The following is a 263,498-nucleotide window of genomic DNA, read 5'->3' as shown; positions in this document are numbered from 1 at the left end:
AGGTACAGGTAAAGACGGTACCTCAGAATTTGTTTCTTTATTGATAGTAACTGTAACATATCATTAATTTGTTGTTTTAAACAGGTTTGCTAAGGTTACAATGACTTTGACAATCAACAAGAAGAAACATGTTTGTGATTTATTAGATTTTAAGGATTTTAAATTTATGTAGAAATCATCCATATTTTTTATGGATCTCCACGTGTCAAAATACTCAGCATAACTTTATAAGCATTCAAATTGACAAGACAAGACTTGTCTTCTTGCATTCAAATTATTGAAAATTGACAATGTCTTCATGTTTTAATATATTTTTTGAAGGGCTCTTTCTGTAAGATTGTCACATAACATGGCATGCATAATGTAATGATGATGTCACTTTGTGACAGAAATTGTGTAAAATTTTGACGTCTGAAATGAGGATTCCGGTGGCCACCACAGGGTAGGTCTTGTTGGGTTATGGTCTTGACCCATCACATTTTCTGTAGAAATTGACTATGATTTGTAAAATGTGTAGAGTACTGATTTTGTATGATTATTAAAAGGTTAACAAATGTATTTTTCGGTCAGGAGAGTTTCTTTTTCTATTTTTTTAAAAGTCATATATTTTTCATGTTTTTTTAATAGGAAATTAACCTCAATCAATCAGACACTTTTTATTTATTTTATTTGCATTGGTATGATTGAAAAGAAATTGAAGTGGGCTAGCCTTAAGTGGGTTATATACACGACATCCAATGGATTACACTGACTTTGATATTACTGAGCACGCCTATTATCACTGAGTCTTTATAGAATATCTTATAATGTAAGCACTAGATTGTACATGTTACTTTGGACCACTCTCTGTATAGTGAAAAAGATAAAATTTGTTTTGTTTGATCTGTTTTTCAGAAGATGTTTGATAATCTGATTACACTTGCTGCCAGACTCAGTTATTGATTTAATGACCGAATACTTTCACAAATTAATCTTTTATCTTGTCTCCTGGATATATCACTTCAAAACCTGTATGCCGAGGAGTACTTTACCATGTCTGTTAATCTGTCTGGAGATTCTTTTTACTTTACCGGTATGTCATTATCAGTACTTTTTGCATTCCACAACGTTATACTATTATGCCAAAACTTTTTAAAATATTGTCATGATATTTCTGAGACATTCCTTTCCTAACTCCATATCTTTCAAATATGTACACATATCAGCTGCATAGTCAATCATGCACATGTGTGTGACGTGACCATATGTTGATGTGATGTCACCATGCAGATGTTTGACATGTGACATACATATGGTGACACTGACATGCATATCTGACACCTAACCATGCATACATATGTGACCATGCATATTCGTTACATATTGTCATTCATATATGTGATGTGTAACATGCATATTTGAGACTTGTCGTCATTCATATATGTAACATGTGACATGCATATTTGTGACATGCTATGTGTATTTCTGACATGACCTGCATATCTGACCATGCATATTTGTTACATGTCATTATTCACATATGTGACATGTAACATACATATTTATGATGTGACATATGCCATGAATCTTTGTGTGACATACTTACATGTGACATGTCCATGCATATATGTGTGACATACATAATAGAGAAATGTGACAATGAATTCATATTTGACATGAGATCATGCATACACGTGAAGTATGACACAATTCAGATACTGTACATATATATGTGTGACCAGGCACTTGACTTAAGACACATGAACGTAATCAGTGTTAAATCAATGCAACACAGTCTTGTATTTTACAGATTTATCAGATATATAGCATTGCTCTAGTAACTGACATATGGCACTACCATTATTCACAGCACTGGTGAATGCATGCTCTCCCACAACTATTTTGTCTCAGGGATGAACCATTTAATATCCGGGGTTGATGGGGTGTTAGGGTGGGGTGGGGTGGATTTGTGTCATGAACAGAATAGTGGTGAGGGTCACTGCTTCATGACCAACATTCTTTTTCTTTAGAACAAGGAGCTGAATACATGTGTTTCAACAAACATTTTATTTAGGTAATCCAGCATGTACAAAATGATTCTTTTCCTGGTATTTCTGGAACAATTTATTCATTAAAAAGAATACCATTAACACCACCACCTACCCCCCACCCCCCAATTGAAACTTCAAGTGGTTCGTCCCTTGTATATTTTTATACACTTGTATTTTTAATTTTGTCTCTGTTGTGTTTTTGACAAACATTACAGTAGTGTTTGTACCAGGACTGTTAAGGTGCTTGTTTGTTTGCATTTTCAGTGCACTGGTTGTAGACCAGAGTGCTTATACAATTGTGTGTCTACACATGTCTGTCGTGCACCATCCATCATGCCACCACCTCAAGTTAGCATTGAAGAATTTAGGCACAAAAAAATGAGTACAATCTCTCATGAAAGGAAGCACTTCACTATGAGTGGGTTTTTTGGATAGTTTTATCAAATTCATAAGCCATTGATATTTCTCTTAAAAGATAAGAAATATTGGTGAAAAGTAACAATATCAGGTCATATGAAAATGACCTGACAAGTTTTCAGACAGTAACATTAACAAGTATTGACAATTTTAGATTTCCAACTATATATCAATTTGTGGTCAGGCCATACATATGAACACACACATTGAATGGACAAGTACAATACAAAACCAGTTGAGCACCAACTTGCAAGGTTTTATTTTTGATTGTGTTCTAAATTATAATATGCCTGTGACATCAGTCTGTTAATGGAGACAGAGAACTACAGAGGGGGTGACTTCATTTATGAATCTCGAGCAGCGACCTCCATATTTGGTTCATATACGTCAAAAAGAAATAGTTTTTCTGTCAGTAAGGTATGCCTCTTATTCAATAGAAGAGAAAACTGTTTGATACAGCTTAAGAGGTCAACAATCATGAGGCTGTTATGTACCACAATTGGAAAAGTCATTTGTATCGTTTGTTTGACATGTGTATTGTATTGATAGCTGTCTGTACATCAGTCTTGTTAGATTGAGCCATTCTGCTATGTAATGTATGTTTCGTGATTCAACAAGGAGTAGAATGAATTCCATAGTATTGCTACATAGACAAGTATGATGACATTCCATTTCTGTTTGAAAAAATGAAATGATTGTTATGTGTCACAGTTTCTTTCAGAAAGTAAACGTCAATTATATAAAGGCGAGTTGTGTTCTTGGTTGTGATGATCTGCAGTCAAATGTGGTTCTTGTGGGTGTTCCCAACTGGAGTGTGGCTATTATATGTATATGTAGTACAGCAGTCAACATGTGATCCCTGTGTCTTGCCTGGGTCCCCCACAAGTATTCCTGAGAGACTCAGATCCCGGGACTCACAAATCGATAGATAGGTAAGTTACAGTACACATCAACATCAGCTCTTGGTTTCAAAGTAGCAATGAGTAAGCGGATGAATGTTGTGTTCTGTCAGCAATATCCACAAACTATCTCCACATTCTCCCTCACCAGTTTTCCATGGTTCTCCTTTTGTGCATGACAGAAACAGAATCCTTGAGGAGGATCAATGTCTGAAAAGATTTACTTCCAAGAAGTAAGTCTTGAAAGTTGCAACTACATGTTCGAGTAGATAAAACCAAATATATATTTTTCTCAGATTTACTTTACTCTGTGCCTTTATAATTTACAGTTTTTAATGACAAAGGTAGCTCTTGCTCCCAGGTAAATGAGTCACATATCCATGTCTGATTCAATATGTTTAGTATAAGTGTAGCAATGAACACAGTCCGTTAGAATGAATTTCATTCGGGAGCATCTGAATGTATTAATTGGTTCCATAAGGCTAATGCTAACCATTTGGTTAAAACATTTGTAACGCTGGGTGAAGCCCATTCTTGGTTTCTTTGGTTTTCCCTGTCATATTTCTTTTTAACGAATGAGCGCGCCAGTCCTTGTTTTATCCAAAAACTTTTTTGATATGATGCGGCTGTTGATGAAATCACCAACCTTCCACTCCCTGGGCAGACAATCTGTCCACATTACCTCGGAGACAGTCGGTTCTGGAGGAGACCACGAAGGCCTCCCTGTTGAAATCACCTGTCTTGGTTCGGGCGGTCGGGTAGCCTAGTGGTTAAAGCGTTCGCTTGTCACGCCGAAGACCTGGGTTCGATTGCCGACATGGGTACAATGTGTGAAGCTCATTACTTGTTACCCCCGCCGTGATATTGCTGGAATATTGCTAAAAGCGGCGAAAAAAACCATACTCACTCACTCACTCACTCACTCACTCACTCACCTGTCTTGGCTCACATTAAAATCAGATCTTTTATTCTGATCCTGTACCTGACCTTGTAATGGGGGGAAGGTCAGATCTTGACGGAGAGAGGTATCAAATCAGTGTAAACGTTCAGATTTTAATGAAAGCTGAATGTTTTTACATTTGACATCTGACTTGCTGAAAATCCACGAATCCTTCATTTTTATCGTGTGGGCAAAGATGCTATGAATTCACCTAAATGGCCTATGGAGGCTTAGTCAGATCTTGACAAAGACCGTTAAAGGCGACTATTCTTGTCGTAAGAGGCGACTAACGGGGTAAGGCTTGCTGACTTGGATGATGCATGTCATCGTATCCAAAGTGCGTGGACCGATGAAATGGAGGGGGGAGGTGGAATAGTGGTGAGTACAAATAATGCAATGGATGTATTCTACCGCTTCCTGACAATCCTGCTGTTTTACAAGAGTAGGTTTTCAGAAACCCATGCTTGCCGTAAAAGGCGATTATACTTGTGGTAAGAGTCGACTATCAGGATGCTCATGAGTGCGACGTTAAACAATACACAAAACAAAAAATCAACAAAAAGCAAAACGAGAGAGTGTTTCAAATACTGCATGCTGGGCTGCCATGGTAATGGGCCCCTTTCCGAAAAATGATTTTAGCGTTGTGACCATCGTTAATCTTGGTTAAGAGTGTTTATTGGAGCGAGCCCATCTGGACCTATTTCTGCATTCTATACCATGAGCATAGATCATACTTTCTCTGTTTCATATATCCTCTGGCTTTCCTCTGTGATGCTCTGTGATGCTCTGGATGTATTTACTGGTGACACATTTCACTTTGTGCTCTAAAATTCACCCTGTTTCTGGTAGCTTCAATTACTCTTCTGTTGTTTCCTCGCCTGCTGGACATGATGCTCGAGGTCTTCAAGAATCAAAACGCGACAATGCGAATTTAGCAACTTAAATGGAAATATCGGTGATTGTGTCGGAACAATGAGAGATGGAACTTGGATTCATCTTGGGGAAACAATTGTCAATTGTCAACGAAATGCACAATTATCACCTTGCCTCCTTGACATCAAATGGACAATGAAAGATAAACCCCGAGTGTCTTTTTTTTCTTTTAAGGAAGCAACTAACCTATACCGAAAGGCTGGGTGACCTGTAGCCGTTGTATAGTATAGCTGTAGGTTTCAATTCCAGCACACGACACCAGTGTTATAACCACCAATGAGGATATAAATGACGAAAAACTCTACTCTAAGTATAGTACAATAATGAAAGTCTTGTTTGGGGGACTAAGCAGCTCAAAGAAAGAGGGGGACACCGGTGGCCCAGTCGTCTTAGGCGCCGCGATTCGCTGTGCAGAGTTGCGTCCCTTTGGCATGCCAGAAACCTATGATTGTGGGTTCGAATCCCAGTTCTCCCCGATTATGTTTCTAGGTTTGTCAGCACCATACCCGCGCTCGTGGGTTTCACCGAAGTGGTAAACGTCTGAGACCTGCATCACTTCGGGCTTTCCTCCCACATTAAGCTGACACGCCGCGATATAACTTGAATACTGTTAAAGCGGCGTTAAACCCAACTCACTCACTCACTCAAAGAAAGAGCGCTGATGTATACCTTCAAAAAACGCTCTTTCAACTGGTCAGGTGCCTATTGTGACCTACGAGGAGGTATTCCTTGAGGCATCAACATCAACTTCCTTCAAGGAAGTCGTAAGCAAAGTGATCTCGCCTGCATAATGGCAATGAATAAATACAAACAGAGCAAACCGTTCATGGTGTGTAGTAAGAGCAGGCTGAACTGTGGACTATTTTTACAGTGCATTTCAATTTAGGGAATAAGCAGGAAACTACGGTGATATACAGATTATCTGTTACGAGTGATATAAGTCACGAACCCAAAACGAGTACAGTTAAATGAGGGAGGGACAGAATCCGTGGGGATTCCGGACAAGAATAAAGGCCCCCCAGCAACCCATGCCTGTCGTTTGATGCGACTAAGTGGATCTGGCAGCCAGGCTTGGTGATTCCATGTCATCGTATCCCATTTGAGTGATCGATGCTCATAGTGTCAATCACTTGATATTTTACAAACCGCCGTAATATACTAGTAGCTGGAATGTTGATGAGTGCGTCATCAAACAACATACAAACAAAAACAACATGGGGGACAGAAAACCCCTTATACTGATCTCCGAGTATGAACAATAGATGGCGTCTTTTATTATTCCAAGAACCATTTCGCTGTCAGTGTGACACGACATGACAACCTAAACCTGTATGGACTTGATTTATATTTGACTGGGAAAGTCTGATTACTTTGTGTAAGATAATAATCTTTAAGCAGCAAGCTATACCAGATGACCTACCAGCTAACATGACCTTCATCCCTTGTTACTCGTTGGGGACTGGATCAAGATGACATTTTCAACCAAGAAGAGTGTACACGGTACATTATTAGTATTCGTTTCTCGCTGGACAAGAGTGAACTCCAAGACCCAGTTGGTTAAGGTGCTGTGATTAGCTTGCAGTTACGTCCCTTAGCCGTGACAGAGAACTTTGACCCTGCGTTCGAATCCCAGATTCGCCCTGCTTATGTTTCTTGGTTAACCAACACCATACCCGTGATTGTTTTTTCTTCACCAGAGTGGGAACCGTCTAAGACCTCCATCACTTCGGACTTTCCTTCCACATGGGATTGACACTCCGTGATGTGACTGAATTTTACGGTTCAAAGCGGCGTTAAACCACCCTCACTTACAGTTCCTCGTGGAGAAGTATTCTCTTTTTCTTGGGAATTTGTTGTTTGTTTTAATAGACATTCAAGAGATATGTTTCAGAAATTCAAATTCAAATAGGTGAAATAGCTGGCTATTTTAGGAATGTTACATATGTACCACAGTTAGAGTAGGAAAGAAAATTTGATACCTCATGTAAAACTCGTTAAAACGGCATTAAACTACGTTGGTATGTTTTGACGAGTGTTTCTTGTGTACACTATTTGAAGACAGTAATAATAATAATAATTATAGGCTATCTATATTGCGTATGTTTCCTCACCACTCGGGGGCATGCTCAAAGCGCTATTATTACCCCGATCAATGTGCACTCAAGAATCATTCTCAGCTCCCTGGGCAGTATACAACCCAAGGTGCCTTTTAGGCGCTAGAAGGTTAACAACCATATTGCCATCTCATCCTACCGGGTACTCACTCACTGCTTGGTGAACAGAGGCACATTTCGAACAAAATCACTTGCCCAAGGAGGCGACACACGTGCACATACATACATCATATCATATCCGGCTACAGTTGGAGCCAGATCAGGAAAATATGATGGGTGCTGAAGGAGTTCAAAGGTACACTCGTGGGTTGTAACCATGGCAATGACTGATGGTTGGTTGGTTTGTTGTTTAACGCCGCACTCAGCAATATTACAGCTATATGTCGGCGGTCTGTAAATAATCGGTCTGGACCAGACAGTCAAGTGATTGGCATCATGAGCATCGATCCACGCAATTGGGATCAATGACATGCATCAACCAAGTCAGCGAGCCTGACCACCCGATCCCGTTTGTCGCCTTTTACGACAAGCATAGTCGCCTCTTACGGCAAGCATGGGTTGCTGAAGACCTTTTCTACCCCGGAATCTTCATGGGTCCAATGACTGATGGAAAAGCTCACATTTTCTCAGCTATCCGCGTCTCGTAGTCTTATTTCATCCCGTATTTGTCTCAGAAGTGTTTATTATCGGGCCGTTTGAATGATGACCCACCACGATGACACCTCGGCATCCCGATGGGACAGTATTTGCCTTCTTTGGTGGTGATGATGTCAAATGCTTCATTTTCTTTATTGTTTTTTGGAGAGTGATGGAATGTGCTCTCTCCTGGTAAATACAAAGTTTCTGTGGTGATGGAATGTACTCTCTCCTGCATGGTAAATACGAGGTTTCTGTGGTGATGGAATGTACTCTCTCCTGGTAAATACAAAGTTTCTGTGGTGATGGAATGTACTGTCTCCTGCATGGTAAATACAAAGTTTCTGTGGTGTTGGAATGTACTCTCTCCTACATGGTAAATACAAAGTTTCTGTGGTGATGGAATGTACTCTCTCCTGCATGGTAAATACAAAGTTTCTGTGGTGATGGAATGTACTCTCTCCTGCATGGTAAATACAAGGTTTCTGTGGTGATGGAATGTACTCTCTCTTGCATGGTAAATACAAAGTTTCAGTGGTGATGGAATGTACTCTCTCTTGCATGGTAAATACAAAGTTTCTGTGGTGATGGAATGTACTCTCTCCTGCATGGTAAATACAAAGTTTCTGTGGTGATGGAATGTGCTCTCTCCTACATGGTAAATACAAAGTTTCTGTGGTGATGGAATGTACTCTCTCCTGGTAAATACAAGGTTTCTGTGGTGATGGAATGTACTCTCTCCTGCATGGTAAATACAAAGTTTCTGTGGTGATGGAATGTACTCTCTCTTGCATGGTAAATACAAAGTTTCTGTGGTGATGGAATGTACTCTCTCCTGGTAAATACAAAGTTTCTGTGGTGATGGAATGTACTCTCTCTTGCATGGTAAATACAAAGTTTCTGTGGTGATGGAATGTACTCTCTCCTGCATGGTAAATACAAAGTTTCTGTGGTGATGGAATGTACTCTCTCCTGCATGGTAAATACAAAGTTTCTGTAGTGATGGAATGTACTCTCTCCTGCATGGTAAATACAAAGTTTCTGTGGTGATGGAATGTACTCTCTCCTGCATGGTAAATACAAAGTTTCTGTGGTGATGGAATGTACTCTCTCCTGGTAAATACAAGGTTTCTGTGGTGATGGAATGTACTCTCTCCTGCATGGTAAATACAAAGTTTCTGTGGTGATGGAATGTACTCTCTCTTGCATGGTAAATACAAAGTTGCTGTGGTGATGGAATGTACTCTCTCCTGCATGGTAAATACAAAGTTTCTGTGGTGATGGAATGTGCTCTCTCCTACATGGTAAATACAAAGTTTCTGTGGTGATGGAATACACTCTCTCCTGGTAAATACAAGGTTTCTATGGTGATGGAATGTACTCTCTCCTACATGGTAAATACAAAGTTTCTGTGGTGATGGAATGTACTCTCTCTTGCATGGTAAATACAAAGTTTCTGTGGTGATGGAATGTACTCTCTCTTGCATGGTAAATACAAAGTTTCTGTGGTGATGGAATGTACTCTCTCCTGCATGGTAAATACAAAGTTTCTGTGGTGATGGAATGTGCTCTCTCCTACATGGTAAATACAAAGTTTCTGTGGTGATGGAATGTACTCTCTCCTGGTAAATACAAGGTTTCTGTGGTGATGGAATGTACTCTCTCCTGCATGGTAAATACAAAGTTTCTGTGGTGATGGAATGTACTCTCTCTTGCATGGTAAATACAAAGTTTCTGTGGTGATGGAATGTACTCTCTCCTGGTAAATACAAAGTTTCTGTGGTGATGGAATGTACTCTCTCTTGCATGGTAAATACAAAGTTTCTGTGGTGATGGAATGTACTCTCTCCTGGTAAATACAAGGTTTCTGTGGTGATGGAATGTACTCTCTCTTGCATGGTAAATACAAAGTTTCTGTGGTGATGGAATGTACTCTCTCCTGGTAAATACAAGGTTTCTGTGGTGATGGAATGTACTCTCTCCTGCATGGTAAATACAAAGTTTCTGTGGTGATGGAATGTACTCTCTCTTGCATGGTAAATACAAAGTTTCTGTGGTGATGGAATGTACTCTCTCCTGGTAAATACAAAGTTTCTGTGGTGATGGAATGTACTCTCTCTTGCATGGTAAATACAAAGTTTCTGTGGTGATGGAATGTACTCTCTCCTGCATGGTAAATACAAAGTTTCTGTGGTGATGGAATGTACTCTCTCCTGGTAAATACAAGGTTTCTGTGGTGATGGAATGTACTCTCTCCTGCATGGTAAATACAAAGTTTCTGTGGTGATGGAATGTACTCTCTCTTGCATGGTAAATACAAAGTTGCTGTGGTGATGGAATGTACTCTTTCCTGCATGGTAAATACAAAGTTTCTGTGGTGATGGAATGTGCTCTCTCCAACATGGTAAATACAAAGTTTCTGTGGTGATGGAATGTACTCTCTCTTGCATGGTAAATACAAAGTTTCTGTGGTGATGGAATGTACTCTCTCCTGGTAAATACAAAGTTTCTGTGGTGATGGAATGTACTCTTTCTTGCATGGTAAATACAAAGTTTCTGTGGTGATGGAATGTACTCTCTCCTGGTAAATACAAAGTTTCTGTAGTGATGGAATGTGCTCTCTCCTACATGGTAAATACAAAGTTTCTGTGGTGATGGAATGTACTCTCTCCTGCATGGTAAATACAAAGTTTCTGTGGTGATGGAATGTACTCTCTCCTGGTAAATACAAAGTTTCTGTAGTGATGGAATGTGCTCTCTCCTACATGGTAAATACAAAGTTTCTGTGGTGATGGAATGTACTCTCTCCTGCATGGTAAATACAAAGTTTCTGTGGTGATGGAATGTACTCTCTCCTGGTAAATACAAAGTTTCTGTAGTGATGGAATGTACTCTCTCCTGCATGGTAAATACAAAGTTTCTGTGGTGATGGAATGTACTCTCTCCTGGTAAATACAAAGTTTCTGTGGTGATGGAATGTACTCTCTCCTGCATGGTAAATACAAAGTTTCTGTGGTGATGGAATGTACTCTCTCCTGGTAAATACTAATACCTACTGAACTAGCTATATGACGCTCAGTCTCTCGCCGGTCGGTCATCAATATGTCATGGATTCTCTAGGTCATTTCTGGTGATGCCGACGTCACAGGCCTTCTGGGACGGGTGTCGTCCAAGGCTCTTCCTGCCACGCTTAAACTCTGCTGGCCACCTCTTTTCTGTGGCAAAGGAAGGGGCATCCTTCTCTTCACTGTACTCATATCTTCATGGAGGGCTTTTGGTGTTGAGCCCCTTTTCTGCAAGTTCTTGGTCACTTCACGCTCCTCAAGTTTGTCCATTTTCAAAATGTCTTCAGCAACCCATGCCTGCCGTAAAAGGCGACTATGCTTGATCACTCCCGCTGACTTGGTTGATGCATGTCATCGATCCCTACTGCGTGGATCGATACTCATGATATCAATCACTGGATAGTCTAGTCCAGACTCGATTATTTACAGATCGCCGTCATATAACTGGACTATTGCTGAGTGCGGCGTAAAACAACAAACCAACCAACCAAATGTATAAGTGCAATAAACTTGAACGAGACGTAAAACACCTTTTCACCTCGCCCACCTCACCAAGTGACACCGCCGTGTTGCCCACATCGTTATAACAATCACACTTACAAACGACACAAGTTCAGTTTGAATATGCAATATTGATGGATCTATTACAGACAGGTGGAAGCTCCACCCCCATCGCTCTCCCGGGGCCATGTCCTGACCAGGGTCCTGCGAGACGACACATCCATTGACGTCATCTACCCCAAGGCACGACCCAACGCTCTATCAATCAATGTCCATGTCATTCACACCCACAGATTTGTAACATCGATGATAAGCTTATAAGTTCCCTATACCATACCGGATTAGATAACGGTTTCTGGATCAATAATATCAGATTAACTGATGCTGGTTGTATAAAGTGTAAACAGAAACGTTTTAAAACATATGAGTTTCAATCACGTTTTTAAACATATTAGTTTAATCAGCAAGGGCGATTAAGTTTGTAAACGAAGGCACCATTCGACGAAGTAGAAATGAAATATTATAAGACCTTATGAGAAATTGCGGAACTTTGAATGTTTCGGCTCTTAGTCATACTGAAAGTCAATCGAGTCAAGCTGACATTCACGCATATTTGAGCTATTTGGAAAGCTCGAGAATATTATTAGCTTATTTGTGGGGTATTTAACACAAACTGTTCAAAAGTATTCTCAAGATGTTTAAATTCTGATTAGACATGTGTATTCTAAATATTTTGAAATCGTTGTGTCTATTTTACTGCTAAAGTGATTTAAGCATCATACACTTGCCAGCTGTTTATCTATTTACAGTATTTGTTTATTGCTTATATGGTATTATGGCTTATCTGTGCCCCGTGGTTATCATACTAGGATATCAGTATTAGGGGTTTCCTGTCCCCCCAAGTTGTTTTTGTTTGTTGTTTAACGTCGCACTCAACAATATTCCAGACACTAGTATATAACGACAGTCTGTAAATAATCCAGTGATTGACATCATGAACATCGATACACGCAATTGGATTGCCTCTTCTTACGACAAGAATGGGTTGAAAATCCCCAGGGTCTACAGTAGGTCATGGTTAAAACAAACACGGATATAACGATCTATCTGTTATAACGAACTATTTCGAAAGCCCCGAATGCTTTAATATGCATTAAACATACAAATTTGACGCGAGTTGCGAATTCGGAATTACCACAACACAGACATAAAACTCAATAAATTCTTCGTGAGTAACGAACTTTTTGAAGTTGGTGTTAGTCAGCAGCGGTAAATCAAACAAAGGGAATGTAAAAACCTCAATGTCACTACAGTATCCGACCCCTGAAGACCCAGGTGAAGATAAGGTCTCCACCATCCCATGTTCGCCGTAAAAGGTGACTATGCTTGCCGTAAGAGGCGGCTATGCTTGTGATAAGAGGCGACTAACGCTATCGGGTGGCCAGGCTCGCTGACTTAATTGATGCATGTTATCGTATCCCAATTGTGTAGATCATATTGTCACAGGATTGTCTGGTCCAGACTCGATTATTTACAGACTGCTGTCATAGAGCTTGAATATTGCTGAGTGCGGCGTTAAACAACAAACAAAACACAAAACAACGAGCATGTAATAAACTCATTTTCAGTGCAGTACACAGATACGTGAACATCAATTAGTGTATGTGTTTACACGTAAGTGTTTGTTTGGATTCAGCATGTGGTGATATCGTGATATCAACACCTTGAAACACTGTATTGTGTATCTTTATCGCAGATGTACCTATAGGGGCTTTTTTGGTAGAAACACATATTTGGGTGTTCTGTACAGACACAAATTAGGAGTGTTTTAAACAGACACATATAGGACCGTGCAGACACACATATAGAACCGTTCGATGCAGACAGGCATATAGAGCCGTTCTATGCAGACACGTATAGCACCGTTCTGTGAATACACACATATAGGGCGGATGCATGCAGACACAGGCATAAGACAGTTCCATGCAGACACACATATGGGGCTGTTCCATGCAGACACACATAAAAGAGTGTTTCATGCAGACACAGGCATAGGCATAGACCCGTTCCATGCAGACACACATATTATACTGTTCCATGCAGACACACACATAGGATTGTTCATGCAGACACATACCTAGAACCATTCTATGCAGACAGGCATATAGAGCCATTCTATGCAGACACATATAGCACCTTTCTGTGCATACACACATATAGGGCTGATGCATGCAGACACAGGCATAGGCATAGACTGTTCCATGCAGACGCACATAGGACTGTTCCATGCAGACACACATATGGGACTGTTCCATGCAGACACACCTATTATACTGTTCCATGCAGACACACATAAAAGAGTGTTCCATGCAGACACACATATTATACTGTTCCATGCAGCCACACATATTATACTGTTCCATGCAGACACAGGCATAGACATGGACTGTTCCATGCAGACACACATATTATACTGTTCCATGCTGACACACATATGGGACTGTTCCATGCAGACACACATAAAAGAGTGTTCCATGCAGACACAGGCATAGGCATAGACTGTTCCATGCAGACACACATCAAAGAGTGTTCCATGCAGACACACACATAGGATTGTTCATGCAGACACATACATATGACTGTTCCATGAAGACACACATAAAAGAGTGTTCCATGCAGACACAGGCATAGGCATAGACTGTTCCATGCAGACACACATCAAAGAGTGTTCCATGCAGACACACACATAGGATTGTTCATGCAGACACATACATATGACTGTTCCATGAAGACACACATAAAAGAGTGTTCCATGCAGACACAGACATAGGCATAGACTGTTCCATGCAGACACACATCAAAGAGTGTTCCATGCAGACACACACATAGGATTGTTCATGCAGACACATACATATGACTGTTCCATGAAGACACACATAAAAGAGTGTTCCATGCAGACACAGACATAGGCATAGACTGTTCCATGCAGACACACATCAAAGAGTGTTCCATGCAGACACACACATAGGATTGTTCATGCAGACACATACATATGACTGTTCCATGCAGACACACATAAAAGAGTGTTCCATGCAGACACAGGCATAGGCATAGACTGTTCCATGCAGACACACATCAAAGAGTGTTCCATGCAGACACACACATAGGATTGTTCATGCAGACACATACATATGACTGTTCCATGCAGACACACATAAAAGAGTGTTCCATGCAGACACAGGCATAGGCATAGACTGTTCCAGCAGACACACATCAAGGGTGGTTCACTGTTAAATTGTTCATGCAGACACACACATAGGATGGTTCACGCAGACACATACATAGGACTGTTTCACGCAGACACACATATAAAACTGTTCCATGCAGATAACTCACTCACACGCTCAAAGTACACATCTTGCAAATCAACAGCAAGGATCTTTATATCGTTACAACGAGGTTAAACTAGCGTTATAGCGGAGAGTCACCAGTGGGTCAGTTGACTCCAGCGATCTGTTGTGAACAGGAAACGAGGACGATTCAGTTGCATCAGACTAATTGCCCCGGAAGCGAATATATTTCTACATGGTCACGCTCCTGTTTCCGACAAGTTATGGAAACTAGAGCATGTATACTTACAGGCAAGACCAACTGTACTGTGTCATCATGTTCGTATTCATTGTACTGTTACACGCATAAAATGCAAAACCAGTCCATTCCTACTTTATGCTTTAACGAGACACAGTATAGTTTTGTATAATTTGGCTTCGATGAATTGCATTGACTTACTAAAAAAATATTTTTATTCAATTAAAACGGTAACAAATTTAAAATGCAGCTTTTAATATTGCCAAGCATTTTTGTTGTTGTTGTTGCACAATGTACGAAGAAAGGGTCGGTTGTTTCCATTGTCCATAATAGATACGGATTTACAGCAGTTTGACGTTAAAGAAAATTTTAGGTTATATTTTATTTTTAACCCAAGAAGGCCTTAAAAGGTTTAAACTGCCATGATTTCACAATTGTATATTACCTTCCTGGAAATACTGCTGAAGATCCGGGGTAGAATAGGTCCTCAGTAAACCCATTCTTGCCGTAAAAGGCGACTGTGCTTGTCGTAAGAGGCGACTGACGGGATCGGGTGTCAGTCTCGCAGACTTGGTTGATGCATGTCATCGTATTCCAATTGTGTAGATCGATACTCATGATGTCAAACACTGGATTGTCTGGTCCAGACTCGATTATCTACAGACCGCCGTCATATAGCTGGAATATTGCTGAGTGTGGCGTTAAACAAACAAACAAAAACAAACAAACAAACAAACAATCAAAATACTGCTGATGATCTGTTCCACCAGAGAGGTCCCCTGACGCCACCTCACACGGCCCAATGTGTCCTCTGATCCTCACGCAGACAGGTATCGCATTGGAGTAAAATATTTAATGTGTGTTTGTTTGTTTGTTGTTTGACGCCGCACGCAGAAATATTCCAGCTGCATGGCGATTGTCTGTAAATAATCGAGTTTGGACCAGACAACCCTATCACTGACATCATTAGCATCGATCCACCAAATTGGCACACGATGACATTCAATCAACCAAGTCACCGAGTCTGACCACCCCATCCCCTACGTCGTCTCTCACGACCAGGGCCCCGTTCCTCAAAGCGATCTTAGCGCTGCGATGATTGTAAGCCTATGTTAAAGTATGGGACTTACGAACACCTTGGTGCTAAGATCGCTGTGGGGAACCGGGCCTAGCACAGGTTGCTGGGGCCTATATTCTTACCCGGACTCCTAACGCGTTTTGTCTCAATGAGATTGTACGGGGTACACAGTTAGAAGACTGTAAAGCTAGGAACATCATGTCATCATAATCATTATCTATTTTCAGTTTTCAATAAAACTACAAACGAAACATGAAATGATACGACATTCAGTCATATACGAATTGTTCACTTTAAGTTGGTTGGTTGGTTTGTTGTTTAACGCCGCACTCAGAAATATTCCAGCTTTATGACGGCAGTCTGTAAATAATCGAATCTGGACCAGACTGTCCAGTGATTGACATCATGAGCATCGATCAACGCAATTGGGATCGATGACCTGCATCAACCAAGTCAGCGAGCCTGACCACCCAATCCCGTTCGTCGCCTCTTACGTCAAGCTTAGTCGCCTTTTGGGCAAGCATGGGTTGCTGAAGACCTATTCTACCCCGGATCTTCACGGGTTGACAAGCTTAGTCGCCTTTTACGGCAAGCATGGGTTGCTGAAGACCTATTCTACCCCGGATCTTCACGGGTCTGTTCACTTTAAGAGGTCGATTGTTTGCATCCAAAGAGCAGGGGAGAATGTGACATTTAGTACGATTAATTAGCATTTTTGTAAAAGGAAACCAAATTTAACAAAGGATTTCATCTTGATCATAAAATTCGTCTGACAAAAAATAAGTGTTAAAACTGTTAGCGTGTTTTATCTGTTTTCTGTGTGAAGCGTTCATGCTGACAATGGTGATGGGAGCTCACTGATGCGGAAGCACTGAACCTTTCCTTGCGTGTTCAGTGTTATATTCAGGAGATAGACGTTATGTTCATGTGGCGAGTGTTTAATTGTGAGAGCTATACATTGGTACCGTATTTACTCTACTTACAATACGCGCACGTATCTTTTTCACAGGCAGCTCACAGGCCCGCGGCCCTTAGAGGCCCCGTGGTACATGTAGGTTGAGAAAACAGAATTGTACTATATGGGCCTGTGACTTTTCAGTGTGGAATAAAAGTTATCCTGTTACACAGACCCGTATGTTAATGGAGGTCCGGCGGCTAGTAGAGGCCCCGTGGTAAGAAGAAGCTCGGTTTTTAGTGGAAGCGGTTAGTATAGGCCAGGTGGTTAGTAGAGTGTGCAGTAGTAAGTAAAGGCCCGGCGGTTAGTAGAATCTAATATGTGCTTTAGGTTGCTCCAAACGCGGTGTTCATCCGGTAATTATGATAGAAGTATTAGAGGAAGAACGTTTATCAATATCATCGACAAATCTCTAATTCGATTCGTATCAGATCAAACGATGTTTAAGATGAATCCTTTGCTCATTCGCTAAAACAACCCGACCGTACTACTGCTCTGAATATAATACACAGTCTATATTAATGTACATACCTTAACTTCTATTTTGAAAGATCTGACTATTACTGATTATAAGTGATAACATATGATGTTTTAACAAATCGTAAGTTGAAATTCAACAACTGTTTATAAATCAAATAAAAAACACTGCTTAGTATGTTATCAACGATAAACGAATGTCGTAAATCAACCCAGGGCCAAAAAACTTGGCCAACTTAGCCAACAAGCAAATACAACTGCCGGGCAAAAGAAAGTACATCTATTCACTTGAAAAGTGGATTTGTCCAAAATATTACAAAGTTTATCAAAACCAAAGCCAAAGCACTGCAAACTTAAGGTACTAAAAACAAATATGATTTCCGTATCAAATAAAACAACATCGAACAGCCATTTCTTGTTTGTTTTGTTTTTTCATTTTTAACCATCATCACATACTTTCTTAGTTTAGTTCAACGGGCTTCATGTGCTTGGAGAAGATCAGCTCCCGAGCTTCCAGTCTGAATCATCTGTACCTCTGATACATCCACCAAAGATGTATATAACAGTTGGTATACATATCTCGCGCTGGCAGGTATTTCGTGTACATTGTGTCCCAGGCGTGGAATGCGTTATGCATGCACGTGTGTGTGAAGCTGCAGCTTCAGGTGTATGTCTATTTCTGTGGAAGGTGATGGTGTGGACTGGGCCCGGTCTGTCGGTGTATGTAGACTAAGGACGCGTTTGTTTGTTGTTTAACGCCACACTCAGCAATATTCCAGCTATATGACGGCGGTCTGAAAATAATCGATTCTGTTTCCACAAAAAAAGAAAGAAGCAAAACCTTCCTAAAAATTGGATATAAAACGAATTTCAGATGTAATCATGTGAAGAACTCTTTTGATACTTTATTTTCGAGATTTTCGTAAATTTATTTAAAATATTTGAACCTGAGCAAGTATTTGGCCTACGCTAATTGTCAAAGTGAGTGAGTTCATGACAGTTATATCGCGACGTGTCTTCTTAATGTGGGAGGAAGGTCCGAATTGATGCAGGTCTCAGACGTTTACCACTTTGGTGAAACACACGAGACAGGGGTAAAGTGCTGGCAAACCTAGAACCTTAAAACCGGCATTCGAACCCACGATCATAGGTTTCTGATGTGCCTCATGGACGCAACCCTGCACAGCGAATTGCGGCGCCTTAGACGACTGGGTCATCCGTCTCCTCCCTTGTCTTAACAGATGTAAATAACGACAGCGCAAACAACTGTGTCACCGAGATTCTCAACGTTAGACTTTCTGTTCAAATTGGATTTATTGTTTTCATGTTTCGCTCATTTTAGTCGCTCTTATATGTATTTAGTCATACCAGAAGTGACCGCCTCCGTGGTCTAGTGGTAGAGCGTCCGCCCGGAGAGTGGAAGGTCCGGGGTTCGATTCCCGGCCGCGTCATACCAAAAGACTTTAAAAGATGGTACTTGTTGTTACCCTGTCTGGCGCTCGACATTAAGGGGCTAAAACAAGGACTGGTCGGCTCGGAGTCAGTATACTGTGTCTGAGTGGGGTATTCATGTTAAACTGCGGCATGGTATCTCAGTGAGCTAGCACTATAAATCGGCATCAGTCCGGACTAGTACAAGCAGCCACACACACACACACACACGTGCATGCACGTCGCTAAAGAAGTGCAATAATCTTGGACGCGACGTTAACCCCATTTAACCTCACCTCACCTCATACCAGAATTCCCAAACTGAAAAGTGTTAGAAAACAAGGAAACACTGAGTTGTTAAACATCTGACCATGTCTGATACTTTTCATACCAACAATTTTCTAATTATTGAATTGTCAGTGGGGGGATGAGTTGTGTTTTAGGCCGCAGCCAGACATATTCTAGTTATCTTACGACAGCCTGGACCCAGTTGTATCAGTGAGTGAGTATGTTTTTACGCCGCTTTCAGCAGTATTCCAGCAATATCACGGCGGGGACACCAGAAATGGGCGTCACCCATTGTAGCCATAAGGGGAATCGAACCCAGGTCTTCGGCGTGACGAGCGAACGCTTTGACCACTAGGCTACTCCATCGCCCCTGCATGCATAAAAACACGACTCTACGCAAAAGGTCTTGTAAAAAAACTCCCATGAAAAAGCAGTAAAGTACATGAACGTCAAAAGCTTTGTATAAAATTTGTCAGTTGTGACTTTACCTCGAAGGTCGCGAGATGAGCCATTTCCTGTGTACTACTTGTGCCCCTTGACAGATGAGAGGAAAAAGGAAGTGCTTGTTTGATAAAACGGAATTATGGGACAATTTTGGGGAATACCCTACTTTAATGCCACGTTAATGGAAATCCTACACCCCCTAAATGAACCTGGTCCTGTACCTAATCAAGTCTGAGCCAGACAAACTAGTGGTTGATAGCATGAACAACACATCCCTCTGTCGGAGCCACACATTTCGAAACCCGATCCTAGATTTGTCGTCTCTTTCGACTATCATGGGTGCTATTTGGATTTAGCCTGATCACGGAGGACTATCTAATATACTACTCAAGACAAGTTAAAAAACATTCTAATTTCTCATACGACTATAGTTAATCATGACATCACACATTTATTAGTCATATGAACAAATCGCGTGTTCTTTAACTTCTTTTGAGTAGTATATATAGGAAATCTTTAGGTGCGAGTCAGTTCTCCCTTGTGAATGGGATATTTCCAGGAATGCTGCATTGATGCTTGGCGGGGTGTGACAGTGGACACGTGATAACAATTAACAGCAACTCCATTGTGTTATATATAACTATATGGGCGACAAACACGTATCCTGGCACACAAATATGCCATCCACGTGAAACGGGATGTGTGTACGTGATGCCAGGCACGTGACGTGATTGCGTCGCACTCACAGGGTGATGTGGAACCGATGCTTCATCCTCGATAATTCGGTATGTTATATCCCATTATGTTTTATAAATAAAATAGAATGGATATATAATACACTGCAAAAGAAAGCACATGTATACACACTTGAAAATTGGATTTGACTAAAACATTACAAATGTAATTGAAACGTTACAAAGGATGAAAACATTCGCCAAAACACTGCAAATTAAAGGTCTAAACCACAACTATGATACCCGTCTCAAACACATCACGATCGAATAACCATTTCTTGTTTGTTTCATTTTTAGCCATCATCAAACATGGGTGTATACTTTCTTTTGCCCGACAGTTTATACTACTGGGCTCCTCCTTCGTTTTCATATTTAAAAAAAATTCGAATACCGAATGAAAAATGTTCAGCTTTAATAACCAAGGTTATTAAGTTATTTTGTTATAAACATTTCATAATGGATTCACAAAGATGAGTTGTGTGGTATATACAGAGTTTGTGGACATTATTATTATAAATTTAATCATTTGCAACAATTAAATATATTTAAATTCATATTTAAGTAAAGTATTTCAGTGCCTGTAACAAAAATTTAAATTGTTTGAAAGGCATTACTTAGTTGACGGATGACTGTGTCTTGCTTAACAACGGTATAAAGATCTATACCGAAACGTCGCCTTTACAGTATTAAAGAAGTTAATCTATAAATTGTGTTGACTTTATCAGAAATAAAGTTTTACACCGTAATACTTAATTTAATAGCCGAGTAATGACTTGACAACGGGTAATATTTAAGTAATAAGTAAAAACTGCTGGGATATTGGTGAGTGAGTGAGTGAGTTTTGTTTAGCACCGCTTTGAAGAAGTTTTCAGTTATATCCCGGGGTGCCAACTTGATGTAGGAGGAAAGTGATGAGGCCTTTAAGTTTACCACTTTGGTGAAACTCACGAACAGGTGCATGTGGTGCTAACAAACCACTTTGGTGAAACTCACGAACAGGTGCATGTGGTGCTAACAAACCACTTTGGTGAAACTCACGAACAGGTGCATGTGGTGCTAACAAACCACTTTGGTGAAACTCACGAGCAGGTGCATGTGGTGCTAACAAACCTAGAAACATACGCAGTGCATGCGAATCTGAGATTCGAACCCACGGTCACCCACGGTCACACGGGTGACACGCCCAGGGGACACAACTCTGCACAACAAATATATCTCCGCATGGATAGTAGAGCTTCAACGAATTATATATTATATGCACTGCAATTAAAAAGAAAAATTAAAAACGTCCAACTATGACAAATACAATGGCGTAGGGTGTGGATCCAAGAGAGTTCTTTTGTATACTCCTAGTTGTGTGGCAATCCGTGAATATCCGGGTTACAATGCATCTTGAAGAACACATGCTTGCCGTAAAAGGCGACTATGCTTGTCGTAAGAGGCGACTAACGGGATCGGGTGGTCAGACTCGCTGACTTGGTTGAAGCATGTCATCGTATCCCAATTGCGTGGATCGATGCTCATGATATCAATCACTGGATTGTCTGGTCCAGACTCGATTATTAACAGACCGCCGTCATATAGCTGGAATATTTCTGAGTGCGGCGTAAAACAATAAAACATCCATCCATTAATGAAATTGGAGATATGATACACTGGATAATCGGATATAGTGAAGATTTAGGTATTTCTTTGTCCATGGCTGAATATGTAATGTATGTAATATGTCATCTACACATTTTTACACATGCATATTATTTTTAAACAAACTTATTTATATTTACGAGTATATTTAACTCAACGCTAGACACACCCATATTTTTGACGGTCTAATTGTGACGTTGTTATTGCGTGCGTTTACGATCGAAAGCATGACACATGTATTATATGATAATTAAACTCCTTCTCACACATACTTGTTTGTGGTACCTAGATTTTGCGTAGCATCGTGTTTTTATGCATGCAGAGGCGATGGGGGGTAGCCTTGTGGTTAAAGCGTTCACTCGTTATGCCGGGGACCCGGGCTCGAATCCCCACATGGGTGCAATGTGTGAAGCCAATGCTGTTGTCCCCGCCGTGAAATTTCTGGAATATTGCCAAACGCGTTGTAAAACAATACTCACTCACTCTCTTTCTTTTATGCATGCAGTCTATTCCAATGAACCGACAGGATAGGCGAATATAATTATCAAAAGCGCTTATTACTGTATTAACCGACAGTCATATAGAGATTTTCATATTTTTGAAAGCAGATATTTTCTCGTAAGGCACTTTGATAAAAGCTATTCTTTTATCTGCTCCCCTATATCAAATAGAACTCAAATAAGAAAATGAATTAAAAAATATATTTTGAAAACTCAACTTTGAATATATTTTACAAGAAAGATATACAGTAAACTACGGTAATAACGAACACGCTTATAACGAACTGACCGATATAACGAACTTACTTTTTTGGTCCCGACTATTTGCTGTAGTTATGCTGTATATATGCTTATAACGAACTATGGTTATAACGAACTAAAATTAGTAGTCCCTTTGAGTTCGTTATAACCGTACTTTACTGTAACATAATGTGCGAAGTCTATGACATTATTCACAAATCTAATACAAAGGTATTCATATTCACAATACACAATAATAATATACATATACAAAGAAGATATATCCATTTATAATGCGCGGTGATTTATTTCACAAAGTGAATGCTCATGCTGCTACATTATTATTACCGCAGCCAATGGATCAGTGTGCCCTCGATTTTCATTCTCAGCTCCCCGGGATGTATGCAACCCAAACAGCTTGTATAGTGAAGTTTCTACTGATAACGTCCGGCTAGCTCCATTATAGGTACTTCTCCGCGCTATTCAAATGGACCTAGTTTAACGTTGTGTTCATTAAACGGTTAAATCCTTGCCTAACCAGAGTAACAAACCTGATTCGGTTTTACCTGCCTGGTACCATGTTTATAATTAATGTTCTTGCAAATTTGTTCGCGAAAACGTTTATATTCGCGCAAACGCAACCACGGAACTTTTTACAAGTAACATATAGTTCCCGCGATTACTAATATTTTTTCAAACATATCTCGGATAATGCAGATCTCGTAGACATAATATGTATAACATGATCTTTTAATGATATTGCAATGATATTCATGGAATTATTTTGAGTTTATATAAGTAAATGACAAATGGCGGTGTCGCGGAAGAATTGATCACTACCCACAAGCCTCTATGTTTCAACATGGAAGCATGTGCGAGGCACGACTTTACACAAACAGCTGATGACGAATTAAGTTTTAAGAAAGGAACCATATTAAAGGTAATAATACCAGTTAAAACATTAATCTAACATGTGATTTTGGAAATTTGAGCAGCCAGACTAAGCGTGCATGCACGTTCAGACACCTGTTGTTGTGTGCACTGCGATCACTCTGATGCTTGTTTTGATTTTAAACGGGGCATTTCTTTGACATCCAGCTTATCAATGAATCGCATTTTGTTAGTAATTTATTGAGTTGTGAACTCATTAATCTGTGGGAAGGCCTCGTTTCGATATGTCATGCAAACTCCGTGTACGCAACAAGTAAGAGAGCAGTTGTCTGCTGCCATGACAAGTGTAACTGTAACTCGAATCCGTATTACTCATCGACAGCTAGCATTTGACGATCGACTGTCATCGATACCAAACAGGAAATGAGAAACAATACGTTATTTATTTGTGGAGCAATAATTGTAGCATTATATCCCATAACACACGTATAATTCTGCTTCATTTCCTGTTGTTATTTACAAACCAAATCTCTTCAATTTTGCTCATAATGATAATGTGAAATAATGTCAATACTATTGATATTATGTATTGGAATGAGATTCAATTTGATGCACCATAACAGTCTTATTAGGAAATATCATAGGATGTGCTTGGTAAACATCAAGTATGTAAATTGTAAACATTATCAAAGAATTTGTTCAACAGGGTATTGTGTAATAGCAATACACCCTTGGTTGCCATTTAAAGATGTCAGTACAAATATTTGTTTCTAAAATGACAGGGTTGTTGAGTGCATGAGTGCCTGTTTTCAGTCATTAATGTAAGAAGTTGGAAATGAGTCTTCCTATCAGAAACATGCAACCTCACATTATTTTACGCTTGGAATACCTCCATACTATGCCAATAAGCAATGTCAGAAACATGAATGATGATGCTTATTATTGTTTTGCATCAAAGCCCATCTTTAAGAAATATTATATTTGCACGTTGATGTTTTCTTCAAACTCAGTATCTATGCTGCATTTAAATTATCATTGATTATCATTGATAAATAAAAATTGGTTGTCAGTTTATCATTTGCCATGTTTACAGTATACAATTTTTATCAGAATCATTTATATCTACATATCTGTATATTGCTAGTGATTCTAACTTAATCAGGTAAGCTGCTCTCATTAAGACTTAAACTTGGATAATACAGAAATGGATGAACTATTTCAGCAGTGGAAGACATTTACTGTCCCTCTAACCCTGCTAATACCAGGCTGCATCTCAATGTTATATTTATCATGTTTATGGTAGTATCTCTGACAACATTAACAGCATTAGGCTTGTCATTTGATTGTGAATAGCAGGAGTGACGGAATGTTGGCAATATTTATCTGCAGCAGTCTACTTTCTGAAACTGTTTTAAAAATCTTTAATTCATGCTTCCTACAAACCCCTACCGCTCTGTCACCTCCTACGGTTACTCTCCCAAACATAGGCTGTAGTTTCAACATGTACAAAACTCGACCATTTATGAAAGGGTGTTGGCATTGAAATCTGAAAAACTGCTTGAGAAGTCTTGAACGTTTATATTCCAAACGTGTCATGCTTGTGTTTACTTGTATTGGCAGTGTGCTCAGTATTATTACTATTAATACCTGACCTGATTATCCATCCAATAACATGTCAATCATTATCACAATTATGGCATATGTGTGTGGTACATACTTTGGAGATAAACATGTGTTTTCAGATTTATGCAGAGCTCCAGATAACTTTTTGAGCAATTGAGTTTTTACTCTAGGGTTTCTATCTTAATTGGGCTATTACATTTTTCATTCGGTAACCAATATTTTTTTACTTAAATTAGTGAACATTTTAAGATTTTGGAAAAATGAAATAATGTTTTATATGTATATTATATACCTGTTCTCAATATTTAGGCTTGGGGGGCACGGGTGGCCCAGTCGTCTAAGGCGCCGCGACTCGCTGTGCAGAGTTGCGTCCCTTAGGCACGCCAGAAACCTATGATTGTGGGTTCGAATCCCGGTTCGCCCCGATTATGTTTCTAGGTTTGTCAGCACCATACCCGTGCTCGTGGGTTTCACCGAAGTGGTAAACGTCTGAGACCTGCATCACTTCGGGCTTTCCTCCCACATTAAGCTGACACGCCGTGATATAACTGGAATACTGTTAAAAGCGGCGTTAATTCCAACTCACTCACTCAATATATAGGCTTGACTCGGAAAGTAAATAAGCTTGTAATTGTGTTTCGGAAATTAGCTCCTTTGTACGCCTTCTGAAAAAGCTTCATTGGATAATTATGCAAGCTATTTTTATACATTTGAGTTTTTCATTTAATGCATGCGTTACTGTACACAAGTTAATTGAAAGTAATTGGGTTTTGAATATTTTTGGGGTATATTTTACCCAAATACGCTGCTTATCTGTAGCTCTGGATTTATTTGTGTTTTTGAGTGGTCAATGCCCAGTATTTTATATTTGGAACCAATGGGTTTTTAACGATATAGTAAAATGCAGGGGTTATAGTCACTTTCTCACGTGCGCTCTTGGCGTGAACTTCTATACAGTTGTGAGACGGACATGGCATCCTCTGGAATGCTATGAAGTCATCCTGGAATGTGATGTGGCATTCCTTTTACAATAACACTTTGATTGTAGTTTGCAGTTGTCTTGTTGACACTTGGTATGAACATGTTAACAGTTAATCAGTATGTTGAAGGGATATATACTCCTTCAAAATATATCTTTGGAAGTTTGATTTGAGGTTTCATTAGAATATTGTTCTTGGTCGTGATCATGGACAACCGAAATGGAGAAACCAAATACCACTTGTATGGGAGTTTAATAATGCCACTGCATAAAAAAGGTAGTAAAAGTGATCCTAATAACTTTTGTGGTATATCACTTCTCAATATAATGGGTAAAATGTTTTCTTATGTTCTAAATAAAAGACTACAATGTTTCTTAGACTACCAAGGCATAATTGGTGAATATCAAGGGGGGTTTAAGAAAGATCATTCAACTATTGATAACATTTTCATTTTGCAAGCTATTATACAAAAGTATATCACTTGCAAAAACGGAAAAGTATATTGCGCTTTTATTGATTTTCGAAAAGCATTTGATATGGTTGATAGGAGTAAGTTAATGTATATTTTATTGTAAAATGGTATTCATGGCAAGTTTTTATGTATTATCCAGAGTATGTATAATCATGTTAAAGCAACTGTAACATACGATTATGGCAAGAAAATTACTGAGAATTTTGATAGTTCATGTGGGGTAAGACAAGGGTGTACTCTTAGTCCAGTACTGTTTTCTTTGTTTATCAACGAATTAGTTATATGTTTGGAAAGTAAATTCCAGGATGGTGTTTTTATCTCAGAGGAAATGTTAAATATAATTGCCCTGTTGTTTGCCGACGATTTAATACTTGTTGCAGACAGTGTATTAAAATTACAAAAGCGTCTTGATGAATTATATTTATACTCTGATAAATGGGGTATGGATATTAATACTGAAAAGCGTAAAATCATTGTGTTTAAAATGGGAGGACCCTTGTCAAAAAATGAGAAATGGTATTATAATGGTGAACGTATGAATACGGTTAACACCTATAAATATTTGGGACTTGTTTTCACTCCCAAATTAATTTGGACTAAGGCCTGTAAAACTTTATGTGAGCAAGCAAGCAAAGCACTTTGGTCAGTTAAATCGTTAATAAGACGTTATGACATTTTAGTTACGGAAGCATTCTTTATATTTGATAAAAAAAATTGTTCCGATATTAATGTATGGTGCTGAGATTTGGGGATACATAAAATGGAATACGATTGAAATTGTTCACCGCAAATTTTGTAAATTTTTACTTCACACGGGCTACAGAACTGCAAATACAGTAGCCTATGGTGAATGTGGTAGGTATCCACTTCATACTATTTATTATGTAAAATGCATTAAATATTGGTTTAAGATTTTGCAGATGAGTCCAAACAGATACCCATACCAGTGTTATAAAATGTTATTATCCATTGCTGATAGAAAACTTCCTAACTGGGCATCACATATCAGACTTTTGCTAAGTCATTATGGTTTTGGGGATTTATGGGCTGCACAAAGCGTTGGCAATGCAGAATTATTTGTACATATGTTCAGCGAAAGAGTTAAAGATTGTTCGTTTCAAGATTGGCATGCATCTCTATGCAGCAAGACCCTCTGCTTCTATAAACTGCATAAATCTAATATCGTTTGTGAAAAATATTTATCAAATATTAAGCATTGTGAATATAGAAGGCTAATAACCAAATTTAGATGTGGACAGACTACTCTTGGTATTCAACTTATACGTAGGGGTGTTGCTAATATTGAGGAGGATGCCGTCTTATGTAAACGCTGTCATGTAATTGAGGATGAACTTCATGTTATATGTACAACTGTCCTCTTTATGCAAGTCGGCGGGAAATGTATATCCCAAAGACAGTTAATCATAATTATTTTTGTTTCCAACAACGATGCAATGATAAATTTTGCAAAATTTCTTATGTACGTGTTCTCAACACACACACACAAAAAAGTATCAATTAGGTAACTCTTAGATAAATAAAATGTAAATGTATTTTGTACAATGGGTCAAATGGCCTTATACAAATAAATCTGTCTATCTGTCTGTCTGTGTGGGAGTTTAACATATGGTGGGGGTGTTGGGTAGCCTTGTAGTTAAGTGTTCACTCGTCATGCTGAAGTCCCGGGTTCGATTCCCCACATGGGAACAATTTCTGATGTCCCCTAATGTGATGCTGCACAGTGTGATCCAACTCAGTGATGTCAAAATAATGATTAGCTTTGCTCCTGATCTGCCTTGTCAGGGTAAATTGATTCACTATCAGGCAAATCTTACATTAACCATGTTAACAGTGGTGATTCTAGCTCAGGATAAATGGTTTGGGTGGTCAGGATCAGAGACTTGGTTGTTGAGTGTTGGCAGACCTAGATGGCATGGATCGTTGCTCACAGTATCAATCTGTGGTTGTCTAATCAAGACTCTGCTAGTTGCAGGTCGCCGTCACCTAGCTTATATAGTTGAGAGTGGTGTGGTGTTAAACAACAAACATGCATAAATGTACATGTAGAATTATAAATACTGACCTTTATGATAAGGATGTTATTTACAAGATACAAATGCAACTACTGACTTCAATAAGCAATTTTTTGTAAAGTGGCCATCTGTACAGGGGGGAAAATGTGACAATGATGTTATGCAGAATTGTTCCTTTTGTATGATAAGAGCTAAGTTTCACCCCACTTTTAGCAATATTAAAAAAATTTCACATGTATTACATACAGACAATATACAAGAACCATGTTCTTATAATATGGGCGATATGGTTGCCAAGTGGTTTAAGCGTTCGCCTGTTATGCCAAAGATCCAGGTTCGAAGCCCCACATGTGTACAATGTGTGAAGCCCATTTCTGTTGTCCTCCGCCGTGATACAGCTGGGATAGTGCTAAAAGTGGCCTTTTAAAAACACACACTCACTCACTCACGTTTAACTGTAGAGGGTCATAGTTATGTCCGTTGTTGGGGATGTAATTGTTGTTGACATGGGTATTGGATGTCAATTCAACACCATTATAATTGTAATGGGGTACTTGTTTATGTTTGATCGTAACAATCATCAGGTGAGTGAGGGAAAACTTGGCTGCCTCGGTCCATGATCACATGATCCAGACACAATCCTTTTCCACTTAATTACAAGCTAAACAACAAACACCAAACAAGGTCAAGATATTCCCTTGTTATCAGAGAGTTTTATTCCAAAGGTCATCTTGGAGAGAAATTACATGTATGTACCAGCATTCCTAGTTATGTCCCCTGTCTCATAGTGATCAGCACTGTGGTGATGTAGTTCGTGGCACAAAACAACATGCACTTACTCTCACTATTTAGCGGGGTGGTCGGGTAGCCTAGTGGTTAAAGCTTTTGCTCGTCACACCGAAGACCCGGATTCCTGACATGGGTACAATGCGCGGGGCCCATTTCTGGTGTCCCCCGTTGTGATATTGCTGGAATATTGCTAAAAGCGGCGTAAAACTATACTCACTTACTATTCAGTCTATGTAGATTGGATACTTGGGCCTATCCTGTCCCAGAACAACAATGTGAATCTTTTATTGTGACAGGTATGAAGACATTTCTTATGGTTCTGTTTCAGATATTGAGAACCGATGAAGACAAGAACTGGTACAAAGCTGAACAAGATGGAAAGGAAGGATACATACCAAATAATTATGTAGAACTAAAGCCACATCCGTACGTTTCCTCATCTGATTTGTGCTCTAGCCAGGAATTCCTTGCAAATTCTCCACAGAGAAGATAGTGTGAAAAGTGAACCAAATTATTATTTGTATAACATGTGTAAATGTTTCTTAAGTATTGCCACAAGTGTCTCAATTCAGTGTGGAAATAAATGCCTGTCTGTGGCAAGTAACTTTTCTGTTGGGCTGCAGGAAATTTTCCTCCATCTGCCCGACTGTCTGGCAGATAGTTTTAAGACTACTTACATATTCAATTTTATCATATAAATGATATTATCATAGATGCTCAAGGAATGTTTGCATTATTTCAACTGAACAAAGATGCGATTTGTCCCTTTTTTTCACAATGTTTCGCCCGCCGTGATATTGCTGGAAAATTGCTAAAAGCTGCGTAAAACCATAGTCACTCACTCACAATGTTTCAATATTTATAATGGTGGTTGGACGATACAACGATGCATTGATGGATCGCGAGTAAAAAATATTGATTCATGCCTTAAATGTTTACTTTAATGGTTGTTACACCAACCACTAATTAGTAGTGAAATTTAGTAGTGAAAAAGTAAATATTTTAATACACCATACTTGACACTGCCAACTGTTAATCGTCAGTGTGCCATGTGTTTGGCCATCCTGCCTATGAAAAAGATGGCTAAACCACCACAGATAAGAGCACATACAAGTATTGTGAGACTTATCGGATCGTGAACAACATATCGTGATATGTATCGGATCGCACAGTTGATGTATCGTCCCAGACCGAATTTATTATGTCTGAATGCAGGCAGGTAACTTTGAAGATATGCAGGCAACATTTATGGGTCACCTGCCTGACTGTCTTGTTGGGTTTCAAAATTATTTCAAACACTGTCTCTATTTATTAAAAAGTTGTTACAAGACCTGAATATAGGCAATATGGTTATTTTACCAAGTATGTTCTTAATTTCTATCTTACAACATGCACAAAATCTGTATATAAATATGTCTCATGTATAACCTACTTAACCATTTACATAAGCATGATTAACAGAATATTGTCAAGATTATTTTACTCACAAATACTTTCTTCTTATTATTTTTAACATGTTCAGCAGTGTTCCTTTAAACTGGTAAAATAAAACTTCGAGCAAGAATTGTTGACGTATCACAAGAACAAACTTGGCATTCTCATAAATGTGATATCATTACGCCAGGTAAAATGTTAGCTGACTCATCAAGTTCATGTTTTTGTTGTCGTGTTATACATGAGAGGTTTGCCTTGTATCTGTTTATGACAACTGAAGGTTAAAACTGTATTATTGTGATTAAAATCCTGCAACAATATGTATTGCAAAAAGTTAATGGGTTGGTGTATTGAGAAAAGACTTAAGTGTGTATCAGTAATGACATGAATGAAAATCGTTAAAAGTGGACGCAAGCAGCATGTTTAGGGCAATATATTCCAGTACAATATTCCAGTACAATATTCCAGCCAATATGCAGGGGTTTATCTGGACCTGCTCAGAGACCAACATTCGGCCCCAACTCTGCAGTAAATGACAATACAATACCCAATTTGAATATTAAAAAATCCCAATACCTCAGAATTTTCAAAAATAAGTACTCTAAAAAAGTCAAATTTCGAACCGTCTCTCAATTCTCCCCCCTCACCCCCAGTAGATCTGCCAAAGGCACTTTGTTTAGAGTCTGAGATAAATCCCTGACACAGCTCTACTGAGAGCTGCTTATCCTACATCAGTGTCAGGTCAGAATTGGGCCCAAATTCTTGAGTTTGAATCCTTGGAGATATTTGAGCATTGTGTAGATGTTCATGTTCAGGTGGAAGCATGTGACTTAAGTCTAGTTAGAATTGCTGGAGTCTGTCTGTTGTGCTCTTCCATGTGCAATGGTGGCCATGTTTGTTGCAGGTGGTATGTTGGTTCTATATCACGGATGAAGGCGGAGGAGATGCTACTGAATGGGAACCATCAGGACGGGGCCTTCCTTGTACGGAACAGTGAGAGCACGCCGGGGGAGTTCTCTATATCAGTCAAGTAGGTTGTGCAGTCACTTCACACAGGTCCAGAAAAGCTGTGTGTTCGCACGAATATAAATCATCATTAACAAATTACTTTTGAGCTCCCGCCGTGATATTGCTGGAATATTGCTAAAAACGGCGTAAAACCATACTCACTCACTCACTTTTGAGGCGACAAATTTGAATCTACTGGCTAGAATTTGGCTCTTTGGATCATTTTTGGTAGATGTAAGTGTTATGAAGCTTTAATATTAAAAGAACTAAAATTAGTACTTGGGCAATAGCTTTTGGAAAATTTGAACCTTTATAAATTTTAATTTTTCAATTGTTTTTTTTTGTTTTTTTGTGTGTCCATACTAATATGTAGCCAAATAACCAGTACATGCATACATTGAGTAAATTTCTCATGAATGAGTCTTCTGAATCTCGCTATCAGGATGAAAAATGAAGTAAACATAAATGATCTGCTTGCAGCAAATCTGATCCACAATTGGGTAGATCCCTCTAGGAACGTAATGACAGACGATCGTGATTGGCAGATTGACTAGTTCTATTTTTAGCCTGAGGGAATCCCAGAGCAAAGAGAAAACAATGTCGACGCAAAAATAAATTATCAGCAGGTTTTAATAATGTTATTACAGTGTTCCCTCGTTATTGCGCCCTTCAATATAGCGCAAACTGTGTTAAAGCATGGCTCCCAAAATTTACTAACATTTTCAATAAACTCAAGTTTTCCAATGACACGATGGTTTCCCCCATCTCAGAAAACATTATCAGCTGATCACCGCGATCACATAACACCGGAAATACCTGTCAACAAATTCGAACTGAAGTGGGCAATTTAATCCTATTGTTATGATATCTGGTAATAAAAAAATCTTTGTTTATCTGGACTAATGTTTCCAATATATTTTAATTATTTTCAAAATTTCATTCAGTAATAATGTTTACAATAATTTTGGCGAAATCGTATGTGAAGTGATCGGAAGATCGCACTCACCGTTATTAACAGCAACCACGGTCTGATTGACGCCTTGAAACAAACTTTAGTTGACAGAGAATGGATACATATATCATAAATGCGATACTTTGATTCGTTCAAAGTCATATTTGTTTTTGTTGGACGATTCCATTTCAACACGTAATTCTCGCTATCACGTGCACGGGGGCCTTGACGATGACTGGTGAGACTGGTTCCATGTAAAAAATGATACCCGGCAATAGCGATCAGCTCCTTTGCTTAGGGTTATTATTATTTTAAATATTTTTAGTAAAAGCTGCATCTAAATTGACAAGATATTGGAATATATTATTCCTGATATAAAAATAGTTCCAGATACAACTTTTGCCGATCCTTGCATTTAAAATCCTGTAAAGTTATATCATTGGGTGTGTCTTGACCGAATCACCGGTAGATTCCAAGAAAACGTGTGTACAGCTGATTGCTGTGTCTGGCTTACTTTACGAGAAAATGCACAAGGTAATGTTAATCCCTGGATATAAAACAATGCCTAGCTGAACAAAAAATACAATTTAAACGGTATATCAACATGTCTGGTGATTTTTTATCTCAAATTTCAAATTTGTACTGACAAAGTTTCTCATCACCCGTTCGTTTGCCTGACTGCGCTGAAGGGGTAAGGTGTAATTTTTTTCTGCGCATAATATTCAAATTTCTTTTTTCCCAAAATATTGAACCCGCTAGAGGGGGGTGCGCATTATACATGGGTGCGCACTATACTCAAGAAAATACGGTGTACTGTTTTGTTGGTCGTCTACCACCTGCGACTCGACCTTCGTTAAACCGCTGATCATCTATAACACTCATCAATTATTTGGACCCCGAAGGTAGCGTTGTAGCGAGGGATCACTGTATTTTCTTTCTGACAAACGGAAAGGTCTCAATTTACTAATTGTAATGACTGTTTCATTGCGTCAACACTGACGCAGTAGAAAATATTTTTAGCGTATTTTCAATTATTTATGCGTCAAATACGCAGGTTTTCTGTGTCAGGGCAAACCCTGTCCTAAGAAAATTAAATAATTAGTTACGATCATTAACTAGCACATCGATATGCTACTTGTTCAAGACACTCTAGAGTTGCCTGTAGGCTTCACACTGGCCTGGAAAGATATTTGTTGTTTAATGCCGCACACAGCAATATTCCAGCTGTATGATGGCACTTTGTAAATTATCAAGTCCTTACCGGACCATCTAGTGATTGACATTCATGAGCATCGATCTATTGGATTGGGGTACAATTACATGCATCAATCTGACCACCCAATCCCATTAGTCTCCTCTTACGGCAAGCATAGCATGGGTTGCAGAAGACCTATTCTACCCCGGATCTTCCTGGAAAGTACTTGTATTTCTCAGGGAAGATTGAGATTAAAGAAAAGAGTTCTTTTCTTTTAAAGTGCTAGCATTTCCTTTTCATTTATCATGTTGATGAACAGTTTCACTTGTATTCAGGTATTAAGATTAATAATTACTGAACATATGCTTGAAAAATTGAATTATTCTTGGAAAAAAAGGAAACTTTTTCAAACACACTTGCAAATAGTAGTCTCATTCATCTGTTTAGTTGATTTTCACTTTGGTATAATTTTCTGACTTTCAGATATCAAAATGGTGTCCAGCATTTTAAAGTATTACGAGATGGAAATGGCAAGTACTTCCTTTGGGTGGTGAAGTTTAATTCCCTGAACGAACTCATTGAGTACCATCGGACATCCTCCGTCAGTCGCCAACAACCTAAGCCAATTTACTTGAAGGACATGGAACCTCAGGTCCAGGTAATAGAGCTCAAGTAAATCTGCTGATAACCATGTGTGTCTCTCTATTTGTGTGTGTCTGTGTGTGCCTGTGTCCGTGTGCTTGTCTCTGTCTCTCTGTGGCTGTGTCTATCGCTGTCTCTCTGTCTCCATCTCTCTGTGTCTGCCTGTATCTGTCGCCATCCCTGTGTCTGTCTCCATCTCTGTCTCTATTTGGGGCCACGGGTGGCCCAGTTGTCATAAGGTGTTGTGTAGAGTTGCGTACCTTGGACACACCAGAAACCTATGATTGTGGTTTGAATCCCGGTTCGCCCCGATTATGTTTCTAGGTTTGTCAGCACCATACCCGTGCTCGTGGGTTACACCAAAGTGGTAAACTTCTGAAACCTGCATCACTTCGGGCTTTCCTTCCACATTAAGCTGACACGCCGCGATATAAGTGGAATACTTTTAAAAGCAGCATTAAACTCAACTCACTCACTCACTTGCAACAATAATACATTTGTCTTCCACAGAAAAAAAATGATATAATCGCCTAGTAACTATAATCAAAATTTTAGTTTTATCAACATTTGAACATGATGCTCATCATGCTCATGATGTCACTCACTGAATTGTCTGGTCCAGGCTCGATTATTTACAGACAGCCATCATATAGCTGGACTATTGCTGAGTGCAGCATTAAACATAAAACAAATCAAATATATCGATATACGATAGTCCAATGTGATTAGTGCCTAGAACAAGTGACCGCCTCTGTGGTCTAGTGGTAGAGCGTCCGCCCGGAGAGCGGAAGGTCCGGGGTTCGATCCCCGGCCGCGTCATACCAAAAGACGTTAAAAGATGGTACTTGTTGTTACCCTGTCTGGCTCTCGGCATTAAAGGGCTAAAACAAGGACTGGTCAGCTCGGAGTCTGTATACTGTGTCTGAGTGGGGTATCCATGTTAAACTGCGGCATGATATCTCAGTGTGCTAGCACTATAAATCGGCATCAGTCCGGACTAGTACAAGCAGCCACACACACACATACATGAGCTTGCACGTCGCTATATAAGCGCAATAATCTTGGACGCGACATTAAACCCAATTTCACCTCACCTCACCTCACCTTGAACATGTGACATTAGCCGAAGTATGAACTGTTCATCTTCATTTTCAGTATGTGGAAGCCATGTATGACTTTTGTCCAGAAAGCTGTGATGAGCTGGCATTCAAGAAAAAGGAAGTGATCAAACTTATCGACAAGGTGGATGAGAACTGGTGGAAGGGGGAACTCAAGGGGGTGATAGGTGTCTTCCCAGCCAAATATGTCAAGATGAAATAACACCGGGAGGGACAGCGCCACAGTGACATGCTTCGTGATCGGCATATGCTGCACAAGTGTTCTCTTCAGTGACATGAGCCAGACGAGATTGTGAACTTAAAAGTCATATTTAATTCCTACATAAAGGTATTCTCATTGAGTATCATGATACAGTTATTTGCAAACTTGTGTTTGTAATTTAGCTTGTACACCAAGTGCCAACTTCATTTTATCAAACCCAATTTTATGTGTTGTTTACGTTGTGCAGATTTGCTTGAAAGCAATTTTTACGGATTATTTGAGCACCCCACCAGTCTTGGAGTATTTGAGATATTTCTTGGACAGTGTTATGTTAGTGTATGGGATAAGTGTGAATGTAGTACAAGCTGTATCTAACTAGAGCAATAATTATTTCCTGGGTGCTCTCAGGCTTTTGTGTCCTGGTGGATGTGTTGAGCTTTGTACTAACAGTGAACAGGACACTTGAAAATGATGCATGATAGATTTGCGTGATTTTTTATGTTTTGTATTACTAAATCTGCTCATTTGTCTTAAGTTAGTTTTGAGGTATGATATTGATCTGATAGAAAGAACCTGAAGCGTTAAATGGTTTTCAGCGTAAAAGTCATCTGACTAGAGGTTTCAAATGTAATTTGGACGTATCAAATCAATAACATACCTCAAAATTCGTAGCAAACGTAGCAGGTTTATATAGTCTACCATGACAAAATAAAATGAAAAGTGAACGTCAGTGGTAATGTGGTACTTGGCTAAGTCTGTTGTGAGTAGTTTAAAAATGATGTTCTCACTTAAGGTCAATTGCCTTTGAGCAAAGTATGCTGTGTACTTGATTTATAGATTTCCATTGTTATACATTACTCACAGTGTTAAACTAACACAATGTAGAGGAGCAATTGTGAGACAAAATAGAAGGCCACCCCTCAACAAATGAAGCGGATATGGCATTACTTGCAGGGTTTATTTCTACATACATAACCATAGAAACGACACTTCAACAATGTGATGTTGTGAATGTGACCTTGCAGTCAATGATAGAGAAGAGTCAAATTTCAAGCAATCTGTGTCCCTGAAATTTATGATATACTCACATAGTCATTCATTATTTGGTGTCAGTTCAGTATGGATTGACACACAGGTTGAATGTTCGAGGAACCTCACTGTGACTGTTTGTACCCTACATTTGCTACTATCATCAGTATTTGAAACTGCCTGCAAATAAGGAAGGAGAAATAATGATTTCTCTAATGATTTGCTATTACAATGATGCAGTTGTGAATGTTTTGAATTAGAGGTGTGTTATTGAGATTTGAAACTTCTGATTTGCCAGCAGGTTCTACTAAGTCATGGAAGAATATACGTGTTGACAGCAGCATCAGTGGTCATGAGAATTGTTTCTTGAACAGTGATTCACGTATAGCACATGTGTAATTATGTGACACTGCTAGGATGGGTTTGTACCAAAATGTTACACGCTTGATGCTCCAACATTCTCTCACAGTTTGCCATAATTGATAGTTTCCTGTAGAATATGAATAAGAATTTCTGCAATGCATCATTTTGAATAATTTAAGAGCTATCTTTTTTAAATTTTTGAAAGGAAAGACTTTTCAGGTGTTGAACACTTTACCTCAAATTGATTCACTGTTGAATAATTGTCCTATCTTGATAATCCTTTTGATTGATAAGCCTGTTATCGTCAACCTAAATATTATCATTATTATTACAATGCAAAATATTTTACATACTTTGATTTGCCATGTCTTCATATCTGTAAATATTGTACATTGTAAAAAGAAAAATGACATTTCTGAACTTGCACAATATATCTCCTTACTATGGCTGCATTCGACAGGGAGTACTTTTTCAGCCAAACTGTATATTTGTGTTGATGGAAGTATGATTATGAGGGCTGTTTCAGTGAAAGCAGCTGGAACCATGGTAACCTGTAATAAGGTGGCTGGATAGTTTAAACTTGTTGCCACGGTAACTATTGTTTGAGAGCTACTGTAACTATGGTAACTGTTTGACAATGGTCTGCATTAGTTATATTCACATTTGCTGCAGTTTGTAGTTAGATATATAGAAAATATTCCACCTCTTACATGCTGTAGACAAACCATGGGTAATCCCTCCCAAGCATTTTGACTCGAGTCAGAAAAATGCGGTAAATGTTTGTAATGGTGGTTTATGGTGAGGCTTTTTATCAGCATTATTGTGTTATGTGAAGATATTGCCCTGATTTATGCAACGAATATGCCTGATTTACTTTGCTTTGAGAGTTTTTGCATTTACTAGTGTAGCGATAATTTTTTTCATAGTAAGGAGCATAGCCACTGCAGGGTTCGCATAGGCTTGAAAAGGTCTCGTTTTGAGGCCCATCTTGAAAATTCCTGGAATATAAATTCTGCCTTAAATATGCCTTAAAAATGCCTTTAAAATGAACGGTGTGCCTTGAAAAGGCCTTGACATTTTCTTACCAATGCCCATTATAAAAGAATTGCTTAGTACTCATAAATATGTTTTTTATATTTTTTGAAAAAAATGTATAAAATAAACATTTGAAGAAAGCAATTAGTAGGGATCTCTTTACTGTTGGAAACCATAGTTATCTCCCTTCCAATGATCGTCTGCATCTCTTCAGAGTCCAATATTTAATTTGGATTTCCTTACATTTGTGGGAGGGACCCTTGAAAAGGTACTGGTATTTAATTTTGTGACAAATTCACAGCGAACCCTGTACTGCAATGATGCAGATTTTGTTTTTAGTTTAATTGGTCATTGACTAGGGAAGCTCATTGTGCATGGTTGTTACCTGTCCTCCTGTAGAATTCAACAATTTTTATCAAAATGTTTTAAATTTGTGACTTGAGTTTTAGAATTGAACATTCTTTATTTTGGAATTGAATTTGGGTCATTCGAAATGCTCTCTAGGCATGAATTTCTTATAATAACATTACACATTTAGCACGTTAATATACTTAGATAATGGGTCAAGGTCATTCTCAAGGTCATGTTTTTAAACAAATGTTTAAGATGCATTGACTGTGGCTAAATAAACTTGATGCATGTCATCCTGGCAATCAAGGCTTGAAACTGGTAAATGTTTTCGAGTGACCTTGCATGATGTAAAAGTCACTGTGAAGGTCATCTATTAATTATGTGACCTTGATATTTATTGTGGAACCTGCACAAGTGTTTGCATCAGTAAAGAAATTGTAGCTTTGTCGATTTTTGACTGCAATGCAGACTCTTCAATAGGTTTAATACATTTTTTGTTAAAAATGAAGGTTTTTGCTCTGTCAAAGCTTTTGCTCATAGACTGAGTAAATCTATATCACGAATGTGTGGAGCATGGAGAGATTTGTTGAAGATCTCCTGCAAAAGATAGGACTTTTTCACACTGTCATGCAACCACAAGCTTTAAGCATCTAGAAAAGCTGAACTTATGGTGATCAATATTAACATTTGCATGATGATATAGCCAACTGACTGTGGTGTGTAGCCGGTGTCATAAAATGATTACTGTGTTTTCATAATGGTTGGCATGGATTATTCTGTCATTCAGTATTACCGTATGTATAAATAGTTAGCATAGATTTTACTGATTTTCCTTTGGTCAAACCAATCTGGATATATATTGATGCGTCCACCTCCAGTATGCCCACGCATACGGACACAGCATCCTCTTTGTCCATTGTAGTAATATTGCAGGATCTCAGATTTGCTGTCTCCCTTTCACTTGTATAGTGTGCAGACATTGATTGTTCTATGGTGGTTAATTATGCCTTATGATGTACATGATTCTGTGTTTGAAATAGAGAGTGTAAGTCATGGGGTCCTTGTCATAAACTAAATGATATAATGTCCATGTCATTAAAGTCGTATCTCGTGTTCCGATATGATCACTCTGTGTTAGGATTTGTGGTCACCTCTATTGAAGGTTGAGTGAACTCAATCCTGAATGAACTTTGACCGCCCAATCTGAATGGAGGAAGGGTTGGTCCTTGAGCCAATCAGATGTCAGCTTTCTAAAATAATTAGGCTTATGTCTTTACCATCTTGATTCAGAACATTCTATTGTTAACAAATGAAAACCCTCACAGAACATTTCTTCAGTTGTACTAACATTTGGCTCTTCTGATACTACAGGGTGAATTATATGTCAACAACAATGATGGCACAACATTTATCGTATGAATTCGGAACAAGCCGAATAACTTCATTATCAAGATACAGAAATGAGATATGCAGGTCTGAATGCTTTGCTTACTCTTTGAGAAGTTTGGAGCGTAGACGCTGATTAGTTGATCAGAAAGTTCACTAGGTGCGATTCCTGGAGATGTCGTCACATATAAAAGTAACTGCTTTTTAGTGAGATTGATGGTATGTCAGGTTCAAATACTGTAGCAGCAATCATCGAGGACCCCAGGACCCTCTTTCCTCTAACACTGTATATCTATCACAGAGCTGAAATAATACAGTGTGTTTCTGTAACAGACTGGGACTGAATTTCTGTAAATGCCAAATCCTCTGTAATTGATTTCATATTGGGTTTGATCAGAATATGTCATTAAGACATGGTGACATGGTAATTAAGACATGTAACATGATAATTAAGACATGGTGACATGATAATTAAGGCATGGTGACATGATAATTAAGGCATGGTGACATGATATTTAAGACATGGTGACATGGTAATTAAGACAAGGTGACATAATTAAGACATGGTGACATGATAATTAAGACATGGTGACATGGTAATTAAGGCATGATTACATGATAATTAAGATATGGTAACATGATAATTAAGACAATGACTTGCATGTGCAGCCATTTTGTGTATAGTGTGCAAATCAGTACTCTTCCATTATTTGAAGTTTGTGAGGTGTTGGTGACTGCTGTGAATGGAGCCCGATATCAAGCCTGGGGCAAATCAAAGTACCTGTGTGATCCATGGTGGCCAACAATGTGATCAGTTCAAGACGTGTATGTACATAATAACTATAAGGGAGCATTCAAAAGTTGGATGTTGGATAAAATCTTAATTCCTCTTTCTCAAATTTTTGCTCTGAAAATAAAGCCCATCTCCATCACAGGGAGAAAAAGCAGTATCCGAAAAAGCAGTCAAGTTGATATTCTCCAAATCTCTTAAGTAATAACGATGGAGGATTCGTATGACAAAAGAGCCTCTTTTGGATGTTGACATTTTCACTGGAGGTTCTTTAGGGTTTGGTATCCAACACTGAACTTTTAAACTGCTCACTTATGAGAATAATGTTGAAATATTTGTACTTTCGTTATTCTTCAATGAACCTGAGAGTGCAATGAGTGTCCAAACATATACTCATTGAAATATGGAATCATTTGGTGACCTTTTGCAATAATAAGTTTCCTCTGGACATAAATGTATGGCATCTTGTGATTTAAAAGGAAATGTATTGGCATTCAGGTTTGAAATGGAGAAGGTTTAGTTACAGTGATTATCAATGTGGATGGTCTTACACCATCCAGTCTTAACATGTGACACATTCGGCCTGTTACTTGACTAAGTATTGTGTATATCTAAGTGCTGGACTGTGCCAGGCATCTGTTGTTATATGTATATGGTTATTGTATACATTTGGCTTTGTGTGCTCATGTTTTCAATATGCTGTGCATTTGAAATCTGTTTCCTCTTCATGTGTAGCTGTCTGGAACTCTGTGCATCCTTGAATAAGCCCTGGGTGTGTTGACATCTGAATTGTCAATTGCAGTCATTATTTTGTTTCAAAGGTTTCAAATATCTTTTTTTGATTTTTTTTTTAACCTATAAGTTTTAACATATAAAAGGGAACACAGTTTGACCTGGGGTTTAATGTATTTCTGATTTCTGTGCATTGTTATGCCTGGTGTATATTCAAGGCTGGCGTTTATTCATGGCATCACTTGTTCAAGGATTTACAGTAATATTAAGTCCTTACTGAGTAACTTCCATCATTATCGGTTTATGCTATTTCAGTTTCTTGCACTTTCAATCTTGTATGAGTGTCGTGCTTCAGTTGTCAAACCAATATGGAATCTTGGGTAAAAGAAGCATTTTCACTTGGCATGGGAGCATGTTTGGTTTAGTCAAGAATTATTTTTCACAATAAGTATGGAAAATACAAACTCCCTTTTTCTTAAATTAACAGTGTTTGGATGAAACTGTAAACAAGATGTTGACCTTGACACTTCTTATTATTATCCCTTATACCGGTAAATTGGGGGATGTTTGTAGGATAATTTGCCTCTGTTAGTCCGGATCACCACCATCCTGACAAATTCAGTTTGGATAATCAAGTGACATTATGATAAATGCATGATTCATTTAGTGTAAAACTTAAAAATCAGGAGGCTTGCACTCTGAATACTGTCCAGAATAAGACTTTGTTTTGATCATAAGTTTTGATCATAGGGACACTGAAATACTCACTGTCAATGCTTCACAGATTTGTATACACTGTTCCTCCATCAACCATGAATACATACATCCACTTGTTGCATAGTCCCACTTTTTAAACAAGGAACCAGCCTGGTTCCAGCGAGATGGAAACCTACGGATTCTCAGACGAATCATAGTGCTGACTATATCGCACAAACAGTCGTATTTCTTGTGCAACATGCACCACACATGACTTCAATGTCGGGCTTGGGTTGGGTTTGCACCAAGTTCATGCAGTCATACACATGCACTGTAAATGGCCTAATTTCATGAGCTGACTAGAAATAGACAGTCATTACTACAGCACAAAGCGGCGTACGTATTCACGGGTGATGGAGGTGTGTAGAGTATACAAACCTGTGAAGTATTGACAATGTCTCTAAACTTTGATTGCGTCAAGTCTGAATGAAACAGGCCTTGTTTCCCAGGCAGTCCGTATTTGCATCCCTCAGCTTGTTTGATTATTCCTCGGGGTTTTAGGTTGTTACTGCAGGTTTTACACGTTGTTATGCCTCGAGTACAGAAGCGGTTCTGTAAGCTGCTGAACTGCATGATTATGGCCCGATTCTGGGGTATGCCCAAGGAAAAGGCCGTACCTCAGACATAATGAAGCCTAAGTTATAAGTTGAGAGTATTTTTATCTTGTGTTTTATCTCTGATACGTGTACCAACAAATGTGATGACTGCTTATACTGTTAGTTAGGTCTACTGCATCCTTGATTATACAGTGCATTATATCTCCATACGATTTTGATACATACCCTGGACCATTTGTTACGTTGCTTCGTAATGAGCCCTATTCAGTTGGCACACCATTAAAACTAGCTATCCAATCAAATTGTTCTCATGAGCAAGAGAAATCCTGTGGAAATAAGAGTGATGGAGGTTGTGACATTACTTCCGAAATGACCAATAGTGGCGAAAGGGTCCAGGGTTTTTATCACAGACTGGAGAAAAATACAATACCCTGGATGATAGAGGATGGGTCTACTAATGCCCAACAATGTCTATGCTCAGATATATTATACATGCTGCTTCTATTTAATGCCACAGATGATATTTTTAATCATAATCATATGCTTTTTTCATATGGATATGAAATTCAATGGTTGTAAGCCACAGTAGGTTTCCCATAGGGGATGTAACCCTCGCCGATGTGTTAGAGTATTAACTTTCATTGAAATTTTGACATAGAAGTAATCAATCTTTGTATATGAGGTGTAATACTAGCCACTAGCATCATCTTTTCAACCTGTTGGTCCATTAGAATAGTGGTCCACGTGTCCAATATGTATTTGCCAAATTAGTTTTGTTGTCAAAACAGCTACCGTAGTCGAGGTAAATAACACCCTATGTTAAAAAAGGTCTGCTGTGATTTTGTTCACGAAGCAAATTAAATTGGGTGTGTGGTGGGTACTTCAATGACATATTTTAAGTATATTTGAAGGGATGACACCTTGAATCATAAACTGAAAGTTAAATCAACAAAGATATCGCGTATATCAAATAAAAAATTCGATTTTAAATGAGGTCGATCATTGCTTCTGGCAAAAGTGAATGAAAGCAGTGAATCTGTAAACTTTCTTTAGACTATTGATTTCATTTCGCTTCATGTTCAAAATTGATGAATTACAATATTTGCATGTTTATCCATATGTGATAAATTGAAAACTATTACTTTTATGCAAACTGATAACAGGTTAAGTGATTTCCTTAAATGTCTCTACAGTAAAGTATAATTTAGGGTGGTAGGTAATCAGTCTGTTCAGCCCAATAGAATTCTCTTTTGATCAAAGGGTGGCAAGGGTGGCCAAGTCATCTAAGGTGCCGAGATTCGCTGTGCAGAGTTGCGTCCCTTGGGCACGCCAGAATTCTATGATTGTGGTTTCGAATCTCGGTTCACCCCGATTATGTTTCTAGGTTTGTCAGCACTATACCCGTGCTCTTGGGTTTCACCGAAGTGGTAAACATGTGAGACAGGCATCACTTGGGGCTTTCCTCCCACATCAAGCTGACACGCCGTGATATAACTGGAATTCCTTCTGTTCAATGCAGCATTAAACCCAACTCACCCACTTTGTGTTCTCTAACTGAGGAGTAATCAATTTTTGTTAGGAGTAATATTCCCGACTTCTAAGTATGAAATAATATGGTTAATGATCTCCATGCATATGAATTAGCATGAACATTTTGATTGTGGATTAGTCACATACCATGTATATAGAGGGGGAAGAATCAGTCTCTCTCAAACAACACATAGAATGATCAACCCTGTCAAGACCCTGGGTCAGAATATGTCTGCAGAGACTGTTAGTCATCTAAGCCAAATAATGTGGGGATCAGGTTGTCAGGCTTTGTCACTGAATTTGTGGCACAGGGATATGCGGCATAAAACCAAACTGGAAACTTCAATCATCCTGATTTGAAAAGTACCAATCTCAGAAAAGGTTAAATCCTCTGAAGACAGACCAGCGGACATCCTTAAAACAAAGATGATGCTTTTGGGGATGTTAAGGATGAGGTTAGGTCAGCTGGGAAAACATCGGAATAGTTCATTCTTCAAACACTAACATGAAAACCGTTTTAAAAATGGAGGTTTTATTTGGGGTTGGATATGTTCAATGTTCCACGCTGGGAAGTTATTTGAGAGAGCTATATACTCATTGATCAAAGAAATTTTATGATAAAAGTTATAAAGGATACAAGGCAAAGTGGTCGTTAGTGAATGAGTGGTTGCCTTAGGTGCTGCATTTCGCTGGCAGGGTTGTGTCCCTTAGATGAGCCAGAAACCTGTCATGATGGGTTCGAATCCCAGAATTCTCATTTGGTCTCGGGCTAGTCAGTATCATACCTGTGCTTGTGGGTGTCACCTTGTTAAGTGTGTGATAATTAAGGGGAGGCTGGGTGCTAATTACGTCGACTACGGTATGTCTTGAGGACAGTTATTTGTATAGTAAAGCCTGTAGCAAAGTGTGTTCTATTCATCGTGTGACTTGCAGATTATGCCAACACATATTTTGAACATCTGCAACGAATGGGAAAGTCATTTGTGTGGACAATGTTCAGTACAGTGTTCAGCACAAGTCAGATGCTGCCAAGTTAGAAAGCTAAGCTTCAACATCATAGCCGTCTAGTCGTGTGAGGAAGTTAAAGAAACTGTGGATACAGTACAGTCAGTGTTGGCAGTCTGCCTTTTTATTACTGCTGAAAATGGCCAAACTATTAGAAGACTGTCCACTTTTGTTTAAAGTAAGTCAGTGTTGTGAGCATTTGGCATTCAATGGTTTTTTATGTCCAATATACAAAACAGTATACATTATATTACTCATTTAGTTAGCTTCTGTACAATGTTTTCATTAGATATTAGTGTTTCTTAACTTCTCTTCTTGTGAAAAGTAAAACTGATTTCCAATGTTGCATACATGATCATCAAGATTTGTGTTATTTCTAAAAACAATTATGGGTGAAGATTTGGTGAAGATAACTGTCAACTGTCATTTGAAAACAAGATTTTCTAGGACATCAATTGATAATAATTGAGTCAAAAGTGTACATTGATGAACAGAATTAATTTTAAATTTTACAAAAATAATCAATAAAATATCTTGACAGGAAATTAATAATTAAAAAAAAATATACATATATATCAAACATTGTTGGTGTAAATTGTAAAAGTTACTGGTATGAGCTAGGTTTAACAATAAGTGAAAATTGTTTCCAGCTTGCCCATTCTACAGTCACTGATTTTGTATGCAACATTGTAATCAGTATGATGGTGGCAGGAACAACAGCACAACTGAAGGTCAAACCATCATCTTTTTGTGTTTGAAACTTAACGATAAATATGCCCAGTTCTTGTATGTACCTTTTATTATTGACAGGTAAAACTTTACAAGTAAATTTTCAGAATGACTGAGGCTGTGGCTCGACTTCGAACACATTTTGTGGTTTTGACCGGACAGAGGTGGCTGAAAGTGCCTGGACACTGTCCACTGTAACCAGCATCTCCAGCTGTGAGTTGTGACTACTTCAGCGGGTCTGGAGATGATGTCGTTCCTCACGCTGTAGCTAGTCCCCCATCCCCTCCCTTTTGTACTGTACAGAACTTTCACCCAGCGTCTGTCTCACTCATCCTTACTTTCTTCGCCAGTGTCATGTATATTGATGAAGCTTTTTCTTCAATTAAAGGTGTTGATATTGATGATGTTTGTTTGTGTTTTGTGTTATACTAAGTGATATGGAATGTGAAGTATATTTGATGTGGGCTTGCCCAGTGGTTTAAGTGTTTGCTCGTCGTGCTGTTTCAGGGGGCACGGATGGCCTAGTCGTCAAAGGCACTATCCCTTGGGCATGCCAGAAACCAATGATTGTGGGTTCGAATCCCGGTTTGCCCTGATTATGTTTCTAGGTTTGTCAGCATCATACCTGTGCTTGTGGGTTTCACCGAAGTGGTTAACGTCTAAGACCTGCATCAAGCTGACATCCCGTGATATAACTGGAATACTGTTAAAAGCGGCGCTAAAGCCAACTCACTCACTCATGCTGTTTCACGGGTTGATCACGATCATAGTGTCCTCAACAGTGATGCAGCTTGTACCCAACTCACCCGCATAGGACGAAGAATCCTTAAACTGGTACATGTGAAGCAAAGTATGACTTAGGAAAAGGCACATTCTGGCCCAAATTTCAAAGTTGTGACAAAATTTGATATATTGGTACCGTATGAAAAATCTAAGACATGTTAAAAAAAATCAGCCTTTTTTATGTATTTTGTGTTTTTTTCAAACATGCATTGAAATCAAGTCCCATTTTCTCAGGCAAATGAATACATCTGGTTACTTTCATAATGGTGAGTGAATGTTTTCCTCACTTCTGAAATAATCTTGGGGCAGGGTTAGTGAAGGTCTTAGTGGTTAGGGTTAGTTAGTGGTTCAACACGCTGGTGGTCTGGGCACAAAACCAACCAAAAGCACTGTGTTATTTTAATTACATTCGGAACTGCATGCTTCGTCTTCATGCTTAGAAATGTCGTATCAGAGTGTAATATCTGATTTTAATGAGATTGGAAAGAACACAGATTCTCATGGCCTCTGACAATCATTAGGTGCTCATACTCAGATTTTGAGATTCGAACCAATGACTAAAAGATCCCGAAAGACAACTTTTCACATGGAGTTCATCTTCCCATGGCAAGGGAGTTAACTGACTACTAAGGTCCAGTTTCCTTGCTGAACTACGCTGAAATGTATTCGCTTGATTGTAGCCCCATCAGTGGCTATTACGAATTATGTCACTTCTATGTCCCCTATTGACCAATCAGATTCCATCTCTCTTATCACTTGCATTTGCTTCAGACAAAATGGTGGCTTCCAGTCAAGACAATCTGATCGATAATCAAGATCTGTATTTTAATAAAACGGGTCTGACCTCGCTAAAAGTGCATTAAATAATTTGAGCACCTTGATAGAAACATGAAAATATCTGTCAATGCCCAGTTGACGGTACAGATGCTTTGCAAATCCTGCAGTCGATCCAAATTTGCACAATGAAACGTTGTTTATGAACCGGACGTCTAGTTCAATTGGACTCTGCAAAGACTCGTTAGTCCAGCCAAAATGTAACTCCAGATTTTCAGCCTAATTCGGCAAGGGTGGAAACTGGACTTTTACAGTCAGATAACTCCCTTGCCTTGGGATGATGGAAGTTGTCTGCACCTTAAGACCACTGGACCACGCATGACTCTCCCACTTATGGCTCACTAAAAATAATAGCGATCAGCATGTCCTTCTGTCTATCAGTCTTCCTTTTCCGGAGCATTACTCCAAAACTGTTGAACATTAACCCACTGCCTGGGACCATTTGTAATGTTCATTCCTGGGTCCCCTCGGGACACTAAGAACAGGTGAAATAGTGTAAACGTCCCGTCCAAGATTACTGCACTTATATAGCAACTCCCATACATGTGTGTGTGGCTGCTTGTACTAGTCCGGACTGATGCCGATTTATAGTGCTAGCCCATGGAGATACCATGCCGCAGTTTAACATGAATACCCCATTCAGACACAGCATACTGACTCCGAGCCGACCTGTCCTTGTTTTAGCCTCTTAATGCCAGGTGCTAGACAGGGTAACAACAAGTACCATCTTTTAACCTCTTTTGGTATGATACGGCCGGGGATCAAACCCGCTCTCCGGGCGGACGCTCTACCATTAGACCACAGAGGCGGTCTCACCAAGGACAGACAACATAAGAGCTGACAGTGAAAATACAAGTTTTTATCTACACAATATACAAGTTCACTTTTTCTTTCTTGCTTTCTTTGATTTGTTCTTTCCTTTGGGCTTAACACTCTTTGACTTCATCTTGGAGCCCCCAGATCTTTTCTTCTTCTTATCAGCATTTCCACACTTTTGAAGTCTGTGAAAACAAAGCACAACTGAATTATGTACATGCAAGGGCGTTCATTATATTCCAGGGATGTGAGAAGGTTTTCTCGAAAAAAAGAGGAAACATCTAGTTTTTTAATACATCTGATTGCATTTTAAGCAATTTCCTTCAGTTTGGACAACATTCACGCCCAGAAATGTAATAAGTCAATGGCAAAAGTCAATAAGTCAAATAAACAAAGATGGCGGATGCAGTAAAATTTCGAAGTTAAATCAGTACTACCATGTCTGGGAGCAATACTGCCATAAACTTCACTATCCCCCATTCCCCAGACACAAGGACAACTGTCACAAGCGTGCAATGTCTGAATATTATTCAAACCTAGAGGAAGGTTTTACAACTAAAAGATTGTGCAAAAATGCCTCAATCAGTTCAAGAGAAAAACAAAGGTTTTAAGAAATGACCATTTAGAGAATCCAGTTGATATAATATCACATTGATATAATCTTGCCAAGGTATGCCTGAACAAACCTGTGGTTGATAGAGTGAGCACCAACTCACTGCTAGGTTTACAATGCGGGATCAGAGAGCCCCTTACAGAGATTATTCACTACTGGCAACCATAATGACCAACAAATCAGTGTTGAAGTTAATGGCAGTCCCTGTTTTGGGGCTTCCCACATTCAAATACTATAGACATGATAGAAGACATCCAGGAACCCCCTTAATTTCAAATACTGGTTTGGGTACAACTACAAACCAGTACAAAAATATGGAAACAATTAATCACAGATTTTATGATTAATTCCTTGGCTGGAAACTAGAACCAAACAATTATTCATAAATCAAACACATCACAAATAGACCCGTGAAGATGCGGGGTAGAATGGGTCTTCAGCAACCCATGCTTGCTGTAAAAGGCGACTATGCTTGTCGTAAGAGGCGACTGACGGGATTGGGTGGCCAGGCTCGCTGACTTGGTTAATGCGTGTCATCGTATTCCAATTGTGAGGAACGATGCTCATGATGTCAAACTCTGGATTGTCTGGTTCAGACTTGATTATTTACAGACCGCTGTCATATAGCTGGAATATTGCTGGGTGCGGCGTTAAACAACAAATAAATAAACAAACGTCACAAAGGCTTACTTCTTCTTGAGACGGGCCAGACTTTTATCTATCTTCTTGATGTTGGGTTGTTTCATTTCTGATTCTTCCTCTTCTTCACTATCATCTGCAGCCTGCAATGTTGGGATTCAGAATAAACATCAGATAGATATGGGCCATCAGTTAATGGCAACATCAAAAAATATTTTGTCATGGGCCTTGTACATGTTGTAGGCAACATGTAGAGTGAGTGTGTTTGGTTTAACGCAAGTTTGTACAGTATTTCATTGATATCACAGCGTATCAGCTTAACATGTTAATGTTTGAGGGATGCTGATGTGATGCAGATCTCAGATGTTTACCACTTTGCTGAAACCCACAAGCACGGGATGGTGCTGACAAACCAAGAATTTTAATCATATAAGTCTGGCATATCCAAGGGACACAACTCCGCTCAGCCTTTGCCAACTGAGCTACAACTAAAAATCTACCACAGAAAAGCAGTTAAAAGCAACAAAACTATAGAACATGTACACATTTTAAATAGAAAGAACCCCACAATTTACAAACAAGACACAATCACAATAAACTGTGCATAATAAACAAACCGAGTTATACTGTGTTTGCTTCCATTGAAAATGTGGCAGGTTCTAATCATTGTTATGCACATGGTTACTGTGCGAGTATATCTTTGTACAGAGAAACTATCAATCCAGAGCCCTTTTTGTCCAGACAACCAGCTTTCAGGATTTAAAATGAATTTGATTATTTCGCAGGAATCAAACGTTAAATAATGAAACAATATGAAGATTTACTATCAAATTCCCATCTCTGTTCTTTCTATAGACATGACAGTGAACAAAGTTGTAAAAAAACCCCAGAAAATTCATTATTTAATCAGGGATTTATGAGATGCACAAATGTGTGTCCAGTACGTACAATTGTTGAGATTGGGTGCCAAGATTTACAGTACAATAATAAATAAACAAACAAACAATGTGACGACATGACACCAGTGACCAAAATTCAGTGGGAAAACAAAAAGCTGTAGTTATAGATGATCACATGGCACCAGTGATCTAATTATGAACAAGAAATGAGAAACACCAGTTGTTAATCATACCAAATTCTGTCCCAGACGAAGTCCCCCCTCAGAGGAGAAGTCAACATCGGCGATGTCTGTGATGGTGACGGTGTGGTTGGGCAGATCAAACTCTGTGGCATCCACCAAGTGTTCCACCTCAGGCACCGTGAACACCCGCTGCTGATTCATCCTCGTCTTCATCATCTCTCGTGTCTACATGAACATGTTTCCATGGTTACTGCGTGGTATATCGATGTCAGACTTATGTCACAATCAGCTATATTCAAGCTACATCATTCATAACTACAGCATGAAAATAGTCCAGTCTAGGTCAGACCAACCAGTGGTTGATAGCATGAGTATACCTGCATGCCATCTTGGTATGATGACACAGGGATAGACACGGCCACTAATCCGTTCGCCCATTACTAGTAGCTAAATGGGCTTCACACAGTGTACCCATGTCAGGAATTGAACCAGGGTCTTCGGCATGACGAGCGAACTCTTTAACCACTAGGCTACCTGACCCCCGAGCATGGGTATGATGCTGACAAACCTAAAAAAAACCCATAATATTTGAACCCACGATCACAGGTTTCTTGTGCGCCCAAGGGACACAACTCTGCACAGCAAACTGCAGCGCCTAAGACGACTGAGCCACCCGTTTCCCCTTTTAAAAATACACATAGAGCTCTGATAAGCAGACCAACAGCAGAAAACACTATCAATAATAAAATTATCATGTTGATAAAACAAAATATTCTTTGAATACACAATGCCATTTAGAAAGTGGTCAAATGTAACAAATGTTATATTTGGGATAACACTTTCTTAGTAAAGTACAGATTCTCGTACTTTTTGGGGTGAGTCCCGTCCATGATCTAGGCTACCAGGTGTCGGACTTTCATTTTTTGTGGAAGCCTCGGTGGCGGAGAGGGTTAGATAGCTGACTTTGTGTGCTGGCAATTAGGTCCCGGACGGGACTCAACCCAAAAAAGTACGAGAATCTGTACTTTACTAAGAAAGTGTTATCCCAAATATAACATTAGTTATAAAATATTCTTCCTAAGGATAAAGACGATCCACTTCTCCATTTGTAACAAGTCCTGCAGCAAGAACACACCTGCTTCCTTAGCTCCTTCCTTTCTTCAGTCATCCTCTTCTTCACCTTCTCTTCATAATATTTCTTTCTCTCAGCTTTCCTCTTTCTGAATCCTGTCAGGTAGTCTCTGTAGATATGGGAAAATTAGGAAGTATCAACTATTGTTCACCAGATTAACTAGGAGTGTCTGTATTAGACATTTTAGAACCATTTTCCGAGGCAAGGGAGTTAACTGATTATAAAAGTCCAGTTCCCACCCTTGCTGAACTATGCTTGAATGTTATGCAGTGCCACCAGTGGCTAGTATGAGTTATTTCCCTTCCAAGTCCCTACAATCAGATTCCACCTATCATATTACTTGCAATCGCTTCACAGAAAATGGTAGCATTCAGTGAAGGCGTTCTGATCAATATTCAAGACCTAGATTGTAATAGAATGGGTCTTACCTCGCAAAGTGCATCAAATTACTTGAGAGCCATGACGAAAAATATGAAAAGATTTGGAAAATATCTGTTGATGCCGAGTGGACAGTACACATGCTTTGCAAGTCCTGCAATCGACCAAAATCTGCATTTCACTTTACGAACCGGATGTTAATTTCATTATGCGATTTTGATTGGACTATGCATAGCCTCTTTAGTCCAGCCAACACGTAACTCCGAAATTACAGCCAAGTTCAGGAAGGGTGGAATCTGGACTTTTCTAGTCAGCTAAGATGTTTCAGAACATGCCTAAGATAAACAACCATGGAGGTTAAACATGTTTAACACAAACTTGTTAATTAGTTGTCAGTCCAGCTGTACTGAACATGCAGAATTTCACACAAAATGCTGCAAATTTAACCTAGCAATAAGTATGGAATAAGTATTGCAATAAGTATTGTATCTTTGGGTAGGTATAACATTTGACCGCTGAAGATTCGGGGTAGAATAGGTCTTCAGCAAACCATGCTTGCCGTAAAAGGCGGCTTTGCTTGTCGTAAGAGGCGACTAACAGGATCTGGTGGTCAGGCTCGCTGACTTGGTTGAAGCATGTCATCGATCCCAATTGCGTGGATCGATGCTCATGATAATAATTACTTGATTGTCTGGTCCAGACTTGATTATTTAGAGACTGCCGTCATATTGCCGAGTGCGGTGTTAAATAACAAACCAAAAGGTATAACATTACCCCACTATGTTAAGTTTTAACCATAACCATGGGCTACGACTACCTACTGGCAAATACTGAGTGCCAGAGTGGAGTGTCAAACAGTGGTAGTCATTTCAGGTGCTATGGCTGACTTCACTAATGCAGTTGAGTGGCCACAACATTTCAGATTCCTGTGATGGGATTTAAACCACAGGTCTTCTAATCCCATTTTGGATGCCCTGTCAACTTGACCAAAGAGGTGAACGCCATCAGGAAGCTAACAAGGTGAGGAAGCTGACTGTGGAATGACTCCACGTCCTGCTACAAACTCCCCCGTCAACAGAAGGCACGTCTTGGGACACATACTTGTTACTGACACTCATTTTGCACAAATTTGATATGAACTTTCTCAAACCCATGGTGGGTGCCAGAGAAGCAACCATAAAATGTCTGATTTTCATGATGGATTTGAACCACAGACCTACCCTGTCCACATGACCAAAGAAGTTAGGATCGTCATCAAGCTGACAAGGTAAGGATGTAAGGAATTGTAATTCCTCCACACCATCAACACTCTCAAGGAGTATCTCTTCCACACAGAACCATTCAGCTCATCTACAACCATTATTAAATGTACCAATGTCCTAACTATACCATTCACCCCTGGAACATAATGGGACAATGCTGTTCAAGCACAGTCATATTGAGGTTTTACTTTTACCAGTTTACAAGACTCTGGCTTCAGGCCGGTGGTATGCTTAATTACTGCCCCACACTCAAACGCACTAAAGCATAGCAAGGCTGGACAGCTGCAGATCCAATTAGTGCCATCTACCTCTAATGCAGTCTTGTAGACTGCTTGGATAATGAGCAATGATCAAATTGTGCTGTGAAATTAGCATGATTAGACTCGATTCCAGAGCAATGTTTTTGTGACTACAGATTAAATTTCCTAAAGTGTATTATTCTTCTCTGGTTAATGATTCGGAAAATTGATGCTCGGCTGTTTGATGGTCCAGTGTAAACCAATCTCATTGAAATCAGATCTTAGTTCTCGTTACCGCTAAACAAAGATCTAAGGACACCCCATTTGGGGTCACGTCAGAACGACCTTTCATCCGACCAATCAGAGCGTCGCTTACCAGATCCTGAAAGTGACAGTCGGAATGTGATTTCTAATCATGCAGCCTCGAAAAAGTTAAAACAGGGTATTCCAAACGATAGTTACGGGCTTAACGACTGAATCTATACAATCTAGACCATATATTAGCCATTCGAGAACATTCTTTTGTTCAGGTTTCAAATTTTTAAGCGAGAATTTGTCAGAATATGTTGCTGTAACGCACGAGAAAGCTGCCTTCTGATTGGCTAATGTCGACTTCTTGTCAGTAATTCCATTGGTCGGTCAAAGTTTGCCAAAGCTCGTTCTGACGTGACTCGTAATGGGATGTCCTCAGATCTTTGTTTAGCGGCAGCGAGAACTAAGATCTGATTTTAATGAGATTGAGTGTAAACTCAACCACAGGAATATGTTGTGGTACACAAACAGATTTTGTTGAACCATATGGGTCGATGGGGTATTCTCATGGTTAAAGCATTCGCTAGTGATGCCAAATACCTGGGTTAATTACCCCACATGAGTACAATGCGTGAAATCCCTTCTGGCATCCCCGATGTGATATTACTGGATTATTGATAAAAGTAGTGTAAAACCATACTCACTCACTATCGAAACATAAGTATCCTATATGGCCGTATTTGTGTACAGTTATGTATTTATTGACACTTATTGATATAAGGGTCCATGATGATGATGATGTTTTAACCTACATATCTAAATAATCATGTGTGAATATACGAATCAGTTCTCATGAATTAAATGCACCACATACTGATGAGAATAATATCTGATAAAATCAACATGTTAATGATAAGCTAACCATACATGTCTTCACTCAAAATACGGTAATAGAATTCCGTGATTTTTCCAAAGAAACGCTCTCAACCTCTTCAAATAAACTTGACATGGAAATTGGGAGAATCTGATGATATTCATCGCACATGTAACCAGGGGGTGACTCTACCTCTTAGCTACAACTAAATGGCTCAGAACCATGAATCCAATTTTCCTAGCCGTGAGCTGTGATGCAAAGTATTGACCATTTGTGTTGACAGTGGTCTAGACTGCCGGACCCACTCACGCCTCTCGGCTACAATTATCCATGAACCGCATAACCCACACTCGAAAGGATAAGGACGGTCGTGTGTCATTCATTCCGTATTATTCACTTACGCCCTTGCTTTTTCGTCAAATACTAGAAAGTGTTTAGTTTTTCGATTCTTTGGCGCTTTGATTTTCTTCTTCGTGAAACCCATGCTTGTTGTTTGTTCCGGAAGTCAATTAAGGGCGACAACTCTTGTACCTTCCGTTGCAAATAAGTATTTTGTGAGAGCATCGATAGTAGTTACTTTGTGATGTTTGTGTGTTCGTATCACCATGTTCGTGTGACCAGGCGTCATTCTTTTTGCAAATAATATCAAATCTACTGTAAAATAATTCAAAGTTGGTGCACATAGAACACCCATTTCCAGGCAAAGGAGGAAATATACACCACATTTGAAACGACACAGCATGTCGCATCGTCAGGCAGACGACGTCATGGGAGCAAGAATGTACAGGGACGACCGATAAGGTGAGTATTTGACATATCGAGTTTTGATAAATGAGATATTTAACTGATGAAAATTACAACTTCATTCACCCAGTTTGCCCTCATGTCGACCCGGTTTAAAAAGGATAGCAATTCTTGTTATGTTGTTTGTCGCGAGCGGCGAAAAAAAGGATCGAGTGGTCAATCGGGGACTTGGTTAATTTCGTGCCATTGTACCCTGTATGTCTATCACCAGAGAGTACCCCCTGAGATCAGAGTCCACTATGTCTGTCATCAGAGAGTACACCCCGTGTGTCATCGGAGACTACACAATGTCATCAAAGTGCATCCCGTCTGTTATAAGAGAGTGCACCCTGTCTAACATCAGAGAGTACATTATGTTTGTCATAAGGGAGCACACCGTCATCAATGTACTCCCTATCTGTCACCAAAGTGCACCCTGTCTGTCATAAGGGAGTACGCCGTGTGTGTCATCAATGTACTCCCTGTCTGTCATCAAAGTCCACCCTGTCTGTCATAAGGGAGTACACCGTGTGTGTCATCAATGTACTCCCTGTCTGTCATCAAAGTCCACCCTGTCTGTCATAAGAGAGTACACCGTGTGTGTCATCAAAGTCCACCTTGTCTAACATCAGAGAGTACATTATGTTTGTCATAAGGGAGTACACCGTGTGTGTCATCAATGTACTCCCTGTCTGTCACCAAAGTGCACCCTGTCTGTCATAAGAGAGTACACCGTGTGTGTCATCAATGTACTCCCTGTCTGTCATCAAAGTGCATCCTGTCTGTCATAAGAGAGTACACCGTGTGTGTCATCAATGTACTCCCTGTCTGTCACCAAAGTGCATCCTGTCTGTCATAAGGGAGTACACCGTGTGTGTCATCAATGTACTCCCTGTCTGTCATCAAAGTCCACCCTGTCTGTCATAAGAGAGTACACCATGTGTGTCATCAATGTACTCCCGGTCTATCATCAAAGTCCACCCTGTCTGTCATAAGAGAGTACACCGTGTGTGTCATCAATGTACTCCCTGTATGTCATCAAAGTCCACCCTGTCTGTCATAAGGGAGTACACCGTGTGTGTCATCAATGTACTCCCTGTCTGTCATCAGAGTGCACCCTGTCTAACATCAGAGAGTACATTATGTTTGTCATAAGGGAGTACACCGTCATCAATGTACTCCCTATCTGTCACCAAAGTCCACCCTGTCTGTCATAAGAGAGTACACCGTGTGTGTCATCAATGTACTCCCTGTCTGTCATCAGAGTGCACCCTGTCTAACATCAGAGAGTACATTATGTTTGTCATAAGGGAGAACACCGTCATCAATGTACTCCCTATCTGTCAACAAAATGCACCCTGTCTGTCATAAGAGAGTACACCGTGTGTGTCATCAATGTACTCCCTGTCTGTCATCAGAGTACACCCTAAAATGTTAATCATATAAAAAACCGAACACGCTAATGTGAAAGAGGATGGGAAAGGCAAAGATCAAAGAATCCCGGCGAAATCAAATTCCGTTTCTCTTGTTTCTATTTTATCTAGCCAATTTCATTATTTTTCTTTCTATTTCTTTTATTTGGCGTTAATAGCCAATTAATCATATCCATCTCCGTGAGACATTTCAAAGATGTAAGAACGTCAATGGCGATAGTCTGCTAGACTAATAACGGAGCGCGTTGATGATGATGACGAAAGTGGCGGTAAATGTTACACTGATGTTCGAGTAAACATGGTAAAGGTCGGACACCAATAATTCAATATCTTCAAAGTCGTCTGTCATTTTTTTTGTTTCAAGACAAACAATTATTTTAATGAGATTCAGAAAAGAATAAAACCTGACGCAGACGTATTCTTTTCCAGTATTTTCTGGAACAAAAAAGTTCCCCCACCCCAAACCCGGCCGAGCCTCAACCAACACCCCTCCCCACAACCTCCAGCCCGCATCCCCAGAATATCACAAGGTAGGTCCCTTATCAGATACTCCGCAGTGATATTTTCTCGTTCAAACGGGGATCGACAGATGGGGCGTTGCGTCTTATTAATGAAGCATTTCGATGAACTCGTGAGGGGACACGGGTGGCTTCATACCGGCGTTTACCCAAACTCGCCCTCTCTATTCAGTGGGGCGGTCGGGTAGCCTAGTGGTTAAAGCGTTTGCTCGTCACGCCGAAGACCCGGGTTTGATTCCCGACATGGGTACAATGTGTGAAGCCCATTTCTGGTGCCCCTCGCCGTGATATTGCTGGAATATTACTAAAAGCGGCGTAAAACCATACTCACTCGCTCACTCTTTCAGTAGAATCTATGTTGTGGACGCGTCTGTGAAGATTCCGGGTCTAAATAGGTCCACAGCAATCTATGCTGGTCGTAGGAGGCGACTTATCATTAAGGGATCGGGTGATCAGGCTCGCTGACTTGGTTGATGAGGTGGCCTCATCACTCACAGGATTATCTGGTCCAGACTCTATTATTTACAGGGGTCATATAGGTGGAATATTGCTGAGTGCGGCATCAAACAACAAATAAACAAACAATCTTTATGTACGATACATACAGCGCAGGACAATAATGCAATATTTTATGCAATATTTTAATTTAATCCAACAATACTGAAACATAAAACATAAATTATAAAAATGAAATCCGATCTTGTACCTTTCTAACATGGCACATCATTTCAACATGTCACGAGCGACTATCTATAGTATGTCGATTTCAATTACCCCACCCCCTCAGTCCAAGGTCCCTCACCCCGTCTCACTGTTTCCCACAATAGCCGGATGCCAGAGTAACCAGGAAGTCATCGTCACAGTGAATAATGCCATCTCTCTCTGTCTCCACACTATAAATACACCACAGATGGGTCATGGCCTTTGTCTGTATGGCACTGGGAGTTTATATACTTACCACCAGGTCTGGTTTCCTGTGTCATCTATTTTATAGACATGTATATTAGTGTCTATCACATCGTGTGTCTATTTATATTAAAATGAATTGCAGTTATTAAATGTATACGTTATGAACTATTGAAGCTGTGGCAGTCGTATTGGTGCGAACGAAATCTTAACGCTTCCCTCGCATACGGCGAAACTCGTCCTAGACAAGACCCCTTTAATTCCGAACGAATAGTATCAGGAACGTCTCCCCTCCGTAGGGACCTGGATTAGAGTTAGACCCAGGGTCTAGATTTTTCAAAACCACTTTAGGGCTAAGATGATCTAAAAATTACCGTAACGAAAATGTAATGTAATATATTATATAACTCTAACATCGTAAGAATGTCATAGATCTTAAGATAGATACATACCTGTCACAAGTATAATTTACATCTTCTTCCAAGATGTTTTTGTCATAGATATATTTGATGATGATGATGGATTGATAAGAAAGCCATGATTTAGTTGGTTTGTTGTTTTACGCCGCACTCAGCAATATTCCAGCTATATGACGGCGGATATGAATATTCCGAGACAGAATTCGTCGTCTCCATGCGCTGGACTTATGGAGCTTTCCTCGCGCTATCAAATTCACTGTATATTTTTGTCGTAAGAGGCGACTTAATGGATCGGGTGGACAGGTTCGGTTGCCCCGGTTGATAGTGTGTCATCGTACCCCGACAGCGTGGTACTTTGCTCATAATACCAACCCCTGGTTTGTCTGATTTAGAACCGATTATATACAGGCCGTTGTCATATGGATAGATTATTACCGTGTGTGGTGAAACAACAAAAACAACTTAAAAAATAAAGAACCTCTACATGTCTACATGTACCGTGCCAGTGTTTCCTCAATCCAGACATTGTTAATTCGGGTTATTTCAACGAGAAGTTTTCTGAAAAGCATAGGGATGAGTGTATATAGGTCACGGCCTCCTACAGAATTGTTATCCTGATATTCAACACTTAACAGCTCCGAACATCCGCACTTGGCGATTCATGAGGCTATTATAATGAGTTATAAATAGTCACCAACACAACTATTAAATACACGTTTTATTCCAAGGAACTCGGCTTCCCAAACATGTATACAATGTCACACGACATTTTGAAGTGGTACGTGTACTGGATATTTGTAGTCTGTCGCCATAGAAATGTTGATTGATAAGTTCTGTGCCTCAAATAGAAGGGAAGGGTGTGTGTGTGTGTGTGTGTGTGTGTGTGTGTGTGTGTGTGTGTGTGTAACCTTATGGTTAAAGCGTTCGCTCGTCACGCCAAATTGGGTTCGATTCCCCACATGGGTACACTGTGTGAAGCCCATTTCTTCTCTCCCCCGCCGTGATATTGCTGGACTATTGCTAAAAGCGGCGTAAAACCTTACTCACTCACTCACATATAGAAGGAATTTTGTGACCATGTATTGGCACTTTCAGTTTGTCCATTTTCCAAAGGTCACAGACCTCTGCTTAGTTTACTGACTTGTCACATCGAAACAGTTTGCTCAGCTGACTCAAGTGTTTGTGGATATACCTCTATGACATCATGTAATGTTCACAACAAAGAACTCCTCTATTATGCAATTCCTTCTTTGTGAGACTCATGGCTTATCAAGCAACTCTAGTCAGTTTGGCTGGAGAGGCCCAGTTTTCTAAGACGCCGTAATTCGTTGTGCAGAGTTGCGTTTTGGGCACGACAGTTGTTAACCGTTGGTTCGAATCCCAGTTTCCCCTTGATCATGATTCTTGGTTATGCCTCAGTCAAAACTGCAACGGTCGCCGGACGATGTAGGGGCATCGGTGGGTTTCACCGGGTTTCACCGATTTCGCCGTCGAAATTGCTGCAATTGCTGTATCGCATTTCAGTTTGTGAATTTGTGTCACAGATCCATTAACGATTGGGGTGTGGACCACCGGTCGCCGCATGAAAAAGAGTCCGAGTTATTTTCTTCCGATGTGTCCACTGGGGTCTTCCCGATGTCAAAAACATGGCCAATGCTCACAGATGATCGTCCGGCGCCTCGTCGGGTATCTCTCGGTTTTGCCGATTTTCAGCCTTTTCGGGCAACGTAAATTAATCTTTCCCAGCATCGGTGGATATGTGACTGAGGCATAAGCACCATACCCATGCTCGTGGGTTTGCCCAACATGGCACGCCTGGAATCTGCATCACTTCGGGCTTTTCTAAGGCTAAAATCTAGTCTCTGAAATGAACATATCGTACATAAAAAAACAGTTGTTCAGTTATCTTAATAAAAATATAATAAAAATGATCCCAGTGACTCTCTTCATTTCCTGATACTGCAGTGATCTAGACTTGCCAAACATTATAGACTTGCATGGGCTGTTATATATTTGTATCAGGGTCTGTAAGACAGACTAGGCTTTTCTCTCACACCAGTACTAATCTGACACGCAGTGCTGTGACTGAAATACTGTTCAAAGCGACATAAAATACAACTCACTCACTCTCGTTTCTAGCTCTCAAAATATACGTCAACTGATAAAGATGCTCGCATATCTTAATAAATCGCACCGAAATAGTACCACACGTCTTCCAGAATCAGCTGGCAGTTCTTTGGGTTGAGTAGGTGCGGACGGTCACGCAACCCACACGCCTAAACTATTTGCTAATGAATAAGAGATCTCAGGGACAGCTAGTTCCTAAATGGATAGTGCCTTGAAAGATCAAATGTTTCCATGACATGAATAGGATGCCGGGATATAAGTGATGGTTTGGTCGGGGAAACTGAAGACACGGGAGGGATGCAAGAACACAATTGATGACGTGGGAGGGAAGCAAGAACACAAGTGATGACACGGGAGGGATGCAAGAACACAAGTGGTGGCATGGAAGGGGTGCACGAACACAAGTGATGACATGGGAGGGGTGCAAGAACAAAAGTGATGACATGGAAGGGATGCAAGAACACAAGTGGTGGCATGGAAGGGATGCAAGAACACAAGTGGTGGCATGGAAGGGGTGCAAGAACACAAGTGGTGGCATGGAAGGGGTGCAAGAACACAAGTGGTTGCATGGAAGGGATGCACGAACACATGTGATGACATGGAAGGCATGTACGGACACAAGTGATGACATGGAAGGATGCACGAACACAAGTGATGTCATGGGAGGGATGCAAGAACACAAGTGACGGCATGGAAGGGTCACAAGAACACAAGTGATGATATGGGAGGGGTGCAAGAACACAAGTGATGGCATGGAAGGGATGCAAGAACACAAGTGGTGGCATGGAAGGGATGCAAGAACACAAGTGGTGGCATGGAAGGGGTGCAAGAACACAAGTGATGGCATGGAAGGGATGCAAGAACACAAGTGATGACATGGAAGGCATGAACGGACACAAGTGATGACATGGAAGGGTGCACGAACACAAGTGATGTCATGGGAGGGATGCAAGAACACAAGTGACGGCATGGAAGGGTCGCAAGAACACAAGTGATGACCTGGAAGGGATGCACGAACACAAGTGATGGCATGGAAGGGGTGCAAGAACACAAGTGATGGAAGGGATGCAAGAACACAAGTGATGACATGGGAGGGATGCAAGAACACAAGTGATGACATGTAAGGGATGAAAGAACACAAGTGATGGCATGGGGGGATGCAAGAACACAACAGATGGCATGGAAGGGGTACAAAAACACAAGTGATGACATGGGAGGGATGCAAGAACATAAGTGATGTCATGGAAGGGATGCACGAACACAAGTGATGGAATGGGAGGGATGCAAGAACACAAGTGATGATATGGGAGGGATGCAAGAACACAAGTGATGATATGGGAGGGATGCCAGAACACAAGTGATGGCATGTAAGGGATGCAATAACACAAGTGATGACATGGGAGGGAAGCAAGAAGACAAGTGATGGCATGGGAGGATGCAAGAACACAAGTGATGGCATGTAACGGATGCAAAATCACAAGTGATGACATTTAAGTGACGCAAAAACACAAGTGGTGATATGACAGGGTTGAAGAACACAAATGGTGTTATCGAACATACGTGGAGATAACTGATGGCAAAATAGGACGCTTGGATTCAAGTGCTAACAATGCCCATGTATTTGATGACAATTGCTTACACACTGCCATGTCATGGAAGAAAATTATCTCATGGAGATTCCGGGTTGGATGCGTCCCCAGCAACCAAAGAGACGACATAATGGATCGGGTGGTCAGGCTTCCTGACTTGGTTGATTGTGTGTCGGCGTACTCTGATGACGTGTGTTATTGATCACAATATCAATCATTGCGCTGTCTGGTCCAGAATCTATTATTTCCAGCCGCTGCCATGCAGTTGGAATGTTGCTGAATGCGGCGTTAAACAAACAAACAAACAAACAAACAAACTCTCGTGTATGGATTAATACCCCATTATCTCTGCCCTGCCTGTCCACACCCATCTCCGACTTGAACAACTTGCATCAATCATCACACTTTCCCGCTGTTTTGTTAATGTAATCAGCCAAATGTAACGAAGTGTGAATGGAACATACAGGTGTGATCACGTCTGCCTTGTCGGGTCAGGCTACCTCGTTTAGGTATGTACATTAGCCATGATCGGCTTAGCAAGGAAATGGAGCATGGCGCACCGATCCGAACCGACGTGTTCCAGTGCGGCTCGCTGCTCCCGTCTGTCGCTGTACCGGGAAGGTGTTGTCGTCTGCTCTCCCGTCACGTGCAGCTTGTCGGATGTTGACTCTCTTGACTCCGTATGATCCCCCCACTATACTGTGTCAACATATGTGTGCAGGATATTGCGGACTCCAAAATAGTCTTATGTAGTCGATATTAGATTGTGGAATATAAAATGTATTGGTCAATTTAGCCAATGTGATCACATTGAATACGAGGATCGATGTGGTCAATGCTAATAGCTATATTAGGGGATAATGGGTTTATATTGCAGATGGACGTCGAAAGAAGTGAATCTCATATAGATATATTGTTTTCTCAGAAAATGAATACAATATACAGTTAAAATTTGACTCTACTGCCATAAGTTGTGCATACATATTGCATGGTCGTACCTCAGACTCCAGATATCAGAAATCGTAAAATAAATTATTAAATGGTCTTAGTCTGAAAAGTTTACAACACAATATAAACCTCTGTCATCCATCTGAAACGTTAACAATGCAATTCTCTTCCCCACTCTACAACGATTAAATCTCGTCGTGGTGTATAAAATGCCGCGGCTGTTTAACGACCAGACCCTGCCTGACTACCTCCCCCCCCCCCCCCTACTCCTACCCGCTCCCGACACACGCCCCCTGCAACACTCTCCGGCGCTCCTACCCTGCGTTAAATCGAGATTGAGATGGCGAGTTTCTCCCCGTAAGGCAGCAATCGCTATCACAGCGACCAGCCGTTTCCTGGCACAGGGGCCACTTGAACCTCCAGCCATCACCCTCACTAGCGGATCCCCTCTCTACCCTCCGACGCCTCGCTGCCCCACAGAATACTCGCAGCAACGCTGTCGGTTACATCCTTTGTGTCAAGCTTTTGTGGAGTCGTCCTGACTATGTGTGTTTGAATATCGTGATGTCAACACCCTACTCCCAGTGACTAGCGTTATACCGCAGTGTTCCGCACAGGACAAGGATATTCGTTCATTGGATACATTGCAAGAAAGGCCCCACCGTAAGTTTTTTTTATTAATTTCGTACACTGTCATCATGACTCTATTAAGTACATTGGCATATATATACATCTATCTCCCAATGTCAACAGACTTCCCCCCGCCTCTTACAACTGTGTAATGTGATCTCGGGTCGCCTATTTAACTAGACCATATTGCCTTCGCTCTACCAGCTTCGTTTACTTCCCTGTTTCTATATATGCTATAGTAAAGTGACGACAAGCAACCGATGAATACCAAGAGAGTGATGTATATTTCAACGAACAGCTGATCGGAAAGCTTTCCAGCCACGTGTCCGGCAGATTGCATTACAGTTGAATCGTACAATAGGACAGCGTTGGGATGTTAACACAAAACAGATGAGTCAAGTGGAAACGTATTGACATACATGTTTATTATTCTTTCACATTTTCATCACTGGGATTGCTGTACCGAGTTGTTTTGCATACCGCTCATTTATCAGATTTACAAGCTATTTGACGACGAGCTACATTCGTACACGGACTATATATATATGACGCTATAGCTTTTGGTCCTCTAAGTAATACATTTCAATGTTGATATGACATAATTTATTATATATTCGACATGTAGCGTCCTCATATGGCCGTCATTTATTTGGTTCAGAAGGTGTTATTCTCGTCTGTACACACAGCGATCAATGGTGTGTGTGTGGGTTATTAAGGGGTTTATGGTATAGGCGTGTGTATTGTGAAGAAGGTACTCTACAAACACATTTACACACACCAATAGACTTGCACACGTCTCTAAGGCAATAATTATTAGTTTAAATCATAATTTCTAGATTACATGTATGTAAATAATAACAAGTTGTCCCTCCGTATAAGAGACATGAGTCTTAGTAAACTGACCACATATCTAGACTTGCCTATTAGGAAGATAGAATTATTACACATTTATGGACGTTTCTTTCAGTACAGCCTTGGAGCAAGGCTAAAATACATATAATGACACACTTAAGGTGGGAAACATTTTAAGGACCCCACCCACCCACACATGCTGACATACACTAAAGGTTAACATTCCACGACACCCCCCTCCCCCCTCCCACCCTTTATACACATTGAAGTAACGACCCCACGACACACACATACACACACGCACGCACGCTCACGCACACACGCACGCATATACACAGGCACAACCAGGGCGGTCGGGTGGCCTAGTGGTTATAGCGTTCGCTCGTCACGCTGAAAACCCGGGTTCGATTCCCGACATGGATACAATGTGTGAAGCCCATTTCTGGTGTCCCCCGCCGTGATATTGCTGGAATATTGCTTAAAGCGACATAAAACCATACTCACTCACTCACTCACAGGCACACCCACCCTTCCCCTACTTTAAATGTTACCATCCATAATATGACCCCCACATCACACTTCAAACAAAGCTTTCACTATCTGTTTCATTGATTCACGTTATTAGAACCTATCGATAATCTACAGTAATATCGATGTCAATAATACTGATATTTTAATTTTGCCTTGATCGATTACGATGCACCAATATTTCGATGCACCTTTGATATTATTTATGTACTAATATCCCCAAGGTTATATTTTATAACTGCCAGTGATCCCATTACACCCAGCCGTGCAGTCATTTCGAGTCTAATTTTGAACCGTGTAATTATATATTTGATCGTTCATATGTTTGCACTATTTATTGGTTCAGTTATTCTCAATTATTACTCATTAAACTATCCCTGTTTGATAACCACGCAGAGAAAATTATTCAAACTCGCAGCGTCGTGTTTTATCATGTTCGGTTGTTTTTTTCATTCTTTTGAAAAATCTAAACTATTATTTGAAGTAGTTAACTTTTAACATCTCGAGCTTATGAAATTTTGATTGGCGCAGCCACGAATTGTTATATCTAAACAGTACGTTATAGGTGTTGAAATTGACATCCAGGTGATTGACGTGACCATGAACTATTTCAGCAAAATAGTTTGCTATAGATGCTGCAATTGACATGCAGGTGGTTGACGTGACCATGAACTATTTCAGCAAAATGGTTTGCTATAGATGCTGCAATTGACATGCAGGTTGTTGACGTGACCATGAACTATACAAGCAAAATGGTTTGCTATAGATGCTGCAATTGACATCTAGGTGATTGACGTGACCATGAACTATTTCAGCAAAATAGTTTGCTATAGATGTTGAAATTGACATGCAGGTTGTTGAAGTGAACATGAACTATACAAGCAAAATGGTTTGCTATAGATGCTGCAATTGACATCTAGGTGATTGACATGACCATGAACTATTTCAGCAAAATGGTTAGCTATAGATGTTGAAATTGACACGCTGGTGGTTGACGTGACCATGAACTATACCAGCCAAATGGTTTGCTATAGATGCTGCAATTGACATCTAGGTGATTGACGTGACCATGAACTGTTTCAGCAAAATAGTTTGCTATAGATGTTGAAATTGACATCTAGGTGATTGACGTGACCATGAACTACTTCAGCAAAATAGTTTGCTATAGATGTTGAAATTGACATCTAGTTGATTGACGTGACCATGAACTATTTCAGCTAAATAGAATGCTTAAGGATACAACATACTTGATATTCTGGAGGGTGTATAATACCACACCACCTCCAGAATATCAAGTATTTTGTATACTTTATGAATATTCCTAGGCGTATCCACACACTATTGTGTGTTATAATGTGACATGGATCTGTTGCGATATCTCAAACCACTATCTCTAAAAGCCCATTCGAAATATTCCATTAACATAAAGAGTTTCAAATGGACCACACTTTAAGAATAGCGAATCAAAGTTAACTCTAACGCTTTTAACTTGATGTAAGGTTTAATCGACGCAATGGTTGAGGCAGAATTCTCCTTGGCGCTATAAAGTGTAATATCGTTACCGTTTGTTTCGGACTACGAATAACACATTTCCGCTATATTTCCGAATGTCCCGGAATTTCAAAACACATTTCCGCTATATTTCCGAATGTCCCGGAATTTCAAAACACATTTCCGATATATTTCCGAAGGTCCCGGGGCATTCCAGACGCATTTCCGATATATTTCCGAAGGTCCCGGGACTTCAAAAAGCATTCCGATATATTTCACTCGATACACTCTACCTCTCTTTTTGAATATTTGAAATAAGGACTAAAAACAGTCTAGAATCCTTAAAACTACTCCATGTTGTAACAGAAATACACCACCAAGATACATATACCAGTGGGGAGCTCTAATGTTTATGCAAGGCTGCAATACGCCTTCATGATGCTCTATGATCTCATATATATATATATATATATATATATATATATATATATATATATATATATATATATGAGGGGGGTATTTCCAAAGCTTCCGTGATGTTAGTTGGTCGATAGTGGATTCATTCCGGTCTCTGTCTGAAGTAAATACTTGTTCAATTAAGGTTCTCGGTGGTCGAGTCATAATTAAAGGAGGACAGTCGATGACAATGTCAACATTGACTTCTCAGGTAACAACGTCATCCTTCACAGGGTGGTCATGGTTGCTGATAAGCCTCGGAGAGCCTCCAGTACAAGGGAGCGATCAGTGCCGTAGATTTTAAAGATTGTTGCCTTGATTGATAACCTGTTTAAGCACTGTAGATTCTTGACGAATGTGATGGTTAGTGATGTTAGTACCGTGGATTCCCGAAGACTGCGTTAATGGCGGGTATTGTTAGTTCCGCAGATTCCTGATGTCTGCGTTAATGGCTAGTGTTATTAGTACCGTTGATTCCTGAAGACTGCGTTAATGACTAGTGTTGTTAATACCGCCGATTCCTGAAGACCGCCTTTATGGCTAGTGTTGTTAATACCGCCGATTCCTGAAGACTGCGTTAATGGCTAGTGTTGTTAATACCGCCGATTCCTGAAGACTGCCTTTATGGCTAGTGTTGTTAATACCACCGATTCCCGAAGACTGCGTTAATGGCTAGTGTTGTTAATACCGCCGATTCCTGAAGACGGCGTTAATGGCTGGTGTTGTTAATACCGCCGGTTCCTGAAGACGGCGTTAATGGTTGGTATTGTTTATACCGCCGATTCCCGAAGACTGCGTTAATGGCTAGTGTTGTTTATACCTCCGATTCCTGAAGATTGCCTTAATGGCTACTGTTGTTAATACCGCCGATTCCCGAAGATTGCGTCTATGACTATTGCTGTAAATGATAAGCCGTCTATACTGTAGATTCCCGAAGACTGCGTTAATGATCAGCAATGTCAGTACTATTGAATATTGAAAACAGCGCCCTTGTCTACTGATTGAAGCGCTTATATCGGGGGTACTGGGCACGGGGCATAACCTACAAGATCCAGTTCAACACCTGTATATGTTTACCCCCGGGCAAGGTCTAAGTCAGCAGTATACACTTCTAAGTGGCACTGTTTTGGATGCCTGATTCATCAAATGTCCACATACATGTATCAACATTGTAGACACCAGCGTCCTCGTTCAAGATTAATGATGTATATTTATACCGTGTTTACGGCAAGCCAAGGGTCGGGCTAAGGTGAAGACAGAACGTGTGATATCTTGAAGAGTGTTCTCTGCACAGCCTGATTGATGGTGTATACAATGACGATAGATGTTGGAACTGATACTGTGCATGTCCGTGATGGATCAGAATGGTGCATCAATTGTACCTGAGAACGTCACTCTGCATCAGTTGTACCTGAGAACGTCACTCTGCATCAGTTGTACTAGAGGACGTCACTCTGCATCAGTTGTACCCGAGGACGTCACTCTGCATCAGTTGTACTCGAGAACGTCACTCTGCATCAATTGTACTCGAGAACGTCACTCTGCATCAGTTGTACCCGAGGACGTCACTCTGCAACAGGTGTACTCGAGAACGTCACTCTGCATCAGTTGTACCCGAGGACGTCACTGTGCATCAGTTGTACTCGAGAACGTCACTCTGCATCAGTTGTACTCGAGAACGTCACTCTGCATCAGTTGTACTAGAGAACGTCACTCTGCATCAGTTGTAGTAGAGGACGTCACTCTGCATCAGTTGTAGTAGAGGACGTCTGTATGCCTCAGTTGTACCCGAGGACGTCAATATGCATCAGTTGTACTCGAGGTCGTCAATGTACATCAGTTGTACTCGAGGACGTCACTCTGCATCAGTTGTACTCGAGAACGTCACTCTGCATCAGTTGTACCCGAGAACGTCACTCTGCATCAGTTGCACTCGAGAACGTCACTCTGCATCAGTTGTACTAGAGAACGTCACTCTGCATCAGTTGCACTCGAGAACGTCACTCAGCAACAGTTGTACTAGAGAACGTCACTCAGCATCAGTTGTACTCAAGAACGTCACTCTGCATCAGTTGTACTCGAGAACGTCACTCTGCATCAGTTGTACTAGAGAACGTCACCCAGCATCATTTGTACTAGAGGACGTCACTCTGCATCAGTTGTACTCGAGGTCGTCACTCAGCATCAGTTGTAGTAGAGGACGTCTGTATGCCTCAGTTGTACCCGAGGACGTCAATATGCATCAGTTGTACTCGAGGACGTCAGTATACATCAGTTGCATCGAAGACGTCAGTGTACATCACTTCTACTTGAGGACGTCACTCTGCATCAGTTGTACCCGAGGACGTCACTCTGCATCAGTTGTACTCGAGGTCGTCACTCTGCATCAGTTGCAGTCGAGGACGTCTGTATGCCTCAGTTGTACCCGAGGACGTCAATATGTATCAGTTGTACTCGAGGACGTCAGTATACATCAGTTGCATCGAGGACGTCAGTGTACATCACTTCTACTTGAGGACGTCACCCTGCATCAGTTGTACTCGAGGTCGTCAAAGTACATCAGTTGTACTCGAGGACAGCAGTATGCATCAGTTGTACTCGAGGATGTCAACATGCAACAGTTGTACTCGAGGACGTCAATATGCATCAGCTGTACTCGAGGATGTCAGTATGCATCAGTTGTACTCGAGGATGTCAACATGCAACAGTTGTACTCGAGGACGTCAATATGCATCCGTTGTACTCGAGGATGTCAGCGTGCATCAGTTGTACTCGAGGACGTCAGCGTGCATCAGCTGTACTCAAGGACGTCACTTAGGATGAGTTGTATCCGTGGACGCCAGTATGCATCAGTTGTAATCGAGGACCTCACTATGCATCAGTTGTACTCGAGGACAGCAGTATGCATCAGTTGTACTCGAGGATGTCAACATGCAACATTTGTACTCGAGGACGTCAATATGCATCAGCTGTACTCGAGGATGTCAGTATGCATCAGTTGTACTCGAGGATGTCAACATGCAACAGTTGTACTCGAGGACGTCAATATGCATCAGTTGTACTCGAGGATGTCACCCTGCATCAGTTGTACTCGAGGACGTCAGCGTGCATCAGCTGTACTCAAGGACGTCACTTAGGATGAGTTGTATCCGTGGACGCCAGTGTGCATCAGTTGTACTCGAGGATGTCAAAATGCAACAGTTGTACTTGAGGATGTCAGCGTGCATAAGTTGGACTCGAGGACGTCAGCGTGCATCAGTTGTACTCAAGGACGTCACTTAGGATGAGTTGTACTCGAGGACGTCAATATGCATCAGTTGTACTCGAGGATGTCAAAATGCAACAGTTGTACTCGAGGACGTCAGCGTGCATCAGTTGTACTCGAGGACGTCACCCTGCATCAGTTGTACTTGAGGACGTCACCTAGGATGAGTTGTATCCGTGGACGCCAGTATGCACCAGTGGTATTTGTGGACGTGAGTACGCTACAGCTGTAATGGCGGACATCGGAGTGCCGGCAGATTAAAGGAAGGATATGGCTTAAGTAATGCTATGCGATAGGGCAGCCCAGTTATTAAAGTGTACGCTCGCTGTATCTAGGGCCTGGTTTGGATCCCTACGTGGTATGGTCTTTTTTCCTTTGCTTTGGCTGTTCGAAGCATAATGCGGACCGAACCCTGTCTCGTTGTTCTGAACGCGTCACATAATGTCGGGTATTTACACTACAGGCTAAGCATGAAAACGAAAGCGAAACCCGCACGTATGAAACAGCTGTTAATAATCACGGATAATAACGCCCTTTCACTGATAACACCGCTCCTCATGCAGGCAAACATGCTCGTTATTAATTATAAAAATGACGCCGCTTCGATTTGATAATGAATCCTTATCTAGCTTATCCGAGGGTGTCAACTATTGAAAAATAATATCTTATACCCTTTGGATTTCTCCTGCAGCAAGCCGAAACGCCGAAACATCGTATTATTCACCCTCTACCGTACGCGACACCTATCAAATATCAGTTTAAAATGAATAAACTGCACTTGACAAACAGGAAATGTCTCTGTAGGATATATTTCATCATAGATTTAACAGACGGTCTCCATGGTCTAGTGGTAGAGCGTCTGCCCGGAGAAGGTCGGGGTTCGATTCACGGTCGCGTCATACATGTTAAAATATGGCACTTGTTGTAACATTGACAGACGCTCGGCTTTAAGGGGTAAGTATTGGTAGGCTGGGATATTTATTAAAATAAGAATAATTGCTTTCGCTATTGGTCTAGTGGCAGAGCGTCCGCCCGGAGAGCGGATGGTTCTGGGTTCGATCCCCGGCCGCGTCATACCAAAGGACTTTAAAAGATGGTAGTTTTTGTTACCCTGTCTGACGCTCGACATTAAGGGGCTAAACAAGGACTGGTCGGCTCGGAGTGTACTGTGTCTGAGTGGGCTATTCATGTTAAACAGTGGCATGAGCGGCATTAGTCCGGACTAATACTATCAGAGAGAGAGAAGAGAAGAGAAGAGAAGAGAGAGAGAGAGAGAGAGAGAGAGAGAGAGAGAGAGAGAGAGAGAGAGAGAGAGAGACGTGTGTGGCACGTCGCTGTATAAGTGCAATAATCTTCAACGCGACGTTAAACCCCACTTCACCCCACTTCCTTGGTTTTCTGTACCCTTTCAAAAACACCCGGGATTTGAATGACCGCCAGCATAAACTTGGGCCCAGGTGGTTATAATAGGCGCCCAGCAACCATTGTTAGCCGTAAGGTGACTAAATTCGATCAGGTGGCCAGGCTCAGGGACTATTCCGAGTAAGGGTCACCGTGCCCCCATGGTGCTGGTCGTTGCTCATGTTTTCAACCTCTGCCTTGTCCAGACTAGAGGACATCGGGTCGGAATATCGCTCTCTACGTCTTCTCAATAACCTCATGTAATATTCATTCTATTAGCTATACCCTGCGCCCTTGTCACCATAGCTTCGTTGTGAGTCCGATTCAAATTCACATTTCTGGCGAAGCAGAAATAACCATCTTATAAAATTACGTAAAAATTACGAGTTCGTGAGTATGGTTTTACACCGCCTTTCGCAATATCCCAACAATATCACGACGGGGGGCACCAGAACTGTGCTTCAGTATATTGTACCCATGTTGGCAATCGAACCCGGGCTGTCTGCGGGACTAGCGAACGCTTTAACCCCCAGGCTACCCCATTTAACCCCCAGGCTACACCAGTGTCCCGTTCTATGTTAGAGAAAGTGTGAGTGAGTGAGTTTGGTTTTTCGCCGCTTTTAGCAATATTTCAGCAATATCACGGGGGGGGGGGGGACACCAGAAATGGGCTTCACACATTGTACCCATGTCGGGAATAGAACCCGGGTCTTCGGCGTGACGAGCGAACGCTTTAACCACTAGGCTACCCGACCGCCCCTGTTAGAGATAGGGGCGATGGAAGCCGTGAGTTGATTCCCAAAATTAAGTTGCCAAATCAGTCCAGGGTATCTATAATACTATAATCCTAATAGTATGGAGATATAATGCACTGGATAACAGAGGATGATGCCTGCGTCGGTAAACAACATTCATCCACCCTCTCTCACGGTCTGTAAACAGGCACATGACATATTGAACGTGCCGCTGTTCTGTTTCTCCAACTGTAAATAGGATGTGTGTCATAACTGTGATATTCTACGTTACTCTAATGAGGTGTGATATTGACCAGGGGACCAACTTCACGTCCAGAAGAGAACACTTGTCTAAAAATCAATTGTTTATAATGTCAGACGTCAAAGTACCGATATAATGTTATAAAACTTCACTCAGCTTGTCGCGCCACGGGGGCCAAGTCGTCTAAGGCGCCACAATTAGCTGTGCAGATTGCGTCCCTTAGACATGCCAGGAACTTATTATCGTGGGTTCGAACCCCGGTACTCCCTGGTTATATATCTAGGATTGTCAGCACGTGCCCGTGCTCGTGAGTTTCATCAAGGTGTTTTGGGGGAACCAGCGGTTAAACAAGGGTTCCATTTTCAATTTCAGTACATTGTTTGAAGCCGTGATATTGTCACCGAAAATGTGAAAAGCGTTGGTGGAAAGGTTTACTCACTGCATTGAGAAATAGGGGGCATGTGTAGCCCAGTCGTTTAAGGCGCCGCCATTCGCTGTCAGAAGTTGCGTCCCTTTGGCACGTCAGAAACCTATGATTGTGGGTTCGAATCCCGGTTCGCCCCGATTATGTTTCTAAGTTTGTCAGCACCATACCCGTGCATCACTTTGGGCTTTTCTCCCACATTAAGCTGACACGCCGCGATGTAACTGGAATATTGTTAAAAGAGGCGTGAAACCCAACTCACTCACTCACTCATTGAGATGTAACAGAAAAACTGTTCAAAGCAGCGTTAAACCAAACTTTACTCACTCGTAGCTCAACGGTGTAGGACGTCATTACGCTTATCGACAGCTTGTTCGTCTGGCCCAGACTCGATAATATGCAGACCGCCATTATGTAGCAGGGATAGTGCTAGCTGCGGCGTAAAACAACACACTTGAAACACGAGGCGTTTGTGGATTAGGTTATGTCCAAAACCTGATGTTGTTTAGGCACTGTTTATATCAGGACAGATGACCATCCATAAAATATATCTTCCGGTCAAGCAGTTGTACATTTTCTTTTCGACAAGGCCTGAGGAATACACAAGGAGGAACAAAACTTTATTCAAACAAAACACTGCTTCTCATCAGAATGTATTGGGGGCGGTGGGGTAGCCACATTACCATGATATTGCTGGAATATTGCGTAAAACCATACTCAGTCACTCACTCAGAATGTATTGCATTATGTTCTACAGGCCTGAGGCCTCTCCAGTAGGGAAATAGAAGATTATTATAAATACACAATGACAGGTTTCCGAGCAAACTCCAGATTGTTGTGCATGGCAATGTCTGGAACTTATCATAGACGGACAATTGTAAATTATGAAGAATTAACGTTTTCATGGTTCACGGAAATAGAAGATTATTATAAATACACAATGACATGTTTCCGAGCAAACTCCAGATAGTTGAGCATGGCAATGTCTGGAACTTATCATAGACGGACAAGTAGTCCAGGGATGTCCAAGACAGCACTAGATCAGCAATGCTTCGTTATATGTGCTGTTGTTGATGCAGGCTTTTTAGTCGGTCGACAAAGTCACAATAACGCTTGTCACTACGTAGTGTGAAGCGACTGTTTCGCCTTTGTCAATAATAGTCAAAGGAGTTGTATGAATTCCTATAGATCTGTAATGAGATTTGGCCACCGAGCCCTTCTTTCATTTGTCACTCAACTTTCGCGTTGCACGATACCATTCATTCTAATACACACATTTATAAAGAGATCTACCAATATCGTTGTCATGTTACTTCCAAAGACGACCGACAATGTCCCTTTCTAAGGTATAATAATACGGTAAAGCATTTGAGTTTCATGCATATAGGCCAACGTCAGCGGACAGACAGATTACTGACAGTTTGTAGTCATTATACAGGAAGCTGCTCTGAAGACGTATGTATCATAAAGCGTGGGCATGTAGACTCACATACATACATCATATAAATACACAATGATATGTTTCCGAGACAAACTCCAGATTGTTGTGCATGGCAATGTCTAGAACGTAAAACTATCATAGACGGACAATGGTAAATTATGAAGAATGAACGTTTTCTTGGTTCATAATGACATCACATAAACGTAGAATATCGGCCCATGTTCTGTCGGTGTCTCTGACATGTCAGTTTCCCAAAGCAGTGGTTAAAAGATGAACAGCCCGAAACATCAACATTGCTCTCCCACTTTTATTTTTAAGAGGTTTTTAAATCTTGTTTTAAAACAATGAAATGCTCAAACGTTTGAATTTGCTCTTTTAATTCCGTTCTGGAAAATACATAGCTTAAAACCTTCTTATATTGTATTGCTATTCTATTTGTTTGTCGTTGCTAAAATCTCAGAAAAAAACAACTGATTTTAACGTTGATAACTATCAAAACCAGTTATACTTCCTTTGAATACCATCTTTGGTTTGGCATTTGGCAACACAATTTAACAATCAAACAATCAACTCTCATCTTATTGTGGTGTACGGCGAGAGTTGCGATCTTTATAGAAAACACTAAAGAACATTGCAGCACGCATAAACATCTCACTCCTCTTCCCACCTAAAATCTACAATTCATCATAGGACTTTGGAATACATGTATAATATGACGTATGTGTACCGTGTTGCCAGACACAGACATTGGCTCCATGTTGTAAGGCAATCGAGAATAATAAAATATCAAATATAAGAAACGCTATTTGTCTTACGAAGGCGGTACCGGCACTTGTAGTACTGTACTTCTATATTGTCACCTGAAGTACAGAAAGCTGTGACAAATCGGGAAGTTTTGAGACTTGCAAAGCTGGATAACGAGATCGAAACTGAACCTCTGAGCTTTTCGTGACCAACTCGTGTTATTCCGGGACAAGCCGAATAGCGACTCGTGCCCCTCTCATGGCCATTTTTGCGACCGGGTTCCGTCTTAGCGCAAACGGGCATACCTAAAACAATTGTCAACTCGTTGCGTAATGGTTCACATATATTCCCCCATATATTATGTATATTTTAAATGCAATTTAAAGCACATCGGGACATGCGGAATTTTACAGTATGATTGACCACATTTAACTAATATTTTTACATGTAAGACGTATGTTAAATTAAAAATTGTTTCTGAGGGATTCTTTGACGAAGAACTTGAAATCATACGCGCGTTTGTCGTATTTTCGCACATAACATTCATCGATAGGGGGACGAGTCTTCTTGCAGGTTACGGAAAGGGGCGAGTGTTGACGAATGCCTCTGAGCTTTTCATCCTTCGCGTCAAATGTTAACAAGCTGCGACACGAGAGCGATGCTGATTTATCTTTGTACAACATATCATGATGGCACAACCGAAACTGAGCTACCGATCGATGTTTTTACTTTCTGAAAGGTAATACTATCTTATTATATGATGAAATGGAACGTTTATTGCCCAGTTTGAAACTGTGCGTACCAGGTTTGTTGAAAACAAGCTTTAGACAAATTATATTCATGTGTCTGAGTCGTATTTCAACATAGACTGAGCACGGGGTTACAATTTTATATTCTACCAGATTACAGTTACACGACTCATAATCAGGGTCACTTTCCGCAAAGCGGTTTTAACGTTACGATAATCTTTGCGCTAAGATCGCTTTGTGGAACAGGGCCCTTCTGTTAATATATGAAACATAATTTCATTTTTCAAAACGCTAAGAAAACAATCTGCGTCGCACGTGCTACATGGGATTGAAACGTGGTGTGAGACAAAGTTACGAAATTCAATGATTTTCTCGAGAGGTTGAACAATGATTTAATTTCCTTGACATTCATATGTTGTGGGTTTTAATCATAAAAGAGAGCTGAGATTTTTCCAGTCGCATTTCAAATTATACATATGGACGGAATGTTGAAATTTGCTCACTATCTACTTAAATATCATTTAACAGTACAGACATATGTGCTTTTATAACAATCCACGTATTTCTGCGTAAAAAAGAATTTGATTGATTTATGGCCCTATTTAGCTATTGGATCCCCCGCCCCCAGGCCAAGTTATCAAAACAAATAGCAAATCACACCGCTCAATAGCACTGAGTAGTACGTACTTCCTAAAAAGCAATATTGTTTTTCTAAAAACAACGCTTATATCAATGTTTATTCTGTTTGCGGAGTAGATGTCATCAAAGTGGAAGTCCTCACCCAAGTAATGGTAATACTACCGGATGTCCATTATGTACTATCTAGTTTTTGGATGACATATTGTTCTCAGTAACCGTAATGTGGAAATAGATAGTTGATTGGTTTTATATTCAAGTTGGTATTTCCGCTATTCAACGTGTTCAGTGAGGCCGTCTTATCAACAGTCATTTCTGACACATAAATGCAAAGTATAATTACCGTATTCGACGTAATAAGCGCTCCGTTCTAATATACCCCCTACGGCGATATTTGCTAATATATTGGCTAGTGAACAATCCCAATAAGCACCCCTTCCGATTGATTAATGTGCACAAGACTTATTTATTCGCGTACAATACGCACTCGTTATATGCACACTTAATTATGGGCAATTAAATTCGGGAAAAATATATCTGTCGTACATAAACATTTCAGGCTGTCAGCATAAACCACGAAATTTATCTTTCAACTCAACTTTTTTTTTTCACCAAAATAATATTCTAATTTTGAGAGCGCCCTGTGCGCTTATTACGGTGAATGCTGCAAGGTGTTTTTTAGAAAAGTCTCCCAAATCAAGTTTATATAACTGCAATACTGTTCAAAGCGGCATTCACTCAATGTGCTACGAACCTGCATACTATGGTGGCCGAGAGGGGACATCGCTTTCTCGCTTTCTCAGTTTCTCGCTCTATCGCTCTCTCGCTTTCTCGCTTTATCGCTTTCTCGCGGTTAAGCAATATCCCCCCTTGACCACTACAGGGGCCGCATGTGATATCTGCTGCAATTGGGAGCTAATGTTGAACTTTTCTCACTATTTACTTAAAATATAATTTAACTGTACAGACGTAGGTGATTTTAAAACAATCCACCAAAATAATATTACGCTAATTTTTTGGCATTTATAATTAACTCGAACGTTAATTTCAAAATTTACAGTACATACTATTCAAAAGAAGTTAAAGAACACCCGATTCCTTCATATGACTATGGTTAGTCATTAGAGGAAGCAATAGAGCGATAGAGCGAGAAAGCGATAGAGCGAGAAAGCGAGAAAGCGATAGAGCGAGAAAGCGATAGAGCGAGAAAGCGATAGAGCGATAGAGCGGGAAAGCGATATTTCCCATAATGCCGTACATTAAAACGGTTTTTGCTGATATTTAGTGATCCTGTAATTCTCACCGCTATTTTGCCCCTTATGACTAGATTTTTTAAACATCTTGTAGTAGATAAATATGTTACAAAATACACACGTATTTTTTTCTCGTTTAGCTTGTATATTTTCTTGTAGTGTAATAAATAAGCTAGATTCATGGAATAAAGATAGTCACTGTTCATATTTTCATTTTGTTCATAGTATCTCCCCCCCCCCCCCCTCCCCCCATTCCTCCATCAATCTTAAAACTTAAAACTTAAAAAAAGGAGATCATATATGTCAGTTTTATTAGCCAGTTTGTATTGTTTGCAAAGTTATACATGTACACATTTATGTTTCCCTTACAAAATACAGATGAATTAGATATATGTCTCTACCTTAAGTCACATATACAACTTTCGAGAGCGTCATTAACCCGTAACCCCATTCCTTGGACAATAGAAATGAAATGTGTTGTAAATATTTTTAATAACAACTCGTTTCTTATAATGACTTTCTATCAAACTGCCTTCGGGAATTATATTAATGCTAAACAGCTTGTAAAATAAAGTTTAACTTTCCCGCCAGGAGAGACTAGATATCCAATTATAGTATAGGCTCAGGCAGGAATATACATATTTATGTAGCAATTCTCTATCCATTTAAACTGTATGGTTAACAATTGTGCTTTCTGATGTGAGTTATGTTGTTATCTACTACCTTTTTACAAAGACAATGAGTCGGACACACACACGAAACACACACACACACACACACACACACACACACACACACACACACACACACACACACACACACACACACACACACACACACACACCACACACACACACACACACAGAGACACTGCAATGCATTTCATATTGTTATCAACCTTAACTATGTGGCCACACTAATTATGTCTCTCCATATGTGTAGTTTACACAAGTACGCATATCAACTGTGGTAATACCACAGCGACGGGGGCAGTGGGGTAGCCTAGCGGTTAAAGCGTTCGATCGTCAAGCCGAAGACCCAGTTCGATTCCCCACATGGGTACAATGTGTGAAGCCCATTTCTGGTGTTACCCGTGATATTACTGGATTATTGCTAAAAGCGACGTGAAATCATTCTCACTCACTCACTCACTCACTCACTCACTCAGCGGTGTTTATCAAATTACTATATGCAAGTACATATATTTGTAGATATGCACAAGACAAGAAATACAATTCAAGTTAAACATACATCAAATGTCAAAAAGAACATTTACGGACCTTATGACACACTGTATCATCATATACTACCGAAAACATGTTAAAAAACACCCACAATTATAAGATGTATTTTTGCAAAACAATCAGCCATGACTAATTAACTATAGTCTTCTTAACTTCTTTTGAAAAGTATATATTTAGATTTTAACCTGATATATTTAGAGCGTATTGCCATGATCTACCACGCGCCTTCGGCGTGATGGTCACATACAACTGAATAGGGCCATAAATAAATCAATTACATTTTACGCAAAAATCGGTGGATTGTTTTAAAATCACCTACGTCTGTACAGTTAAATTATGTTTTAAGTAAATAGTGAGAAAAGTTCAACATTACCTCCCAATTGCAGCAGATATCACATGCGGCCCCTGTAGTGGTCAAGGGGGGATATTGCTTAACCGCGAGAAAGCGATAAAGCGAGAAAGCGAGAAAGCGATAGAGCGAGAAAGCGAGAAAGCGAGAAAGCGAGAAAGCGATGTCCCCTCTCGGCCACCATAGTATGCAGGTTCGTAGCACATTGAGTGAATGCCGCTTTGAACAGTATTGCAGTTATATAAACTTGATTTGGGAGAAAAACCCGAAGTGATGCAGGTCTTAGGGACTTATCATTTGATATTTGTTCGAGGGCCCCGCGATTTTGTATGAGGATTAGATATTATTTCTGCTATGTCTATGTCTAAATAGACTTTTCTAAAAAACACCTTGCAGCATTGTAATTTATGTGGCAGACAATTATTATTTAACAGTATGTAATATCAATATTTTTTCAAGTGTTTTTGTTTACAATATCAAATGGTCGGCCCCCTTTGGTGAAAAGCAACAAAAATGTTATGATATATATTCGGAATGTATCAGGGAATGATATCACAGGTACCCAACTCTTTATATGGTGAGTGTGTGAGTGAGTAGGGTTTTATGCTTTTAACAGTATTCCAGCAATATCACGGCGGGGCACACCAGAAACGAGCTACACAATACATAAACCACGACTTTAAATTATTAAAACTCTGAATTATAATCATTCCCTTGTGACGGAAAGTCTAAATTGACACGGACATATGTGATGATATAATTTTTACAATATTAATAATTAATGCGTAAATTGTAATACGACTTTTATTTACATGATAATGAACATTTTAGATTGCCTCGTGACTCATTTGTCGTGTGTTTTTTATCTCAAGAATCGTTTACAAACACATTTGTATGTTTTCACTGCCATTCGATGGATGTAGGCACGAAATAGCGGAGTGTTTTAGTGTATACACATTAAAAATGTTTCAAGGCAATATGTTTATAAGGTAATCTTTTAGATATCTACAAGGTTATATGTTTATAACGTATACTTTTCGATATCTACAAGGTTATATGTTTATAACGTACACTTTTAGACATCTACAAGGATATATATATGTTTAAGAAGGAAGTTTACATATACCATTGTTATGTGGGACACGCCCATATTCCCACGTGCGATGCAAAGGTTCGAAATACACACTGCCATAATCCTTCCATTTATAAACAATTCATAGCTAAATATCAACATGATAGCTTAAAAGGTGTCTCAAAATACACCATGGACACCTTGCTTTTAAAAAGCCATAATAAAGCGAACACCGGACCACTGGGTCTATTCCCAGACACATAAACATAACTGGGAACATTTCTATCACATATCGTCCACTTTGTAGTGGGGATGGCCCATTACGCGCACTCCATCAAGTTGACAGACTTGCTATAAATTTCCACCACCAGCACTCGCCATTACACCTCCTTTAACCACAAAACATAGAGCTCTCTCCAGCCACAGATCCAGTTAATACCGCGACCATTACGATCTGAAACTTCCCATAAAGTGCTGCCTCTGTCCACAAAGTTTGCAATTATATACGGTTTACAACAATCATAAACAACCATTTATAAAGGCGTATTGCTGCCTAATAGCTTCAGTATATTGGAGACAACGAAGTTTTTGCCATTTTTCTGATAAATGATATTACCCCAGCCTGTAGACTTCTTATCGCTGTTACGGCACTGTGGCTTAATCATGGCAGAATACGTTCTATATTGCGTGAGGAGGAGAGCTTGAAACGTGCCCTGTGCTCCAATATCAATCTTCGTCCCGGTTTCTGATAATACTCAATTTTGTCAGCTAACCTCTCGCCCTTGCCAATAATAGGATTCATATTGTCAAATCTGAAAACAGGGACTTGTTAAATCTGGTGAACATGAACCATCGTGTTAAAATCTCTAGAGAATTTACAAATCATATAAAATTAACTGCTTGATATCTGATATGCTATGTGAATGCTTGTTGAAATATGCCTGCCTGGCCTCGTGCGGTCGAACTCGTCACTCGCCATCAATCAAAAACAGTTCATTTAATCGGCTCGGTTCCTGGATTCAGCATCCGTGTTTTTCTGTATCCATTTGAAAGTGTATGAACAACCAGTTAAATAACTAGGACTCCGAAACTGTGATTAAGGCTGTTGATAATTTTAAAATCGTCAAACGTAGCTTAATACGATTTGATTGACGTCCCATAGTTTATGTCATTGATTTACGATAGTCGTAGGTTTAAGATCTCATTGAGGCCAAGTTTATATTAGATCATATTATAAGCGGTGATAGACCGCTTTATGAAATTCATATTGATGTGAGAGCGAGGTTTCGAAACTTGGCCAGCCTATTTTCATCTAAATGCACTGAACACTCACAAACCACCCATATTAATCGCGCTGGCCTGAATAATGCGCTTGATACATCATATAAGGAGATTTTACCATATCCATTATGCCTTCCTCGTTTAATATAATTTATTTTTTCTATATGACATTACTAGATGCAACGAATCGTTCCATTGGAAAAGTAAGCGGATTAGCGCTGTTGGATTTACCGCATTTCTACATCTCCGATTGGCTATAAATTACCAAAAACTGAAATCTGTACACCACTCTCTTCCTTAATCACTTGACCCCAAACACCTATACTTCACTTCTACGAAAGCGAAGTTTAAATAAGGATCCGAGATCGAAAAACAAAGTCGGGAGTGATTTGGAGGGGGCCGCCATCTTGTTTTCCAAAACTCGAACTGGTTTTCTGAAATCCTTTGTCAAATTTCACTTTCGATGACAATCCAAGTGATGAAAAATGTTATTGAACGTGGAACGAATAAGAGGATACCGCAACGAACATATATATCAAGTAGTTTATATATCAACATTGCATTTGAATAATATGTTTGTAATATCAGCTGAAATTAACTGAAACAGACTTTAGACAAAATGTAATTATGAGATTGTGTTTATGTTTCTAAAGCCATCTACATATTCATATCCGCTAATGAGTTTCACTTGAAAAAAGCTTCAGTTGCCTTCATATGATACCACATGTCGCCTGCTTGTTTCGTATTGTTTAGATTAACATTGATATCGTGCGTATATATCATGTGAATATTCATGTCATATTAGGACCATCAGTTCTGATCTGAATGACTGGATATCGCCAGGCTATTTGCATTATGCACGGAATTCGATCGTATCTGTCCACATTCTGTACGCTGATCCAGGCTAAGTGTTGGGATACCCTTCAAGTTATTTATGCATAGCTATTAGATGAAACTTTTTCTGATCTTGAAATTGTTTGAGGCCTGGAAAAATGACTTTACTTGATCACAGGAGGAATGAGTGAGCTGGGTTTAAAACTTATTATGACAACATTTCACATCGTGGGGCGGTGGGGTAGCCTTGTGGCTAAAGCGTTCGCTTGTCACGCCCGGGTTCGATTTCCAAAATGGGTACATTGTGTGAATCCTGTTCCCTGCCGTGATATTGCTGGTGTATTGCTAAAAGCGGCGTAAAACCGCAATAACCCACCCACTATGTCACCACACGTCTGCTCAATTTGGGAGGAAATCACACAATGACGTAGGTATGAAACGTTTAATACTTTTGTTGAGACAAATTGTTAGGGAATGAACATCATAACCAGGGGAATTTGACCCACAATCAGCGGATCTTGACACGTCTAAGGGACGCAACTGTGTATAGCACAATGCCGCGCCTTGCACCGCGAGACGAAACATGGATATCACAAGTGGATATGACACTGTAATGTGTTCCGTACTGTCGAATCATCTGAACCGCTTCTATGGTCTATTGGAAGGGCGTCCGCCCGGAGAGCGGAAGGCTCGGGTTTCGATCCCCAGGCGCGTCATATCAAAAGACGTTAAAATATGGTACTTGTTGTTACCCTGACTGGTGCTTGGCATTAAGGGGCTTAAACAAGGACTGGTGGGCTCGAAGTCAGTTTTCTGATTGTGAGTGAGGTACTTGTGTTAAACTGCGGCATGGTATCTCGGTGGGCTAGCGCTGAGTCCGGACAAATGCAAGCAGCCACACACACGTGCATGCACGTCGCTATAATCTTGAACGCGACGTTAAACACCACTTCAGCTCACCCCTGATATTACATTGATATCCTTTTAACCAGTTTCAGCATAAAGTTTATTCAGCTGGAACAAAGTGCTTTTAGTTTTATGTTATTACTACTATTAACTAATATTATTAATAAGTAAAAAACAAACATCAAACATTCAAAATGAAAAATTATATTATGTTTTTATCTCCTATATCAGTAACAGTTTGATACATTATTATTTTGATGTATGTATGTTCTTAAAAAATTGGCATGTTTAAATTTCATTATTTCCCCGAATGACTTTTTTTTATGAATATTTAAATGCTGAGCATTGTGTGTTTTGTAAAGAGGGCATGCATGTTCAAAGCATTTGAAGCTTTCTGTTCCTAAACATATGGCATGTTACACACCACACTGATTACATTGGTCATTTTGTTCAAACGATGTCGTTATCGTCAAATAAAGCTGTTACGATGCGCGTTTCAATACGTTCTGTGAAATATTTTATATCTCACATCGGTTCAATGTTACTATTGAAAAAATCAGGATCGTTTCAAATCAGGAACAGTTGCTCAGCGTCAGCTATTTCCGTTATGAAATAGTTCTCCGTGAGACGTGGTGATATGATTAGCGTATTAATATTTAGTATCGTGGAGGGTTTTAAATATAATATAAACACAGTGCAGTTAACGTTATGATTATGTTTCTAGGTTTGACTGCACCATGCCCGTGCTCGTGGGTTTCACCGAAGTGGTAAACGTCTGAGACCTGCATCACTTCGGGCTTTCCTCCCACATTAAGCTGACACGTCGTGATATAACTGGAATACTGTTAAAAGCGGCGTTAAACCCAACTCACTCGCTCACTCATATTTAGTCAACTTGCCCTTCATGTGGAGCAATATTCCAACAGCTCCAGCCCTTGATGCCTACATTTAACAACCTTTGAGGTAATTCGAGCATGCTATTTCTACGAAGATTTCAAAGCGATTCATTCGCCTCTTGCTCAAATGTTGTTTGATCATGTTTACAACATTCATTGTCCCAGTAAAGCTTTCACAATGTTTTTATGGTACAAATGTGAAAGACACTTCCAAATTTGGAAATGATGTCCGATGCAAGTTCATATTTGACTTGTACCATATGTTCCCGTGCTTTTTTCAGGTGAACAATTACCTTGCCTTTGCATGTGTTTGTTACGGGTGCCAACAATGGGACGTGATAGTCTGGTTCGTGTACAAGCCACCATCGCATGACAGTAGTTCTGCTATACATACATAATTTTCAATCAAATTGTATAAATGGCGGGTGTTACCGGTGGGGCAGGACATGATCACACTCTTCGCAAACACCTGGTGTCATCACTGATTTTCAGTGGTCCATTCATTTAATTTTCACAGCTATTTGCCTTTTACGCCAAAGGGAATGTGGTTTGTCGGATACTCTAGGTAGGTTATTATTTTCTTGCATTGACAAATTATATTTATGAATATGGAAAGGGTTTTTTCGCTTTTATTTACAGACACTATGCACAGATTGCCCCACCCTGTACGACACGTGCAGGTTTCTGGGGACCTGTATTTTCACAGAATCCAAATGGTCTCTATATCCTGTATATGTATATTATACTGATAAATGTATAAATATGTCAATGGCAATATAACATATATAGTATGGCACTGTTCGATTAGTTGCAGACCGCCGTCAAACAGCTGGAATATTTCTGAGTACGGCGTTAAACAACAAACAAACAAGCAAACAAAATCACGTATAGCGCCAAGGATATTCTCCTGTTATCGCCATGTAGAGTGTAGAGCATGTTATTAAAGATACTTAAATATTGATACAAGCGCCTACCACAGGTGATATTGATATTGTCATGCTTCCAACTTATTATTAAAGTACACGGTCGAACATTCCATTGGTATATTTTGAGGTTTGCTTTACATCTTCACATCATGTTGAAATGAGAAATTAATTACATGTAGCAATAGTATTATATCATTATAGCGTCAGTATAATATGTTTCCCAATCAAGGATAGTTGACATTAACACCATTTAAAGTGTGGCAATGAGTGAGTGAGTGAGTGAGTTTAGGTTTACGCCGCTTTTAGCAATATTCCAGCAATATCGCGGCGGTGGACACTAGAAATGGGCTTCACACATTGTACCCATGTCGGGAATCCAACCCGGGTCTTCGGCGTGACGAGCGAACGCTTTAACCACTAGGCTACCCGACCGCCCAGTGTGACTTCACGGCAATTGCTATTATACGCTCAACGTACAGTTTTATACATCGTATTCCTCACTCAGTCCGGCTTCACGGCAATTGCTATTCTACGCTCAACGTACAGTTTTATAACCGTATTCCTCACTCAGTCCGGCTTCACGGCAATTGCTATTCTACGCTCAACGTACAGTTTTATACACCGTATCCTTCACTCGGTCCGGCTTCACGGCAATTGTTATTCTACGCTCAATGTAAAGTTTTATACATCGTATTCCACACTCAACCCAGCTTCAAGGCACTCTACGTTCAATCTTGATCGGTAATATTCGTGCGTTCAAAACCGCGTATCCAGCTCATGCCTGGTCTATTTAGCAAAGTGGGTTTTATAAGGCTGCTGGCTGATATGGTTTTAAATAAGTGACAGATGTCAATTGCATATGAGTTATACCATGTGTTGGATAACTGACAACTGTTAAATGTACATATCAGACACTGATGCATTAAAGTGGCTCAGTGCATACATTTACCGTCCATATGGTACAGGCTCACCGACCCCAGTCTTTTTATATAGTCATCAGGTGGATAGACAGGTTTGTTTGCAGAAGGCTCTTCTATTTCATCATCGACTATGTTAAAAAAGCAATGGGATTATTCGTACAATAATAACAAACTTTGCTTTTGAACGAATACTCAAATACGGCGCACGTGTATATACAAATAAATTGATGACTGTTGCAGATGTGTTCGAAGGATGTGTTTTTTAAATCATTCCGAAAGCAAGGACAACTATGTGAAAAACCCTCAAAAGTCTCTTTGTTGTACCAGGATCCGATGATCGTGGGTTCGAATACCAGATTCGCCTCGATTATGATCCTTGGTTGATTATTACTATTCACGTGCTCGTGCGTTTCCCCAAACTGGTTTCAATATAAGATCTGCATCGCGTTGGACTTTTCTCCCACGTAAAGTTGACACGACGTGATAGAAAAGAAATAAGCGACAGGGCCAACTAAATATGCACTTGAAGATTGGATTTGACCAAAGAACGATACTAGGCTGAAATGAGTCTCCAAAACACTGCAAACTTAAGGTCATAACTATGGTACTCGTATCAAATACATCACCATCGAATCACCATTTCTTATTGTTTCATACAGTCAAGTCTCGTTAATCCGACACTCTCGCACTCCGACTCCGACACAGCTAATTTGCAACGAATTACCGAAATCACTCATTGATCAGACTTGACTGTATTTAGCTACCATCAAACATGAGTGTATACTTTCTTTTGCTCGGCAGTATATTTCAACGCTAACTCATTAACTGAAAAGTCGACCATCTGTCTGCGTATTTGACAAGTCGTTGATAAATATAATGACGAACGCCGTTTTTTTCGACAAATGGAACGAATTAACTGTGTTGCGGAGAAATCAGACTTTCAAAATGTTTCTGCCGTTGCACAGCTCTATCAAGGACATTTCCTTCGGAAGTTCATTCATGAAAAAAACATGTCGAGTGATCTGTCGAGTCAACTCATTTGGTCATTGGTACTCACCATGCTTCCAATACCATGTCCGATCTCTTGTAGTGCGTCGGTACTTCTTTTCATCATCAACGAACGCTCCAGTACATCACCAACCTAGTTACTATTGTCAATATTGACAGCAGTCTGTATAATATATGTTTATGGAAAAAAACATCTTAAGTAACTTCATATGACCTTTAAATGTCAATGAAATATGTTAAAAGAACAACCCCGAAACCTAGTCAGTTTAAAGGGGGGCTGTGATCGGGCAAATTGGCAGGCCCAGCCTATTAGATTCAAGCCCTTCAAACACCATTTAGTGTGCTGCTGGTTCATATTTTGTGATGGATATTAATTTAGGAGATAATGTACCCAAACTGCACAGAGACAATTAGTTTCTCACGTGACTAATTAAAATGTCCAAAACAAGGCACAAGATGGACTGTGAAGCATGTATCGCCATTGTTATCAGCCGCCCTGTGGAACAGAGCTTTAAGCTTCTGTTGGAATTTGACCGCAACAGATAATGCTTTTTCTAATGACTTCTACATAAACATTATTGACATGAGAGATTATTCGTCCATCGTCCAATTTGCCTCAGGAAATTCTTTTGGAACATGGCATGAATAGATCAAAGGTCAAAGATAGAATAGAACTTACAAAGAGGTTTGTGGTTATATTTTATCAAAATGCACTTATGTACCAAGCCTTAAACTTGGTATCTACCTTTTCTGGGATGGGGCCCTTCTTTGGAAAGGTTTGGGTAAAGCGTAGTCAAAGGTCAAGGTCAGTGTTCATTTTCTGTATGAAACATTGTTATATGATTGTCAGTTTCTGAGACATAGTTACCTCTCTACATGACCCTTTATATTTGCATGTACATTTACAAATGTCTATTTGCTATGTCAGTCAAAGGTCAAGGTTAATGTGAAAATGGCTGTATCATTTATTGCTAGTTACTGTTGCAACTTTACCTTACACTCATTGTAAGACTAATGTCAAGTTCTGGAAGTGAAGTTTGGACTGGAAGTACATAATAATTTGAAATATTGATTAAACGGTGGTGTTGGGTTCCCGCTTCTGTTTTTGCAACAACAAAAATGCAAACACCTCTAGTTTTGTAATAATTCGTTACGCGATCATATTAGTTTGTTTTATGAATTTGTCACATTTTGTTTAAATACAAATAGATACGTCTGTTGCTAAACAAACTGTTTCACATTTTGTGTTTTCCTGACAGATAGATAAACAAAATGGTTTCCTGCCAAAAACTAATAAAATGTGAAACACAATGAATAGGGAATTCACGTACCCATGCTATGTACCACGTTTTTCCCGCATGCAACTGAAAACAACAACAGCTAGGAAACTACTCATACCCGGACGTTATTCGTAACGAGTCAGTGCCACTTGTACAAAGTGGGTTTAGCGTTAAAACCAAGGCAATGTTGGAGTATAGAGTTAAACTACAGTCACTTTGTACGATTTCCGACTGCAAAATGAGCATGTTTATGAATCACTATCAAATCGTGATTATACCAGGTATTCGCGAAAATGTGAGCGTATCCTACCCCACCGGTGGCATCCGTCACAAACACACGCAAAGGCAAGTCAGTAGTCCTGACCCATGACTGTGGAATATATTTATTTTATGAAAACAAAAACACAATTTAGAAACGTATACAAAAGCAAAATCTAGCCAGCTCTAATTAGCTCTATTCCACATGAAATCAGCTTAGGGAAAATTATTTTTAGAGTCAAGAAGGGTATTGTGTAATATAAGATTTCATAGATTAAGTGTAAGTCTAGCAAGTCAGTTGCTCACCTGAAAAAAACACAGGAACATATGGTACAAGTCAAAATACGGACTTGCATCGGATATTGTCAATGAGGAATTTTGACTGAGCATGATGCGTCAAATTGTGTCTATCATTAAACGTTTTTTTCTGAGACGACGATTTTCAACAAATCAAATTACAGATTACATTTGTTTTGCTATTATGTTCCATCATATCAACGATGGTGGGATGGACAAATTCGGAGATGATACTGAATATACCATGGCTGATCAGGCAGCGTTATGGGACTTGTTTATGTCTGTGGAAAACTGGTTATGGCTTTATGATGCGATAAATAAGCCCTAGGATCCCGATAGTAATCTGAAACGCCCCTGAAAGCATACAGAGTATTCTGTTGTGAACCTGCGTGTATCGAGCGTTATCACTTGAATATTACATCTGCGCGATCAGCATGTCACCATTAGCATCCTTGAAATTGCTGCGAAACTGTGCGTACTTCAGCCTCGGGGAAAAGGGCGGTATTTAATACAGCTTATAACGTTCTTCGTGTGTAGGGATTGTATCTGCAGCGCCGCGGTTGTAGCTGTGGGGTTCATGTTATATTTCGGGACATTTTTTTACATTTTAATAAAACGTGAAACTTTTTATAAACACGCAGCTGACTATTGACAATCGTTAAGATTGGCTTTAGGTTGTATTGCCAGAGAGGATGGCGTGTACGTTATAGTGCATGTCATGTTTGGTAACGGTCATGATTGAAACACAAACAAGCGTTACAAACATCACGAACTGTGGCTTCCCCTGTCTGTAGAAATCTATACGTAACAAGACGATTCAGTTTGCCTTTGCATGTGTTTGGGTCGGGTGCCACCGGTGGGACAGGATACGCTCACCTTATCGTGCACACGATTATTTGTTATTGATTTAATAAACACATGCTCATTGTGTAGTCGGAATCGTTTTTGGCAGATACTTCTTATTAATATGGAAAACAGTTTTGTTGCTTTTACTTGCCATTATATCGGCATCTGATACTTCAATCAGAGGGGCGGTCGGGTTGCCTAATGGTTAAAAAGCGTTCACTCGTCACGCCGAAGACCGGGTTCGATTCCCGACATAGGTACAATGTGTGAAGCCCATTTCTGGTGTCCCCCACCACGCCGTGATATTGCTTGAATATTACTAAAAGCGGCGTAAAACCATACTCACTCTTCAATCAGACAACCTATCGGACGGCTACATTTCTGGTAATGTCAGACTGTTTAGACGACGTAATCGACTTCAGTAGGCGAGAGGCATGTGATTTAAAGTGGCAGTCATGATTCGACACGTCTTGTTCCTAATGGGATCATCCTCGAGTATCCAGGGTATTATCATATCTTGATGGCACCATCACCATGCCTCTCTCTAGACTAACATAGAGTCTGTAAATACTTTATTACACAATATAGTTCTCTCCTGAACAATTAAAAAAAATGTCCTGATCCCGTGGAATGGTGCTGGCTAGACTTGCTTTTATATAAATCTAGATTGGATTTGTTTTCCTAAAATACCTATAATTCACAGTCAGGGCGCAGGGCTAATTCTCTCTCCCATGAGTGCAATTTAAATGGACTGCTAATTCTAGCGCCATTTATACGGATCAAACACATTGCTATGTCAGCGAATGGGTCGTGGGTATTTATTGGAATAGACTGGAAACGCATTTACACTGGACGATCTTGGGTGGTTTCATCAACAGAACAACTGTGAAAGTAAATTTACGGAGCCAGACATTAATATTATATTGCAATTGGGTCGGCATGCATGACCATAGTCTGTCTCCCAAACCTTAGAGAATAAATTAAAACATGAATCCCACTTAAGTCTAGAATGATTTGGCAAGTCTAGAACCTCACCTTCCCAAGGCAAGTGGGTCTACTAGTATCTATGTATATCAAAGCCTGGTTGTGGAAACTAGACTTTGATATAGACTAGTGGACACTCTTGCCTCGGGAAGATGAAATTGTCTCAGCTCTGAAATGAAGCATTATTTTTGGCTTTATTTGGATTTTAATTTTGTAGATATATATATTTTTAATGAGATAACTATGTTTCGGAGACTAAGTGCTAGTCTACTCTGGACTGTGTAAATGGCTCTCCACGTAATGTAGTCACTACCAACAAGCGTATGTACATTGGAGTAGAGCTCTGCTTGGCTACATTATATGAAGCGAAAATGACAATGATCACACGTGACAACATGATTATTGTGATCCCATTTATAACTGTGTTTGAATAACACCACTCACCAATTATAGGTATTATTGACAAGTAAACAGTGTTCGACGGATCTCGTTAGTGCTTGTTGAGTGCGGCGCAGCGATTACCTAGGAAGTCATTTGCGACGGCTCTTGTCCTCGTGTTAACATCCCGACCGCTAATCAGCACCATTCCATACTCATGTATTGAAAATCGTTAGATTCTGGCGAATGAATCTGACATTAAGCTGCCACTCACTCACTCACTCACTCACTCACTCACTCACTCACTCACTCACTCACTCACTCACTCACTCACTCACTCACTCACACACACACACACACACTCACTCACTCACTCACTCACTCACTCCGGGTTAGAATGTGTCTTCAAGATAAGCAACCCATGCATGCCGTAAGAGGCGACTAACGGAATCGGGTGGTTAGGCTCGCTGGCTTGGTTGATGCATGTCATCGTATCTCAGTCGCGTAGATCGATACTCATGATGTCAATCACTGGATTGTCTAGTCCGGAATCAATTATTTACAGACCGCCGTCATATAGCTGGAATATTGCTGAATGCGGCGTAAAACAACAATCACCACCAACCAATCAATTAGAAAGTGACACACGTATCACATATAACAGAGCGTGTTAAACTGGAAATACATCCAAATCAGACACAAATTATGAATGCACCTATGTATAGCTTCCCCACAAGCTTAATATGACTATGTGGCAATAAGGATATATAATAACGCGAGATGCTCTTGACACTAATACCTATTAGCATTTGGAACCATTCGCCTGATGCTTATTAATATAATATAACTTACCGGACAGTCGTATACATGTCGGACTGACAATAGCAAAACCTGCACTACATATGTACAGTGGATCTAACACGCATATAGATATATGATTTCTCCAAATGAGTGCGTTATTGTCAACGTATTAATATGTAAGAATTAATTTCATTATTTGTTTGCGTTTATGAAGGTATTACGCGGATTTGCACAATGTGCTAAGGGTTATTACATTAACCTCATCGGTCCAAATTGCGTGGATCGATGCTCATGATGTCAATCACTGGATTGTCTGGTCCACACTCGATTATTTACAGACCGCCGTCATATAGCTGGAATATTGATGTGTGCGGCGTAAAACAACAAATCAACCAACAACCTAGTCTAGATTACTGCAGTATGAAGACAGTCTCTGTGCTCCTTTTTATTATATTTTATAACTATAATTTAACAACTGTTTTTTTTCGGTAAATTATGTTCATTTCAGAGACTAGATGTTAGTCTTCTCCCATACCTGAATATACACTTACGACAGTTTTAGCGCCCAGGTTGTATTTACAACGGCAGCCTGGACCATACGTTCCCTCACATCGTGAAAGAGGGCCTGTTACGCGGAAAATGCAATTCCTAATCATTTGGTTACATGCCCACGTTAATGTTTTTTAAAGTTTGTTTACCAGTAAATGTTAAGATAAATGTTCAGATAAGAGTTCCTTATCGCAGCTGAGATCCGAGGTTCAGTCAAGACCGACCTCATTCCGTCTTGTCATCAAATTTCCTTATCCCATCAGGCAATGAATGTGAACTCGCTCGGTGGAGATAGCGCGTCAATGTCAACACAACCACTATGTGTGTATGTCAATTTCATATTTATAAATGCGGATTACATCAGCCTCTTGTGATTTTGTTGATTCTACGCTTATTTCTGTTGTTAAATTAAATATTTATGATTGTGCGTCCCCATACTGTAATTATAGTCCATAAAGTGTCCGACGGAATCTGTAAGGGAATGTGACAGAGAAGTGTTTTACATTGATAACGTATGATGTATACAGTGAGACACCAGTGTTATTGAACATACGCACGCTTCATATATCCCTTGCACGCTACGTCTATAGATATATGTGTATAGGGAAGATACACGGACCAGGGGAGATTTTGCGAATAACCACTGCGCCCCGAGGAATGACGGATTATCCGTCCCGAGTGAAGCAATGGTGTTTGTCCCGAACTTTTGACGAGAGTGAGTTTCGCGAAGATTATTCTATAATAAATACATTGCAAATGATTCCATGGTATTTGATTGGCTAAACAACTAGTCTATTTTGAATTTATGTTTCCATATTTAAAAAAAATATAGGCCACATCCCCTCGCCGACTGCTCTATCCTGATAGGCTGATAAAAAAAGTGGGCGGGGCTTATATTATTGTTATGTGTGATTTCGTATCGTTACCTGGAGTTTCCTTGTTTTACTGATTAAATAAGCAGTCTGAGAAGTTGTTGTTGTTGACTACGTTATTGATAAGATTTGACTTCTACATTTGTTTGCGTTTACAGAGGTAAAAGGCGGATTACACGTTGTGAACATCGGTTTTTACGAAAAATATTAAAGTCTCTTCTTAATATTAATACATTTGCATATGAATAGATTGCAAGTAATTTCTATGGCATTTGATTGGCTAACGCAGCCTATAGTTTAAGCAATCTTTTCCTTCAGTAAAAAAATAGAACTGACCCCGGCTGAAATTAGTTCTTTATCTAGATGCGGTGTTTCCTTCCTCCCAGGGATGTTTGATGTATAACGAGCACGTACCTTACACAAGGTGCGTTATCTAACAGTAAACTTTGGCTGGTTCCATCTATGGAACGGTGTGTGCGCGTGTGTGTGTGTGTGTGCGTGCTGAGTGAGTGAATATGGTTTAACGCCACTTTTAGCAATATTACAGCAATATCATGGCGGGAGACACCAGAAAAAGGCTTCACACATTGCACCCATATGGGGATCGAACACGGATCTTTGGCGTATCGAGCGAATGCTTAACTAGGCTACCCCACCGCCCCGGGGGTGCGGAGTATCGAAACTGCCACACGGCTGGTATCAGACGGAAAATACCCATATTCATATACTGTAAAACAGTGAATTATATCTGTGACTTAAGTTATTTTTGTTTGTTTGACAAGACAGGTCGTAACGTCTGTACTGTAAGCACGAGCGATCTTAGCGCTAAGGCCGTCACAGGTCTCTGTTAATGTGAGGAAAACTCTCTGCTTCAATATCAATCTGTTAAACGGCTCCGAACCTCGGTCCTGTCCCTCTCCCTTTGGATTCGTATCCCAGTTCGCCCCGATTATATTTCTAGATTTGTCAGCAACATACCCGTGCCCGTGGATTTCACCAAAGTAGTAACCGTCTGAGACCTGCATCACTCCGGGCTTTGCTCTCACACCAAGCTGACAACAGGTGATATAACAGGATCCTCTTCAAAGCGGTGTTAAATCCAACTCACTCACTCCAACATAGACTTACATGTGCCGCAGATGTCACGATATAAGATCGCTTTGTGAAGCAGGACCCCGGACAAAATAACAGAAGTAATTGACATACCTTAACACCATGACCAACGTAACTGACATACCTTAACACCATGGCCAACGTAACTGCCGTACCTTAACACCATGACTAACGTAACTGACATACCTTAACACCATGACCAACGTAACTGACATACCTTAACACCATGGCCAACGTAACTGCCGTACCTTAACACCATGGCCAACGTAACTGACATACCTTAACACCATGACCAACGTAACTGACATACCTTAACACCATGACCAACGTAACTGCCGTACCTTAGCACCATGACCAACGTAACTGCCGTATGTGAACGCTGTGACAGACGTAACTGACGTATCTGAACAATGTGACAGACGTAACTGACGTATCTGAACACTGTGACAGACGTAACTGACGTATCTGAACACTGTGACAGACGTAATTGACGTATCTGAACACTGTGACAGACGTAACTGCCATATCTGAACACTGTGACAGACGTAACTGCCGTATCTGAACACTGTGACAGACGTAACTGCCGTATCTGAACACTGTGACAGACGTAACTGACGTATCTGAACACTGTGACAGACGTAACTGACGTATCTGAACACTGTGACAGACGTAACTGACGTATCTGAACACTGTGACCAACGTAACTGCCGTATGTGAACGCTGTGACAGACGTAACTGACGTATCTGAACACTGCGACAGACGTAATTGACGTATCTGAACAATGTGACAGACGTAACTGACGTATCTGAACACTGTGACAGACTTAACTGACGTATCTGAACAATGTGACAGACGTAACTGACGTATCTGAACAATGTGACAGACGTAACTGACGTATCTGAACACTGTGACAGACGTAACTGACGTATCTGAACACTGTGACAGACGTAATTGACGTATCTGAACACTGTGACAGACGTAACTGCCGTATCTGAACACTGTGACAGACGTAACTGACGTATCTGAACACTGTGACAGACGTAACTGACGTATCTGAACACTGTGACAGACGTAATTGACGTATCTGAACACTGTGACAGACGTAACTGACGTATATGAACACTGTGACAGACGTAACTGACGTATTTGAACACTGTGACAGACTTAACTGACGTATCTGAACACTGTGACAGACGTAACTGCCGTATCTGAACACTGCGACAGACGTAATTGACGTATCTGAACACTGTGACAGACGTAACTGCCGTATCTGAACACCATGACCAACGTAACTGCCGTATTTGAACACTGTGACAGACGTAACTGACGTATCTGAACACTGCGACAGACGTAATTGACGTATCTGAACACCATGACGGACGTAATTGACGTATCTGAACATCATGACGGACGTAATTGACGTACCTTAACATCATGACCAACGTAAATACGTCAAAATGAAGAGTGTGCTTCAACGATCTGTCCTAATACTATGAAAGTCGCAACTGCAACGATGCGAGTCGTAACACTTTGACACTCGTAAGCGCTCTAATGTGACACCACGAGAGTCGTAACTGATATCGTAAAACAACGAGAGTCGTAACTGCGGTCGTAACACTCTGCCAGTCGTAACTGCTCGATCGTAACACTTTGACCGTCGTAACTGCGGTCGTAACAGTCTGCCAGTCGTAACTGCTCGATCGTAACACTATGACAGTCGAAACTGCAGTATCTGAACTGTACATGATTTCGGTGAGTTTTGCATGGCGCTCTGTTATAAAACATAAGCAATCTGACCTTTAACATTTGACAGACGTTGTATCAAAGAATAGTGTCTCTGTGTGGAGACGTTCTGATTTGTCAATTTCAAAGCGTTAGGACCGTTTATTGATTTTCTCCACTTTACTGAAGGGGAATGGCGCGGGGGTTGGGCGTGGGGCTGGGGTGGGGCTGGGTGTGGGGGCGACAAAACTATTTCCATAATCGTAACAAATCTGCTAAAAGCAAACTCCATTGTAGGATTCCGACTTTTTCATAATCATGACAGCATATTAATCAATTTCAATTAATGATGACACTAATGGGTATTAACTTGAGGAAGGTCACACTGCAAATACAATACAGTAATTTGATTATTCTTTAAATAGTATACACGGTACATCCAGACATGCAGACCAGAAATTGATTTTCATTACTTAATTCATGCTGGTCACACCTAATTTAGGAATTGATCAATCAAACAATGTTCATTATTCTTTTTTCCTTATCTAGAAGTCTTATGAAGATTAACTTTCTTGTATTAAGGATACATGAACTAATTAATTATTTTACTCAGTTTCTCTTGAGTTTCCATAATGTTTGCTGAACAAAGATCGAAGATACATATGTGACAAATGTTATCACCCGCCGCCCCTACCCCGATTATCTCCCTTCCCACCTTACCCCGCAAGCGCCTCACAGCGACAGCCCGTTCGCCGAGCTCTCTTTTCTATCGCTGCCACCGGTCAAAGTTCCCCACTGTGATAGGTGGCTTCAACCATGCTTGGAGATGAACTCGCAACCCACTGACCGTTATGTTTACAAACAAGTGCACGCGATGACCGCCGTTACGTCGAATGCTCATATCCCAGCTAATTATTTTCTTTGTCAATTTGAATTTCTATTTCATTTCTACTGTCGTGTAATTGGTATAGTAAGAATGTACCGGGAGAGCTGGGAGATTTTCCGTAATCTCGAACTAATCTGATTAAATAAACAAACAGTTAAAATCATCTGGGAAATCTGATCAGCCGTAAACCTTTTAAAATTCACTGTGATGAAATTCCAAAAGACATAAACAAAATTTCAAGATTCTTGTAATGACCGCTTCCACACTGACGGCAGCAATGTTACCGAGAGTGTAACGAAGGTGTCACGTGCTGGGAAGGAGCTTGCTTTCACAGTTCTTCAGTAAATGTCCGGATGATTTGTATCACTAAACGCATTCTCAATAATTAAAAATTGTTATTCAGTAATATACATGTACTTAATATTGACACATATATCGACACATTTAAATCGCAGAGACGGAGCGGTCGGGTAGCCTAGTGGTTAAAGCGTTCGCTCGTCACGCCGAAGATCCGGGTTCGATTCCCGACATGGGTACAATGAGTGAAGCCCATTTCTGGTGTCCCCCACCGTGATATTGCTGGAATATTGCTAAAAGCGGCGTAAAACCATACTCACTCACTCACTTTAAATCGCAGTTAAATCAGACTTAAAACAGACCATGGTTATGTATATATCAGTCACTCAGTGTTAGTTGAATACTTTATGAGTTCAGCTGCGTGAGTGATTATTGTTTAACGCCGCATCACCAATCTTGCAGCTATTCGCGGCGTGGGTTCAACAGAACACCCCTCTCTGAGTGCACATTGCCAGCATTGACACATACATCGTCAACATGAACGCCGACAAACCTTAAGAGCTAATTTCTCGCTATCTGCCGCCACGGGAACGTAAAAGCTTTCACGTGTCGCAGCCCCCGGGATCCTCAAGGGATCTTCCAATGCCCAATATGACGTTGTCTGTTACCGGGACATCCCACACCCACCACTCCAGACGCTTCTTTACCAAGGGACAAGGAGGCGCCTTAAGGACCTGATGAGGATGTTTGTGACACCGCTACCAGTTAATGAAACCGTTATCATTGATGCTGCGGATGTATTCCATCGATTTCAGCAGTGATGTGGGGGTTTAAAAATTAAGTACTCAAAACAAAATACACGGCTCTCATCTGCGGAGTGGCGTTAATATTGTTCCATCTGTTTCTGAAAATAGCAACAAAAATACAAACGCCGTTTTAAAAAAGTGAAATGAGATAATTTTATCCGTAATTGTTTGTTTGTTGTTTAACGCCGCACTTAACAATATTCCAGCTATATGACGCCGGTCTGTAAATAATCGAGCCTGGACCAGACAGTCCAGTGATTGACACTACGAGCATCGATCTACGCAATTGGAATATGATGACATGCACCAACCAAGTCAGCTGGTCTATACACCCGATCCCCTTAGTCGCCTTTTACGACAATATGGGTTGCTGAAGACCTATAGGTGGTATTGCATTTATGTTTGGACGGTAGGTTGGCACTCGTGTTCACTCGTCACGCCGAAGGCCCGGGTTCGATTCCCCACATGGGTCCGATTTATGAAGCCATTTCTTGGTGTCCAATCCTTGACATGATTGGGTTGTGCATAGCCTGTCATTCAGACCCTTGACCCTTTGTCATTTTCAAATACCGTTTTTGAATAATTGTTTTTTTATAATAAAACATCAACTGTTAATAATTTTTGCGTTTGTTTTGTTTTAGACCAAAAATTGTTTGGTGGTGTTTCTTTTGTCCGTTAGTTTATATTGAAACCAACGCAACACATTAAAAATATTTTCATTCCAGAGACTAATGTTATTCTGGATAAAAACGCATAATACTTTACTTATTCACTCAAAATGTTTACCTAAACGTTTCTAAAAGCACAAAATTCGTTAACACATATACCGATTTAGCATTTTCACGCGGTCATGATATGTTAGATTTCTAGATACAAGCGACTCTGTGAACAGTAATGGTGTATATGAGCTCACAGAAAACGTGCCATTATGCAAGTAGCGCTGCAATCCACCCTCGAGACACACGTCATAATTCTGTTGAAGAGATTTATTGACTGGTTATCGCCGTTCGTTGCGCTGTTAACGACTATTCTAGATTGTGTGTGATATACATGTAGGTGATGAGTTGGTGATAAGGGTTATCAAAAGACGTGTGCCTAGTCTATGAATAGCGGCCCAATATAAATATCGTATACAGGACATGTCTTTTGTGTCACTGTTGTATACTCAACAACAAAAGTTCCTGTGACACCAATATTTTAGTGTATTTTTCAAACAAGTAAAGTTTGGTTTATGGCAACGTTGGCAGCAGACGAATGCAGTCAGAGACCATCCTCGGAGTGGCAGGCCACGCGTAACCAATAATCGACAAGACAACTGGATTCGAACAACACATCTACGAAATCGATTCCAGCCAGCAACAGTGACTGCAAGAAGCATCCCTGGCCTTCGACGAATATCTTCACAAACCGTACGTCGTCGCCTCAGATGTGGAGGGATTGTCTCCAGAAGACCCGCCAGATGTCCCATTTTGACAGGAAACCACCGTCAAGCACGTCTACAGTGGTGCAGACAGCGTCTACGCTGGACGGCCATACAGTGGGGACAAGTTCTATTCACTGACGAGTCTCGTTTTCACCTCAGCCACAGCTATGGACGGATTCGAGTGTACCGACGTTGAGGTGAACGTTACGTCAATCATTTTGTCATGGAAGAAGATCGGCTCGGGGGCGGCAGCGTTATGGTATGAGATGGGATTACACCAAGACAGGGGACCCGTTTGATAGTGGTAGAGGGAAATCTAAATGGACAGCGCTACCGCGACGAGATCATCGGCCCTATTGTTCTACCGTTTTTGCGTCGTCATGGCCCAGGCATTACCTTTCAACATGACAACGCCCGGCCTCATATCGCTCGACTTGTTCAGGATTTTCTTCAACAAAACAACGTGAATGTCATCCCCTGGCCGGCTCGCTCCCCTGATCTCTCACCATTCGAGCACATGCGGGATGAGATGGATCGGCGCCTTCGACGTCAACCACGTGTTCCACAGACACTCCAGGAACTTAGAAACATGTTAGAGCAGATATGGACAAATGACCCACAGGACTTTGTGCGACGCCTGGTCCATACCATGAGACGAAGATGTGTTGCTTGCATCGCAACCAGAGGTGGACACACACGCTATTGATTTGTAAATTGACATTTTGGCATGTTCATGTTTTTTTTATGAAATCACGCATTTTCTAAAGTCAGTATGTCATATTAAACCATTTGAACACTTACAGGAGTCTTTTATCTGCTGCAAACCGAAATTGTTTCAGATTTGGTAAACAAACATAACTTTGCATTAAATGTTATTCAATGTCAAAGGAACTTTTGTTGTTCAGTATATTTTCTATATGTCTTTTACCCGGCTGTACTTCGCTGGTGCTTAATCATACTGGGTTTTGTGCTTTCCCCTAGAATAACAATAGAAAGGGTAGCAAAATAGATAACATACAAAATAACAATGAATTGTATTCAGTAGTGATTTGAGAGAGAGAGAGAGAGAGAGAGAGAGAGAGAGAGAGAGAGAGAGAGAAAGAGTGTCTTCATTTGAGGAGCGGGGGGGGGGGGGGGGGGGGGGGGGTGGGGGGCAGAGACAAATAATAACTATTTGAAACATATCTATATAGTGAGCGTTCACACTCGCAGCCTGCAGTTTAAGCAATCTAGCTACTCCTTCAGTCAAAAAATAGAACTGGTCCCGGCTGAAATTAGTTCTTTATCTAGATATGGTGTTTCCTCCCTCCCAGGCATGTTTGATGTATAACGAACATGTACACAAGGTGCGTTATCTAACAGTAAACTTTGGCTGGTTCCATCTATGGAGACGGATGCAGTATTGGCGATTGATAGAGTGGGGAGTCCACGGAGAGAGAGATAGATTTATAATATATATATATATATATATATATATATATATATATATATATATATATATATATATATATTATGTGTGTGTGTATATATATATATATATATATATATATATAGAGAGAGAGAGAGAGAGAGAGAGAGAGAGAGAGAGAGAGAGAGAGAGAGAGAGAAACAGACAGACAGAAAGAGAGTATATAAACCATCAGTTGGCCTATCATGTCAAAGGGGCTTGGTGTATTCAACACAGTAGGAAATCCATGAAGTTGTCGTTCTGACCACGTCCTCCCAATACTTAATTCCGACCGGGGACGACAGAGGAAGTTGCAACCGATGTTCGTGACAGCCGGACAGTGCGACGCAGTCAACAAAGACCTGTATGGAAAATACGGCAATGTTCCACCATCCATGACAAACCTTAAGGCAATATAAGGAATCGGCTTGTGGGTCACATGCGTATTATGTACAAGAACATTAGACTAACACCTTGGACTATATATAGACAAGAACAGGATCCGGTATCGATATTCGTTGTCGTCAGCAAAACTCACTTATGCAGAACCTATCCCAGCTCCCAGATCCAGAAATAACATGGATTATGTGTGACTTGCTCATCGTAGAATATGAGCAAAATCTCCGATGGCTTGCCACTTGCAAACAATAATGTAAAATGATATAAGCGATTTTGTCTGCCAAGCAATTGACAAGCAATTGACAAGTTCTGTAGAAGTCTTAATTTCCTCAGGGCATAATGAAGCTTGAGCATTGGCTGTAGAGGGAATCCATTTACCCCGAGTCCCCCTCCCCGATCGAATAACACCTTCTTGCGAATAAGTGCGTCAATCAGTCATCTTGCCAGTATCTCGCGAAGGCAGATTGAGTTCTCTGACCTGGGAATGTGAGAACATGGTCTGGTGCAGTCTGTTGGCCATTGAACTGAACGTTGTCATACCAAGTAGGCAATAAAACCATAAGACATACATATATTTATTTGTTTGTGTGTTGTTTAACGCCGCACTCAGCACTATTACAGCTCTATGACGGTGGTCTGTACATAATCGGGTCTTGAACAGACAATCAAGTGACTCACATTACGAGCATCGATCTACGCAATTGAGATACGATGACAGCTATATCAACCAATTTAAGTCATCGAGCCTGACCCTGCACCCGATACCGTTAGTCGACCTATTACGACCTCTTACGACAAGCATGTGTTGCTGAAGACCAATGTTAACCCGGATCTTCATGGTCCAAGCATGGGTTGCTGAAGACCAATGTTAACCCGGATCTTCATGGTCCAAGCATGGGTTGCTGAAGACCAATGTTAACCCAGGTCTTCATGGTCCAAGCATGGGTTGCTGAAGACCAATGTTAACCCGGATCTTCATGGTCCAAGCATGGGTTGCTGAAGACCAATGTTAACCCGGATCTTCATTGTCAAAGCATGGGTTGCTGAAGACCAATGTTAACCCGGATCTTCATGGTCCAAGCATGGGTTGCTGAAGACCAATGTTAACCCGGATCTTCATGGTCCAAGCATGGGTTGCTGAAGACCAATGATAACCCGGATCTTCATTGTCAAAGCATGGGTTGCTGAAGACCAATGCTAACCCGGATCTTCACGGTTCAAGCATGGGTTGCTGAAGACCAATGCTAACCCGGATCTTCATGGTCCAAGCATGGGTTGCTGAAGACCAATGTTAACCCGGATCTTCACGGTCCAAGCATGGGTTGCTGAAGACCAATGTTAACCCGGATCTTCACGGTCCAAGCATGGGTTGCTGAAGACCAATGCTAACCCGGATCTTCATTGTCAAAGCATGGGTTGCTGAAGACAAATGCTAACCCGGATCTTCATGGTCCAAGCATGGGTTGCTGAAGACCAATGTTAACCCGGATCTTCATGGTCCAAGCATGGGTTGCTGAAGAAAAATGTTACCTCGGATCTTCATGGTCTCAAGCATGGGTTGCTGAAGACCAAAGTTAACCCTGATCTTCACGGTTCAAGCATGGGTTGCTGAAGACCAATTATGAACCGGATCTTCATGGTCCAAGCATGGGTTGCTGAAGACCAATGTTAACCCGGATCTTCATGGTCCAAGCATGGGTTGCTGAAGACCAATGTTAACCCGGATCTTCATTGTAAAAGCATGGGTTGCTGAAGACCAATGCTAACCCTGATCTTCATGGTCCAAGCATGGGTTGCTGAAGACCAATGCTAACCCTGATCTTCATGATTCAGGCACATGTATATGCGAGGGGTTACTGAAGACCAATGCTAACCCTGATCTTCGTGATTCAGGCACATGTATATGCGAGGGGCTGCTGAAAAGATCTAAGCCTATCTACGAAGGACTTATAGTACACTTATAACAATTTGCCCGACTCCTGATCAGAAACGCTCCCGGCTAATCATCTCTTAAATACGTCGATTTGAAGCAGACCCAGCTGAGGTTTGTGAACGATTTGTAACCACGAAAGCGTCTTGGGTTCGCAAAGGTTCCACTAGGACAAATGCACCTGTACACAAGTATGTCGTCGCCGTGGCTAAAGTGCATGGTTGTGGCTTTGAACTCATTGAACACCCTCCGTATTCACCAGGTTTTGGACAGTCAGATTATCACTGTACGAAAAAACGGGAGGAAAGAACTGTCTATGCTTATGATTACATCATTTCTGCATCTCCAGGAGGAGGCCTTCTACACCAGAGGGATCCAGGCTCTCCAGCATCGTCGACAGAAGTTTGTGGACCTCGGAGGGGTGGGGAGTGGTGGAAAATATTTAGCAACCAACAACTCAACGCAGTCCATCATAGATAGGCTCAGATCATCCAGCCACTCCACGTACATGTATCAATAGATTCATGCAATAAAACACAAGAACATATTTTTGTATTACAGTAAAGTATGGTTATAACGAACTGAAAGGGACTACTAATTTTAGTTCGTTATAACCGTAGTTCGTTATAAGCATATATACAGCATAACTACAGCAAATAGTCGGGATCAAAAAAGTAAGTTCGTTATATCCGTCAGTTCGTTATAAGCGTGTTCGCTATAACCGTAGTTTACTGTATTTAAAAAACCCAAGATGTGCTGGAAAAACTGAAATCTTTTTCACGCAGGGATACTTTGTGGACTCTTATTTGTAAATAGAGTGAACAACTCGTTAATCAAGATCCTGCAAGTCCGGACATCTCGCTTTCTGGTCAATTGCTGTTCCAGATGTTGAAGGACATACATTAACAACGATTCGTTAATCCGGAAATGCGTTAATGCGGACGGTTTAACGAGGAACGGTTGTGTCCGGATGAACGCTGTTTTTTGGATTTTATAAATGAAGTGAATGTTGTGGTCTTTGTGGTTTGAAAAAAGTGCCTGTAAAAAGATCATCAATTTACCACCAGTGTCAATCACTGTGAGGATGCCTGTCAGGGACGGGCAGAGGTTTCCACCTTCTTGTCTCAGATGGTAGTTCATCATTATAGGTCCTATGTATTTCGACAGATGTCACCAAATGCGCTTCAGCAGCTCCGAATCTCATGGACATCCGGGATGGTTTTCCGTTCTGCTTCTGCCCTGCTATTATTCTATGATTGCTGTCTTAAGGGATATTGCGAATATGAACCATTTGTAAAAGATTTTATGGACGATATGCACGAGGATTTGGAGAATGAGTGGCAGACTTAAGGTCTGTGTGGTTTAAAGTGCCATATTCTTCCCTTAGCCGTACCAGGATACGCTGATCGTGGGTTCGATTCCCAATACACTCTATTATGATCCTTGATGAGACACCATAGCACCCGTTGCCGTACACCGGAAATGGAACTTGCATCCCCTCGACGAGGTAAGGTGAAATAGGATGTAACGGCGCGTCCAAGATTAATTCACTTATATTGCGACGTGCGTGCGTGCGTGCGTTCGTGCGTGCGTGCGTGTGTGAAGTCCAGACTAATGTCGAGTTCATGGTGCTAGTCCACTGAGATATCATGCCGCAGTTTAACATGAACACCACACTCAGACACAGTATACTGATTCCGAGCCTACCAGTCCTTGTTTTAGCCCCTTTATGCCGAGCGCCAGGCAGGGTAACAACAAGAACCACTTTTCGACGTCTTTTGATATGACGCGGTCGGGGATCGAACCTCGGACCTTCCGCTCTCCGGGTGGAAGCTCGACCACTAGACGACGGAAAACAGCATATATAGTCATTATTTGGTGTATTGATTTTTCAATATATTTTTGTTGGGAAATACAACCCGAAGGGAAACTGTTAATTGTGTAATATTCTCCAATAATCAAACAGCTGGGGTGATCTCATGTACGCTTTCGTTTCGCTAAACTAATTTCAATTTCTTTACAACATTGCAATTAAACCGCATTTGATCTACCATAAAATATAAATATCCAATTCGGCGAACTAATGTTTTTATGCTTTATTTAATTAAGAGTCCATGGTGTTCAGTTAATTGGATTAACATTTGGTTTCATGAATTCAAATTCAATTTGCATCTGCTAACCCAGACAACATGCCCATGACATTATTATTTCATGTTACAGTGCATGCAGTATGTTGGATAGGTGAATTCCTGAAGCGGAAATAAACCCCGGGGCGTATGTTTAAGCGTTAAAACATTCCCTTTAACATTTTAATACAGTTACATTCGACCCAGCCATGCTTACGAGATCAGATAGATAAAAATCACCTTATGATACGTAATAGTGTAAGGGTAACGCTATTTTTCAGGCAGGGTAATAACAATTGACGTCTATCGACCCACCAATCTTCCGCTCTCCGATCAGACGCTCTTCCACTAGGCCACGGAGGCGGTCAAAACGATTTGGACAAAGGAGATGATTATAATATTAGGCAAGCTTTTGATGACGGACAGTTAATACGAATTGTTGGTGTGTACGACATGACTGATGTATATCGTGGCAGAAGTCCGGTGGGGAAGATGGCCCCCTGAACAGGAAACAGATACCAGAGGCGCGGTTACCTGTCTGGGAAGTGTGTGACATGTATCGGTGATAAGAGAGCCGTCTTGATGACTGTATAAGTGGAAGGTGATATCTCTGGAGGAAGATGAAGACACCAGTGATGAATCGGCGCAAATAAAAAGTTCTTCGTCTTAGAGATCCTACCATTTTATTTACGGGATATGGGTGGCTGTGCTTTTTGAACGAAACAAATTGTTCAAGAAAATACCGAAAAAAATATATTTGTGGGTTGTAGAATTACTTTGTCTAAAGAGAATATTACAGTGTTGATAATCATAGCATTAGAAAAAAAAGAGAAAAAGAGAAGGAAAAAGGAATGTGACGTAGTTTTTGTAACGTAGCAATCAGCAATACTCCAGCTATATGGTGGCGGTCTGTAATGATCGAGTCTGGACCAGATAAACACGTGATTGACGTCATAAACGTCGATCTACGCAATTGATATACGGATATCCTATGCAAGTCAGTGAGCCTGACCACCCGTGCCCGTTAGTCGCCTCTTTCCACAAGCATTGGCTACTGAAGATCAATTCTACCCATGATCTTCACGGGTACAATAAAATTAGACTAAATGTCCCTGTGCAATAATTCACAATGCTTTTACGACAAGCATGGGGTACTAACCTAATCTGATCACGAATCCCAAACGATTGTCTAAAACAAGTAAAAAATAACAGCAACCCTAGTTTAACCCCAGGTTTAATATGAACATGTGCTTGTCTTACAAATAATTGCATTCTAGATCATTAATAAGTAAGAAACAAAATAAACGAGTAATATGAATATGTAATATGAATAAATACCTGTGCCCTACTTCACGTTGTCGCACAACTGGTTATTTAACTATTTATATAGTCCTAGTTACTAGTTTAATAACACAGGTCCAGGGGTTTGGTTGTCTCATTAAATGAGATCTTATACTCCGATAGGATGTCTCTCTATGTTAGGATCTGAGAACGCCTTTACAGAAGATCGCTCCGGGTGAACTCTGCATGAACTTTGACCGCCATGTCTAAATGAAGAATGTATGGGTTCTTGAGTCAATCAGACGTCAGCTTTCTGAGTTAATTCGGCTTCACTTCACTGTCGCCTTGATTCGGAAATTTCAATCTTAGCAAAGGAAAATCGCAACAGAACACCACTATACCCTCGATAGTATACCGTTTTAGGTTACGCCATGGCGCTCAGAAACGACAGGATGCGTAAACTACCAACATCAATATAATGTCGCTTCTTTCAGAACTTGACGTTTTAGTTCGTTTTCGGGATTAGAAATCATATAATTTGGTGGTTAGAATGTTTCGCTGACTCGTACCGAGAATTTAGAAACCCCGGCGCTGATTGGCTGATTAGAAATGTCACCTGACGCGACTTCATAGCGGGGTATCCTCAGATCTTTAGACAGTGAGGTATCGTTTCGGAGTAAAAGATCTGATTTTAATGAGATTAGGGGTTATGACAACTCGCACAGAAACAATTGTTACATATTAGCATTCTAAAAAAGCAGCTGCGCCATGTCAAGTATAGGTTAGCTCCCTCGGGATATGTTGATAAGGGACGGATGTTCATTACAATATTACCCGCTGGCGTGTCGCTAACTGATTTATACAGAGTGGAAAGTGGTCGACATGCTCGAAAACGGGACAAATCTGATTAAGTCTCATATCCCACAATGACTTAATTATATGGAAACCGTTCAAAGCTGACATTTCTTGCACCACTTCACCGACACCAATCTTGCCAATCATTCCTAACCTGCTCTGTATAACAATCGCCGTAGGTTCAAGGTCACCGAGTTCCGCAAATGTCCGGATTATTGGAATTTGTAAAATTACTTGAACTTTGCTTTTCTAACAAGGAGGCGGTAGTCTAGGTCAGTACTTAAGGCCATCGCTCTTCACGCTGAAAGCCCGGGTTCGACTCCCCACATGGCGACATTGTCCTAAGACCATATGTGATGTTCACCGCCATATATGCTATTGGTTGCCTATTGCACAAAGCGTCGCAAACCATACTCACTCAGTTTCTGCGTGACGAGCGAACGTTTTAACCACTAGACTGGCGGTAAAGTAGAAAAGTAGTATTAAGGGGTCTTCTGTTCCTGAAATATGAAGCTATAATACATATCTGGTGTCCAAACGTATGTAGATAGGATATTGCTAAAAGTTTTGTTTGTTTATTTGTTGTTAAACGCCGCACTAAACAATATAGCAGCTATATGACCGCGGACTGTAAATAATCGAGCCAGACAATCCAGTGATTGATATCATCAGCATCGATCCACGCAGTTGGAATACGATGACATGCATGAACCACGTCAGCGAGCCTAACCACCCGATCCCGTTAGTCGCCTCATACGACAAGCCTAGTCGCCTTTTACGACAAGCATGGGTTGTTGAAGACCTATTCTACCCCGGATCCTCACGGGTTGTGTTAACGGTGATTTGAAAACCAAACTCACACCCTCACCAGCTAACGTCTGAAATGAAAAAAGGTAAAAGTCGCAACAATTCGATATGCAGAGTTGCATCAACTCCAGGATCCCCTGATCGTGGGTTCGAATCCCAGCTCCATATCCGTTCTCGTGGGTTTCATAAAAGTGATAAACGACTTAGACCGGCATCACTAAGGGCGTTCATCCATATCAAGCTGACACGCCGTGATATTCGACTGAAACAATGTCCAAAGCAAGGTCACCGCCTCCGGGGTCTAGTGGTAGAGCGTCCGCCCGGAATGCGGGAGGTCCGGGGCTTCGATCCCCGACCGTCTCATACCTAAGACGTTAAAAGATGGTACTTGTTGTTACCCTGCCTGGTACTCGGCATTATGGGGCTAAAACAAGGACTGGTGGGCTCGCAGTCAGTATACTATGTGTGAGTGAGGTATTCATGTTCAACTGCGGCATGGTATCTCAGTGTGCTAGCACTATAAAACCAGTCCGGACTAGTACAAGCAGCCACACATACACACACGTACATGCACGTCGCTATATAAGTGCAATAATCTTGGACGCGACGTTAAACCCGATTCACCTCACCTGTAAATTAACGTAAACGAATTCACCAACTCCGCACTGTTAGATTCAAAACCACAGCCATACAACTTCCTGCAGCGTTGTCTGTGGTGCCCATGATGGGTTTACTATGCGGCCCCGCATCGCCTATAAAAAGCTGTTCTAAAAACAGCGAGCACGGGTAGAGGTTACCACTGCTCCTCCGTGGCCACCGCTGGCGTCTACCGCCGAACTGTAACAGAATATTCCCTAATAGTTTCTGTGGTTGTCGGGACCAATCCAGCGAAAAAAGTCTTAAATATGACAAAATATCGACTTTGAAAAGTTTGCAAAAAGTCCTTTTCAAATAGACAAAAACCTCACTGAAAAATGCCATGTGTTGTTGTCAGTCAATGCTTCTCTTTCCTCTCGAGCAGGTATGTGCACCACTCTGACGGGTGATCGTCTAAGCTCCTTACTCTGCACAGGTGTTAGGAGTTGTGTGTTCTCTTCAGTCTCAGAAGCGTGTGGATGTTCCGCATACCTCTTTAGTGTTCCAGGAGAAGGATCAGCCTGATGTCGCTCCAGGAAGGTATATTTAGAAGAAGAATGTTTGCGCATCTGAAACTGACATTTATCACCAGTCGTGAAATGAAAGTTCTTGAGAAATAACTTTCATGTTGGCCATGATGTCCCGCAAGAAGCACCACGTAATACTGGGTAGAAGTGAGCTCGAGTAGTGTTCTTCAGAGTAGGTAAAGACCAGAAATATTTTTATTGTGTTTACGATTTGAAGCTCACCTGGCCGAAGTTTGCATGCATGCCACATCCAATTGTAAAGGTTTAGTTTATTAAAATAAAATACCCATATTTAAAATACTATAATATTTTTTTATGTCCTTTAAGAAATATCTAAAATAAGTCAGTGAATTTGACAAGAAATGAAACTTGGTATGTAGGTTCGTACCAGTGGCTTCGGTTCCGTGAAGATTCCGGGTTAGAATTGGTCTTCAGCAACCCATGCTTGTCGTATGAGGCGACTAACGGGAACGGGTGGTCAGGTTCGCTGACTTGGTTGATGCATGTCATCGTATCCCAACTGTGTGGATCGATGGTGATGATGTAAATCACTGGATTGTCTGGTCCAGACTCGATTTTTTACAGACCGCCGTCATATAGCTGGAATATTGCTGAGTGCGGCGTTAAACAACGAACCAAAACAAACCAAACCTGGTTGATTGCGTGTCATCGTGCCCGACCGCGTGGGACGCAGTTTGTGATATCCTCCTCTGATTTGTGTGGCCCGACTCAATCATGTACAGACCTCCGTCACATTGCTTGAACATTGTCGACTGCGGCGTTAAACAACAAACAACAGAGCCGACGATGGAACAAATTTCCAAATGGTTCAGATTTATTGCTTTTTTTAAAGTGTGCCCAAGACATACTGATAAGATTATGTTGCTGCGTTGAGCGTCATTACCGGCACCTAACGTTAGTCGTCGAAGGCGATGTTCCAAAATTATTTTTTCTTACTTTCTGTTTTTGTATATCGCCTCAATATCATGTGTTGAAAGCTGACATGGCTATGTTTTTTAGCTTGTGAAAGACACTTTTTAACTAAACGTTTAAGGGATATGTTCACAAATGGAGGGACATATATTTCAATTAAATTCTCGAATATTTTTTTGTCTGAGAAAACCCAAACTGTTTGATGACATATATCTACAAATCAGTGTACGCTTAATGTAGTTACTACTGTCTAGGATGAGAGGTGTGTGTTAGTCAATTTGACCGTGACACGTTTATAATTTTTCTCGGATTTTCACATAATACGGCTATAAATCTAGGTTTGTCAGCACCATACCCGTGCTCTTTGGTTGCACTGAAATGTAAACGTCTGAGATGTGAAGCACTTGGGGCGTTTCTCCCACACCACGTTAAGGTATAACTGAAATACTGTTTAATGCGGTATTAAATTAATATTATTCATTTACTCACAGCCACTTTTTTCTAATCTCTTTTTTTTTTATCGTAATATGTGTGAACGGGTATTATAGTCAGTGAGTGAGTGAGCATGGGTGCACCCCGCTTTTAGCAGTAGTCCAGCAATACCCGGGCGGGGGACACCAGAAATGGGCTTCACTCATTGTACCCATGTCGGGAATCGAAACCGGGTCTTCGGCGTGACGAGCAAACCCGTTAAGCACCAGGCTACCCCACCACCCGGACGCTTATAATAATAATAATAATAATAATAATAATAATAATAATAATAATAATAATAATAATAATAATGTTGTATGCCCAGCAACCCATTTACGTGGGAAATTTTGCCCTGTATTTTTGGCACAACGTATACCCTTGATTTTCATGTACCGTTGTGACTGCCAATAGCACCATTCCAATCATGGCAAAGGTGTAATTTGGCCCTCTGTGTTGTCATACATATATGAATGTGCAATCTCATTAAAACCAGATCTTAGTTCTCGCTACCGCTAAACAAAGATCTGAGGACATCCCAAGGGTCAAGTCAGCACGACCTTTCATCCGACCAATCAGTGCGTCGCTTACCAGATTATGAAAGTGACAGTCGGAATGTCCAATCATGCAATCTCGAAAACCTTAACATGGGGGATTCCGAACGATAATTACGGGTTTAACGACAATTCACTGCTAATCAGGGGCGGTCGGGTAGCCTGGTGGTTAAAGCATTCGCTCGTCTCGCCCGCCGAAAACCCGGGTTCGATTCCCGACATGGGTACAATGTGTGAAGCCCATTTCAGGTGTCCCCCGCCGTGATATTGCTGGAATATTGCTAAAAGCGGCGTAAAACCATACTCACTCACTCACTCACTCACTGTTAATCGTCAACTGACATACAAGGGACACTACTCCGTATCATGTTCAATACGGACCAGTTCACTGGGAACGTTCCAACCGGGTACTGACTGATCATGAGTATAAGCAGGTGAGCTCACGTTTCACATACGTTCATGTACACTTGTAAATTCACAAAATTGTTAAGAAAAAAAGTAAAAGAAATACGCGTGCATTCGGTGAAAGAGATATAACTGTATCATTCAAGTTGTACCTCTCCCATACTACATGGATTATCACAAACTCTGCCACTGAGTTTTGAGTTTTGGGACTTCTGCAATAGGTACTTAGGGGTATTACTGACACCCTGTGCCTCTAAAACCATAATACCATATGTGTTGGAACGCAGGTTACATATATTTTCTGCGTGTATAGTTAAATCTTGTAAATTACGTCAACTTTAATAATATTCCAGAAATATAATCAGGTGAGCTACACTCAATCACAGCTCGATTGTTTTTTGACTTGGCATATTAAAAAAAATGACCGATGGGTTTGAAGGAAAGGCTGCCAGGAACCGTTTTTTTTGGTTTGGTATAAAATCGGTGTTCCGGGCGATAAAAAAATTACACAAAAAACCCAATGACTTCGAGGTTGTATTGAATACAGAGGTGTTACAAGAAAGACAAGCGTTTTCAAAACAACTCCAAGGTAAAAAACGGAGGGATATACGATCAAATCGAAATAAACCGATGGTTTGGGGAGCGGTACCGACGACCAACAAAAGAGATTAGTTTCAATCGATATCGATTCTCAATTACATTGCCGATCATTCATTTTGATTGAAACAATAGATGCTAAGACAAGGCGATGCGGCATCAGTGAACAACCTTTGTTGAGGCGTGATGAAGTCTACTCGCAATCTCTCCTTCCAGCATGTTAGCAGTACTAAGTGCTTACTCCCCTTCTACCCCGGCGACGTGATGAAGTGAGATCCGTATGCTCTGTAATTGCTTCAAGATCGATCTACCGCTTCCTTAACAATCTCCCGTCAATCAACCTGTGTAAGACAAGGTTATGTTATACCTATTGATGGAGAAGCAGCATCCTTAATGTCACTCAGTGGATAACACAGCATAACTGTTGTTTGACCTGGCCTTGTCGGTGAGTGTCTGACTTGACACTCCGGGAGTAAGGAAACCCTACTATCCGAACGAATACTTTAGTCATCTACATATACACAAATAAACATTACCTTTTGTGAAGAGTTTTATAGGCATTTCTTAGAAGTTGACGGATGACAACTTTTATATTTTACTGTACTGGCCTTGCTTGACAACTTGACCGTGAAGTTCATGGGGGGAATGGTGGCTAAAAATGAAACGAACACGAAATGATTATAGATGGTGATACATTGGATAACGGTATCAAAGTTATATTTTGGACCTCAAGTCTGCAGTTTTTCGGCGACTGTTTTCAGATGAGTAACGTCTTGATTGATCAAATCCAGTTTTCAAGTGTATACTTTCTTTTACCTCAGTTGAAATTCTTTTCAAAGCGGTGGTAACGCAATTCACTCACTTATACAACATCACCGTGCCATTTACTCTACCAAGTAAAGTCCGCCCGATTCAAATATGGTCAGCACGTCGGCCAGATTGTCCATGCTTCTTTTCCTCCATGTAATCCATTTCCTCTGCCACCATGTTATCCATTATAATTGTTGCAAATAACTAAATCTTTAAGTGAAGTACAGAGTCTTAGTGGTCCAGTGGTATTACAAACCAATCATTTTAATACAGAATGGTGGGTTCTTGTGTTAGACAGTGTGGAAATAGATGTTTTTTCGTTTCCTAAACGCGCCCAATTAATTAGTTTGGTATTGTCGTGTTATTGATTTTTGCGCGAAAGCCCTGAGAATGTTGTATGTAATGACACGCCAACTGATGATAAATGTGTCACAGAACGGCCAAGTCGATGGGGAAAAACTTAAGGTACTCACATAGCGATGGGAATTCGGTGCACACAAGTTACAAACACTACACGTTCATGTACAGATGTCAATATTGTGCCGTCTTCCATGGGCCTTTCCATTTGAGCGTAAGCGCACAAAGTTTACACAGACCTGCGAGAAACCGTCTTCTGTCTATTCATAAACACGTTCTAGAGAATAAACATTTTTATTTCACTCGATTGGTAAACGTTGCATCAAGGTTTCGTTGGTGACAAATGTCCCAATGCCCATCGGTTGGGCAGGATACGCTCACCTTTTCGCGACCATGTGGTATCATCTTTATTTGATTGTGAATAATTTTGATGCATCAGTGACCAAAATGATGCACGATGCAATTCCCTACTTTAACATGTACCATATGTTCACATGTGTTTTTATGTGAACACTTGACTTTCCTCTGCATGTGTTTGTGACGGGTGCCACCGGTGGGGCAGGATACGCTCATCTTTTTGCGAACACCTGGTATCATCACTATTTGATAGTAAGTCATGAACACATGGTTATGATATAGTCGGAATCGTACAATGGACTCTGCCTCTAGTAGAGAATTCTTTTGATTATAGAAATGGTTTTGTCCGGGTTTTGTAAAATTTTGACACTGTCATAACCTCTTACACAAACACTCGCACTGTATAGTGTAATTGGATGACGTACGAATAGTTTTATAGTGCAAGCATATAACTGACTGTACAACTCGCTTGTTGAATCAACATGGAGTCATTTTATTCGTCAAAATATATTGCGTTAAATAAATTAGCTTCCTTGACAGTTTTGATGTTTTGGAAATTTTAATTAAAGCGATATTGATTTGTCAACTGCGGTACCCAAGTGTCTGTCTTCATCTGTCTAACTCCAGAAGGGATAACACTATCAAATCATAGCTCCTGCTTTGAGTGTCTTTTTTTCTTGTAATATCCACGAAGACGTCTTTGAAAGGTCAGAGGGCTTTTGATTAAATTCATGGTACTGTCCTGGTAGTGATTAATGGCCGTTCGTAGCTCATCTGCTCCAAAGGTCCAAGAGTGTTAATGCTATGATTTAGTTTGTACATTTTTTTAGTCTAAACAGACCCCTTTGGGGATTCGGAACAGAATCAGCATTTTCGTGTTTCGATATTTGGCAACAAGCTGCATATGCCAATAGTGCGAGATCGCGAGAATGTCCCTTACATTATTCCATAGATATGAAAGATCATGATTGCGTGGATCATTAATCATGTTTTATAGTTGCCTAAGTTACGATCGATGATGGCCGCCTTGTAATGAATTAGAATATTACGGACTACGGTGTAAATAAAATCCACAAATACATTTCTATATTCATAAGAAATCTCTACTAAAAGCTGAGTCCATCATACGATTCCGACTATGTTTTGGGTATGTTTTATAAATCACCATCAAATAGTGTTGATGCTATCTGCCCCGTCGATGGCACCCGTCACAAAAACATGCAAAGGCAAGTCAACCTTAAAAGAACATTTGGTACAAGTAAGAATAGGTAATTGCATTGGACATCATTTTTGTAACTGATGCGTCAAATTGGTAAATGCCCCCCCCCCCCCCCCCCCCCCCTTTAACACACACGTTTTAACTGTATTTACACGTATTAATCTGGATCACCAAAGGCTGGAGGTGTAGGAATATTGAGGTTATCCCTCTTGCCATACAGTATTATGAAGAGTATTGTGTCACCCTGAATCTTTATGCATAGATCTAAATATGAAACTGATGAGACGGTTTCACTGACCTCTTCTATTTCTTAACCGACATGCAAATAAAATGATACACTTGAAAATTTGATTTGACCGAAAAATTACTTGACTGAAAACAGTCGGCGAAACACGACATATTAAGGTCCAAAACATACCTTTGATACCCGTATCAAATTCATCACCATCGAATATGTTTCATTTTTAGCGACCATCAAATATGGGTGTATATGGGCCAGTTTAGTTCATGCGGGTAAATTAGTCGAGGGGAATTGGCTATTTGACCTTTATTGAACGATATCAGATCATCGATACATGTTAAGTTTAAGTTAAAACTATTGTTATTATATATAATATTATATATTTTTCAAATGAACAGTGGGCAGTTAGCAACAGTGAACAGTAGGTCAGTGCTTCAATGAACTAACATCCTTCAACGTTGAAGGATAGTGTTGATACTGAGATGGTACATTTGTTTATGTTAGGTGGCAGTATACTTATGGAAAGAAATAAAGCAACGGTTATAACTGGGTGCATTTTTGGGTATTGGGTATTTCGTATCTATGAAAAACAACAAAACAGGTACTGTATGGCAAGTAGCGAACACTAGGCACTAACATTTCAGCCCGTGGCATATACTGTTCATATGAACACAAAAGGATATACACTCAGAAATAGTGTTGCGTGTTCCTTGATTTATTTCTGTCAGTATAATTCATTTGGTCGTCATATTCCCTCTTGGTGGTTGCCCGAGGTTTCGGAACGATCAAGATGTAAAATTGCAATCAGCTGCAGGGCATCTCTAAGGTTACCTCATTTGTCTTATTTTTTAGCAATTAAGTAATGGCATTTCACTTACGACATCAACAAAGCCATACGACCAGATCTCTCCTCGTTTGTTCCCTCGCAATTACCGATATTGAGGTATTCAACAGCTGTAGGGAGGGGGTGGATCTGCGGTTCCTTAATAAGAAGCACCAAAAATACGGATGCAGTTCCCAAAACATTAAACTAACATCAGGTTGATGCTTTGCATTTTCATATCGGTCTTTTTAATTGAAAGTACATTCAACTTAGGATGGTTGGTTAATTTATTGAAGCGTTGTTTATCATCATCATCATCATCATTATCATCATCATCATCATCATCATCATCAGAACCACCTCCTACCCCATCATGATCATGATCATCATTCTAGTCATGTTGTAATGATTACTATTATTTGCAGATTTAAATAAATAAATGCAGCAAAGAGGGTTTAGCTAATCCTGACACAGTCAGGCTGGTTAGGTTCATAATCAGCTCAGGGACCTTGCGCCCTCTACACGCATCCCAGATTTTTCAGGCCAGACGACTTCATCAAAGCAAAGGACTCTGCAGGATTGCTGATCTTCTCAACACACTGCACATGCAGTGGTCGTTCAGAAAGCCTATCCTTGAAAAGCTGCGTCTGGGCCGATTTTATATGGCACTTCGCTTGGTTGACACACATTTCTGTACCGTCCAGCAGTACAGAACCATCCACATAATCAACACTGACAATGAGAGTATGTCCCACATCCTTGGCTCGTTTTAGAAAACTGTGGAATGCCTTGTTTTCATTACGAGTCTTGACATGCTTCACAAGAGGATTATCAGACAAATGTTATTATTATTATTATTATTATTATTATTATTATTATTATTATTATTATTATTATTATTATTATAGACACTGCGTGTACGTCGGATATCAATGGCCATGTGTGAGCCTTAACTTGTCATGCTCTGATCAGATAATTTTGACACGGAAAACGTTCTCTGTCCTATATTCAGTAAATACACCTATATCAAACGTAAATTCTTTAATTCCATGATATTACTGCATCACCTCGTTCTCATATTTCTCCCAAACAAGGAATGGAAAATGAACCGTCAGTGTGATTTATTAAAGCTAACTTATCTTTGCCCAAGCTCTTCCTTCTTACACTGTAATTAATGGACATGCAGTTGCATCGCGGATGCAAAAGAAACATGGTATTTCCTCCGATAGAATATTTCTTTTTTAAAAAAATAATGGAAAGATACTCTATCAGTGTTTAATCATCACCCTGTCTCAGTTAGGTGGTAAATGAAAATTTATTTGAACTTTCCTCCGACTTGATAACACGAAACTACAATCCTGCATTATTCATGAGAGACTGAATGATATTTTATGCCGTAATGCACAAACTGCTCAACGGCGGTCTGCAATTTGATAAAGATCCACCTTTTTTTCATATACAGTGAAAATCCGGTTAATCCGGCAACGTCTATCTTTAAGTTAAGAGTCATTAGCACATGTATTCATGACTCGACATAAACCGATGACTCGTTAATCCGAAACCTTAATAACCCGTGCGATATCCCTGACAACGGCACCGTTCGGATTAGAGGGGTGTCACTGTATTACAGGCTGCTGCTAGAATTCTACATTTTAACTCTGGCTGGGATGTTTATCACAATGCCCATGCACTACAGTTAATCCTCTGTTAGTACGGACCCCGTTTATATGGAAACCTCTGCTTTTCGGGCTGTTACTGCTTACGCACTACCACGACTCTGTTACAGTGAGTCATTAATACGGACATTTGATTATCCGGACGAATTTATTTGGGAAGGTACCTCAGGATTAACGGGGTTTTATTATACCCCCGACAAAATGTCGGGGTAAATAGTTATACCAAGATTCCGTCCGTCCGTCCGGCCGTCTGTCCGTCCGTCCGTCCGAAAACTTTGTCCGCGCGGTTTCTCTTAAACTATTCAGTGGATTCATCTCAAACTTAGTACATTTAATCTGTGTCATATGGAGGGGTGCAGTCAAAAGAAAAAAAAATGTTTTTTATTCATTTTCCATTTTTTTATGAATTTTTCAAACCCTAATGTCCATCTGAAGACTTTGTCCGCGCGGTTTCTCTTAAACTATTCAGTGGATTCATCTCAAACTTAGTACATTTAATCTGTGTCATATGGAGGGGTGCAGTCAAAAGAAAACAAATGTTTTTATTAATTTTCCATTTTTTTATGAATTTTTCAAACCCTAACGTCCGTCCGAAAACTTTGTCCGCGCGATTTCTCTAAAACTCTTCAGTGGATTCATCTGAAACTCAGTACATATAATCTTTGTCATATGCAGGGGTGCAGTCAAAAGACAAAAAAATTGTTTTTATTAATTTTCCATTTTTTTATGAATTTTTCAAACCCTAACGTCCGTCCGAAAACTTTGTCCGCGCGATTTCTCTAAAACTTTTCAGTGGATTCATCTGAAACTCAGTACATATAATCTTTGTCATATGCAGGGGTGCAGTCAAAAGACAAAAAAATTGTTTTTATTAATTTTCCATTTTTTTATGAATTTTTCAAACCCTAAGTTAACCCTATCCTAGCTATTTAATTTGTAACTACTGACACACTAGGCGGGTCGGGGGTGTTAGTGAGCCACGCTCACTTTTGCACTTGTTTTATATGAAAAAGTCCCTGAACTCTTTTGATAAAGAACAGACATAATTTAAGAAGGTTTATGTTCAATTATAACGGTAGATTATTAAATGAAAATATACATTTTATTTAACTGTAAAACCCTAAATCTGATGGTACCTTAATACCTCTTCATAATATATAAGCGACAGAACTCTTTCCATATCGTAAATGAATGTTTTAAGGAAATTTTAAATGTGATATTGAACTTATGTTCAAATATACAATGTTTCAAAGTTGGTTTCGTTTAATACAGACTGCGTGGTAGGTCCTCAAGGCCTTTGGTTCGAAACGTGAACTGTCTGTCCTGTGATTTAAACATTTATTGGTGAGATGAATGGTCTGCAAGTATTAATCAGGGATTTCTATATTTGATACTCAAGTCTGGACAAGATTATTGATATCCTATACGTACAACGTATTTGTGATCGTCGACTTTGATATCTGGATAAGTCTACGGTTATGATATTGATACGCCAAGAAGTCTGGTTATGAATCACGATAGCTTACTTTCTGGTGCAGTTTTTGTCTATTATACCTTATTAAACCCTATTATAGTATGTGATCTGTTAAGCCAAAAACATTATATTAGAGTGAGTGAGTTATATCAAACTTTTACCCCAGCTAATTAACGACATGACATATATATTGTTCCTATTCTGTTTTCGTGGGTCCCTATTTTCATCGAATCTTGACATTACGCTAAATCTCGCACTGGAACACTTTAAAGCGCCACCTGATGAATTGTTTTGAAGCTAACGCTGACGTGTTTCTAATGAATGTGAAGACTCATCCTTCAAGCATATCAATTAACTGAGCCTATCAACTAAAGTAAAACAATAAAAATATGCACTGTCGTTATACGACGCATCTTTTTGAGCTATCCGAAAAATAATAAGGCGATAGTATTCTCGCCGTCTGCTAGACTCTGAAATGAAAGTTAATTTTCTGACAAAAACGTTGTTAAATCATCTTAATACAATATAATAAAAAGCAGCCCAGAAGCTCTCTTCCTGAAACTGGTAATCTAGACTTGCCAACTTGCATGGTCTGTATTGGGTGGTGCAGCCTTCTATCGGCTTCAGTTCATTTCATGTACGGGGGCACGGGTGGCCCAGTCGTCTAAGGCGCCGCGATTCGCTGTGCAGAGTTGCGTCCCTTGGGCACACCAGCAACCTATGATTGTGGGTTCAAATCCCGGTTCGCCCTGATTATGTTTCTAGGTTTGTCAGCACCATACCCGTGCTCGTGGGTTTCACCGAAGTGGTAAACGTCTGAGACCTGCATCACTTCGGGCTTTCCTCCCACATTAAGCTGACACGCCGTGATATAACTGGAATACTGTTAAAAGCGGTGTTAAACCCGACTCACTCACTCATTTCATGTACAGTCAGTTCGACTTCAGTAATTGTGTTAAGGTGAGGTGATTCGACTACACTTAGTTAATCCCACCCCTCACTTGATAATGGACTGGTCCAAGCCCCGTAGCACCGGAAACCAACCTCAATACAATTGAAAAAAACGCCGAATAATTTAAAATAACCTGCTCATGGATATCTGAGTGAATGAGTGAGTGAGTATGGTTTTACACCGCTTTTAGCAATATTCCAGCAAAATCACGACGGGGGACACCAGAAATGGGCTCCACCCATTGTACCTATGTCGGGGATCGAACCCGGGTCTTCGGCTTGACGAGCGAACGCTTTAACCACTAGGCTACCCGACCGCCCCAGCTTAGTAGTAAAAAAGGGAAGTATTTTTTGACTAAAACAATCATGAAGAATGTATACACAATGCCATTTAGAAAGTGGTCAAATGTAAGAGTTGTTATGTTTGGGTTAACACTTTCTTAGTATAGTATTGATTCTAGTACTTATTTGGGTTGAGTCCCATCCGGGATTCGAACCCTTACTTCCAGAGTGAGGCACCTAATCGCCAGCACACAAAGTCTGTACTTTACTAAGAAAGTGATATCCGAAATATAATATTTGTCACATTTGATCACTTTCTCAATGGCATTGTGTATTCGTAGCTTTCGGACATGGGAGCTGTGCCAATTTACCCTTGTCAGAGGGGTACACAAAATACGTGATCTAGACTACCAGTTGTCGTACTTTTACTTTGTGGAAGCCTCGGTGGCTGAGTGGGTTAGATCGCTGACTCTGTGTGCTGGCGATTAGGTGCCTAACTCTGGCCGTCATGGGTTCGAATCCCGGAAGGAGCTCAGCCCCAGAAAGGTACTAGAATCTGTACTTTTAATAGTGTTAATAATTCGGAAATAGTTCCAGTCATGACGGTTGAACCTGTGATGATTGTCGATCTCGAGTTCCCATCGAAACTGGTTCTGCGAGGATATGAGAACATATGACGTATCCAGCAATTTTAAGACATTAGGTTTCATTTGTTAAGAACAAAGGATTCTTGACGTATCTATATGTACAGACGATTCTTGACGTATCTATATGTACAGTGGATATTTGACGTATCTATATGTACAGACGATTCTTGACGTATCTATATGTACGGTGGATATTTGACGTATCTATATGTACAGACGATTCTTGACGTATCTATATGTACAGACGATTCTTGACGTATCTATATGTACAGTGGATATTTGACGTATCTATATGTACAGACGATTCTTGGCGTATCTATATGTACAGTGGGTATTTGACGTATCTATATGTACAGACGATTCTTGACGTAACTATATGTACAGACGATTCTTGACGTATCTATATGAACAGTGGATATTTGACGTATCTATATGTACAGGCGATTCTTGACGTATCTATATGTACAGTGGATATTTGACGTATCTATATGTACAGACGATTCTTGGTGTATCTATATGTACAGTGGGTATTTGACGTATCTATATGTACAGACGATTCTTGACGTAACTATATGTACAGACGATTCTTGACGTATCTATATGTACAGAAGGTTCTTGGCGTATCTATATGTACAGACGATTCTTGACGTATCTATATGTACAGAAGGTTCTTGACGTATCCGGGGGACCTACATCACTTCGGGCTTTCCTCCCACATTAAGCTGACACGCCGCGATATAACTGGAATACTGTTAAAAGCGGCGCTAAACCCAACTTACTCACTCACTCACTGTTGACGTATCTATATGTACAGAAGATTATTGACATATCTATATGCACATACTTACTTGACGTATCTGTATGTGAGTATATACGACACCATATTTGTATATCATCGCGTTTTGTCGTCATGACGATCTGCGCCTCCACTGCCATACTCCAACGTTTTCACGTTTGAATGCAGCTGTACGTCATGCGAAATTATTGACACACGTTAAACGGCTTGTCCGTTTGAATAACTGAAATCAATAGTCAACTTACGCTCTTTAACCAAACAAACAACTTTCGAGTCCAGGATATAAACAGTGTTTGATGTCTATTAATACACACTGTCTCTGATCTCACTATTATTGTCTCCTAAAACAGCTAACGAAGGAAACCGAATCAATTACCTCGTTAACGGTATTTATCGAAATGATAACCACAGCACGCTGCATTGAACACGCTCTGCAGCTGGACGCGCTTGTGCAGCAACAGCAACATCCAACAGCATATTTTATTGCGTAGTTGCACATAATACCATAATAATATATAATAATATCATAATAGCCACCAGATTACTGGTATCATACAGACACAACTTGCATTTATATGCCGCAGAGTCGATGACAGACACGAGTCCCCGAACACCATCAAGTGATGTATGTTCATATGTCTGTGATCGTAGCCTGTGAACAGAAGATCGATAAGCAGACCTACATACGTGCACGCTTACTTGACATGACCCGGAACATACTATGTGAGGTGGTTCTTATAAACTTGTGAGGTAAGTAAACGCGTTAGTTTTCAATGTGTTTTTGTTGTTTAGCGCCACTATGAGCAGTATTTAAACTACATCACAGCGTCTGGGCACGATTGAGTCAGGACACGAAGAGACGGACTCAACACTTTACCGGCCTGACCACCCGGTCGCCTGTTCATCCAGCATAGGTTGCTGGGGACCTGTTCTAACCGGGATACCCCCCCCCCCCCCCTCCCCCCCCCCACAGGATGTAGGGTTTAGGGATTGTGGGTACAGTTTACACTTGCTTAACGATATTTATCATCTGTATATATTTCATTGCTCAAAGACAGATGGGATGAATATGTTTTTGCTTTTACTACTAACGATAGTTAAATGTACAAATGTACATATTGATACGTAATACGATTGTTTCGCAGACTGATGGCATTTATTACAAGTATTATTGTGTGTTACAGACAACATCGCTTTTTGTAAATACTTGTTGACAGGATCACACGTTTCACAGACGCTAGGTGTTGTCTTGAGGTTTTCACTCTTCATGTGTTACATTGATGTAGTGTGAGGCGTGTGTGGTTTATAAGGGAGGCAACATAAACTAGTTGTTAACAACGACCATGTTGGGTTGGCTATGGAACTAAATACACTACATCATTGATTCGTATTAAAACTGACTCAGAGATGGAGAACAGGGATGATGAGGTTGGTGTTGATGGGGATGGTGGTGGTGAAGTACATTTCATATTTTCTTACTTCATTGTATGAGGATTATTCCATTATTAAGACGATTGTCACAGAATATCGATTGACAAACATTGGATGACAATGAAGTAAAACTATCGAGATGAATTTCATGATGATAATGACGACGACGACGACGACGACGACGACGACGACGACGACGATGATGATGATGATGATGATGATGATGATGATGATGAAGTGCTTTGTATATTTTCCAATATGATGAAAGACATACTTCATTGTCATCCAGTAATTGTTGATCGATATTCTGTGATTAACACAGCAATAACTATTCATTACCCGCAGCGGATCTCAATCAGAATATGCGTTTAAATTTGCAATTAACAGATACCGGGACGCTACAACAGCTGGTTCACATTCGTGACCACTCGGGTCATATCGGGAAACGTCGAGACCAATCGTGTCATTACGGGTCAAGCCGAACTCTGACTCGTTGTCATTTTATCAACTTGGTCTTTGCGCAAACGGGCTTAGCGAAGACATTACTCAACTTGCCCACATCCGCCTTTGCTTTGCATGTTTACGTGGATATTTTCTAAAAACATAACACGGTTGCTAATGACAACAACTTGTTATTCTGTATGGTGAAATGAATGTGATTATTTGATGTAGCTGTATAAACAATCTGTACTTAAAACAAACAATATTCTTTGACCCTAGTAACTATAGTCATACCCGCATTCTGACTATTTTGTCGTGCTTTCGCACATGTCATTGCTCTATAGGGAGAGGAATCTTCGTGAAGGTTACGGAAAGGGACGAGTGGTGACGAATGGCTTTTGTATCGGGTTATCCATAGCTGTGTCGGTCAACACCATATGGCTTCTGTATGATTGATTTAAACATCAAATACACACTGTTCCGACCAAACGTATGGCAGACTTACTGGGGATAAGACCACATTAATAAAATAGGCCATAAATTCCAGAAATCGATACACATTTTGGTGATTTTATGTATACACTGGCCCTTGCCATTTATTGGTTCAGTATGTAGCTTAGATAATTACACCATTTAAACCACAAGGTTATGCTATCACGAAGAAGGGCGGCACTGTGTCATAACATTTACACAATCAGCCTCTCTAGAGTCATCAATACTGGCTGCCTGTTAAGTTCGCTATATGATTCATGTACAAAAGACATCAATTGCATTTGTGCATCAAAAGTCGCTCCGTTTTTTTTTATTAATGAGGTCGTATTTATTGTAATTAACAATAAAACGAAATCAAGGGGCTCTTTACTGTCAGTTCTTTTTATCCGACATTCATTCGTTATAATCCGAAGTTTAACCGTTGTAATTCGAAGTTTAATTATCAAAATCCCAAGTTCAATTGTATTACCCAATGTTGGTTCGCTTTAACCCACATTAAATTGTTTTAATCCGAATTTACTCATTTAGCCCGAAGTTTATTCATTATAACTTGCAAGTCAATCTTTATAATCGAAGTTCTTTCGTTTTGCCCGGAGTGCATTCGTTATTATCGTAGGGTAATCATTGTAATCGGAGCGTTGATGCATATGTCAATATCGCTTCTCATCTATCTTACCACCTGTCTGCCTGTTGTCCGCATTTCGATATGTGTCGCCATCCTTCAACACAGCTGACTCCGGTGTATTGAATCCTAGCGCATATCCAGACTGTTGTCATACATATGTGTAGTACCGTCTGGTTCAACGGTTCCATTTAAACACGCATTGTACGTGATATGTAATGTGTATATGGATGTGTGTGTGCGTGCGTGTGCGTGCGTTCGCATGTGTGTGCGCGCGAGCGTCCGGACTAATACCAGTTTTATAGTGCTAGCCCACTGAGATACCATGCCTCAATATGAATTTCCCGCTCAGATTCACAATACTGACTCCGACCAGTCCTTGTTGGTTTCAAAGGTAAGAAATGATCTCATTGTCACAGTCAAAAAAACCTGTCAGTTGGACTTCTGGACGTCAGCGTATAATATCCTCGCGCCTTTCTTGAACACCTTGTGTCATTATCATAAATTTTCATCGACTCGTGAAGAATTCTATGAATTTGTATCTTGTTTTGTATCCAGGGATGACAACATCTTACGCTGTCACGCTATTATATATGCAGATGAGGGGTCTATATGCAAGATAAAACGGTTTAAGTAATTTATTATTCAGTTATCAGTTCCCTTTTTCCTAAATAACTCCCAGAATCATGTTTATCCTGAGAAATATAGTTATATCTATTCATAACATATGTGGTATTATATACCGTACGTGCATCATAGCTTCTGTTTCTTTGCTGGTTAACGTCGCAGCAATATTACAATCATTCACTGAAATGATTTCAAAGCGGCGTTGAACCATAGTCACCTAGGAGATCCTGGTTATGGTTAGAGACTATAGTATTATATTTTGGCTGTTGATAATTCGTGAGAGAAATGTCTACCAGTAATCTACCGTCTACCAGTAATCTAAATGTGAAGACATTTCGAGCTATTAAGCACGATGTCTACCTGTAAACCATATATGAACAACAATCTATCTGCAATCTCAACCTGTAAACTATATATGATCAACAATATATCTACAATCTCTACCCGTAAACCATATATGAACAACAATCTATCTACAATCTCAACCTGTAAACTACATATGATCAACAATCTATCTACAATCTCTACCTGTAAACCATATATGAACAACAATCTATCTACAATCTCTACCCGTAAACCATATGTGAATAATATTCTCTCTACTATCTCTACCCGTAAACCATATGTGAACAATATTCTCTCTGCGATCTCTACCCGTAAACCATATGTGAACAATATTCTCTCTGCGATCTCTACCCGTAAACCATATGTGAGCAATATTCTCTCTACGATCTCTACCCGTAAACCATATGTGAGCAATATTCTCTCTTCGATCTCTACCCGTAAACCATATGTGAACAATATTCTCTCAACGATCTCTACCCTTAAACCATATGTGAGCAATATTCTCTCTTCAATCTCTACCCGTAAACCATATGTGAACAATATTCTCTCAACGATCTCTACCCGTAAACCATATGTGAGCAATATTCTCTCTACGATCTCTACCCGTAAACCATATGTGAGCAATATTCTCTCAACGATCTCTACCCGTAAACCATATGTGAGCAATATTCTCTCAACGATCTCTACCCGTAAACCTGATGAAATCACATTCTAGAAAGGAAAACAGCATGGTAACCCTTTGATAAATGTGTTAAACAACCATATATTAGTACATCTATATTATTGTACATCCGTTTATCTCTTAATTAACAATGTTATATGCAGTAGCGACCTGTAAATAATAAGCATTGTGTTTTCCGCTGCTGCTGATAACAACCAGGATGGGAGGAAACAGAGGAAGTGAACATTATTGATAACGCAGAATAGAAATATACTTATCAGTCATTTAGAATGGGCCCGTCAACAGCACGTGCCACGAGCCAGGCTGATACGTATGTATATGCATGCATACATACATACTTAATCCTAGACCAACGATTCAATTGCAACAACTATTTGAGGATAACAAAATCGATATCGATAATCCGGTTTGCATTATTCGTATGTCTAATTCATTTCCATCTTGAATAAAGCGGTGATGTGATTGACATGGAGTGTTTCACCTGGGGTACTGAAGGTGAATGTTGGTATTCAGTGAGACATCGTTAATGGGGTCGTTAATCAATGTAATCCTTGGGATTTTGCCATTTCTGGAGTGAATTCAAAATGCCAGTCTTTATTTCCTGAGGAAACAGATTCTCCTGAACGTAAAAGGCAAAATATTGATGAAAATAATATGAGTTGGTCACTGAAAATCGGTCATGGCACCAGGTGTTCGCGAAATGTGTCAGCATGCCCTGCTCGACCAGTAACGCCCACCACTCACCTAATTTGTACAACACGCTTGTATGAAAATGCCTGTACATAGTATATTTCACTTTTTGACGTAATTTCACTTTGGCAATTTACAGAACGCCTAAATAGTTCAGTCATTTTACAATTATGTTTCCGTATATTTTATGATTATGATGACGAATTGCAAACATTTTAATGTTGAATTTCATGACACAGTGATTGAAAATTTCAGAATCAAAAGCAAACGAAAGTTTTGTGATGTTTTTACGCTCTTTTGAACTTCTCAATATGTTTCTCAATTTGTCAAATACATGGACATATTTTTCAGTGAATTTGTAAAATGACTGAAATACTAGTATTTACTTGGCGTTTTGTAAAATGGCCTAAGTGAATTGACTGATTTTACACATTGACTGTAACATATATCTGATCTAAATATCTACATTGTGGATGTTTTGCTTATCTTATCATTTTTCAGCTGTGTGTTTTAAAACATATAACAATCATACAAGTGGTTGGTTGGTTGGTTGGTTGTTTAACGCCGCACTCAACAATATTCCAACTATATGACGGCAGTCTGTAAATAATCGAGTCTGGACCAGACAATCCAGTGATTAATATCATGAGCATCGATCCACGCAATTGGGATCGATGACATGCATCAACCAAGTCACCCGATCCCCTTAGTCGCCTCTTGCGACAAGCATAGTCGCTTTTTATGGCAAGCATGGGTTGCTGAAGACCTATTCTACTCCGGAACTTCACGGGTCTCATACAAATGGACGTTTTATAGATCAGCGAGTATACTGTGTAAACGTATCACAACTCTATTACGGACCCATATGGTCACAGCTTCTCAACTACACCCGGAGCAAAGTTAGGCACCGCACACTATATGTTTCGTATACAAAATAGTTCGTTTTCATGACCCATTTATTCTTATTTACAAAGTGATACACTTATATTGAACTTAACTTAGGGGCAAAAGAAAGTATACAGAATTTGTTTTTTATGTAATTTAGAAATGAAAGAACTGTTATCAAATTGGACTCTGTCTATATAACCATCACTCATTCCTGCAACAGTTTGTCAAAAGTGATCCGTGGCTGGGTAATTTTGTGTAAAAATAAATTGGTTTATATGTTCTTTTTGATTTAAATAGTTAAAAATGATTTTTTTTAAAAATAGAGTGACTGAGTGAGTTTAACACCGTATTTAACAGTATTCCTGTTATATCGCGGCGTGTCAGCTTAATGTGGGAGGAAAGCCCGAAGTGATGCATGTCTCAGACGTTTACCACTTCGGTGAAACCCACGAGCACGGGTATGGTGCTGACAAGCCTAGAAACATAATTGTGGCGAACCTGGATTCGAACCCACAATCATAGGTTTCTGGCGTGCCCTAGGGACGCAACTCTGCACAGCTAATCGCGGCGACTTTGACGACTGGGCCACCCGTGCCCCCTTTCAAAAATAGAACCACGTAGTAGTCTTTGTGTGCTGAAATCAAGCATATGATAAAATCGACCGAGAGGTATAGTTTGTTTTGCTCCTCGGTCGGTTTATCAAAAAGTCGAATTCGGTTATCTTATGACAGGTTTTGTAACTGCTCCAGGCTAATAGTTACTTGACGACCCTGAACATTGCACTTCTTCTGCCTCTTGACATGACCTTGACCTAAGAGGCGACTAACGGGATTAGGTGATCGGACTCACTGGCTAGGTGATGCATGTCATCGCATCCCAATTGCGTAGATTGATGATCATAATGTCAATGACTGGATTGTCTGGTCCATCGATTATTTACAGACCGCTCTCATATTGCTGGTATAATGTTGAATGCGGCGTTAAAGAACAATAAACAAACAAACAAACAAACAAACAAACAACAAGTCTTTGATATGATCCAGTCCTTGCGACCTATGTATATTACAGTGTTATTTTTCCTATTGCCCAAAATGTATCGGCACTATCGTGAACATCAATAAAAAAGATCAATGTCTCATATCGATATTTCCAAAACATACATAATTATTTGTTTGTTTGTTGTTTAACGCCACACTCAGCAATATTCCAGCTATATGACGGCGGTCTGTAAATAATCGAGTCTGGACCAGACAGTCCAGTGATTTACATCACGAGCATCGATCTACACAATTGGAATACGATGACGTGCATCAACCAAGTAAGCGAGCCTGATCACCCAATCCCGTTACTCGCCTCTTACGACAAGCAGAGTCGACTTTTACGGTAAGCATGGGTTGCTGAAGAAATAATTAATTGACTCGAGACTCAAATATTCCCATTAACAAACTTGAATCTAAATAAGCAAGGTGTATTTTCTAAACTTCTAACCAATAAAGCTCCAACATAAAATCAGATAAACACTCTGAGAGTATGATAAACACCTTTGCTTGCAGAGAGCTTGCACATTCTTATCACTAACCAGAACCAGCAATGTGTTCACGTGACGACAAAGGCACGTGCAGGTGTGTTTACGCAGTGATGTAATCGGAAATAACAGCATAGATTCAGATCTCGTAAATACGTTGAAACAGCCCTGTATGTTTGTTTGAGAATACCTGTTCTTTAGTTATATGTGTGGTTGGGGTACATTAATTCTTGATGCAGGTGACAGAAGAGATCCTTATCTTTCATCTTGCAGTTGCTGAATGGCAAGACCCATTCATCTGTGTAGGGCCTGTTGAAAGTGTTCTCTGTAGCAGCCAAATAGTTTAACATTCTGGACTGGGATGTTTAGGCGTTTATGTTCTTTATCCAACGGATTTAATCACAAGCTAACAATGGGCGTTGGTCGAATGAAGATACAGTAAAATACGTTTATAACGAACACGCTTATAACGAACTGACGGATATTGCGAACTTAATTTTTGCCATTTGCTGTATAGATGTTCTATATACGCTTATAACGAACTACGGTTATAACGAACTAAAATTAGTGGTCTATTTGAGTTCGTTATAACCGTAGTTTACTGTACAATAAAACTTGTTTTTAACCTTTTCATGCAAATCGTGTGAGAGGCGGATGCTACTGGTACCCTTTTTTGCGAACACCTGGTGTCATCACTGATTTTCAGTAATCCATTCATATAATTTAATTTTCATCACTATTATGCCTTAAAGGTCCAATGAAACCTGTTTCGGATATATCGAGACTTCATCTCTGGCTTTGACGTTTAATATTTCAGGGTTGCCTTCCGGAAAGGAATAAAAACAAAACAGAAGTTAAATAAAATATGTTTGTTATTAAGTCAAATAAACCCCTCTTTCCCGTCTCCGTTGAATTTGTTTATTGGGAAAAGAATTCATGAATAAACCACGCGGGAATACAAATTATTTATTCTATTTCATATATTCTACATTTGAGGGACTATGCTTGTCGTAGGAGGCGTCTAACGGGATCGGGTGTTCAGGCTCGCTGACTTGGTTGATGCATGTCATCGTATCCCAATTGCGTAGATCGATACTCACTGGATTGTCTGGTCCGCCGTCATAGAGCTGGAATATTGCTGAGTGCGGCGTTAAACAACAAACAACAAACAAACATTTGAGGTCAGCAGATCCGTAAACTAAGCAGTTATAGACACATTTAACAGTTCCAGCTACTTAATACAATTACTTCAATAACTTTGATGGCATGGTGCATTATTTAGTTTTTGGTTGAACAATAGCTATGCCCATAAAAAAGGGGTAGGTCAGTAGACAAGTTGTCCATTGTCTATTTGAAACAAAATAGGTTCCTAGGGTGATAGTGAGTGTGTAAGTTGGGTTTTACGCCATTGTATCACGGCTGGGGACACCATAAATTGACCTCATGTGGAAAATCGAACCCTTGGTTTTCGACGTATTCATCCACTTTGCTACCTCACCGTCCCTGTGACATAAGTGACTTGTGTAGGTATTGTGTGGGCACAAAAAAGTTTATGAATAGCAACTCTTAGCTGTGAAATTTGAGTTGGCAAAAAAATGTGTAGCCAATATATGGTATGACTTGAATAATGCACTCACTCACTCACTCACTCACTCACTCACTCACTCACTCACTCACTCACTCACTCACTCATCTGCAAATCCTTGCGTTCTGTTACTAGGTTTGTCAGCACCATACCTGTGCTCGAGTGTTCCTGGTAAACGTGTTAGACCTGCATCACCCATGGCTTCCCTTTCACACCAAGCAGTCTCGTCGTGATATAAAACTTCTGTTCAAAGCGGCGTTAAACACACCTCCCTCACTCACTCACTCCCTCCCCCCTCAATCCCTCACTCACTCACACTGCGATGTTGTGATGTTGTTTACCTGTAACACATAGATCGACCAGTCACACACACTCAACATTCTCAAGTTGAACACAAGTAGGATGAGATGGCGAGAGGAACGTCAAGCTCGCCTTCCTAAAGAGAGAGTTTCTGATGATATATGTGTCGTCTCTTCAGAAAATATATCTCATTTATCCCGCACGGTTAATGATAAATAAGCACAGATGTGTAGCACGACCTTTTTATTTCGTAAAAAGTGGGATCTCTGGAAGGAACCTTTCCGTTCAGTTTGCTCCATTTTGAAGTGTTTAAGAATACGTGTTTGTCAGAATCTATGCGGAAGTTGAAAGGTTTGGTTGCCAAAGACAACCCTTGCTTTCACTGAATTATTTTTGCATGTGTTTGAGACGGGTGCCACCTCTGGGGCAGGATACGCTCACCTTTTCGCGAACACCTGGCATCATCACTATTTGAGAGGCTATCACTCGTCGGAGGCTAGTCGGAATCGTACAATGGACTCTGACTTTTAGCAGAAATGTCTTGTGATACTTGGGTTAGGTGTTGGTTTAGTGGTTAAAATGTTCTCTATATGGGTGCAATGAGATAAAGCTATTCTGGGAATACACCGCCGTCATATCGCTGAAATACTGCTAAAAGCAGCCTTCGTCAGTCTCGATCATTATCTGATGAACTACAAGAAATGCTGCGGAGTAATACGGACCTACGTTACTGGAAAACCCCATGGGCTATAAATAGCTTGTTAGCGACGCTGTTGCCTCGAGAAATAATTTGCATAAGCCACAATAATGATGACTCGGGAGGAACATAAAGGTCACATGAAAGAAATATATTCTCTAAGATAAACCTATATAAGTTGAATTTCTATTTTTATGCAGGAACAAATGCCAAGACCAAGAGCGCTGAAATGTATCTTCAGATTTTGGTATTTTCACAGAAATTACTTCCCTTTTACTCTCTTTTTTCTTTTTATGGTAATGGTGGGTTTGACGTAGATCATGACCAGTCTTCCAACGTCAGAAACCTTATTCCGTCTTCCATTGTAAAGAGATATCGGATTAACTTGCCTGTGTATGTGTTGAGCAGAGCATACATAGAGCTGAAATATTAATATTGGCGCGAGCTTTATATATCTTTCAATGCAGTCTCCTTGCAGTTCAGTACCCGTGTTTCATCTCTTCTCCAGGCTTCTCTTGTTTTGTTGAAGGTCAAATCCTGCTCTGTCAAATTACCCTCCACAGTAGCCCGGTCATTGTCCTCGTAATATCTTTGACCACACACGGGTTTTTGTTTCCAATATGGAAACAGGTGGCGACTTTGGGCCAGTTCTGGTGATTATAGTGGGTGGGATGAGCCCGTGTCCATATCCATATAGCAGCCACTGCAACATGATTGGTGTGAACTGGAGCATGTCCTGAACACCACGTCGAAGTTTGCATCAACGCTTCTCTTCGATAGACTTGCCCAATCTTTTCCCCTTGGTAAATAATCGATGTGTATTATGCCTTTGTTGTCCCCAAAGAAGGTGGTCACACGTTTCTTAGTGGATCTGGTTTCTTTGAACTTCTTGGTTTTAGGAGACCCAAAGTGTTAGGACTTGGGCTCTTGTTTGCTCTCGGGATCATAGTGATGGATCTCCATCTCATCACCTGGCGCTAGCAAGAAATGAAAATCTTCTGGGTTGCTATATTTCTGGTTAACAGCCTTCATCTGGGAATGCATCGGGCACAAACCTTTGACATAACCTGCCGAGGAAAAGAAAGTATACACTTTAAAAGTAGATCAGAACAAACGTCTCCCACGTTATCAAAACCTTACTAGGCTGAAAACTTTCGGTCCAAAACATGACAATGATAGCCGTTTCAATTACTTCACCATCTTGCTGAGGCAACTGACTGTAAAAGTCCAGTTTCCACTCTTGTCGAATAAGGCTGGAATTCTGGAGTTACATTTGGCTGGACTAACGAGTCTATGCATAGTCTAACCAAAATCGCACAACGAACAAGACACCCTGTTTGTAAACAACAGGATTTGATTTGCAAGGCATGTGTACAACCCTCAATGTAAAATTTACTCTTAAATGCTGACTTTTCTTTCTAGACATATCGACCGCTTCCGTGGTCTAGTGGTAGAGCATCTGCCCGGAGAGCGGAAGGTCCGGGATTCGATAAACAAGGACTGGTCGGCTAGGAGTCAGTATACTGTGTGGGTTGAGTGGGTTACTAGTATTCATGTTAAACTGCGGCATGGTATCTCAGTGGGCTAGCATTAGCCCGGTGAGTACAAGCAGACACACACACGTGCATGCACGTCGCTATATAAGTGAATAATCTTGGACGCGACGTTAAACCCAATTTCACCTCACCACAAAGATTAAAAGAAATCGGTTTAAATGATATGTTGAAAGAACTAAAAGAAATCGTGTTAACTACCCAGGTGGTCGTTCTTGGGTGGTAGTAGGCATATAGAAGGTGCAGTGCACTTAGACCAGTCCCATGGCTCTACTACTCTACTCCATACAGTTTCTGAGAAAACGCACAAAGTTGAATTACGAATGATTATAAGAAACCCAACAAAAACAATGAAAAATGTAAACATAGCATAATGTTCCTATATGTCCAATCAAGTTTCGTTTATAAGACGCTTTTAAAATTAGGGGCGATATGTACGATATTAACCTTAATGTAAAAAAAATATATTTTACATTAAGGGTTGATGGCCCTACCATTAATGTATATTTTTTTACATTAAGAGTTAACGCGGAACCTTTAATGTAAACATATTTACATTAAGAGTAATTTTTATATTAAGGGTTGTAACAACGCCATCTGCGTTTTCTTTTGTTGTTATGGTTTTCGGTCGCCCAGAGCGGGGTCATTTTTTCTCTCCCACGTTGATATTCCTCCTTTTCTCTCTCCCACGTTGATATTCCTTTTTTTCTCTCTCCCACGTTGATAGTCCTCTTTTTCTCTCTCCCACGTTGATATTCCTCTTTTTCTCTCTCCCACGTTGATATTCCTCCATCAATCGTTTATTTGTGGCGTCTGATGGGGCAGCCTCCCCACAAGCTGCCTAAATCCATCTATCAATGTATGCTTCCTAAACAGTTTTGGTCATTTCAATGTAGTCTGTCTCACATTCCCTGATCCAATTTATTGTAATGCCATAGCCTTAAATGAAGCAAGTCTAGATTTTCCACCTCTGAATCTCCCATCTCACCTGGGCTCCTTTTCAATTTAAATAGAGTTGTTTGTTTCCATCAAAATTATTTATTGTCAAAGACTGAGCGTTAGTCTAATGTCAATTCTAAGAAGTAGGGTATCGCAAAGACGAAGTCATTTAGCCTGGAGCACGCAATAATGTAAAAAATGACTTAATAAACACAGGTCAGTGCCAATATATGTCACACATAACCTTAGCAACAACCTAGATATACCAGGCTCCCCTCGTACACACATTCCTTCCGTAGGTAGGGATTTCCGGCGTAACGGGAGCCTCACTAACGAGGTCTCGCTGTATTGTCCAAACCGGAGGTGAATCTGATGCTATCATCATCCACATTATTCAATACAACTTATTCAGCTTCGACTAAGTTCTTTAATGGAGAGAAAATAAACAACCAGGTCAGTATATCCTTTCTACAAACAGTATGTCACCGCAGTGTAGGAATTAGTATCCAAAGTTCACTGGCCGGGGGCATTCTAAGAAGAAATGCTGCAAGTCCTCGTCATATTTTACTAGTTCCTAACACTTGCCATTAACTACGAGAATAAAAACAGAATGACAGCAGACTTTGACATTAAATGACTCCTTGATGACTTGTGGAAATAAATACTTATTGATTATAGTTTGCAACTAGACAGTCGTACCAGCTTCATGGAAATGTCACTAGCCCAATATAAACGTCACTAGCGTTTGACAGCTATTGCGCTCACCGTAGCACTGTCAGTATAGCCTTTATGCGAACAGTAAACCAGTGTCAGTCAGTATCCTTTCTGCGAACATACACAAGGAATTCCTGGTTAGAAACCAGTCTCAATATTCCGACAAAACAGATTAGTTAGGCGGGGAATGAAGGCATTTAACCCTAAATGTATTGAAGCAATCGTTTTGCTATAATAATGGTTGTTCAGAGTTATGTTCCTTAGCTCTGTCGGATCCACTGATCGTGAGTTTGATGACGAGATTCGCCCCATCCATGATCCTTGATTTGTCATCACCTCGGTGGAAAACTTAAGAGCATGCGCCGCTTTGGGTTCCCTCCCATAGTAGTGAGTGAGTGAGTTGGGTTTAACGCCGCTTTTAACATTATTCCATTTATATCACGGCGTGTCAGCTTAATGTGGGAGGAAAGCCCGAAGTGTTGCATGTCTCAGACGTTTACCACTTCGTTGAAACCCACGAGCACGGGTATGGTGCTGACAAACCTAGAAACATAATCAGGGCGAACCGGGATTCGAACCCACAATCATAGGTTTCTGGCGTGCCCAAGGGACGCAACTCTGCACATCGAATCGCGGCGCCTTAGACGACTGGGCCACCCGTGCCCCCCCCACAGTAAGCTTACAGACCGTGATATAACTGAAATACTCTGGCGTTAAACCCAGCTTGCTCATTCGCGACATTATTATCCACATTAGATAACTCCAATCGTGAGCAGCATCCAGATAGTTGTTTTAGAGGAGGAACATGCGTACACCTGCTGACTCCATCTTCGCCTGTGTCATGAACATCCCTTCTACGAAGATAGCATGTCATTATTGACATAACATTGCGTTTTTTTACATGTAAGTATACTTATAAATGTGTCAGGTCTTTGTTGTCCTTGTAATGAGAGATGGTTATTAATAGATTTAAGGTGCTGACATGTTGATATTAATCAAATGACTTAGTCAATGTGTTGTACGTCTTTCCGACATTCATATATTTATCCAAAAAAATTAATTGCTTTCTTGGTCTAGTGGTAGAGCGGAAGGTTCGGGGTTCGATCCCCGGTCGCGTCATAACAAAGAACGTTAAATGATGGTACTTGTTGTTACCCTGTCTGGTGCTCGGCATTGAGGGGCTGAAACAAGGACTGTGTCTGAGTGGGGTATTCATGTTAATCTGCGGCATGGTATCTACGTGGGCTAGTACTATAAATCGGCATCAATTCGGACTAGTACAAGCAGCCACACACATACACACACATACACACGTGCATGCACGTCGCTATATAAGTGCAATAATCTTGGACGCGACGTTAAACACCACTTCACCTCACCTCCAAGGAGAGCCATTAAACCATCGTTGCTATACTGAAAACATGCTACTAATACATGGCAGCCAAGAAAAGGCATATTCTCATGCCACAAACCGCTAACAAGAGAAATGAAGAAAAATAGGTTACCTAAATATTCTTCTTTACCCGCATATAAAATATAAAACACTTACAACAGAGAACAGCAAGTCTCGATTATCCGCGAAATGGACCCCAACTGGCACCAAAGGCAAAGCTGTGGAAGTTATGCGAATGAAACACTTCACATAAGTGCTGACACCAGATAGTTTCGCGATGACGGTAACCATGACCTACAACAACAAAATGTTTTTGTGGCCCGATATTCAGACTCCATTACCATGTAAAAGAACAACATCTTACGATGTTAAACTGACCATCCTCCTCCCGATGCATGGCAGTTGACAAATATAACGGTAAACCTTATTTCACGCCACAGAGTAACTGGTTCATGTTCCGGTCGTTCCAACAACGAAGTACATTGGTCTGGATTTGGGTCATGTTCCTGAATACAAACACTGTCAGTTTTAAAGGCAAATGATTTATCGGTTCTTCAGTTGCGTGTATACAAGTCAGGCAAATCCAAGGTCTATATGACGAGCCAATGATATGACACCATGACCAATAAACCGCACGAATACCAATTACCACGTAACGCTGCCTGGGCTTTTACCGTACTACTGGGAGAAGTCTCCAGCTTCCCAATGCTAAAGTAATCATGTGCCATTGTTGATAAACATTGTTTTTACACACAATTAGGCCAGCTGGTCTCATCTGCTCGAACCATATGCCTGACTTACTTCCTTCATGATACCTCATTTGTCCTCAAAATATGAGGTACGCTGGCATCAACGTCAGTTACAGCTTCCTGGAACAGCGTCGGTGCAGTAATATTGCTGGCGCCGAGCAGTGGTGAGATTTCCAAATGAAAAACTTGGCATCATCAAAGCTGATTGAAAATAACCATGGCCTGAAACGTGTTACTGATTCAGAAATAGTGCGTAAGGAGGCAGTTGAATGATCCACCAGTTGCATGGTGTTAAGTTGCAATATCTGGTGTATGGTATGGGGTGAAAAGTGCTTGTTTGTTTGTTGGTTGGTTGGTTGGTTCACGCCGCACTCAGCAATATGTATATGACGGCGGTCTGTTTATAATCGTGTCTGGACCAGACAATCCAGTGATACCAGTACATGAGATATGTGTTTGTGTTGAAACTTACCCACGTATCATCATCTTTATTATCTAATGTGTGGAGCATGTTCCATGAGCATCATGAGCAAATGAGGAATACTCCAGAAATCTGTTCATCAACCAAGTCAGCGAGCCTGACCACCCGATCCAGTTAGTCTCCTTTTACGACAAGCATGGGTTGATGAAGATCATTTCTAACCCGGATCTTCACGGGTCACTACTGTACTGCTTGTGAATGAAGTTTCGACACGGTATTTTTAAGCTGTGTACTTTATATCACAGCTAGAAAGGTTTAAGTGATAGAGAAAGACGCGGAAATATATCCCCGGATATAAATATATCTAAAAATCCGTTTGTTACTTATTAGCTATGCCCATGTCCGTTCATTACAAAAAAAGGTAAATAAAAGCGACACAACCCTATCCATAGCCACAAGAAATCTCTGATAAAAGCAGAGTCGTTAGTACGATTCCGACTAAATCATAATCATATGTTTATGACTCACTTTCACTGGTGGCACCCGTCACAAACACATGCAAAGGCAAGCCAATCGTCCACCCGTAAAGACACGAGAACATGGTGCAATACTAAGGAGGGAATTGCCCCGGAATCAAATTAGTAACTGATTAGTCAAATATTGAATTGACCACCACATGTCTGCTATAAAACGTTTTGATAGCTTTACTAAGGTCTTGAATGTTGTAACCTTAAACATTGCCTTGAAATGTATTTCTGATTCAAAAGATGTTTTCAATCGAAGCTGTTGAATCATCCTCCAATTGCACGGTGTTATCTGTGTGTTGGGTTGGTAAAACTGCTTGCAGTATGTGTTTCAGTGATAGAGACGGAAATGTGTGTAAGTTTACATTGACTGAAATAAGGTCATGTTTTGAAACTGTTTCTCATCTTGAACATGAAAAAACGTTTAGGCGATTAATAATGTTTGGCTTTGTCCGGGAAATACATCCGCAAATAACATTAATTTGTCCGTATTTTAACGAAGCAAGATTTTTTCTCTCGCGTACCTCTGTACCCTGTTTGCTACTGATTTTGAATTACTTCTACACACCGACAAAAGGGAAAATAATTACCATCTTGAAAATAGGCAAATTTGCTTGTATTTAAAGACGTGATGATAAGTACTCCAGTTGCTGTCGCTCGACATGCGTCTAATTAATCTGGTCGTCGTTTAACATTAAAAGAAATGTCAGTTTGATATGCATCCATATTATCTTCTTGTTTATATGTGTAATCAATGACACGGAAGCGGATAAATTGGGATGGATAAGAAGAGGGCTGCACTGTTGAACTGTTAATGCTGGTACTATGATCCTGGTATGGGTAAGGTATGATGGCTTCGTTTCGCATTGCTAAACTCCCTTAGAATTTATTGCTGAACCCTTAGCCTTCAGATGTGTCTAGATCAAGATTGCCCGGGGTAATCTGTCTTAAAGGTTGAGATGTAACTGACATACAGTGCCCCCTACCCCCTCTCTCAACCACACCCATACACCCCCTCCCTGAACTACGACCCCCCATGCACGATGGTACACCAGAACACAGCGCACAATCTAACCAGAAACGCTGATGGGTTATTTCGGCTTCTTGCATTCTTTGGTGGGCATTTGAGTAGTTTCAATGGTTGTGCTCTTAAGACTGATTTGAGGAGTATTTCCTTGATTAGTTTCGTTCACTATAAGTAGAGCGTTGCCACAGCTAATGTAGTTGTTTTTAAAAAAAAAATGCCTTGGTTACTTGAGGTGAGGTGAAATATATGTTGTGATGCAAATCCGGTACAAGGTCAATTTTAATACTGATGAGGTGTAAAGTCAGTTGGTTCCAGAAAGGAAAGATCGGTGTCAAATAACTTTGATGTGGTTGTTGAATAATGGCAGTTTTAACACACGTGTGGTATAATGTCATCTGATACAGGCTGGAAAGATCGGTGTCAAATAACTTTGATGTGGTTGTTGAATATTGGCAGTTATAACACACGTGTGGTATTATGTCATATGATACAGGCGGGGTATAATGTCATCTCATACACGTGGGGTATAGTGTCATCTGATGTACTTAGGGTATAATGTCATCTGATACTGGTGGGGTGTAATGTCATGTGATACAGGTGAGGTATAATGCCATCTGATACACGTGTGGTATAAGGTCATCTGATATATGTGGGGTATACCGCCATCTGATGCACCTGGGGTATAATGTCATCTGATACTGGTAGGGTGTAATGTCATGTGATACAGGTGAGGTATAATGCCATCTGATACTGGTGGGTTGTAATGTCATATGATGCTGGTGGGTTGTAATGTCACGTGATACATATGGGGTATAACGCTCTCTGATTCACGTGGGGTGTAATGTCATCTGATACACGTGAGGTATAATGTCATCTGATTCACGAGGGGTATAATGTCATCTGATACAGGCGGGTATAATGTCATCTGATACACGTGGGGTATAATGCTATCTGATACTGGTGGGTTGTAATGTAATGTGATACATGTGGGGTGTAATATCATCTGATACAGGTGGGATACAATGTCATCTGATACACGTGGGGTATAATGCCATCTGATACAAGTGGGATATAATGTCATCTGATACACGTGGGGTTTAATGTCATGTGATATAGTTTTGGTATAATGTCATCTGATACACATGAAGTTAAATGACATCTGATACTCGTGGAGTTTAATGGCATCTGATACAGGTGGGGTATAATGTCATAATGTCATCTGATACAAGCGGGTATAATGTCATCTCATACACGTGGGGTATAATGCCATCTGATACAGGCGGGTATAATGTCATCTCATACACGTGGGGTATAATGCCATCTGATACTGGTGGGTTGTAATGTCATGTGATACTGGTGAGGTGTAATGTCATCTGATACACGTGGGGTATAATGCTATCTGATACTGGTGGGTTGTAATGTCATGTGATACATGTGGGGTATAACGCCATCTGATTCACAAGGGGTGTAATGTCATCTGATATAGGTGGGATATAATGTCACCTGATTCACGAGGGGTATAATATCATCTGATACAGGCGGGTATAATGTCATCTGATACACGTGGAGTATAATGCCATCTGATACTGGTGGGTTGTAATGTCATGTGATACTGGTGGGGTGTAATGTCATCTGATACTGGTGGGATATAATATCATCTGATACACGTGGGGTATAATGTCATCTGTTACACATGAAGTTTAATGGCATCTGATACTCGTTGAGTTTAATGGCATCTGATACACGTGGGGTATAATGTCATATGATACAGTTGAGGTATAACGCCATCAGATACACCTGAGGTAATGTCATTCATGATAAAATCGGGTATCATGTTCATTTTGACAAGCGGAGTAATAAAGTCAATCATGAAAATGTCAAAAAACGTTAATCATGATATTGTGAGGTATAATGTCAATCATGATACAGGAGGGATATAAGTTAATTATAGCAAGACGAGGTGTGAATGAACATTTACTAAATGTTACAGAAATTATTTCCGATCTGAAACCGTGGGAAGACAAAACCATTCTTCTTAAAGAAACAAACCTACCAGTCGTATTTCTTTAAAGAAAAAAATGCTATTTTAATTGCACAAAAATACATTTATCTGGAGTGTAATGCTGAAGAGCCTTTCCTGTTTTGAATGGTTTTCTATTTCTGTATTCACATGAATGAAGGTTGTGAACTTACAATGGTCCACACACACACACACACACACACACACACACACACACACACACACACACACACACACACACACACACACACACACACACACACACACACACAGAGGCCCCACTTGCACAAAGCTGTACGACGTTAACGTCCATGAAACGCTCAAACTCGACACGTTCGGTCATGGAAGTCGAGAGTGAACCTCGATTCGTCAAAAAACATGACAATAACCCAACGTCGATTATTCCAGTGCTGACGTTCCCCACACAACCAGCGCCCCTGATTCAAATGACGTGCGGTTGTGGGATGACACGTGGACATCGTGCACGCAAATGCCTTCTTAGCAGACGATTTGGCACCGTCTGGGCATGTACTCTTACACCAGTTGCCTGTTGCAACCAGACCCTTATCTGAGTTGCAGTTTGCAACCGATTTGCCATCGCTCTGACTGATCTGTCCTGGGCTGGAGTTGTAGCCCTTGGGCTTCCATAGCGGGTCGATCATCGGCGTTTTGTGTTTGTTGGTATCGTGCCCACACTCTGCTGACGACAGATTGAGAAACATGCAAGTTTTAGTCGACAATATTCTGACGCTTGAAGCCTGCAAGATGCCTACGGCACGTAAACGTTCAGCACCTCGCATGATCAAGGTTACTTCCTTAATGATTAAATGCGTTAAAAAAAAGTGTCTTTGATGATTTGGTTCCAAGAAAACCATATGCGTTTGCTCACATCCGAGTTTGAGTGACAATGGTTAATCTGGAATACCATCCCTTGCACTACTGTCCGAGGTCACGTGCTTCATGACTGTCTCAGTGTTGTGCTTGGGAGCTTGATTTGGTCGGAAATGTGCTTGCCACATAAATAACTTACTGTCATTGCCAGACAAAACAAAATATCCCCTGTTCTTCTGCATAATATATATAGCCTGCACAGGTTCACCTATTTTTGGGACCCGTGAAGATCCGGGGTAGAATAGGTCTTCAGCAACCCATGCTTGCCGTAAAAGGCGACTATGCTTGTCGTAAAAGGCGACTAACGGGATCGGGTATTCGCTGACCAATTGCGTGGATCGATGCTCATGACATCAATCATTGGATTGTCTGGTCCAGACTCTAATATTTACAGACCGCCGTCATATAGCTGTAATATTGCCGAGTGCGGCGTAAAACAACAAACCAAACCAAACCCTATTTCTGGGGATTATGTAATGCTAAAACCATAATATATAGCAATGAGAACATATGAAGACATCCCCTTAATCAATACTACAAGACCCGTGGAGATCCGGGTGAGAATAGGTCTTCAACAACCCATGCTTGCCGTAAAAGGCGACTATGCTTGTCGTAACAGGCGACTAACGGGATCGGGTGTTCGCTGACCAATTGCGTGGATCGATGCTCATGACATCAATCATTGGATTGTCTGGTCCAGATTCGATTATTTACAGACCGCCGTCATTTAGCTGGAATATTTCTCCGTGCGGCGTTAAACAACAAACAAACAGTGTACAACTAATCAGGGACTTACCAGATGTTTTACCACAACCGACACATTATCTAGGCTTCTGGTATTTATATGTGTCCTTGTTTGAAATACAACCAACTCGTGGCAAATAGTATGAGAGAAAGGCCACTTCACTTCCTAATTATGCCCTTGTTTTGAGATGGAAGCCACCACTGGTTAAGAGTACACTCACCTTTCTCGAACGTCTGGTGTCATTATTATCTGATAGTGATTCATAAACACATGCTCATCATAGAGTCGGAACCGTACATTCGACTCTGATTTTAGCAGAGATTTCTTATGAATATGGAAGGGGTTTTGTCGCTTTTATTTATACATTGGCGTCTGGCACATTAAGCAAGGAAAACGTCCTTGTAACGAAATATCCGTGGACGTAATTGTGTTTCCTCGGCCGAGGTCTCGCAAGAAATACAGGTGGGGCATTGTGTCAGTTATGATCAGGCGAGTTATAATGTCAGCTATGATAAGGCGAGGTATAATGTCAGTTATGATACGGCGAGTTATAATGTCAATTATTGTAATGCGAGGTATAATGTCAGTTATGATAAGGCGGGGTATAATGTCAGTTATGGTAATGCGAGGTATAATGTCAGTTATGATAAGGCGAGGTATAATGTCAATCATGATAAGGCGAGGTATAATGTCAGTTATGATACGGCGAGTTATAATGTCAATTATGGTAATGCGAGGTATAATGTCAGTTATGATAAGTCGAGGTATAATGTCAATTATGGTAATGCGAGGTATGATGTCAGTTATGATAAGGCGAGGTATAATGTCAATTATGGTAATGCGAGGTGTAATGTCAGTTATGATAAGGCGAGGTATAATGTCAATTATGGTAATGCGAGGTATAATGTCAGTTATGATAAGGCGAGGTATAATGTCATTTATGGTAATGCGAGTTGTAATGTCAGGTATGATAAGGCGAGGTATAATGTCAATTATGGTAATGCGAAGTATAATGTCAGTTATGATAAGGCGAGGTATAATGTCAGTTATGTTAATGCGAGGTATAATGTCAGTTATGATAAGGCGAGGTATAATGTCAATTATGAAATGGTGAGGTATAATGTCAATTATGGTAATGCGAGGTATAATGTCAATTATGAAATGGTGAGGTATAATGTCAATTATGGTAATGCGAGGTGTAATGTCAATTATGAAATGGTGAGGTATAATGTCAATTATGGTAATGCGAGGTGTAATGTCAATTATGAAATGGTGAAATATAAGGTCAGTTATGAAATGGTGAGGTGTAATATCAATTATGAAATGGTGAGGTATAATGTCAATTATGATAAGGCGAGGTGTAATGTCAATTTGAAATGGTGAGGTATAAGGTCAGTTATGAAATGGTGAGGTGTAATGTCAATTTGAAATGGCGAGATATAATGTCAATCATAATAAGACGAGGTTTAATGTCAATTGTGGTACAGATAGGGTTTAGTGTCAATTATGAACAATGTAATATAACTATGTTTAATTTCAATCATGATAAAGATGAAGAGGTTATATTTCAGTCAGCAGTATGACGTAAATACTCAAGCCTTGACCATGTAAGCAACACGTCGATAGCGCGAGCACCATCATCATCCGGTGAACGTTAACACACATGAAGTATTTACAACCAACCTCGTGTTGTTTGGCTATGGGCAATGATGGGTACAATTGGACCAATTGAAGGAGACAAAACTAAGGAACCGGTGACCTATTCTTGGAGGCGGCGGGTCGCCTAGTGGTTAAAGCGTTTGCTCGTCACGCCATATTCCGGGGTTCGATTCCCCACATGTGTACAGTGTGCAAGGCCCATTACTGGTGTTCCCCGCTGTGATATTGGTGGAATATTGCTAAATGCACGTTAAACCACACTGATTCGTTGCCCTATTCTACCACATTTTATCACCACCTAACGCCTATTTTACGCCATGGCGTAAACTTTTAGTACGATGGATGACTTATCGTGTCCTTCCCCAAAACCATCTCCTTATAATAAAAATGTCCTATTAATAGTATTCCCCAGTCCCGTCAATAACCACACACTTATGTCATATCAATACATGAAATCTTAAATCCCCCCTCATCTTCTTGGCTGGCCATCAACTACAAAAACGGCATAGGTCATGATATTGTAAAATCCTGTCAGAACAATATTGCCCCGGCATATTTCTTTCTTTTAAATATACCATTTATCAGTCTTATATATCACGGGTTTATACGTATTCGTTGACTGGTATAATAAAACACGAATATATATATATTTCCTTCGAACGATATGATCCTCAAATTGCATCCTAAATATTGTTTTACAGAATGAACATAAATCTCTTCCGCATTTACCAAACTGGCAGACGCCCCGAAAAATTTACATAAAAGCTCAATTTGGTTGTATCCACATATTTATCACATCCATAACTACCAATACGTGTTATTATCACGCAAATGTGACAAAAGTTGTCTATATTTGAATGTAATGCATTTAGCAGACGGTAGTCATATCCAGGCTATATCGGGTTACGGTCATGCGTGTACCTAACCTGGCGACCACAAACACTCACAAGTAATAATGGAGATATCCGACACTGGACAAATCCATTTACGATGGAGACCGAAAGCCGCTGCGTGTTGTCCAGTTGACTTCTCTCTACATGATCGGCCTTCCACAGACCGCTACGACAATGGCAGCATTCATAGGAGAAACTTTGTAAAATTTGTTTTGTTTTCTCGCTACACTGGTCTCTCGATATCATCATCATCAAAATCATTATCATCATCATCATTATCATCATCATCATCATCATCATCATGATTATTATGATTATTATGATGATGATGATTATGATGATGATGATGATTATTATTATTATTATTATTATTAGTGTGAATTATTGAGATGATTTTCAAATATAAAAACGTCGTCAGAGAAAAATCGCGATTTTTCGTCTAAACAGATTTCATTTTGAGGTTAACCGCAAAATAGCGGTGAAAATTATTAATTTATCACCAACAATCAGTGATGACACCAAGTGTTAACGAAAAGGGTAAAGCATGACATTCCCTTCCGCTAGCGCCCCCCACTGCCTTAAATAAACTCAGTCAAATCTAATTTTTGTGTGCAATCTGTTCACAACCTGATGCTTAACATTTAAGAAAACTTAATGTTGCTTTGTCTCAACTGTTCTGTTGAACAGACCCCCAAATGGTTATACCCAAGCATGATGGTGACGGTTGAATTTGCTTTCCCATGTTAATGAACAGATAACTTCGACCAAATAGCGTCTAGCACAAAAAAACTTAATCAGGATTATTTTCCCATTATGTGTCTATAACTGGAGACTCTCATATCTCAATTGAATTTTCTTTACTACATTTTAATGGAAGAATCATAATCATTGACTAAAGTGTTCTTCTGCTTTTCTAAAGCAGTTAACGGCAACGGATTGACACATTTGCTTTAAGTTGCAAACCTCAAGTGTGTTCCAATGTTCAGTGCCCACTTGAACGACCCCCATAAGCTTGCGCCATCTCCAACATTATGTATTTAGGGATCATAAGAGACGACCTGTTTAACGGATTAGATTTTCCTTTTACCCAATAACACGATTACATGGGGTTAACATTGGGCAAAGTGGTTCAGAAATTAATGGAAACTGCTGTATATAATAATGTTGGATAGCAACTATTTGAATAACTAATACCAATTCTACAACTCCGTAATACAATCGAGAGTGAGAAGTGGGGAGCGTGAGAGAGACAACGAGAGAGAGGAGCGAGAGAGGAGAGAGAGAGCGAGAGAGGAGAGAGAAAGCGAGAGTATAACTAATTACAATTCTACAAATTCGTTATACATTCGAGAGTGAGATGTGGGGAGCGTGAGCGAGAGAGAGAGAGCGAGAGAGAGAGAGAGAGAGCGAGAGAGAGAAAGACCGAGATTAAGAGCGAGCGGGAGAGAGAGATATAGCGGGAGAGAGAGAGAGAGATAGCGAGAGCGGGAGAGAGAGGGGTAGAGAGAGAGAATAAGCAAGAGAGGCCCTAGCTCAAACCCCATGATGAGAGAATCGTACTTTTCACCACTGACTGTCACATCGGTAGTCCAAACCCCTGAACATTAATATTATTTCTATATAATCACTCTCATCTTCGCCTGTCGAGTCTTAACAATGTAGTTCATCATCTGCGGGATCATCTTGCCCTAACCCTCACCAACCTTCCCCACCTCCTGATCTCTGCACTAAGTACAATGTCTATCACATGAGGCTCCAAGCCCTTCAGCTGCGGGTGACCTCTCACTTAAGGAGGCTCGACATTTGGAACCGCGGTCAGTCTGTTTGCCCACTGTAATAGAATTGTTGAGAACACTGACACAGAGAAATTGAAAGATGCTATTTGCATTTATGAGTGACAAGTTGTTCATAAGGAATTCCTTTTGACCTATAGCAGCACATGTTTTGACACTTGACAATGCTATTGTGTGATGTTTGGTACCTCAAATGACATTCTCCCCTGATAAACATATCCAAGGACATTCTCAAAAACGTTTTACTCGGTGTATTTTCAACAGAAAGCACTTCCGGTCACTCCGGGGTGAATAGTATAGTTTGATAGTGCCTAAGGTAACCGGAAGTCACGTGTTTGTCAGTGATAAGTGAGTTGCGGCGAACGCGGTTTGAACAAAATCTCAGTTGTATCACGATGTATCAAGTTGGTGTGAAAGGAATATCAGCGTCACGTTGATCGGAAACTGTCGCCACTTTGGTGAATAATGGTCAGTGAAGCAGTGTGCTCCCAAATGCCATTCTCGGCTCCCTAGGGAGTATGAACGAGGATGTGGTGCTGATAATCTTGATAATTATTATCTATTCTTGATCTCTATAAATATCAACATGTCTCGAAGGAACATCATCTGGAAAACGTTCACTTGACGAACGTCAATGACAATGCCAAGGTAGAAACTATATTCCACTCAACATTTGATAGGCAAATATTATGCTTTAGTATATGGCAATGAACTATTTTGAACAGCATTTCACCACATTTATACAGTTAACTACGGTTATATCGAACATGCTTATAATGAACTGACGCATATAACGAACTGTTTTTTTGTCCCGTCCATTTGCGGTTTAGATGCTGTATATATGCTTACAATGAACTACGGTTATAACGAACTAAATTTGATTGTCCCTTTAAGTTTGTTTTTATCGTAGTTAAGTTTACTGTAGTTGTTAATGGCCGAGAACAGAAGCATTATTGAAGACAGCCCCTACACAAAATCATGTTTGTTGGAATGCCTTGTCAAACCTCACAGAAAAAAAACCTCACAGAAATCCCACGGAGCACCGTGTCACTTATGATATTTGATACCATTCATATATCATAGTGATATGTTATTACACTTTCATAAATCAAAACTAAACTTTTTTTATTTGAATCCATTATCAACCACTCCAAGTCATTAGCTAAGATGAAAAACTTAATATAATATCATAACTAAATTGTATGATGGTCATGTTTCAGGGTCTTAAAGTAGCTTGATAAAATGAGAAATTCAATGGTTTCACGCCGCGTTTAGCAAAATTAAAGCTATGTCATAACGGGAGACACAAGAAAGGAGTTTCACACTTTGTACGTATGTGGGGAATCTAACCAAGGCCTTCGGTGTGACGAGCGAACCCAAAGGCTATAGCACCGCCCCATCTTGATAAAAACAGAGGCGTATTTACATCTCCCTTTAACCGGAAACTACCATATATGACGACGGTTCACAGAAACCGGAAGTGTTAATACGGAAACCGGAAGTGTGCTGGTGACAAGCAAACCTTTATGGTATGGTCAAGTCACTACACCACGCATTGTAATCGTATGTAGGTACGGGCTGGTGTGGATTGTATGCTTGACAGTGTCGTATGTCCCCACTTGATGTACTGTTCCAGCTGGTAAGTGTAGTTCTTACAGTTTCCCGTACTTTTTAGCCCTGGTTACATCTATAATTAGAACCACATTTGGGATACATACAAAAGTATATCCCCGAATATCGATTCAATCACTGCAGTGACCGAACGAATAAACATGATTTCGCAATCGATTTCAAGAATCTAACGGCTGTATTCGTATGTGTTCGTATCTGTTGCAAGTTAATTGTTATCGGCTAGACTGACTCCTCGGCTACAAAAACAGAAAGTTAAATACTTCGAATAGTTTTTATAACCTGATTATTATTAGTATTAGTATTAGTATTAGTATTAGTATTAGTAGTAGGACCGCCTCCATGGTCTAATGGTTGAGCGTCCGCCCGGAGGGCGGAAGGTCCGGGGTTTGATCCCCAGCCGCGTCATACCAAAAGACGTTAAAAGATGGTACTTGTTGTTACCCTGTCTCGCGCTCGGCATTAAGGGGCTAAAACAAGGACTGGTCGGCTCGGAGTCAGTATTGAGTGTCTGAGTGGGGTATTCATGTTAAACTGCGGCATGGTATCTCAGTGAGCTAGCACTATAAATCGGCATCAGCCCGGACTAGTACAAGCAGCCACACACACATACACGTGCATGCACGTCGCTACATAAGTGCAATAATCCTGGACGCGACGTTAAACCCCATTTCACCTCACCTCACCTTATTAGCAGTAGTGGCAGTAGCATTTCTACCAGTTTGTTATCGATGATCTCCGGATTAACACATATCTGGATTAAATAATTGTTCACACGGTGTGATGACCATTGGCATGTATATGGACATTTAAACAAGATCGTCCAAAAGGTGGAGTTTCCGGATGAACAAGGTTTTACTGTATAGTGCAAAGCAGGGTCAAATAGAATGGCATCCTTTGTATATGTATACATTCCAAGCAGTAGTTTCAGATAGAGGGATTCTGGATTAACAGGGTCCGGATAAACGAGGTTTCGCTGTATTGTTCAAAGGAGAGTCAAATAGAATGGCATCCTGTGTATATGTGTACATTCCAAGCAGTAGCTTCAGAAAGAGGGGTTCCGCATTAATAGGATCCGGATAAACGTGGTTTCACTGTATTGTTCAAAGCAGTATCAAAGTGAGTGGCATCTTTTGTATATGTATACATTCCAAGCTGTATCTTCAGATGGAGGGGTTCCTGATTAACAGGGTCTGGATTAACAAGGTTTCACTGTTCATATTGTGTAGGGGCGGTCGGGTAGCCTAGTGGCTGAAGCGTTCGCTCGTCAGGCCGAAGACCCGGGTTCGATTCCCGACATGGGCACAATGTGTGAAGCCCATTTCTGGTGTCCCCCGCCGTGATATTGCTGGAATATTGCTAAAAGCGGCGTAAAACCATACTCACTCACTCACTCACTCACTCACTCATATGTGTGTACATACACACATAAGCACATCTTCCGATAAAATGTACTTTTTTGCATACAAATGTGATATTTGCTCCTCTTTTTATCAAAGTCAAAGGTTCTGGTATTATCTGAATACCGTAGTCTGTCACAGTCCTGGTTATACCAACCCTGCATCGCTCACGACGATGTCGTAACGAAGGGGCATTTCCCTGCCCAATTACACCGACGTACACCGAGTCCCCCCAAATCACATTAGACACTTGAGGTTTTACGGTGTCAAAACCGATATGCTTCATGCGAAGCTAAAATCAATTGCATCAAAGCACCCGCGTCACTACCAGATGCCCCGACCACACGGCGATGACGTTCTTATTAACGCGTGCAAGCCTAAATTGCTAAAAAGCAGATTGACGGTATTTTATCGTCCATGGTACGTAGGCACAAGAAGTAGAAAGCTGATGAGATGGAGTTACAGACCCATTTTACGATCATGAAGCAAAATCGTAGCGGGGGTAACGATAATGGACTTCCGTTATCATTTATACCTTTGCCGTCATCCCAACCAATTGTAACTCGGCCATGCATCCTTTAACATTGGGATTTTTCAACCCCGCTTCTGTTGAAACCATCAATTTGATATTATGGAAGGGTGGGAAATGAGACGATTTTCTCAGATTATTTTACAAATTGTATTTTTTTAAATATGGTTTTTAAAGATAGATAATGAGCAAAAAGATCTTGATTCGTTAGACATGTTGGATATTCTGAAGAATGAAGCGGCGAAAAATAAATTTTCAGGATCCTTTTTTCAGAGAATATAATTGGACTGAATAATTGACTGAAAGACAATTGTTTTTCTGTCAAAAGGTCCAGTCGCCCCTCCCCTTCCCCGGATATTAAACTGGGGGGCAACAAAATGTATACCGGGCATGGTCTTTGTGTAAAATTGAAACAACTGTTGTTGGATTTGATCACGTGTATGTCTATTCAACCATCACTCATTCCTGGAACAGGCTGTAAAAATAATATCTGGCTAGGAAATATTGGTAATGAATTGGTTCCATGAAGACTGGGGGAAGAAAAGAAATTTCAACCACGTGATCCTACCATGTGTGAAATGTAAATTTGTGCTGCAAATTTGATTCTTAAAAATAAGATGTCTAACATATCCATCAGCAGGTGTGTAATATGCTTACCATTTTTTTATTTTAAAAGTTTTAAATCACATTACTTATTTTATTTAAAAATACAACCATATATATGTATTCTTTAGGTGCTGACTATGCGCCAGTACAGTTCATCTTTTGGATATACTATCTCTAACTTAAGATATTTTCAATTGAAAATCATACATTTATTAAAATCAAATGACAACTATAATGGTTTCTCTTGTTCCCCATTTTATATCAAATGGTAGCTCCAATGTTATTGCCGTGAGTAAATTAAGAGAAATTCCTATTGCAAATTGAAACATAGTGAAAAGGTCAAGTAGAATATAACGTAAGGCCAAGGAAAACATATAATTTATTTGACGAAATCGCAGCTACTTTACTTCCTATTTCTCATGGTGTTTTATGTTGAGGCTCGAAAGAAAATAGCTGCACAATTTACCTTCGAGGAGAACAGAATTCCCTACAAAGGCATCTTAAGTCCACAAAGTCCAAACTCTTTGAACCCTAAATATATATTCGCGAGTAGTACTCTGTTCAATACAGATTAAGGCGATACGTGAGTGGGACATCGACCGGGAGGACTAAAAACATTGGATCTCTGAAATGCTTACGGCCGCAGCTTCTGAAACAATGACGATGAAGCTTATAAATGCAGTTGGAATATAGCTTCTTAAACATTGGATCTCAGATTGAGTATTCTAGCGTCTGAAATTAATTCTTTCATATAAAACGTCAACACCAAAGAATAACTAGTCTCGATTATTTTCCGAAATATGAGTAAAATGCATAATAGTGATGATAAAAAAAGCAATTTGTAATATTCAAATTGAATATCAAAGAAATCGACGCAAGCCTTTCATCTCATATCTTAAACAAACAAACAGCAAGCTGTGGTCTTACCTAAACACGAATATCGGACAATAACTTACACCTGACCATGGTGTACATTTGACCATGACTTTTCTTTGGCACTACGTATCATGGTAATTCCCATATATATCACCACCGACAACAATCAAATAAAGGCACCACCACACAAAGTGTGTACATATCCGCGAGGACCTCTTTGAAAGCAATTTGTACTTGTAGAGAAGTGTATCAGTGCATTCCTACATAGAGCCACTGTGCCCTAGGGCTAGGCTTACGTAGACGTAAGGTGAAGTGCCTCCAATTACAATGGAAATCACCTCAACAATATCGTTTCTACGACGGTAAGTGGCTAGAGTACAAGATGGTCAGGAAATTGCAGGTCAGACGTGGACCATTACACACATTAACCTTGTTTGGCCGTGTCCGTCTGGGTGAGATTGGTCCTGCCTGTTTACCTTGTGCAAGACCCTGGGGACAGACGCAGGTGCGAGGGGAAGGGGCGTCTGTTCTCCGGGGGTCATGGGGAATAGGGGTTAAGCTTGGTCACGTCTCGGGCTTGTGCTCAAGAACTCGACCCTTCCATTGCAATGTCAACTGTTTAAGAGCTTCTAATTGAAAAGTACTGTTTAGTCTGAAGACACTTGGATCTACTCTGAAGTTCAGGTCCCTTAGGAATTGTCTAGCGAGAGACGGCAATATAATCACAAGAATGTGTTTTCCGAAGCACCTTCGGTTTAAGACTCGTGGTTGGTTCGCGTTTACCTTTTAGTTAATGGCTTCGTATTACAGTTGTAATGAAAGTGAAGGCAGTATGTTCCGTCCAACGCCTGGTGGGTTACAGATAGGGTTGTTTAAAACACGTGCTCCTGGGAGGAACCGCTTTACTGATATGTACGCCTGATCTGTCTGCTCATTGATCGTTTGATCTGACAAAGGTTTCATTACCTTTCTGGAGAGGAAGAACGCTATCTGAACACACACAGAGAGAGAGAGAGAGAGAGAGAGAGAGAGAGAGAGAGAGTGAGAGAGAGAGAGAGAGAGAGAGAGAGAGAGAGAGAGAGAGAGAGAGAGAGTGAGAGAGAGAGAGAGAGCTAAAACAACCGTGTACGACGATTTAACACCGAGAATGAGCCAGGGCACATGCTGTTCTCACCATTTTGTTCTTTTGTACCCGATCCCATTAGTCGCCTCTTACGACAAGCATGGTCGCCTTTTACGGCAAGCATGGGTGGCTGAAAACCTATTCTACCCCGGATCTTCACGGGTACATTTTGTACTTGGTCATGAACATCTGTAAATATATTTAGAATTCTACAACTTAAGGAATGTAGCATTGGGGATCTAGCTTCTGAAACATTGGAAACTGTGCCTCTGAAACATTTGAAATTCTGCTTCTGAAACATTCTGATTGCAGCTTCTGAAACACTGGGAACCTTTGTTCTGTAACTTTGGGCATCTAGGTTCTGAAACATTAGGCATCTAGCTTCCTAAACATTGGGCCTCTAGCTTTTGGAACATCAAGCATCTAGCTTCTTAAACATTGGGCCTCTAGCTTTTGAAACATCAGGCATCTAGCTTCTTAAACATTGGGCGTTTGAACATTAGGAATTATGCTTCTGAAACATTGTGATTCCAACTTCTGAAACATTTGAAATCTGGCCTCTGGAACATTTGTAATGTGATATGTCACATGGAGGAATCCTAGCATGTTTCGCATAATTCAGCAGTACAACTTTTTAATCAGTACAAAGCGGGGCTAACGTGTTATATGATTTTTGGTGAGAATCTGTATCTAGGCATATTGATTCTGGCTCAACTTCATGAAGAAAGTGTTCGCTCAGTGTCTCCCACTGAACGCTGGTCACATATCTGTGTGGTAAATACAACCACAAAGCAATCATTTCATCATTAGACAAGGTAGGTCATGCGATATGGTGTCAATCATTGCCTCCATCGCATAGTGATGAGCTCACCGACCCTACGAGGTCAATTTACTATGTATGTTGAAGCATAGGACAAAATGCATCGTCTCATCTTACTGCCCCCTGTCGGGTAGGCAGGACCATGTCATGATTCATAACAAACTGAATCTGGCGGGACCACGGGCCAACGTTGTCTTATACTGGATATCGAGGCTTGAATTAACGAGGTATCTATCATGTATATCTGGTCCTCCAACAGTACATGTATCGTCTCAATCCTTTTTATTGGCTAATCAAATATTGACACTTAGGGGCACTGAAGCATTTCTGGGACCGCCAATGAATATTCGGGTGTGTGCGTGCGCGTGTGTCTGTCCGTGCGTGTACGTGTGTTTGCGTGCGCGTGCGTGTGTGTAAGGGAAAAGGAGGAGGACCTGTTTTCTGCCTGTGCTTAAAAAACAGAATTGTTTTCAATATCCCATAATTGTCTTTTATCCACAACATAACTAATATCTTTTTGTCAAACCCCGATAGCGTGTCTGTGATGTTTACCACTTTGGTGAAGCTAAAACCAGGAATGCGTTGCTAACCAAGATATATAACCCATACAGTCAAATAGATGCAAATATACACATATGAAAGTAAACTTGTCAAAACTTTACCTGATATGTATGTCCATCCGATTACCCGTTTGTCGGCTCTTGGCACTTTGACATATTCTGTCCCAGAATTCCCTCCGAGCGGACACCCAAAATATTGGACATTGAGTAGTATATGTATCCAGTTCACGTTGAACAGCGGGTCTGGAATGGGGATTAGTTGGAAACAATGGCTTTGCGCCAAATGGAATCTGTTGTTTCGGTGGGAAATCTAGACTGGTTATTCTCATGCATTAACAATTTATATACTTCAGCTTGGGTGATGTTTCTGCTTTTTCATCATTAGCTCAGTAGCATTATCTTGAACCGGACTCAGTAGAAAGCCGTTATGGACGTGTCTGTCGTATGAGCCTGTATTTCGGAAGGAAAATTACGTGAACCGTCTCTTCATTTACTACGAAACTGACTTAATGCCAGCAGTAGCACAGTGCAGATGGAGTTTGTATGTTGGCTGGACTTGTGATGTAGGGCTGAGGAAGTATCGCACTGCTGGGTGAGAGCCACAATGATTTTTTGACGTTCAGTTTATGCAATTTGTAATCGCTCGGTTTAGAAAGGGCAAGGAACCGATACAGGATACAGGAACCGATCGAGCCTACTAAATCTGCGTCATTTTAGAAATAAAAAAAAATGCCAAACTAATGTATTTCTTAAATGTTTTTCTTTACTTATAAGCAGAAGAATTTCTGAACTTGTACACAGCAAAATTTATAAATAGCTTTTTTTAGTTTCAATAAACTCAGTAATGCACTATAGTGTCATTGGATTTTCTGGGTCATCGGTTACTTGATAGGTAGGCAATAAATACTCTTCATGCAAATTGTGTGAATGTCGGGTGCTACAGGTAGGGCAGGACATGCTTACCCTATTCTGAAACACCTGCTGTCATCAGTGACTTTCAGAGATCCCTTTATATAATTTCAAAACAGGTTTTTTTCCCTTTGCGGCAAATGGAATCTGTTTCGTTGGATAATCTAGATTGGTTATTATCTTGCATTGACAAAGTATATATATTTGGAGTATTAACCATCTTGTAAAGACAACGTTTGGCTGTGACTTTCACACACTGTAGTATGTATGTTCCCCGACGTCGATCGATACTGATCATTTTGATTCTTTAGGGAGTGTCTACGATGCCAAGGCTTAAATTCAAATATTGCTGGTTGCTGTATAAGCAAATCCCTCACGCTTCCGTATTTTATGTCAACATGTTTACAAGATCAACGTTTAGAATTTGTGGCGAGAGTTATGAGGTCAAGGTCATCAATGTATCATGGGCGCTCACGTTGACGTGATAAAACTGTTTGTTTCATTGGCTCCATAACGGTTTAATTGTGCACAGCAATTGCACCTGAGAGAGTCGATGTCATAATGTTATCTCCATTGTTCAAAGTTTAAAGGGTTGAATTGCCCATTAATCACAAACATACAATATAAAATGAGAGTATCGTGTATTTTAACATTAAAACCAGAGCCAAGAACAGAGACGCAATTACATAAACTGTTATTTCATTCCAGAACCCCAGTCCACTGCGATACCGTTATGGCTGAAGAGGACAACCAATGGTCAACGTGAACAACGCAGCTATGTGGTCACCGACGGTCATCTGCTGGGTGACTGTGATGGCGGTGGGGGTGCTGGCGCCGCCCACAGCAGCCAACACCACCATCACTCTGGCCTATCTCACTGAACACAAAGGCGGTTTTAAACACGTTGGGGGAGCGTTTTTCCTGGCGATGAAAGACCACGAACAAATGTTATCCAAACATGGAGTACAGATTGATCATGTGCTCCGAGACACACACGGAAGTGACGTCCGTGGTTATAAGCAGATGATGGAGGTGGCAGCTTCTAACAATGTTACAGCCTTCTTCGGACCAGACCGCTACTGTTCGTGTATAGCAAGCGTAGCTACGGCTCTGGATATCCCTTATATTGCTTATGTAAGTAGTCTTGGCCTTAACATAAACAGTAAAAAACAACGTTAAAATAAGAACAGTTATGTTCCTGGTTAAATCGTTCAATAATTGTTCGGTTGAAGGCGATTTATTATGGTGGTAAGGTTAAACTGGGCTTAACGTACCGTTCTAGATTATTGCATTTGTATTGCGACGTGCCAGTTTTGTAGTACTAGCTCACTGACATACCATGTCGCACTTTTGGATACCCACTCACACACATTATACCGACTCAGATCTGACCAGTTCTTGTTTTAGCTCCTTAATGCTGAGGGAGCACGTGTGGCCCAGTCGTCTAAGGCGCTGCAATTCGCTGTACAGAGTTGCGTCCCTTGGACACATTGTGGGTTCGAATCCCTGTTCGCCCTGTTCGCCCCGATTATGTTTCTAGGTTTGTCAGCACCATACCCGTGCTCGTGGGTTTCACCGAAATGGTCAACGTCTACGACCTGCATCACTTCGTGCTTTCCTCCCACATTAAGCTGACACGCCCTGATATGACTGGAATACTGTTCAAACGGCGTTAAACACAACTCATTCACTCACTCACCTTAATGCCGAGCGCCAGTCAGGGAAATAACAAGTACCGTCAGGATGGGTCAGCGTACTGTGTCTGAGTGGGGTTGCCATGTTAAACTGCGGCATGGTATCTCAGTGGGCGTTATGTAACCGGCATAAGTCCGGTCTCGTACACTCATTCAAGGTGAGGTGAGGTGAGGTGAAATTGGGTTTAACGTCGCGTCCAAGATTATTGCACTTATATAGCGACGTGCATGGACGTGTGTGCGTTTGTGTGGCTGCTTGTACTAGTCCGGACTGATGCCGATTTATAGTACTAGCCCACTGAGATACCATGCCGCAGTTTAACATAATATCCCACTCAGACACAGTATACTGACTCCGAGCCGACCAGTCCTTGTTTTAAACCCTTAATGCCGAGCGCCAGACAACAAGTACCATCTTTTAACGTCTTTTGGTATGACGCGGCCGGGGATCGAACCCCGAACCTTCCGCTCTCGGGGCGGACGCTCTACCACTAGACCACGGAGGCGGTCTACACTCATTCAAACACACGCTGTATACAGTGCAGCAATCTCGAACGCGACGTTAAATCTTATTTCACCTGATCTCACCCAAATACAAAAGCCACGGCAAGCCCAAGCAGGCACATATTCCTTAAGTAAGTAGCCACGCCTCTTAATAGTCCACTATTCACTAAATTAGCCATAATCCTTAGTCGCCTTCTATTTCCTGGATGTGGGTATGACCCGAAGAATTGTAATATTTCCTGGAAATGGTTCCATGACCCTTAGCAGTTTAGCGTATACATTTCCCAGATGAGACACCACCACCCCAACCTGACACCCTTGTATTTCTTCAATAAGTAGCTTCGACCATTAACAACCTTACATTTCCTCCGCATGTCCATCAACATCCATACGTTCCCAATAGAGACCACTCTTTAAGTCTCAAGTTGTGCTGACGGCCTCCGTGGACTAGTGGTAGAGCGGAAGGCCCGGGGTTCGATCCCCGGCCGCGTCATACCAAAAGACGTTAAGAGATGGTACTTGTTGTTACGCCCGGCATTGAGGGGCTTAAACAAGGACAGGACGGCTCGGAGTCAGTTTACTGTGTTTGAGTGGGGTATTCATGTTAAACTGCGGCATGGTATCTCAATAGGCTAGCACTATAAATCGGCATCAGTCCGGACTAGTACAAGCAGCCACACACACGTGCATGCACGTCGCTATATAAGTGCAATAAACCCCATTTCACCTCACCTCACCTCAAGTTGCACCTGAAGTATTTATAGCGCCAACCAAGTTAACACTGACCACGTGACCGAATGTCCAAATGGAAAGCACGTATTGTTACCAGTATCATTATTGATGATGATTATAATTATTCCAGGGGTATTACATTAAGTCAATTTTAAAAATAATGTGTGAAAGGTCATTTACGAAATGTCTACACCATGTCTTTCAATAAAAGTGGCAAGGTCGCCCCGCTATGTAGAGTTGCGTTCCTTCGCTGCTGGATTTTGACGGACGTGATTGTCGGAGTTTGACGGACATTAATGCGAATCCGACATTCGTTCCGATTATGAACCTTGATCTTTCAGGGCCGTGTACGTGCTTGTGAATTACGTCACTTCGAGCAGTCCATCATCAAGCTGACACGTTGTGATATAACTGAAATACTGTTGAAAGCGGCGTCGAAACAAACTCACTCACTCACAGTCATTGGCTCGTGGTCAGTTTATCCCAGTAACTAGGCATGTGACATTCGTTGAACCCTTCCGCGACCACCCGCATCAGGGGAGTTGGTAATTTTGCACCTGGAGTAAATTTACATCAGGCTTTGACGTTGTGCAAACGTATTTTTTTACTCTGCGCTTTGTAAATAGGTTTAATGCTATCGAATATACAGTAAAACCTCAGACTACGTATACTTAGTCTCAGGTAGTTAGTATTACTTAGTCTTTTGGTCAGTTTATTCTATTAACTTGGCATGTGGCGTTAGTTGAGGAAGGGAACCCTTAAAAACCCTTTCGCTGACCCGTATAGTGTGCCTTGGCACGTGATCGTTGTCATCTGAGCGCCCGAGCACCTGCCGGTTTCCCCCTCGCTAGAAACAGGCCGTTGTTTGATTGGTTGGTTCAAAATAGCGACTACACTATAAGGCTTGACGATTCACGGGTGATGGCATTCGTCACCACTCGCCTCTTTCCGTAACCTGCAAGAAGACTCGTCCGCCTATCGATGAATGTTATGTGCGAAAATACGACAAACCATTCAGAATGCGCGAATGATTTCAAGTTCTTCGCCAAAGAATCCCTCAGAAATATTTTTTGATTTTACATATGTCTTGCATCTAAAAATATACAAAAGATCACAGTTAAATGTGTTCAATCATACTGTATAATTTCGCTCGTCCAGATGTGCTTTAAATTGCATCAGAAATATATATTATATGGGGAAATATATGTGAACCATTACGCGACGAGTTGACAATTATTTTTTGGTATGCCCGTTTGCGCTAAGACGGAACCCGGTCGCAAAAATGGCCACGAGAGGGGCACGAGTCGCTATTCGGCTTGTCCCGGAATAACACGAGTTGGTCACGAATGGGCTGATGGAAGAACGTAACGAATGAAAGTGACGATGCTCGGCAAGCATTGGGAGGTATGCATATTGAAACTAGATTCACTAGTTTCTCAAGTTCATGTGACTGTAACACAACACAATGAAGCTCCGTTCGTGACCTTTAAATCAATGTTGCTCAACATCAAATCATAATTTGTACCGTTTTTCCATATACCATTAGAAAACCTTTCTCAAAATCGGCCATCATGCTACACGACCGTGCATACTCGTATATGCGGATGTTTCGGTCGGAATGAAGTAATGTGGACCCAAACTGGACTCAGGAGAAAGCCGTTATGGACGTGTCTGTCGTATGAGCCTGTATTTCGGAAGGAAATTACGTGAACCGTCTCTTCATTTACTACGAAACTGACTTAATGCCAGCAGTAGCACAGTGCAGATGGAGTTTGTATGTTGGCTGGACTTGTGATGTAGGGCTGAGGAAGTATCGCACTGCTGGGTGAGAGCCACAATTTTTTTTTGATCACTGATTTGTTCATTGCTTGATTTCTCTTGAAGTTCGGAAAATATGCCTTTGCGCTACAATTTGTCACTTTGTACTCGACTGACGTCCAAAACCATCCTCGATTATCAAGGTGTATCATATCTCCAGTTCATTTTGATAAATATTTTGGACCCAGTTGTCACCTTAACCTTGTTAGGAGTTTGCTGGAATGACACGAGGCTTATACATGTAGGCGATACTTTAAATTACCCTGCTCTTTTATGATTGCAACACGCGGCAATAGCACTGCTACTTGACTCGACTGGTTGTCGACCGTCTCCAGTAGGACACGGAACACCTGGTGACAAAAGGACTTCGAACCCCCCCTCACTATCTTAATACTCAGTGAAACATATGTTCTTGCTGAAAGACAATTTATATTAGTCTTCTGATTAGATTATACATATCGAGGGCACGCTCGTGCGAGGTTACAATGTATAAATAGGTTTTATGCCGAATTCATGTTCAGAAGACTTTGATTGGTTGTTGATTTCAAGAGGTTTGTGGTAACGGAAATTGAGATATGACGTCACTTCGCTTTGGTGGCGAATGGATCCAGGGTTTATATTTAACAACATCAATATGAAGATTTGATACACTGGATAATTGAGGAGCACCCAAACTGGCAAATGACAGACACAGAAAACAGCTGGTTGTCGGTAAACACATATTGACAGTCCGTTGTGATATTCATTTAGCTGGTCTCTGATAGGCATTTACAAATTGGGAGAACATGAGTGATTGAGTGAGTATGGTTTTACGCCGCTTTTAGCAATATTACAGCAATATCACGGCGGGGGACACTAGAAATGGGCTTCACACATTGTACCCATGTCGGGAATCGAACCCGGGTCTTCGGCGTGACGAGCGAACGCTTTAACCACTAGGCTACCCGGCCGCCCCTGGAAGAACATGAAGACATGATACCTTTTATGACTAACAACTTCTTCATTCATTGAAAGGTGTAAACAGACATCAAAGGAGTTGTTACCCATAAAAGATCATGTCTTCATCATTATTATTATTATTATTATTATTATTAGTAGTAGTAGTAGTAGTAGTATACGCCAGAAACATGGCTGTGGGTTCGAATCCAAGTTCGCCCTGATTATGTTTCTTGCTGTTTCAGCTCCATACTCGTGCTCGTAGGTTTTACCTAAAGTGGTAAGCGTCTGAGACATGCATCACTTCAGGCTTTTCTTCCTCATCAAGTTTAGGAGACACGGCGAGATAACCGGAATGCTGTTCAAAGCGGCGTGAACTATTTTTATCATCATGATCATTATAAGTATTTTCTAAGATGTTATAAGAATCAGCACCTTCATAATCATATCAATCTCATTAAAATCAGATCTTAGTTTTCGCTACCGCCAAACAAAGATCTGAGGACATCCCATTACGGGTCACGTCAGAACGACCCTTCGCGAACTTTGACCGGCCACTGAAATGACTAACAAGAAGTCGACATCAGCAAATTAGAAAGCAGCTTTCTCGAGCTTTACGGCACTCGTTTCAACCTGGCGACTTCCATTTCAGACTACGCTTGAAAAATATGTTGACACAGTTCTCGATTAAAATTTTAAAACCTGAACTCACAAACATTCCGGAATGTCTAATGTATGGTTGAGATTGTATGACAGTGCTTCCCACATACTGTGCAACGCCCCCTCTGTTCAGATCTTTATCCCACGGAAGCGAGAGATAGAAGATAATTTTGACGGAATCAGTCGTACAGGCCGTAACTGTCGTTCGGAATACACCATGTTAACGTTTTCGAGGTTGCATGATTGGAAAACACATTCCGACTGTCACTTTCATGATCTGGTAAGCGACGCTTTGATTAGTCGGATAAAAGATCTATGTTTAGATAGCGAGAACTAAGGTCTGATTATAATGAGATTGTAATCATATGATTATCACATTCCTCATCAGTAATTCCCTATCCGTTGTCAGGACTGTGTGTACACCCCCAGCGAGAGCAACATGAAGAAGTACCACGTTGTGAGCACCCAGCCCTCTGACGTCAAGGTCGCCCCCTTCATCATCTCCTTCCTCAAGTACAACAACTGGACGTCCTACACCATCATCAGCGGGCTCACCGACCGCTGGAAGGAGACCACTCGTGTCCTTGGGAACCTCACCAGCGACATCCACATCACGGACGTCAGGGAGAATAACGTCAACGACCGATACTTCCCCGGTGTCAACCAGACCATATTCGAGAACATGATTCGCAGTACTCGTGACAGAACGAGAAGTAGGATGCTAGTTGAATTCATTTGTTTATGAGGCAACAGTAAATTGAGTACCAGGGGCCTGTTTCACAAAGCGATCGTAGCGCTACGACTGCTGTAACTCCTATACTTTAACATAGACTTACGACAGTCTTAGCGCTACGATCTCTTTGTGAAACGGGCCCCTGTTTGTTGGAAATGAGGCATCGCTTTTCGCGAACACCTGACGTCATCACTGATTTCCAGAGGACCGTTCATATATTTTTCACAGCTATATTGTCCTCTAGAGTCAAGAGTAAATACTATAGCTTTGTCTATTCGCGAATCTGTCTTAGCTAGTTTCCTTGTAATCAAAAGAAGAGTTAGGGCAGGTAGAAAACCATCTTCCCGAGGCAAGAGCATCGACAAGCCTTTTTTATCAAAGTCATGTTTCCACCCTTGCCACATCAAGCCCACTTCCTGTGATAAATATGATTGGACTGTCGCACATATCTATAGTCTAATCAGAGAATGTTTCACAAAATCAACATCCCCGACTGGTACAACATCGTATGAAAGTCATTTACCCCTGCCTGTCTTCATTGACACGAATCTGTCTTTTTCATCATTTAACGAATGCCTATGTTGTTGTGTTTTTTGTGAAATCCCGAATGTTTGCGTTATCTGATCGACTAAGTCCTCGCCTGTGGTAGTCGCCATCTTTGTGAAGTTATACGAGATAAAACAGCGATCTGATTGGATATCGCGTTTTCATTACAAGGGGCACAACTCGTGATCTCGCGATGTGGCGCCAGGGCCGAGCAGAGACTCAGCCTCGTAAAAAAACAAGAAAAGCCGACAGACTAGCCTCCTTGTAAAGTCATTATTGATCCTGTTTGCGCTCGATAACAGTCTGCCGCATACTCCCCATGGAGCTGTGAATATGAAGATCCATTGACCGGGGTAAAACTGTTTGCCCTTTGAGCAATAATGAGGTAATTTACACAAGCGACAAAACCTTTTCCACGTTCCATTGTACGATTTCGACTATATCATGAGCATGTGTTTATAAATCACCATCAAATAGTGATGATAGCAGGTGTTCGCGAAAAGGTGAGCGTATCCTGCCCCAGTGGTGGCACCCGTCCCAAACACATGCAAAGGCAAGTCAATTGTTCACCTAAAAAAACACGGGAACATATGGTACAAGTCAAAATATCTACACACATAAGTATTATGATTATGATTATGATTATGATAGGTGTCATTTTACCGAAAGTATGTCATTGTCACTTGTGAACTCGGATTGATAAATGGTTTACATGTGTCACCAGCGGGGGTGTACGGGATTTTACGAGCTGGACGTCCATGCACACCTCTCGACCTTCAATCCCGGACATCCCTTCATGACACATGTGTGTACATATCAGTATAGTACAATATCCACACATTTTCAGTCTATGTCTTTCTCGGGGACTACGCAAGTCTGATTCAATTCGTCATGGCGATGCAAAGGCTTGGGCTGACGGAAACAGGAGAGTACGCTGTCATAGCAACCGACCTCGACAGGAAGTCGGTCACGTACAGACAGAAGAAATTCTTCCAGACATTGAAGGAAGGTAGGAATTTTACTGTCTTCATAATACAATTGTTTTTCAAAGGGGGCTATGTCAAGGTCATGCAATACCTTTAAGTAATCACTTGTTGAGTGTGAGAGACTTGAACGACCTTTCGCGAACTTTGACCGACCAATGAAATGACAAACAAGTTGACATTAGCCAACCAGAAGCAGTTTTCTGGAGCTGTACAGTACTGCGCATGTCGTTTCAAATTGGAGATTTCCATTGTAGACTAAGCTTTGAAAAATATTTTGCGAAAATTAAAAATTAAAATTTTTAAAACTGAACAAAGAAAAATCCAGATGGCTGAGAGAGTATGGCAGTGCATCCCACGGGCTATGGAAACTCTCTTCCGTTTCAAATGTTTATCTGGGGCACGGATGGCCCAGTCTTTCAGTGATTCGCTGTGCAGAGTTGCGTCCCATGGGCACGCCAGGAACCTATGATTGTGGGTTCGAATCCCGGTTCGCCCTGATATGTTTCTATGTTTGTCAGCACCATACTCGTGCTCGTAGGTTTCATCGAAGTGGAGACGTCTGAGACCTGCATCACTTTGGGCTTTCCTTCCACATTAAGCTGACACGCCGTGATATAACTGGAATACTGTTAAAAGCGGCGTTAAACCCAACTCACTTGGTCAAATATTTATCCAACTGATGAGTCAATCGTACAGCCCGTAACTGTCGTTAGGAATGACCCTTGGCACTTCACCATCGTTGCCTCGTTGGAAAACACATTCCGACTGTCACTGGTAAGTCTGAAAAATCTGGTAAGCGACGCTCTGATTGGTCGTGTGAAAGGTCGTTCTGACGTGACCTGGAATGGGATGTCCTCAGATCATTGTTCTTGCGAGAACTAAGATCTGCATTTAATGAGATTGTTCCGTATCTTGATTTTTACGGTAATACAGCTTTGTCATTACATCCTTCATACTCACAATCGTAATATTTATTATTGCATTTCAGAACATGAAATGAAATTCATACCCAAGGAACGCCTTAAAGCCTTCCAGAACGTCGTTATTCTCATGCGTCTCACAAACGGAAGTACGGAGTGGAATAAGATGGACAAAAGAATCGCCAAAAGAAACATGGAAGAACCGATTAACTTCACACCGTATCAAAACTTAACGGTATGGTTCAACTTCCTTACTGCTTGTACAGTATCATAACATTACAACTAACGTTGGTTGGTTGGTTGGTTTGTTGTTTAACGCCGCACTCAGCAATATTCCAGCTATATGACGGCGGTCTGTAAATAATCGAGTCTGGACCAGACAATCCAGTGATTAATATCATGAGCATTGATCCACGCATTTGGGATCGATGACATGTATCAAACCAGGTCCACGAGCCTTACCACCCGATCCCGTTGGTCGCCTTTTACGACAAGCATAGTCGCCTTTTAGGGCAAGTATGGGTTGCTGAAGACCTATTCTACCCCGGAATCTTCACGGGGCGGGATCGGGTGGTCATGCTTGCTGACTTGGTTGATGAATGTCATCGGATCCCAATAGCGTAGATCGATGCTCATGATGACAGCACTGGGTTGTCTGGTCCAGGCTCGATTATTTACAGGCCGCAGACATATAGCTGGAATGTTACTGAGAGCGTCGTTAAATAAATAAACAACTAATTTTAACAAAGGCTTTTACGGTTGCAAAGTGCTGCAGTTGAACACCTTTGTGTCGAACTCAAAGTGACCAGAAAATGATGCGACTTATCCGAATCTGAAAAACACTTACGACGTCATTCAGAACAACAACACAATTTTATAGTACTTGAATTTCGAAATATTCGAAATAGAAAAGTTAAGTTAACAATAACGGGTTGAGTCATTGAGAAAAGGATATTATAACTATCATGATAACCATGTTCTCCATTTGTCATTGTGACAACGTAATACGCTCTAGACAACCGAACCTTCGCCACATCCGATTCGATTAATCGGATATCAGATAGTTCTAGAAATATACAGAAATCGCCCAGACCCGACAAACCGAAATTTCGACACATCAGAGTTCGACCTTTATATTGGTGCCCTTAACCTAAACACAACTCAAACTTACTATTTTTTCCACCTAATAGATGATATGGAGTATATTTCTCTCATTATTGAAATGACAATATAATTTTTTTTCGAAGAAGGAAAGAAGAGGATATTTTCTCTGTCTGCATCTGTTATTATCTCCTCATCAGAAGCACGATGGTGTTTGGTGGAGCTCAAACTTTATGGTTAACACGATTACCTACATGGCATTGATTTTGCTAAAAGCGGCATAAACCCATATTCACACTCTCATCGGAGAAATATAGGTGAATAAGTGTAATTGATTTGTAAATATTACAGGTTTGTTTTCTCAAAATCCCGAATCGGCGGTCAAAATGAACATATAAATATTATTAGACATATATATTTTTATGATTATCGAATTCTGCTGTTTTCATTTTTTATTAATGTGAAATGCAACATGAAGTTTTTAACATTATTTCATAGGTGTGATCATCAGTAATTGAACATGAATATTACCCCCCCCCCCCCCTCCTCCCCCCCCCCCCCCCCCCCTAAAAAACCCAACAACACACATTTCTCAAAACGTCTAACGTGTATGTCTTATCAAAAAATCTAAGACTTGAATCACCTTCCTCCAACATTAAGCTGACGCGCCGATATAACTGAAATATTGGTTCAAAGCGGTGTCAACCTAAACTCACTCACGTATATAATCTTGTTGCCGGGTAACAACGGAGTTCTGTTTAATTTCATTTTTACGGAAATTTCTTTGGCTATGAAGACATGGTTGGCCGTATTCTGACTCATAGTTGTGCCTCAATTGTCACTGCGCGCTTGTCGGCTGTTTAGTGTTTTTTGTTTGTTGTTTAACACCGCGCACAGCAATATACTCAGGTATATGACGGCAGTCTGTAAAATAATCGAGTCTCGACCAGACAATCCAGTGATTGACATCATGAGCATCGATCCACGCAGTTTGGGATACGATGACATGCATGAAACAAGTCAGCGAGCCTGACCACCCGATCCCGTTTGTCGCCACTTACGACAAGCAAAGTTGCATTTTACGGCAAGCATGGATTGCTGAAGACCTATTCTACCCCGGAACGTCACGGGTGCAGTTTAGAACACAGTACATGTATAGCAACGAACACGGTCATGACATTGTAGTACCTTACAATATGGTGCACTGCGGTATAAACTGACACCAGTTATTTGTAGATAATTTTAACTTTGTTTCTGACAACTTTGTTCTATAGATAACTCAATATGATGGACGTTGTATGGTAATTGACTTTCGCAAGGGCGCGGATGTCAAGCAAATTGCTAAGTGTATAGTTAACTCAAGTTGCTGGTGTGCGGTCAATTTAGAAATGGCTCAGTCGATGACCCATAGCTTCAGCGGAGAAACTGAAACTTCGTTAGTCAGACCTCTGAAGAACACTGCTGTGTCTGTGTACGCGTGTCACAAAGTGACATTACTTCGTACATATAGTTCCCTAATCACGAGGAATTTTTCGGGGAATACCGTTCTAATTATGGCCGGTCGAAACACAAACCGATTTGTGTTTTAGCTCCAGTAAATTATTTTTATTTGTAATGGTTATTTATTGTCAGGACACTTGTGAATATTTTGCACGTCAAAATGTAAAACGCTTCAGCCATGGATTGGTACGACCGAATATTTTAACTCAAGGATACACTGTATTCAGTTGCTCAGATATGTGTAGATTTGTACTCCGATGGTGTACTGTTTAAGTTAATACTATTTAGTCTTATCCTTGGAATTACATGAATATAGACACCGAAAATGATTTGGGGAATAAATCATTCGTGTTTTTTTCTATAATCTTTGTTTGTATCAAAATTACCCCATTTTACCTGAAATCGTGTGTGCAGTGACACAAAATGTTCTCGCAAAATTGGTGTAGCGTTCGTGACGCTGATATCATAGGCCGGGTGTGTCGTATCCTGCCGGGCAAAAGGAAGTGTGCACTTGAAAAATGATTTGACCAAAACATTACAAACGTTATCAAAACATTACTCGGCTAAAAAACTGTCGCCGAAACACGACCATGATACCCGTATCAGTTACATCATTCTCGAATAAACATTTTTTTCTCGTTTGTGTAATTCTTAGCCACCATCGAACATATGTGTATACTTTCTTTTACCCGGCAGTTTATAATGTCATTCTTAGAATAATTGATGCTTAAGATCTACTTTACCTCACTGAAGTAACTGAGAGCCCACTCATGAAGACATTGATAGAGTTAACCGCCCCATTTATCAAATTATGTCAAATGATTTGGCGCTGTGTGTGTTCACATAACCACCAACACACCGGGAAACCAATGTCTAACGCGTTGGTAACGCTAGGCAATAGTTATTTAAGCAAATTTACATTGCATTGATTTCTCTTGCTTAACAATCATATTTCCTGCTGATTGACCTTATTTGCTTCCTTATCGGATCGTGATACCAAGTATGTCGGATTGATTTTTCGGATCGAAAACACTATCCATTATATAATAAACATGGGTATCGTTCCATGACAAAGGGGTATCCCCTTGTCTTACATGTGGATCAGTCCGGTTTACACAGGATCCGCTGTAAAAAGGGCGAAAAATAGCTGTGAGTACGCTACCATGAGCCCGTCTTTGTGGTCTAGTGGAAAGACCGTCTGTGCGGTGAGCGCAAGGTCGGTTGTTTGATTCCCGGCCGCTTCATACCAAAAGTGAGTGAGTTGGGTTAAACGCCGCTTTTAACAGTATTCCAGTTATATCGCGGCGTTCATACCAAACGACGTTAAAAGATGGTATTTGTTGTTTCCCTGTCTCCCGGCATAAAGGGAATCAAACAAGGACTGGTCGGCTGGGAGTCAGGATACTGTGTCTGAGTGTCTGAACTGCGGCATGGTATCACTTGGCTAGCACTATACAACCGGCATCAGTCGCGACAAGTACAAGCAGCCACACATACATGCATGCACGTCGCAGTATCACTGAACTTCACGTTAAACCCCATTTCATCTCACCTCACCTGTTATATGTACATTGTTTTTTTCAACCCAGTCCCCCTCGCCTTTGAAAGCCGCCTACTTGTACGACGCAGTGAAGCTGTATATCAAAGCTGTTGCGAGACAAGCCGAAGCAAAGGGGGACATCTACAACGCGACTGCCATCGTGGAACAGATGAGGAACAGATCATACACAAGTAAGATCAGATTCGCTGTGACACACTTGAGTGAGTCAGTGAGTTTGGTTTAACGCCGCTTTTAACAGCATTCCAGTTATTTCACGGCGTGTCAGTTTAATGTGGGAGGAAAGCCCGAAGTGATGCAGGTCTCAGACGTTTACCACATTGGTGAAACCCACGAGCACGGGTATGGTGCTGACAAACCTAGAAACATAATCGGGGCGAACCGGAATTCGAACCCACGATCACAGGTTTCTGGCGTGCCCAAGGGACGCAACTCTGCACAGCGAATCGCGGCGCCTTAGACGACTGGGCCACCCGTGACACGCTTGAAAAACACAGGACTTTAACCCCTGTAAAATTTAGAATTGCTATAGTATTGTGTTTTTATTTTACATCGTATATGCTTTCATAAAAATGAATTATTTTTGACGACACCAGTATCCGGGACAGAAAGGCTCCCCGTTATCCTATGATAGTGGGGATTGCATGGTCACAATGGCTGCAGGTATATTATTAATAAGGTTGAACTATTGATGCATCGCAATTGTCCTTCATGTAGGTCAAATGTCAATACATCAATGACAAGTTCAAATGTCACTAGTTCCGATTGCCGCAGTAACGTGGCACAGGGCACGGGTAGTCCAGTCGTCTGAGGCGCCGCGATTCGCTGTGCAGAGTTGCGTCCCTTCGGTACGCTAAAACCTATGATCGGTTTGGGTTCAAAACCCGGTCGCACCGATTATGTTTCGAGGTTTGTCAGAACCATAACTGGTTATGGGTGCTCGTGGGTTTCACCAGTTTGGGAAAAATTCCAAGACCTGCTCACTTCGGGCTTTCATCCAACATCAATGTGACACTTCGTGATGTGACTAGAATACTGTTAAAAGCGCATTCGTCACCACTCGCCCCTTTCCGTCACCTGCAAGAAGACTCGTCCCCCTATCGATGAATGTTATGTGCGAAAATACGACAAACCAATCGGGATGCGCGTATGATTTCAAGTTCTTTGTCAAAAAATCCCTCAGAAATAATTTTTGATTTTACATATGTCTTGTATCTACAAATATACCCTAGACACAGTTAAATGTGTTCAATCATACTGTACAATTCCGCACGTCCCGATGTGCTTTAAATTGCATCTGAAATATATATAATATCTGGGGAAAATGTGTGAACCATTTCGCAACGAGTTGACAATTGTTTTAGGTATGCCCGTTTGCGCAAAGACGGAACCTGGTCGCAAAAATGGCAACGAGAGGGGCACGAGTCGCTATTCGGCTTGTCCCGGAATAACACGAGTTGGTCACGAATGTTAAAAGCGGTGTTAAACAAAAGCGTGTCCCTGATCCAAGAGAATCCTTGCTCAGGCAGTGTCTGATAGTGTCAGTGTCCTGCACTAAAGGAGTGACACATATGTCGCAGTCAAAAACCTTTCACCTTCTAGTGCGGGGGCACGGGTGGCCCAGTCGTCTAAGGCGCCGCCATTCGCTGTGCAGAGTTGCGTCCCTTGGGCACGCCAGAAACCAATGATTGTGGGTTCGAATCCCGGTCCGCCCCGATTATGTTTCTAGGTTTGTCAGCACCATGCCCGTGCTCGTGGGTTTTACCGAAGTGGTAAACGTCTGAGACCTGCATCACTTCGGGCTTTAAGCTGTCACGCCGTGATATAACTGGAATACTGTGAAAGGCGGCGTTAAACTCAACTCACTCACTCACTCACTCACTCACTCACCTTCTAGTGCACGAAGGCAGCCTCCCAATAATTGAGTCTGGGTATGACAATCAATGAATATCCATGCCATCGGACTTGCATGGCATCATCCAAGTCCCACATACTTGGTACAAGCGACCTCTTTTGTCCAAGAATTTATAAAGACCATGTACAAAGTGTTTCTCATCAGAAGCTGTACTTTGGGTCACGTTGTATCGTTTTCCCCTTGAGTCATCTCAGTTGCCAGTTATTTACATGAACTCGTCAGCAACCATCACAGCAAAGATTTAGAAAGGAAAGATAACTCTTCCGTTACAATCCGGAAATAACCAGCCCTAAATATGTATCAATTTATCATCCAAAACTGGCTCCAACAGGAGATATCGCTTGGGTGAGATCAAGCGATATCTACACTGTAGATGGAATACTGTTAAAAGTGGCGTTAAACCCAACTCACTCACTCACTCTACACTGTAGATATCGCTGCAATGAAATGGCATACCAATGCTTTGCAGACCATTGTGACGTCATTGGTTACATGACGTCACAATCAAATGACATCACTAATGGCTCTGCTACTGAAGCTGTAAGCAGTACTTTTTACACTTACACATTGCTTATTACTGTCTACAAACTGAAAAGGTTGGAAGAATGATGTTGAATGATAAATAAAATCTCACCCTCATGTCTTTTGATATCAAATATATCAACACTCGTTGATAAAAGTGGAAAAGATCCTCGGCAAGCCTCGGTGTGTTCCCACTTTTATCAACTCGTGTTGATATATTTGATATCAAAAGACACTCTGGTGAGATTCTCTATATGTCCGCACAGGCATCTATGGGTTTGAAATGCACATCGATGAGAAAGGCGACAACGTCGGCAACTACAGTCTCATGAGCGTGGAAGTGGGCGACGACGGCCCGAAACCAAAGATGAAGATCGTTGGGATGTTCAAAACGAAAGAAAACAACTCGCATGAAGTGGTACGCCTTTACATTCAATGTACAGAGAAATGTCGTTATTCTGGAAACCCCAATTTCCGAGCGAGTACTGTTAAAATCGTCTAAACCTGCCTGGCAAAAGAAAGACTTAAAAACTGGATTTGATTTTTTTTATTTATAATCGATATAAAAACGCAAACTTAACTCCAAAATACAACTATGATGCCCGCATCAAATACGTCACCATCGATTTACCTTTACTTGTTTTTTTCATGTTTAGGTTCCATCAAACATGGGTGTATACTTTCTTTTGCCGACGTTTTATGTATCCGGATAATTCCACAGAGACCGACACCGTCTGTATTCGCGTATTCAGTGAAGGTTAAAAGTTACGGAAGATGTCAGATAACCAAATTTCAATTTCAAAGATTGTCACAGTTAAGGAACATGTCCAAATGACAGACAACTGGCACTTCATTTTTTAAAATATGACATATATCAGACAGAACTCTGCACTTGATGTTGCATGGCAATCAATCGCAAATGTTGAAAATCAAAATGTCCCTCAAATCTTCTTCAGAAGATTTAATTTTAACTTTCCCATACTGATGCATTTTGGCAATTCAATTTGGCTAAACATGTTTCTTGAGCTTGTCATAAATGTCCTCATCATCAAGTTCTGAAATCGATGTAGATAATGGATAACTCATGTAGACATGGTTTCTGCATTTGTCAGGGGTGGATGTCACTGTTTATCTGTTTTTAAGTCAATATGAATCTTTAGAATTTTAAATGGCTGCTACTTCATACTACAACTACATAATTTTGGATTCGGTATCTATCTTTTTAAATTTATTTCACGATTACAAGACCGTGACTAATGGTTCATTGCCACTTGCACTAAGCGATTGTAGCGCTACGGCGATTTAATACTACTCAAAAGATGTTAAGGACCACCTGCTTCTTTCTTCTAACTGGGGACACGGGTGGCCCAGTCGTCTAAGGCGCCGTATTTGCTGTGCAGAGTTGCGTGGTATGACTGGAATAATGTTAAAAGCGGCGTTAAACCCACCTCAATTACTCACACACTCTTTCCTCTAACTAATGGTTATCTGCCATACTACTCTGGAAGACTTTTAGCACCACCCCATTCTTTAATACTACAAGAGTTATTCATGGCATGACAAATTAACTGTAGTACAGTAAACTACGGTTATAACGAACACCCTTATACCAAACTGACGAATATAACGAAATGTTTTGGGGTTCCGTCCATTTGCTGTATATTTGCTTATACCGAACTACGGTTATAACGAATTATAATAAGTGGTCCCTTTGAGTTCGTTATATCCGTAGTTTACTGTAATATGAACGGATCGGTTTGTCCTTAACGTTTGAGTGGTATATATCTGCCGACAAACTCCGTATACCGCACAAATTATCTATGCCCATCATGTAATGATAAACATTACACGTTGTAATGACCATATAAAGCAACCACAACCATTGTATATTGTATACTTGTTTTTTTCAGCCTTTTGGTAAAAGCAAACAAAACAACTGGTTGATTAACTGTTGTAAGTCTCCGTTAAACAATTGGTGTCACATTACTCGTAGCTAAGGTCGCTTTGTGCAAATGGGCCCAGATAACCCATGTTTGTCGTAACAGGGAACTAAAATGAGGTTTGTTGGCCCAGTGGTTGTATTGAGAAATGGGCAACATTATGTTGAGAATTCTCAGTCGGAGTGCTTTGGATCGGGCGTGGCTCCCTGCTTACATAACGGGACACTTGTTTGTCTGTTTAAGGCCTGGTATGAGCGGTGGGGTAGCTCAGTGATTAGAGCGTTCGTTGGTCACGTCAAAGGCCTGGGTTCGTGTCCACGCGCGTTAACATTCAGTGAAGACAATGTCTTGTGTCCCACGCCGTGATATTGCTGGAATATTGCCAAAAGCGGACGGACGGACGGACGGAGGGACGGACGGACTCACTCACTCACTCACTCACTCAGATTAGGGAATGACACCTGGAATGAATCTTAAGATCACATGTCGAAAAAAAATTTCATGGACTTATGATGTAAGTTTGTCGTGCCAGGATCCGCTGATCACTGGTTCGGACCCAAGATATGAACTAATTATGAGTCCTGTCTCTCATACCCGTGTTGAACACCTACGACCTGTATCACTCTGAAATTTCGTCCAACATTATAAAAACTCAAAAACTCCCTCCATTTCTCTATAGGTTTACATAAAAGAAGATGGAAGTTTTAAATAAGAGAGTTAGTATAAGAAAACTGAAGCATCATTGTTAAATAAATGTCAAGTGCACTTTACAAATAGGTGTGCACTTAAACTGCAACATGTTAAACTGCCGGGTAGAAGAAAGTTTACACGCATGTTTGATAGTGGCTTATGATAAACAAACAAGAAATGTTTCGATGGTGATACTGGTTTCATAGGTTTGAACTTTAAGTTTTCCGTGTTTCGGCACTGTTTTCGGTGGCGGTCGGGTAGCCCATTGGTTATAGCGTTCGCTCGTCACGCCGAAGACCGGGTTCGATTCCTGACATGGGTACAATGTGTGAAGCCCATTTCTGGTGACCCCCGCCGTGATATTACTGGAATATTGCTAAAAGCGGCGTAAAACCATACTCACTCACTAACTGTTTTCGGCCTATTGACGTCTTGATAACGTTTGTAATTTTCAAGTGTATAGTTTTGTTTGCCTGGCAGTTTAGATGAATTGACATAGTTTGCGACACGAATTGCGTTTGGTATTCGTTGGATCATCCTTGATTATTAAGGTACTATGTATTTTTCAGATTTTCCTTCCATCTGAAAACAATATAGGATGGATCCTTGGCAAGCCGCCCTCTAGCGAGCCTGAATGTGGATTTCATGGGGACAAATGTTCCGGAAAAAGTAAGTCCTGTGATTCCATTTAGAATGAGTGAGTTGTGTTTAACGCCGCTTTTAACTGTATTACAGTTATATCACGGCGTGTCAGCTTAATATGGGAGTAAAGCCCGAAGTGATGCAGGTCTTAGACGTTTACCACTTCGGTGAAACCCACAAGCACGGGTATTGTGCTGACAAACTTAGAAACTTAATCAGGGCGAACCGGGATTCGAACCCACAATCATAGGTTTCTGGCGTGCCCAAGGGACGAAACTCTGCACAGCGAATCGCGGCGCCTTCGACGACTGGGCCATCCGTGCCCCCGATTCCATTTAGAATCATTCCCGGTACCAGATTTGTACTAAAGTTTGTCTCATCGAAGACATTCTGGGTATCATAAGCTCTTAGTAACAAGGCTTATTGTCCAACGTATCTGCCCCGAGAGGTTGGTTCAAACTCCTGGCCGCGTCATACCAAATGACTTTAATGTTGGTACTTGTTGTTACCCTGCCTGACGTTCGGCATCCAGAGCATGAAACAAGACTAAGCCGTCTCCGAGAAATACGTCCGAGTTGTTAAGCTGCGGCATTGTATCTCAGTGGGCAAGCACTATATAAGCGCATACGTCCGACACCAGTTCAGCTGGTATATGATAGTGATTCAGAAACATATGCTCCTGATATATATCTTTGATTAAAATTGATTGTGATTATGAAAATGTTTTTGTCACCTTTATATATAGTACAAGCAACAACACGTGCATGCACGTCATTGTATAAGTGTAGTAATCTAACGCGAGGTTATTATTAAATCCCGTTTCACTTCACCTAATTGTCCGATGCTGCGTCAGTCATGATATAAACCAGGGCCCCGTTGCACGAAGCAGGCGTAGCACTCCCAACACAGACTTTCGGTAATCAAAGCACTAAGATCGCATTTGGGAAACTGGGCCCTAATATTGTTTATTCATTAACGTAATAATATTCTTTTTCACTTCTGCCAACAATCTCATTAAAATCAGATCTTAGTTCTCGCTACCGCTAAACAAAGATCTGAAGACATCCCATTAGGGGTCACGTCAGAACGACTTTTCATCCGACCAATCAGTGCGTCGCTTACCATATTATGAAAGTGACAGTCGGTATGTGATTTCTAATCATGCAATCTCGAAAACTTTAACTTGGGGTATTCCGAACGATAGTTACGGGTTTAACGACTGAATCCTTACAATCTAGACTATCTATTAGTCATTTCAGAATGTTTTTTGTTCAGGTTTCAAATTTGTTATCGAGAATTTGTCAAAATATGCTTCGAAGCGTAGCCGCCAATTTGAAATTTGTGCCGTAAAGCACGAGAAAGCTGCCTTCTGATTGGTCATTCTATTGGTCAGTCAAAGTTCGCGCAAGGTCGGTCTAACGTGACCCGTAATTGGATGTCCTCAGATCTTCGTTTAGCGGTAGCGAGAACTAAGATCTGATTTTAATGAGATTGTTCTGCCAATGTCCTTGCAATATGTCAAAGCCAAATGGAGAATCACTTACCCGGAACGATCCGGCTGAGAATTGGTCTTCAACAACACACGCTTTCATGCAACTGACGGGATCGGGTGGTCAGGCTCGCTGACCTGGTTGATGTAGATCGATGCTCACTGTGTCAATCACTGGATAGTTTGGTGGAGACTCGATTATCTACAGACCGCCGTCATATAGCTGGAATATTGCTGAGAGAGATGTTCAACAATAAACACACAAAGAAACTTACCCCTTTCTGTTGTGTCTACAATTCACAGGATGAACGTTGATGATAACGGCTATTCAATAATACGAAGGTATTTTTTGTGGTGTGTATTTAACCCCATAGCGTCGTTCCGGTGGTACGAGTGTATATGGTGTTTGAATTCTGAACGTGTTCTGTCTGCTTCATCTTTTTAGACTACGTCATCATCATTAGTTGCAGCGTTACTGCGGGCATAGCGTTAATCTTCGTGGTGCTGATTGTAAGGTGAGAATATTTTTTCTATGCTTGTATGTTTTACGATGTTGTCGGCAAGATCACGTAGGCTGTAAACAATCGAGTCTTGGAGACGTAAACCAGTGGTTGATATTATGAGCTAAGCCACACGCCATCGGGTTACGATGACAACCAAGCCACTGAACCTGACCACAAAATTCCATTTGACCCCTGAAAATTCCGGGGTAGAATAGGTCTTCAGCAACCCATGCTTGCCGTAAAAGGCGACTATGCTTGTCGTAAAAGGCGACTAACGGGATCGGGTGGTCAGGCTCGCTGACTTGGTTGATGCATGTCATCGATCCCAATTGCGTGGATCGATGCTCATGATGTCAATCACTGGATTGTCTTGTCCAGACTCGATTATTTACACACCGCCGTCATATAGCTGGAATATTGCTGAGTGCGGCGTTAAACAACAAACCAACCAAATTCCATTTAGCAATAGAGTGATAGGGATCTCTTGTTCTAACTCGGGTCGACAGAAGGGTTTGAGTTAGTTGGGTTTAAAGCCGCTTAGAACGGTATCTCAGTTTCACATCGTGTCAGCATAATGTGGGAGAAAAACCGAAGTAATGCAAGTCTTTCAACTTTAGGTACAATAGACAGTAGCGTGTGTACAAATACAAGGGCGGATCAAGCATTAAAAAGGGAGGGGTCCTAAATATCAAAATCCTCTCTCAGATAATTTTACTGCATTTGGTTTATCGGACCCCCTGGACATTTACAGACCGGCTTCATATGGCTGGAATGTTGCTGAGAGCGGCGTTAAACAACAAGCTAACAAACGAACCATTTTAATGAGATCAAAGCATTGTGTGAGCATAGACATTTTGATATATAGCTGGAATATTGCTGAATACGTCTTAAAACTCCATTCATTCAGTCACTTCACTTCAACGGGGCCAAAGAATTGAGTGACCATGGTGATTTCAATATAGCTGGAATATTGCTGAATACGTCTTAAAACTCCATTCATTCAGTCACTTCACTTCAACGGGGCCAAAGAATTGAGTGACCATGGTGATTTCAATATAGCTGGAATATTGCTGAATACGTCTTAAAACTCCATTCATTCAGTCACTTCACTTCAACGGGGCCAAAGAATTGAGTGACCATGGTGATTTCAATATAGCTGGAATATTGCTGAATACGTCTTAAAACTCCATTCATTCAGTCACTTCACTTCAACGGGGCCAAAGCGTTGCTTGACCATGGTGATTTCAATATAGCTGGAATATTGCTGAATACGTCTTAAAACTCCATTCATTCAGTCACTTCACTTCAACGGGGCCAAAGAATTGAGTGACCATGGTGATTTCAATATAGCTGGAATATTGCTGAATACGTCTTAAAACTCCATTCATTCAGTCACTTCACTTCAACGGGGCCAAAGAATTGAGTGACCATGGTGATTTCAATATAGCTGGAATATTGCTGAATACGTCTTAAAACTCCATTCATTCAGTCACTTCACTTCAACGGGGCCAAAGCGTTGCTTGACCATGGTGATTTCAATATAGCTGGAATATTGCTGAATACGTCTTAAAACTCCATTCATTCAGTCACTTCACTTCAACGGGGCCAAAGAATTGAGTGACCATGGTGATTTCAATATAGCTGGAATATTGCTGAATACGTCTTAAAACTCCATTCATTCAGTCACTTCACTTCAACGGGGCCAAAGAATTGAGTGACCATGGTGATTTCAATATAGCTGGAATATTGCTGAATACGTCGTAAAACTCCATTCATTCAGTCACTTCACTTCAACGGGGCCAAAGCGTTGCTTGACCATGGTGATTTCAATATAGCTGGAATATTGCTGAATACGTCTTAAAACTCCATTCATTCAGTCACTTCACTTCAACGGGGCCAAAGAATTGAGTGACCATGGTGATTTCAATATAGCTGGAATATTGCTGAATACGTCGTAAAACTCCATTCATTCAGTCACTTCACTTCAACGGGGCCAAAGCGTTGCTTGACCATGGTGATTTCAATATAGCTGGAATATTGCTGAATACGTCTTAAAACTCCATTCATTCAGTCACTTCACTTCAACGGGGCCAAAGAATTGAGTGACCATGGTGATTTCAATATAGCTGGAATATTGCTGAATACGTCGTAAAACTCCATTCATTCAGTCACTTCACTTCAACGGGGCCAAAGCGTTGCTTGACCATGGTGATTTCAATATAGCTGGAATATTGCTGAATACGTCTTAAAACTCCATTCATTCAGTCACTTCACTTCAACGGGGCCAAAGCGTTGCTTGACCATGGTGATTTCAATATAGCTGGAATATTGCTGAATACGTCTTAAAACTCCATTCATTCAGTCACTTCACTTCAACGGGGCCAAAGCGTTGCTTGACCATGGTGATTTCAATATAGCTGGAATATTGCTGAATACGTCTTAAAACTCCATTCATTCAGTCACTTCACTTCAACGGGGCCAAAGCGTTGCTTGACCATGGTGATTTCAATATAGCTGGAATATTGCTGAATACGTCTTAAAACTCCATTCATTCAGTCACTTCACTTCAACGGGGCCAAAGAATTGAGTGACCATGGTGATTTCAATATAGCTGGAATATTGTTGAATACGTCTTAAAACTCCATTCATTCAGTCACTTCACTTCAACGGGGCCAAAGAATTGAGTGACCATGGTGATTTCAATATAGCTGGAATATTGCTGAATACGTCGTAAAACTCCATTCATTCAGTCACTTCACTTCAACGGGGCCAAAGAATTGAGTGACCATGGTGATTTCAATATAGCTGGAATATTGCTGAATACGTCGTAAAACTCCATTCACTCACTCAATTCACTGCGTGACCATGGCACATTGGTTTGCTTCAGTAAGATGGCCAAATCAAGAAGAAAATAAATAAAAAATCTTCAAAAAGGCACATATCAACGTTCTCATTTAGACGATGTGGTGACAGGATAAAAAAGCTGCTTTTTAATATCCGATATGAGAATTGTTACGGCTGTATGGTGGCCAGCAGTTTCTCAAACGTCCATTTATATGTAAATCCGTGGAGTGATTGTGTAGACGGTGTTTCGCCCACATCGTCGGCTCGGCAGTAACCGGATTGTGTCGGAGTACATTACCTGATAACAGCTCTCTGGAAATACACTTCATGTCACCCTGGTCTGAATCCAGCGACAGGTCCGTCACCATCTGACCCCATGACAGAGTTGGGCCATGGAATAGGCCTGTGTAATGCGTAGTATAAGGATAGACTTTGTCAGTTTTATAACCTGGGAGGATGAAGGGTTTGAAAATTGGATCCATGTTTTGGTTGCTGTTGTCCAGATGAAAGCTATGACTGGTTATTGCTGACGTATGTAATTAAGACGGTTAAATGTCTTCTTGAATTATAAACCACGTGCCACAGGCTTAACGCGGACATTATAACGCTGATGCTCTTGTATCCCACCATAAAACCTGGACTTAGATTCTACATAGCGCGTGGATCGCTTTTCAGCATTGTTATGATGGCACAGGCAGAGTTTCACCAAGTCATTTTAGTGTTATGACAGAGGTGAAATGAGTTTTAACGTCGCGTTCAAAATTACTGCACTTATAAAGCGGCACTTATTCAAACCGACGCGCATGCACATGCATGTGTGAGTGATATGTGTGAATGTACGGTGGTCCATAAGGGACATGGAGTCTGTTTTTCAATATTTTGATATTTCGCTTACTTTTATCGTAACCTTTTACAAATTAACACAATTTGTCATACAAACATGTGATAAATCATGTATAAAAACAACCGAAAACATGGGAAATGTACTTTCAAGTAGCTATTGAATCGCTGAAAAGTGAAGCGAAAATGTCAAAAATGAAAATGAAAATGTCAAAAACAAAAACGAAAATGTCAAAAACAAAAGCGAAAATGTCAAAAACTAAAATGACAATACAGAAAACTATTTCCACCGCGGTGATTATATTTCCCCCGCGGTGGAAATAGTTTTCTGTATTTTCATTTTAGTTTTTGACATTTTCGCTTTTGTTTTTGATATTTTCATTTTAGTTTTTGACCTTTTCGTTTTTATTTTTGACATTGACATTTTACTTTTTGACATTGTCGCTTCACTTTTCAACGATTCAATAACTTCTTTATAGATGATTTATCACATATTTGTATGACAAATCGTGTTCATTTGCAAAAGGTTACGATAACAGAAAGTGAAATATCAAAATATTGAAAAACAGACTCCCTTATGGGCCACCGTAAGAATGGGTCAGGACGGATGCCGTTTCATACTGCCCGCCCACTGAGATACCATGTCACTGCCCAGACACTCAGACACAGTATACTAACTCCGAGCCGACCTTCCCTCTTAATGCCGAGCGCTAGACAGAGTATCAACTAACAAGTACTGTCTTGTAACGTATTTTGGTATGAGCTGTAATCCTATGCTTACAACATTCGTAAATGAGACCGTATGGTGAAACCAGGCATAGAATAATTAGCATTGTTATAACACTGAGTAGAACGTCACCCAACATGTACGCGCAAGGTGGACTTTATCAAAGGAATGTTTTAAACACAGATCTATGGATAGAGAGAAGAAAACCAAATGTGGTTTGTAATAGAACCTACTTTTAGAGCCTAGTCCTGTACGACTGTCGTACACACATGTACTTTGACGATTTAATTTTGCTTCATTTACGACAGTTGTAACTCAGACAACGCTATGTGAAACGATGCCCTGAGCCTTTCACAACTAGAGGAAATATGGCTTCTATCGCCGACATTAATTTACGCGATATCGAACGAAATGTTCAATAAAATCGATTACCAAATATTATGGTCACTGGGTAAAAACTGGTCTAAATGGCGTACTATAAATTTGTTTGTTTGAATATTTGTTGTTTAACGCCGCACTCAGCAATATTCCAGCTATAAGACGGCGATCTGTAAACAATCGAGTCAATCCAGTGATTGACATCATGAGCATCGATCCAAGCAATTAGAATACGATGACATGCATCAACCAAGTCAGAGAGCCTGACCACCCGATCCCGTTAGTCGCATCTTACAACAATCATAGGGGCGGTCGGGTAGCCCAGTGGTTAAAGCGTTCGCTCGTCAGGCCGAAGACCCGGGTTCGAATCCCGACATGGGTACAATGCGTGAAGCCCATTTCTGGTGTCCCCCGCCGTGATATTGCTGGAATATTGCTAAGAGCGGAGTAAAACCATACTCACTCACTCACTCACTACAACAAGTATAGTCGCCGACAAGCATGGGCTGCTGAAGAGCTATTCCAACTCGGATCTTCACGGGTCATATAACATGTTAGGACATGTTAGTCTGGTGTTTTGTACAACACACAACCACCTCAACGCTGCTGTATTTTACTGTAAAAGGTGTGTATTGTACTCACGACGACAGTATTTGATTAACACAGTAAAGGTAGTATGCAAAAGATGACTGTAAAACGGGACCAAGAACCACTGCTAACTAATATACTTACAACAGCTGCAGCCTAGAACGCTTCCTTAAACGTGGCCGTCTAATTCAAATTTTAAATATTTTAAGACCAAAACATGTTGGTAGCTATTTTGTATGCCGTGATACGAGTCAGGTGATTTTTATTTCAGACATTATCTGTACGAGCAGAAGCTAGACCGACTCCTGTGGAAGATTGACCGGACAGAAATCCAGTTCATTTCTGAACCAAGCATTGTTACCAACAGAAAACCGGTGAGTAACGCTTTCTATATAAGCTATCCCGTTGTCTTCCGCGACCGTGACAACCTTGTTTTAATCAATGAATGGACTGATGCACACATGAATATTAGTGTTGTGTTGCTTGAACAAGACCATACCGGGAACCACCAGGATGAGATTTCATACCATGGACCACCCAGGAGAGATTTAATACCGGGGACCACCGCGGAGATATTTCACATTGGGGACCACCATGAATAGATTTAATACCGGGGACCACCACGGAGATATTTCACATTGGGGACCACCATGAATAGATTTAATACCGGGGACCACCATGGAGATATTTCACATTGGGGACCACAATGAATAGATTTAATACCGGGGACCACCGCGGAGATATTTCACATTGGGGACCACAATGAATAGATTTAATACCGGGGACCACCACAGAAATATTTCACATTGGGGACCACCATGAATAGATTTAATACCGGGGACCACCACGGAGATATTTCACATTGGGGACCACCATGAATAGATTTAATACCGGGGACCACCACGGAGATATTTCACATTGGGGACCACCATGAATAGATTTAATACTGGGGACCACCACAGAGATATTTCACATTGGGGACCACCATGAATAGATTTAATACTGGGGACCACCACGGAGATATTTCACTTTGGGGACCACCACGAACAGATTTAATACCGGGGACCACCACAGATATATTATACATTGGGGACCACCGCGGAGAGATTTAATACTGGGGACCACCACGGAGATATTTCACATTGGGGACCACCATGAATAGATTGAATACCGGGGACCACCACGGAGATATTTCACTTTGGGGACCACCATGAATAGATTTAATACCGGGGACCACCACAGAGATATTTCACATTGGGGACCACCATGAATAGATTTAATACTGGGGACCACCACGGAGATATTTCACTTTGGGGACCACCACGAATAGATTTAATACCGGGGACCACCACAGATATATTATACATTGGGGACCACCGCGGAGAGATTTAATACTGGGGACCACCACTGAAAGATTTCATATCACGGACCACAGGGAAAATGTTTAATTCCGCCTACCACAGGGAGAGATATAATACCGGCGACCACCATGGAGAGATTTCATATCGGGGACCAACAGGTAGACATTTCATACCGAGGAACACCACTGAAAGATTTCATATAGGGGACCACCACAGAGATATTTCACACCGGGGACCACCATAGAGAGATTTAATACTGGGGACCACCATGGGGATATTTCTTACCAGGGAACACCATGGAAAGATTTCATACCGGGGAACACCACAGAGATATTTCACACCGGGGACCACCACATTGATATTTATACCAGATAACACCACAGAAAGATTTCATATCGGGGACCACCTTGAGGGAAGATTTCATAACGCGGACCACAGGGAGAGATTTCATACCACGGAACACATGGAGAGTTTTCATACCGTGGACCACAGGGAGAGATTTCATGCCGCGGATCACAGGGAGAAATTTCATACTGCGGACCACAGGGAGAGATTTCATACTGCGGACCACCACAGAGAGATTTCATTCTGCTGACCACCACAGAGAGATTTCATACCGCTGACCACAGGGAGAGATTTCATACCGCTTTCCACAGGGAGAGATTTCATACAGCGGACCACAGGGAGAGATTTCATACCGCGGAGATATCATACCAGATAACCATTGACATACCTATATCGACGTCTGGTTCTGTAAATGGTACATAATAATATACCAATTTAGCATCAGACAAAATACATACGTACAGACAAACGAAGAACCAAAATTCGGACCCACAATCATCGGATGCTGACATGACAAAGGGACGCAAATCTGTACAATGCGACGACTCAAAAGACTTGATTGTCCGTGCCAGTCTCCCATAAGAAACCACACAAAAAACCAGTGCATTGATGTCACGAACAACCTTCCGTACTTTTGACATTCTGCAATGGAAACACTATCAAGCATTACCTAGTGTCATTATATACAAGCACGAAATCACGTCTACCACTTAGGCGACCACGCGTATGGTGCTGACAAACCTAGAAACGCAATCAGGGCGAACCATTATAAGTTTCTGGCTAACGAGGGACGCGATACCCCCCCCCCCCCCCCCCCAAACACACACACCTCAACCCCCACCAACCCCCCCAACCCCCAACCCAGATGAAATTCGACAAGTGTAGGATACTTCAGCTAAAGAACAGTCCCGTTCCGTACAGCGACTTCAGCGCTACGACGACCCATGTCATATATTAAAGAAGGAGAGATACGATGGCCCTGGCCTTGTGGTCGCTATGCGGAACGGGACCCAGGTAAGCAATTATAAACACGCCATGTTATTAACTTTCTGAAATAGCCCAGTCCGCGCTCCGACTTGATGAAGAGCCAGGTGTGCAACTCAATTAACACAACTTCAGGAAAGCAACATGTAATTAAACTGTATGTAGAGAAGTGGTATAGGGAATGGGGGTTCTGGCTCACTGCCATCAAGACCAGATTTATACCCCAACAATGCTACTGCAGAGGTAATGTTTTATGCAAATTATGCGATGCGATCCAATGAACGTCATGATTTTATTAAAGAAAGATCAATATTAATTAATGATGGATAAAATTTACTATAGCCCGCGAGGATATTGGAAAGGTATCGGGCAATGCAGAAACTAGCTGCAGTGGCTAAGGTATCTAAAGATGTTGCCAAGGATTGGTTAAAGAAACAAGCAATAAGTCAAATATACTTTGATAGGGAAAAGTTTGATATTTTTACAACTAATGAAGTTCATCAGACAGACCTCTTGTTTCTTCCTCATGATAAGGTAAGACGCAAAACATATAAATACGCTTTAACACACATTTATCGAAAAAAAGGCGCCTAGGTCGAGACAATGGGGTGTCGATAATAGACCGTAGTCTCCAGGACTATAACAGTAAATCGTCTCTAACGGTACCTGACATTTTCTTCTTTCAGTTATGGGACAATATCGTACTGAAAGCATACTTTTTAGAATGCCGTGACTGACGATAAGCAGACTACATCTTGATATAACTGTTTGAAAATTTTAAAAAAACCTAAAACTTAAAAATTAACATACCAGTCCCATTTCCTAACCGACGATATTGATATGCTAAATAAAATCATCAAAAACTTCTTCATAGCCACAAGACATCTGTGCCAGAAATAAAGGTGATTGTAAGATTCCGACTATATCATAAGCATGTGTTTAGGAATCAATATAAAAAAGTGATGATACCAGGTGTTCGCGAAAAGGTGAGCATGTCCCACCCCACCGGTGGCACCCATCACAAACTCATGCAAAGGCAAGTAAATTGCTTACCTGAAAAAAAGGGTTCACATAAAACAAAAAATAGCGTCGTTGAGTGTTTTCAACAATGCACTTTTGAAAATCAGAACCAGTTGTTACGTTTGCTAACTTCAGAGTATGGGATGATAAGAAAAACATAAACATGACAACCAGATGTTAATAACAAGGCTACTTTGTTTCTCATGCAGCTAGAATTTTGGCACAAAAATTATATGTAGCTGAATACGCTCTGAACGGATGCCAATCCCCTATTAGTCTGCGAAAGCGAAACGTGGCCTGCAAATATGGCGTTTTTCCTAAACGTCTTTTTCAGACTTGTTGCCAAATGACATCCTCCCTTATTATGTCTCAGTATTCCAGCAATATCACGGCGGGGGACACCAGAATAAACGTCTTAGACCTGTATCACATTTTACTTTCCTCCCACATTAAGCTGACACGCAGAGATATAAATGGAACACTGTTCAAGGCGGCATTAAACCCAACCCACTCACGCACTATTCGCTCCATGTCTTCGTTGCTCGTCAGTTTCTAATTACGCAACGCTGAGCATCCAATCAAATTAGTCAGATTAGCGAAATAATTTATGTGCGGAGCTGTGATGTCGTTGACGTCACTTCCGAATCAAACAAAGCAATGGTGCAGAAAGGGTCCGGGGAATTATCAAAATGATGGAGAATATTACAAGCATAAGACGCTGGATAAAGAAGATAGCAATATGCAAAGATTTGAAAAAAAACGATTCAAGACAAATATAATCATGTATTTCGTGCATGTGCCTTCCGTGCATGCATATGTGCTTAAAAGCATGTCGTTCATGGCAACTACACCTGATTCGAGAGGATGTTTATACCTGGGCTAAATTTCCTCACATATTTGATAGAGGTCCAAGTATTTGACACCTCTACATGTAGTCCATGTGGTACTCCATATTCGACACCTGCCACACTGATCGCCATATTCTACTCCAGAATAAGAGCAAGGGTTTAGCATAACACTACTGTTCACATACCCCCTGCTACCCTCTGTTCCAAGAATGTGAAAAACACGAAACAGATGTTTTGTGGAATCCGTATCGTGTTTATCCCTAGGGCTTCTTTTCTCAGATGGTCCCTCAGTTTTATTATCCGGTCCCCACCAGGGACACCGTGACAAAATTTGTCCCCAGTCCTCTAAATTGTCGACAGAGTCGGCTGATGAGGATGGCTGGCTGATTTGTGTGTCATCGTACCCCGACGGCGTGGAACGTCGCTCATGATATCAATCACCGGTCATCATTCGCAGGCCGTCGAGATATAGCTTTAAAACAACATTTACTCGCTCACTCGTCGCCTCCGTCGGTCATGGTCCGGCCTGCATCTACTTTAACCTTTGATAGTCACGATATGGCTGAAATATTGCCGATGTGATTTAAAACTTGTCCTTTTCATGTGTTTATTATGTTATTAATGAATATTGACATTGTACTCATTCGGGATTGATTGGCCCAGCTGTTTAAGGCAGTGCAATTTACTTTGCAAATTGCGTCCCTTCGGTGAGTTCGAATCCCAGGTTCACCCTGATTATGTTTCTAGGTATGTTAGCTGCATCTCTTTATATATCCTCGTGGTTTAACCAAAAAGGTAAAACTACCAAGACTTGCATCATTTCGGGATTTCCTCCCACACCAAGCTGACACAAGGTGATATGACTCAAATGCTGTTAAAAGCCGCGTTAACCAAAACTCACTCACCTAAACCTACTAACACAGCCTTGCGGCAAAGACACACATTACAAAGAGGTTCTCTATTCTTTGTTCTAGAGCAAGCACTACCACCGCTTGATCAGTCTCCTGATGTCTAAAGACTCTGAGATGGAGGACCTGTGTGAGCCACCCCCCCGGGCAGAGCACGAGCTGTCGGTGGGCATGTACCGGGGGACGCAAGTGGTCATCAAGCAGATGACGAAGAAGTCCCTGGAGGTGACGAGGGCGATGAAGAAGCAGTTGTTGCTGAGGAAGGAGCTGAACCAAGAGAACATCTGCCGATTTGTCGGCGTGTGTATCGAGACTCCCCAAATCCACATCTTGTCCCATTACTGTCCCCGCCACAGTCTGCACGTGAGTTGAGACTCCCCAATTTTTCATCGTACCTCAGTAATTTACACGTGAGTTGAGACTCCCCAATTTTTCATCGTACCTCAGTAATTTACACGTGAGTTGAGACTCCCTAATGTTTCATCGTACCTCAATAATTTACACGTGAGTTGAGACTCCCTAATGTTTCATCGTACCTCAGTAATTTACGTGAGTTGAGACTCCCCAATTTTTCATCGTACCTCAGTAATTTACGTGAGTTGAGACTCCCCAATTTTTCATCGTACCTCAGTAATTTACACGTGAGTTGAGACTCCCTAATGTTTCATCGTACCTCAATAATTTACACGTGAGTTGAGACTCCTCAATTTTTCATCGTACCTCAGTAATTTACACATTAGTTGAGACTCTCCAATTTTTCATCGTACCTCAGTAATTTACACGTGAGTTGAGACTCCCTAATGTTTCATCGTACCTCAATAATTTACACGTGAGTTGAGACTCCTCAATTTTGCATCGTACCTCAGTAATCTACACGTGTGTTGAGACTCCCCAATGTGTAATCATACCTCAGTAATCTACACGTGAGTTGAGATTCCCCAATGTTTCATCGTACCTCAATAATCTACACTCGAGTTGAGACACCCCAATGTTTAATCATACCTCAGTAATCTACACGTGAGTTGTGACTCCCCAATGTTTCATCTTACCTCTATAATTTACTCGTGAGTTAAGACTCCCCAAATTCTAATCGTACCTCAGTAATCTACATCGTCCCATAGCACTATACGCGTGAGCTGACCCTACCCATATTTACAACGTACCTTCGTACTTTAAACGCGAGTTAATAACTCCCCAAATCTATAACGTGTACCAGTCCTTATCTCCACGTTGGAATTCATAATGAAGACCTGTTTTAACATATACCCACAAGCTTAGGTTTCACATAGAGGTCTAGTCTTCTGAATACCTGAAGACTGTATTTGTCTCAGGATATATATATGGGAAATCTTATCTCCATATATATCTGAAGTCTTGGGATTGGCCTTGTCATTTTTATAATGCATACAGAAAGAACTCTTTGATACTGGAAGTTATGTTGTTTCTTGGATATGATAGGGAGCCATTTAGTTTTCGTTACAGGAAAGCAATCGCGTCTTTTCGAGAACAGTGTCATCTCTGATTTTCAGTGACCCTTTTATATAATTGTTACCACTATTTTACCCTTCACGCCAATTGGAATCTGTTTAGGCAGATAATCGAAACTGATTATTCCTGGCGTTGATGTTTGATGTTTTCGTTTGATCAGACTGGAAAGGGTGATATCTGATTTGTAACACGCCATAATGCACATTTGGGAGGAGGGTGCATCAACTTGCCATCTGTACAAAGACATTTTATGTGATTAACACACAACATCATAGACTTACTATGTTTTCATTGCGTAAGGCAACATACTGACTAATTGCGTGAGAATCGACTTGGAGCTGCTATGTCCATGTTCATGAGGATAACAGGACTAAGTGGAACTGAATGGGAATCTGTGACGGCCTCGACAGATGTCTGTGTATACTTTTGTCAGTTACACTTGGGACAGATCCAGGCCGGATGGTGTTCTTCCCTTCCCCTTTTTTAAAAAAAATAACCCCCTAAAATACCTTTTTACTCTGATTTAAGAAATGAACCTTTAAAACCAAAACATTCGACTGAACTGGTGATCAATCGTTCTTATCTAAATACGCTTATAACATGTACAAAGTCACCCGTGAAGATCCGAGATAGAGTAGGTCTTCAGCAACCCATGTCGGCGACTATGCTTGTTGTAAAAGGCGGCTAACGGTATCGGGTGGTGAGGCTCGCTGATTTGGTTGATGCACTTCATCGTATTCCAATTGTGTCGATCGATGCTCATGATGTTAATGACTGGATTCTCTGGTCCAGACTGGATTATTTACAGACCGCCGTCATATAGTTGGAATATTTGCTGAGTGCGGCGTTTAACAAAAAAAACATGTACAAACTAACAACAGTCCAACGAAACAGGGCATACTAAGGAAGTATTCGTCTGTAATATCATCGCAGGCTAGGTATAGCGATGACGCAAAAAATTCTAATTGGTTAAAGATGTTTTCGAAACATGTGGTTATTAGGTTAATGGTGTCGCGTTAAGCTTACCATACTTTTCCCGACCCTCCCCCAGTGTCACGGCTCAGTGTGTCGGAGGACATGCCATCTTATTGTAAGGAGGGATCAGTTCACCGATGAATCTACCCCAAATAGCCGCTTTCTAGGCCATAATTAGCAGTATGAGAGTTGATAACTGAATCAAGTAATGATCCTTGTAACAACGAGTTCTTTAGCATCCCTTTCCCATTTGCTGATTATCTTCTCGTGATAACGCTGTAATTGATACAACCACTGCGATACTAAGCAGATTCGTATTACCCAAGAATGTTGCCAATCGTGTTAAGCCTGTTCCAGATTACCCCATTACCTGTAATAAATATTGTAAATTGTGTTCGGTAGTCTGAAAAACAGTAATTGTGTTCATTGCATCGTCTAACTGGTATGAGTACAGGTTTGCTCTTGCTATAAAAGGACAGGTTAGTGGTTGGACTAACATTCCAGTCCCAGAAAAAAGTTATCTTATTTGAAAGTATATACAGTCTCTACAAAATACAAAATATACAAATGGAGCCCAGAACAATGCTTAGATCTGCGGCAATCTAGACTTGCCAAATCATTCTAGACTTGAGTTGGATTTCTTTTTTTATTTATTTTCTCGGGTCGCGGATAAAAACTAATTACTTGTTATGGTAAAAATATGATTCGAGTTTCTCTTGTTATCTTTTCTGTATTGAAGACCATTTAATATTCGATGATTTTTTTTGTAAGAGGCACACGATCTTTTTCAGTCAATGCTTCATGATTGACAATATTTCTCACAACATTTTATACTTCAAAATAAAAGCATCCAGCAGAATTATTTTTTCCAGTATTAACGGGAAAAATAAAACGTCAATGCCAGAGAATAACCAGTCTCGATTATCCACCGAAACATATTCCATTGGGCGTAAAAGGCAAAATAGCTGTGGACAAATTATTAAAAACATACCCCTCTATCAAATGTTGGTGATGTAAAAGTTATTTCGATGAATACCGGGGGAGTAGAAGAAAATAATGTTTCTGTACTTATTTGAGTTGGTTGTTTAACGCCGCACTCTGCATTATTCCAGCTATATGACGGCGGTCTGTAAATAATCCAGTCTGGACCAGACAATCCAATCAACATCGATCAACACCGAATGTGATACGATGACATGCATCATCCATGTCAGCTAGCCTGAGCACCCGATCCCGTTAGTCGCCTCTTATTTGAGAATATTCGGTAACCTGTGCCATTACGCGGAACGAGCTATTATAAAACTGGTCTCTTCTCTCAATATTTCTTCATCGGTTTTTATACTCTAAACTGAATCGTGACTGTTTTGTCCAAAATCGCAATCATTTATATTTCTCATGTTGAGAGTCAATACGATTAAGGTAAGAACATTACTCTGAACCTCTTTGTTTTTTCTTTAAATTCTGCTTCATTCCAAAAGAAAGTACACACCCATGTTTCATGGTGGCCAAAATTAAAACACTCAAGAAATGTTTTTTCGATGGTGATGTATTTTATACGGGTATCATAATTATGTTTTGTACCTTAACTTCGCAGTGTTTCGGAGCGTATTTTCAGCGAAGCAGCGTTTTGATAACGTTTGTATGTTTTGGTCCAATCCAATTTTTAATTGAATTTTCTTTTGAATCCGAATCAGGTTAGAATCCGATTCCAATATTCCTCAGTGAGATTACACATGGGCTTCATTATGGATGATGTAAGATGGAGACCATACACCTGTGTTTGGGAGAGGATGCTCCTCATCGGATGCAGGTTGTGATTATGGTCTGCATCTTTTATCATCACGCCCCCTGGTGGCAGCCAACATTCCTCCCAAATGGTACCCCGCCTTATCCACGCTATAATTAACCAAACGAGTCGCTAGTAATTGTATTGCACTGTCACTCGAGCGGTTATTAACTGCAGGGAAATTTTTGGAACGTGCCCTCGTCGATCTTGTTTCAGCGTGTCGTGTAGGTATGTACTCAGAAGCTAATTTGACCCACAAGCTGTCGTTGGGTGTTCCAGGATGCAAGATTTATTCAATTTATATCTTAACTCGAAGTTTTGTATTTCAGGATATCATAAGGAACAAGGACCCTCCGCTTGACGACATGTTTGTGTCCTCTCTACTCGCAGATCTCATCAGGGTGATTGTCTTCTGTTATCGCTGTTTAATGAGTGAATTAACCGCTAGAGTGTATAGTTTTATCCTATTAAACATCACCAGGTGATTTGGGGGGCTGAGGGTGTAATAGGTGAGGTTAAATGGAGTTTAGCGTCGCGTCCAAAATTATTGCGCCTATATAGCGATGTGCATGCAAGTGTGTGTGTGTGGCTGCTTGTACTAGTCTGAACTGATGCCGATTTATAGTGCTAGCACACTGAGATACCATGCCGCAGTTTAACATGAATACCCCACACAGACACAATATACTGACTCCGAGCCGACCAGTCCTTGTTTTAGCCCCTTAATGTCGAGCGCCAGACAGGGTAACAACAAGTACCATCTTTTAACGTCTTTTGGTATGACGCGGTCGGGGATTGAACCCCGGACTTTCCGCTCTCCGGGCGGACGCTCTACCACTAGACCACGGAGGATGTCCTTTGCGGTGTAATACACATTGGTAATGAAATACAACTGTGTATGACTCATTGAAGTCAAATTAACCCAACACCGTGCATTAACAAAGTGCGATCCATGCCTCGTTGCCTGACATTTTTGCAAAGTGTAGAAGACAGTATGACACCTATTGCACGAACATAATGCATAACTCTTCCGGTAAATCCCGGACAATTAATCGAATGACCCGGATTTTCGTAACCACACAAAACCAATTGATATTCTCTGAGGAAGACAACAGTCACACATAGAATATGTTTTAAACAAGGAGAAACATGTTATGAACTTTCATGGCCAAAGGATTATACTTGAAGCTATTTGATAAATCAACGTATGAACAGCATACTTAAAGCCTTCCTCACATGTCGAATGTAGCTAATCTGCTATGCCAGAGTTGATTGTACTCTAAAAGATATCATTGATGTCAACATAACCGCTACACCAGCTGACCGAAAAATCACTAGCAACCGTGACGTCATAGTCTAGGAACCGACCTTTTAATAATCTTACTATGTATCGTTTGCTTTTGCTTTTGAAAGGAGGGGCCGAATATTATATTTTTCACAGCACATTTTGTTTGGGCTGACCCGCATGTCCAGCGGACAATGTATTGTATTTTGGTGTAACATGAGAACATTTTTTTTTCAAAAACAATCCTAGCCACTGCCCAATATCAAATGGTCGGTCCCTTAAGGAAGGCAGTGAGTTACGCTAACGTTAAAATACGGACAATCTTGACAATCACAGAGCTAAAATTAAAACGGAATTTTAAGCAGGCAAAACCAAACGTATCACTCGCACTAAAACAGTACTTCACTCGGCTAATAATAAATGACATGTTGAGAAGAATCACTTTTTAAAAGTGTTTTAAAAGAAATTTCGACGCCAAATATGAGCAGAATTATTTTTCTTCCCCGCAGGGTATGACGTTTATACACGACAGCCGCATCGTCTCCCACGGCAACCTCAAGTCCAGCAACTGCCTCGTGGACAGCCGGTGGGTGCTGCAGATAACGGACTTCGGGCTGTACTCTCTGTTCAGTTCCAGCCAGTCCAGCAAACACGAGAACAAGTATTACAACAGTGAGTCATCCGTGTGGTCATGGCAGGGGTTGACGTTGTAGCTTGATATAACTTGTGAGTTATCAACGCAGCTGTAGCAGCTGTTGGGGTAGTAGTAGTCGTGGTGGTGGTGGTGGTGATGGTAGTAGTAGATGGATGTTAGTGAGAGACGTTGAAACACAATCTTTAAGCTTAGAAACTGCAGTAGAGGGCGTGTTTACAGTATGTGAACATGAAGTAGGAGATGTGGTTATCGTAGCGCCAGCTGTGATGTAGTAGGAGTTGGAGATGTAACAGTTTAAGTGATAAAAGCAGTAACTGTTTCTTCGGTAGCAATAGCAGTAGAAGTAGTGATTGTAGTAGTTGTAGTAGTAGTAATAGTAGGCGTATACTTAGCAATAGTAGTAGTAGTAGTAGTAGTTGTTGTTGTAGTAGTAGTAATGGTAGTAGTTGTAGTAATAGTAGGTGTATACGTAGCAATGGTAGTAGTAGTAGTTATTGTTGTAGTGGTAGTAGTAGTAGTAGTAGTTATTGTTGTAGTGGTAGTAGTAGTAGTAGTAGTTGTAGTAGTAGGTGTATACATAGAATGATAGTGGTAGTAGTAGTAGTAGTAGTAGTAGTAGTAGGTGTATTCATAGCAATGGTAGTAGTAGTAGTGGTAGTAGTAGTGGTAGTGGTAGTAGTAGCGATGGTGGTGGTAGAAGTAGAAGTACTGTCCTTTATTAGATGTAGGTGTACATATTGACATTACTTCCTCATACAAAATTCTGTAAGGCAAAGGTCTATACGCACAGGGTATATTAAAAGTTGTTAAAACAGGAAGGAGAGCAATCATCCCTCCTTCACTTCAAAGATCACTTATCCCTTCTTAACTATGGTCCATCATCAAAGGTGGGCTGTGAGAGTCACATTAATCTGCTGGTTCAAGATCCTGCACATCTGCTGACACTGGCCACTGTACACTGAACCTGATGGACCATCTCTTAGACAACTGCACATACAGCCATCATTCCAGTAAAACTAATCAGTGCAATCCAGCATACAGCTGCCAGTGTCGTCCTCTTAATGAAGACCTCTACCATAGGAAGTCATCAATTATTCTACCTCTTGGAATCAGAATCCAGCGGTTTATTTCTACTGCCAGTATTATACTGGAAAACATATTCCCGTCGTCAGTCTTTTTAAAAACCGATATAAAAAACCTCTGAAACAAATCAAGTTATATATTCACTGTATATAAATATAATCAGTTAAGAAGCACAGATGATACTTACAAATCTGTGTTTACAGATGGATAGAAGGATGGTGACAGTTGCTGGCGTCACTGTCATTGGATCCAGAACTGTATCGAGATTACAGATAACAGTCCTATATTTACGTCTATATAGACCATATCAATAAACAGTATTTTTTGTCTTCAGATAATTGAAATTACTTCTTGAAAACATCCAATTTTACTTGAAATTTTAAGATTACAAATGATCTTCCTACTGGTGCGACATTGTCATTGTAACCCAGCCATGGTGGAACCATTGGTTAAAGTAGCTGCTCCTGCAAAGGCAGCATTTATCAAATACTGATTATTCACTGGCATTTATAAAAGTGTTTTAAAAGTAATCTGTGATCTTGTCATTTTACAGTCCATCGACAGAAATGTATATAATGAAACGTAGAACATTTTCAAGTCTACATATGGCTGCAATATCACTCACCTGTGTAGTGGCAGAAGTAGTTTTGGTGAAGGGATCGGTGAATATGCACCGTCATTTGTTAGATTTAAATATAAAACAGGTAGAAAACTGATGGAGTTGATGTTTTTCCAGGGTTAAAGTGGAAGGCCCCTGAGTTGCTGCAGGACGGCGTTCACGAGCCACGGGGTACCCAGAAGGGGGATGTATACGCCTTCGCCCTCATCCTGTATGACATCCATAGTCGGAAGGGCCCCTGGGGAGACACTGACTTGACAGCAAAAGGTAACTACTCCGGGACAAGCCCAATAGCGACTCGTGCCCCGTGGCATGTTTGCGACTGGGTTCTGCCTAAGCGCAAACGGACGTAGAATTGTCAACTCGATGCGTAATGATTCACGTACAGTAGACTACGGTTATAACGAACTCAAAGGGACTAATAATTTTAGTTCGTTATAACCGTAGTTCGTTATAAGCTTATAAACAGCATAACTACAGCAAATAGTCGGGACCAAAAAGTAAGTTCGTTATATCCGTCAGTTCGTTATAAGCGTGTTCGTTATAACCGTAGTTTACTGTATATTTCCCCCATGTGCCATATATATTCCAGATGCAATTGAAAAGACATCATGACTTAACTGTATCTTGGGTATATTTTTAAATGCATAAAATCAACAATTATTCCTGAGGGATTCCTTGACCGAAGTTCTTGAAGTCATGCGCGCATCTGATTGGTTCGTCGTTTTTTCGCACTTAACATTCGTGGATATTGGACGTCTTTATGTAGGGTATGGAAAGGGGCGAGTGGTGACGAATGGTAACTTGGAGTAAACGACCTGGGTTCGGTTGCTCATGGGTTTATTTTGTGAAACCCATACTTTGAGCCTTTGCTATAATTCTGCTTCAAAAGGCGTTTAACCACATTCATTGACAATATCACCAACAAGACAAGACCCCGTGAAGATCCGGGTTAGCTTGTCTTGTCGTAAACGGCGACTATACTTTACCTCAGAGGCGAGGATCAGGTGGTCAGGCCAGTTGACTTGGGTGATGCATGTCATTGTATCCCAATTGCGTAGATGGATGCTCGTGATGTCAATCACTGGATTGTCTGACCAAGACTCGATTATTTATAGACTGCCGTCATATAGATGGAGTTTTGCTGAGTGTGGCGTTAAACAACAAACAAACATCTTAGATAAGACATTTTCAATTTTCTTGGCTATGGTTAAACAACAATTCTGGAACAAAATATATTATACCAATCCATTCAAGAGTGTTAGTTTGCTCTTTTAAACTGAATGTGTGGAAGTAAGCCCGTACTGTCAACTCGAATTTCACATGAGGAGCAAATGAATCTAAAAATTGTTGATTTTAGCGTATGTTTGATTTTCAAATGAAAATGTCTAAAGTGTTATATCCAAAAGTGTAAATATACTGGTGCTTAGTCACCACCCATATTAGATTTCTACATGGTTTAATTTTTTATCATCTAATTTAATTTAGAAAATTCAAAACGTTAAAAAAATCGCATAAAACACAACTGCTGATGGGTAGGCATGTGGTTGCAAATTCATTTCCCTTGTATTCATTGAACTAATATATTTCTACACAAATTACCCATATGACTATTACATAACACTAATTACCCATGCGTCTGCGTCATTGAGCACACCCTCTTTCGGCACAGCACCCCTTTAAGGACCGTGTCTCTTAAAGTCCCCCCCCCCCTCCCTTAGGAGTCATCCTTCATGCTTCTTGCTAAGTTAGTGCTGATGATTATTCTGATTTCATGAAAAAACGTTGCAAGCTACGAAAGCCTAATGGTGACACTTTGGCAGCATTATTTGATTTTTCCTTAATCGTAATTTCTCGTTATTTCAATTATTTTCTCGAAATTTCGAGTCCTTTCTCATTGCTTTTTTACGAGGTTCTTTTTCTCCTTACTTCTATTATTTTCACGTAATTTCGAATTTCTCTCTCGTCTTTTTCAAAGTTTATTTACAAACCTCGAAATTTCGATTTTTTTCTCGCTGCTTCGATTATTTTCTCCTAATTTAAATTATTTTATCAAATTACGGATTCTTTCTCGTCACTTCGATTACTTTGTCGTAATTTCGAATATTATCGTGTTGTTTCGACTTTACTAGAAATTACAAGAAAATAATTGAAATAACGAGAAAAATATCGGAAATTCGAAGTTTTGAGATAAACTTGAAATAACGAGAGAAAAAAATCGAAATTACGAGAAAATAATGGAAGTAACGAGAAAATAATTGAAATTTCGAGAAAATAAAAAAAGTTATGTTTTAAGTAGTTTTAGATTTGAAAAAATACTACCAAAGTGGCACCATTAGGCTTACGTAGTAAACAGCTGAAGCTGAATTATAGAGTTTTTCGTTTTGAAGAATCGGAATCAATTTTACTGCGAAGGCCAATTGTCTCCGATTGGGGAAAGGTATTCATGGGGGCATGCTACAGAGAGTTGGATGTCATGTCCCGCGGTGCTTATATTGTGTTTCTACCGACAGAGATCGTACAACGTGTTCGGCAGCGCACCCCCAACAAGCCATTCCGTCCCCCCACAGACACCCTCAAGTGCCAGCCCTACATCATTGAGTGTATGCGGGACTGCTGGGCCGAGTACCCGGATGTCCGACCGGACTTTAAGATGATCAAACAAAAACTTCGGGTCATGCACCACGGCCTGTGAGTTGTCCATACATCGTCGTCGTTGCAGAAGTAGAGGAAGTAGTAGAGGGAGTAGTTGTAGTTGAAGTAGTAGTAGATGTATACGTAGTAATGGTAGTAGAACTAGTAATAGTAGCAGAGGTAGTAAAATTATTAGTTTTAGCAGTAGTAGTAGTAGTAGTAGTAGCAGTAGTAGTAGTAAAATTAAATAATAATAGTAGTGGTAGCAGTAGTATTAGTTGTAGTAGATGTAGAAGTAAAATTATTATTATTATCATTATTATTATTATTATTAGTAGTAGTAGTAGTAGTAGTAGTAGTAGTAGTAGTAGTAGTAAAATTAAATATTAACAGAAGGGGTAGTAGTAGTTGTGGTAGAAGTAGTAGGAGATGTATAAGTAGTAGTAGTAGTAGTAGTAGTAGTAGTAAAATTAAATAATAATAGTAGTGGTAGCAGTAGTATTAGTTGTAGTAGATGTAGAAGTAAAATTATTGTTATCATTATTATTATTAGTAGTAGTAGTAGTAGTAAAATTAAATATTAACAGAAGGGGTAGTAGTAGTTGTGGTAGAAGTAGTAGGAGATGTATAAGTAGTAGTAGTAGTAGTAGTAGACGCAGGAGCAGTAGTAGAAGTAGTAATAGTAGTAATAGTAGTAAAAGTAGTTATTGTAGTATTACTATTTGTAGTGGTAGTTTTATGTGTAATTGTTGTAGTAGTCGTAGTAGTAGTTGTAGTAGTAGTAGTAGTAGTAGGAGTAGTAGTCGTGATAGCCTTAGTAATATTGGCAGGTTGGCCCCGTGAAGATCCGGGGTAGAATAGGCCTTCAGAAACCCATGCTTGCAGTCAGGGGCGACTATGCTTGTCGTAAGAGGCGAATAACGGGATTGGATGGTCAAGCTCGCTGACTCTGTTCATGCATGTCATTGTATCCCAGTTGCGTGGATCGATACTCATGATGTCAATCACTGGATTGTCTGGTCCAGACTCGATTATGTACAGACTGCCGTCATATAGCTGGAATCGTGCAGATTGCGGCGTTAAACAACAAACAAACAGACTTATTGGCAGGTGATCTCATACCGCCTGTTATTGGAGAAATATTGTCGACATAAATACATATTTCCATAAATCAACCAAGATGAAGTGTTGATAACTGATAGTTTGACACTACTACCAAATATGTTTATGTACATCTGGGAAACGTCAAACAAACAAGTAGTTCTATGACTATTATGCCAACTGGTTATTGTAGACAGACATGTGACAATAATATTCATGTTCAATATGTTGGTTAGAAATAACAGACATTTTATGTAAGCAGGATACGTGCACACGGTCGTACAAGTTGTAGTAGTAGTTGTATTTATTACAGGTGTAATATGTTGTAGTACTTGTAGTCGCATTTGTAGTAGTAGCGGTAATCGTAGAAGTAGTAGTCGCGTTGAAGTAGGAGTAGTAGTCGTAGTCGGAGCGTTAGTGGTAGTCGTAGTAGTAGAAGTCGTAGTCGCGGTAGTAATAAAAGTCGTTGTAGTCATGGTACTCGTAGTTGTAGCTCTAGTTGTTGTAGTCGTAGCCGTAGTCGTAGTAATACTAGCAGTCGTCGTGGTGGCCGTAGTAGTAGTTGCTGTCATCCTAGTGGCAGCAGTCGTAGTATTCGTAGTAGTTGTACTTGTAGCAGCAGTCGGCGTGGTTTTCGTAGTAGTAGTTGTACTAGTAACAGCTGTCATCGTTGAAGTCTTAGTAGATGTACCTGTTGTACTAGTATCAGCAGTAGTCGTGGTAGTTGTACTTGTTGTCGTAGTAGTAGTCGTAGTTGTGATTTCGTTCGAAATTACATGTATTCGTGCAAGCGGTAACGTTTAGTCTCCGTAGCAACTGATTTGGTGATTGGAGTACTGTGTGTGACCACTGGCATAACTGCGATGTATATCTCCACAGAAAGAACAACATATTTGACAATATGTTGGCGTTGATGGAGAAGTATGCAACGACGCTGGAGAAGCAGGTGGCGGAGAGGACGGTGGAGCTGTCGATGGAGAAGAAGTTGACAGAGAACCTGTTATTGAGGATGTTGCCAAGGTATGTGAGTGGATGAGTTAGTGGGTGAGTGGTGATCCTGGTGAGGTAATAGGGATTTTCACCGTTGTTGCCATGGAAATCGGGGACTCGAACCCTGGCGGTCGCCGTGACGAACGAACGCCTTGACCATGAGGCTACCCTACCGTACCAGATGACACAGTGACTGTTGACTCACTCTTTCCGACAGCTCACAGATTGGTTTATGTTTTCCTGTGAGAGCCCGAATCCAACTACCAATATCCTGCTTCAGCAACCACTTTGACCATTCGATTAACACTGTTACGATGCGAGGCAAGAAGGGACAGTGACGTATGACCCTTTATTAAAACCTTGTTTGATCGGGATTAACAAATGCAAAGCAAGGTTCCGACACAAATTGGTAAAACATAAGAACATCGGCAATCAAAGGGAATCCTAGGAGGACTTATCCTAATCCCCTTGTAACAGTTGAAAAGAGGGCTGCGACTTGTTTCTGTCTTAGTACGCAATCGATTCTTCATTGTGTTCCAGGTCTGTAGCGGATAGTCTCAAGCAGAACAAACCAGTCATCCCTGAGCAGTACGAGTGTGTATCAATCTACTTCAGTGACATAGTCGGCTTCACTGCGATCGCGGCTCAAAGCACTCCAATTCAGGTATAGCACAACCTTTGCCTGAAAACAATACCTGCCCAGAGTCATCAACTAATTGTTTCACGATGTTTTGTGTCGATGGCTGAGGCAAGAAATAAAAACAACCTGCCAAGGTTTAGGTGGCTAAGAACCTCATCTGTATGAAGCCATTCTATGCTAATGGTGTACAGTTCGTTGGGTTGAGTATAAGTCCTTTGTATGAAGCCATTCTTTATTGATGGTATATTGGTGGTTGGTGTATGATGAGGCCAACCGTTTTTGGTTGTTGTTTTTTTATATTGGGGATGGTTCAAGGCTGTAGTTGAACAAAGATCAGTTTTTCCCGAAATATGAAGTTTTCAAAAATAATTAATTATATAAAAAAACAAACTTTTACATATTCATTACGGTCAGAAAGCCTTTTGAGCCAAAATGTCTATTATTTCGTTTCGTTGTTTATTTCCACTTTTGTTATATTTGATTTCGTTTCCTTTACCATTTTCCAATTTCCATATGTACCAAAATGGCAGCCTCTAGCCAGGAGTGTTAACCATGTGCTTGACCAACAGAAATACATTTTTTTGTGTCTAAAACAGCCTTGGCGTCCTATATCCATCACGAACCGCCCATCCCTCGCCCGTGCATCCAAGCACCGTGTTTTCAATTACAAATGTCTGCTGAAAGAGTTGTTCGCGTTACATGCTGGGTGTTGTGAATATGAAACCGGTTTTGCTCCCTCGATCTTTCAGAAAAATAAAGCCCTGGCTTAAAATTAAATGGTCTCAAACAATCCTCTCCCCCCACACCAACAACCCCAGAGAATGTTACATGATCGGACCAATCGTATAAGTCATTAGTAAGAAGCCATTCTGTATTAATGGTTTATTGGTAGTGGTGTATGTTTCGGTTATTTTCCTCCGTTCAACGTAAGGGGGGAATGTGCAAATTTTTTTTTCATGCAATCGAAGCCAAATAATGTCTCCAAGACTGCTAACTGTGATTGAAACCGGGTGTACATTTCATGCGAGATTATCATGCGAAGTCCTAGTTACCGTTTTAGCTTTTCATTTGAGTCTTTCGGTCTGACCCTGCCTGAAAGTAGGCACCACGATTTGTGTAAGTACGTAGTTCATCAATCTCATTATAATCAGACCTTAGTTCTCGCTATCGCTAAACAAAGATCTGATGACATCCCATTGGGGGTCATGTCAGAACGACCAATCATCCGACCAATCAGAGCGTCGCTTACCAGATTATGAAAGTGGCAGTCGGAATGTGATTTCTACTCATGCATCCTCGAAAACTTTAACACGGGGTATTCCGAACGATAGTTGCGAGTTTAACGACTGAATCCATACAATCTTGACCATCTATCAGCCATTCTAGATTGTTCTTTTGTTCAGGTTTCAAATTTCTAATCGAGAATTTGTCAAAATATATTTCCAAGCGTAGTCGCCAATATGAAATTGGTGCCGTAACGCACGAGAAAGCTGCCATCTGATTGGTCATTCTATTGGTCGGTCAAAGTTCGCGCAAGGTCGGTCTGACGTGACCCGTAATGGGATGTCCTCACATCTTTGTTTAGCGGTGGCGAGAACTCAGATCTGATTTTAATGAGATTGGTAGTTCATAAAATGTATATTCTAACTCTCTTGTACGTTTTAACAAATACCCAAACCTTAACCAAGGTTCGTGTTTTAAATGGAACTACACTTGAAAACTAAAATGTGTTTATGGAACTGATATTTGATAAATGTAATAATTCATATTTATTTCAAAATGAAATACGCATAAAAGTTGTCTTAATCATATGACATGCTACAAACTGAATATATAAAACATTTCTAACATGGTAACATTAAAATGTATCATATATTTCTATGCTATACAATGTGCTGTACAGAAAAATCAGTTTAATTTGCATTTACTGAATACAGTGACATTGTCCAGATTAACGAAATTCCGGATTAACAAACCACTGACACTAAATAATGTCCCGTTAATCACACTCATTTATTGTCCGATAGACGAGGTTTCCGAATTAGCATGGTTTGGTTGTCTGCAATATTCCCGTTATTAGATGAAATAAGACTATAACATATGTGCAGTGATAAATATGAGTAATTATTATTATGTTAATGGATATGACCTACGACAAAGAAATACTGCTGAATATCGTTGACTCTGTACATCATTTCTTCTCTATGAGCAAAAGATTTGTCGAAACATGCACTCTTATATAAATCTCACTATCAACTGTTTACCCTTGATGTACCACATATGACTTAATACCAAGTCTATACTACTGTATAATAATACTACTGCTGCTTGTTCGAATGTTGTCGGGTAGAGAGATATATATAGGCCCTGCCTGTATATCCCCTTTCGCTGTACCAAGTGGAAATAAATATTGTTTAAAACAAATATGAGTGATAGTTGTGAATATGTACACAAAACTTATTTCCAATAAAATCCGCCTGGTCTGACAGTCGCAAATATTGGTAAAAGGTGAGCGAGTTTCAGCGCCACTTTTCGATCAGTGTAACATCGTGTCCAAACTTATTGCACTTATATAGCGACGTGTGTGTGGCTGCCTTTATTAGTCCTGACTAACGCCGATTTCATAGTGCTAGCCCACCGAGATACCATGCCGCGGAATTTTTACATATACCCCACTCAGACACAGTATACTGACTCCGAGCCGACCAGTACTTGTTTTAGCCCCTTAATGCCGAGCGCCAGACAGGGTAACAACAAGTACCATATTTATACCTTTTCGTATGACGCGGCCGGGGATCGAACCCTGGAACTTCAACTTAGTAAAACCCTCAGAACGAGTATGCTGTTGACAAACCTAGAATCGTCATCGTGGTGACACTCTTCACATCTTCATTAGTTAATAATAATAACTCTCAGATAATAATCATTCAATACACAGGTGGTGCACCTCCTAAACGACCTCTACATCGTCTTCGACTCCGTCATCGAGCACTACGATGTCTACAAGGTAGAGACAATCGGCGACGCATATATGGTGGTCAGCGGTCTACCAATCAGAAACGAGGACAGACACGCGGGGGAAGTAGCCTCGCTTTCACTTCACCTGCTCAGCCGAATCAAGTCCTTCCGGATCAATCACATGCCAGAAGCTTCCATCAAAATTCGTATTGGTCTCCACTCAGGTAAAATACTGTTGTTGTTGTTTTTCTGATGGATGTGGTTCTGTCACATGAAACGATCAGTTTCTCTCTCTTCTGATAGCTATCTCCCACGAGCCGAAAACTTCATCCTGTCGTCACCAAATTTATACAGAGCTAATATAATAAACTCGTTAATCTTTCCGTGAGACCTTCCCATTTAGACATAGCGTGACGCCATTTATGGAAGAGAACGTTTCTTTGATTCGATAAAAGGAAATCTGGCCTTTCAGTGTTGTCATTTTATTTCTTGAAAATTTTCGCCGTGGTGTTTTTTGATAAATCTTTAGTAATAAACAGACTTAAATGTCAGTTACGAGTTTTTGAATAATGTTTTTCTTCGTTTTTTTCAATGACACGTGTCGTGACACTTTAATGATTAAGCCTTTTGAATGCATGAAAGAGAAGTAAGACAACCCAGTGTCAAATCTTCTGATTACGTTGTAACTGAGGGTTTACGTTTAGTTTCTGTAGTTGGAATCCATGAATACATATTGATATAACACTTGGTCTGTCACATGAAGAGTGTCAAAAAGAATGAGAACCTTAACATGGCGTTTCCACACCTTTCTCACTAGCAGTTACTTTTTTCAAATAAAAATTTGGTGTGTGGCGGATGCTTATACTAGAGGACATGCTTATCTTTTTAGCGAACACCTTGTGTCATCAATGATTTTCAGTGACCTATTTATATAATTCACATCACTTTGCCTTTAAGCATTGTGGAATCTGTGTCGGTGGATATTCGAGACTGTTTTTTCTCTGGCGTTGACATTTTAAAAATATTATATTGATACACTCGAAATAGGATAACTCGAAGTGATTGCAACAGTCCCCACCTCGAGATAACGAGGTTTCTCCATATTAGACAACATTCTAAATGTCATGTATTTCAGCGTAAACCGTGCGATGTGCTAGGCTTGGGTTTGAACCGTTCACTGGTAACGCCTGAGGCCCGGGTTCAATTCCCACATGGGTATAATGTGTGAGGCCCACATTTGGTGTAACAGTTGGAAGACCACTAAAAGCGATCTACACCTGCGCTCGTCTCTGCGGTGCAGTTGTTTCATTATTACCGTCTATATCCCCAGGGTCGTGTTGTGCCGGCGTGGTGGGGCTGAAGATGCCACGGTACTGTCTGTTCGGGGATACAGTCAACACAGCATCAAGGATGGAGAGTACTGGCGAAGGTAAGCCTAAACAAATAGCGCTAGGTGTTCCTTAAAAGCCTTCGTGACCGGCAATTGAGCACACCGCCACCATCAGGCCGACCATTACAGACACCGACGTGTGGTCAGTCATTGGTCATTGATGAGTCTGCCAACACTCTCCGTAACGTTGTTAGAGTCTCAGTCGGCGGATGGGTCAGACTGCTTGTTCTCTGATGTTGACATTTTGTGTTTACTTTGTGGTGAGATTTTAAATATTCCTCTATAACATATCACTGACTTGATCAGCGAACAGCTGATTACATGTTGGGGGTATACTTGAATAAATACTATTACAAAGTAGACAATTTAGGGATAACAGGTTCTTATTTTACTGTAATGGCGACGTTTTAGTATAGATCCTTATACCGTTGTCTTTCAAGGCTGAATAATGAACAGAATATGTATAGAAGGTGGAGGATAAACAGTAACACCAATTGTTAAAAAGGGAGATTAACATGGGTAGGTTAAACAATGACAACATAAGGGTAGTGCTGTAACAACATGATGGACAGAGAACATATAATGAGGAAGCCAATTATTACAATGCAATTATTACAAGCTTTTCAAGACAACACTTTCCCCAGAATACTATTTGTTTGACATCAACTTTAAAAGGTTTAGGATAAGTTTAGCACAATTTAGATGCAGCTCTCATAGACTTAGGATCGAAGTAGGCAGGCATAGAAACATAGCCAGAGAATTGAGAATATGTGAGCAATGTGATTTAAATGTGATTGAAGATGAGTTTCATTTTCTGTTAGTTTGTCCAAAATTCGACCATCTTAGAAGAACATATATTGATCTACCTTGTTATGTACATCCCACTCTACAAACATTTACAACGATCATGTCAACAACTGTTAAAGATACTTTAAAACATCTATCAATGTTCATTTATCATGTTATGTTAATTAGAATATGACCTGTTAAACGGATATGTAACCACTCCCGAAAACAGAATTGTACTATGGGCCCGAGGCCTCTCAGTATGGAATAAAACTTATCCTATCCTATAAGTATACATAGGTGGAGTGATTATTGAGTTCATACTATGCGGATGGGATGAAATAGCCTTGATCTCTGCTGATTGATGGCTTGTGGTGGCGAATGTGGACTACTTCTGTTAGTTTTCTTTTAGCGAAGTCATGGAGGTTGTTGGAGGGGATTTGCACATTTCCTCAGTTAGTACCCTATATTATATACTCAAAGCAGTGTTCAACCAAACTCACCCAAATATTCTCTGTCAGGCCGTGATAAGTTAATTATTACATTTATTTCCTTGTACCACAGATGAAGAGGTTCTTTACTTGATATAGTCCAGCTGTCGCCATCTGAATCACATATGGCGACAGTAGTGAACAGTTTGTTTACAAAAATATAACTCCGTCCGCCTCACATTTGAAAGTTTTGTCGAAGTCTATTAATTAATACATTGTATCCTAATTTCATTATGTTAAAAAATGTTCACTGTCTTGTTTGGCTAAAAAGGAAAATGTTTCTCTGCGCGTCACATTAAATCTTAAACCTCAGTCAGTTATTTTACCAATAAAATATTATCAAATTTCCCGCGTCATATGAAGCAGACTTATACATCTTTGTCAACTAACATTGTATTAAAGGACCGAGTTAAATCTGCGGTTAATGTTAGTAATTCTCTGTAAAAAAAGAAGTGTTCCTCCCTCATGACTTGTTTTCAATAAAAATACAAAAAGGACCTACCGCCCTTCTCAGTTTTAAGAGAAGTCAACAGTGACACTAATATAAGGCTTCAAATGCTGACGATTATCGAAGACGACCGGGAATTACCGATCTAAATCTTTATCGTGAACCTTAACCAATATAAATGTCACATAATTGGTTTGCCAAAATATCCCCACCCACCCCTCGTAGTATGTTAAGGTCGGTATTCTCCGGTATCTCTCGGAAATGATCGGTATGAAAAGGTGTATTGGCGTTATCAATTGTATATTATTAACCTTAATAATGTTATCCCTTGCTAGCAATGAAGATTCACTGTAGCCATCAGTGCAAGGACAAGTTGGACCACCTCGGAGGGTACTGTCTGCAGGAGAGGGGCATAGTCAGCATGAAGGTATTTTTCCAGACATCAGGCCGTGGCACGGGTGGCCCAGTTATATAAGGCGTCGCAACTTGCTGTGAAGAGTTGCGCCCCTTACGCGTGCTGTAACATATGATCGTGGGTTCGAATTTCAGATTTGCCCTGATGAGGTATCAGGTTTACAGCACGATACCTGTACTTGTGGCTTCATTGGAGCAATACACGTTCAAGATATTTATGACTTTGGGCTTTCATCCGTATTAAACTTACTCGCCGTGAAATACTGAAATATTGATAAAAGCGGCGTAAAACCTTTCATACACTACTCAAGGGAGGGAGACTGTACTCAGTTGAACGGACAGACTTAACACGCCTGATCATACTTCGAGTGCAAGGAGCTAAGAGGAATGACGGATTATCTGTCCCGAGTGAATGAGTGGTATTGATCCCGAGGGACCTACAATATTCATTCGCGAGGGACAGATGATCAGTCATTCCTCGTAGCTCCTTTGTTATAGTCTAAGTATTAACAACTTGAAGGTAAGTCTGTATATACTATTCACCATTGGTTCAGTATCAAAATAGTCATTTTAGTTAGGCGTGGCCCTTAGCAAATGTTGAGTGGTATATTACCCACTGGCATTTTGGCAGGAGAGAAAATGAAGAAACTATGAGTGAGTGAAGTGTCAACCCTACGTAGAAGGCAGATTATTGTTCTGACGTAATGTAATCGATAGTCTAGGGGTTAAAGCGTTCGATCGCCACGCCAATTTCCCCGGGTCAATCTCCACATGGTTACAAAATAGTTTTTCGTTTGTTGTTTCACGCCGCACTCAGCAATATTCCAGCTGTATGACAGCGGTCTGTAAGTAATCGAGTTTGGAGCAGATAATCCAGCACTTGAGATCATGACCATCGATCTAAGCAATTGGAATACGATGACATGCATCAACCAAGTCAGCGAGCCTGACCACCTGATTTCCGTTAGTCGCCTCTTACGACAAGCATTGTCACCTTTTACGGCAAGCGACCGCCTCCGTGGTCTTGTGGTACAGCGTCCGCCAGGAGAGCGGAAGGTCCGGGGTTTGAACCCCGGCCGCGTCATACCAAAAGACGTTAAAAGATTGTACTTGTTGTTACCCTGTCTGGCGCTTGGCATTGAGAGGCTAAAACAAGGACTGGTCGGCTCGGAGTCAGTATACTGTGTCTGAGTGGGGTATTCATGTTAAACTGCGTCATGGTATCTCAGTGAGCTAGCACTATAAATCGGCATCAGTTCAGACTAGTACAAGCAGCCACACACACACATACACGTGCATGCACGTCGCTATATAAGTGTAATAATCTTGGACGCGACGTTAAACCCAATTTCACCTCACCTCACCTTTTACGGCAAGCATAGGTTACAGAAGACTAATTCTGGATTCAATAAGTAATGGTGTTCCCCGCAGTGATATTGTTGGACTATTACTTAAAGCGGCGTTAAACCATACCAGCCCACTCTTCTGTTACAGGGTAAAGGGGAGCAGAAGACGTACTTCCTGACCGGCGAAGATAAAGCCCATCGAATACGACGGATCTCCGAAGAAGCCATGGGAAGAGATGGACGCTGTGTGTCAGTTGGTAACTTAGACTATGGGGAGAAGCCATTCTCAGACCAGAGCGTTTACAGGAACAGCTATCTCACCCCAAACGCCAACCCCACACACAGGAACTCGTGTCAGGGCGACCGACTTCCGGTGACACAGGAAGTGAACAGCGCCCCTGTCGATCCGGATGGTTCACTCGATGAACCCGGCGAGACCCTTCATCTTCTGTCCGCGCCGGACGCACGGGAGATGACCGTTGTTTATCAGAATGGCGGACGCACGGACACTCGCCTCGGACGGTCGTCATTGAGCTGTGATGACATGTCGGTCAGCAGCGGTCATTCCATGGGCCCCATTATATATTCAAGGAGCAACAGTCGAACGTGATCAGTACACTTCAACCGTTTGTGTTCATTAATCCACTGTGCAGTACACACTTCTTTAAGAGGATATTAATAATGACGTTACGAGGAGGATAAGTTATTGACTTATTGAAGGTATTATATACACTGCTGCCCAGAGGATCATTCCCCTTACACGAGGTCCATACGTGTAAGGGGAATGAACTTATGGACAGTAGCGTACTTGAGGTTCTTAAGCATTTGAAGGTACCCTCTACTCTTGTTATGTTGTACCGAGGGATTTTAATGTTAGCTACTCCTTTTATCTCAAAACTTCGGTTTTCTCGAAGATAAATGTACTTCCTTTTACAAAGGTCTGTTATTGATGTTCTCTAGGATGTGTACATACTTCTTGACTCTCTGAACGCATTGTCACAATAGTGTTCACCTTGTCTGCTTAAAGCGAATCACGAGAATGATTTTTATATATTTCTTCGCATTATAACAACTTTGATTGTCTTCACTACCTCTTTATTATGCCACGTACACATGAACACTGCATGTGTGTATGAAATGCCTACAGACCCGTGCAATAAAAACTAACCCAAAGACAATCGAAGCAAGCTTGGAACACTTTGCTAATAAATATCCCATAATCCCACCAGTGAAAACACAAATTCCATGCGAGGTCAAGATGGACACTGAAGTTTCTTTTGCATGTTTTCGAGTCTCTTCGATTACACGTGGTATTGTATAAACTACAAATCGGACAAGTCTGACGAAGAAGGGATTTCAGGTCCTGTTTCAAGGGACACGTTTCTGGATTGAATGGTACTGCAGCGCCAAAAGACGGTAGTGCGTTTTGGCGATGTGTTCTGGATTGTAGTCATGATATCTTTATGCAATGCAAACTTATAGGTGATTTGTTCTGGAGCTGTGTTGTCGATGTGAGACATGTTTGATGTTAGACGCGGTCAGGCAAGATGGTGTGTTCTGACGATGTCTTCAAAATATGTGTGGTACTTCCGGGTGTTGACGCCGCAAACCAGGTGATGTATTTTGGCGATATGTTCACGGTGTTCATAATTATTGCCCGTGGTGGACGCTGATAGAGAATGTATGTTTATGCGATATGTTAAAGTTGTTAATAATCATTACCCACATTGGACACCGACTGTCAGAATGATGAGTTTTGGCGATGTGTTCAGGAAGATGTAATTCATAATTGCACATGTTGAATGTCGACAAACAGAATGCTGCGTTCTTGCGATGTTATCCCCTACTGCGCACGTTAAACGCCAAGTTACAGAGAATGATGTATTCTGGCGATGTGTTTAGTCATAAATACCTGTGTTCACAACAAGTATTGCAATGTTTCAGCTGTTCGCATTTAAATCTATTATGATGTTGATATTTGAAATATTTTGAGATTAAATAATTTTCTTGCATGTGTTTGTTATTCGTCTGTTATTTCTGATGCAATATTCACCCTCTCGCGTTTATAGCACCTACAGTGAGTGAGTACTTCGTCAAAGAACAAACATGTATCACGGCAACCTGTGACGTAACGGCAAACCAGTGGTCGATGGTGTGACAGTATTGATATCAGTTACCTCTACATTGGCGGTAACGGATTATGTCCAGTCAGTGTCTTAACATAATCCACACTGACCATGTGATAGATTCCCCTATATCCCAAACTCTTGATACACAGCTGAAACTCGAAATCCATTTTCTCTTATAGTTAGGATTATTCGATTGATACTCGGTATGACAGTGACTTCGAGTTAACGAGGTTTCACATAAAATAGCCTATGTTGATATCGCAACGAAATGGCGCACTAGGAAAACTCGCTGTTTATATGTCTATGTCTCAAGATACACGTTTTTCATGATATATCACTGCTTCTGTCTTAATTCCTTACAAACCTTGTTTTTTTAATTTGTAAATTATTCGATTAAACAAAATAGCGGTACATAATAAAATATATATACACACACTTCCACATACTTCAAAGTTGTTTTTCGTAAGAGGCGACTAACGGGATCGGGTGGTCAGGCTCGCTGACTTGGTTCATGCATGTCATCGTATCCCAATTGCGTAAATCGATGCTCATGATATCAATCACTGGATTGTCTGGTCCAGACTCGGTTATATACAGGCCGCCGTCATATAGCTGGAATATTTTTAGTGTGGCGTTAAACAAACAAAGTTGTTTGGGGGATTAACGCCGCTTTGAACATTATTTTCTCTCCGCTTTATGCGGGAGACAAAGGCCGATGAGACTCCCGTCGGACACTTATCACTTTGGTTCAACCACTCTAACGGTTCTTATCAACCACGGACAATAGACAGAAGGATATCCCACACAAATAATGGACAGCGAATTCCGGTGAATCGACAGTTTCTACCAGATAACGGTTCCTTTCCGCAATTCTCATTGGTAAAGTCTTCTTGAAGGATGCGGCTTCTTTATTCTGCTACGTTTTTATGAGTGGCGTCTTGCTTAACGTCATCGCTCAACCATCAAGAGGGGCGGAATATTGTGAAACTCAGTGTACACCAGATATACGTGTCTTCTTTATTATATAAGACAGGTCTGGTTCGCGTGTTGATAGTTATATCAACTCATACATACTGGGGAGACTTTGCTTTGGTGTTCACTGGAGTATGATATGCATAACAAAAAAAAGTCGCAGAATAGATAAAAATTAAACATTAATTTCCCTAAATTAACGAACAGACAGTTTGAGCGTGCTTCTGAGGGAATGAGATAATATTATCATCGTGTTTCCTGCTTCCTGTTCAAAACTAAATGGATGTGAAAATTTCCTCCCCTGTAACCCATTAGGAGCGCATGAGATTGTTATCTCATTATAATCAAAGACTTGTTCTTTGCGTTTCATAAACCCCCCTGCATCTTAAATATATCTATGTGGCATTCATTCCACAGAATATAATGTGTGAATCAGGTTCGGTGACGTTAATACCCGCGAGGCGAGTTAATGGGAACGTTCTGCATATTTTCACCATTACTGCTCAGTTTCTGCCCGTGGGATAGAAAACTCGGGTATTGATCGACGCCCAAGTCGACGTTTTGTTCCTGGGTTCTATCCTAATGTTCTGATTCATCTGGTGTATTGTGCTTGGCGATACAGGAACCCCCCATATAGCACAATACAGCGTATGCGAGGTCTGTGAACCTATTGTACGTTGTCAAGCCTCTTCCATTTTGTGGACGCCACCAGAACCATTAGTGGTAATCTATCTCGTTTCCCAGCTGTGATGAGGCAGTTTAGGAGTTCGGTTGAACGGACATTTGTTATCGTTCTTCGGTATGGTATGCAGATAACTATATCAAATTTACTTTATTACGAAATTTCTCTGAAGTCAATGGTCACTCCTAACTGATTTATTAGTTGGTAGATGAGCAAGGCCACTTCAGTGTATCCGTTACTATCGTATCGTAACATCAGCCTATTCTATCCGTAACAATCATTGTGTAACGTTATGTCAGTTTATTTATGATAACAATCACAACGTAACATGATCTCAGTTTATCCGTAACAATCGTAACGTTAACTCAATTTGTTAATCAACAATCGTACCTTAACACATCAACATTTCAGTTTATCCGTAACATAAATATCTCAGTTTATCCGTAACACTTAAATATCTCAGTTTGTCCATAACACATAAATATATCAGTTTTTCCGTAACACATATATATCTCAGTTTATCCTCAACACATACATGTCTCGGTTTATCCGTAGCATATATGTCTTTGATTATCCGCAACGCATCTATACCCCAGTTTATCCGTAACACATATATGTTTCAGTTCATCCGTAACACATCTTTATCTCAGTTTCTCCGTAACACATATGTCTTAGTTTATCCGCAACAAATACATCTCAGTTTATCCGCAACAAACACCATATAACCTCAATGCATTCTTTATAGATATATTACACCCCTACCGTAAACGTAACTTCAGAATATTCGTAAATGTAAAACGTCACTGCAGAGAATAACCATCTCAGTCTCGATTATCCGCAGAAACAAGGAAAGATAGCGGTGAAAATAATGAATTATGAATGCACCATTGATGGCACCTGGTGTTCGCGAGAAGGGCAAGTCTGTCCTGTCTTACCGGCATTAGTCATAACTCACACAAATGTATTGAAATGTAAGCGTTAGTTTGTTTCCTGACGCCGCACCGTGGTACAACTGCCGTGCAGAGGGGCTACAGTGTATCCGCTACAAAAAAGTGCATCCGTAACAAATACAGTTACTGTGGTATAATCTCAGATCTTCCGTAACAATAAATACATTATGATATCAGTTCGTCCTTGACAGTTGCAGCATGACCTCAGTTCATCCATTGCAAATTCACCTCAGTTCAGGTGTAGCGTCATATCATCAACGTAACAGCCCCAGTGAAAAACGTCATAACATCAACGTAACAGACACAGTGTAACGTTACATCATCAACGTAGCAAAATGTAACGTCATATCATCAACGTAACTGACACAGTGTAACGTCATATCATCAACGTAACTGACACAGTGTAACGTCATATCATCAACGTAACAGACACAGTGTAACGTCATAACATCAACGTAACAGACAGTGTAACGTTACATCATCAACGTAGCACAATGTAACGTCATATCATCAACGTAACTGACACAGTGTAACGTCATACCATCAACGTAACACAGTGTAACGTCATATCATCAACGTAACTGACAGTGTAACGTCATAACATCAACGAAAGAGACACAGTGTAACGTCATATCACCAACGTCACGCGGTGTAACGTCATATCACAACCTAATAGAAACTGTGTGACGTCATATCATCAACGTAACTCACAGTGTAACGTCATACCATCATCGTAACACACAGTGTAGCGTCATACCATCAACGTAACACACAGTGTGTAAAGTCATATCATCAACGTGACACACAGTGTAACGTCATATCATCAATGTAACACACAGTGTAAAGTCATATCATCAACGTAACACACACCGTGTAACGTCATACCATCAACGTAACACACACAGTATAACGTCATACCATCAACATAACACACACCGTGTAACGTCATACCATCAACGTAACACACACAGTGTAACGTTATACCATCAACGTAACACACACAGTGTAACGTCATATCATCAACATAACACACAGAGTGTAAAGTCATATCATCAACGTGACACACAGTGTAACGTCATACAATCAACGTAACACACACAGTGTAACGTCATACCATCAACGTAACACACACAGTGTAACGTCATACCATCAACGTAACACACACGGTGTAACGTCAGCTCATCTGAGTCATGCTGTAGCCACAAATCAAATGTAACGCAGCGAATACACCCACAGTGACATTCTCAGGTTAACGCCATGTTGCAATTCAACATGTAGACAACCCATACAATCCTAGAACATCCTTAACATGAAATGAAGTTTACGTGTTTATCAGACCATAACTCAAGACTCAAGTCTTTGTTAGGCATTTAGTTGGAAGAACATGAATACATGGCACTTTCTATGGGTAGCATCTTTTTTATTCTTTGTCACGATGTTTCAGAGTTAGTTCTTGCTCCTTCATCAGGTGAATGATAAGGTGGAGGAGAAAGAAGTAGCTCTGAAACGTGACAAAGAATAAAAGATGTTGCTATTAATAAAAACGTGTCATGTATTCACATAACGGACCTGATCTGCTAAAAGTTTCCTGCACACACGAGTATCCTTAAATACAGAACATTAAAATGAAATGTTATCAAAGAATGGCATCATCAGAAAATTTAACTGTATTCGGCTGTCTGGATCCGGACAAGTTCGTGTCCCCTGTCGTGCTTGAATCCATGGACCCCTCCTCTTTAAATCTCCCCAGGTCGATCTGAACCAGAGGTACCGCGGTGCACTTCCGGTCTGAACTCCCGATGTCTGCTGACGAAGTACCGCGTGACGAATGGGAAGAACCGTTTGTTTTCAGGAGGTATGAAACCCTGGAATTGTTGGAACCACTTGGTTTGAGACTACCAGACTCCTTTGATGAATTAGAACCGTTCGTCCTCAAAATTGGTAGAAGCCTGTTCACAGGTTTGATTTCAGCTTGGTCGAAATTTGGTTGATATTCTGAGACAGTGATTAGATGACTGCGACCGGAAGTGCTCGCCTCGGCTTTCGGCAGGGGCTCGCTCCTTGAACTCCCGTCGACCTGTCCTGGGAGGTCAGTGTGGGGTTGGAATTGGGGTTTCTTCTTCTCGAATATGAGAGACGGCCGGAGACAGGGGTTGAAGGACTTGGTGTTGAAGGCGGCGATGCTCTCAGCCGGCTGAGGGGTGTCTTGGGTGTCGGAGGTGTCTGGGGCATCTAGGTGAACACCGCTGTCATCGGAGTTCCGGGTTCGCTTTTCGCGAACCTTCTTGTCTTCGCCTAGCAGCCAATGCGTTCTTATCTCGCCTTTACCCTATAAACAGAACCAGGCGAGTGTGGACACCATACATTTACACGAAACATCGTAAATTTAATTGCCGCTTTGGTGTGTCAAGATGGGCTTCTTAAGAACCGATATTGTAATAGTCATTCTACCATGACCCAGAAGAGTGCTTGATTCTGATTGGTCAAAATGACATTGAAATCTGGTGTCTAGGTCTATTAGATACCTCAAAATTAACAAGCCATTTTATAAAGACTTGCGTGTGAATACATAACTTATATTACGTCGTATAAAACAATGGTTGCCGATAACCAATTAGACCTGTATACTTTCGAGAGAAAAAACATTATCAGATGCTTTTGTCATTCACTGGTACACTGCACGCAAGCTCTTCGTTACAACAGCTTATCAAATATGATGAAATCTATTCAGAACACAAACATCTTAGTGAAACATCAGTTAACCATACATTGCGTCGCAAAAGTTAGCATCCCAGTTCGACCCGATTATGTTTCTAAGTTTGTCAGCACCATACCCGTGCTTGTTGGTTTCACCAAAGTGATAAAAATCAAGACCAATCTCATGAAAATCAGATCGAAGTTCATGTCAGAACGACCTTTCGCGAACTTTGACAACCCACTGAAACGACTAACAAGATGTCGACATCAGCCAATTAGAAAGCAGCTTTCTCGAGCTTTACTGCAATCGTTTCAACCTGGTGACTTCCATTTCAGACTATGCCTGAAAAATATGTTGAAACAGTTCTCGATTAAAATTTTGAAAACTGAACAAACGAACATTCCGGAATGCCTAATATATGGTTGCGATTGTACGGCAGTGCTTCCCACGTACTGTGCAACGTCTCCTCCGTTCAAATGTTTATCCCGCAGAAGCGAGAGATAGATGATAATTTTCAGTCGTACAGGCCGTAAGATTGGTTTCACCAAAGTGGTAAACGTCTGAGACCTGCATCACTTCAATTCCTCCCACATTAAGCTGACACGCCGTGATATAATTTGAATACTGTTAAAAGCGGCGTTAAATCCAACTCACTCACTCACAAAAGTTAGCAGTCGCTCATGTTTCGGCTTATCTTCAGGTAGAAACAGTGTAGCATTCAGTCTGGTTAGATTTGAGGTTGTGCCAACAGACGCGCTTCCAACAGTTAATCATCAGGTTAATGTTAAACATAATTACAGATCACGACTATCCTCTGGGTTTATGCAGTCACCGTGAAAAACTATACTGGCATTCAAGTGCACGCATCGAAGTTCGAGATTGAGAGATAATCATTCAAAAATGTATTACTGCTGGCCATTTTAACCCAACTGGTACATAAGTACCATGTCAAAATAACTAAATCTTATTTCATAATAAAATTTGTTGAAAAATATTTCAGGTTATAATTTTTTGTCACTATTTCTGTTACCTGTCACCCCTACTATGGTGGATGTCATGCTGATTTCCAAGCCATGACTTCGTTGAGTCCAACTGCAACACGTGCAGGATGTTGCAATAGGATTTATTATATCATATAACTATAGAGTGATATTTGATCACTTCTGTATTTTAAACCCTTCAATAATATAAGTAATTATTCTTGAACTTGAAGTAATAATTATTACGATTTGCACTACCTGTGACCCCTTTTCGGAATGTTCTAAGATTGATGACTTAATTACCCATATGTAATTACGCGTTCCAAGAGAGTACCATAATTAAACGTGTAACACCTACCGTGCTTTGAAATTTGATACCTCTTATTTCTACATTTTAAACATCGCACCAAAGCGCCCGGTTCCAAATTAAATACGAGGTATCTAATTAACTGTTAAACAACCTCAAATTTCAAGACATTAGGTTTATCCTCTTTATATCCCCGCGGGAAGGGCCTGAGTCCCTTGCAAATGGTCGGTCCCTAAGGACTACTGCGGGATCAAATTCAATAGATTTTGATGTAATTAAGGGTCACTCTATTCATCAAGAATGATTCATTGTACTATAATGATATCACAACCCTCGCAAATATCATATATCAGGAATAAAAAATACATGTATAATCCTGAGATATGAAATTTACAACACGAAAAACACTCGGTCATCCTCTATTTAACTCAGTGTTGCCAAGAATACCGTACCTTCATGGCGATAAGCCCCCGTTCCTCCAGGTAGTACCCGCCCAGCTTGTCCAAAAGCGCCCTAGTAGTCGGACTCACGTGGACCCTCAGGGCTGAGACAAAGCAGCGTGTGAGTGAGTGAGTAAAAAAGTGAGTAAAAAAGTGAGGGAATGTTGATTAACGCCACAGTCAGTAATAATCCAAACATATCACGTCTGACTATAAAATAAATCCATTTATTGAGAGCAAGATTCCATTCACCAAGTGAATACTCAAACAACGCGGAACTATTACTACCCAGATCAAAGGATCAATGTGCAGTGTATTTTCATTCTCAGCTCCCCGAGGATCATACTACACAAGCTGACCGTGAGTCGGTAGACGGGTAACAGTCTCGCCATCTCATGAAGTCCAAGTAAGCTGCCGAACATGGCCACCCATCCAACTACTCTCCGCCGTCAACGTCACTTAACACTGTTACGTGATCAACGCAGAGATCGCCCGGTTTGCGATATCTGCCTTGTACAACGTAACACGTTTTTGTTGTTTTTTATCCCACATTGAACTTTTACACTGTTCTCTTGCGATCCTTGGTTGTCAGGGGGCGGTGGGGTAGTCTTGTGGTTAAAGCGTTGGCTCGTCACGCCGAAGACCCGGGTTCGATTCCCGACATGGGTACAATGTGTGAAGCCCATTTCTGGTGTCCCCCGTCGTGATATTTCCAAAAGCGGCGTAAAACCATACTCACTCACTCATTTGGTTGTCAGAGTTATACCCGTACTAGTGACTTCACCGAGCTGGTAGACGTCTGGGGATATTTCCCCTTTGGCTCTCTTCCCAATAAGATGACATACCGTGATTTAACTGAAATACTGTTCAAAGCGGCGTTAACTGAAATTCTGTTGAAAAGCGGCGCTAAACCCATCTCACGAACTCAGTGATGCTATTCTTGACCATGCTATGGAATGATGTCCAATGCAATGCCCTATTTTGGCTTGTTCCAAATGTTTCCGGTTTTCTTTAGGTGAACACTTCTCTTGCCTTTGCGTGTGTTTGTGATGGGTGCCATTGGAAGGGCAGGCTATCTTCACCTTTTCGATAACATAACATAACATGGTCGAATCGTACAACTGAGAGAGAGAGAGAGAGAGAGAGAGAGAGAGAGAGAGAGAGAGAGAGAGAGAGAGAGAGAGAGAATAACAATCAACAATATGTGAAACCCGGGTGTCCCACTGCATAAATATTTCTAAAAGCTGCGTAAAAGCATTCTCACACATTAAAGTATGACTCAAGTTATCGTATGTATCTTTGCTCTTCCCAGCCTCTTTAAAATGTATAGAAACATCTCCGTGTTCCCGTCAAACAACGACATGACTCATGGCATGCAACGAAGCACCATGTGCATGCAGCCATACTGACATTATATTTAAGTACTCCTACATGTAGTATATTATGGGGGACTTGACTCCTGAGTGGCCTGTAATATGTTTAAAATAGAGCTGATCTAATGCGTGTAGGCCTGTGGGAAAATTAGATTAAACTCACCTTCTCCGTTAGACTCCATCCTGGAAGAGGTGTTGACTGTGTCCCCGAACAGGCAGTACCTGGGCATGGTGAGCCCCACGACACCGGCGACACACGGACCTGGGGGTGACACAAGGAGTGGGTGAGTGAGGGAGGAGGGATGGAGTGGGGGGGGAGGATGGAGGAAGAGGGTGTGCCGTGTCCCCAAACAGGCAGTACCTAGGCATGGTGAGCCCCACGACACCGGCGACACACGGACCTGGGGGTGACACAAGGAGTGGGTGAGTGAGGGAGGAGGGATGGAGAGGGGTGGGGGGGGGGGGGAGGATGGAGGAAGACGGTGTGCCGTGTCCCCGAACAGGCAGTACCTAGGCATGGTGAGCCCCACGACACCGGCGACACACGGACCTGGGGGTGACACAAGGAGTGGGTGAGTGAGGGAAGAGGGATGGAGAGGGGGGGGGGGGGGGGGGAGGATGGAGGAAGAGGGTGTGCCGTGTCCCCAAACAGGCAGTACCTAGGCATGGTGAGCCCCACGACACCGGCGACACACGGACCTGGGGGTGACACAAGGAGTGGGTGAGTGAGGGAGGAGGGATGGAGAGGGGTGGGGGGGGGGGGAGGATGGAGGAAGACGGTGTGCCGTGTCCCCGAACAGGCAGTACCTAGGCATGGTGAGCCCCACGACACCGGCGACACACGGACCTGGGGTGACACAAGGAGTGGGTGAGTGAGGACGGAGGGATGGAGAGGGGGGGGGGGGGGGGGGGAGGATGGAGGAAGACGGTGTGCCGTGTCCCCGAACAGGCAGTACCTAGGCATGGTGAGCCCCACGACACCGGCGACACACGGACCTGGGGGTGACACAAGGAGTGGGTGAGTGAGGGAAGAGGGATGGAGAGGGGGGGGGGGGGGGGGGGGGGATGGAGGAAGAGGGTGTGCCGTGTCCCCAAACAGGCAGTACCTAGGCATGGTGAGCCCCACGACACCGGCGACACACGGACCTGGGGGTGACACAAGGAGTGGGTGAGGGAGGGAGGAGGGATGGAGAGGGGGGGGGGATGGAGGAAGAGGGTGTGCCGTGTCCCCGAACAGGCAGTACCTAGGCATGGTGAGCCCCACGACACCGGCGACACACGGACCTGGGGGTGACACAAGGAGTGGGTGAGCGAGGGAGGAGGGAGGGAGATGGGGTAGGGATGGAAAGAATGAGGCCCGCACGGACTGTTTAAAGGGGAGTTCGGTTGGAGTAAGGGCTGTGGAATTATCTAGGTTTCTTGATGAGTTTGTTTGGTGGTTGAGAGAATCCGTTACATACATGAATGAAAGTCAAAAATAACCACCGATGTAGAAGCGGAACGACCATGTAACTAGCTACTTCTATGAAGGTCGGTGTGAGATCTGTGAGAGCTGCTTGAGAAGTAAACTTGCGTGGAAACTGTTTAAGAACCTTAGGAGAAGTGGAAATTTGTGTGACAACTATTTGAGACGCATGAGAGTTGTATGAGAATCCTCAGAAACATTCGAAAACAATGTAAGAATTGTGTGAGGGTTATATACCGCTCGGGAGTAAGGTGTATTTCACTGTGTGAAAAGTGTGCGAACTGACAAATGCCCCTGTAACTATGTGAAAGTTGTGTGAGAATTTAGAGAGAGCTGGTGCCACTATGAAGGCCCCTGTAACGGTTAGAGAATTGAGAGAGCTAGTACCACTATGAAGGCCCCTGTAACGGTGTGAAAACTGAGAGACGGACATACCACTATGAAGGTCCCTGTAACTGTATGAGAACTGAGAGACGGACATACCACTATGAAGGCCCCTGTAACTGTATGAGAACTGAGAGACGGACCTACCACTATAAAGGCCCCTGTAACTGTGTGAGAACTGAGAGACGGACCTACCACTATAAAGGCCCCTGTAACTGTGTGAGAACTGAGAGACGGACATACCACTATGAAGGCTCCTGTAACTGTGTGAGAACTGAGAGACGGACCTACCACTATGAAGGTCCCTGTGACTGTGTGAGAACTGAGAGACGGACCTACCACTATGAAAGTCCCTGTAACTGTGTGAGAACTGAGAGACGGACCTACCACTTTGAAGGTCCCTGTGACTGTGTGAGAACTGAGAGACGGACCTACCACTATGAAGGTCCCTGTAACTGTGTGAGAACTGAGAGACGGACATACCACTATGAAGGTCCCTGTAACTGTGTGAGAACTGAGAGACGGACATACCACTAAGAAGGCCCCTGTAACTGTATGAGAACTGAGAGACGGACATACCACTATGAAGGCTCCTGTAACAGTGTGAGAACTGAGAGACGGACCTACCACTATGAGGGCCCCTGTAACTGTGTGAGAACTGAGAGACGGACCTACCACTATGAAGGTCCCTGTAACTGTATGAGAACTGAGAGACGGACTTACCACTATGAAGGCTCCTGTAACTGTGTGAGAACTGAGAGACGGACCTACCACTATGAAGGTCCCTGTGACTGTATGAGAACTGAGAGACGGACCTACCACTTTGAAGGTCCCTGTAACTGTGTGAGAACTGAGAGACGGACCTACCACTATGAAGGCCCCTGTAACGGTATGAGAACTGTGAGACGGACATACCACTATGAAGGCCCCTGTAACTGTATGAGAAATGAGAGACGGACCTACCACTATGAAGGCCCCTGTAACTGTGTGAGAACTAAGAGAAGGACCTACCACTATGAAGGCCTATCCTGAGCTTGAGGACCTGGTCCGGTTTGTGCCTCATCTTGAACTGTTTGATGGCGGTCAGCAGATGGAGGGACATAGAGGCGATCTCCCCCGCGTGGTTGTCCCCGTTCCTATTAGGCAGTCCGCTGACCACCATGTAGGCGTCCCCGATCGTCTCCACCTTGTACACGTCGTAGTTTTTGATGATGGAGTCAAACAACGTGTACAGGTCGTTCAGGAGGTCGACCACCTGGCACAAACATATAACAGGATTAAATTTAAACAGTGAATGACTGGCTGTCTACACCACAGTCAGCAATATTCCAGCTATATCACGGCGTCATGGCATGGTTGACAGCACAAGGTACAAAATATCGACGAGATACACAGTATTGACAAGGTACATAATATCACAATATCGAGGAGCGGAGATGTTATCGAAGAGCGGATATTAGGCTAATTTCGCGGCTCGAGCCAAAAAACACTCAGGTATGACAGAACATGGCTTCTAGAGAAAGCCAGCAGAAAGCAGCCAAAATATGGAAGATGTACACACAAATTATAAACAAGACACAATCACCATAAAGTTTGCATCGTAATTATTAAAACCTGCCGCATTTTCACTGGACCGAGAGCGCACGCATTCCGTTTGTTGCCATCTCGATTGGAAATGTGGCGGGTTAATCATTACGATAACTCTTTCTGGGGATTATGTCTTGTGTCAGAGTTCATTCCCCCTAGGTCTATTTCATTCGGAACTAACCGTTCTTAAATATCAGGAGAATGGCGTCTTTCATCACTAATTCGAGATACAAACTTGCGGTTGATATGTAATTCCAACAGTTTGGTAATCCGAGCGGGGATATAAGAAACTACGGTAACCTTACATGTGGGCTGGGAACATTGCAAATAATAGAATGGGTTTCAGCCAATCAGAATCCAACATTCATGTGTAAGGTGAGATAAAGGTACATGATAAATGGTGAGTGAGTGAGTATGGTTTTACGCCGCTCTTAGCAATATTCCAGCAATATCATGGCGAGGGACACCAGAAATGGGCTTCACACATTGCACCCATGTGGGGAATCGAACCCGGGTCTCCGGCGTGACGAGCGAAAGCTCTAGCCACTAGGCTACCCAACCGCACCTCCATTTTAATAGGATAATCTAATAGGATAGACATGTATAGACGTGTTATATGTGAGATCAGGGCGTAATATTTTGGATTGGTCATTCGTATGTATTACCTATCATACACGTATTTACTGCTTAAAAAACAAAGTATATAATCAAATGAGTAATCCAGGAAATCACAACTGTGATTTTGAAGCCACAATCTGACTTGCAATGAAATTTGAATGAACATTCGACCCTGCATATAAAACGGCGTAAGTGAATGTAATTTTGTTTTTATTTACCATTATACGTTTAATGCAAATCACAGATAAAGAAATCAAAACTAATGGGGTAAAATACACATTCGTGGTCAGTTTTCGGAAGAAGCTGCATTAAGGAAAGACAAGGTCACACCGACATAGCTCAAGATTGTCACGCAAACCTCAGAAATTTCAAGTTTTTTCGTATTAAAAAACATTTTCCCCATTTCGCATCTGATATAGTGCATAATTTTAGCCATAAAGATCTTTCCCAGGAATATGATATTTTCCAAAATCGATGATTATTTCCGTATTATTACAAGAGCGCGGATGTGAACCGCCCGTTCAGTCATCATTGCTGTACGTAGGATTAACTCAAATATTTGCTATTTGAAATACAGAATAAAGAAATGTTGAGAGTAGGAAGGCGTACTGACATTTGGGAGGAAACAGTCCGTTATTGAGAAAATGATTGATCGCCGTGTTCCGTTCCGTTTCCCCTTTCTTTGTGAAGTGGTATTAACGTTATATATTTGTCGGAAGTTTCTTACTCTAGTTTTTTGCTAATATTGTATTAACTATAAAAAAAAAACACTTTTAATTAAAGTATTCGTATCTAAAGAAATATCACAAAAAAAACGTGATGGTTTCATTATAACAGTCAAAACGAGTTGGTTTCATTATAACAGTAAATAAGTGTTGGTAGGAGATATCCTGCCACTGCAAAAAGGAAAAGGTATGATACGGGTTTTTTTGTTTTTATGTTTTTTTGGGTTTTTTAGGCGGCAAATATGAAACATGTCACAGCGAGTGGATGCTGGAATAAACACTAACCTGTAGAGGTGTGCTCTCCGCCGACAACGCTGTGAAGCCGCAGATGTCGCTGAAGTAGATGGTGACGAGGTCGAAGGCCTCAGGAATGACAGGATGCCCCCGGACCAATTGGGCAGCTACACTCCTGTGGGGAGGACATCATCAGAGCGAGTTAAAATAGGTCCACGCAGTGTAGACCATTCAACAAAGACGGATGGTTTCTACAAGACGAGCATGACCATTAACTTATCGTATATCTGGTGTCACCATAGCCTTCGCAATGACTTATATTGGATCGTAAATGTTCAGGTTGTATGATGTTCATGTCAGAGTGAGTGTGTGAGTGAGTGAGTGTATGAACCCAGTATGAACCCAATATAGACACATGTGTCCCTGTATGTTCTTGTGGGTTGTGACATTTATACCTCGCCATGCGTGGTTGAGGATGTTTAAATAATTATTATATAATATTTTATCCTTTAGTTGAATTAACTGGGCACACGTTAGTTGTCTGCTTCGAATTGAGATACATTTTCAAATAAGAAAACAACAGGTAATGAGGTAGAAGAAAAATAAGAGTGAGTGAGTGAGTGAGTGAGTGTGTGAGTGAGTGGGTGAGTGAGTGAGTGGGTGAGTCCAAACGCATCAGCGCATCAGATCCCAAATCCAATATGACCCATCTCTCCAACCCCTAAATATCGTCGTCCCCAGTATCCACAATCCCCGCGCTCTAACTCACTTCGGCAACATCCTGTACAGCAAAAGGTCCGTCTTCTTCTTCTCCTCCGCCAACTCCACCGTCCTCTCTGCGACGACAGCTTCCAGGTTGTTGGCATACCTCTCCATGATGATCATCATGTTGTCGAAGATGTTGGACTTCCTGATTCAACCAGAATAACTCAGTTGACTTAAGATATGACAAAAATATCAGTGACCTGTTCTGCTAAAAGCTACGACGGCCTAATGTGTCGCAGGTCGTTTACCAGTCTGGTGAAACCACAGAGGATAGATACAATGCTGACAAACAAAGGCCACAAATAGGGCGGGGGATCTTGTCACAACTAAGGGAGGCAACTCTGCACAATAGCGCTCCTTAGACCACATGAACACCAATGACTGATTAAAACAGGCAAGTTATACGGTATCCTTGGATACTCTAGGTTGAGACTGAATGAAGTGCTGTGCATGTTCAACTGTTAAGTGAACTAATCGTGAGATATTCGTGAATTCGAAAGTCCAATACTCATTGACGTGGTGATAATACTGGTTTGGAAATATCACGACTGAGGCTAATGCCGCTTTGAACAATATAGCAAAATATCACGGCGGCGGAAAACATAAATCATCTTCCCTCGGCAAGGGCGTTTACTGACTATAAAAATCCAGTTTCCATCCTTGCCGAACTCGGCTGGGATTCCGGAGCTACATTTAGGCTGGACTAACATAGTCTAATCAAAATCGCGTAACGACTAGACATCCGGTTCGTAAACAACATGAATTTCAACGTGTAGATTTCGATCGACTGCAGGATTTGCAAAGGTAAGGGGGGGGGGGGGTCAGACTGTCATCGTACCCCGACAGCGTGGATCGTTCTTCATATTGTCAATCACTGGATTGGTTGATCAAGACTAGATTATTTTCAGGACCCAGTCTCATAGCTAGCCTATTGCTGACTGCGGCATTTCAAAACAACAAAAAACAAAACAAACTCAAACTCACATTCCTTTCTGCATAGGTCGGAGCATCTTTCTGACCGTCTTAAAGTCAGGTCGCTCTTCCGGATCCTCGTCCCAGCAATCTTTGATGACATCGATGACGTAACAGTCCCATGTAAGGCGGGAAAGATTAGGCCGGAAGTAGATGCCAGATTCATCAGTGCCAGCTTTAACCTTCTCCACTATCTCTGGTTAACACAGGGTAAACACATTGTTAAGGTTAACACAAGGTAAATACATGGTAAACACAAAGTAAATACAAGGTAAACACAAAGTAAATACAAGGTCAATTAAAGTAAACACAAGGTTAACAGAAGGTAAACACATGCTTAACAGAAGGTTAACACATTGTCAAGGTAAACACAAGGTAAATACATGGTAAACACAAAGTAAATACTGGTCGTATTAGAAAGCAAATGGATCGGGTGGTCAGTCCCGGTGACTTGGTTGATTGCGTGTCATCGTACCCCGTCGTTTGTTGCTAACAACATCGATCAGTGGATTATCTGGTCCAGTCACGATTATTTACAGGCAATGATAAAATTTAATTACATATATCTTGAATTGCGGAGTGCGGCGTTACATAACAACAAACATTAACTGAAAATGAAGCCTGACAGCGTATTGAGTGAAAAGGGTTTTACGCCGATTTCAACTTTTTTCAAACAGTATTGAGGTGGGAACACCACAAGTGGGTTTTATACATTGTACCCATATGAGGAATCGAAATCGGATATAGCCAGCTGTGCCATGCCACATCGGGAAAAGAAATGTCGAGACTCGAACCCATATCTTCTGCCCGATAATCGAACGCACTGCCAACTAGGCCACTATACCGACCGAGTTGCTCAAACCCAGAATAGGGTCCTTTGGAACACCGTTGCATTTTTATTTTTCGATCTAAAGAAACTGCCTGGAAATGGTTATTCGATGTTGATGTAATTGATACGGGTATCATAGTTGTGTTTTTGACATAAAGTTTGCAGTGTTTCGTCGACTGTTTTCAGCCTAGTAACGTTTTGATAACGTTTGTAATATTATGGTCAAATCCAATTTTCAAGTGTATAATTTTTTTCCTCGGCAGTTCATCGTCCGTTGTTTATAGTTCACAAGGTTTGGTAGCCTTTTACTTTGTTTAACGCCACATTCATCAATATGACGGCGGTCAATAAATGATCGAACCTGGAAAAGACAAGACAAAGGCGTGATATTAAAAGCAACGACCCACGTCGTGAGAGTACGGTGACAGGCTATCTGACAAGTCACCGAGCCTGACCACTCCATCCAATAAGCCACCCTTTATGACCATCATGGGTTGCGGGAAAACACGGGAACATTTAAACATGTGTAAAGGTTCCATGCTAAGATATTCCTTTAAATTCTACAAAAAACTGAAATAGATTTGCGGATTCCAAAGCAAAACCAAGTTAATTTTCTAAACCACATGGCTTTAAGGGCTGTACGTCACATGGCGAGGAGTCAGTTTCTAGATTAATACCACAGCGCTGCAATGCAACCGATTACAGTCCATCCCACAGATGCTAAACCCCACTATACTGACTCCCTCCAGTAAAAAACATCAAAGTCTGTCCTTTCCAAAAAACACTCTTAACTTAAAAAAATGTTTGATTTAAACCACCATATGCATGCACAGTACATGTACTTACAAAGGGCGTACAAATGAGATACAACAAAAAAATCTATTCATGTTTAAATGGGGAACGCCATTTATAAAGACTGACATTAATTATTGCATCTAAGCGAAACGGGGCCTGAATAGTGTCTTTGTTCTCTGGAATACAGAGGATGAATTACAGACCTGATATTTATTCATGAAATGACTCTCGTTCAATAGGTCAGCTGAATGGTGATGGGATCCACTTACTGATATAGAATTAACTATATAATGACGTTATAAACATGAGCGATTTTCCGTTCAGATGGTTTAACAGCATACACGGGAAATACAACTTCATTAATTCATGCTTAATTTCGTCGGGAATTTCTAACACAGATATGTTGTCCGATTTTGAAGGGGTGTTTCGCCCGGTTTTTATTATCAGAACAAAATAACAACTGACTGCTTTAATTTGATTGGCTATAATATGGGATTGGAACCCGGAAGTCGTTAACCTTTTAATGCGTATGAATATTTTTCTTGATAAGAATTAAAATGTGAATCCCACATTCGCAAAGCGTGGAATTTGCCTTGGCAAAATTGATCCGCATTAATCAAATATAAAGATAATTCAATATTGATCAGAAAATCAAAAGAAAAAGACTTCAGGAAATCTTTTGAAATAATTTCTAGCCGCTATCACCATTTGAGATGTAAATATATATCTCTAAATTTTATTGTACCCTACATAATAGAAGTTGTATATTTGGATGGCTTTAACAGGTGTAAATGTCAACAGTTCAAACCTTGCTACCTCTACAGACAAAGCAATGTGGTTGCCATCTGTGTAAATCAAATTGTACTTGTATTTTATACATTGAACTTCTCACACACTGTGAAATATATAATGAAGGATCGGACTATAGCCTACACAACTTGATGAATGAAAGATTATCATAACAACTTCGGTTTAACTGGGGTATTTTTCTCCATATAATTCCTACCAGGTAGGTTCAGTAAACTGGTTCCCAGCTGTCTATGCGCGTCGTCTATATTGTGATATTAAAAGGCGGAGCCCAGCTGAGTGGGTTCAATTATAACAAAATGCATGACGTCACAGAATTCCAGAGTGACGTAATGTTAGTTCGAGTTGAAAAATAGGGATGCGGAAAATCACTGATTAATGTCGAGAAACATGTGTTTTCATATTTACGGGTATCATTGAGTAGTTGATACCTGGAAATTTATTTGGGAACCACCGGCTTCAAATTAAAACTATTTCGCCATTAAACACATAATCTTTGTCTCCTACCTAATCCGTTCACAGGCATATACAAGATGGCATATACAAGATCTGTTGAAACATTAACCGAAAAGCTGAGTTCCTGTCTACAATATACTGTAGTTGATATCAGTAGAACAGTACCTGAGCACGCTGCCCCAGTGTCGTAAAAGAGCCGCACACGCTGTGCAGAGTTGCGTCCCTTGGCCATGCCAGGATATTCCTACCTTGAGTCGCATCACAGATTTACTTCAATAATAATGACATGTCTGTCAGCACCATACCCGTGCCTGTAGGTTTCACCTAAATGGTAACCGTATGTGGGTGTCAATAGCTGCCTTAACCCGACTCACTTATTTATTCACTACAACGCACCTTTTGGTGTGAGATGACATTCCCCCCATGGGCCGACTCGGAGCAGGATCTCGTACAGGACTATACCAAAGGAGTAGACGTCCCCCTTCTGTGTCCCCCCTCGGAGGGGCTTGGACAGACGTAGCAGTTCTGGTGCCATCCACAGACTACCTGCCAATAAAAACAAAACATGTAACTAAAAAAACTCGAGAAAGGACATTTGCAAGTCTTGCTTTATCTATTTCCAATTCTGATGCAAGGGTTTTTTGTGAGTAACTATTAGAGATGTAGCTTTATCTTAGACGCAGTGAAAACATCGCTAACTCGTGGTCCGAACGACCATAATAGATTATCGAGTTATCCATAGTCCGAGACAAGCGAGGTGCCAATCTCAAATCATAGTGTTGTCGATATTTCGAGTTACAGGGGTTGGATGTAAAGCGTTTTTTTTTAAATGAACAATCGATGTACGGTTTGAACAAATAGACAAACGATATTGTGAGTCTAACTCAAGGGAATTTCAGTTCCACTTAGGTCCGTGGGGGTTCCGTGGGAAAAGCACATAAACGTACACAAGGCTGTACTGTAACAGTACAACCAAATGCGTCAGCTGATTGATGCTGTGTCAACGTAGCCAGACACCTATATAGTTTCTCATACTTTAACCACTGGTCTGGCCAAAGTGCGATTCCATTCCGCTCGAACAGTGTTTATAACAACTTTAACACATTCACACGATATTCCAACACCATCAAGCTATACTGGATGATTGTATGTGCGCTTCGTCTGACAACAAGACGTACGTTTATAGTGCGCGTGTTCCCCGTGATAAGGTATCTCTTGTCCAGTCTTGAACTTGTTGAGGCCAAAGTCGCTGATCTTGACCACCCATCGACTGTCCACGAGGCAGTTGGAGGACTTGAGGTCACCGTGGCTCCCCACGTCACTCTGATGTAGGTACACCATGCCCTGACAACACGAAAACTGGGTACATTGTGGTGTTGATGATCAGTGTAGTTTAATGATCAGTGCAGTAACCAAATAAACTCACATCACTAACTGATAAAGTATGACATGCACGAATTATGGGTACATTGTGGAGTTGATGATAAGTGTAGTTAACAAAAACACTCACATCACAAAATGCTAAACTATGCCATGCACGAAAACAGGGTACATTGTGGAGCTGATCAGTGGACACAGCTAAACCTCACATCGCTTACTGATAAACTATATAAGGCACGAAAATTGTAATTTCAGTACAACCGACGAAAAACAAATTGCACTGGCTGACATAAGAGATTCAGCATGACTATTCAAGGATAACATTCTGCCCCCAAACAAATATATATATAATGATCTTATCACGTGAAACAGTAGTTGTGGAGATTAACATCGAATTAACCTAGAAATGTCTCACTCATAAAAAGTGACCTGACTGTAGTTTGAAGGAAAGTAGTGTGTGTCATCGATAGAAATGTCATCAGCCGAGTGATCGTTTTGTGTGTTCAAACATATACATTTGGAAAAAAAGCAATAAGGCGTGTAAAATATATTTCATATTTCACAAATTTGAATAATATTATCTTCGTACTGTTAATGATGATTTTTGTTTAAAAAAAAAACCGAAATGAAATTGCCTACACTTTTTTCAATGTTCATACATATGTTGATAGTGTGGTGACCAGTCGTCATCAGATGTTTGTTTCAGCTCGATTAACCAGCTGACAGGTGACAAGAGTTCTAAAGTCTTAATCATTTTTTATCTTAAAACGCAACCTAACAGACAGCATCCTAAACCACAGTCACCTTCATCCAAAGTTATTGGAAGACCATGTCATTAAGCTAATACATTACTGCGTGTTATAAAGAGGATCATGTTAATCCGTTTATCGGGAGCAAGGGATTATCTGCTGTCGAGATACTCCTTCATGAATCACCTTGAGTATGTCAGCGACGATGGAGGCAATGAACATGGTGTCGAGTTTGACGTCGTCGTTCTCCAGAATGTCCTGCAGAAGAATGTAGCTCTATTTTACAGCAGATTAACATATTACATTGTGAGTAGAACAGCCTGTGAGTTGGTTTAAAAAAGGTTTAAACGCCGAGAGGAACAGTATTCCACTTATATCACGGCGAGTGAGCTTGATGTGGGAGGAAAGCCCGAAGTGATGCATGTCTTAGACGTTTACCACTGAAACCCACATTCACGAATACGGTGCCATGAATTTAAATCATACATTTAAGCTACATTATATTAGAAATGTAACACTAACAATAGAAATGTTATTAATAAGTTCCTGAGTAATTATTACACACAATTAGGCCTATGCATTTCGAATATGGTATATCTCACAAGCTTATAAAATACAATCTCCAAGTTTTTAGCTGCATTTCAAGAGAAAGTTACCTCCAGGCTTCCTTTGGAACAATATTCCGTGATGATGTACACCTCATTGGGTTCCACGCATGCGCCAATAAACTGCACGATGTTGTCGTGTCGTAGGTCCCTCATCTAGGATGTGACATAGTGAGTTGGATTTAATGCGGTTTGAAAGCATGTCTAGGCGTGTGGGCTTTGTTTAAGGGGGAAGCCAAAAGTGGTGGAAATTCTAGACATTTATCACGTTTATGAAGACCCCCAGGACACACGGGTTGCTGCGAGACGAAGGTTTATAGTCAGGACGCTGCTGGGATTCGAATAAATGAACCTTGGATCCTATCGCGGCTAAGGGGCGAAACCTGCCTTAAAGACCGGTAACTGGTTCAATTAGACTAACATGTTGTCTCTGAAATGAACATATTTTACAGAAAGAAAAACAGTTGTGAAATTTTACTTATAAAATATAATCAGAAGGAGCCACCAAACAGCATAGACTTGCATGGGCTTTATTGGATATATTAGTTTCAGGGTCTGTATGACTGACTATGGTTTAATGTGCGACCAATGCAAGAACATAAAAATAGATGTGTCTTAAGTTCTTTGACATCGTTCTTTGACAATAATGTGTTTGGCCCGCACTGTTTGCGCCACCAGGAAGACATGTACTACGATGACCTGTACTGAACTGGTGGAACCACCACGATGACCTGTACTGACCTGGTGGAACCACCACGATGACCTGTACTGACCTGGTGGAACCACCACGATGACCTGTACTGACCTGATGGAACCACCACGATGACCTGTACTGACCTGGTGGAACCACCACGATGACAAGTAATGACCTGGTGGAACCACCACGATGACCTGTACTGGCCTGGTGGAACCACCACGATGACCTGTACTGACCTGGTGGAACCACCACGATGACCTGTACTGACCTGGTGGAACCACCACGATGACCTGTATTGACCTGGTGGAACCACCACGATGACCTGTACTGACCTGGTGGAACCACCACGATTACCTGTACTGACCTGGTGGAACCACCACGATGACCTGTACTGACCTGTTTGAGCTCCAGCTTGACCTCCCTTGTGAGGTCCGGCTGTCGCTTCTTCACCAGCTTCATGGCGACCAGCGTGCTCCTGTAGACGCCGGCCTTGGTGAACTTCTGCTCGTTACGATCCTGGCCGAAACTCAGGCTTGTATGACTCTTCAGTACACCCTACAATAGTCATGTGAACGTCATATGGTGTTTTCGTACACTGTTTTATAAAGCAAACTTATTCCGCTCCACATCAAGCATGCTAATGGCACTTGAAATTATGACACCGCTCAGAAGTACGCCTTTAAGGGTTCTAGATGTTTCGCATTCACATTACCACTCATCCTACCGGGTACCCATTATCTGGGTGAACAGAGGACTTCGTATTTTAGGACCGAAGTTACAGAAGTCACCAATCCAACTCTACTCCGCCGCCGACGTTGTCTGAATTGTGACGAAATAGTCTTTATCCGCTTGGTAACTTTAGCCTAGCATCGTTCTATCTTTTAACTTAAGCAATGACCTATTTAGCGCCTCTGTCTCATTTTTTGGCAATATTAGTAAGAAAACTGGAATATTTGAGAAAAGAAAAAACACTTTTATCATGATATGGGTAGTGTTATCGATGCGATAAAACAATTAGATAAACTTTTAAGCCTCTTGCGTCGATACATTGACACGTCTGCTTGATTCAATACATTTTTGACTAAGGTTCCCAATAAGTTTAGATAGGAGTTCGCAATGTGGGGGTGTTTTTGTAGACAAATATGGCTGCAAATATATAGGCAAAATAACTGGAGCCCAAACACACGCGATGTCTAAATTTACTGAGTGAAAATATCTCATAACTAATAGGAATATAAAATAGGTCTAAGAATCGCCAAAGGCATAAAAATATTTTATGTTCCTATCATTTGATATTTACGATAGGGAAACACAATCAGTTAAGAAGCTCTCTTTTTAAGGCCCCGTCGCATTCTTATCATTTACATGCAGATATACCTGAGATACCATCATGTGGATATGGAGCCGTGAAGATCCGGGTTAGAATTGGCCTTCGGCAAACCCATGCTTGTCGTAAGAGGCGATTGACGAGATCGGGTGGTCAGGCTCGCTGACTTGATCGATGCATGTCATCGTATCCTAATTGCGTAGATCGATGCTCATGATTTCAGTAACTGGATTGTCTGGTCTAGACTCGAGTATTTACAGACTGCCGTCATATAGCTGGAATATTGCTGAGTGCGGCGATAAACAACAAATAAATAAACAAACATTCGATGTGGATATCGTGTAAGAACAGCAGAGATAAGATTTTATGAGTGTTTCATTTTCCTGTAAACAGAACAAAACGCCTGTAAACATTTATCACTCAAGGTTTTGATTTGTTGTTTTTTAACGCCGCACGCAGCATACATAGTGGTCAACGTGGTCAACAAAGTAACACTCTCAAGGATAGTGCTTTTAGAATTTCTACAGTGGGAGAGTTAGCTGGGTTTAACACTGCTGTGATCAGTATTTCAGTTACATCACGGCGTGTCCGCTAGCACTCGTGGCCAACTCGTGTTATTCCGGGACAAGCCGAATAGCGACTCCATTCGTGGCCAACTCGTGTTATTCCGGGACAAGCCGAATAGCGACTCCATTCGTGACCAACTCGTGTTATTCCGGGACAAGCCGAATAGCGACTCGTGCCCCTCTCGTGGCCATTTTTGTGACCAAGGGACGCAACTATACCGGTGTATCATGTGACATAGTACATCATGTACTTAAGTACTCACGGAAATGTAAAAACCCTGTTTTTTCGACCTCAGATCTTAAATAAATGCAGTTAATATACAAAATATGTAAATATTCAAACAACTAAATTAGTACTAATTGGGCCGTGGCACAAATACAGCGTATCAAATGTTTTTATTCCTTTTTACACGTAAAAGTGTGTAAAAATGTGAATAAAACAGACTATTGTGAAACAGGGCATAACCAGGTGTAAGTAGATCAAGGTGACCTATGACACCTTGACGACAGGTGAGAACAGGTGCATAATGCCTATAGTCTGTTTCTGCTATGTCAATTTGGATTTAGTTATATTTTGAACGTTGAAAGTGCCGACAAATTACCCCCTGTAAAGTACATTTTGTATTGTTCACTGAGATCAAACTAGCAAATCCAGACTAGTACTTTTCGAGTTATTTTGTTATTTCGTATTTACAGCTATGTAACACTTTGTGTCGATTTTTAAATTGAGAAAAACAGGGTTTTTTTCATTTCCGTGAGTACTTTACATGGTGGGCACGTACCGCGGTGTTGCTGACGAAGGAGAGGACGGAGAAGGCCGCCCCCGGTTGCTGCTGGATGTCCTTCAGATCGATCTTCCAGATGAGACTTGCCACCTCCATTTCATACCGCCAGTTCCTTACAAACAGAGTACATGTTGTTTTATGCCGCAGTCAGTACAACGATAGAGTCGGCACAAGCCAAACCAGCAAAAGACTGCATGAATAATACGGTAATAGTTCCTCTCTAAAGCAGACGTATGTGAATTTAATTGATCATCTAAAATTATGAAACTACAATTTAAAGACTCTTTCGGTTTTGCATTGAATAATGATCTATTTCTTATAAACATACAAGCTTAACTAACATTAATTTCCAATGGGATGAAATATTATATATCAATTTTGATATGTAATGGTGATGGTGATGGTGATGAAATTGGGTTTAGCGTCGTTTCCAAGATTATTGCACTTATAGAGCGACGTGCATACACGTGTGGGTGTGGCTGCTTGTACTAGTCTGGACTGATGCCTATTTATAGTGCTAGCACACTGAGATACCATGCCGCAGTTTAACATATATACCCCACTCAGACACAGTATACTGACTCAGAGCCGACCAGTCCTTATTTTAGCCCCTTAATGCCGAGCGCCAGACAGGGTAACAACAAGTACCATCTTTAAACGTCTTTTGGTATCACGCGGGCAGGGATCGAACCCCGGACCTTCCCGCTCTCCGGGCGGACGCTCTACCAGTAGACCAAGGACGCGGTCGAATTGTAATATGTAATCATTAGAAACATAATGTTATTTAGATAACATTAATAATAACAAAATTATTTTTTCCACAATCGTTTTTCAGAACAATCATTAATTTGGTTTGGTTCGGTAAATATATTCGTTTTTAATCAAATTCTAAGAACGAAATTATTGTCCGGAATTTAACGGAAGAGTTATCTTTTCCTTGACTATGCCGCCATAGTTGCACACATGGTTTCTGATGTCTGAGAATAAATACTTAGCCATTTTAAAAAGACATTGTTCTAAGAACATCATTTCTTCCTATAGCTTGATCGTTGTTATTTCTCTAAGTGTGAACCCACCTGTACACAATGAGCATGATGATTGCTGCAATCAGAGACAGGCTTCCCAGACATCCGCCGACAATGAAGCCCACATAATCTGCGGCCATACAGATAAAGCGGTACATTTTACAGGAAATGGACAATGGAGTGTGTTTATTCCCATACTATACTGGGCTGTTTAACGTTATTACGTCGATAGAGGATGAAAGCACAACCGTATATTCATACCGTATAAGTTTAATTATGATGCAACTGATACCAATACAGACATGGATCAATTCCAAAATCGATTACACTATAATCATCACTAAAATGATCTGAAAAGTGATTAAATTTGGATTTCTATATTATTAACTGTGTACTTTTATGACAATTATATTTATTGGAATATTATGTTGAACACCAAGGAGTCGTTGGTGTGATCTTATAAAAAACATATATTTTAATCCGATACGATTATCTGCGTTAAGATCTGATGAACATCTCAGGATCCATAGAAGTTCACGTCAGCTGAACCCTGACCTCACTTTGACCGCCCAATCTAAATGAGGGTTTCATGGGTGCTTGATCGTGAACCAATCAACTGTCAGCTTTCTTAAACGATTTGGCTTCATTTTTGTACCCTTTTCGATTCGGAAATTGTCGATATGTTCAAATGACAGTGAGTGAGTGAGTTGGGTTTTAACGCAGCTTTTAACAGTATTCCAGTTATATCGCGGCGTGTCAGCTCATTGTGGGAGGAAAGCCCGAAGTAATGCAGGGACGCAACTCTGCCCAGCGAATCGCGGCGCCCTAGACGGTTGGGCCACCCTTGCCCCTTTGTACAACTCACACTGAATGCAACAATTCCTTCTGTTGTACTCCCTTGTGTATGTAGAAGTCACGGTGCTCAGAAACGAGAGGATGTATGAATATCCAAATAATATAATGGCACGGCTGCACTGTCTGACTTCGGAACTGATTTGAATGAAAGCTTTGAGACTTTAGAAGCTGATTGGCTGATCAGAAAGCTCACCTGACTCGACCTTGTACGGAGGTGTCCTCTCTTGCAGAGAGTTATCGTATCGGTGTAAAAGGTTTGATTTTAATGAAATTGTCGTTCATGATGCATCATGAATATGACATGATAGCAAATGAACAAATAATGATATCAGTTAACTCGACTTACTCTCTACAGGTTTACACCTCTCCCCGCCATACCCGCACAAGGGTTCATCCAGGGGGACAGACGACGGGCCGTACACGGGTAGATCCTCCACGAACTCCTGTATAGGGAAGTCAGGAAGCAGGATGGTTAAAGACGTGTGTGTGTGTGTGTGTGTGTGTGTGTGTGAGAGAGAGAGAGAGAGAGAGAGAGAGAGAGAGAGAGAGAGAGAGAGAGAGAGAGAGAGAGAGAGAGAGAGAGAGAGAGAGAGAGAGAGAGAGAGAGAGAGAGAGAGAGTGGTGTTGTCACGGCTTTTAACAGTATTACAGCTTAATGTGGCAGGAAAGTGATGTAGGTATCATACATTTACCACTTTGGTGAAACCCACGAGCACGGGTATGGTGCTGACAAACCTAGAAACATAATCGAGGCGAACGGGATTCGAACCCACAATCATAGGTTTAGCGGCGTCTTAGGCCAATGGACCACCCGTAAAGTAATATTGTGTCTTAATTCAATTAATTGGCATTTAGTGGGAAACACAAATCATAACTCAGTGTGAATACTGAACCTATAAATTTACCCGGCGGATGCCATAAGGCATCGCGAGTCTTCAAATGTTGAATATCAATTCTTCCTTTTCATGCTACGTACATAGATTCTCATAAGGAAGTCGTTTACCTACTCTGAAAGTTCACAGGCGGCGATGCGGTCTCATTATCAACTGTACAGTTTTAATTAGAGGCATGTTATTATGATTTGAAACCTCTGATGGGCTTCATTTGAGTGAGTGAATATGTTTTCACGCCGCTTTTAGCAATATTCCCACCACGTCACAACGGGGGGACACCAGAAGTAGGCTTATCACATTGTACCCATGAGGGGAATCGAACCCTGGCATTCGGCGTGACGAGCGGGATTCGTTTGACCCATAATCATTTCAACAAACCTGAAGTTTAATATACACTCAGTGACAAGAATTATAATTGAAGGATGCGTTTAGAAAGCTTTATGAAACACATGGACAATATCGCGGTACTTGAAACAAAGACTTCCGTATGTACGTGAAGAGATAGACAGACAACACCTACGATGTATTTATTGGACGAGTCTCTGAAGAACCAGCCCACGGGTTTGAGGTCGTAGCCGAAGGTGTTGTTCTCTCTCCGTAACGCCAGGACGGTGTAGTTGGCCTCGGCGTCCCCCTTCTCGTCAATGTAGATCTGGTGACCCTCAATACCTGCATTATACATCATGTGTATGGATTTTCATTAATTTTGTTCTTTAACCCCGCAATATTCCAGTTGTCTGTAAATGGTCGAATCAGGACCGGACCGAATCCAGTGATTGACATCATGGACATTGATCTACTCATTTGGGATACAATGCCATGTATCAAGCAGGTCAGCGAGTCTGACCACCCGATGCCGTTACTCGCCTCTTACGAGATGCATGGGCTGCCTCATGGTATGTTGCGTGATTTGAAACTCCAGGTATGTCTGCATGAAAATCATAAAAATATGAGGCGACTTTCTTAACAAGAGAGATTCTTCAAAGGGGGCTAGCATCATGGAGAGGGTAGAGAAATTATGTGAGAGCTGTTTAGGAGGTTGATGGTTGAAAATGTTTGCGAAAATACACCTAGTCTCTGATTTATACATTCATACCCCACTTTTGAGATGAAAATTAACATATGATATTTAATTTGATATGATCGAAATTGTAAATATTTCGATTGAAAGTTTGTTCCTTGTTTTCGTATACCCAAGAGTACACACTGACAAGGTCCGCAATTAAAATGTGAGTGAGTGAGTGAGTGAGTGAGTGGGTGATAGGGGTGGTTTTATCGCTGGCTGCTTTTAACAGTATTCCAGTTATGTCATGGAGTGTCAGCTTAATGTGGGAGGAAAGCCCGAAGTGATGCAGGTCTCAGACGTTTACCACTCCGGTGAAACCCACGAGCACGGGTATGGTGCTGACAAACCTAGAAACATAATCGGGGCGAACCGGGATTCGAACCCACAATCATAGGTTTCTGGCGTGCCACACAGCGAGTAGCGGCGCCTTAGATGACTGGGTCCCTCATGCCCCCGCACATAAAAAAGTAAATTAATAGTCCCATAAACATATGTAAAAATGGTTCTAATATTATCCAAAAGCTATGTATCATATGCATCGCACTAAACGAATATGCATAAAAGTGACCTCATTCAGACGCCCTTGCCTTGTGAGGCCACGGACAATGGTCGGTCATTTGGTCAGTAAACAATGATCCTGGGAACAAGATAGCTACAACTTCGATACAAAGTCTTGACGATAGTTCGAAAGCTATACTTGATAATTTATATCTCACATGTATTTGTATGTTAATCTATGGAATATTTAGGACAGATTGACGAATGTAAACTGTGACTCACTTTCGTAAGTCCTGTTCCGGATCTTTTCAAACACAGCAGTTCCATTTTTCGGATCACCCCCTTCATTGAGCAGCTCATGTATAGCACGTGCGTATACCAGGACAGCGTCATATAAGTAGGCGGCGAAAATCGTGACCTAGAATTCGAAAATTTAATAATTTTGGTTTCAATTGGGGCGCTATCGTCCGCCTTATAGGAGTTTCACTTAAGACAAGAATGGGTTGCTGAAGACTGAAGAATTCTAAGGCGGAACGTCGGGAAACACATGTGGTGAGAAAGTAGGCATAGACAGTGCTTTGGCAAACATGTCAGGACGAGGATCACATGGAAAGAGTTAGTTGGTGAATTCTGTTTTGCGCCGCAGTTAGCGAAATATATTACAGATATACAACGGCAGCCTGTATGTATTCCAGCTATATAACTACAGCCTGTGTGTATTCCATCTATACAACGGCAGCCTGTATATATTCCAGCTATATAACGGCAGCCTGTATATATTCCAGCTATACAACGGCAGCCTGTATGTATTCCAGCTATATAACTACAGCCTGTATATATTCCAGCTATATAACTACAGCCTGTATATATTCCAGCTATATAACGGCAGCCTGTATATATTCCAGCTATATAACGGCAGCCTGTATATATTCCAGCTATACAACGGCAGCCTGTATATATTCCAGCCATATAACGGCAGCCTGTATATATTCCATCTATACAACGGCAGCCTGTATATATTCCAGCCATATAACGGCAGCCTGTATATATTCCAGCTATACAACGGCAGCCTGTATATATTCCAGCCATACAACGGCAGCCTGTATATATTCCAGCCATATAACGGCAGCCTGTATATATTCCATCTATACAACGGCAGCCTGTATATATTCCAGCCATATAACGGCAGCCTGTATATATTCCAGCTATACAACGGCAGCCTGTATATATTCCAGCCATACAACGGCAGCCTGTATATATTCCAGCTATACAACGGCAGCCTGTATATATTCCAGCCATATAACGGCAGCCTGTATATATTCCATCTATACAACGGCAGCCTGTATATATTCCAGCCATATAACGGCAGCCTGTATATATTCCAGCTATACAACGGCAGCCTGTATATATTCCAGCCATACAACGGCAGCCTGTATATATTCCAGCTATACAACGGCAGCCTGTATATATTCCAGCCATATAACGGCAGCCAGTATATATCCCAGCTATGCAACGGCAGCCTGTATATATTCCAGCCATATAACGGCAGCATGCATGTATTCCAGCTATACAACGGCAGGATGTATATTTACCAGCAATATAACGGCAGCCTGTATATATTCCAGCCATATAACGGCAGCCTGTATATATTCCATCTATACAGCGTCAGCCTGTATATATTCAAGCCATATAACGGCAGCATGCATGTATTCCATCTATATAACGGCAGCCTGTATATATTCCAGCCATATAACGGCAGCCTGTATATATTCCATCTATACAGCGTCAGCCTGTATATATTCCAGCCATATAACGGCAGCATGCATGTATTCCATCTATATAACGGCAGCCTGTATATATTCCAGCCATATAACGGCAGCCTGTATATATTCCAGCTATACAGCGTCAGCCTGTATGTATTCGAGTCTTTGGATGACGAGCATGTGACTAAACCATTCAACAAGGATAGACACAGAGCAATACAAACACCTAAACCCCACGAATGACAATTACACAGGGTATTTAATGTTTGCTTCGAAAATCGCGCTGGACCGCTAGCCCGAGACTACAAGATTGTGCTGAAGACAAGTAAAAATACAATGATGGTTGTCCTCATTGACTAGGAGCATTTTAGGGCTATAATTCTGAGCCAGTTCTCAAGGCTTTAAATTTTGCTATGAATTGGAACTGAGTAAAAACTGATAGAAATGGTGGTCTCGTTCAAGAAGGAGCAGCTACAAACTAAAATAAGGTTCCACTTTTCCGCTGAACTAGTTGAAATAAAACGAATTTCAAAGGCTGCATGTATTGTTTCAGTTGAAGAAGTCATGTAAAACAGACATTGGTGGGCAATTTGGTCTTTTCATTTTTCATAACGAACTACTAAAGAAATCAGTCCGAGTTAACAGACTATTCGACACTTACGAATCGACATATCAGAAGTAAAAAAAATGAATTAATTAAAGGAACTGGACACAACCGATTAATCGATAGTAATGATGTTCAACTGTATCTATTACAAGCAACAACAGGCAATTGTTCCGACGCTTGGTTGCTTCCACTGGCTTCATTCCTACAATATCAATAAATGAAAAAAGTAATATACCGCTAAAGAAAAGCCTGAGGATATCCCAATACGGGTCACACATCACGTCGGCAAGATCTTTCATCCGACCAATCAGAGCGTCGCTTACCAGATATGGATGTGAAAGTCGGAATGTGTATTCTGATCATGCAACCTCGAAATGTTTAAAACGGGATATCCCGAATGACGGTAACGGGATGTTCGACTGATTTCGTCAAAATCATCGTCTTTGTCTCGGCGAGACAAAAGGATGAGACTTTCCATGGCCCGTGGGAAATACTGCTATGTAGTCTTCGGCATCTAAATTTATGAGATATTCCGAAATTTTCGTTTGTTCAGTTTTCAAATTTTGAATCGATATTTTTCAAAGCGTTAAAGTCAGCAGTTTGAAACTAGTGCTGTAAAGCTCGAGAAAGCTGTTTTCTGATTGGCTAATGCATGTCCACTTCTTGCTACTACAGTCATTTCATTGGTCAGTCAAAGCTTTTAGTTCGTGAAAGGTTGTTCAGACGTGACCTGTAATGGGATGTCCTCTGACCTTTGTTTCCTACTGTCTTACCTTGACCTTGAAGTTAAGAAGCACGTGTAACGGCGGCGGTGGGGGCAAGTTGATAGGGGGTCGGTACAGGAAGCTCCGCACCTCGTCTCGCCACTGGGTGTAGTTGGGGTTGGTGGGGGGTCGGGACTGAAGCTGCAGGACGGGCTGGAACGCCATCACATCTTCTACTGTTCTCTCCGACTCGTACTCGGTCTCTGTAAGAACCCCATGCAGAGTCAGCAGGACCGACTATTTGATATTCCAGGGGTTGGTGTGGGTGTAGGGGTGGGGGTTGGGGTTGGGTGTGGGGGTTGGGTGTGGGGGTTGGGTGGGTTTTTTTTGTGGGGAGCTGCTGGGATTTTTTAATCGAGATTAGATATATTTTTCAGCCACAGCTACAAAACCAGATATATTTATAAATTTAAGATTGATATTTTTATATTTTGTTTTATGTTTTACGCTGCACTCAGCAATATTCCAGCTATATGGCTGCGGTCTGTAAATTACCGAGTCAGGATCAGAAAATCCAGTGATTGATATCATGAACATCGAACTACGCAAGTGGGATACGAACCATTCCCGTTGTTTACGATTGAAGCTCAAATTACCTGCCTTTGATTTTCAGTGATATTTTACCGACCAATGAAACTTCGAGATAAGAAAAATGGAAATCGGTAAGGGAGATAATTTGTATTGCCTAGAAACCAAGGCCAGCGCCAGTTTTAATTGTCATGAAGACATCCTTGCTATCAGAAATATTTTAGGGCTTTCTTTTGCGTGTCAGTCATTCTTTCAACGTTGAATTTCTCCCAAACTCTATCGTAATCAATGGGACTGGCCGCCGTAGTGTTGATATCAAGAAAAGGAAATGACAAATAATTACTTATAAATTCGAGAATAAGGTTGAAAGGGTATTTGGAACACATTATCAAAACCATGCATTTACTGAATAAGAAGTGTTTAAGAGTCTGACAAACCTCTAAATATGAAATCGGTGTTGGATTCGGGGTTGTAAGTTTCGTCGTCTCTGATGCCGATGACGACGTATTCGCCGGTGTCCGTGAGCCCGAGGCGGTTGAGAAAGCGGACGAAGTCGATGAAGGCGGGGATACGGGAGTAGAGGACGTACACTGAAAGGTCGCAGATGACGTCATGACGACATTATACATAAAATATACATACAAGAATAAACATATGTCACATAATTCAATATTTGTTTACTTCTTAAATATAAAAGGCACGGTAGCCCAGTCATCTTTGACGTTGGAACTAGCTGTTCAGAGTTGCGTCCCTTGGGTCCTAGGATCATAGGTTCTAATCCCAGAATCATCCACATTGTGATGCTTGGTTTGTCAGCATAAGTGGTATGTACACAGAACTGGACCTGCATCATTTCGTGCATCGTCCTCCTACATGAAGCAGACACGCTGGGATATAACTGATACTGTTCAAAACCTCTACCGCAGAATTCACAAACCTGCTACAAAATACAATACGTCTTTTAATGTTTCTATCTGCTGGGAGTATTAAGAAGATATTTCAGAAAAAAAGATGAATAAGAACCTTGATTTCTTTCCATAGAAATTAATTAATCTCAGTAATGAAAACATTTTGAAAGTAAGCCCCAAGCGGAAGAAAAACACGTATTTAAAGAGTGGGCTTCACAAAGAAAAAACAAACTTGATTAAAACAACCGTGTCCCGTTATAAAAATACACACAAAGAAAACTCTGTCACGACTACTACAACTACTTTGATGTACTCTTAAACTAAGTAGGGGATACTCTGAATTAACTTAACATTTCCAAAATTGTAAGACATATTAGTTTTCTTGTTTCAAGTGCATGATAATAATGAACGAATTGATGACACATTACAACAGGTAGTGAAGTATGACCGCCATCGAAGATCTTGAAGGAAGATCTTGAAGGAAGATCTTGAAGGGGTAAGATGGGAAGTTTCAAAGTTGACGTTTGGGATCAGTAGTGCGTAATGCCGCCACGATTTGTCAAACATGCATTCACTCGACGAGACATACTGCGAAGGAGTCTACCAATGGCGATTTGAGGGAGTCTGTCCAACTCATCTTACAGCGGCAGCTATGTTCAGCCAACGTTGACGGCAGCATGTGACGTTGACGCACACGTCTCCCTATTTTGCCCCACACATGTTCAATGGGGGAAGGTCTGGGCTCATTGCTGGTCATGCCATTCTATGGATGTTGTGCTGATGGAGGTGAGCATTGACGATTCGTGCACGGTGACCACGGGCGTTGTCGTGCTGAAAGACAAAACGTCGACCCACACGCCTTGCAAACAGGACATTAAAAGCTGTCAGTATGTTGTCCCGATAGTACTGTCCAGTGACGTTAATTTCAACGTCACAGGACACGATTACGCCCAAGTACAAAGTGAGAGAATGAGTATGGTTTTACGCCGCTTTTAGCAATATCACAGCGGGGGACACCAGAAATGGGTTACACACATTGTACCCATGTCGGGAATCGAACCCGGGTCTTCGGCGTGACAAGCTAACGCTTTAACCACTAGGCTACCCGACCGCCCCAAGTGCAAATTGAATCGGGACTAATCTGAACACGTGGCCAACGACGATTACCCCAGTTTCGGCATCGTGTACACCATTGACGTCTGTTGGCAATATGACGATCTGTGAGGGGCGACACGTCGAGGTGGCCGTCGAGCACGGGGATGACCTGCATGTAGACGTGTAGAATTCGTACTCAGGTAGCTGATGAGAGTTTCAGCTGTTGGATTCGGAGTTTGAGCTCAATTTCGTAGAGCCTGGTTTCGGATCACTCGTTCCTGTACTCTTGTCGTTGACCTGGGACGCCCTGCACGAGGTCGATCGTCAACATTTTGCCTCTGTTGGTACCTGATCCATAACCTGCTAATCACACTTTGCAACACTGAACGTATTGGCCACTGCACGCGCTTTCTGCCAGTTTCCAACACGCCAATTGCCCGTTGACTCTCCTGGCGTTGCAGACGCCGCATCGCTAGGTCATACACAAACAATGAACGAAATCAAGTAAATCACAACTGTGTGATAAGCAGAATCAGTAATAAGTGGTCCACAGAGATTAATCGAGCTTCCTTGAAAGTGTCAAAATCAGGAATGACAGTCACCCAATGAAGTGTGTAGGATATGTTTTGGTGTTACGTTTTACAGACAAAAACGTTCTTGCTCAGGATGTTTTTCGTCCACACTTATGTTTGTTCTAATACATGATATTGACATTTATATCATGTTATGCCCTAAGGGTATATTTTTTCTACAACAAAATTGCCGTGTAGGAGATATACCTACCCCTTGTCCTGAGATACGTCCTCATCACTATTGCGCTGATTTCCGGCAAGTTGTGGGAGTGGCTGTAGGGCCCGGTGAAGTTGGCGAGGTCGTTGACGGTCATGTTGTTAAACTCAGCAAGGTACTTAAGGTTCTCGGCAGCTCGCACCATGAGGTCATTCTTCTCGACAACGATGGTGAACTTGCTCCATCCGTAGTAGCGCATCAGCGCCATCACCTGAGTAGCAGAGTGGGAACTCGGGGGCTGCGTCCTCGCAAACGTCGGGAACTCCTTCTTGTCCGACACAACTGCGTCGTCGCATTTCTGGATGAGGCAAAAATATAATAATATTAATGATGATGATGATGATGATGATGATACGTCGTCGCATTTCTGGGTGAGGCAAAAATATAATATTATTAATGATGATGATGGTGATGATGATGATGATGATGATGATGATGATACATTTTACACATAGGCGACCAAGTCAGCGAAACTGACAACCTGATCCCGTTAGTCGCCTCTTACGACAAGACAGTTGCCTTTTACGGCAAGAATGGATTGCTGAAGACCTATCCTATCTCGAATCTTCACGGGTTTCGTGTTATCTGCGCAAGATAATAATTCATTATTGTGTCTTATTGAAGTGATTTATTACAGTACCATATCGACTTATGTTTCGGTTGAGGCATGTCATCGTATCCCAATGGCGTGGATCGATGCCAGTGACGTGAATTACTGGATGGTCAGTCCAGACTCGATTATTTACAGAACGCCGTCATAAAGATGAAACATTGCTGAGTGCGGCGTTAAACAACAAACAAACAAGCGCACGTCAACAATGCTCTTTGCATTACGGCGTGGCCAATAATCCTGTAAATCATGATTCGCTTCGTGAAGATGCTTTATTATGTCGCATATATTGAAATGTATGGATGATATATCTACGTTTCACACTCCAATCACGCTTTCAACACATGTTTACTCTACACGATGTTGTGATCAACCTCAACTTCAAGCGATGCATGACATCCCTCTATAAACCACATACCAAAGATGAAGAGAGCATTCAATCAAATCCACTTACAAACCACGTACATCAACACAATTTGCACAGTCACATCGCTCTCAAACGATCGTCACTATCATCAAAGGAAGTTTTGTATTATGTATCAAAGTGCATTCCCCACAATAGACGGAGATTTTGATATTGATAACACACCAGCTGTAAGTAAAGCTTGGATAACGAGGGGGGACGATGTAATTGACATATCGCTCAGTTATACACCAGCAGCTCGTGAGAAGACAGCAGGTTGCCCGGGGCGACGTTTGATTCAAAGCTTCAATATCTGCAGGCTAGTCGCATTCATATCTTTCCTATCAGCAGGATCGCTTTAAACGTCACGAATGTTCACACTATTGTTGTATTTTGAGGTAATATTTCAAAACTATCTCACGAATTCCCTGTTTACGAAGTTACTTTGAATTATTGTTGAGAGTGTGCATTGGAATATGAATAACGTTGTAAGTCGTAATATGTGTTTACTTATTAGAGTACCGGGCATAACGAACGTGTTTGAATATTAAATTAATAAATTTTAAATTGGTATCATATTTTAAATAAAATTATGATATTTAGTACAGATTACTCAAATGACCAAAGGTTTTCAATTTTGCCTTTTGATATTGTAAACGTTGGACTTTTAATGAAACCCGTGAAGATCCAGATTAGATTAGGTCTTCAGCAACCATGCTTGTCGTAAGAGGCGACTAACGGGATCGGGTGGTCAGGCCCGGTGACTTGTTTGATACATGTCATTGTATCCTAATTGCGAAGATCGATGGTCACGATATCAATCCCTGGATTGTCTTGACAAGACATGATTATCTACAGATCGGGGTCATATAGTTGGAATATTGCTGAGTCAAACAACACATAACAAACAAACAACATAAAATACAGAGTAAGTACTTAATAGATGAATTACATAGTGTCAAACAAAACATACCAATAACAACATCCCAAGGGATGAAGTGTTCGCTTCATGCCCTATCTGTAGTTATAACATCTAAGAAAATCAGCATGCTCCAATGACATTATCATATTAAAATATTACAATTTTAAAAAAAAAAAGAAAAGTGCTCCCTGAAAACCGCGAAAACTTTTATGGACAAATTTGAAGATACCGATTTCTGATTTCTACCTGTGTAAACATACATATTCTAAAGACAAACAAACGTTGATTCCTTGGAACCCTTTCATATATTTTATTTTTTAAATCCCTCGTCAGTGTTCCCTAAATTTAAGAGGACAAGGTACAGTATAAGGGCCCTGTCTGACTTTTGGAATCTTTTACAAAGAATTATGACAGTCTTCAGATTATTGCTTTTGAATGAGAACCGGACTTGGTTCAATTCAACAATATTGCATGTTTGGGTACTGATGCATCAACGGGTAAAGCTTAATGTGTTTTTCTAATATTTGACCCAAGAACATGTTCTCAGGATATGAAGATAATACCGTAGAAATATATGATAAAAACTTCAGTTTGGGTCACTCACTTATTCATACTCGTAGTTTCTCTTTTAAAGTTAAAAAATCGGCCATTTTTGCACATACTTATTTAAAGAATCACGTCAGAAGTCGTAAAGTCTGCAAGTGTAATAAAGAAAAAATGCTAGTCATTCATTTGGACATGTCAATGTCAGTGACAATGTTCATTTCTGTAGTTGACTGTATTGATTTTTCCATCACAAGGGATAAGTATTTCAAAGTTTCATCCATCAAGGATCTTTTTAATCAGATTAATTCTCATTTAATTCTTGTTTTTTTAAAAGACATAGAATTGATTGATAAATTTTGATATGTATTGTATAAAGTATGAGCTTTTAATTTGGTAAAATGATGATATAACTGTGATTGTTAGTGGCTTTACCTTCAAAGGGGGTTGAAGTAACGTAAAATGATTGTCCCCCTGAGAAGGTATGTCAGTCCCATTTCATTCAAAGTATTTTTTCATTTTCCATGCTTTTAATCGTAGAATTCTTGTTGTTTTTAACTGATGTGGCTAAAACTCACTGACAATCACCAGTAGCCAGAGCGATGGTGTAAATCCTGCTGGGTTACCATGTAGGTAGCAGAAGTATCGTAAGTCCCCATGGTACCTAGTATGGTGACCTACCTTTGGTTATTGGTGATCTATAGCCCTTTTTTATTGTGTACTGTTTTGAATTGTTACAATTTTATGATGATCTGCTAGTTTTATATCTACATCTGTGATAGTCTAGTGTTCTTACTGTCCTTCGTCGACAGATTTATATGTCTTTATTTATATATGAATAATGTCCAACTTGATTTAGTCACGATATGGCTGAAATATTGCCGTTGTGACTTTAAACATTAACTCACTCACTCACTCATTTCTATAGTTTCAAGTTGTATTATTAATACAAAAATGGCCGATATCTCACATCGTGTCTGTGAGTAACAGACGTCGCACATCATTGCGTGTCCTGAACTCATACGCGGAGAGACAGAACCATCAGATTATGCTCTTTACTTCTTAGAAATAATTCGATATATGCTCAACACAACTATTGAACAGTCACTCATATAGTTAAGGACGATACATCATTATTGAATGACTCCTATTGAAATATAAAACTAATACTTAGCAAAGCCCCAGTTGTTAAAAACACATTAAAGTGAATGTTTGTGTCTGTATTAATGAAAACAACATTTGAACCTTGGTAATTAATGCAGATGCAGGTAAACACTGACCCAAGTTTCACAACTTTAAGCGCTATATATGTTCATGGTAACACAATCGTATCGCCCGAACACAACCAGTTGTCCCTAGCTGCACGTGTCCTGCGCCATGACTGTGGAATATATTTATTATGAAAACACACCAATCTAGAAACGTACACAAAAGCAAGTCTAGCCATCTCTAGCTAGGGTGCCGTGTTTACAGGAGTCACCTTGCTCCACATGATCTTAGGACGCAAGCAAGTCTAGATCTGCTCCGGAGTAAAACGCCATACCCCAGGCTGTGATTATGAACCTAGTCAGGAGGACGAGGGCAAAGTGCACAGAGGGATTCGGAAGTAGGGGGTGGGTGGGGTGGATGGGGTGTTACACCAGACACTGACTCTTTACACACGTCCTCAGCGTTACATCAGTTTACATGCACATGATGCTGTCGGGTACCCATTGATCTGTTTCAATCACTGGTGACCTTTTGTCTGTATCTCTTTTCCTTCTGTAATACATTTTGCCATGAATGACAATGTCACAATACATTCAAGTTCAGTCATTATTCATATAAATTAGGTTTTTTTCTAGGCAGGCGACCCCAACATAGTTGCGTTGAGTGTTATGGGTATATGTTCTATAACAAAAGTTCCAACAGGAGATACCGTCCTTGCAAGATCCAACGATATCAGACGACCGCGTGTTCGTAGTATTTACTGAATGCGTTTAAATCAACGACTTTACCCGGCCAGCTACGATGAATATCAAATAAAGCAATGCTACATTCAAACAGAAGTATTGAATGAGATGAGTGTGTGGGATTTTTGCATTTTTGGTGTAGTGTTAAAAGAAACTACATTTTTGTTATACTGAAGAATAATGCTTAATATTAAAAGCGCCATTTATATTTTAGAATCAGTTTAATAAAATACATGTTGATGAATATAAATGAAAAATGTTGAGTTTAATGTGGAGAATATGAGTACGGAAGCCTTTTAGGGCCACTTGTTTTCCTTTATTCTTGAAATTTCAAGATAGTAAGTTGAAATACAAGATACATACGCTGAAATTTCAGGTTAAAAATCAACTTATTATCTTGCTATTTCAAGATCATTACCTTGAAATTTCAACTTGTATATATCTTGAAATTTCAAGATACATACGCTGAAATTTCAAGTTAAAAATCAACTTATTATCTTGCTATTTCAAGATCATTACCTTGAAATTTCAACTTTGTATATATCTTGAAATTTCATCATAGCATCTTGAAATTTCAACAAAGCATCTTGAAATTTCAACTTTATTGCTTTCAACAAAGCATCTTGAAATTTCAACTTAGAATAAGTTTCAACTTGCAAATTTTGCTACTTGTCAGATTCAATTTTCATATACCTGTGAGTCAATAAAAATAAATTTATTTTATGGTCTCTGATGTGACAAACGCACGTATTTGGAAATTGTTAGTATGTCGAAATATATTTCAAAAATAAAATTGTGTATGCAAGGAATATGCATGATATATTTTGATATATCATGTCACTTCCAGATATCCGAGAATTTCGAGATATCCGGGTACTTCGATAGCATGTATACCTCGATACACCCATGGTCTTTGAGGTCTACACTCAGAACTCACTATCTGACCCGACATGTATAACTACTCTGGGGCACCAGGTCTCGATGCCTATTCCTGGATTTTGCTAAATCGTTCATCAGATATTGAAATGCAATAAAACCGACTTGTGAGAGTTTTGTATCTAGTGGCATAAAACACTTTTCGAACAAAAATCTTCAATGTACTTTAAGAAAACGACATAAAGATCTAACTATAGGGGGTTTGCCGCTGGCATCTGCGGCAGCATTTAGTACAGGCCAGTTCAGCTATCTATACACCTCTATACCTTAGGGAAGCTGTGCCGAGTTTGTAAGACCGTTAGCCGACGTTTAAAGGTTCATGCACCTCTTTACCTAAGGGAAGCTGTGCCGAGTTTGTAAGACCGTTAGCCGACGTTTAACGGTTCATGCACCTCTTTACCTAAAGGAAGCTGTGCCGATTTTGTAAGACCGTTAGCCGACGTTTAACGGTTCATGCACCTCTTTACCTAAAGGAAGCTGTGCCGATTTTGTAAGACCGTTAGCCGACGTTTAACGGTTCATGCACCTCTTTACCTTAGTGAAGCTGTGCCGATTTTGTAAGACCGTTAGCCGACGTTTAACGGTTCATGCACCTCTTTACCTAAAGGAAGCTGTGCCGAGTTTGTAAGACCGTGAGCCGACGTTTAAAGGTTCATGCACCTCTTTACCTTAGTGAAGCTGTGCCGATTTTGTAAGACCGTTAGCCGACGTTTAAAGGTTCATACACCTCTTTACCTTAGTGAAGCTGTGCAGATTTTGTAAGACCGTTAGCCGACGTTTAACGGTTCATGCACCTCTTTACCTAAAGGAAGCTGTGCCGATTTTGTAAGACCGTTAGCCGACGTTTAACGGTTCATGCACCTCTTTACCTAAAGGAAGCTGTGCCGATTTTGTAAGACCGTTAGCCGACGTTTAAAGGTTCATGCACCTCTTTACCTTAGTGAAGCTGTGCCGATTTTGTAAGACCGTTAGCCGACGTTTAAAGGTTCATGCACCTCTTTACCTAAGGGAAACTGTGCCGATTTTGTAAGACCGTTAGCCGACGTTTAAAGGTTCATGCACCTCTTTACCTAAGGGAAGCTGTGCCGAGTTTGTAAGACCGTTAGCCGACGTTTAAAGGTTCATGCACCTCTTTACCTTAGTGAAGCTGTGCCGATTTTGTAAGACCGTTAGCCGACGTTTAAAGGTTCATGCACCTCTTTACCTTAGTGAAGCTGTGCCGATTTTGTAAGACCGTTAGCCGACGTTTAACGGTTCATACACCTCTTTACCTAAAGGAAGCTGTGCAGATTTTGTAAGACCGTTAGCCGACGTTTAAAGGTTCATGCACCTCTTTACCTAAGGGAAGCTGTGCCGATTTTGTAAGACCGTTAGCCGACGTTTAACGGTACATGCACCTCTTTACCTTAGTGAAGCTGTGCCGATTTTGTAAGACCGTTAGCCGACGTTTAACGGTTCATGCCTATCGAAAATTTAATCTACACGTCCCCTGACATACATGGCAGGGAGTGAGTTAGACTTGCACAAGTCTCTTAGGCAATATTTATTAGTTTAAATCATTATTTCTAGATTATTTAAACAATAAGAGCACATTGTTCCTATAAGAGTCCTAAAACTGTCCACATATCTAGACTTGCCTATTAGGAGGATAGAATTGCAACACATCCATTGACTTAACCTTCAGTACAGACTTGGAGCAAGGCTAAGAGTGGACACTAAAATGTATTGTCAAACATTATTTAATCGGCCATGCTCCCTATATAACTTAGTTGACGATTGTACAAAAAATATGGAATCGTCCAAATACACTGCCCAGCAAAAGAAAATATACACCCATGGCGGCTGAAAATAAACCAAACAAGAGATGGTTATAAACTCGATGGGTGTATTTCAAACGGGTATGATAGTTGTGCTTTGGACCAAACGTTTGCAGCGACTTTTTCGGCATACGAACGTCTTTATACCGCTTGTAATGTTTGGTCAAATCCAATTTCCAAGTGTATACTTTCCTTTGTCCGGCAGTGTATAAACCGACACACCTGTATTGCCTATTATAAGTGGGTTATGCTAGACAAGAGTTTACCCTTTATTCAAATCGTCTAAACACGGCCATAAAATGGGGCATGTGTCTGTCTATAAAATACCAACCGAAGTAGGCGATTATTTATTCAGTTGATCTGAGGAAGTGTGAGAAATCCGTTTTTATTATATCTGAAAGAAATCAGCCCGCAGCATTCAGGTGGTTAAGGAGGATATTTCAAAATGTTTCGTTATCTACTTATTACCGCCGATTTTTGATGTCGACATAAAAAAAACTATTTGATAATAGTGGAAGGTAGATCAGCGTTCAGGAGTAGATTTGAAAGGTAAGGGGCAACAACATGTATTCAATATTAAACATCGTGTCGTGTTATTTGAACTATTGCTTGTTGCCCTAACGCTGACGATAGGGTGGGATGCGACGGTGTGGAGCTGGGAGGAGAGAGCGCCTGGGTCAGAACGACAGTTGGCCAGTTCCATGGAATGTATGTAAAATTATCAAAGTGTTTTCAAGCGTGTCCGTGTTTAATGAATGACTGCATGTTGTTTTACGGCACTGAATAGTTTTACATTTGTGTTGGAAATCACATGGAGGGTCGAGTGCTGGCCGAAGAAAGAGGTGTAGGGATGGGGTATGGGGTGATGGAAGAGTCAAGGGAAAAGTGTCGGTCGGGTACGGTGTGCAGTAAGAGTGGCGGTAGGTACGGGGTGGGGTGAGGAAAGAGTTGGGGTCGTGTGAGGGAAGAGATAAGGGTGTGGATGCCTCGTACGGGGTGAAGGAAAAATGTCGGGGTCGGGTACGGGGTGAGGGAAGAGTGTGGGTGTGGGGAACAGGATAGGGAAGAGTGCGGGTTTGGGATACGGGGTGAGGGAACAGTGTGGGTGTGGGGTACAGGGTGAGGGAACATTATGGGGGTCGGGTACAGGGTGAGGGAAGAGTGTGGGTGTGGGGTACAGGGTGAGGGAAGAGTGTGGGTGTGGAGTACAGGGTGATGAAAGTGTATGGGTGTGGGGTACAGGGTGAGGGAACAGTGTGGGTGTGGGGTACAGGGTGATGAAAGTGTATGGGTGTGGGGTACAGGGTGAGGGAACAGTGTGGGTGTGGGGTACGGGGTGAGGGAACAGTATGGGTGTGGGGTACAGGGTGAGGGAACAGTGTGGGTGTGGGGTACGGGGTGAGGGAACAGTATGGGTGTGGGGTACAGGGTGAGGGAACAGTGTGGGTGTGGGGTACGGGGTGAGGGAAGAGTGTGGGTCTGGGGTACAGGGTGAGGGAAGAGTGTGGGTGTGGGATACAGGGTGAGGGAACAGTGTGAGTGTGGGGTACAGGTTGAGGGAAGAGTGTGGGTGTGGGGTACAGGGGGAGGGAAGAGTGTGGGTGTGGGATACAGGGTGAGGGAAGAGTGTGGGTGTGGGGTACAGGGTGAGGGAAGAGTGTGGGTGTGGGGTACGGGGTGAGGGAAGAGTGTGGGTGTGGGGTACAGGGGGAGGGAAGAGTGTGGGTGTGGGATACAGGGTGAGGGAAGAGTGTGGGTGTGGGGTACAGGGTGAGGGAAGAGTGTGGGTGTGGGGTACGGGGTGAGGGAAGAGTGTAGATGTGGGATACAGGGTGAGGGAAGAGTGTGGGTGTGGGGTACGGGGTGAGGGAAGAGTGTAGATGTGGGGTACAGGGGGAGGGAAGAGTGTGGGTGTGGGGTACGGGGTGAGGGAAGAGTGTGGGTGTGGGGTACGGGGTGAGGGAACAGTGTGGGGGTCAGGCACGGGGGGAGGGAAGAGTGTGGGTGTGGGGTACGGGGTGAGGGAACAGTGTGGGGGTCAGGTACGGGGTGAGGGAAGAGTGTGGGAGCGGGGTACAGGGTGAGGGAAGAGTATTAAAGGGATAGGAGTCAGGTAATGTGGCAAGGGTGGATGACCTGGATCAGGCACAGGATAGCATGCAACCTGATATTTCATGTCAAAGTACAGGGTGAGAATTACAACAAAAACACTGATGCTAATTATTTCAACTATGAGAATACATTTATATTACAGCTGTAATGACAACAATTTGGAAGTTCTGACAGTTAAAGAGATAGGTACGTGGTATATGGGTTGTTCGGGCGAACGTGGGTTCGAATCCAGATCCGCCCTGGTTATACATGGTTCTTGATTTGTCAGCATCATATCCGTGCGCGTGGGTTTCACCAAAGTGGTAACCGTCTGAGACCGGCATCACTTTGAGCATTCGTCCCACACTAGGCAAAAACGCTGTGATATAACTTTCAAAGCGGCGTCAACCATCACTCAGTCACACACTATTGGGATGCATCCGACAGACATCCGCATCATTTGGAAATTTAAATGTCAGTCAAAACACCAGACACTTTAAAAAACATATCCTGTTGATATCAATGATAATTATTCATAAATATTTTTAAAGATTAGTGTCAAACTGAATGAGTGAATTTGGTTAACGTGGCGTTATGTAGACGGAGCCGCAGATTGACCTTTGACACCTGGAAAAAAGTTAACTCCACCCTCTCTTTATCTTAAAATATCCTATTCTTTGTTTGTTTTTTGACACCAGCTATATGACGGCGGTCTATAAATAACGAGTTTGGACCAGACAATCCAGTGATTGATATCATGAGCATCGATCAACGCAATTGGTTGGTTGGTTGGTTGGTTGGTTGTTTTACGCTGCACTCAGCAATATTCCAGCTATATGACGGCGGTCTGTAAATAATCGAGTCTGGACCAGACAATCCAGTGATTAATATCATGAGCATCGATCCACGCAATTGGAATCGATGACATGCATCAACCAAGTCAGCGAGCCTGACCACCCGATCCCGTTAGTCGCCTTTTACGACAAGCATAGTCGCCTTTTACGGCAAGCATGGGTTGATGAAGACCTATTCTATCCCGGAATCTTCACAGTCTCAACGCAATTGGGTTGGGATTCGGTGACATGGATCAACCAAGTCAGTGAGCCTGACCGACCGATCCCTCTTTCGACAAACATAGTCGCATTTTACGGCAAGCATGGGTAGATGAGGACCCATTCTAATCCGGATCTTCACGGGTGTTAAAATATCCTAAGTTGGTGCACGAACACTGACAGCTATATTTGTCCTGGTTAACGTAGTACTGAGTCACATATAATAATTTAGAAGATGAGGAAGCAATTTATAGGTTTCAGAACGGTTACCATGGAACAGTTAAAACATTATATAAATACACTTAGCTTTCTGTATTACATTGAGTGAATATGTTTTTAGCAATATTTCAGCTCTATCACGGCGGGGGACACCACAAATGGACTTCACACATAATACCCCTGAGGGGAATCGAGCCCGGGTCTTCGGCGTGACGAGCGAACGCTGTAACCACTAGGCCACTCCATCGCCCCTCTGTATTACAATACAAGTGTCACTTTGTAAACAAACAAAAGTGTTTTGGTTGGAATTAAGTCAATGGTTATATATATACATATCTTTTTCCAACGTGTTTCTAGACACGATGATGGTACAAACAGACCAAGGTTCGTAGGGGGCGACGTTTGAGATTCGAACCCCGACCAACAAGTCCCAACAGGGGTCGTAACTCGGCTTTGACGTGTTACACAACTGGATCTAACGTGCCCAATTAATAATATAGAGTCTTAGAAATTGAAATATAATATTAGTCATATACTTGTTAATGTTCGTCATATACATGGTCCTGTCACATTGCTGGGTTGATGGTTCGATCCCATCGCCAAGTCATACCTAAAGACGTTAAATGATGTTGCTCTACCTGGCGCTCGGCATTAAGTGGATATATAGGGATTGGGCGGCTAGGGTCAGTATAATATATTGAAGTGGGGTATCACGTTACACTGCAGCACGGTATCTCAGTGGGCTAGTACTATACAACCAGCATAAGTCCGGACTAGTACAAGTTGCCCCACACACGTCGTGAATAATGTTGAACGTGACGTTAACACCCACATCACCTCACCCCACATCACCTCACTATTGCTGAGTGCGGCGTTAAATAACAAACAAACACATTTTAATGTAAGTATTACTTCAGTATGCTTCACACCGCTTTAAGAAATATTCTAATAATACCACAGCGGGAGACACAAAGAATGATATTCGCAAAGTGTTCCCATGTTGAAAATCGAACCCAGAATGTAGTCTTGAACGTCGTGCGCTTTAACCATTAGGCCACCCTATTGCCATTAACACTTATGTAGTTTATCTAACACAATACAAGTGTAGTACTCACATAGGATATAACAGGAAGATTCCACGATGCTGCCACCTTAGCCTCGGTTTCACAAAAGTCTTCCGGTCCAAAGAAAGCGACGGCTCCATTCCGCCACTGTTCCGTCAGTTCATTGATGCTGACGAACTCATTATCTCTGTTGTCGGCGAACACGTACTGAAGGGTGTGGTTGGGGAGGATGTCAGGGTTGTCATTGACGGTATTGACGGCATGCGCCATGGCACCAGCTATCCTCCTACCCTCGGCTTTGTTGGGTTCGGGGCTGTCAATGGTGGTGATGAACCCGACCTTGATGACGTCCTTGGCCAAAAGGCCGTAGCCGAACGCCGTCAACAGTAACAACAGTCTACTCCATCGAGGACACATTGTCATGCTTTCACACGACTAAGTGCATATTTTATAAAGATATTTTTTATCTATATGATATCGGTTTGTCAAAAGATGAAGGTTGTTAAATTCAGATACAAAAGCTTCACATCCATGTATAGTAAATCCCGGTTAATACACCCGTCTCAAAAGACGCACTTGTGAAATCTCATGACACATAAACACGTAGACGATCCTTCATGTTATGGTTAGACAAATAACGGCCTCAGTGTAATATAAGACCCTTTATTCTCTTGGCACTCCTTAGCACTGTTCTTATATGCTTGTGTTCGCTTTAAACATGTTTCAGGGAAATAATTACGTCATCTAGCCAAAACACGTACGCATCTTCATCGAATATCACCACAGCAACACGGATGGTTTAATACATGCGTTCAGTGTGTTATGAATCATAAAATTGTTACTATGTGTAATATGCGGACGTGTTTCCACATAAAATCTACAAAACCTGTATAGGTATATAAATATAAACACTACATACTTTCTTCTGTACCTGTCCCCGCGAGGGGAGGGGACGGAACTCACTGTACTGGGTGACTTCTGAGTGTTATGAGCGAAATATGGGTATAAGATTCATCCACTGTGGTGTCCTGTGGTGTCCTGTGGTGTCCTGTGGTGTCTTTGGTTTCCAACGGTGTTATTGGGTGAAGCTCACAAGAATAATCCTTTACGCCGTATTAATGAACAGTGTTCTTGTGCTAGTTGGTAGGGTATCGTGTTTCACCTGTACGGGAACTCACAGGTTGGAGTCGGAGTGTGTTGTAACGCGGCCCTGCCCCTCGGGGAGACGGTAGATACGACAGCCCAGTTCCTTCAGGTGAAGTCAGACAAGTCAACCATGAGATGGCGTTTCGCTGATTGTATCGCTTACCTGTGTGTCGCCTCTAGGAAATTAACACAACGGGATGTGATAGGGCACTCACGGGGCGACCGACGAGTGTTGCCGTCGGGTAAGGGGTGGAGGACGAGTAGCAGGGTCGGGGTCGGTTTGAGGGAAGAGTGTGGGGGTCGGGTGCGGGGTGAGGGAAGAGTGTGTGGGTCGGGTACGGGTTGTGGGAAGAGTGTGGGGGTAAAATATAGGGACAAAGGAAGGGTGTGCGGATGGGTACTTTGGGGTTGCGGTTGGGGTGGCGAGAAGCAGGGTCGGGTACTTGACGAGGGTAGTGTCTGTGATCGGGTACAGGGTGAGGGAAGAGAGTGGGGGTCGGGTACGGGGTGAGAGAAGAGAGTGGGGGGTGGGTACGGGGTGAGAGAAGAGAGTGGGGGTCGGGTACGGGGTGAGGGAAGAGAGTGGGGTTCGGGTACGGGGTGAGAGAAGAGAGTGGGGGTCGGGTACGGGGTGAGAGAAGAGAGTGGGGGTCGGGTACGGGGTGAGGGAAGAGAGTGGGGTTCGGGTACGGGGTGAGAGAAGAGAGTGGGGGTCGGGTACGGGGTGAGGGAAGAGAGTGGGGGGTCAGGTACGGGGTGAGAGAAGAGAGTGGGGGTGGGGTACGGGGTGAGAGTAGAGAGTGGGGGTGGGGTACGGGGTGAGGGAAGAGACTCAGGGTCGGGAACGGGGTGAGGGAAGAGAGTGGGGGTCGGGTACGGGGTAAGAGAAGAGAGTGGGGGTCGGGTACGGGGTGAGGGAAGAGAGTGGGGGTGGGGCACGGGGTGAGGGAAGAGAAGAGAGCGGGTGTGTTAAAGTGATAGGAGTCAGGTATTGTGGCAAGGATGGATGGTCGGGATCAGGCATGCAACCTGATATTTAATCTAACGGGTAAGGCTTCAAGCTGTGATGTTGTTATCCACAACCGACGACATCCTTTAAGCATCTGTCTTTACACAGGCAAGATATCTATCTCGTTATATACCCACCAAATCGTGAGACGCTAACACATTTCATAACACCTGCAGTAACAAAAGACAGGAAAAGGGAATGAAATGAATTAAAAATATCCCAGACATCAGATGACACAGTTGACCGCCTTCGACACGAGTAACAAAAGATCCTTCAGATCGCTTTTCAAGTTCATTCATTTTGTCTGTATTCATGTATCCCCAGAGCAGTAGACGTTTCGCAAGGCCCAAGGACATACCCCGTACTCAAGGGGGCAGACAGAAACGTTGTTACCCGCGTTCACGATGGACATCCACTTGGGTCAGATGTACTATCTGGCTTAGTGTAATGGCACCTTCCCTCGGCTCACTCCTGGTTCATTTTGTGGTCACATCACTTCCTGAATGAACTCTCAAGGTCAAATGATTGTTAATGAAGTTATGAATTGTGATATCATTGAATAATAATAGTTGAGTGATTGTATGGTATTACGCTAATTTTTGCAATATTTCAACCTTGTATGTCATGGTGGCGGTCACCGTGCACTGAGTTGATGCAGTGGAAATCGAACCTGGTCTTAGGCGTGACGTGCACTTTAAGCATAAACTGCCTTGCTGCAACTGATGATACAATGATACGAGCATTAAACATGATTCAAGTGTTTTAATATTCACAATCTACACATATTATTCGGAATGGAGGTTTTACACCTTGATATAAAGTCGGGGAGTCTAGTTCACGTGTTTGGGTATGCATTTGTGTGTGTGTGTGTGTGTGTGCGTGCGTGCGTGCGTGCGTGCGTGCGTGCGTGCGTGCAGCATGAGGGGTTGTGTGTGTGTCCATCATGAAGGTTACAGTATGTGTGTGTGCGCGTGCGCGCCCTGAAGTATTGTGCGTGTGTGTGTGTGCCCAACATGAACCATTGTGTGCGCGCTCGTGTGTGTGTGTGTGTGTGTGTGTGTGTGTGTGCGTGCGTGCGTGCGCAACTCGAAGGATTGTGCGTATTTGTATGCGTGTGTGCAAAATGAGATATTTAGAATGTGTGTGCGCGCAACAACATGGATTGAGTGTGTATGTGTGCAACATGAAGGATTGCTCGTGTGTGCCTTTGTGTGTCTGCACGCAACATGAAGAATTGAGTGTGTAATCGTAGACTCTGTGTGTGTGTGTGTGTGTGTGTGTGTGTGTGTGTGTGTGTGTGTGTGTGTGTGTGTGTGTGTGTGTGTGTGTGTGTGTGTGTGTGTGTGTGAATGTTGGTGCAACATAATGGATTGAGTAAGTGTGTGAACGTTTGTGCGTGTGTGTGAGTGCGCAACATGAAGGATTGAGTGTGTGTTTGTCCGTGTGTGTGTGTGTGTGCGTGTGTGCGTGCGTGCGTGCGTGCGTGCGTGCGTGTGTGTGTGTGTGTGTGTTTCTTTGTTGTTTAACGCCCCATTAAGCATTATTCCAGTTATTTGACGGCGGTCTGTTACAAGGCCAGTCTTGATCACACAATCCAGTGATTGACACCACGAGCATCGATCTACGCAATTGGGAAACCTTGACATGCATCAACCAATCACTGAGCTGGACCACCGATCCATAAAGTCT

At 41.1% G+C, this 263,498-nt stretch overlaps 4 protein-coding genes across 6 annotated transcripts; 2 read left to right on the top strand and 2 right to left on the bottom strand.

The window, feature by feature from the left end:
- The first annotated feature begins 23,770 nt into the window (after positions 1–23,770).
- LOC139468052 (growth factor receptor-bound protein 2-like) lies at positions 23,771–42,001 on the top strand. Its single transcript, XM_071249749.1, has 5 exons — positions 23,771–23,854; positions 30,031–30,128; positions 32,041–32,166; positions 34,775–34,949; positions 36,089–42,001. The coding sequence occupies exons 1-5, from the start codon at positions 23,777–23,779 to the stop codon at positions 36,251–36,253; spliced, it is 642 nt and encodes a 213-aa protein (XP_071105850.1). The 5' UTR covers positions 23,771–23,776; the 3' UTR covers positions 36,254–42,001.
- A 7,001-nt stretch (positions 42,002–49,002) lies between these two features.
- On the bottom strand, positions 49,003–55,923 carry LOC139469070 (nucleolar protein 12-like). The gene is made up of 5 exons (XM_071251197.1): positions 55,821–55,923; positions 52,418–52,523; positions 51,334–51,507; positions 50,253–50,344; positions 49,003–49,134 (listed from the first exon to the last, which is right to left on the bottom strand). The coding sequence occupies exons 1-5, from the start codon at positions 55,901–55,903 to the stop codon at positions 49,014–49,016; spliced, it is 576 nt and encodes a 191-aa protein (XP_071107298.1). The 5' UTR covers positions 55,904–55,923; the 3' UTR covers positions 49,003–49,013.
- Positions 55,924–64,449: 8,526 nt separating this feature from the next.
- LOC139468053 (guanylate cyclase 32E-like) lies at positions 64,450–213,287 on the top strand. Of its 3 annotated transcripts, none has more exons than XM_071249750.1 (21): positions 64,450–64,805; positions 158,365–158,790; positions 164,410–164,713; positions 166,127–166,288; positions 167,254–167,420; positions 171,376–171,517; positions 174,048–174,199; positions 176,981–177,080; positions 178,988–179,057; positions 184,694–184,796; positions 189,955–190,251; positions 194,467–194,538; positions 195,932–196,094; positions 197,897–198,046; positions 200,293–200,470; positions 202,394–202,534; positions 203,045–203,168; positions 206,083–206,326; positions 207,433–207,531; positions 209,553–209,644; positions 211,126–213,287. In XM_071249750.1, exons 2-21 carry the CDS (start codon positions 158,410–158,412, stop codon positions 211,585–211,587), a joined length of 3,603 nt encoding a protein of 1,200 aa, XP_071105851.1. In that variant the 5' UTR covers positions 64,450–64,805; positions 158,365–158,409; the 3' UTR covers positions 211,588–213,287. The 3 variants fall into 3 exon arrangements, with proteins under 3 accessions (XP_071105851.1, XP_071105853.1, XP_071105852.1); XM_071249752.1 differs by lacking the exon at positions 64,450–64,805 and adding an exon at positions 124,218–124,308; XM_071249751.1 differs by lacking the exon at positions 64,450–64,805 and adding an exon at positions 150,779–150,843.
- A 3,143-nt stretch (positions 213,288–216,430) lies between these two features.
- LOC139469068 (guanylate cyclase 32E-like) lies at positions 216,431–260,968 on the bottom strand. The gene is made up of 21 exons (XM_071251195.1): positions 259,706–260,968; positions 248,040–248,343; positions 245,691–245,843; positions 244,735–244,928; positions 241,874–242,009; positions 240,548–240,696; positions 239,481–239,577; positions 238,331–238,409; positions 237,252–237,366; positions 234,973–235,131; positions 233,931–234,035; positions 233,461–233,532; positions 232,324–232,489; positions 231,542–231,691; positions 228,271–228,454; positions 227,291–227,431; positions 226,573–226,696; positions 224,369–224,612; positions 221,672–221,770; positions 220,148–220,239; positions 216,431–218,039 (listed from the first exon to the last, which is right to left on the bottom strand). The coding sequence occupies exons 1-21, from the start codon at positions 260,075–260,077 to the stop codon at positions 217,347–217,349; spliced, it is 3,828 nt and encodes a 1,275-aa protein (XP_071107296.1). The 5' UTR covers positions 260,078–260,968; the 3' UTR covers positions 216,431–217,346.
- Positions 260,969–263,498: the final 2,530 nt, after the last annotated feature.

The sequence above is a fragment of the Haliotis cracherodii genome, unplaced genomic scaffold (assembly GCF_022045235.1).
Source record: "Haliotis cracherodii isolate W230 unplaced genomic scaffold, xgHalCrac1.p SCAF_2, whole genome shotgun sequence".
Lineage (NCBI taxonomy): Eukaryota > Metazoa > Mollusca > Gastropoda > Lepetellida > Haliotidae > Haliotis > Haliotis cracherodii.
The sequence above is the reverse complement of the archived record's forward strand: the minus strand, read 5'-3'. Positions and strand labels throughout refer to the sequence as shown.

Excerpts from the sequence above, each read along its gene's own strand:
- LOC139468053 (XM_071249750.1), top strand. The coding sequence starts at position 158,410 with ATGGTCAACGTGAACAACGCAGCTATGTGGTCACCGACGGTCATCTGC. Across the intron at positions 200,471-202,393 it reads CGGGTCATGCACCACGGCCT|AAAGAACAACATATTTGACA; the intron begins GTGAGTTGTCCA and ends ATATCTCCACAG. Across the intron at positions 209,645-211,125 it reads GGGGCATAGTCAGCATGAAG|GGTAAAGGGGAGCAGAAGAC; the intron begins GTATTTTTCCAG and ends CTTCTGTTACAG.
- LOC139469070 (XM_071251197.1), bottom strand. The coding sequence starts at position 55,903 with ATGGGTTTCACGAAGAAGAAAATCAAAGCGCCAAAGAATCGAAAAACT. Across the intron at positions 50,345-51,333 it reads TTCGTCTGGGACAGAATTTG|GCTGCAGATGATAGTGAAGA; the intron begins GTATGATTAACA and ends CCAACATTGCAG. Across the intron at positions 49,135-50,252 it reads CTGGCCCGTCTCAAGAAGAA|ACTTCAAAAGTGTGGAAATG; the intron begins GTAAGCCTTTGT and ends TTGTTTTCACAG.
- LOC139468052 (XM_071249749.1), top strand. The coding sequence starts at position 23,777 with ATGGAAGCATGTGCGAGGCACGACTTTACACAAACAGCTGATGACGAA. Across the intron at positions 23,855-30,030 it reads AGAAAGGAACCATATTAAAG|ATATTGAGAACCGATGAAGA; the intron begins GTAATAATACCA and ends GTTCTGTTTCAG. Across the intron at positions 30,129-32,040 it reads GTAGAACTAAAGCCACATCC|GTGGTATGTTGGTTCTATAT; the intron begins GTACGTTTCCTC and ends TGTTTGTTGCAG.
- LOC139469068 (XM_071251195.1), bottom strand. The coding sequence starts at position 260,077 with ATGACAATGTGTCCTCGATGGAGTAGACTGTTGTTACTGTTGACGGCG. Across the intron at positions 242,010-244,734 it reads TTCTTAACTTCAAGGTCAAG|GTCACGATTTTCGCCGCCTA; the intron begins GTAAGACAGTAG and ends TTCGAATTCTAG. Across the intron at positions 228,455-231,541 it reads ATGTCATCTCACACCAAAAG|AGATAGTGGAGAAGGTTAAA; the intron begins GTGCGTTGTAGT and ends TGTGTTAACCAG.